This window comes from Cuculus canorus, chromosome 2, assembly GCF_017976375.1.
Source record: "Cuculus canorus isolate bCucCan1 chromosome 2, bCucCan1.pri, whole genome shotgun sequence".
NCBI classification, from domain to species: domain Eukaryota; kingdom Metazoa; phylum Chordata; class Aves; order Cuculiformes; family Cuculidae; genus Cuculus; species Cuculus canorus.
In genome coordinates this window covers 39400430-39688787 of record NC_071402.1, presented here as the reverse complement: position 1 = coordinate 39688787, position 288358 = coordinate 39400430, and the positions used below count along the sequence as shown (strand labels likewise).

General features: G+C 40.9%; 2 protein-coding genes and 3 long non-coding RNA genes across 10 annotated transcripts; 3 read left to right on the top strand and 2 right to left on the bottom strand.

The window, feature by feature from the left end:
* Window positions 1–50721: 50721 nt before the first annotated feature.
* Window positions 50722–92674, top strand: RAB2A (RAB2A, member RAS oncogene family). Of its 3 annotated transcripts, XM_009563280.2 has the most exons (9): window positions 50722–50910; window positions 50998–51112; window positions 60734–60805; window positions 64368–64435; window positions 74553–74635; window positions 75983–76075; window positions 79614–79725; window positions 89131–89199; window positions 91458–92668. In XM_009563280.2, exons 2-9 carry the CDS (start codon window positions 51067–51069, stop codon window positions 91551–91553), a joined length of 639 nt encoding a protein of 212 aa, XP_009561575.2. In that variant the 5' UTR covers window positions 50722–50910; window positions 50998–51066; the 3' UTR covers window positions 91554–92668. The 3 variants fall into 3 exon arrangements, with proteins under 3 accessions (XP_009561575.2, XP_053914020.1, XP_053914019.1); XM_054058045.1 differs by lacking the exons at window positions 50722–50910; window positions 50998–51112 and adding an exon at window positions 51448–51487 and having other exon boundaries at window positions 91458–92672; XM_054058044.1 differs by lacking the exons at window positions 50722–50910; window positions 50998–51112 and adding an exon at window positions 54848–54991 and having other exon boundaries at window positions 91458–92674.
* Window positions 92675–113201: 20527 nt separating this feature from the next.
* On the top strand, window positions 113202–252155 carry CHD7 (chromodomain helicase DNA binding protein 7). 4 transcript variants are annotated; one of them, XM_054058718.1, is made up of 38 exons: window positions 113202–113386; window positions 156405–158265; window positions 189001–189422; window positions 197970–198108; window positions 201443–201580; window positions 202654–202719; window positions 207620–207675; window positions 209097–209211; window positions 210540–210623; window positions 211551–211688; window positions 211785–211906; window positions 212395–212638; window positions 220730–220906; window positions 222259–222402; window positions 224745–225000; window positions 229493–229703; window positions 230215–230410; window positions 230539–230706; window positions 231370–231549; window positions 231839–231949; window positions 232034–232239; window positions 233239–233438; window positions 234026–234185; window positions 237164–237253; window positions 237806–237909; window positions 239291–239420; window positions 239699–239771; window positions 239988–240042; window positions 240775–241003; window positions 241172–241380; window positions 241512–242189; window positions 242600–242760; window positions 244387–244614; window positions 244840–245283; window positions 245893–246114; window positions 246532–246672; window positions 247406–247510; window positions 248292–252155. In XM_054058718.1, exons 2-38 carry the CDS (start codon window positions 156580–156582, stop codon window positions 249243–249245), a joined length of 9042 nt encoding a protein of 3013 aa, XP_053914693.1. In that variant the 5' UTR covers window positions 113202–113386; window positions 156405–156579; the 3' UTR covers window positions 249246–252155. The 4 variants fall into 4 exon arrangements, with proteins under 4 accessions (XP_053914693.1, XP_053914695.1, XP_053914694.1 ...); XM_054058720.1 differs by lacking the exon at window positions 113202–113386 and adding an exon at window positions 113888–114081 and having other exon boundaries at window positions 246535–246672; XM_054058719.1 differs by lacking the exon at window positions 113202–113386 and adding an exon at window positions 113889–114081 and having other exon boundaries at window positions 242603–242760.
* On the bottom strand, window positions 189428–194777 carry LOC128851238 (uncharacterized). The gene is made up of 3 exons (XR_008448513.1): window positions 194684–194777; window positions 194171–194259; window positions 189428–193347 (listed from the first exon to the last, which is right to left on the bottom strand). It is a non-coding gene; the product is annotated as an uncharacterized LOC128851238 (long non-coding RNA).
* Window positions 212647–223443, bottom strand: LOC128851237 (uncharacterized). Its single transcript, XR_008448512.1, has 4 exons — window positions 223407–223443; window positions 220706–220855; window positions 215863–215989; window positions 212647–213602 (listed from the first exon to the last, which is right to left on the bottom strand). It is a non-coding gene; the product is annotated as an uncharacterized LOC128851237 (long non-coding RNA).
* A 2288-nt stretch (window positions 252156–254443) lies between the features above and the next one.
* LOC128851321 (uncharacterized) lies at window positions 254444–261075 on the top strand. Its single transcript, XR_008448661.1, has 3 exons — window positions 254444–254529; window positions 254651–254752; window positions 257935–261075. It is a non-coding gene; the product is annotated as an uncharacterized LOC128851321 (long non-coding RNA).
* The last annotated feature ends 27283 nt before the right edge of the window (window positions 261076–288358 follow it).

The following is a 288358-nucleotide window of genomic DNA, read 5'->3' as shown; positions in this document are numbered from 1 at the left end:
TTTTCTTACTAATGTAGTTAGAAAATGATTGCTTATTTTTATGAACTAGCTACGGATTTTTCTCTGAAATGTTCATCAGTATTCTTATAGTCCATATATTCTATTTCATGTCAATATTTGTTTACTTCTTTTTCCACTTATTTCACTTTTTATTTCTAATCATTTTTTTCAATTTGCCACTGAATCAGCCAGCTCATCAGCTCTTTTTTTTTTCAGTTGTGACACTGTCACATTTTATAGCCATTAAAAAGCTCCCTATTTTCATTCAATTTTGTCTACCCTTTTTCTGTCAAGTCATATCACTTGTAATCTTAGCGACAGAAAACAAACCGCATGATTTCAAAGTATATAAAGCAGGAAGCAAAAGATATGGAAAGCAGTTTGCAGTTTCAAAGTCCAGTGGTCCAATGCAGATAATTATGAAGGAGCAAGTATTTAAAGGGAGCCCAGGCACTAAATAATAGAGGACAGTATGAGATAATACTGTAATGCTGCTGGAAAGACTCTTAGCTCACATCCTCAATTTTGCAATTCAAAACACTTCAAATGGAACTTAGGAACAGGAGATGTTTTCACTCAGATTTAGATTTTACCGTTCATTAATCAGGTTTCAATGTAGATAACTAGGAAGAAACAACTGATTTTCTTCTAATTTAAATGTCTGGGGTAGGAACATTGAACACTGATTTCTTAAATTAGCATTCTTACAGGGTGTAAAATAATGTAGTAATACCTGTCTTATTAGATGTATTGTAAAATGGATCAATAGGGGGATTTATCTTCGTATCACCAGTCTCAGAAAACTGAGAACTTACACGTATATGGAAATTTTTATATTCAGAACTGTAAAGGGACTACTAACTATCCAATCCACTGAACAACTTCAAACAGCTGCCATTAAAGAAAAAAAAATCCCTTCACACACTGAATAGGAAAACTTTGCCCAAAGCACCCCAGATTTCCATCCAGTGAGTTAATCAGTGGCTCTAATATTTTATCCATGTCCTGCAATTCATCCATGTAGAGCAGTTTTATATTAAAAAAAAAAAGTGAAGTCTTACTCGCCAAAAAAGAGTTTGATATAAGCTTTTATTTTTTCCTGTAAGATTTTGTATTTCACAGTCTCCACCCTCCTGTTTAAGAATCTGAAAATAGGCATTTTCTGGTTTACACTGAAACATGGAAGTCTTAAATATCTCTTCGGCTGCTTCCTAATGTTTGTTCTACAGGAAGGGAGTTAGTTCATAGCATAGTCTGCTTTGTTGTAGTAGTAAAGCAGCTAAGCTCAGCCTCTCCTCATCTGTAAGGGGGCAGAGGAAGAGAATCCGGAGACAGTGCAGTACTTAAGGATTATTGTGAAGGTTTCAGGGAACAAGGCGGCTGTCAGGTAAGCAGAAAAGCCCCCCTGCTGTTTATGTTACTGTGCTGCTTCCCAAACTGCTCAATGGTATGTAAGCTCTTCCTCTGAAATAGTTTATTTTCGGCTCCCAACTGTAAGTCGATATTTCTCATAGCCAACTGAAATTCTGCTAAATTCTATTATTATTCCTGCTTAAGAACTTGAAATCTCATTTTGGCACTGAAAAGCTCTGTCTGGGGTCTGTTAACATACGCTCAGGTGTTGGGTATTCCCTGTAGCAGAGGATGGCCCATCTCCAGCAGCTTTTGACACGCTTCAGCTGGCATCACATTGAAGGAGACAGCAGGGCTTTTTGATGAAAATCTAACACTCCAAGAGGCTTGGCCACCTGAATACTTTGATTAAACAACAGTTTGTTTGAGAGACACCTTATCATATGAAAGGGCAGGCTCCTTGTAAGTCCCTGCTCATTTTTGGCTTTAGCAGATCCCTCCACAAAAGAAGGGAAGCAGAAGATACTTTTCAGGCTGAAAGGGATCATTTATAGTTTCTTGAGACATTTCCTGGACTGTCCTACATTAGCAGTAAGTAGAAGGCCTGCAGCAATAAAACTGATGGCACTAAATCAAAGCATCTACAAAGGTTCTAGAAGTGTAATTCTTCTGTGAGTTTCCCATAAGTGCTTTGTCCTCTACCCTCACGCTTCTTTTAGTAGCTCTGCTGAGCTTTTGGCACGGTCATTGACACACAGTTTTGTCAAGTTGCAAATTATGAACTAAAAGTGTGGAAATACAAAATTGAAAGCTCATTTATCACAGAGCTTCTTTACTAGTGCAGAGCATTGAAGCAAGTTGTTCTGTGATGGGAGAGCTAGTGCTTTTTCAGCATCACGAGGAAAGTGAAATCCATGCCAGGCAATGCGGTGCAATAAGCCCAGGAACCTGCAGGAGTTTACAAGAAAAACTTCTCCTTTCATAGCTAAAATCCCAGAGACTCTGCAGCATGGTGTTGAGAATGAGGTACTGCAAAAGTGGCAAATGAAAGCGGGCATGCTCTGCTAATGAGGGCAAAATGTGCCAGGTCTTTACAAAGAATAGTGTATTTCCACCCACATCAAACCAGCTCTGCTGATAGATGTGGAAAGAGAAGGTAGGGAAGCTATGGCACTCTTTATTTCTTCGGCTCACTTCTGATATCTCGTAGACACTATGGATCGTATTTGGTTTAATCTTGTCCTTATTGAAAAACGGCAATGTTTTGTGTGAGAGTTGGACTGCCTAGGGAGAAAATGGCAGTATGCAGATTCTTACCACACACCAAAACATGGCATGATCTCAGGTTACATTGCTGTTCACTTTAACAGCAATAATATGATAGGCAACAATATGATTGTGTTCATCATTAGGTTTAGTAGTTAAGAAACTGATTGCTGTGAATTATAATATTTTTGAACTACTACTTCAGAGTATTTATGTGCAGACTTGGACAATGCTGCAATGTATGAACAGCATCCATTTGGGGAGTTCCATTTTTTAAGAAATATTTTGGCTCTAATAACATTCGACTAAGGCAGATATTTTTACTAGTATTAGGTTTTCTTTCATAAGTACTTTCTCTGGTAATTTAATATATCGTTCCTTATATCCTCTTGTTTAAATTACATTTCCATACATCAATCAGATTTGATGAGAGTGCAACAGTGCATGCTGTAACTTCCAAAGAGCTCACGTCTCACATCTTCATTAGCAGAAACTTATCTAAAAGTTATGAGTGCCTTTCAAAAGACACCTACAACGCATCTCCCTGTGGCTTATTCACTTTCTGTTTTCCTTCAGAAGCAGACGAAAGAGGCACTCTGCACCTGCTTTCTCCTTGTGCTGACATCTGTTTCTAAATGAGAAAGGAGGCAATGAATGTTAAGCTGAAAGGACTTATTTATGATTGCAAAGATTCTTGGCTTGAAAAATCAGTTCAATTCCAGTACCTTTCACCTCCCATGCTAAGCAGGGAGACAAAGAGGACATTCATAGACAACACATGTCACATGGGGCAGTCTAATGGCATTAGAACAGTTCAGTGAAGCATTAATGAATTTACAGTAAGGACAGCACAACAGTGCTAGGATCTAACCTGCTCTGTGGTAAGTGGTTTCCATAAGTAACTTCAAACACAGATAACCAGTCAGAACTCTAACTAAAATGTTTTGTTTTCTGACAAAATATAGTCGACTGTTTTTCTTTTGAAACCAGTAGCCATTCCCTTGCTTGCTGTGCTGCTGGAGTTTCTCCAGTCCCTGTCATATGTCAGGCTGTTCTCACCAATCTTAAATGAGACCTCAGCTTTTCCAAACATCTGATATTTCAAATGCATTTTTGCCAATCATCTTGTGTGCTTTGTGCCTCTATCCTCAGCAGCTGCTTGGAAATGAGATCCAGAAAAACAACCTTACACAGGAAAAGACATGGTATGATCTTTTCTGTAATGCCGTACCTTTAATCCAACTTTATATTCACATCCTTTTCTTCACCTTCATACCTCCTTTCTGACAAATGCCTACTCATGAATTTAGGTGAGGTGGACATGTAAGGTGTTAAATCAGATATCAACAAGATTCTTGAGATAAGAAAGGATGTGAGGACTAGCTGTTCACACAAGTTCTTATTCTGCCTTCCTGACATCAAAAAGGTTATTATTGTTGACATAAATGAGCATGGTGACAGAGACAGCAACCTCTGCTAGACTATTAATTTCCAGATTCCTATAGAGGAAGGTGTTGGGCTTAAGAATATAAATGTATGTGGGAGCTTCTCTTCACCTTTTGCCAGGAATGATGGTCACACATTCTTATCCACAAAATTATTCATAAGATTAGTAGCTTCGTTGTAGACATTCCCTCACAAGAAGAACTGTGAGTTCTGTACTTGAAATGAAGCAAATCAAAGTAAAATTACTTCCAGTATTTCTTAAATGGATGTGTTCTTAAATATATCCCATGACATTTCTCTAAATAGGTGTTCCTCCAAATGCTATACAGATACATATTCTAAATCACATTCTTCCTTCCCTGGGAAATGGATAATGAAACTGCACTGGAAAGAGGCAAGGAGAACAAAGAGGAGAAAAAGTGCCCATCTCTGTAAGTTTTCAGGAATCTGCCAAATCTCACTAAAGCTGGATTTCAATTACTTAAATGAAAGGGGAAAGATAACAGTGAGAAGTAGAGATACACTGCAGTCTGAGGTGTTCCTACAGCATGGGTGAAAACAACGAAGCTTGCTTTACTTTAGTTTACTCCATTACTAACTCCAGTGAAACCAAGTAGTGTGGTGTGCAACACAGAGCAGCGATTGTAGAAATACACAGAGGTCTGGGAAGACTGGTATAGCACCGGAAAAGCCTTTCTGATCAGTACCCAAGTCAGCAAGATCAAAGGTAACTTTCATAGCAGCTAGAATTTATTAGTACGCTGGTAAGATCTATAAGTGCGCCCTAGATGGGCTGTAGCAGTTTTCTTCCTCAAAGAAAATGTGGCTCTAAGGACATTGTCATGAGAGAGGAACTACAGAAGCAAGGCAGAAAAGAAGTACATCCACAGAGTTTTATTTACTCCCTAGACTGCTTGTCAACTGATTTCAGCGGGACTTATGCCATCAGGGTTTGCTAGGAGGAGAAGACAAATCTGCCCTTTTTCTATCAGAAATACTTCGAGAAGAAAATTTACAAAATAAGTTCATGTAGGATTGATTGCCTTCATTAGCTTCATTTTAGTAATACTATTAGCTATAAATCACAGGGCAGTTTCATATGGAATTACATTCTTATTAATACCACAACATCCTCATCCCTCTACTAGTTATCACGTTCATTCACGTATGCTGGAAATTCCAATAAAATTACCTAACTGGAGACTAATAGCATGGCTGAGTCTTTCCCTCTTCCATACATTCTGTTAGCTTGTATTTATCTTTCTTTGTTTCTTTAACTTTTTAATTAAAAAAATTAAATTTTTAAATTTAATTAAAAAATTAAATTCCCTCTTCCATACATTCTGTTAGCTTGTATTCATCTTTCTTTGTTTTTTTAATTTTTTGTTATCAAATTGGATTGCAGAGCACAGAATGCTTTTCGGGTCCTTACCATGTCTCATACATTAAAAATGCATTAGGGAAAATAACAACTTGATTTGCTTTCAAATGTGGTCTTTCCCTGATAGCCACTGAAAATAAGACTCATGAATGCATTACTCTCTTAACAGAGTAAGTGGTGGTTCCTCATTTATTAAATGCAGACCAAAGCTTACTATTAAAACGATGATGTAAAACAAAAACCCAGCAAAAAAATGTATAGTTTGCAGCATATGCTTGATGCTCAAAATAATTCATTGATGATAATAATCATAAAAATACTAGGAAGCTGAAGAAAAAATAAAATTACCTTGTCTAATTCAAACCTGAGAAGAAAATGAGTTTTCATGAACAATGAAAAAAACTGCTTTCTGAAACAGTTTTATCTCTGTGGAATTGGTGCAAAAGTCATGCTGCTACATATTCCTTCTGTTCAGTACCTAAAAGGCTGGGGAGATATTTTTTTTTCACATATATTCCCAGTTCTGCTCTGTTCCCTTTGTGCTTTGTGTGATCAGCACAAAAGGTCTAGAAAGTAGGCTGGAAAAATCAGCTGCAGTTCTCCTTGAGAGAAGGACTCTGCAGCTGCTGCAGTGCCAGCATGACCAGCTGTCCCCAACCAGCAGTTCACTCCTCCGCTCCAGCATACTGGATGGACCAAGGTCATGATGCTTACTGTGCTCCTTACCTAGGAATGGGAGAGCCCAGCTCCTAAGGACTGCAGCTGGTGAGGAGCAGCAAAGCATCTACCACCTACTTCAGAATTAGGTTCCAAAAGGTCCTTAGTGTCTCTGTTTGGATGTCAGGATCCTGCATACATCTGCACCCTACAGGTGTAGGCAATTCTTTCTCGTAGAACTAACAGCAGAAAAGCATGATTGTACTTATGCCTACAACATGGAGCTTCCTACAGAAATTGCGTATTTTTTATTATATAAGCAACAGCATGGCTGAGGTTGGAAACCACCTCTAGAAATCACCTAGTCCAACCCCCCAGCTCAAAGCTGGGTCAGCTAAAGGAGATTGCCCAAGGCTGTGTCCTAGTGGGATGGAGACTCCACCACTTCTCTGGGCAACCTGTGCCAGAGTTTAACCACCTTCAGAGTGAAAAAAAGTCTTTTTCTTATGTTTAAGGGGAATTTCTGGTATTTCAATTGCCCCATTGCCCCTTGTGCTGTCACAGGGCACCCACTGAAAAGAGCCTGGCTCCATCCTTTTTACACAGCTCCATCTGGTATTCATTTGCATTGATGAGATCCTCCTGAGCCTTTTCCTCTGGCTGAACAGTTCCAGCTCTCTCAGTATTTCCTAATAGAAGTCATCTAGTCCCTTAATCATCTTCATGTCCTTATGCTGGACTCTCTCCAATACGTCTATGTCCCTCTTGTATTGGTGAGCCAAGCAAGACTTGGCGTTTCCCTGTGTTGAACTTCATGAGCTTCCTGTCAGCATATTTCTGCAGCCTGTCAAGGTCCCTCTGGATGGCAGCACAAACTTCTGCTGAAGTAGACACTCCTATATTTGCATCATCTGCAAACCCGCTGAGGAGCCACAGTCTAGGTGACTTATGAAGATGTTAAACAGTGTTGGACCTAGTGTCAACCCATAGCGTACACCTCAGGTGGCTGGCCTCCAGATGGACTTTGTGTGCCTGGTTGCAATGCTTTCAGCCCAGCAGTTCAGCCAATTTCCAGTCCAGTTCACTGTCCTCTTGCCTTGTCTGTACTTTGTAGGTTTGCCAGTTAAGTTATTACTGCACAGTGTCAAAAACCTTGCTAAACAAGATAAACAACATCGACTGCTCTCTTCTCATGCACCAGACTAGTTATTTTGTCACAGAAGGCTACCAAGTTGGTCAGGAATGATTTTACCTTCCTAGACCCAAGATGAGTACTCCTAATCTTGTACTTCAAGTGTTTGCAAATAGCATCCACGGTGGTTTGCTCCATCACCTACTGTGGTGGAGGTGAGACTGACTGGCCTGTAGTCCCTCCTTGAAGAAAGGAGTGACATTTGCTTTCTTCCAGTCCTCAGGAAACTTCCTCAACTGCCCTGACCTTTCAAAGACTATCAAGAGTGTCCTTGCAGTGACATCAGCCAGTTCCTTCAGCACGCGTGGTTGCAACATGTCAAGTCCCATGGACTTGTGCATGTACAGGTTTTTTAAGTGCTCCCTACCTGGTCCTCCTCCAAAATGGTAATTCTTCCTTGTTTCATATGTTCTGAGGGTCACAGGGGCCTGGGATTCTTGAAATTGAGTCTTGCCAGTAAAGACCAATGAGAAAAAGGCATTGGTCTTTTCTGTGTCCTCTTATCACCATGCCCCCCACCCCATTCAGCACTGGGCCCACATTTTCCCTAGTTTCCCTTTTGCTGCTTTTGTATCTGTGGACACCTCTCATTGCCCTTTACATCCACCTCCAGATTCCACTTCAGGCAGGCTTTGACTTTCCTAACAGGATCCTTGAATGCTTGGGCAATGTCTCTATATTTCTCCTATATCACCTAACCCTACTTCCACCTCTTGAATATTTCTTTTTCTATCTTTAAGTTTTGTCAAGAGCTTCATGTTCATCCATGAAGGCTTCCTGCCACCTTTGCATGACTTATGACATGCATGACTTACAACACTAAGCTGGGTGGAAACATGGATCTGCTGGAGGGTAGGGAGGCCCTTCAAAGGACCTGAACAGGCTGGACCACGGGGCTGAGATCAATGGCATGAGGTTTAACAAGGCCAAATGCCGGGTCCTGCACTTGGGGCACAACAACCCTATGCAGTGCTACAGACTAGGAGAAGTCTGGCTAGAAAGCTGCCCGGAGGAGAAGGACCTGGGGGTGTTGGTTGACAGCCGACTGAACATAAGCCAGCAGTGTGCCCAGGTGGCCAAGGAGGCCAATGGCATCTTGGCTTGTATCAGAAACGGCATGACCAGCAGGTCCAGGGAGGTGATTCTCCCTCTGTACTCGGCACTGGTGAGGCCGCACCTTGAGTACTGTGTTCAGTTCTGGGCCCCTCACCACAAGAAGGATGTTGAGGCTCCGGAGCGTGTCCAGAGAAGAGCAATGAAGCTGGTGAGGGGGCTGGAGAACAAGTGTTACAAAAAGCGACTGAGAGAGCTGGGGTTGTTTAGCCTAGAGAAGAGGAGGCTGAGGGGAGACCTTATTACTCTCTACAACTACCTGAAAGGTGGTTGTGGAGAGGAGGGAGCTGGCCTCTTCTCCCAAGTGACAGCGGACAGGACAAGGGGGAATGGCCTGAAGCTCCGCCAGGGGAGGTTCAGGCTGGACATCAGGAAAAAATTTTTCACGGAAAGGGTCATTGACCACTGGAACAGGCTGCCTGGGGAAGGGGGGATGAGGTGCTGAGGGGCATTGTTTAGGGATTGTTAGGAATGGATGGACTCAATGACCCAGTGGGTCCCTTCCAACCTGGTGATTCTATGATTCAGGAAAAATTGGCAGCAGTGCACTTCAAAAATGTCCTGGATTGCTTTTGCCCTGCTGTGTTGCCCCTTCGAAAGACACCAGGGTTATTAAAGGCTTGTGTAAGGACCTGGGACAGTGAATATGAAATTTCCTTCAGCTGTCTGGAGGACCAATCTACTAATTCTACCTGACCAGGCAGTCTGCAGCAGACACCCACACCAATGACATCCACAGTGGTCTGCCAGTCAGACCAGACCTATAAGTTCTCAGCTGGCTCATGGCAGAGCTCCATGCAACCCTGCTTCTCTCTCAAATAAAAGGCAACTGTCCCTCACCATCCTGTCCCATCCTTCCCAAAGAGCCTGTATCTAGCTCCAGTTGTGTGACCGTGATTTGCCTATTACTGAGAGATTTCTAAAAATGTAGACTCCATCTACTGAAGAATTCATATGTGAGCATTTTACTTATTTCATATCTCTTCCAAACAATGGGCAACAAACAGAAAGCCCATTTCTCAGTAAGATTGCAAAATGCATGTGTTATGGTCAAATACATCCTATATTACTGTTAGTTTTATGACAAAGAAATGCTACTATCAAATAGTTCTTATCAACAAACTTAAATAGAAATGATAAATGGCTTGCTAGTATTTTTTTGTGAGCCAGTTTTTAAACAGGTCACATTGTTCTCCTCTTTACTAGCAACCTAAAATAGAAGTTATTATATCAACAGTGTTTTGCACATAATAGAATGTTACCTGAAATTGAGTATGTTTTTCCTTTAAAATTAGGGCTATAGTGGTATAGTTATTGAAAATTATCATAGTTTACTTTTTATTTCTCTATTTAAAAGCAATATTCCTGATAGTAAAAATTGCATTTGGAGTTCTGACTAGAGAAAATGATCTCAGGCAATAAGGAAAATGAATGTTCATGTTGAGAGCATAGCATTATCGAGGCTTCTTTTCCCTTCATGAGCCAAATTCTTTGCCAGCATATTTGATGCAATTCCACAGACTTCAATGCGACTGCACCAATTTATGTTACAGAGAATACAGGACATTTTGTTGTTGTTGTTGTTACAATTGAACTAAGTTATAAAAATTCAGATAGAATTTAAAAGCATTGACAGCATTTTCTTTCACAAATCTTGAATCCGAGAGGTTATTTACAAAATTTATACTGTGATCCATTTCTCCCTAGAGTATCTAGCAGATGTGCACCTGCAGCTCTTCAACATCAAGGAAAACATGAGCTACCCACAGACACCATCAAAAAGCCAAGTACAGGCAGCCCACCCAAGACATGTGGGGCCATCCAAGAGTCACTAGCCCCTCCAAGGGAGAGGATTTTTGGTCACTTTGTAACACTCTGGGAAAGAAATCCAGATATGTACAGGGTGCAAGTTGTTCAGCTCAGCTCAGATTTGTGCATTACTTCAGCGCTGATGAAGACTGTGTTCAGGCAAATGCCACGTGCAACTGTAGAGTCTTCCTTTTCAGAGAATGGATTTCCCAAACCATCATGTAAGCAGCTTCTGCTCCCACTCAGCTCTCAGTTCAGGCTTAAAGGCCATCTGAGGACTCCACTTCAGTGGCTGAATTTAAAGTAGGGCTACAATAGACAAAATCATTTCAACCCTTAAAAACATAATAAGGTAAAATAAAGAGGTCTTTCCATCACCTGCTGAAGAGAATAGAACTACACCAGGCACCATGTGTTAGATTCTTTGGGGATCTCTTCAGAGGGGTGACCTTACTTGCACTGAGATCAATGAAAACCTGTGCATTCAATCTGTTTCTCATAAAAAAAAGTACCTCTGAATCTCTCTAGTGTGCAAGTTAGAACTGTCTGAAAGTCATAGGGAAATGAAGGGTTGAAAGGCTAAGAATTTCGTGCTTCTTTTTCTTTTTATATACTCCCTATTCCTGCAGATCCTATGGGAAGCATAGAACTTCAGCACAGGGACAGCCAGAAAGATTCAGGGCTGTTAAATTAGCAGCTTGTTTAAATCCCAAGGTAAACTAGTTGTGCTAAATTAATCTACGAACCTTCACATCAGATCTAGAGCCTGTGAGCAGTACAGATATTTTGAGATGATCTAATTGTGGTTGGAGGGAAGGGACAAGTAAAGCTAAACTGTGTGCTGCCATGGGGTTAACACACAGCGCAGTGCAAAAAGCTGACACAGGCAACACAACCAGAACACCAAGGATCGAAGGTGTCTAGGCATTTCTAAAATTTAGTTGCTGGAATAATCACAGGATGCCAGATTTTAAAAGCTTGCTAGGAAACTGAGGAAGATGTGTAAAGTAAAGAAAAAGGGAGATTCTGGAAGTGGTGAAGGGACTGGAAAGAGCTGGGAAGGCTACTGCTGTAAAATAATAGATTAATAGACAGGGGCTGTCTCTCATGGGAGTTTTTCCAGCTCTTAAGCAGGAATTGGAGGCACCCCAGCTGGCTTTGTTTTATAAACTCAGGCAGGACCAGTTAAGAGTAATGGCTCTCACCGGAGTGAATTAGAGGATATAGGTACTGCCATCTTTAACATCATATTGGGAAACAGGGGACAGGTTTTGACAAATTTCAGGCAAAGGCTGTGACATGGAGCCAAGCGAGAGCAGCCCAGAGATCAACAACACAGGATTCCTTCTGGACAACACTCTTTTGTAAGTCCAGCACTGGCAGATACTTTGGGGTGGAAGCACTACACCTAGCTTAATATCAGCTCTATGAAAGCACACACAAATCATCTGATATTGTCAATTTAATCACTACAACCAAACAAGAAGGGAATAGAGAAGACTTCAAACGTGCTTCTGGTAAATGTGATATTATATTGGTTGGGTGGATGACATTTATGCACTGAAATCTAACTTTTTTATAAAATTCTTGAGATTATACTTTTGATTTTACCCTTCTGAATGAATGGTGGAAAACATTTTTTTAAAAACAGTGCTACAGATAGAAAATAAAATGAACAAGCATTTTATGGTTTGTGACTCCTTCAAGATGTGATTGATCATTGTCTCATTGCCGCAGGTCAACCTCTCTCATAGAAAACTCCAGATAATCTTCAGCTGCATTTCCTAAACCATTAATAGGATGGATGAGGCTAAGATAACAACGCACAATTTGTTTTCCAAAGGCAGCTGACAGGAGGAAATGGATAGCAAATGAATTAACTCATTAGAACAGTACTGTACATTTGGAAATTCAAAACAGACTGCCTGGAGTGATTTAAATCTAGCATGCAGTTAATGCCAGTTCTTTGCTTAGGCATATCAGGGTTGTAATCTAGTGCTCCAGATTTAGAAAAGTTGAAATGTGTACACTCTGATGCTTACATGTTAAGGTGAGCCTGGAATTAATTGATTACCTGCCTGGAATGCCACCTTATCACAGCCACACACAGGCTGTGCATTATGTGCAGGGGCTACATTTACATGCATGGACACACACACAACACATAGAAGTACCAACATTCTTAGTACAAACAAAAACTTCTATTATTTGTCTATTAGGAGGCATTATTAAAAATAGCAGGTATCTTATGGGCTGTAAATACACTCAGTCTTTAAGAAGCTGCATCTGTATCCGAGGCAAAAAGTTGGCAGTCATCTCAAGGGAACGAGGTTTCTCTCATGTCTGATTTATAAGCAACAGAGAATTTCTCAGAAATTGGGGTTTACCATTTGTCAGCCACAAGTTGTCAACCAAGCCTACTTTCTCCTGGTAAATTTCAACCTATATCTCTTTCAGACTTACAGGAATGTGTTTTTAGAAAATTGTGGACCTTTATTCAGCATCCTAGAAACCATTCCACCACTGCTAAAGTAAGATGTACATTTACAGCTGTAATTAATAGGGTATATTTTTTTATCCTTCATGGGGTAATAAGCCATAATTAAAAGAGTCATGGCTGTATTACAGAAACATTTGCCAGCACATGTGTAGAACAAAGATCACTTCACAGAGACAACTGGCAGCCAGAGCAGTTCAGGATATTTCTTCATAGATACACAGCAAAGGCATGATAGTATTTTTCATTAAAAAAAAAACTCTAACACAAGACCTGGGTAAATCACTGTATCTGAAAATGGCTCAGACTCGATTAGTGTGTACAGCTAATGGGGACTAGGCACACCATGGTTCTATTGCTGGCTCTCTGAGGAGTCAACACAGTTCTACAATCAGCAAAAGCTCTTTGCATTCTTTTTGATCCAGGAATCACTTAGAACAAGGGTCATCCTGAAGCAAAAGCAATCCAATCACCTTATCTCGGAGGAAGATGAGGAAGACTTGTTTCATCTTCTGCAATCCAAATCATTTTTACATCATCCCAGATCATGCAATGTATTGTAGCAGGGACTGTGAAGCATGAGTACGTCAGGAAAGAGCAGTCTTCATTAGCACTGTCTGCTGCACAACGTGCACTCTCGGATGCCTGAGGTGGAAAGGTCACAGCCACAAATTCCACAGCATCTCTGTCTGGCTTCAGTCTACACCCACCCTTGATTATCCAGGGTTATGAGGAAGAGAGGTTAAATGCTTTCATGTGAAATCTGTGTTTATCCTGGTGGCATATAAAGAAGAATCCAGTCAAAATCAATTTAAGTAGCTCCCTTCTTAAGAATGACACTGTCACTCTACAGTACAGATTAAAAGAAAATTCTATTAATTAGTGATCTGATTTCATTATGCAATCATATTTTACAAGGTGTACTGTCCAACAAGATAGAGTTACAATCCTAAAGGCAGCACATGAGGATTTACAATGTATAATGATGGATAATGTCTTTGGTGCTCATTCCCTTGTTTGCATGTAAAGCATCTTATAGAAGTCAGCCTGGCATAAGGCACAAGACTTTCTCATCTGAAAAATAAAAAATCAGCTGAACAGAAAGGAGGTAAGATTACAAAGGTAAGGTTAGAATTACTTTTGTTCAAGGAACTGTGTCATACCATCACAACCCTTCTTTTCCTTGAGTATCTGGATTAATCATGATATTCCAATAATCTTCAAAGAATTATTGAAAATCCCTTTTTCGAACTGTATTGGTCTCTTTCCTATAATTGAACTCCTGACATACACATACACACATTGCAGACACACTCTTAACCCTTTTCATTATGCAACAAGCCATGGCACTACTGAAATCAAACATGTTGGTGTTTTGTGTTTTGTGGAAGCTATCTTGCAAATTCTTGCAGAACAGATGTGCCATCCCAGTTCAAGGCAGGCTCCATGGAACCCGCCAGCTCTGCCTACAAATTAACAGTCCAAATCAGATACAATCCCCTTCCTTTATTTTGTTCTGGCTTAAAAAGTCTCTCTGAGATCAACCTCATTCATGCAAATGTCCCAAAGAGAGATGCTAGATTTAGCTGACAGATGCATAAAATCTCATGTTGTCACAGAATTCCCCGGTGCCTACTCAGCACCAGATGTCAAAGAATGCAAATCTGCAGCTGGGTCTGGTGTTCATTTGTGCTCCAAATTCCCTCCTTCACAGCTGTTGTTTTCCATTTCCATGTACACAGAGCCAAATTTTCAGAAGCAGTAGATAGACTATAGCTCCCTATCTTGATGTGAATATGCATATTTCTTTATTTGCCTGGAAAATGCCTGTTTGGATTGAATAACAGTGTATTTGCAAAGGCACGTTTGAGTATGCTAACCCATCAGTATTGAAAACAACTTGCTCATCTTTCAAACACAATCTCTTTTCAACAATTTCTACAGAACTGGAGTTGTCTTTCCAAATATCTGTTTGGAGGTGCAGAATAAGATTTTTCAGCCTTCCTTAGGCCTCCTGGGCATAACCACAGTAATACAAAATAAAAGACATAATCATAAGGAACCACAGAGCGGTGCTTCTTCAGTTATCATTGGGGGGGTGCTTTTCTGGCCATCCTATGTGCCCCTCAGGAAAGGAAGCTCTAGCCTGGAACTACAATTACTGTTTTAAACTTTTGTTCTCCCTTGTGTAGATATTACCAGCCTGCACAGCTTTCAAAATATAGTCAGTAGGTGTCATTAAAATAATACGTCTGCAAGAGCTGAGTGATGTGAATTTTTCCTTGTTTTCTATCTAAATAGGGGGAAATCCTGAAACAGAGAAAGGTGATTACAACAGCGCATTTTTGCTTTCCCGGTCTTCCTTTAGACGATTTCAGACTTCCAAGGTTCACCTCCACTGGTCTGAAGTGTAGTTCAGATTTATTTACTGAAATTAAGATAAGATGCATATAAAGACCTTTCTTTTCCCCTTACTTGTATAATGATCTTCAATTCACAGAGTTCTCAGTTTTATAGCCATCATAATCTTATGAAATATTGGTTTGCTTACGCCTCTGATTTTCAGACAAATCACTAATTTATACTCTAAATGAAAGTTTGTTTCTCTTAGGGCTGAGATGATACCTTACTGTGTTTAAAAGGGATAAGTTTTGCATGATGGAAGGGGAAAATACTCCAGACATTGCTTCAAATTTTAATAGAAAGTCCAAATTGGACAATCACATAGAAAAATAATATTTTTAAGGAAGGCATAGCATGCACTTTACCCTTGCAACATGACTTTTATCAGATTCCATTAGTTTCCCAGAATGCTTACTCCCAATCTGGCTTTATTGCCTTCAGCTAGATGGGGATATTTTTGTCTTGGTTTTATGCCCCTGAATATTTTGATACAACAAATGCAATTCATCTCACAGTACTGTCTCCCAAAGTCATGGAGACCCAAGATGGTTAGTCCGTGCTATGAATAGCCATGTGGTACAGATTTCTCATCTAGTGCCTGTAAACAGCCTCACTAGAATTACTACACTCTCTTCAGGTCTTGCAAACAGCTATCACAGCTCTTTCTGTGGCAGTGCTACCCAGTACCTCCAGCCCTGGCCTTACGGCAAGCAGAGCCAGGTCAGGTTCCTGCATCTGCCCTGTGAATACTCTTGTGGAGTATTCTTTACACTGTCAGTGGGATTGAATCAGATAAACAAATCTGACTGTGAAACACTGATAAGTTGACTCCTGAAGCTGTGTAAGATGATGCCAGAGTCCTGTTATTGTCACAAAATATTTTAACATAATTTGAATGATAACTATGAAATACAGAAGGGGAACAGAGATGTAGTGAAAATCCCCAGCTATTTCTGTATTTACTAACTGTGGCCATAAGATAGAGAAATGGTAATGAAACCATTACTCTTGGGCAGTCTAGTAGTGTTTATTACTCCTATTATTATGTAAATATCCAGAATGTGTATATTTTTCAATGTAGACAATAGCACCGATTTAGGAAAGCAGGGATTTAAGACAAAAGCAAAGGAGTTGCTTGTTGATTTTACAGAAAGCAATAGCAGAGCTATCCATGTATTAGATAAGAAGAAAAGAGAGAGAAGAATTTAAAATACTTTGTTTGAAGTTTTATGACCCGGCACAAATAGCTTCAGTGACATTTTAAGATCAAATATTCCAAGCCTCAAGTACAGGTACTTCAAATTATAGGGAGAAGTTGTGACAAGTTCAGCCTGATCTGCCCAACCAAAGGAGCTGGTGCCTCAGAGACTTTTATTTAATTCTGAGTTTCTGAAGTTTATCCTGCATATTTTTACAAGTATCACCAGGTTGTATTTACCTATTTATTTGACTTTGAATACTTTCTAGTGATAGTAACCCAATGAATTGTTTCATCCAGTAATTAAAAATGCATCTACCGAGTTACATTTTTGGGTTAGTGACTCATTTCCTGAAAGAATGGAAAGGAATTATTATCAAGGCAAAACTAAATATTTCTGAAATTGATAAGAAATACATGTTCAGATGTGTTTTTTTTAAAAAACATATCCAAATATGACATTTAAATATGACAATTCACAAAAGTATCCTGTTTAATGTAAAAATGTTAAATACTAAAGAAAGACAAAGTGCTGAGAAAGATAGGGAAGTCAGGGAGATTATTAAGCAGTCTGCAGCATCAAAAATACATTAAATCTGAGACTACAAGATGTTGAGACCCCAGTTGTAAGAACTCAGCAGGAAAACAAAGTGCTAATTGTGCCCAGAGTGAAGCACAAGAGGTGCATGAGGAGGTGGGTTTAAAAACAAACTGCAGCTGTGCCTGGAAGGCTTGGGGGAAGCAGCATTCTGAGGCAAACAGGCAGGTGGGCAGCTACTGCATTAAAAGTAACCGTGGGGAAAAGCAATGTGACCTATGAAAACTGTCGGAAAAGAGGGTCAGATGTATCTTCTGTTGCAAATGTTTTCATATACAGGACACAAATAAAGGACATTGGTGCAGTAAAAAGCAGTCTGTCAAAGCCTACCCCCAACCCCGCAGCAGACATCACTTCTGTTAGAAAGGAAATGCATATTTTTAGCTATCGTCACTCTCTGGAAGTTCATGTGCCACTGGAGGCAACTACCTCTGGGAGCACACTGAGCGCCAGCCAGCCTGGCATGAGAAAAGGGGCTTGAGCCCAACAGCCAGGATGTGGAGAATCAGGCCACAATGACAACCATCGCTGTTCACTCAATGCTCACTGTACAAAATCAGATACCTTTGGATTAATTATATTGTATTCCTGCTTTATGTTCATTATGACAGAAATTTATCTCAGAAACAATGCCTCTGCCTGGGAAATAAATGCTTCCACTTTGCTTCATTGCCTAATAGCTAGAGGAGTCCATTATCCTGAGAAAATATTTTTTCCATTTACATTGAATCTTAAATATTTTATGATCATTTTCCTTTCTAGTTTTCACAGTAAATAAAGCAAATACATGACAAAGAAGACATTAAATAGTCACCAATGTATATAGTTTAGCATATACATTGAATCCTCACCTGTTTTCATCCTGACTTTCTATAAATTGTACTGTACACTATACTGTTTCCTGCAATTATTTCCATTTAATTGAGACAGTCAGTGCTTAGTCCGACTACTATTCAGTCTCTGTGTTCTAAAAGTATTTCATGGTGGGCTTCATCAGGTACAGTTTTTAAATTACGTAACTCTGAGACTTGGATCCGGTGTTTGAAAAGCATTTAATTATTACTTCTCTTCTGTAAGGATTGCTACAGTGTAATACCTCTCCCACTAATTAACTTTCAGTTAGTTTAGAATCAAATGTTAATTTTATCAGTCTGAAAAAGATAGTAGAAGACTTTTATTATAGTCAAATATAGTATGTTCTCCACATGCAGCCAAAATAGTTCATGTAATCCACCTACAGTGGTTGAAAGCAGAGAGGGGGGAGAACACTCAAAGGCATCTTAGGGATGCACTGATTGAATAAATTCCTGAAAAGTTATTTCTGAAGCACTGTTTTGTTTTGCTTCCTCCCTGTTTTTGGGAACGCAAATCAAAGAATGGCAGTGAGATCACATGCTTTCACTAACATGTATCAACTGCGTTGAAATGTTCAGGTATGTACAGGGAAACTGAACCAAACCTCCTTGACTTGGGAGCAGACACTGCCTTCTATAGATTAACACTCCGGACTGGGGTTTAGATAAGAGGCAGGATCCCTGTTGCCTATGTAAAGCACAGTGTATGTCTGATGCCATACAGGTATAGGGAAGATCAGTATAATAATCACAAATGTTGCACATTCAATTAAATCAAATCAAAATTCTGTAACATTGTGGGGAAAATCCACCTAGGCTTATTACGGTCTGTGAGATCTTGTTGCAAAATCTGGCTTTTTTTTTTGAGTCTTGAGTAGAGGACACTTGAAGAGACATGCTTCTCACTTTCTGAAATGGAAAAAAAGTAGGCCCCTTTCACACATTATATTTTGACTACCAAAGCCAAAAAATAATTAGTCTCTCTGGAAAATCTCATCCTTTCCCATAAAATCTCTCTCTTCATTTTGCTGGTGCAAAACACACATTGATAATGAATGAAATGTTTTGGGAACTCCTCTAACCTTTGTGAAACCATTGAATTTACTATGTGCAGGATATACATGGCATAAATCTTCAAAGGTCAGGATATGAAATATTACTTTATTACAATATATTAACTGTACCCACCATGACCATCTGTATAACACCAACCAGGCATCACAGCATATGTTTTTCTCTGAAAAAAGAAAAATACAGGCCTTGAGAATACAGTCTTTTATCAAACTACCTTCTCTATACCTTGCAAGCTTTGTCTGTTTCTAAGAAGTAGTTACAAAAGAGGTGAGATTTAAGGATGGTATCAAAGCTTAGCAAATAAGCTTTTATGTAAAGTAACTCTGGGGGGACTGGAACTAGGGAACTTTGTATAAAATCAGCTAATAAATTCAGCCAGAAACAGGGACTGACTTCAGAGAATAAAAAGGTCACAAGATTTTAGTTTCGTATTTTCCTTTTTAATGAAATTCCTGATTTTGAAAGCATTAAATATATTGTTATGGTAATTTTTAAACAAAATATTTGACATGTCTTTAAACACCACTTTTAATTACTAATCTTTTACTCTAATAAGGTAATGAAAAAGTCTCATCCCCAAATCTTTAAACACCATTTTGATCTTAAAAAAAGAGGGGGGGGATTCAAAATGGGCTACACAAAGCCCTTAGTATATTTTATTGCTATTTGTTTAGTTTCTCCTATGAACAAAAATATTTGCTCTGCAGAGGATTTTCTTATAGTGAAGTATAGAGTGTGTAACCCGCTGAGCTGCAGCTCGTGCTACAATTGGATTTACTTTTTAGAACATTTTCTGAAATGTACTTTATAGATACATTCATTTGACCTGAATTTTACCTGAACCCCTGTTGTCTCCTGTTGGCCAGCCCTAGGCCTTCAGAGTCACCTTGTCAATAGAGCACTACTATTCAGAAATTTAACTGGAGGTTACGGTCTTTGAAGGTGGTCCTAGATTTATTGCAATTCCTTACATTGAACTTTCAAAAGGAGATATAATTTCTAATACAATATTTTACATTTTTTTTTCCTCATCTGTTCATCTGGTTCATTTCTGTCTTCACTAATTGAACAGGAATATTCACAGGAGTATTTTCTGAGACTGTTTACCAGACCATCATACTGAGGAATTGTACATCATGAGAATACCTGTTTCTTTAGTCATACTGAGAGGCATGACAGTGATGCTATTATAAAGAGGAATGAAATGAATCCAAAATATACATTCAGCAAATATCACAGAATGCTTGCTTTTGCGAAGCTGGACAGACAAATAACTCTATTTACAATATTAGAACTTAATTCTCTTTCTATCACAGGGGGGCAGCCTGCTTTATGACCTACCACCTTTGCATGCCAACTAAGACATAGTAAATAGTACAAAGCCAATCGCACTGCTTCTCTTTAACATCACTAAGAGATAACGTGGCTTTTTTACCACAAGCTACCATGACACATGCTTTAGTTGCTGTACTTTAGCTAATATATATATCAAAGGTTCACACAATATAATGGACAAGCTCTATTTTGCTAGGGGACTGGATAAGATCCACCCTCGAGTACTGAAGGAACTGGCAGAAGTGCTCATTGAGCCACTTTCAAGCACCTATCAGCGATCCTGGCTAACCACGGAGGTCCCACGTGGCTGGAGATTAGCAAATGTGATACCCATCTATAAGAAGGGCTGGATGGAAGACACAAGGAACTACAGGCCTGTCAGCCTGGCCTTGTGCTGGGGAAGATTATGGAGCAGATCATCTTGAGTGCTTTCATGCAGCACTTCTTAAGAGGATAACCAAGTGATCAGGCCCAGTCACCGTGGTTTAGGAAAAGCAGGTCCTGCCTGACTAACCTGATCTCTTTCTATGACAAGATGACCCACTTTGTAAATGAGGGAAAGTCTGTGGATGTTGTCTACCTAGACTCTAGTAAAGCCTTTGATACCATTTCCTACAGCATTCTCCTAAAAAAAAGAAACCAGCTCCTTATGACTTGTACAGGCAAATTCTTCCTGTCTTCTCTGGCTGAGCCCAGAGAGGTGTGCTGAATGAAGCTGGTGGCTGGTCACAGGTGGTGTTCCCCAGGGCTTAGTCTTAGGGCCAGTTATGTTTAATATCTTTATCAATGATCTGGATGAGGGGATCGAATACACTTTCAGTAAGTTTGCAGACAGCATCATGTCATGGGGGAGCGCTGATCTGCTTGAGGAAAGGAAGACTAACAGAGCCACCTGGACAGGCTGGATCGATGGGCCAATGCCAGCTGTATGGGGTTCAACAAGGTTAAGTGATGGGTCCTGTACTTGGGCTACAACAACCCCATGATACACTACAGGCTTGGGGACAAATGACTGGAAAGCTTCTTGACAGAAAAGGACCTGGGGATATTGATCAATGGGTAGCAGAATATGAGCCAGCAGTGTGCCTTGGTGGCCAAGAAGGCCAATAGGATGCTGGCTTGTGTGTGGCCAGCAGGACTAGGGAAGTAATTGTCTCCCTGTACACAGTATTGGTGAAGATGCAACCCAAATACTGTATTCAGTTTTTGGCACCTCACTACAAGAAAGATATTGAGGTGCTAGAGCTTGTGCAAAGAAGGACAATGAAGCTGGTGAAGGGTCTGAAGAACAAGTCTTATGAGGAACATCTAAGGGAACCACGGTTGTTTAGTCTGCAGAAAAGAAGGCTGAGGGAAGACCTTACTGCTCTCTTACAACTACGTGAAAGACAGTTGTAGCTAGGTGGGTGTTGGTCTCTTCTCCCAAGTAACAAGTGAAAGAACAAGAGGAAATGACCTCAGGGGAGGTTTAAATGAGATATTTGGAAATAATACTTCATTGAAAGAGTTGCCAAACATTGCAACAGGCAGTCCAAGTAAGTGGTTGAGTCCCCATTCCTGGAGGTATTTAAAAGACGTGTAGATGTGACACTTAAGGATATGGTTTAGTGGTAGACTTGGCAGTGTCAAGTCAAGTGTACAATTGGACTAAATGATCTTAAAGTTCTTTTCTAACCTTAATGATTCTGTGATTCTGTGCTAAAACAAAGAAAAGTGTATGGTTTCTTTGTGATGTCAGAAAGATCTGGGAAAAGACATTCCTTTTGCTCTTGGGTTTCTACACTGAAAATATTTCCACACTGCAATTCAGAGTGAGGCAGTAGCATTGGCCATAGCATCACTGAAACGCTAGTCAAGGAAATACCCTCAAAGCAGAGTATTTTCCTTTCAAATATTTATTTCAGTGTATATTTTTTGTTCTTATTTATAGAAATGAATATGAACTCAATCACTTCAGTTATCCAAAACAACATCTTCCTTAACATTCTCTTGATCCCATGCCCAGTAATCACCACACAAAGATAACTCACACTTCACTTTTGCTTTCTGCCCCTTCCTTCAACTCCTGGAAAGGAGTAAAGAAGAGGAGGGGCTTTCCATCATGCCCCGAGGGAGCAAATAATCCAGGATTAAGGTCATTAGCAATTTCTAAAGTTGAGAAGGGCACATGAAAAAACAGTTTTCCTTCAGTCCCAGAACTCACCTAGCTATAGTCGCAATTTCACTTCTTCCACAGATGGGCACTGAGGTACAGAGCTGAATAAGCAACAAATGCTTATTTCTTTAGGGATGGTATTTGCTTAGATTGTCCGGGTCATCTGAATAATTGGTTTTCTCTGGTATCTCTATTCCTCAGCAGGCTAAAAAATACACAAACTGTAAAGGAAGAGATATTATAACTTTATTATTACTTACTTGCATTATTTATTTGCACCCTGTTGCTGTTTGTTGTTTCATAACTTCAGCTTAATGCAAAAAGCACTTCTCAGATAGTATCCATGCAAGCGAAATCCCGCTGGTTCACCCAGTTTTTCTTTGAATAACAGTAAAGGAACAAGCCTTTTCTTCTTAACTTGAACTGCTCCATCTTTGCTACACAGTCTGAGAACCTATATGACAAACAGTGCTATTATAAACAGGAAAAAACTACCTACTGATAGTAAAAAAGGATGTATGATTAGAATATTGGATTTCTCACTCTGGAACTTAGCCCCGCTGTATTCATCTACTCTCTGGCAGAGGCCTCATCAAGGTGTCTTTGTAGAAAGCAATATCAACACTTTCAGTGCCTACAAAAATTCTCCAAAGTGCATCTCATCAGTCTTTATGCTCATGGAGTGCTCGGGATGGAGACACATGAATGAGACTAAGCAGAAGTGTGTGAACAACAAAAATACCATCAGCCAGCTTTTCTTTCTCATTTCTTTGTTTTCCCAAATCTCATGGCTGTAATCTGCTCAGTTGGATAGATACAGTTGTTATGGATTTACAGAGCATGTCTAAACACTGTGTGGCATCACTTAGTCTATGTCAATTCTCTTGATGTTTTTCAAAAAGCTTTACTTCAGCCCTAAAAATGGCCCTCAGCTTTTGCAAGCCCTATTTAAGTGTGTGTGTCATATATGAGTCCCCAGAGAGCACTTTCTCTTCTTTCATCCTCTGATTTCTAGCTGGTATTCACTGCAGTTTGGTTTCTAGGAATCCCATCTGTAAGAGTAAAATTACTACACTGAGACTTTTAACTTGTTTCTCTACCTGCATAACCCACCTGACAAACCCCTGTGTTTCATGAAAACACAAATGCATGGAGCAAAGCATGTGTGTTCAACATTTACTTTGTTTACTTTCTATGATTGTGTTTCACTGTAAATTTCAGATCTAAACACTCAGTTTGAATCCAAGTAGACAGCTGCGTGTACTTACACATTTTTATTCCTACAAAAATAATTTTCCTACACCTTGATCCACTTACTAAACTTACAGAGACATTCTATGCAAAAGATACTTAATGCAATAGACGTTTATGATGAATCTTACATAGCTTAAGATACCTGGCAAACAGAACCATACTAGCCTCTCTCTCAAAAACATAAAAATAAAACAGCAGTGTATGTTGGCCTGCAATAATATATGAGCACTTCTATCATTCGTCACTGCCTAGTGCCTCTTCCCCGACAGGATCTTTTCCCTATCTCTGCTGCCTTCCAGTGGCTTTATTGCCTTTCAACTGTAACTTCATTCATTCTAAGATCTTTGGTAATCCGTTAGCTATATTAATAAGTCTTGCTTTACCCTTATTTGCCTTATTTACTTAATGATGAACATTGAGAGCGGAGGTTACACAAGCTTCTCCCAGCTTCTCCTTTCATTTCTTAATTTGAACTGTTTCTTTAAGGAGGAAATTGAAAAGAACTCAGTTTTTGGACTACTTCCAAATGGTCAAACATCCTAAAAGTCCAGACATCTCAAATTCTTGATCTGTCTGGTAGCCCTCACTGTTATTTCTTTGCCATCCTTCTCAACAACAACAAAAAAAAAGGAATCATTCTACTTATGGCTATAAAAATCCTCCTCTCTGTGTGACTCTCCAAGCATGGCATCATTCCTCACCTGAACCAATGGAAACATAACAGTGTGATTTATCATAATGAGTAGCACGGCTGGAAACTTCTTTCAGTACCAATAGTGATCCCACAGCTTTGTTCCACACTTCTATTTCCTGCATCCATTCACTAACAACTACCTTATCAAGAAACCCCATCTCTATAGGTTTGTCTCTTCCCAATACTTGTGTGAATCAGTCTTATTTCACACTGCAGATAAGACAAACTTCTTAGAGGAAAAAAAAAAACAGGATTTTTTTATATAATAGAAGTGTATGAACAGTGTAACTCTCTTGATGAAACTCAGACAGGGTTCATTATGCAGACAATAGAAGCTATTAAAGCAGAAAAACAAAATTAGCTCTTATATCATTCAACTGTGCCTGTGCCAAAAAAAGAAGTAAATCACTGAAGCTGTGCATTATGCATGAGGTATATAACAGTGTTGAAAATTGATTTTTTGTAAATGATAAAAGGGAATTTGCACAGGAGTGAGATGTAATTTTTAATTCTTAGCCTAATATCATTGCTAATTTTAATTGCTATTAGAAGAACCTTGTTTTCCTCTAAGGCATTGTGTAAAGAATCATTCTCGCCCAAATATGCATGGGAAATGTTTAAGGGCCATTACAGAACAAACAATGAATATGAAAGCAACAGCAGTAAACTAGCGAATATCGCTAGCTATGGTGCCAGGACTTGGCTGTTTAGCTATCAAGCAGACGTTAACAGATGACAGATAAGTAATTATTCAACAAAGCTGGATGAAAAACACTTAAATGCATCCAAATAATGCAAAATAAAATCTAAAATTTGATGAATGGAAAAATTACACATAACATAATAACATAATTTCTGTGTAATATTCTTAATTATGAAATATTAACATTTCAGCATGCAAGTTTTTAGCAGCAGTTTGGCATTCCATTTATGAAACCGAGTTCCACACATTTACACATAATTGGATCTGTGCAAAAGATTCCAGTTTGTGCTGAGAACAGACTTTGGCATGCAGTGCCTCAAGGGGAATCCAGCACAAAAGCCATTATATCCTATATCTTGCCTATACGCATTTCTACTCAGAAGCAGAGCTGTCCTGTGTAACAATAGCAGCAGCCAGAAGCTCTTATCACCTTACAGGAGGTGACCTTGGCAGGAAAGCAGAAAGTGTCTTTAAAGGCACACCTCTTTCCTCTCCTGACCTCAGGAAAGCCCTGCTCATTGCAGAAGGGAGAGAAATTACACTGGTCAAGTCCAACGCATGGAATCTCAACAGCAGTAGCTGCAGGAGACAGTGACATATAGATAAAATGGAGTGCTTTGCAATGGGTAGGGATTTTAACACTTCTAACTAAAATATATTAAATTACAGAGGAAAAGGAAGTGTTATATTTTAAGTAGCGTGCAAGTGTGAATCAACGAAAAAAAGCAAACCAAAGCAAAACTAGATCTGGCTGAACATTCAATTGAAAATAGTGGAGGGATGGAACCAGAAAGATAGTTATTAATGTTGTCAAAGATGTAAATAGATGCTGTGTTCACTGAAAAACAAAAAAGCAAATAACAAAGAGCAAAAATATTTTTAATCAGTTTTTCTAAGCAATTTAGCTTCTCATAAGGATGGGAATTGGAATAAACCAGTGCATATAACAAAATCTAACATCAAAATGTTGATCGTTGTGCTGGCACAGACTCAAATGTTTTCTTAATAAGTATCTTCCATAAAGTGAATGACTAAAAGAGGCAATACGGCAGTAAGAGAAAACTAATACAACACAGAGTCCAATTCAATAGCCAAGATATTCTCTAGTAAAGGACCACATTTGTGCTATTGTGCAATATAAAGTCAAAAAACTATACAAAGTAGACAAATTTGGGGGTAATTTGTAAATAAATTACCTACTTGTTAACACTATTGTGAAGAACACTTTGGACATTACATAAATATTTGCCCAAAACAACAACCAATTTGAATATAACAGCAGAGAAGTGCCTGTAGCCAAACACGCAAGCCATATGTAGAACAATTTCACAAAACTAATAACTGTATTTAGTCAACTTATAATCAGTTAATTTGAAGTAAAGCAATAGTTTAAAATATCCCTTGAGAAAGGTAAGTAAGTGCCAGAATTTTTGCTGTATGCTCTGTGTTCTAACTGGCAGGAGCAATTTGGTCATAACAATTATATTTTAATTAGTAACAAAAAAAGAAGTTAACATAAAAGGCATGACAAGTAAGAACAACAAATCCTGGCACTAGAGTTTGAAAAAGAACAAATAGAAAACAAACTATTAGTCATAGTAGTCACAACAATTTTTAAATATGTGAGGGAGTGAGAAAAACTGAATATTGGCATAAATATTATTTCTGATGGAGCAACATAAATCTTTTGGCAGATAAAAGAGTGGAAAAATATTTAGACTGAGTTGGCTTAAACACAATAATCTGAGGTCATAAAAACATCTGAGTTATGGGTTTCACCATAATATGTCATTTGTGTATAATACAGACAGATTGGTAATGGCTGGAAAGGAAGTCTGTATGCTAACTCATTAATTGCTCATCAACTATTAACTTGGAATTATAGTAAACTATTTCAGCATTTTTCTAATTAAAGGTTACTTATATTGTTTGACACGGATATGCATATTTTCTGCCATCCTTCATTGCTCAGTTCTTTGCCATCTTTAGTCACTAAATACATTCCCTGCTGACAAATACAACTATGTGAGCAGTTTGGTATTATTCAGTTATTATTAGACACATTAGACAGCTTCCTCTTTCTTTTTATATTAATATTGTCCAGGGAAGCTCTGCAAGTCTTATTATGCACAAAGGGGTAAGATGTACAATAAAAACAAACCCAGCTATTTTTAACCACATGTAATTTCTTGGCATGACTGAAGTCAAAGGGTGCCTCGACATTCGTTCGGGACTTCACCCTACAATTACAGAAAGGGGGTGTTCTCACTCTTTAGGGGTTTTCCTCATTTAGCAATGAGAAGCGTGAGAACAAGGATGGGAATATTAAGCTAGACTCACAAAAACATTAGGGTCCAGGATTAATGTAGTGAATCTAAACATCACCTACCCAAAGCCCTCACTCAGCAGCTCCTTGCTCCAGGATGGCCTAAAGTTTCCAGATACCTAAATTTTGCCAATAAAATGTCTGAGGCACACCCAGAATTGCTTATGTCCTCAAAGGGAATTCCCAAACACTAAAAATATCATTGCTTTTCTCCCATGTGAGCCCATATGCGACAAAAAAAGCTGGTTTTAGACAAAAAAAACTGTTTCTTCTACAAAATTAAGAAAAGATTACTGCACCTTATTATTACTGCATCACTTATTAAAAATTCAGAGGTTAAATCACTTATCCAGGATATATGGCACTCCAGGTTACATCTTAGGATGACTTGAACTATATTACCCACTTCCCAAGGGAATACATTACCATCATGTCTGAAATAAACTCGAGCGAAAGTCTCTCAATTAGTCCTCTCAAACTGTCTCCACTTTGCATAGAGCAACTCGAGAGGAGTTCAAAGACTGAAAAGATCTGAACAGCCCAAGTCCATTCAACTACTTCATACAGTATGCAAAAGTCTCATCAAAAGAAACTACAAAAACCACACTCGACTCTCCCTGCACTGCCACCCCTACAGATGGAAACCCAAGTTTGAATATGGCAGTGAATGTTTCACAGCACTGAATACATTGCATTGGATCTGCCTCTTGCCTGCTTTAGGAATTTCTGAGAAAGGGCGTCTAATTTCAGGACAGAGGCACGGAAGATGGGGAGCCTTAGATTTTTATGGAATTAGGCTTATGCTCATTGGGATTTCTTGTTATCGTTGCATGCTGACAAGTGGCTTCCACAGACCCCACTCTTGCACACCTAAGTCTCCATATATATAGTATGATTGTTTTATTGTTGATTTCCCCATGTGGAAAAGAATTTTCCCCTGAAAAAGAAAAGAAAAGAATTTTCCCCTGAAAATTCTTTAACTGATGGACGATACAGGCACAGAGAATAAAAGAAAACAGAATTTCTTGCTGTCACTCTTTAGCTCTAAATCACTAACCTTACTGATCAAATGGGATATAATAATGCCAGTGTGAAACTGAACAGTTAAAATATTTCCCTGGGGAAGTAAACTTCTGAGACTTGCATAAATGTTCTTGTATTCATGAAAACATAGAGCTGTTTAAGTACTTCTGGAATGAAAATCAGTATTTGCCTTACACAGAAGAGGTCACATAGAATCTCAACCAGCTGCAAAATAAGCAAAAGATATCAGCTTGGAAGTGTTTGAGCTGACAGGTTAAGGTGTTTGCATCTGCTGTCTTCTGAACACAAAATAAGACTTGCTTTCCAGCAGACAGTGATTTTTCTTATACATTTCATTATGCAATTAAATGGTATTGTCGAGGTCACTTTTACATCGCTGATTTGTGGCAAGAGGAAGAAGTTCACAACTTTCCTCCTGGTGAAATTTCACTCGTTCTACAGGTGTCACACTTTAAAACAAAAATCTGTCATTACACCTGAACTTTCTGTCCCATGATTTTATCTCTGTCTGTGGACATCTTGGCTCTTGATCTCTTGTTGCTACCTTAATTAAATGGAAAACAATTACTCAGACTATCTACCTATCTAGAACGAGAGATCTGAAAACAGGAGGTTTTTTTCTCAGTCTGACTCTCACTTCTGTTGCTTTGAAGCGCAACCAAGATAAATTACTTTCTATTCTCTGCCCATCACACAGTATTCGAGAGTATGTCAGCCTCCTGTAGCATTACCTGCACTGGTGCACACAGTCTGTTACAATGGTGATAAAAGCCAGCAGAGCAAAACTTATGGTGAAGAATAGTGAGAATACTCTTACACCTGGAATACAGAGCTAGAGAATGGACCAAACTATTCCCAACATAGCAAAGACATTAGTAAACCCTCCTTACCTGTGTTTAATTTAGAGGATTTTTTTGCTTTCCTGATGAATTGATCTTTTCAAAGGTGTACCATCAAAAAAAAAAGCTGCAGTTTTATTAAATGATAATTTTATTAAATTATATTCTCTTTTCTTACCTACAGATGCTTCCTGTCCCCCTTAGCAGTCTCTGGCCTCAGCAGCAGCACCAAGCTCATGTTGCAAACCCCTTTCTGCTCTTCCCCTACAGGCTCCAGTCACTGAAACCTTTGCTCTCCAGCAGCGCCCAGATGTTCCCATGGGAAGAAACCATCTACCTCCTCCTTCAGGAGGTCTCTCTTACTCAGTCATCCTTTTACCTTTTTTCCCAATGCACAAGATACAAACAAACTAGACGGATTCTGTCCGTAAGAGTTCATTGCTCTTTGTCAATATTTTTCAGCTTGCACAAGAAAAAGAGAGAAAAGAATAACTGGAAATAAGACAAATCACTAAAGGTTGTTACAAGCTAAAGAGAGTATTAAATGGCTGAAGATACCCATTCATTTGTTTGCCAAAGGACAGAGATGTCCACCCTCCCCAATTTTTGCGGTATCTTTTATACTATGAACGTAGCAGTCCAAGGAGGAGGGCTACAAGGATGATCAGAGAGCTGGAGCACCTCCCATCTGAGGACAGTCTGAGAGAGTCGGGTTTGTTCAGCCTGGAGAAGAGAAGCCTCCGAGGAGACCTTATAGCGACCTTCCAATACCTGAAGAGGGCTACAAGAGAGCTGGGAAGGGACTGTTTACAAAGGTTGGTAGTGATAGGACTAGGGACAATGGGTATAAACTGGAGAGGGGCAGATTTAGACTAGACATAAGGAAGAATTTCTTCACTGTGTGAGTGGTGAGGCACTGGCACAGGTTGCCCAGGCAACTGTGGATGCCCCAACCCTGGAGGTGTTCAAGGCCAGGCTGGGTGGGGCTTTGAGCAGCCTGATCTAGTGCAAGGTGTCCCTGAGCATGGCAGGGGGATTTGAATTGGATGATATTTAAGGTCCCTTGCAACACAAACTATTCTATGATTCTATGATAGAATGGTTTGCTTTGGAAGACCACTCAGTTCCAACCACTCTGCCATGGGCAGGGAGACCTTCCACTAGACCAGGAAGGTTTACATGATTTTGATGATCTCTTGAAACAACAGCAAGGCCTTTGGTCAGCAGCCTTTGCTGTTCATGCACCACCACTGTTGGGCTGCCAGCAGGAAAGCTTTGACCTCTAGAGCAATCAGAGCAGAATGACTTTTTTTCCACCTTTCCTAATATTTATTACCTATTAGCACTGTTTGGCCTGCATCTCCTTCTGAATACATGTGCTGTCACTCAACCTATGAACATAATTCATGTATTTGGGGTTTTTTTTTCAGTTCAAAGTGTACATCTCACCAGCCTCTAATGTTATGCTGTGTGTCCTAGAGAACAATGCAATGGGTTCTTCGGACGTGAGAGGGTGTTGGACACGTGTCCTGGCAGGCAAAATCAAGTTCAGTGCAACCTGCTCCTGAACTGCCTGGGAGTTACCCTACAGCAAATTATCAGCTGAGCCTGAATTTACATTCGGGTGAAATAATTGCCGTCTTCTGAAAGGAGGAGGAGAAAATGGCTCATCAAGGAAAATAAGGTCCAGAAACAGAAACAAGGAATTACCAATACAGACAGTGCGAGAATACCTTTATGTTCCTCAATACTAATGCAACCCTTCATTGTCCCTACCAGGCAAATTCATAATCTACAAGAAAATCTAAGTCTTGACTACTGCTGTCGCACATCTTCTGTCTCATATTAGCACTTGCAGCAATCCTACAGGCAGCCTCAAAGCAGTAGGCAGCCCATCCTCTTCCACAGCCTCAGCCAGAAGCTCTATCTAACCCTCAACTTTACTCTGACTCTAATTCTTGCCAGGGATTCCCTTTCATTAGTGGGAAGATAATAATGTGTTGTCCCCTAATGATCAATTCCTCCTTTCCGCACCAGAGGACCCTACAAAATGCCACAACAAACTCAATTCTTCAAATATTGGTTTTCCAAATGATAACTCCAGCCCTAAATTCAGTCTTAATTATGTTTAACTAAGTATGGCCTTTGATTCCAGTAATATACTTAAGATATTGCCCTTTCCAAGCATAGACCTTACATAAGAGTATATTGTAATTTTGATGCATTAGATTTCTAAGCTCTAAATTTACTTTACCTGAACTTACTGTTAGCAGGAGTCCCTTCTAGTGTCCTCTATATTACTTAATAATTTTGAAAGCTACCGTTTTATAGCAATTATTACTATAAATAAATATTAATTATTTCTGTAAGCCATACAAAGTACAAATCCCAATACAAAATTCAATTATCTGAATATCTTGAAAGAAGCTCAGGAGTAAATGAGAACATAAAGCATTGGTCAATCCAACTGTTTTCTCTATTTGTAGTCACCTAGACTCTCTAGAATGCAAAAAAAAAATAAAAAGGTTCCTTCAAGCATTAAACTCAAAACATTAATTTTGGCTCCAATCCTAATACTAACACAACACCACCAGTGAACACAGCAATGAAAGCGCAAAAAAAACCATTCTGATAGGGAAACATATCATCTTTCTATTTCTTTAGTCTCTGGAGAATCCACCAATAAACTGGGAACAGTAAAGTTTAGATCCATGTTCTTAACACTACCCCTAGTCTATACAGCTGTATAAATCTAGCTTCTACCAGACAACGCACAACAGTGATCCCTTCCAAAACTTGCCCACTTCCAACTCTTTAGTAATAATAAGATGCAACGATGATCTAGGCCCTTACGAAGGAAGGCTGCTAAGACAGAATACTTCTTAACCTGAAACTTAACCACAGTCCTAACATTAAAGAAAGTTAGAGCCATACATAACCTAACACATAGCTCACTACTAGCCCTAATCTAGTTATATCCTGGTATGCATCCAAACAATAAGATACAAAGCATTTGCCTTTACAAACATCTATTATCTTTCCTTTTGAACTTTGCAAGCCACAGAGAATAGATCATAAACTGGAGTCCTGAAAATCCAATTCCAAACCCTATTTCTGACCTTAGGAGCATAATAACAGGAAGGTACCTCCAACCTCCTACCCTGCTGTCACCTACTCTCATCCTCACTGTCAGACCACCAGAATAAAGACATGAACAAATATTTTGAAGATCTGAATTCCCAAATCCCAGTTCTTACACCTGCATTAAATACATGTAAATAGTAAAGAAGGATATAGAGCACCTACCGCTTTCTGCCATCTTCATGATTCTTGACTCACCTGAGAAAACACAAAACCTTCCCAAACCCCAGCTCAAGAAAGACCTTGAAATGTAATGTTAACTAGCAAACTGAAACAAGCAATGACCCTTTCTGAATTGTCTCCTTCTGGACACGTGAGTCCTAGAAGCTTTAAAGCCTGACTCTTACACAAATCATATACCACTTTTTAATTCTTTCCAGTACACAAATGTGTACATTGTAAATTCCTAGCAGATTTGTTTCCACAGATTAGTCGCAGCAAATTAAAAACTAGTTCCATTAGTCTTCATCCTCTTCCCACCTATACGGGAACCATAGAATACTGCAACGCACCTAACTCCTGAATTGGCAGAAACTCCAGAATTAACCCCAGTCCTGATTATACTTAAAGGTTGAGGTCTGCATCCAACATAAAAAAACATTCCCTTTTGTTCAGCATTTGCCCTCTTCCTAGTTCTGAGGAACCTGATTATTTAATACTGGTCATGTTTACAGAACCAGCAAAAATTATAAATATTCTTTAGTTTATGATTAACTGGGATCTAGTTAAATAGTATTTTTTAAAAATAAATATCTCTTCTTGGCAAACATTTTTCACTGTTTCTTCTCCTGGAGAGCCTGCGTTTTCTGAACCTCATTACAATGAGCTGGATGATGGAGAAAAATGTTTTAAATGAGTACATTTCACAGAAAAGTTGATACATACTGAAATCAACTTCTTCACTAACATATCTAGAAATATATGTTAAGCCTTGTATTAATTTTTAAACGTAAATTAATATAGTGTTCTACAACCTCACAGAATGTCTGTGTTACAAATTTAAAAGTGCTCTTCACCAGAAATGATAAAAAGAAAGTATGATACAAAACCAATTCAGTCATTAGGGGTTTCATTTTTGCAGCAGCAATGATTTCAGTTAGCGCAAACATTTTTAGTTGCATATTTGATGCAAGTTCTCCACCTAGTGGAGCAATTTTTAATGCACCAAAGGATCACAATTCCTTGGATGTCATCATTTTTATTTCTGATTCATTTAAGGAGTAACAGCAACAATTCCCTTACATAATATTTTATAAATTTGTAAGTTATACAATAAGGTTTTCCAAAATTAAAATTAATTTCACATAGTCATTGAAATATTTATACATGCTTTGAAAAACATGAGACCAAGAGAACTATAAAAAAAAATCCAGTCACAACAATCAAACTGTATCCACAAAATCATTTGAAAAAAACAGCCTCAGATATTTTGTTCATTTAGATTTTGGCAGTTGGGTAATGCTTTCTTTTTAGCAAATCCTGTTTCAGATATATTTTAGATAACATTTTGGAGTAGATAAACAGATCTAATACCTGTTCATATTGCATCAACAAAACAAATCTGTTCAGATGCCAGAGTAAAGGTACCAATTTGAACAACTTATTGTGGGACACAGTAAGTTCCAAATCACTTCAAGTTCTTCTTTTCAGGATGGGAGGGACTGTAAAGCATGTATTCTGGTCATATGTGTGTATGAACGTACATCATGCAAGAATTCTGGGGACAGTAGAAGGAACACTGCCATGCATAAAGTCAAATCAGACAAACATAACCATCCATGCTGCTTAAACATATGAATCATGATCATATTCCTCCCTGGGCTTATGAAGAACAGCCTCTTGGAAAAAAATGCAGAGGTAAAAAGTGCTCATACAAAATACACAGTTCACATTTCTGACATTAAAACTTAAGCTGGCCCCCAGCTCCAATACCTGTAATCACAACTGTAGCACACAGCACGGAGAAATAGATGTCCCTTCAGGTAGGCTGGTCCTGACTCTCTCTCTGAGACACAAAGGTCAAAACAGAGGATATGAATTTCACCACTGTTCTTGCTGGCGATGAGTGCACTCCCAAAGCAATTGATGTAATGCACTGTGCTTCTTGCATGACACATTACTTAATAATTGCACAGCTGCATTTCAAGTCAACTTCAGTTCACGGTAGTTTTTAGCTGTGACTTGACAGCAAGAGTGGGTTACAGTTATCCTGCACTTGAGATAATGAAGGTATAGGTTATAGTAAAGAGCCCATATTAGACAAAAGAGGTCACACGTCCTGACTCAATACAGATCAACATTATAAACTTGATCCCATATAACATGAGCATCAGAAAGGTGCCTTGACTCTTTCAGCGCACTTACCAGGACTCAATTTACCAGTACTGGAGATCATATTTCCTTGAGGTGATGAAGTTCCTGTTTAATTTTTCTGGCCGTACCGGCTGACTCCACCACAGCACCAAGTCTTGCAGATGCAGGTAGACTTACTTGGATAACTTAGCTCTCAGCCAGCGCACCACCTCACGTGCACACTATGCTGCTTGCACAGCAGCAGCAGGCAGATGTCCCTGCTGCACAGAAGGGGAAACTGAGACAGCAGGAGGCTCAGGCATAGCTGAAGGGATCACAAACAAGCAGCACTGAAGGAAAGAGACTCAAATGAAATCTTTTCTGATATGATAGTAAACGCTTTCAAAAGCAGTGCATTATACTTCCAAGCAGGAAGATAGTACTTAATCTAGCACAAAAGATTTCTTAATGCTAGATTAGGCAACATAAACACAGCACCCTGCAGGGTGTGATGCGAGGCAAGAAAAGGCAGGACAGTTCCCTTGTGATCATGGGACATACACATGTAATACTGTGCTTTACAGTGCCTACATTTCAACTGTGGCACAAACCTTAACACATTAATTCTGTTTATTTACTCTTTCTTAGAGAAAAACTAAAATATGGAGCTATGCAGCTTGTGGAGTTGTGGCGGTTTTTTAAGTTACAGAGCTCCCACAAAATTTTGGCCACTAGGAGCAACTTCAGTACACTTTTTACTGTGATTATAGTCCATGATCCATCACCAAGGGCAACTTCCTTTTTCTTGTTTCTGGCAACCAGAGCGTAGACTTTATAAGTCCAGCAGCTCTCGAGTGGAAACAAAAGGGTTAAATTGCAGTACCCACCACAACCACTTTCTCAACTGGAGCCTGTAAGGGATACAAGTGTATAGCAAAGGCCAGGAGTAGAGCTAACAGGGCCCAAATGACTGTGCCTACAAAGATCCTCACGTCCTCAGCAACCCCAGCTGTAAACATTTCACTTCATTTTCAGTGCGCACACGGTAAATTTTGTGACCCCTCTTATTGCAAAGGGCTGCTCAGGGAGCTGGGGCTGCCCGATTGCACATTCATTTGGCAGCATGTGTGCCTTAAGCCTACCTTCTGGCCCTTGACATGTTCCAGTAGTCATTCGCATAGCTGAAATCAAAGAAAATTGCTTAACAAGGGTTGCCAAATACTAGGGTGCAAATACAGCAAGTACAATGACAAGGAAAGATCAGACTTAGTAAGTCAGACCATACAAGCAAGCTGGCTGAAGTGTTAGGGCAAGATACACAACCTCGCTTCACTCTTCTCCTGCCTGGAAACATCTTCTGCTCTTCAGTTGCAGCTAAACTGGGCTTAAGCCAACGTACTGCTTTTCAGTTTTTCTTCTTCAGTGTCAGTAGTCTACTGATTCCATTTGCCACTCCTGCTTATAAGTTCCCTTATTTCTTCCTAAGAATCAATAAATATTACTGTCCTTCACAGGCAAGAAGGTACACTGGGTAAGGATGCTCTCTGCTTGCCAGATTCCTTCCACTGAGATTGCAACAACAAGGTTTCTGGGAGAGAGCTAGAAAACATCTGCAGTATTATTTCACCCTGCTGTCCACAAAGGAGGGAGTTCACATGCTGTACATTTGTATTCAATTAAGTTCTAAATTCTTGTAGTCTGACAGAAATTACTTTGTTATCTGAATGAAAACTGACCTTATGTTCCTTGCTAAAATACAAATAACCAGAAAGAGAAAAAGATATCCTTAGACATTTAAAAACATGTCCTTAATTGAGGAGTATGCCTTGATTTTTCATACTTTTCCACACAGGGGTTGCTGAGAAATCTCTTGATACTGAGAAGCTAGTCATTTATGAGGATGTAGCTACAAGGCATTTCTTCAAGACAGAACTAGTGTTAAGGGCACAGCTCTGGGGGTCTTTTCAAATTCCATTATAGAATTGCACGATGTTTTCAGGACACAAGCAATGCAGACTGAAGGAATCAAAATGAAGTTCAGGAGCTCAATTAAGAGCTCCTAGCCTGCCAAATGTCATCTCCTGCTTTGGTGTTAGGATTGTAATTGATTTTAAAATAAATTATTATGGGAAGAAATGTTTTTTACTTGTCATGATGAAAAAAAGTCTAAATTCTTCTGTGAAATTTGTACAAAACAAACGCCCTGGGAATCCAAAAATGTAACTGACACAAAAGGAAGTTTCTAAAAGTGATGAATACATAGAAATATTCACTGATATTGTTAGGCAGACTTGTAGCTACTGCACCAGAATATGCAAGCTTGCTATGTACTCTACTTTGGAATAAAGTCACAACCACTTATAATTTACGCTATTACCATGCCGTTGCTCTTTTGCATTGTTTTTGGAGGGAGGAGGGGTGTCGGTTACATTACATTAAGCTGACAACTGGGTTTGACTTTGGGTATTTTTTTAAAAGCATGGCAGATTCTCCTTTCTTAATCACAGTTCATGAAACGATCCCTTTTAAAAAGTGTCTATTGCAGAAATAGACCTCATTGTTAGAAAATACATATTTATATATATACACTTATATATCTACATATATATATTTATATACGTCTATATTGATAGATCTATATTTCTGCAGATTGCCACTGTGCAACTACAGGAAGAGAGAGAACATTTCTTCATTATATTATCACTATAATTAGGGTCATACTGGACGCAGAATAAGTATCCCTTGAGATTGGACAGTTACTCTAAATTCACTTTTTATTCCTAAAGATGATAAATGCAAAACATTTTAAGTAGCTGTTGTTCCTTTTTTTCTACAGTACATGGACCAAATCTGTCACATTGTTCTCTTGTGAATTGGCCCTTTACTAAGCACTTCAGAAATTCTAAAACGCCTTTCACAGGCAGACTGTTTTGTTGGCAAGGACTATATTCAAAGTTTTGATTGTGGATATCACGAGAGATATGCAGTCTATTTATGTATATGACTTGGTTTTTACCTCTCATCTGTATCACAATCCCTAACAGAAGATTTACATGAGAAGTTTTCGTAAACTGAAACTTTCAGCTTTTATTGAGTAGTGCCACAGATTCATCACTTGCTTACTACTTGCTAAAATAAAGCTCAGAACACAAATAAGTTGATTTCATACTGCCCAAAGTAAAAATTGTGGCTCTGTATATAGTCCATGGAGGAAGACAGGTCTAACCGCTATCCAAACGAGCTCTCTGAATTGCTTTTTAAAGATGTCTGTCTTTCTCTCTTGACTAGAGAGGGAACGTAGGAGGGCTAAACCAGAACAGGAAAAAATGTAAGATGTATGAGAGAAGATTTTGATGTAAATTAGGATAGCATCGAGGCTAAGGTTAAACTCTGAGTTTGTTATTGGGGCAACAATAGCTAAAGATTTCTTTTGGGAAGGATGAGATCATCTTTCTTAAGAAAATAGCAATGGAAGGCTTGGTTGAGCAAGAAAGTGGTTGTTATTGTTGTGACATTAAGATTATGATATGCAGATTTTTTTGAATGTTCTTTCTATTCATACTTGCAGTCTTACAGTTAAGCAAAATGGATTGCCACCCTGCCCTCTGAATTGGCCCTCCAAATCCTTGTGTTTTCCTGCCTCCCTAAGATAGGAAGAGATTAAGGATGACTGACAGCAGAAAAAAAATATGCAGCCACATATATGTTAATCTTGCCATCTTTTCTGCGGGATTTGGAAGGGGAGGAATATTTATAACTGTTCCTTTGTCTTGCTTTTGGACTAGCCACTGATTTCCCAGCATTCTAGGAAACATTGCTAAAGATTTGGGACAGAAACATAATTATTTCGAGACAACTAATCCCTCCACTCATGTCATTCACGTGAAAGTAATTCTACACTCTTAACATTGGCCGCAATATTTGGTCTTGAGTCTCAGGCCAGGAAAAGACTGGGAGACTCTGATAAACATTTCCTTTATCACAGTCTTAACTAACCCAATTTAATGTAACATTTGAAATTAAATCAGTATACTTTTGCATGTTAGCAAACTTCGGACAGCAGTCTGTTTCTGGCCACGGGCCGCAAAGGGTTTTTTTTGACCTCAGACATAACTAACACCTTTTTGAATGCCATCTCCATTGAGAAGGGCTAAAAATCTTGACTTATATAATCCGGCTACACAGCTGTTATTAATGCACATATGTTAGCCTGATTTATCAGAGTTGAGATACAAGCTTTTTTAACAATAAATTAAGGCCTATCCATTTCTCAAAAAAAAAAAAAACTCCAAATACCCTCTAACATCTGTATTATTTCACATATTTTCAGCATTGCTAGGTCCCACTTTTCCAGAGTTTAGCTTCAGAATATTGTTATCTCTGCATCTGAAACAAACCCTTGTCTTTGCCTATTCAACCCCGCATTAAGTACCAATCTGGAAATATAATCTGCTACATATCCCTAATGACCATCACTTGTTATTACGGCTTTTTTGAGATGGCCATATTGGATACTGACCACATACTCTAGACAAGAATGACAGGCCTTACAGAGAACATAAATGAATACACTTTGTTCACTTATCACTAAGCATGATCACTTCAATTTTTCACTTTATTAATATTTTGCATACATAAAGATCCTTTTGTCCTAATGGATTCCAAAGCAAACCATTAAAAAAGGAATAGGAGTGATATAGATATTACTCTCCATAATTTGATTATATGTTCCTTGCTTCTGTGTTAAATTACTGTAGCAGTTCAGTCTACAGATGAACAAAGTCTCTGATTTCTCAGCTGAGAAACAATCTTTTCTTTGAGCAACAGACTTGTAATTGTAGCACAGAATTTGTCAAAAGACCCATTCTATCCTCTGCTGAATTAAACTCATAAAAGATGCAAGAACACATTTGTGCTGCTGATAGTGACAGTCCTAGCTCTGCAGATGTCACTGTTGCTGTCACTGTACCCCACATAACTCAGGCAATCTTGGGCAATCTTTCCAGATATTAGCACAAAGCCTGACTCACTCCTTCCCTCTTAAGTGCGGTCTTTTATAGTACATGGAATTACAGCCAAGCAGGAAAAGGAGGATGCCATTTGGAGAGCAATTTCTAATTAATTTATATTTTCAATGTCTGAACTACGGTTTCAGCAAACTATTGGTCTGTAATTTGACCCTTTGGGGTTGAGACCTTCTAGATCTCTGGCTTCGGAACACATTTCTAAGCCAGTAAGTTCAGTGTGAAGTGCTGACTGGTGCAGAGTAAGGTTTTTTTGAGAGACCAATATTCAATTATATTTCAGAAGTTCTGTGTTGTAAGAGGTTAGTGGCATAGCCACAGGACTTCTAAGGAGAAGACAAATTATAAACATTTTATTTTGTTCAGGATTACAACTCAAAGAAAGAGATAAAAAGGAGTAATCACCAGACTGTAGCAATCACGTTTTGTTTGTTTTTAAGGAACTTGACAGGAAAGGCAGGTATCCATGCAAGCTATGGTATGAGGGGTTTTATCTGACTCGAGTTAATAGATCTCTAGTTTTAAAATTGCCTTTTGTAACATTTAATTGGCTTGGCAGAAGAAGCCGAACTGCTAAGAGTCTCATTCACCTTACGCAGATTGCTCTAGGAGAAGTTACTGTGGAAATTTGATTATTCACAAGTGTAATTTAATGAATAATAGAAAGATTTTTGCATTGAGATAGAAGGATTCTGACATCAGCTAAAGAAAAATATTTGAGTATTATTGGGGGGAAATGACATGGAAATACAGCAAGAAATCCATTCTGGCAGAATCAAATATTAAATTACTTACAGAAGAAGAGCTAGAAAAATGAAAATGAACTCAATAAGGAGGGGGCGGAAGAAACACTATGATGAAAAACTAAAATTGACATACTATTCCAAGAAAGCATAAAGGAAACTAAGGCCCAGTGGAAAATCTGTTAATTGTCAGTGACCAAAACCAGAACTATTAAAACAAAACAGTTCAAAATCATAGCTCACTTTAAACGGACAGATAAGTCAGCTTTAACCAGTTTGGTTTATCATAATGAATGTGGGGTCTGATCAGGGTATCCAGGATAACTGAAAAAGAAAACGTTAATTCTGTGAAAGGTAGTATTGAGTTCTGGTGGCTGAGATACGGGATTATACAGTAGTATCATCCAAAATGCCACACAAAAGAACAGCAAGAAAGCAGACACAAAGCAGAAAACACTGGCACCTAAAATACTGTGAATAAATTAGAATTGCTAATTTAGTCAGAAAGAGAAGAGTAAAAGAGGAGGTTTCAAGTGACATTGGAGCCCACAGGCAGAAGATTTCCTATGGATATGCCTTAGAAAGCCTGGAGAGCAAGGAAACTGTGTGCCTGACTGTCAGTGGACATAAATATATTACAAAGTATGGAGGCAAATCTTATTTTAACTAATCACAAAGGTTACTGAGTTAGTCATTAATTGTCCCCAACTGGACTGGACACTTGATCAATAGCTACCACATTCCTTAAATTATAAACATAGTGCAGTACAGTATAGTAAGCAATATGGCTGTATGCTATATGTTCTTCACCAGGCTACATTCCTATAATTCAGGCAGACTGAAAAGAAAAGAGGATTAATTGCCTCCTCAGACAAAGTCCCTAATGCATCATATTGGACTGGTGGACCTGGTTATTGAAAATTTAACAGCAGTATTTTGGAGGAAAGCGACTCCTCAAGGACTCAAGAGAAAATAAAACATACTAACCTAAATATTTTAAAGGATTATATTTGTGTTATTTTAAAAAGACAAGACTGTTGGTAAGTTTATAGATATGAAATTGCAGATGACACTCAGCATGTTTAGGTGGAATCTGCTCAGAAAAAGAAAGAACTTGTGTCTTGGATTAGCCAACACATGGAAGAGCTGCTTTGAATCAGCAGTAAGGCACTTATTGGAGATGTACAGGAAAATAGCTTACAAAATACTCCAAGAAGAGTAGTCAAATATCTTTGAAGGGTTAGACTGGCTCTCTAGTCTGCATGTGTATATTAAGAAATATGACCAGTAAACCATAAAGGAGACTTACTAATTTTTTCCCCTAATATACTACATGATCAAGGAAAACAAAAAAGAATGATAAAGTATACCAAAATCAGGCTCTGAGAAAGAGAAAAACATACTAGTATACAACAGAACTCTCAAGCCCAGGCCTTTCAGCAGGTAAGTCTTGTTACTCACTCTTAGAGTAAGAAAAAGCCTACCATTAAGGGTTAACACTAGGCACAAAAATCCTGTTTGGTCGAACAATGAAGCTTGTAACAGTGGGTAAAAATAACATGTATAACTTCAAGGTGAGATATGTATTCCAAATGTGGAATAGCCTTACTGCTGCCACATCGCTACATTGTGAGTGTAAGAAAAATGTTGCAGCTACCATAAGAACATAGAATACATCTGGAAGTTGGTGAGCCTTTAAAAAAACCTGTTTGATTAGAACTGGCCTCAAATCTGTGGTACAGCAGTAACTTCAAGTCACAAGATGATGTCCCAGTTCTTAAGCCAACTTTCCATGATATGGCCTAAGTATAATAAATTTAAACTCTCCATACTAAAAAATACCCTACTTCAACTTCTAAGTGAAGTTTTGGAGAGAGAGAAGCTGCTAATAATAAGCTTCTTTGCTGTTTCTAAGTTATTTAATCAGGAAGATGTGACTGGGAGGATGGTAAAACTGACATTGAAACTTCTTTATATATAATAACAGTCAATTTTATAACATAGCCCTCTCAATTAGCATAGAAGATTGCAAAAGAAACACTGACTTCAATAACCTATGCTAGCCTAAATTGTTTATTTTGACAGTCACTCAAGAAACTGATGTTTCAGCCATGACTACTGACCTTCCTCAAGGTTTATTCCAAATGAGTCAAAGCAAACTCTCCAAATATCTAGAAGAAATGCAATGTCAAAACATTGTACTTGAGAATAACTGTCAACATGTATGACTAAATTAAATTAGACTGAACTGAAGATTAAATGCTGTTGTTCTGAAATGCATACCAATCTTTGTTTTCATTGAGGGAACTGCACCAAGGTAACCTTGGTAATTGCTGTGGATTTGAGGAGGAGGACACAAACACACAGCCCCTTGAAATCAATGGTCAGCAGTCAATGTTGGAAGCAATGAAAAGACAAAATTGTGTTAAATGAATCACCAATAGTTTCGGTTTTAAGATTTTATATCTGAGGTATAGTTTGGGGTATACTCTATGTTCTGAAGCATCAGAACATTTATTTAACTGTATATATGTTATACACTTATTTAACTGTGGCAATGTCGAAGAGGGTTTTAATGGTTACCACAAAACTCTTTTTCTGCAGTTCTTAAGAGCATCCAAAGACTGAGCTGGTAGCCTGTAGGAAACAACTGCAGTGTATTTATATTTTAAAAGGCAATCATGTTATTCAGATCACTTTCATTGGTAATAATTACAGTAAAACACAAATAAGCTCCACTGAAGACCAAACTACACAGGCTACTATAGCTGCTATTTACAGAAGTAAGGCCTGGAAAGATTTTATGTAGCTATACTTCATGTGTGTGATCATCTCAAACATTTAGGCTTCCCCAAGAGAGTTGGAGTTGCACTGCTTAGCCCTGAGTTAGCTATATAAATCTAAACTGTCTATTTCTCACTTCTTTAAATTCAAATTCCTGGCAGCATAACTGTGAGAGTATTTGTGTGCTTCTATACATACAACTTTTTAAATTATTTAACTGAAAATAGAATACATTGCAAATCAAAAAACCAATACCTAGAACAGGCTGTTAGTTGTAAGATCAACATCACTGTTCAGTATACACAAAGCCAAGGCTTGGAGGTTTTTCCTTCGATGTTCACAGACAGGTTTCTTGCTATCTAAACTCTCAGTAATTTCTCTTTTAAAGATTCGGTATCACTTAACATGCCAGGAAAAGTACATGAGCCAAAATGCATCCTTAGGGAGGTGTTATGCTGCTCTGCATGGTTGACTGTTCCAATATTTAGAATCTATGGTTCTGCCATTAGATTACAGATGACGTCTGACACTTTGGGATCTGTGAGGTTTTGAGGGTAAATTCAGTCCAGATAAAAAATAAGCTATTAGTACATCTAAGTGGTTTCTTTCCTTTGTTTATCAATGGAGGCTGCTAATGTGTAAACTACTCCACAGCCTATCCTTAATCCTCCTGGAGTAACCTCAGCTCTAAGAAATGTTTGCATGCCACCATAATCCATGCAGTTAGAGGACCTAAATTATTCAGTGAAGCATCCTTTCCATACTTCAAATCCTTGTGAAGCCTGCTACTTAGAGGAATACTCTATTAGAATGGATCATCGCACTCCAATTCTGCTAGCTCCTCTGTCTTGTTGACTACTAGCAACTCTCTAGACAAAGAGGCTTGAGGTTTGTGATTTCTCGTGAACTTTAACGATTCTTAAGGCTTCCTTCCTTTCTTATTCTGCACTTTTCAACCATAATAAAGATACTGTGCCAAGCTTCCATTGCCCTTCCACAAGTCTGTCTTGAAGAAAAAGGACCTCATTCTGTCATTGGAAAAGGGCTCTGGAGTGCTAATTTCTCCTTCTCTCCAATGCTTTTCTGCTGCCTTCCTTCCATTAATAGCTCCCTAGTCATTGTTAGATGCAAAGACCATTACCGTTCAACAAAGAATTTAAACTATTCAACTCAAGTCTAAAATCTGATCGTGTTTCAGAATCTGGGGAAATTTGCTAGAGGCTTACCAGATTTACTTTAACACATTCAGATTCTTAGTCAGTAGTCTAAGTTCAAGATGTGCAAAACACACTTTGAGCCAAATTCATCAGCTGTAACTGAAATCTGAAGTCCTCAGGCTGATGATCCTTGGTTACTTTGCAATGTTTTTCATTTACAGTGTGCTTTTTGTTTTCCGCAATGTGCTCTCTGTGATGTCAAATTTATCTTTATTGCATCACCTACTGTTTCCTCCATGAAGAAGCAACAGTTTGTAAGAAGAATCAGTGTAATAATAAAAGTGCTTGTCCTTAAATAGTATTGAAAATCAGAGACAGGAAACAGAAACGTCAGATAAAATTAACTGGGTATTTTGAAAAAAGCAGGATAAGGAATGTATTTTTTTCTGACAGCAGAAAATATTTCCTCATAAATAAAGAAGACAATACACATAACAAGATTGTGTTAGTGATCCTTTACTGCAGACAGCTGTATTTCTTTCTTGGAAAGCATGGTTGTAGTTTTAATAATAACATCTAGTACTTCATGCATATAATTTGAAGTAGGTTCAGGCAAAAATTATTGTATCTCTCTTTGTGTCAATTTTAAAGATACTAAGCTTCTGAAATAATAGTATTATTCCCATCTATTCCTGATACACAACATGTACATTTCCCAAGTATTATAATGCCACAGAGGCACATCTTCTATGTCTTCCAGTCTGTGGCAGTACCTTTGCCAAAAGTGCTTTGAATTCTCCCTAGTACATCATCTCGTTTCACACTCACCCTAAATATAAACCAGCATATACATACTGTCACAGCTTTCTTTGGACTTCTATGATATCTGTTTATCAAATATGACACTAATCGTATTAATTTGTTATAAATACACATGTAGTAGGTAATGTATTTTTCCCCTTGCAGCACTTCAGTCATGAAAGTTAAATTTGTAATTTCTTTCTTTCTTTCTTTCTTTCCCATTCAATAGACTGGACTAACATAACTTCAGTTCTGATCAAGACAATTACTTCAAAATAAGGCTCAGAAAACTACTATTTCTTACAGGTTGGCTTCTCAGTTCCAGTCTACTTCTCTCTAAACCTCAGCTAGATCATACGCATTACTAACTATCAGTTAGACCTCTGTAATTCTCTTTGGCAGAAAAGGCAGAGCCCAACTTATACATACAAAAATGCATGGAATTCACTCACCTCAGAACATAAGGTCAAACATCTGCTTACTACAACTTACTTCAATCTATTTGATCTTTATCTGAGGTGTAGGATAAAATGTCTGCATGTTTTAAGAGTCACTTGTAAACTCAGTGCTTGTAAAGCTGAACTACTGAACTATCCCAAACAGTGGGACAATTCCATATTCCAAATGGACTTATGTAAAACAAGATAAATATGCCTGTGCCATTACAGCAAAATACTCATGTAAGAAAATACAATGAAATATTCAGTATTTTTTTCACATTTTAGATGTGAATTACTGGCAGAAAATTCAACTTATTAAGATGAAATCTGAAAGAATGACCCACACGGTGGATGCAATGTTCAGCAAACCCATACAGTTCATCTCCAAAAAGTCTCAATTACAATTTTTTCTTTCCAGTATAAGTAGAATGAGAAGCAGGCTTAATTTAGACAAACTAGGGATGAATATACTGGGAAATGTTAACAAGCCTATGAATCTCTGCATGGCTTTCTCACTTTGTTTGGCAAACCAGTCCACTTTTATAATTGATCCATACTTGTCTGTTCATCTTCTCCCTTTCCCTCTTCCCTCTCCTCTGCTCTCTTCTTCTCCTCTTCCCTTCTCTTCTTCCTTTCAATGTCTACTGTATATTTTTCTCTAAAACAATTGTTTTCATTTTATACATGACATTGTACTACTTAAACTGGATATTGCACTATTTCCTCCATTTTTATTGGTTGTAAGTATTATAATTGTCATAAGCGTTTCTCTGTGTTTCCTCTTTGCTTCAATTGACACTATACTAGAGGAACTCTTTGATTTCATTGCTTTCATTTGAGGAAACTGTTCTAATCCTTGCTTTGAGTCACCAGGATATGAATATTTTGATCTCTACTTGGTCTAACTCATGCAAATTAGCTTAGTGCTGCCATACCTTTCTGGGAAGGTTGAATGTTAGATGCCTTTCTGTGCCAAGACAAGCTGAATTCCCAATACAGGGCATAATTTAATTGCATACCTTCAGCATAGTAAGTCTAATGCACCATGGTAGCGTCCCATATACTGAGTAGGTAGATTGGTTAACTCTATGCTACACAGAGTATACACAACAGAGAGGATGAGAGGATGGCTACGGCCTGACTGTGAATGCAAAGCTAATTTATCTAGTATGCTCCTTTTATTCTCGGGGACAGCTGTGCTTTTTGTCACCATGCAGCTGGGTTCATGTGTATGGCAAGAACTACGGAAAATTTCCACATTACTGTTGCTCATGGAAAAAAATCATTCAGTAGGCTGTTAGATGGCTAAGCAGTAGTGTTAAAGGTACCTTCTATTTCACTGGGAATTCTGCAGTGTCTGTAATTTCTCCCCATTAGCAATGTGCACATTTACAAATTCCCTTTTCTGATCAGAATTAGTTTAATCACATCAGACCAGTTTTGTGTCAAACCTTAAGTCTAGAAGATCACATAATTTGGAAACTAAGAGACCAAATCCCATCAGTGAAGTAAATACACTTGAGACTTATTACCTTGGGATGTCGAGGAGAGATTGCCAAGCCTTGACCAGCCCTCAGAGCGCTGGAAATGCCCTTTGTGACTCAACCATGTAGGAATCTCTGATACTACCAATGGAGACATGACTGCAGGGCTCTGGCGGAGAAGGTGAAGAACACAGAAGCTCACAAAGTTCTCCCTCATATACACCCAAGGGAGAGGCTCCTGTGGGGGAGGAGACTGAACCAATATCTGTTTGAGTGACTGCTGTAACAGAATGGGCCTTAGCTTTCACAGCCATGGGACGCACTTTGACAAGTGAAGACTGCTGGGAGAGATGGGATCCATCTGGCAAAGCTGCCAAAAGCATACAAACACATTGCAAAGCACACAAAAGCATAGTTTGTACAGCTGAATGGCAAGAATGGATTTGCCAGAAAACTAACAAGGAAAAATTAAAGCTTAGCCACTCCTGTTCCCCAATTCAGCATGTGACTTGGACATCATCAGAGCACAGGAGGGTGCAAGAACAGGTTAGTGGGGGTAGAGATGCCCCATCTCTATTAGCAGCAGCCTTCACTTATACCGGATGAAATCTTACCTTCTTATAGCCTGCTTTCCAGCAGCTTGGTTTCCTGTGGCTGTGGTCACACAAACCCATGCGAACAGTGTGAACACCAGCTAAAGGCCTTACCTGTAGAGGGAGCACTTGGGAAGACTTAGCGTGGATTCTTGATTAGGGTTTAACAGCTGACCCCAGCTGCAGCTTTTCCTTCACCCAGGGTACCCTAGTCCATCCAGATGCCAGTTTCTGTGATCATTATTTGGAAAAGGAACACAAAGGCAGATCCCTATACACATGCCCGTGTGGAAACAGAAGCATAACTTTCATTGGAAACTAGGCAAAAACTTCGTTTTCAGATCAAACTAACACTAGGTAGGAATCTCTAATTAACAAAAAAATTAATTTTAACAATTTAATTAATGAAACTTCACTTCTTGTGCATAAAATAATGGGGAAGTGGCTTTCTCCCATGTGTAGAGGGTTTTTAAACTAGGAGAGAATTTCGCATGCTGCTACCCAATGTTCTGTCCTGTCCAGGCATGACTTTTTCAGTATTCTCATGAACAAAGTGGGTAACAAAATGGCTGAGATGGAATAAAAAGACCAAATACATTTAACAAACTGAGTGGCCCTCACCAAAATTACTGAAAAGTAGCAAAGTGAAAACCAGTGCTTAATAAGGAGATACCTAATGTGCAGATATATTTGGGTTGCAGCAATCTATTATAGAATAGGGTTCTAGAATGAAAATAAAATTCAGGTGCTGTTGGGGAAAGAAAATTTCAGAGAGGATCGAGACTGGAGATACTCCTACTATGACTTTGTGTTGAGGTGATGTGGTTGGTGTTATGGACACACGAGAACTGCTGTCAAGAACTCTTGACAATTAATGATGAGAAACTGGGAGAAGTGCATAGGAGGGGGGGGAATAAAAAAAAAAAGGAGAAAAATGACTGACAAGGGAATATGAAAAGCAGGATTTTTTCACACAGAAAAGTTAGATATAATGTTTATAATACATAAAGGAGCTCCTTTCTCTTTATAACAATCATTTTTTTTGCATGCCTGCAGGGGACAACAACAAAAAAAAGCTTAATTTTGGCACAATCAGCTTTATCAAAAGCTTTCACAAGTAAGATATATGCACAACTGTGAGAAGTGATATGTCAATGTTGTCCAAGTTGTTGACCTGATGCACCACAAATAAAAATCTTTACAAAGTTAAAAGCTACCAGATCAGTACAGCCAGAAAGGTAGACCTGTGAGTTCATACCAAGAAAATGCCAACGGCACTTCAATAGTACCACCAATTCAGAGTCAACAAACAGATGAACTAAAAGGGACCCCAAGGCATCATTAGCCTTAGCACCTAACTGGAGAGTCCTACCACTTTACCAGTGCCAGGCACCTGACGCAGCCTCAACGTGGAACTGACCTGTGAGCCAAACTACCTTTGACTGCTCCGAGGCCAAAGGTCTGCATACATGCAACACTTTGGGAAGCAGCTTAGACTAAGGAAGACCTTGAAGTTTCTTCCAACTCACCAGTCCCCTGTGAACTCTAAGTAGAAAGTCCTAAACAGTAGCTGTGAACTTAGGCTACCTTCCTAACTCACTGCTTCCAGTTCAGCAAGGAAAGACAGACAGAAAGGCAAAAAAAGACCCTTTCCAAGCCTTAATTCAGGTTTGGCAAGTGATGAAAATAAGCTTGTACAGAACTGTTTGCTTGTGTTTATGCTGAAAGGCTTCTCTAGTTCAGAGCTTCAGAATGGCTTAGCAGCCTTAGACCAAACTTTTTTTCCCTGGAATCTCTCAGCCAGAAACACCACACACAGAATCGTGGAATGGTTTGAGTTGCAAGGGACCTTAGATAGAGATCATCCAGTTCCAATCGCCTGCCATGGGCAGGGACACCTCCCATTGGATCAGGTTGCTCAGTCTCACCCAACCTGGCCTTGAACATTTCCAGGGATGAGGCATCCAGGACATCTCTGGGCAACCTGTTCCAGTGCCTTACCACCCCCACAAGAAAAAAAATCTTCACAGTATCTAATCCAAATCTCCCCTCTTTCAACTTAAAACTGTTACCCCTCCTCCTGTCCCTGCACCCCCTGATAAAGAGCCCCTCCCCAGCTTTCCTGGAGCCCACTTTACGTACAGCAAGGCTGCTATAAAGTTTCCCTGGAGCCTTCTCTTCTCTAGGCTGAACAACCCCAGTTCTCTCAGCCTCTTTTCCTTTATCTAATCTAAATCTAAACATGCTGAAACAGCAGCATCGTCTTTCTGCCGAACCCCCGCCCTTCAGCACCCCTGACCCTGGAGCCACGCAGCAGCTCAGCAGGGCCCAGCACAGGCCAGGCTGCCGCTCGGGGTCACCGCGGGGGAGACCTCCAGTCTCCCGGCACGCAGCGCTCTGTCCCTTAGCCCTCGCACCAAGGCGAAGCCAAACCAGCGGCCGAAAAGGCAGCCAAGAAAGGGGGAAACAGCCCCAACAACTCCGTCAGCGAACACCTCTACAGTCCTCGTCCACCGCCTCCCCGAAGCTCCTGATCGAGGCGTAGCCACGCCCCCTGCCGCTGAAGCCACGCCCCTGGTGGGGCAGGCGCCGTAGCCACGCACTCTGGCGTCTAAGCCACGCCCCTTTACGTCTTGAGCACGCCTCCGTTGTATAAGCCACGCCCCCTTTCCATAGCGCGAGTGCCTTAGTCACGCCCCCGTTGCTGAAAGCCACGCCCTCCGCGAAGCAGGCCGTGTGGCAACGCCCCTGTCGCTGAGGCCACGCCCCTCGTGTCATCTATGTGCTATAGCCACGCCTTATGGGCGGAGCATTCGCTGTAGTCACGCCCCCTCGGGAGCGGGGTGTAGCCACGCCCCCTGAGCGGAGTGGAGCGTTGAGTGGCCACGCCCCTGAGACCAGGCTGATGACGTGGCCTCGCCCACTAGGCGGGTCGTGTGTGTGACCACGCCCCCTCTTTGGGTGGAGTGTGCCGTGTAGCCACGCCCCCGCATCGGCGCGAGGCTGTGGCGCGCGCCGGGGCAGCGGCTACCTCAGCACTTCCGGGTCGGGGGCGGGGCGGCGCGGAGGAGGGGGTGGGTGGGTGAGTGAGTGACGTGACGCTGCCGGAGGGGTCCGGGGCCGCTCGGTGCCTGTTATTGTTCTCGCCGCCGCCGTCGCCGCGTACTCCTTTCCCCGGCGCTTCGGGGAGCGGTGGGAGGGCAGCAGCCGCAGCAGCAGCCACCACCACCGAGCAAACCTCGGCGGCACTAAGGGCGGAGGTAGGAGGAGGAGGAGGGGAGAGAGCGGAGCTAGCTGTGCCCGCGGCGGCCGTTAACCGTTTGCCCCCCCACCCCCTCTCCCCGCAGCGCGAGCCCTGACAGCGGGGGCGGAGCGCGCGCCAGGCGAGGAGCGAGAGCCGGAGCAGCCGCGCGGCCATGGCCTACGCGTATCTCTTCAAGTACATCATCATCGGGGACACAGGTAAGGTGGGCGGGGGCGGGGAGGCGAGGCCGGGCGGAGCGGGGCCCGGCTCCCCCGCTCCCATTTCCGCAGTGCTGGCGGCATTGACGTGGTGGCTGCCCCCCCGCCTCAAACACACCCCGCCTCTGCGCTTGGGCCCCGCCCGGGGCCTCGGCCTGACGCCTCGGCCTGCGAGCCTGGCGGCCGCCGCCAGCCCTGACGGGCTGTGTCACGCCCCGGGCTGCGGCATCCGAGCTGGACGGGCGGGCGGGAGAAGGCGCTGTCCCTGGAAAACTTGTGCCGGTTGTCCCTTGTTTGTATCCCCGCAGCAGTGAGGCCTGAGTGAAGTACCTTCGGGCCAGGCCACAAGGATGCCCTTTCCAGCCCCGGCTGGAGGTGCTGTGGCAAATGCTTAAAGTGCCGAGACATGCTGTAATTAAAAGCCCTGCCTCTTCCCATCTAATTTACAGGGACTGATTATTCGTTTTTTGGACTACTGTTTTTCTAGATGCTTCAACTTATTCCTATGGTCTCTTTCCCTTCTTCACCCATTTGCTTGCCATTTCTTAAAAACTTGTGCCATTCTGTTTGTCACTGACTGCTGGCTAACAGTTAATAATACTTATAGATGCTGCAGAAATAACCATATGCTGATAGGAATTGCTGTTTGAAGCCTATTTTCCAATATAATCTGTGTTTTCTCAACGTAGTGTGGATAAAAGTAGCGTACTTTCATCAAACTGTTGTCAGGACAGGGTATCTAACATGGTTAACTGTTGTGCCTGTGTATTGTGCATCTTTCTTGTTGTTTTCCTCATACCTTAATAATGCCTTCTTTAATGAGTTTGATGACACAGCTGTCATTTTATGTGCTATTCTAGGGATACCTGCATAATTGCACTCATACCTATGAATCAAATCGTCTGTTGCTATTTTATAATTTAATTTCTGTCTCTGTGTAATTATGCATTGCAGTTGCATTACACACGAAGTTGTTACATACATTGGATGCAACTGCTATGTAATTTTATCTTTTTTTAAACCTACATTTAAACTTCAGAAGCTTTTTTAGACCACTGCAGTAGCAGCTGTAGTACAGATGAATCTTAAGAAATATATCGCAGCTACAGTGACCATGTTGGAAGTATTAGGCTTTAGATGATAAGTAAAAATTCCTGTCTTTCTTGAGCATTTAGGGGAGTTGACAACTTGTTAAACCAGAGGACCAGAAACTACCTGAGCAGATGCAGGTGAAGAAGAGGTTTGTCTCGCTCAGGGTGATGCAAAATGGTAGTGCAAATTTTGCAATGATAGCACTTCAGAACAGGTGGCCAGTTTTGGTGCATCTCTGAAAAGTGTAATCATTAAAGTGGTAGAGATGACAGCAAACATTGATCGTATTAATTTTTTACAATGGATTATCCTCAGTGTAGTGGTCTGTGTCACACTTTTGCATTTCATTATATGTGAAATACAGAATAGATGTGTGTCACTTCTGATGTTGTTTCAACTGCTTGAGAGCTAAATATGGCAAGACCAAGACAGAGAAGGGAGACAGAGAGGAAAACGGCTCACAAAAAAACAGGGTTTTTTTTGGTTTTGGCTGTTGGGTTTTTTTTTTAATTCCCATGGGTTTTATTCAGAGCTGCTACATGAAGCTAATTAAAACTACTGTAACGATCGTTCTTGAAGTGAATTAAATATGCCAATAGTGTTAAGTTGGTTTTGCTTTTATTTAGCCCTCCTATGAGCCTTTTAAAAATTCTAATATAGCTAGTATAGAGCCAATTTACATTGTACACAGTTGTTTGTTGCCAAAATTACTGCAATGATTTAGGTGTTACTACTATTCCGCCGATGGAGGCAGCTGAACTCAGAGCTCTGCTGATAGAAATGAAGAGTGGTTATGGACTGTTCAGTTCCAGTGGTTGTCTGCGTTCCAGCCACTGAAGATATGCCAGTGGCCTTGCAGGCCATGTAATTTTCATAGCGATCGAGAAATTTACCTCTGGGCTTGATTTAGAGTCTTTGGAAATGGATTGGCTGCCTGGTGACTCAGCAATTAGTTGTAAACAAACTGTAGGAGAAAAGTAAGACATCATCAGCTGAGGACAGATGTTAACATTTAGCTCCTCTTCCTTTTCAGCTCTACAAAACAAAGCCATATGCAAGCCATAAACAAACCAATGAAAAACCCCTGCAGTTATATGAGACACCTGCATGTGTCTTCTCTGAAACGTGGTTCCACATGCTTTTGTCTACAGAAACACAGGAATTCAGTATGATCTCAGTCTCTTAGAATGACAGCCACAGAAACTGGCTGTGCAAGAGCTCAACAGCTCTTGTCCCATTTCATTGTTTGATTCATTGGTCATTGGCGTTCAGTGACTTTTGCTCATACTTCAGGTATGGTAGCTTTATGAACGTAGGTTGATTCTATTTTGCTTGTTACATTTTATGTACAATTTAAAAGTTTTTTGTGTGTAGTCAGAACTGTTTTAAGATCTAGTTAGTTTTCTGTTGTGAGAGAGCTGAAATGTCATGGCTGTCTTGCAGGTATTCAAACAACATTGGTGTAATTCTGCATGTTTTTTACATTGTATCAGTGGCATAGTAGGTGTGAAATTTCATGGAGTTGGTATCTTTAAGGGAAAAATACAAGTATTATGAAATGCTGACTGCTGTGAGAGTCAGCCAGGAAAAATCTTCTTTACCTAGATATTTCCAAAACATTATAGGAGTTTGCAAATGCATTTAGAAACATAGATGCTGCATTCAGCTTAGGCTCTAAGACCTTTGCCTTGGAGGCTGATAATGCCCAATTCATTTTAGTTACTGGTAGGAGTAGATGTGTTCATCCACTCTTCCCTGCATATCTGCTTTTGGCCACTAGTTGAGCTGGACTTTGATCTGAGCCAGGGTGGACACTGTTGGCATCCAAGTATTGCCTGTTTCTGCAGTTGGTAACTGAAAGTCTGGCATCTTTTTTTCTTAAAATTTTTTTCTGAATGATAAAGTCTTTTCTGCTTAAACGTTTTAATTACCAGCAGCATACCACAGGGGAACAAACTGAGAATGATACATGAGATTTCTGTGAAGACTAGAGCTGGAATTCTTTTTCCCCCAGAATATTTACTATGCATTAAACGGGCTTTTCTTGTGATAGAGTATGTTTACTAGATTCCACCAAATAATGCTACTATATTTTAGTATACCTGAAATACCAGTTTTGCAGTGGGAAGATTTCTTGCCACCAGCGTAACTTGTCAGTTGTATCCCATCTAAATGTCTCTCTGATCAGTGTGATCTGTGACTGCATCTTGTGTGAGCAGGTATGTCTTACACTTTTTTGAATGTGTTAGTTCAGCAGTGCTCAGAGCTTTTGCATAATGAACTTTCACTGGCCTTTCATTTTCAGCAGTTTCTGGTTACAAACCAATGATATATCAAAGTTATTCTTATTAGGGGAAGATGATGAGAGAAAGTTTAATTGCTTGGTGATCTAGTTCTCCTTACTCTCTAGAGTAAAGTAAGCTGTCTAGTCAACTGTCTTGCATGCCAAGGAGATTTTCAAATGTTGAAATTAAGCAATTGAGTTGGCTTTATTTTTTTGTCCTCCTTGTGAAATGTTTCTAGCATCAGTGCACTTTGTTCTGGAACAGCAGCTGCTACTAGCTTGCAATGTGCATGACCAGAGAGCCTCTTGCCCTTGTTTTCTACCAGTATGTAACAGTAATGCCTAGCTAAACAGGTTTTCATCCCACTAGAGCTGGTGTCAATACCGTGTGGTGGTTGTCTTTGAGATCGTTTTGATGACACTTTGATCCTTAAAAGAGCATATGTTGGGCATTGTACATCTTCTTAGCCTCTTAGAAGGGATTTCACTAGGAATAGCAAACTGTAAGTAAAAGTCCATAAAAATGGTTAAATGGTTTCATGAGACTGTTACTGTGTGCCATTGTACTAATTCTAACCTTTAACTAAAAAAAAAAAAAAAAAAAAAAGACCTGCCCACCCTCGACCTTGACTACAACCATTTTGTTGTGACTGACTGGCAATTTTCTAAGTCTTCAGGACACAAAAAGGTTTTCTAGAGGCTCATGTTGTTTAATTTTGTTTGGAAATAATCTTTACTTATTATTTTAAATTTACAGAGTTAGCAGTTGGGTTGTGCCATGCCACATAAATTAAATGTGATAGAGATGAACAACTATCACTTTGTAGATCTGCACTAATTTTTATGTATAAAGGCAAACATATCATTGGCTTTGGATATGCTGTTGTAAACAATTTACAGCAGTGTTTATTTATTTAAGTATTGAAGCTGAATCATCTTTAAAAAAGAGCTAAAAAGCCTTTTTTTTATTACATTTCCCAAACTTATGTAGCCATCATAAGGGATTTCGGACATTATTTTTCTTCCCTTCTTGTCCATGCTGTAGTTGGTATGTGAAGTTCCTTTGCTCTGTAACAGGCAGTTTGGAATTTTGTAATTTAAATAAGATTTTCCCTTTTGATATCTGGCTGACAAGAAGTTAAGAAAAATCTTTACTTTAGGTTAATATCTCAGTATACTTAGTCCTGTGAAAGGGTAATATTACATTTTGCTGAATTGCACGAAGATGCTATGGTTGGAAAAGGAGAGAGGTGATGAGCTGCAGCCTGTGATAAGGAAGGTGCTTATGAAACATCTGGAAGCTGTACAGAGTACTGGGAAGAACTAGAACTAGTTTATTAAGCTGGGTTAAAGGTATATGTCTTGTGACAATTGTACTATTCAATTACCTGTTTTAAATCTGAGTTGGTTTTCAAATCTGTGTTATTCGAAACTTGTCTGTTGTTTGAGAAAGATTTAAGTTTTGTTTCTTAAAGGAAGGTAAGAGAAGTAGGAAGCTTGTTTCAGCTCGGTTGGTAGTGGGCTTTGGTTTCATGAGCATTCGAGGTAACATAGGTGTTTGCATATGAAAGGCGCAGGTCTTGCTTCCCTTACTATGTGGTGACTTCAGTAGTCTGCCCTGACATGAATCAGCCTGCTTTGGGTTGACTTTTCACATGTTTGCTGCATCGGCTGCATTGGCCTGGGGAAGCGCATTCCAAGGTCTGGAGTACTTACAAGGAAAGGAACTGGACCTAAGAGAATTGGTGAGCAAGATGACAGAGGGGGGAGTAGGTCTTCATCTCTGTGTATGTTGAGCGTATCGATCATCCTGTCTTGTGAAGCAACAGCAAGAAAAGTACAGTTCTGTGACATGGCTGAGTTAATCCAATGTTTATCTTCTGCCAAAATACGTGGACCTAGTTCACTCCTTGTCTCAGCTATGAACTTCTGCTTCTTAGCTATCAGCATTTTCTCCTTCAGAGAGCCAGTTCAGCTCACAAAGATGATTTAAAAGATAAAAGGAAACAAATAGCAAGTTCGATCAGACAAGTATAAGAGCCATTCTGAGGAAGGTGATGGAACTGTGTGGGAAGGAGTGTGGGTACCCATCGGAGGCAGCTAACAGATTAACTGAAGGCATTTGTCATCAGGATTTGGTTTTGATACCCAAGTTGGGATGACTACTGCTGCAGTTCTTTTTCTCTGTCACCATTGGCTACATTGGTGCTTGTGAGAACAAGAAAATTATCTTGGCCCCCCCTCTCCCTGCTTTTTTGAGGCAGTTTTAGTTTTGAGCCAGATGAGCTTTATAAAACAAACATCAGTGGAAGGCGCAGGACTACAGCAGTTGGTTAGATTGGTTTAAATTGTTGTGGATCCTTTTCTTCTGGCTCTAATCTGACAGTAGGTGTTTTTCATCTAGTCGTAAGAAAAGTCTGGGAAGTTCTCCTCATGTTGACAGTAGTGCACCTCTGGTTTCGTAACTGACAACTGAACTTTCCTTGCCCTGTTCACAGGGAGTCACAGAAGCTGGAAGGGGAGAAGGAGGCAAGTCAGCTTTCTTGGCAAAGCCATTTAACTGGCTCAGCTATATCATCACCTGTGCTGTGGGTCCAGAGCTGCTTTTTAATAGACATGATTGCAGTCTGCTACTGAAAAGAGCAACCCTTCCCTTTGCTGTGTATTTTGTAGCCTTAGTCTCATGTATATACTAGTGTTCTATAGTTTTATGCTGGATCCGTTTCTTGCTTTAGCTTACTGCATAACCTTGTGAGTCAGGAGGGAGAGGTCAGCTTTACCACTTAGCTGTTTCCACTGGTTGAGCACTGAAATGAACATTAGTGTTGATATAAGGAAGGGAGGTGTTGGAGTGTGGCTAGACAAAGGTGGATGACAGCAAAGCTCTGGCAACCCTTGGCCTAAGGGAACTGGCTGCAGAGCAGCACTCAGATAAAGAGCAAGTTGTTCAGAGGAATTTGGAAAACCAACTCGGGCTGATAGTTTGGAATTCAGAGACGAAAGGTAAAGCTATTGTAGCACAAGTTGTGCTTCCCATCACAGTTTGGTTAGTAAGATGAAGGCATCATAGAACAGGCACTTGCAATGAAGCATGCCACTCTTCTCTGTGGATATAATCTGTTGTTTTAATTTGTCCCTAAGCAAGAGCTTTTGTTTACCGTGCTGGTGGAGGATATCCAAGATCTGCTTATTTTTTATTTCAAGATATTAAACTCTTGTTGGGTTTTTTTTCCTCTGGGGGTGTTTTATCTGAAGCCATATTAAAGTAATTGTGACAGTCAAATGGAGAATGAGTTAATAATTGAATCTGTCTCTTTTACCTCTTACAATTGACTATCGTAAGACGTCTGCCTCATTTCAGGTATAAGATTGACAGTGCAAAGTGAACAAGATATATGGTTAACAGCCAATTTGCTCTTGGAGTTATCCAGTGTAGTTACTTTAAACCTTTTGTATGCCATGAAACGAGCTGCCATGCAACCATGAATTGATCTTCGCAGAATCTGTTTATGTCACAAGGTTGTAAACTACATGAGAGTTCATCTGCAGTTCCTGTTCCTGGTACAGGTTCCTGGCACTGTCTGTGGTAGCTCAGGCTCTAGAAGGAATGGGCCAGAAGCTATTCTGGGAAGAGTATTCCTATTACAAATTTGCAGTATCTTAAAACAAAGTATTACTATCCAATGTAGATAATAAAATATTTATGCATACTATCTAAAATGGATTGTAACCTAAACTTTAACACTGTAGCTAAGCACTACATCTTCATTTGCAACTTTTCGAGCCTCTTTTTCAGTCATCAACAGTACAAAACCTAAGGACTTTCATGTGTTTTTTGCTGGAAAGTTCTAAAGTTACGTGCATGACATTAAACAGAAACTAATTCTGTTTAGTGTGACTAAACTTTACAACTTGTGTGTGTGAACCTACCAGTCTGCTGCTAGAAGGCCTGCTACATAGAAGTAAATGGTGGTGCAGTCATCTTCTGCCATCAAAGGGACTATGTTTGTCTGTCATCTTTGCTGCGCTGATGCTAGTGTGTATGTGTTTTCTTGAACCAACAAGCTGGTCACCAGCTTTACAAGAAGTACCACCAGATAGCCACTTAAGAGCTAGTGCTGGGACACCTAATCAAGTGCCATTTAGATTAGACTTCGAAATATATTTCTCATGTTCATATGATTTGTGGAGGAGTATTGCATAGTTTTGAGGTTCTGGCTTATCCAATGATACTGAAGTCTCTTTGTAAGGCTAATGGCGAAAGTAATTCTGTGTTCTGTTTCTGGTGTGATTTGTAGGTAAAATTTTTGTAAATGAGGTGGCAATTATGTTGTGTGACAGGGCAGCTGTATTTCATTGGTGGTATAATAGTTATCTGTATATGTAGACAGTGTTCTGTGAGTAGAATTGTTACTATTTTAATGTTCCTTAGAGATTTGTGTTCTGTCCAGTACTCTGCCTGTGCTTCTGCCTGTTGCTTTCTTTCCAATATCCAGCACTGTCCCCATTCCTTATCCACTTCTCTCATGTCCACTAGTTTTGTTGGACAAAATCTATACCTACTTCCAATCTGCTTGTGTTTTGACAGCTTATTATAACAAACCAGAGAGCTACGGAAGAGAGATCTGTTAAGGCCAATGCTACAAACTTTGCCTTGGGCTGTAGTTCTGTGCCACTCTTAAGCTGTTGATCTGCTGGCTGCTGCATTCTCTCATTTGAACTGTCATGCTTGTCTGACCGTGTATTAAGCCACTTCTGTTTGCTTTGTCACTTTTCTTGTCAGGTTAGCATACTAACCCAGCGGACAACTGAAATGGCTTAGTCGGATGAGTTCTGAAGCAGCATGGAATGGAAAAAAGGGCACAAACATCCTGTAGGGCAGAGAGTAGGGACAGCAGCACCAACAACTGGCTTAGGCTTTTGGAACTGCTGCATCACTTGAGTTATTAATCTCAGTGTGATCATTTGTCTCAACTCGTTTTGTGACAAAATAATAATAAATGCAAGGCTGCTATTTCTGTGAGATTTCATTAAAACTGGTTACTAGTCATAGCTTTTAAGAGCCAAAATGAGAAGCAGGCGGCAATTACGATTGTATAGGCTTTGTTTCTTCATGAAATCATGCTAAAAACTTTGAGAATGCTGAATTTAGTAGCCGAAAGATCAGTGTCACTATATGCAAACTTCTGGTATGCATCTCTCTTGTCCTGCAGTGGGATTTTTTTTTTTTCCCCCCCTTATCCTCTTATTTGCTGTTGCTCATTACCAGATATGTCAGGTCTGGTCAGCTGTTGCTGACCTCTAGTATGTGGCTGAAACAGCCTTATCTTGCTGAAGTACAGCAGAAACCTGGATGCTACAGTATGGTATGTTATATGATACAGTTCAGAATTTAAATGTATGTAAGCCAAATGTTTAAAATTTTTAGTACCAAATTTTAAAAGGCTGAAAATAGGAAACTTTAGTGAGCAGAATGGGAAGAATGACTCCTCCAAGTAAAGGAAGAAAAAATTAACCGTGAAGTATTACCATTTAATTGGAGTATTCCTATTGACTGCATTAACGTTTGCTTTTCTGTGTTTTTACAAACAGAAGAAATTGCCCTTTTGCTGACCAGTGTAATATGAAGTAGTTCATCCATTTGGATCTCAAATCAGGATATCTGAGGGGGACGATGTGTTGTCTGGCTGGCTGTAGTGTGAATTCAGCTGTTCCTAGTTCTGCTTGGACTATTTTTTTGCCTGTTGGAAACCTGTGAGCAGTAGCACACTGTTTATAAGAAGCCATACTTGAACTGCCAGTACCTCAACTGATAAATTAAGAGATGGGAGTGAGGTGCTACTTGGGTAGCTTGGCAGAAAGCTGAAAGCACTGCAGGGGAAGCTGGTGTAGGGTTGTGAGGAGCAGCAAGACCTGTACTAACTGTGGAGAGAGGATGTGAAATTATACTCTGAAGGCTTGTTAGGAAACATTTTTCTGCTTAATTTTAAAGGTAGAGCTGCTTCTTCAGAAGAAGGATTAGGTTTTGTTCAATTTTTGAAAATAACTGCTTTGACTTTAATGTTTCAGGAACTTTGAAAGCTGGTATGTTATAAAAAAAGTTGCACATGCTTCAGAGTAGGGGAAATCTGGTATCTGAAGTTCTTGTAGTGAATTTTAAACAATATACACCAGTCACTTGAATTTCTGTTGATTTTTAACAGATTTTTAAAATTGGCTTAAAGCTTCTTTCTTTTTTCTTCTAGGTGTTGGGAAATCATGTTTATTATTACAGTTCACAGACAAGCGGTTTCAACCAGTCCACGATCTCACTATTGGTAGGTCTCTTGTCCCTCACAGCACTAATGCATAAGCAGCTAGAGTAGCTCCTCAGGCATTTATGAGTTTGTTGTCCTGCAGTAATGTAGGATTTGTTCTGTATTAAGGTAACTTGAATCCTTAACTGATTAATATTTATTAGTTAATGAAGCCAAATAGAGGTCTTTTTTTTCTTATTGGGAAGGTACAATCTGAAACAATTTTTAAAAATTCATAGCTATCATATCACAACCATCTCTTCAGAAAAGCTAAAAACTGGATGTGGAAGCAGAATTGGCCAAGCTTGAAATGCATTGATCGTGATGCAAATAGCAGAATTTTCACAAGGGAACAGAATATTAGCCATGGAACCTTGAAGACAAGTTACAAATAAACTGAAGTGAACAATTTAAAAGTGAGTGAACAAATGTACTGTTTGGGGAGTCTAACTTCTGAATAGAGGAGGCTTAAAGTGTGAAAGTATTCACTGTTTGGAAGGGACAGGGGTTTTTCTTCCTGACTCAATTGGATTTAAACCATTTGTGTTAGGTACAATTTGATATTGATACAAGGGAGAATGAATGCATGTTGACAGAATACATTGCCTCTGATCTAGCTACAATAAATTATACAAACTTCTATTTATCTTTCCACACAAAATGTGACCAATAGGGTGGAAATAAATTCTTCTTTAGGCAACTTCATCTTCAAATCAGTTTCAGTGTTATGCATAACAGATGCTAGCCTCTGATAAGGTTGCAGAACCTTTGAACTTCTTGATGTTATTTCGAGGAACCTATCAGCTCTCATTATGATGAGCCTTGCATAAAATGTATCCCTACTATCTATTTTTAGTTTGTGTCCTGGAAATAGTTAGGCTTCCTGTGTTTGGGAGTACTGAAATAGACGCTTAAAATATAAACAAATATTCTTCATGTAACAGAATATATCATTTCGTTACGGCTTCCCTTTTTCTCTGGACAGTCTTTCCACACCTTGTGTGTGCCTGTCTCATGTAATTCAAATCCTTAGGCTAACATCAGTTTTCAGATATTTCAGAGGTCTTGGCAGCTGGCTGAATAAAGAGCCTGAGTTCTTTAGGGAGGCATGTGTTATTGTCATCTTTTCTTCTTTAGGCCTGCCAAATACATGACACCTTATATATCACTTAGGCCTTTGGCAGCCCTGTCACATCAGCAAACTGATCAGCTGTGGGAAACAGCTTCATCTCAGCAGGGTGATTGTACTGCCAGTTCTTTGCCTGGCATATATCTAGCTGAAATCTAGGAGCAGAAACTGAAGCTAGTGGGACAAGGAGGTGAACCTAGACAGCAACATAATGAGGGGTTTAGGAACAGAGCATGGGAAGCTGCTTGGAAAGGGGAAGAAGGAGCATAGGCTGGAAGCAGCCTTCTTTCACTTAAGTGATAGGGCATATGTGTGAATTTTGGCCAGGAGAATGCTTTTCCCAGGTACCCAAAAAGATTTAGAACGATGAAGCTAAATAAAGAATATGGGTTCAAAGTCAAAGGAATGCCCATGCAGGGCAAGATGAGATGGGGTGGTTTTACCTAATGCACTTTAAACTGCTGATGTTGAAACTCCTGAGAACCTGTAGATTGAATAAAAAGGCTTGTGTTACGTAGCCTAAGGTTTTTTTGATATAATACAGTGATTTTAGCCTGTGGGAGTGTAGATTCTGGGAGATTTCCATGGGGAGCTCAGGAGAGGAGAAAGGAAACTGAAATTGGACATCTGGTAAAAAGTAATTCATCTAGATTTGTGCAATATCCAGCCCCGAATTTTAGTATAGCTAGCCTAAAATGTTATCTCTAAAATTTAAGAAAATCAGAGGAAAACTTTACCTCTAATGAAAACAAGATAGGGGAAAAAAAGATAAAGAAGATAATACGTAGAAGCAGGTATTTTTTCGCTTTGAGCTATGTTCAGCATTGTGCATAATTGTAATACTGTGCTCTAAAAGAACTTACAGGGCAACAGCTATTTCTATTTTTCATTTGGGAATTAAAGTATCTGTTACTAAAGAAATTAAAGAGCGACGGAGAAGCTGTATCATGCAGAGGAAAAAAAACTGAAAAAAAAAACTCATAAAAACCAAACCCCACACCTTCCTGAAAAAAATCAAACCAAACAGCAACTAAAATGAAACACATACACAACACCCCAACCAGAACTCTTGCACCCAACATATGTAGGTAGTTGTGGGTGACTAAAGCCACTGAAGCATTCTCTTTGGTTTACCTATTGCCATGAGAGTATGCCCTTACTGCAAACCTGAACAGCTTTTATTCCTTCTTTAAGAGAAGGAATTTAAGTCAGCAGCTGTACATCTGCAATTGAATACAAGTAATACCTGCAGTGTTTAGCTTATAGTAGTCCAAGGACCTTCTCCTGAGTTTGCAATCAACTTCAGGGCATTGTCATTCACCTGCTTCCTTCTTTCTGCCCTTCCTCCTTCTATTCTTTCAACTTGTTTGCATACAGTTTCTGCAAGTTATTTGGATGCTAAAGAGAGCACAATGTTCTTTGGACCACAGCTTTCATTTGGCTCTGATATCATGTGTGGGGGAGAGTGTTTTTTCTCTGTCCCTTTCCCAAACAGTCATTCTACAGAAAGAGACACTACCCTCCAAACAAAAGCTTGTTCTAAACAAGCTTTTGAAGAGATATTTAGAATGCTTCAAATCAGGGCTGCTTCACTGGAAGTCAGAATCTAGACAGTGACTAATTAGACAAAACTTAAGTTGCCAGATCTTTATTTTTTCTGAAGTAATGGATCAAATAAGTATAGATTAATGGAAACCTGATAGCCTTTAAATATGTCCATTATCTCTAGGAATTTGTCAAATTTTAATTACTGCAGTAATAACCTCAATTTATGCTTATTTACTGTTAATGATCTTAAAATTGCTTTAAAAGATAGTATAAAAAGCTGACTTCTTCCATTGAATAAATTCTTTTTGTTTACTTGAAACACACTATTTTTTTCCCTTGGTTATTAAATTTGATCTTTAACCAGCTAGAATTTTGGAAATGTTTATTTTTGTAAAGGAAGATGAGTTTTAATTAACACAGTAGTAAAATTTATCATGTTGATGGTGGCATTTGTATGCCCACTTAACAGAATGTTTTATTGGTAAAGAAGTATAAGTTTAATTTCTTCAAAACTGGCTTCAGCAATCTGTCATTGGTCAAGTGTTAAATAACTATGACTATTCATTTCCTGTTTGCATTCAAATGGATGTGGTTTTTTCCCTTTTGATCTAGAGCTACTAAATCGATTGGAAAAATGTGCAGGAAATACCTCTGACACGTGTTTTAATTAATGCATTTTTAAAGCACTTAGAAAGTAACCGTTTTCTTATTTCTGGAAAACTTTCCAGCTCTTTCAAGCACCTGGAAAATTAAACAGATTGTGAAAAGAGTATTTCCTACAAGAATAATGTAGGAATTTTATTCTTGTAGGAATATATATTGTAGGAATTACATTCTTGCTATCATAGTACTTGAAATTCCTCTTTCTGCTGTATGCTAATAATACCTTTTGTAAAATCTCTTCAGGTGTAGAATTTGGGGCTCGAATGATAACTATTGATGGTAAACAGATAAAACTTCAGATATGGGATACGGTAAGTAATAAATTATAGAAATTATTTAAATATGTGGCTCCACTAGCTTTCCCTTTGTTCTGTTTAAGCACTCTATCATCAGCAGCCATGTGGGATTATGTATTTTTCTTGCAGCTTTCTTTGGTTCCTATGAAGACTTAAAATTTGCTTGGATTTCCTCTTTTGGTGTGATGTATTCTTGAGATAGTGTCACTTGAGGAAGCAAAGTTACAGTGCAAACAGCAGAAATTGACACTATGTCAGATTCGTAAGACTAGAATTCATGCTGCTCACTTTTTTTGTGAAAGTTTTCCAAATTATTAAGAAAATACATTTCTCAAAATAGTCTTTCTTTGTGTTCGTGCAAGATCTGGTTAATATAAAATCCCGTTGGGAAATTGTGTTGTGTCTGCTAGCTTTAACCAACACTTCTCCAGAGGAAATGTTTGCACTTCCAATGCAGAAGAAAAGCTATGGCTCTCGGTTTTCATGGAAGTCTGTGCTTTTTTTGGTATAGCAAATCAATGAAGAGAGAAGTTCATATATGCGTGCCTACCTATGCGCATGTTTATATGGAAATGTAAACAAATGCTGTATTTTAGCTAACTTCATAAGAAAGATCAAAAATACCTTGCTTATTTTACAAGTTCATCCCTTGAAATGGCCTCTAACGCATGCCTCCTTGGATGTTCTCTATGAAAAAGTGTAGAAGGATATAGTCAGACTGTGCTTGCTTTAGGCTTTTTCTGCCCTAGGCGTTTTTACTATTGTAACTGTGGATTGCTGACTACCAAGGTAGCTAGTCATTAAATTCAACAGGAAAGCAAATCTCTGCATAAACAGTAGCTTAAGAAACGGATGCTTAGTGTGTAGTGTAACTACATGAGAACGTATCTGCATCGGTCCTTTTGTCCTAAAATCCGAACAGTTTCTCTATTACTGATCTTACTAGCAATTTCAAAATTACTGATCTTACTAGCAATGCAACCATTGCCTTTCATTGTCTTCCAAACTGATTCTGTTAACATGTTGTTATCTGCTCTTTGGATTCAAGTGAACTTCAATGATTTTTTTAGTAGCTTGTGTTTTTCTTAGTACTCCTGACTCAGTAGCTCCTTGCAATCTGATTGGCTTCTTGAATGCTTGCCGAGTGTATGATAATCAAAACCAATTCCATTGGAATTTTGGTTATAACTTACAATCTGGTTTGAGGCAGGGATTTTTAACTGGTCAGCGTTTTAACTATATCATACAAGAATGAAAAATATTCACTGAAAGCTTTCGTACACTGAGTAGATCGAATGCTTGTGTTGTAGTTAGTAATTTATAAATTGTAAGCAGTGAATGACTTAAAATTTAACTATGGCTAATATATTTGCCTGTATACAATCTGATTTCGAAAATGGAGGAAATTTCTATTCTAATCCTGTCTTGGCTTGTAAGCGTACCTAAATTCCACTGTCTCAATTTTGATCTTGGGTGCAAAGGTGTTGAAGGGATAGCAAGATAAGAAATACGATGAGGTAATTGTCAAGAGAGATTTTACTTAATAGTATTAAGGTACACAAAGATATCCCTAATGACCAAGATTACCATGTCTGTATTGTGTATCCTCGTTGATCATTTAGACATTAGGAGGATATTCTCTAGATATTAGGAGGAAATTCTTTCTGATGAGGGTGGTGAGGCACTGGAAGTGATTGTCCAGGGAAGTTGGATGCCCCATCCCTGGAAGTGTTCAAAGCTAAGTTGGATGGGGCCTTGAGCAGCCCGATCTAGTGAGAGGTGTCCCTGCCTACGGCAGGGGGGTTGGAATTAGGTCTTTAAGGTCCCTTCCAACTCAAACCACTGATTCTATGATTTAATGAATTTCTGTTAGCAAAAACTGAGAGCTGTTAGTGATCCTGTGTCCCTATTTGTAAAGCTGTAACAATTTGTTTGATGAAAGAAACTTTGTTTTACATCTGTGGTTAAGGAAACAGGTGAAGCATTTATATTTTCAGGACATGCTTATTGTATCACAGTGCCAGCACTTCTCTGATTTAGTGCTAGCCTTAAATACATGCCTTTAATCCATCACTCAACAGGAAGCATCTTGAGCAGAGACATAAGAAGTGGAAAACAGAAAAATTCGTTTGACTGTTTAACACGAAGGACTTGCTTTCTTAAGAGCATCAACCACTAATTCAGATTTTTCTGGCCATATTATTTATGTGTTCTGTGTTGTCTTTAGCACATCACTGCAGCTCCAAGGAAAGGTATAGCATAAGGGACTATATGGAACCTGCAGCATACCTCACTGGAGGAGTATATCATAACTTAAAGGGTCAGCTGAAGCTACCCCTATTGCATATCAGCAAGATCCATTTGCAGATATTCTTCTTGTATCAAAACTGAAGAACACCTGACTTTTTTTGTTAGTATCTTAGTTTGGATCAGGAGTGTGTTGCAGAAGTTAAATCTGCCAACTACAGCCTGGTTTTCATGTAGGAGTATGCAAACTGAATTCCTTTCAGATGAGGCAGAACTGGAAGATATGCTCAAGGAATGCACAGATGCCCATTAAAAATTGTAGTCCAACATTTGGTCCTGTGAGCTGGTAGTCTGGTAAAACTAATCTGATGCCAAAAAAAAAAAAAAAAACAAACCAAAAAGCCACCTCAAAAAAACCAACATTCTCTGACAGATGTTCACTGTGGCCCTTGCAACACATGTGTTGTTAGGTGTTGTGGCCTCTGCTCTACTGCTGAGCTATGTCTACACCAGCAAATAGTGTGCCCTGTTGTTCTCTACCAGGAGCAGGCTGCTCGTGATCCTCCCCACTGCTGGGCTCTGCAAGCTTGCTGCTCAATATGCTGTGGCACACCCGGATTTTTAGGTGTGGCAGTCCCTGGGTTTCACTTTTCCCTCCTGATCCTTTTAATCAGTCAAGGGAAGTGTAGGTATTGGACCAAATCTATCTGCCTTTAGTCTCTGGGTTATTTGCTTTCCTGTGTCTTTAATCTTAGCAATAGTTTTCAGTAGTTGGATAGACTGAGAAATGTGTTTGTCGAAAACTGTTTAGTTGGTAATTGCCTACTATGGAAAGATAAGCTGCTCTTCTGTGGAAGTGTGATATTTTAGGTAGTGTCAGTTAAAAAAATAACTTTCAGGGAACTATGTGAGGTCAACAGAAGCTGGTAAGGATCAAAATGACCATTCTGGGAGCTGTTAAGCTTTGAGATAAACAAGCTGTGTAGACAAGGTTGTTTGTCTTGTGGCAGTGTAATACTGCGAAATATTAAAATTGCTTCTCATCAGAAGACTTCGTTGTTGTAGGGAGGTACTGGGCTTGTAATCAGGCTGAGTCAGTAGACCTCATTTTGTTGTTGAGGGGGATGTTCTATATTGCATTGACTGTTACTGACAAGTCATCATTGATGAGCAAAATAAGTAGTTGAAAGGGAATTCAGGTTCTGTGACACTGCAGGGGGTGGCATCAGTGATGATACCAAAAAATACTACTTATGTTCTCTAAATTAAATTGATTTGTATAAGATTTTTTTTTCTTGTGTATTAAAAAATCAGTTGATATAAATATCTCTTTCATTTCATGAAAATCTATGACTAAAAATGTTTCATTTTATTCATTATGTTTTTATAACAACTTAGTCTTGCTTAGACTAAGGCTAAATAGCTGAAATAATATTTTCTTTTTTATAAGCTAATTTCAACTAATTTCTTGGCTTCCATACAAGTGAGCTTTCTAACTAAATTGATGGTGTTTTCTAGTAGGTAAGAGCTTGCACAAAAAAGCATGTTTGTGCAAGATGAAAGGTATAACTGTTGAAGGCATGTCTCACTTCCCTAAAACCACAGCATGACTTGTCCATCCACTATCAGATATCCTGAATATACTAATCCTGCTTGGAAATCCAGTTATTTTTCATGTATTTGCAAATGTTTTTGATCTAGTAGAACCAAATAAAGTTCCCTTAATTCATTAAATGAATATTAATTTTATATTTGCAATATTGACAGTCACTAGGGTATAGTGCTCACCCTAAAGAGTTCTTTACTGATTGTCTACTTCATAATATTTTCTACTTGCTTTGTTACTCAGAGCATATTTTTATCTTCATGGGCAGTTGGTGAATTCTTCAAACAACTAATTTGATTTTTAACCATTGTACGTGCAAGAATGTGGCAACATCTTACAGCTAAAGTTATGATGACTCAGTGCTCACGGCCCTCTAACTCCTGTGAAGTAACATCAATAACTTGCACAATATCTATTTTGGTTCCTGAAACTAGTTTCATCATCAGTTCACAGACTGTGTTTGTTGCTATGTGGGAACAATAACGTATTTCTGGATTCATGGGTTGGGTAGGAATTTGTCCATTTATTAGTTATTCCTATTGCAGATTGTGTAGTAAGGATGATCATCTGAACTTCGCTGCCAGTAGCTAAGTTACCACTCACATCCGTCATGGCACTTGAGAAGGCCAAGGTAGCTTGACCCACCTCCTAGCCTTAATGTTCACAAACCTTTGTCTGTCATGCGCTTCCATGTATTTGGTTATTGAAATACTATATTATTGGTATTTTTTTTTCCAACTGCTTATACATTTCTTTCCAGTTTATCGGTGTTTTTTACAGTAACAGAGTAAGCTCTCACTTAGGATAAGGCTGTACATGGAAGGAGGGCAAATCACTTCCTTTTGTCCATAGTGGAACTCCGATTTTAGTGTGGGTAGCTACTTGAAACCTAAAGGCTTCAGATATGTTTGTAACCCGGAATAAATCATAAGGGTACTTTCATAATGGAGGTCTTTCTATTTCTCTGTGTTAGGAATTGCTTTGGATGTCGAAATCGTATGCATTCAACAGCAGCAGAAGAAGAGGCACATGTACAAATTATCTGTATTTAGACACATGTACAGTTTCACCTTTGGGGATCTTCAGTCCTCTTGAAATATCAGTTCTTATTAGGATGCTGACAGGGTTATTCTGAAGCAATATGTAACTTGGCTGAATCTTCCACATAAATTCTGATACTTTCTTAAATAGTTACAGGTTCATCATCATAAACATGTTTAAGTTCTGTTCTTGTTCAGGAATATCTGCGGGAAAACAGCAGGGGTGGGTGTTTTTTAATACTACTTTTGTGTCTATTCTTTATACTACATGGCAATAAATCACCTTAAAATTCTTGTTATTCTGGAGTAGAGACACGATTACAAGAAAGATTAATGTGTTTGTGTAAACAAGTTACCATGTGACTAAAGGGTTGTTAATTTATTTATAACTTTCAAAACTACATTCAAAGGTATGTATTGCTCCTGTCGCTCTCTCTGGAACAAAATGTTCCAGAGATGAACTTTGTGGAATAGTTCCCAGCTGGCAGTTGTCTTAGGTAGTGTGACACTTCTGTGAGGCGGTTGTTTCTTACATGTCTTTTTAGTTTTTTATACAACTTAACGGAAGTGTAAACAAGTCCAAATGAGTAACATTTCCCATTGTGAATGATGTGTTCTGTCAGCAGGTTTGAACATACCACATGTGTGCCCCTTTCAGAAGTGAAGGAATCTAGAGCTACCAGCTATGGTGCATTGTAGTTTCTTATTTTTCATGTTGATGCACGCTATAAAGTTTCTTCCCCATAAAAACTATTGGTCGGCTTGTGTGTTGAAGGTCTGCTGGGATGCATTCAGATAACTTTGTACTCAAAGAAACTTCCCAAATTCTTCAGCATTGAAAATGGACAATTCAGTAAAATTAATGGACTCTTTCCTAGAGAGATGCATTGTTGTGGATCTTGTTTCATTATCTAACTACTTTCTTGTACTGCATCATGTCTCTTCCTTGTATTTTTTTTTCCCTTGGTTCATAGATTCAAAATACGTAATTAAGGAACTTGCAAGGAATCATTTTTGATTGTAAAGACTTGCCTGCACATTTTGCAACTGGCACCTATGTGACTACACCACACACTTGTAAATGACACTGGGATTTCCTTTAGAAATAGTAACACTTGAAGTCTTTTCTCAAATGTGCCACAAATACTGTGTCAGTGGTAATGTAGTTATATACCTTAAATATTCCTCAAAACTGTAGTGCAGGCCCTACATCTCTGTGTATCTTAGTGACCTAAAGTGATTGATAATACTCTTTGTTCTGCTTGCATCATTATTTTGAAATCATGTTTTCGTCTGTAAGCTGAGGTATATTTAGAGAATAACATGGGGTGTATGTCCATGCAGTTCTACAGGTCTATTGGTACTATTCTGAAGACTTGTAACTCCTAGAACTAAGATTATGTGTATCTCATATCAGAAAAATTGGTTTTGTCACCCAATATGACATGAATAGCAAAAGTTTACAGTCCAGAAAACAGCAACAACAAAAAAAAATGTTACTTAGCACTTAGAAACATCACTTGTTTATCAGAAGCCCACATTTTTTCATGATGAGTGAACTACTCACGTCAGACCTAACACCTTCTTTGCTGAAGAGAGAGGATTTGTGTTCAGGCCTGTTCAGTGTGCATTTATTGGTTCTGCAGGCAGCCTTGTCTGAGCTACAGTTTCTAGGTGTGAACTGTCATGGTCTGTCTTTTACCAAACAGATCTTTCATTCTGCCACTTCTGCTTCAGTGTAACTCTGAAAGTGGGTATAACCAGGGATTGTTTTGGAGCAAAACTTTGTGTTGCCGGTATCTAGGTGTAATATGGCCTTGGGAAATAAGCTGTTTAACTTCATTTAGTGTCTACTACCACTACTATTCCACATGCCCCTGGCTTCACTGAACGCTGGCACAGTTTACCCAGAGAGATTGTGGAGTCTTCATCCTTGGAGATCTTCAAAAGCCATCTGGACATAGCCCTGAGCAGCTGGCTCTGAGTGGCCCTGCTTGAGCCAGAGGGCTTGGAACTAGTGACCTCCAGAAGTCCTTTCCCACCTCAGCAATTCTCAAGTGCAGGGTTTGGGGGAATATGCTCTCATCAGACCGCACCTGGAGTACTATGTTCAATGCTGGAGACCTCAACACAGGAACAACATGCATATGTTAGAGCGAGTCTAGAGGAGGACCATGAATACAGGGCTGGAGTGCCTCCCATATGAGGACAGGCTGACAGAGCTAGGATTCTTCAGCCTGGAGAAGAAAAGGCTATGGGGAGACCTTATAGCAGCCTTCTGGTTCTTCAAGGGGGCCTGTAGGAAAGCTGGGGAGAGGCTCTTTTATCAGGGAATGTAGTGAAGTGATAGGACGAGAAATAACAACTTTAAACTGAAAGAAGAGAGATTTAGATAAGAGATTAGGAAGAAATCTTTTACTGTGAGGGTAGTGAGGCACTGGAACAGGTTGCCCAGAGAAGCTGTGTATGCCCCATCCCTGGAGGTGTTGAAGGCCAGACTGGATGATGCTTTGAGCAACCTGCTGTAGTGGGACATGTGTCCCTGTCCATGGTAGAAGCGTTTGAACTGGATGAGCTTTAAGGTCCCTTCTAGCCCAAACTATTCTATGACTCTATGATAAGAGCAATGTTAATACGACTTGGGATAAAGGGCTTTTTTCTGGCATCAAAGCTGGTTTTAATATATACTGAGCTTCCATACTGCTTCCGTTGCTCCTTACAGCAAGTAGCTAAACTTGAGTTGGTCCTACTTTGTAAGACTGATTACGTATAATTATAACATACTTGTATTTATAAAAAAAAAAAAAAAAAGTAAGTTGGTTTTGGCTAATAGTCCACACTTTTTCTTCTGTCTTCTTTGAAATAGCTTGTCCTTCTTGGAGGGGAAAAAAAAAGTGGGGAGCAGAGAGCAAATTGTCGGATGAAAAATGCTTAAAGTAAAAAAGATACTAAAAGAAAAAGCTGTGGAGTATGTTCTACATGCATAACCCTGCTATATTGATCTTCTAGATGTCTCATTCAAAATGGTATTGTTAAAATAGTAGGTGTCTGTGATTATTTTATATATAAAATATGTATTATGTAAATGTAAGTATAGTGGAGCTTCTTTACAGAAACTATTTTCTTCCCTTCAGAATAAACGGGAATTCAGTTTGTGTTGTCTGTTGGTCTGTGTAAGCAGAGATTCACTGTTGCTTTATCTTCTTTGGTGAAAAAGGGGTAACATTTTCCACCCTTTTCCCAGGCTTTTCTTCAGTAAGCAGTGATGTTTAAATTTCACCATGAGCAAGTAAGATAGTTAAAAATGTTACAGTATATTCAGGATTTAGATACTGAACTTCTGTAAGTAAGTGATTCTTGTAAGAACTCAGAGTTGTTGCATTCTTTTAAGATCTGCTAGAACCAGATAATCTTGGTTGATCATGATTACTCAGGGAGACCAACAACTTCATATGTCAGGGTGGAATTTATGAAGGTGAGACAGGCAATCATAATGTGACAGGCTAAGCCACTGATTTTAGGCAATATATGCAATACATTGGTCACAATAACTTGTCTTTTGTCTAGTTAAGAGGAAAACATTTTATGTATCTACCATGCATTTAAAGTAGTCACCACACCAAGAAAATGTTGTAGAGCTTAGTGGAGCTTCTGGGTAGAGAAACAAGTATTGTGCTAAAAATTTGAGGGTTTATAGTATTTCTTGGTGCATTCTACTAGCAGATTGCCTGTATTCTGTTAACTTATTTACATAAAGATGCACCTGGACTCTGAGCCAAGTGCTTATGCTAGTGTATTCTAAACACAGTTAAACCATTTAATATGTTATCTGTAACAATAGATTTGTAACTTTCACTGGAATGGCTAAGATGAAGTGTTTTCTTAAACTGAAATAACTGATTATTCTGGAAGATAAGGATGTTTTCTGAAGGCTGAACGTGTTGAAATTTGTTGTGCCGCTGCTCTTGTTCAGTGACAGCATCTAGATCAAGCTCTCCTTGAATTCAACACAACCTTTTCTTAAGAAAAGTTCAGCAACTGTGAGAAGAGAAACTAGACAATTTTTTTTTTTTTTTTTGTGGATAGGGCTGGAGAGTAGCTTGTATTTGATAACTATTTCCTTCTTGCTTTTCATAGTTTTAAATAGGAGTAATTTCCTACAGTTCTGCAGATAGCAATTGTAATGCATATAGGTTTCTTTTCAGCATTAATATTATTATTTCTTAATTGTATTCTGTGTTTGAATTATGCTAAGGCTTCTGTTATTACTAAATATTGGGAGTAAATGTTTTCTTCTAACAACTGTCAGGTGCCTAGATAGCATTCCTGACAAACAGGAACATGGGGGAAACCATAGAGGCCTGCATCTCTGACTATTTATTTTTCAGGACTGTGTTTTCTTGAGCACGTTCTTTAAGTGCTGAGAATTTTACAGAATACTTTTCTATGAGGACTGTCTAATTTATGTAGGATCTCTGAAGTTTTTCACCAGTACATAGGAAGAGGACTCTTACATCCTGTAGCTGTTTGACAAGCATTATTTATCAAATACAGAGGAAATTGATTAACTGTGGAGCAAAATTGTGTAAAATTGAATTCAGAACCATCTTCTGTTTTTTTCATAATAAAATGATTACTGAAAGAATTCCATCTGAAGACTGTTGAAAGCTGGCTGCAGTTTATGATATAACGGATAAAATCTGCATCCTTGGCCTTCCAACAACCTTTACACCAGCAGATGGTGGGCGTAAAGATGTCATTCATCATTTATTTACAATGGGCTTTATTTATTCTAGTGTCAACAGCTGCCCCAGGGAGCGGGTTATTGAATTCAAATGTGAAGCTCTGGGTTATTTGCTTCCTTTCAAATTTGTCTTCAGAGCTTAGTTGCTAGGAGTCCATTCTGTGCTCTAATAATGATTCATGTATTGTGAAGCCATTCAGTAAATTGGGTTGTCAGGGATTGCCAAAAAAGGTTTAGAGGTCTTGTTCCGATTTTTTTCTTTTTTTTTTTAACAGCCCTGTGCTGTAGTTGGTGTCTTCTCCTTGTGTGCCTTCTCCTGCTAGTGTTAGAGACATTGTCCCCGTTAGTCTCCTCTGACTTCCCCTCTGTACCCCTTCTTGTCACCATCCTCTTAAAAGTAGAATTCTATGATTCTGTGATTGTAAGTTTGGTTTTCAGCACCAACCAACAAAATAAATTTGAGATATGAAATAATGAAATTTTTGTCTTCTACAGGCAGGACAGGAGTCCTTCCGTTCCATTACAAGGTCATACTACAGAGGGGCAGCAGGGGCTTTACTAGTGTATGACATTACAAGGTGAGACTACCAAGGAGGATTAAAATTATATGTCTTTGTAGAATTGTGCTGTGGTATATAGCAGTGTTAAAATGTCTAATTTAGTTTGGCTTTTTGAATAGATATGTGTAATCTAATGTTTGGCCAACTTTCATCAGGTTATATGTTGATTTTGAGCACTTATGTAACCAATATACTTCTAATTTTCTGTGTTTAGCCGTAGAGAAAAAGTACACAAAGTCTCAGGAGGAATGAAATAAAATGTTTTTGTAAGCTATTTGACCATGAACCTCTGGATTCTTTTTATTGAGAAAGATCTTAAAATATTTCGCAAATTCCTTTCTAGTGTTTTTATTATGATTTTTTTCAATTATAGCACGTTTGGGGGGGTTTTACTGAAGTGCCATTCTGCAAATGGGTGAAATAGTAAAACATAAAAGTTTAGTTACATAAAAAATACCGAGAAACTTCTACTGTTGCAGTGTTTATGACGTTGGGAAAATACAGTTCTTAGTGTGGGGTTTTTTTGTAGCAGAAATGACTTGGTTTTCAGAAGTTACTATGGTTTTCCTGATGTATTGAATAAAGTCTTTATAAAAACTTATCTGCAAATATGCACTGTGGCTGGTTATGAAAATGTTCAGGTTCCAAAAATCCTCTTAGGAGTCCCTTTGTGAGTCTTGGGTCTTGTTGCTGAATTAAGCAACAACTTTTAATAGCAATTTCCTAGACACTTTTGCATTTGTTCCTCATTTATTTTAAAATATCAGGAAGCAACATATTATTTCCATTGGATTTCCAACAAATGAAACTTTGATTCATAAACAGATGGTTTTACTTAGGTTAAATCATAAACACACTTTACAAGCATGTGATTTAATATTTAGTGTACACATTCTGTAATATCTGTAACATGCCATATTCGTGTACCTCACTTGAAAAGGCTTTGCTGCTAAATTCATTATTCAGTTTATAAACTCATAGAAAATTGTCAATCATTTTCTGTCTTCAGTAGAACAAATATTCCTATATGAGTATGTGATTATTCGTACTATTGCTTAAATTGGTTGAGGCTGTTAGGGCCTCTTTTATATGTATATAAAATTACAGATTCTTACAGCTATAAGAATCCTCTTTACTCTTTGCAGCAAACATGTTTTCAATTACTTTTTAGGCAAAGTTTATGAATGTTCCTCATTTACTAAATTTTTGTTTGCCAATTCTCACTCTCACAAAGGGATTACTAGCTTTTACCCTGGAGTATAAGTACTAATAAATTAGTTAATCAGCTCCTTTACTTGAGTAACCAACAGAAGGGAAAAATTTCTTGAAATACTGCTTTTAATTTTCATTCTCATCCTTACTTAGGAGAGACACTTTCAACCACTTGACAACTTGGTTAGAAGATGCTCGTCAGCATTCCAATTCCAACATGGTTATAATGCTTATTGGAAATAAAAGGTAAAATTTAACCAGTTATGATTTTGTAAGTGGTAAAGATTTATGACTTCTCTGGATTTCAGCTTTTGTGTTCTCTTACTTGTAGCCAGTATGTTAACTTTAAATTACTTTCAGTCACTGGATGTAGTTTTATGGTGAATCCAAAACCTTTCCTTTTCTGATTAGACTAATACAACATGCAGCACCTGTGGATCAACTACTTTTTCAGAAGTAATTTTGTTTTGAAAGGATTGACCGTGAGTGCAGGAAATAATGGATTATATGAATTATTTTTCTTATTATGTTTTTTTACATCTAGAAACACCACTTAGAAGAACCTAGATATCTCTCTCATAAAGAGATTATGACCCCTAATTTTAGATGTTCTAAAGTGCTTTACTTTTTGATTAAGAATCACAACAGAGAAAATGTGATTAAAAAAGAAGCCCATGCTACAGAATTCACTTACTTCAAAAATTCTCAAATGTAAGAAGTGTATACCTCAGCGACTGCATGAGACGTTTTGAACTCAGACTTTTTAATACTCTGTACATTTTAGCTGGGATTGGGGGCAGAGGGTGCTTTTTCACCATGTTCTGGTGAAGTCAGGCTGCTCTTAGATAATGGGTGATGAAAATACAACTAAAAGTTTTGGAAGTGTTACCCAATTTGTAAACAATTATTTGCTTGATCTTCTCATCAGCTGGACTGTCCAAAGGTATAAAATGGTTCCCTATTGATGCAGAGACTTTCATCTGTATTGAAGGTGTTTGTATCCACTGTGTTTTTATATTAACTTTATCTGTATTTTTTTCTAGTTCTTGATCCAGTGAACTGTAGCATCCTGTCTAGATTTTTTTTTTCTATATGTAGGTTTTTTCCCAAATACCAAAACCATCATCTCGGAATTTAATACCTGTTAGTTATGGGCCTTTACCAAATTGACCTTAACTTGACTCCATGGCTCAGCAATTCTTCATGGTAAAGATGCCAGTTGACATAACGGTGTGTGTGCTTGTCCCTTACATCTAATGAGCAACGAGATTGTTTATTAGATACTACTGAGAACCAGTCTTGTGGCAAGAGTATGGTTTTGCTACTCTGGCCTGTTCACCTCTTTTTTTCTTCTTCTTTACCCTTCTCCTTTCTGTTTGCCTCCCTCTGCCTCCTCTCCTCCCCCAAAAAAACATGTTTAGCATTAAGTAATTGTGAAGCTTGTCCACATTTTTATACATAATCTGGAAAATTACTAATGACATTCTTTGTAACTGAGGAATGTTTAAAGTGTAGTCTTCACAAATATGTAAAATATTGTAAAAATATGGCACCAAGAGAAACAGCAAAGTGTACTGTTTACTTCAGTGTTACAGAAGGTTGCATACTTGGTTGACATCCGTAACTATTCCTGACTATTCTTAGCTATTAAACTAAATTTTTGTCTTGCATTCTGCTGATACAGACTCTATCACATGATTGTATGTTACAATTTGCTCCTTGCAGCTAGCACAGCAATTCCTAGTTATAGATTTTATTCAGATGGTAAATATACTTAGATTTATGTATTTTAAGTTACAGATTAAGGTGCCACATGAAGTAAAAGTTCTTTAGGAAATGGGATAATTTTCAGGCCTCAAAAGGGGAGGACAAGAAGAAAACTCCTTCAATCATATTGCATTATCCTGAAAGTGTGTTACAGGACTTCTTATGGTAGGGCATACTACTAGAGATAGATTGAAGGAAGAACGTGTATACTGGCATAATTATTTTAAGGGATAAATTTTATTCTTATGAGTCCCAAAAGTGCACTTGGTACGCATTTATAGTACTGACTTATTGCTGGATGTGAAGAATGTTGAGAATTTAATATAAAATAAAAAATCTTCTTTTTGAAAACATTACAGATACTAGTGTTAAAACGTGACAAATATTGTACTTAATCTTCTTTCCAGAACAAAACATAGCTATATTGATCTAGTAAGACCAAATTCTTCGAATTATTGGAATGGAGAGAGGAAGACAACTGTGGTTAGTAGAAGCAGTTAAAGCTCTTTAAGAATACGTTTAGATATCAGTAGTGAGTTTTTGACTGGGTTATCACTGCAGTTTTCGATGCAGCTGCACGATTTCACATTAGAATTGAGTTGTTTATATCTGTTCTGTCATGGAGATAATACTATAGTGAATCAAGGTTTTAAATAAAATGTTTTTGAGGGTAGTATGGTAGTAGCAGATAAATACATTACTAGAGTTCAAACATGCGATGTCAGATAGCTGCTTCAGGTACATGGAATGAACACCTTGTTAAGATATCTTAAGCACAAGGCTAAGGTACTGGGAATGCTTGCATATAATGAACATCAACTTTAAAATTGTTTTGAGGAGACAGTTCTCATAGCCTTATCTTCAAATGCTTCATTTTTAAATTATGTGCTGAATTGTCTCAACTTTGTAGCTTATCTGAGCTAGCACGTAATTTTAAATATAACAAAAACCTGCTTTGCTGTAAAATAGATGCCACAGTGAGTAATATTTTTTTTAATATACATATAATTACAAGAATGGCAGCACTGAGGCTGAGTATACTTTTTACTGGTATTCTGGCTGCAAAACAAACCCCTGTATTTGCATGCTATTTAGTTTAAAAATGTGTGATATTTTTACATACACAACTTAAATGAAACTTCATTTGAATATATACGTTACATGATTTACATATAAGCATAGTATTTTTATTTCTCAAGATGTAATGTACTTACAAAGAAGGAGAAACTGTACTCCTTGTTCCTAAAGAAGCTTTTAAAAGTAAGAGTGAAATACTTATGTGTCTCTATGGCTTAGGAAGTGGATTTATCTTTAGTTGCCCGGTCCAAGAGGTTGGGGGGTTTTTCTGTTCTTTTGTGTAATAGTTACCTTCATGTAAACAGCTTGGAAAACAGGAAACAAACTGTATAACAATCACATCACATTCTTCTACTGTTAGAGGGCCGGAGCTGGAGTTTCAAGTCCTAACTGCTAGCTTGATGGGAGAGAACAGTTAATGCGGTTCAAAATCACTTATTTTTGCTTTTAAGCCTTTTTATCAGAACATAAATTGACTGTATGAAGTTTTGTTACTTACTAGAAAGAAATTAACTCCATTTTAAAAATTATTTTTAATATCTTTAAGAAATAGTTTCTAAAACTCCCTTACCAGTTCAGATCTACAGTGTGGATTGGTAGGTGACTTTACACTAGAAAAGAGTGATATTTACCTACAATGACAATGTCTAAAGATAGCACTCAAGGAATAGCCAGATAAATATGCACACATCCTGTTGAAAGCCTTTTCATGAAGTCTTTAAGATCTGTGTAAGTTCAAGCAAGAGTGAATCTGTGGCTATTCCATATACTGTAAGTGCAAGACTTAGAATAAATCTGCCTTATGAAAGGGCTTGAATAGATATCTCTATGTACATAGGTTCTAATGGGGGCTCTTGGCTTATAAGTATGTCTCTTAATAATGATATTTACATGGATAGGGTAGACCATGCAAGTAACTTGGGGTTTTTTTCTATCTTAGTGATTTAGAATCTAGACGAGAAGTCAAGAAAGAGGAAGGCGAAGCATTTGCACGAGAGCATGGACTTATCTTTATGGAGACATCTGCCAAAACTGCTTCTAATGTAGAAGAGGTAACTTTGCTGAACACTGATATTTTATTAAGACAGTTGTTTTGAATTGTACTTTATTTGTACAGGTACTGTTCCTCTAGATTTTGGATTCCTTAACTTGAATTACCTACTCTTTAATTTATATTATGAGAAAGACTATGTCTATATTGTAACTGATTGCATAGTTGAGGCTCTAGTAGTTAATATACTTGGGGTTTTTAAATATTTGATTGGAGAAACTGGTACATCTGTCTGCCTTGAAGTCTAAAAAGTAAGACTAGAATGTATGTGCTAGTCCAAAAGTAAGCCAAGCTATTGGTATCCTTGGCAGATGTCAGTCTTACTTGTTCTAAAGACCTCTAACATTTCACAAGCTTTGAAGAGAAATCTATTGTGGTGTTTTAGTATGTGTATTGTTTTTACCTTTCCCCTCCGCTACCTAGCAGGAGTCTTCTGTGCTGCAATTCATGCACACAACAGTGTTTTTCCATCCTCTGTAAGAGGTCATTATCTTGGTTGCTGTAGTCTATGTATTTTAATAAATTTTTCATTCTTTAAAAAAAAAACTTTAAAATTTTTAATGCTTTTAAGAACTTAAGTGTTTTGAAGTTTTGCTTACAGTTCATACTTCTGGACATACATGAGTTCTTATGTATGCACACCTTTCTTGAAGGGTGATTGTGGTGGGTTGACCTCAGCCAGGAACTAAGTGCCCATCCATTTTGTTCCCTTACTCTCCTCCTGTCCAGCGGGATGGAGGACAGAACCAGAAGAGCCAAAGTGAGAAAAAATCAAAGGCTGAGATAGAGCTTAATAAATGAAGGAAAGAAGTGGGGAGGGAGTCACTCACAACTTCCCAGAAATGGATTGATTCCCAGCCAGTATGAACAGCTACTTTGGAAAGACCACCCTTTGGTTGTTATGTCATAGGCTATGAAATAGCCCTTAGGCTAATTCTGGTCAGCTGTCCTGGCTGCGTCCACCGCACACACCCAGTCAGATTTTGTCTACTTTAAGCCTAATCACTGGAAGGGGCAACACAAGAAACAGAACCTTGACACTGTGTAGCAGTCCTCAGCAGTAGCTAAAACATGGGTGTGTTATCAGCAGTGGTTTAGTTACAAATCCAAAACACAGCGCCATAAAGGCTGCTGTAAAGAAAACTAACTCTGTCCTTGCTAGACACAGTACAGTGGTGGACAAAGAGCTCTAGCTGAGATGTTCAGAGTTCAAAGATCCACGCTTACTTTTTTATAGCAGCGTGACATTGTTCAACTTCTCATACTATGTAATCTGTCCTTACTGTTTTCAAAAATTGCCTGAAATGCAAAATGGTAGACAATGGTGAGGTATTCTTTCAGTAGTAAAGCCTTCTAGCTTTGAAATATTTAGTATTTTTTGAAAAGTTACAGTAAGAGTAACAAAGAGCATTCACTGATTTCATTATGGTTTGTTAGTACCCGATTCTAACAGTAGCACCTCTCTCCATGTGAAAAAATATATGCTAGTGAATGAGTTGTCCAGTACCTAACTCATCTCTGATTATCATGAAGAAAATGAGTATAAAGTTGTTTATCTAAAAGATTTGACTAGAATCCTCTCCTTCTGATGATATGAGTGAGTGATTGTGTGTATGTACTAACTTCCTAATTTTGATGGAAAAGCTTTAGGATATAATGCTTTTCAGTGACAATCAAATGCATTTGTGATCAGTGTGATCAGTCAGCACTGGAAGAGGTGGCATGATATGAGACAGTTACACCTGAAGAAGTGAAATCTTAATCTTTGAGTAAAAGTAAGTGAGGAGAAATAGTAGGCATGGTCAGTGGAAGATAGCACTTTGTGGACAAAAGAGACTTTTTTTCCTTTTAATGCCGATTCTGGACTGTTCAGTATCAAAAAAGAATAGAAGGCAACGAGGAGAGAAATCATGTGCAATGGACAACATTTGAGGAGAGAACAAGAAGTATGCAAAACAGGCAAATCAAGCAAGCCCTCAGTACTTGACTTCAGGACTGGAAAGAAATCATAGTTTTGTGACTGCCTGAGGATGTAGAAACTAAATGGGAAGAACAACATTTGAGTTAATTCAGCTAAAATCAGATTAAGTTTTGAGCAGGAGAAATCTGTGGCCCTGTATCTACAAGTGTTATCTTTTGTGGTGGCAATGGAGAACACTTTTACTGGCCTTTTTGGCGAACTAAGGCCTAAGAAAGTAATACTGCTGAATTTTTGCATTGATGGATATACACTGGATCTAAAAAGCTGGACATTGCAAATCTGTAGATTTGTGTCTGGATTATTATATCAGATTTTTTCAAATGCATTTATTATAAAATTATTGAAGCAGATACTTTCTTCTACTTGCTTTGTTTCCAGGTAAATTGTCAGAACAGTTTTTATGCATTTAATAAGCCATCATGCTTGAGGGGGAAGGAATAACTCGGCAGCATTTTTAATGTATACTGTTAAATTACCCATGACTATAGTGTATGGGTTAGGTAGTTAACCATTACAGTGCCAGGACACCTGCAGAAATCTTTAAAGTCAAACAGGCCTCTGTGGAGGCTTCTAAGAATTTAGTGTGGTCACAGAGTTAGATAGTTGTTTGATATGGAGTGGGATTGGGTGAGAAGAGCTTCTTTGTCATTGGAAGGACAGAACGATTTTTGGGGGAGGATGTTAAGCACAGGGTTATAATTTGACTGCAGTGCAAGGCCAGTTATACTCATCTCTTCAGCAATATCATTTATTTAAACAGGGTTGTTTGTTGTTCATTTCCTTTCAGCCTGTGCCTGAAGTATCAGGGTAGCCAGCTATCAAAACATAATGGAATTTTTGTGCTTTTTTTTTTTTCCTCAGTGATTTCTAAGCTGTATCACTAGTGCTTTTCTTTCTTTAAAATTCTTTTTAAAGCAAAAAAAAAAAGATCTTAGCTATGTTCAGTGTACGCTCTGAGCATGCCCTGAAACGTTGAACTTGTGTTTAATTCATGGTGAAAGGAATCTAGGGCTAACTTCTAGAATCTTGGTTGCCATATCCATTCTGTGTTCTTGAATTGTGAATTGGGGATGTGCATTCTGAAGTACAGTTTGCAGAATTCAATGTCGCTTGTCGTTTTTTTTCTAAGAAACAGATGCCTATCAGTAGACTTTTCATTTGTATACGCATCAGTCTGAGGTCCAAACTCCAGACAGTGCAAATGCAAACATTTGCACTTGTTTAATGATAGCATCAGTTACTTTCTGACTTTGCATTAAAACTACACATAATACATAAGAATTTGATCTCATTTGCAAGAAACATTAAAATTTTTATCACATTTGGCTTTTCATTGGCAGTTCAACAACAGTATGTGACTATTAACCATAGTCTTATCTGAAACGTGCAGTTCAGAGCTTTTACTGAGTGCTTTCTGCTTGGGCAATGTCAAACACTCATAGAGGCAGAACAGAATCACCGATGTCAACTAAGGGTGACCGTGCAGTCTCCTACAGCACACAGTATTTATCCCTGAAAGATCACTTGGAATCACTCTACAAGCACTGGTTCTCAAGAAGTAAAGACACCTAGCTGTATTTGGGGTGCTGGAATAACTGCCGGTTTTAATGATAATTAATGCGTTCAATCTTAAGTGAAAGAGTTTCTGGATACTGTTCAAACCAGTATTAGACACCATGACTCTTCAGACGCTGATCTCACTTGAGTTGTAGTAATGTATCGCTGTCTCCTGGTGTGGGAGTTTGTTTTTAGCAAGTTGTTTCCCATATGGAGGGGATTATATAGCCCTATGCCAAGCTTTCGTCTTAAGAGTATTGTCCATGTTATTCCTAGTTGTCTGAACGTAAATAGAACGCAATAATGCATTCATTATTTAGGATTAAATCTGAATAGAGTAACAGTTTTGACTGAGCAATGCAGCACTTCTATATGTAGCTGGATCAATGGTTTTGTTTCAGCTGTAACTTAATTTTCTCTTCAGGTGGCTTCTTTCATACTTTTGCTTACATGGATCATGAATATTCAAAACCCCTGTAGCTTCAGCAGCAGTACTATGCAGTCATAGAGAAGGGAAGGAAGGTCGCCTGTGTAATATTCTAAAGGGTAGAAATTGCAACTCAGGGAAAGATTAGATTCTTAGCAGCTTCTAAATTTGAACTGATTTTTAGAAGTGTTGCCTTCCCTGAACACAACTAATTGCTGGTAAACAGTTGTTTGACCTGCTAAGATAGTTTGCAGGGATTTAGTTAATAAAATTTGAAAATCCTAGGATGTTAATAGTTTCCATAGGTAAGGTGACACATGATGTAAAAGAGGAGGATTTGTAGTTCCTGAGTCTTTAAAAAACTCAACACTTAGGCTTATCTTACCATGTATCAAAACCAGTATTCCTTTAGGTTCTTCAAATCCAAGTTCTGTGATCTTTCAGCTGTGTGAAGCTGGCACTTTAGCCAGTTTCTCCCATGGCAAAATAGAGAGGTGAAGCTCATGTCGGTTCAGTTGTGGAAGAGAGAAGGGGCAGGACACCTGGCTCCAGTGAAGATTCACAGCTTTTACCTCCTTGTCCAAGCTTTTACCCTTGGCCACTGCCCCAGCTGTGCAGTAGGGAACACTGGCTCTGCCATGGTTCTTGGGGCTTCTGGGCATCCCAAGATTTATTGGGAATAAAAAGTCTCAGTTAATCAAGGGTTTCAGGCTGTGTAGAAAAGCATGAAAAGTATGATATTGGCTTCCTGCCTGAGCTGTAGATTTTGCTGGAGAGGTGGACTCTTGGTTCTAGGGTTTTATCATCTTTTTTCCTCATGTGCTCCGTCCATTGTAACTGTTAGGCAGCAGCTGCAGGACTTTTCAAGTCACTCTAAGCTCTAGTAATGTGCATCTTTCCAATAAGATTGTCAGAAGGATTGCAGCCCAGTTTACTGTCAAGTTCTGGTTTGTGACTGTGCACCTTTACTTCAAAAATAAGGCTGCAAATGCATTGGGGTGCTTTTTGTGGTGTAGGTTCATTATATAGCACCTTCCTACTGCTTGATAACCCCTCTGTAGACTCTTTAGTATCCTAAGCTTCTTTTTGAAGGATCATTTAGTTGTAAAAAGTATTGTCTTACTGTGCATGAAACAGCTGCTCAGAGTTTTGGGATCTCACTCTGTTAAGTGACCATCCAGCACCACTTATTCACTGGGATAGTAATAGATTTACTCTAGGGGTAAATCTATTTGTGATCCGTGGTGTTTTTCCAAATGCATTCTTTATTACTAGAGTAATCCAACTATATTGCATCTTACTGCTAAAAGATGAGACAGGAAAGCGGGAAGGAGGAGAAAATTCTAGGTGTTGTCTGACCACAGAGGTGAGGGTCACGCTTTAGAATTTGTAAGATATTTCACTTTTAAGCATTCCTCATTGAATTGTAAGAAAGCATCCAGCAATAATGACTGCCTCGTTTATATGTTAAAGCAAGGGATTTTAACTTAAATATTACCACCAGGGGGCAGCAGGTTACATGAGCTGGCAGTACAGAATCTGATCTATTTTGATTTTAAGCTAACATGAACCTGTAAAATGTGAATTTTGAGTAGTATTAGTGATTACTTTACAAGTTTTTTCTTTTCTGTTCAGCTTTTAGCTGGGTCCTCAAATATTTGTCATGGCATTGGCTTTCTGAGAAAGAAAAGTGATCTTATTGACATCTGCCAAGTGAAAACTAAATGTAGCCATTCTTTAACTCTCATTCTGGCACCCTTAGCTTTTTATACCTCCTGCACACTATTTCCATAAGACAAATGTATGAGGAACTTATTCTGTTACTTCTTGTGTTGTTTTTACCTAACCTAGATTACTTGTTTACTTTATGTGTTTGATTTAATTCTATGATCAGGGTTTTTTAGGATTCTTTTCTCTTAAATGCAGCTTCTGTACTGTTTGCTAGTTGGGGCTTTGTGTTTTGGGTTCTTTGGGGTTTTTTTGAGGTCCGCATTGTGAGATTTCTTGATTACAATGTAGCAGTATGATCCAGGGAACTCCTTATACCAACTATCTAAAGTGATATGATGCTGGTATATTGTGACTGAAAAACCTCCTTTGTTAGCTTTGCATTAGGAGCAAGTGTGACACAATGGACAGATGACATTTTGCAAGACTCACTTTCCTGGTTGTACAGTAATGTAATTCTCCCCAGCGAGGTGTTACTGTTATTTGAGAACCTAATTATAATGTGAATGCAGTTGAAAAATATGTTATATTAAAACAAATCAGTAAATAACTTGTATACAACCTTTTTTATTGCCGTGGTAGAGAGACGTTCAGTACTCTTATGCATAAAAGCATCAGTAATTTGTGATTTTGAAAGTCTAAACCCAAGAGTTAAACATTAAATGTAGATATTTTCGTGAAGTTACTTTTTCTTTATTTTTCCTGAAATGTAGTCTGGAATTTTTATATTTCGAAGTCTCGCAGAAGTCTCTTATCATTGTATTAATGGGAGTACTGTGTTACTTGCTACACCCTTGACATCTTTCAGGTGACTTGAGTATAAATCCAGATTGGATCTGGTACTGCCTCTCCTAAGGTGGTAAAAATAAACCTGAACCTGAGCTGATTTGGGAGGGAAGTGCTTAAGTGTCTTTGTTTAGTATTTTAGTAAGAGCAGCATTACAGGAATCTGCAGTGCAAGTACAGTAGGCTTTGTAGTCAGCCACTTGAGTCCATGTGGGCTTACTGGTTGAAATCTTGTGTTGTGTGGAAGTGGCTAATCTGCACCTGGATCCAAGTTGGCATGTGAAGTGCTACAGCTGTGTTCTTGCAGTCCCCTGCACATGGTCTAATAAATCCAAACTGGATTTGAGAGGAAACTGCTCTGTCTTTCTGAACACAAGGCTCAGTTAATCTGCAAATGGGATAAACTGCCCATAAATAATCAAGAGTTTATAGTACACTGTATGTTCCAGATAAAGAGTTGGAACGTGCAGTATTAAAACAGATTTTTAGAAGTCTTCATTTATACTGTGTTCACCTCATCCTTGCTAATTGGAGCACTAACATGCAATGCCAAAATCTGGTAATGATACTCTTAAAGTGAGTAGACTGCTGTTTTCAGTGAAGTTCTCAGGTGGCTATTTTGAGTCCACTTACGCTTCGAAGTATAAGCTAACTTAAAATACATGGATGCAAGAAACAAATGGAAGTCTCAAGGGATGCAAGTCTCTCTTCACGGCTGATTAGTAGTAATTTTTCAGAATCTATACCAGGTGAAGAAAATGAGGTAGATTTATTATGTGCTATGTTCCTGTGAAACCATTGTTTTCAAATAGGAATTATTTATATGTGACCAAGTGCAACCTGGCATTGTGTCATGCAGAATAACAGTTCTTGGAGTTTTAACACTAATATGTGGTGCACCAGAATCACTGATGGGAATGCGGTAGTGCAGTTGTCTCTTTAGGACAACTGAAATGACAGTACTGAGATGAGTAGAATATTTGTGTTTTTCAGATCAATAGTGTCTTAGGCAATATGTTTTAACATAAAAATACACTGTGCTGAACTCGGTATGCTTTTTTGCTTTGTACACTGTGTGTAGTAACTATTGAATGGGGGGCATTATTGAGTGTTGTTAAATTGCACTGTGCATTTTACTACGTTTTGTGAGGATAGATGCATTTCTGCAGTGATTTGTTCTGGAGTGTAGCATCCAGAAGATATCTTATACTCAGATGCGTTAGTTTGTTTTTTGTAGTCTGTTAAAACTCTTAGTTTTATTAGTCTACAGTAATTTTTATACATCTAATATAACTCTCATGTAATTAATTCTATGAGCCTAGACGTACTTAGCCAACATCTTCTAGAATTGTTAGAAGTGTGCCAATTGTGAAGTGCTTGTTTACATGAAGTTGTTATAACACATTTTTAAGACTTCAAGTTCTGTTTAATGTCCCACTGAAACAGAAGCAGGCAAGTATCCTCACAGATTCCAGCTGTGCAAATTTCCAAAATTTTTTATGTATGCCTTTCAGTCGGCCTATGTATGAGGCCAATACAATAATTAGTGTGTTAGCAGAAACCAGGATAAGTTTGAATTTTTTTCCTACATTGAAAACTTCAATTTCTGAGGAATTTGAATCAATTCGTAGTTGGCCAAAAGCCAATTTTTCTCCTCAACTCTTAACGCATGTTTGAAAAACGAACTCACTTCCTAAGTGCCTTGTGAATCTGCAATGATTAATTCTTCTCATTATTTTGCTGCAAATTCTCATGACCCTCTGTGATGATTCGATCACCCACTTAGAGTTTATGCATATTCATATCTTTTTGCTCCTGCTGCAGTCGTTCAAGTCTCCTTCGCTGGCTGTGGTGTGTGCTTGGTGCAGTAATTGAGCTGCAGTAGATTGATTACTCTGGGGAGCTGTAAGGCCTTTAAAGGTGAAAACATATCAGTCCTGTTAATTAGGAAACAAAGCTCTGGTGGCAAGTTCAGCAGTCAAATGCTTCCAGTGTAGAAATGAGGAAAGGTATGATTTGTTCCTCTCTGTGAACTCTGTTTACTTTTTTATATTTGAATTAGATCTGTATTTGCTGTATAGGCTTGTGCAGAAGATAGCGTATCTCGTATGATTGCATGGTGTTAGTATTTTAAAAGGAAAAAAACCTATATGTTTGATATTAATTGTGATTATTAGCTGCTGTTAATCACCTCTTAAATTATAGACTATTTTAGGAATTATTTGACTTATAAAGTTAAATGAGAGGTGAAGAATGGAATCATTGGTTGTGAGCTTTAACCAAAAACATTTATATCGTTCACTTTTTCAGACCTGAACGTCAGTCTTTTCTCTGAACTAGAACAATAGATTTTCAGAAATCATAATAAGACCTGGGGGTTCTCCTTTCTGCTATTGAGATGTCTATTGCCTATTGTGTGCAAGATTAATTAAAGAGAATACGTTCTTAAAATTAGGTGAATATTAAATGATAGCATAAGGTTTCATCCAGCAGACAGCATCCTTACATCATCATTGTAAGTACCCTGTGGTTTTATGTTGCTAAGCACTCTAATCTAGAGTGGCCTATTACAAAGATATTAAGGGTAAGGGAAACCATCTGCCACACAATCTATCCATAAGGGTCAGAAATAAATAATTTAAAAGTAATTTATATATTTTAAAAACCACTTTTTCCCTGTAATTACTGGACAACAGATTGTAGAATACAGATGTTATGAAAATGCCACTGTTTTTGTAAACAGCGTGTGCTCCATTGCTACTTCAAGGTAGGGTACAGGATGCTGTTGTCATACCTGTTCCTGCTGAGGTCAGGAAGAAAGTCTTACTGAAACATCTGCACATGAGATTGGATTCCAATTAGTGCATCTTACATTAAAAGATATCTCATTCATTGTGTTTGTGATTTTCTTTTCCCCTCTATTTCAGGCTTTTATTAACACTGCGAAGGAGATCTATGAGAAAATCCAGGAAGGGGTTTTTGACATTAATAACGAGGTAACTTTTAGTACTTTGAACACTTGTTTGTTTGTTTGTTTTTTAAAGGTACAAAATTTACCTTCCCTAGAAGGCTGGACAGTAATATATTTGTCTGTTCCATTTGGATATAGAATTGCCTGCCATTGTGATAAAAATGGATTAAAATAAGTGACCCTATCCATCCATGAAGCATCACAAAATAATATAAATCCCCAAAAGAGAAGAAAATCCACTTTCATCCACTTCTCCATATGGTGTCATCTGTTTTCAAAGATAATTTTCCACTATGTAAATGGAGGACCATGTTGATATGCCAGATGCACTCCATGAGCTGTCCAGTGTAGGGGAGGGATTGCTTTGAGAGTTACATAAAAGACTTTTGAAATGCTCCTGGTTTAGGTGGCTGGATTCTGTAGGGAACAAAAGATTAGCCATTTTGCCTATGCATGTTACTGAAATTACAGGTTATTGAGGCCTTTCTCCTTGCTTGTTTCGATGGGGGTGGGGAGTGGAGCAAGGAGCACTTTTCTAATGCAAGAGCCTAGAAAGACCTATTTTCTCTTGAATTTTGAAATTATTGTCCTGCTGAAAATATTGAGTAGTTAGGAGAGAGGATCATAGCTGTAGCAAAAAGCAGATTGAAATTCAGAGGTAGTAAGTAGAAATATTAGGATCGCATAAGCTCTCTGTTAATATTCACATAAAGAGTCACGCTATGTAAAGTTCAGATTTGACAATGGGAAGTGGTCAGTCCTTTCTGATGCCAGAGTTTTGGGGTTTTTTTATCCTGCATGTCCCTAAATAGCATTGCTGAGGGGCTTAGTGAAACCACATGTGAAAATCTGCCCTGCCACTCTCTGTTCAGTACCTGTTCTGTGAATAGGTGCTCTCTGTCTGGGACTGTCAGTCTGACACTCAAGCATGATAGTCCTTGCAGAATTGTTCAAAGAGTGATGAGGGAATTAGCAAAATTCAGTTAAATAGCGTCACCTCTTTCTGCTTAGTATTTTTCAATATGAGGAATTTTAGACTAGTAAAAATTTTGCTTTTATGATTTTTAGAGAGGAGATAATGAGAAACTTTAGTATGCAAAATATTTGCACTGGGAAACTTGTAGCTAAATAAGACTTGGAATAGGAATCCTTGAAAGATGCTAATTCTGACTGGAAAATGTGTGTCTATAGTGTGTTGGTGAAACACTTTTTTAATTCATTTTAGTTGTAATATATTTAGTATATTTCCTAAAGCAAATGCACTCAGAAGTATAGTACAAATTAGATGGTAATCAGAATGTCTGAGAAAGCATGCTCATTGTATCTGTCGAGTTTCATATAGTAGCTGACTGCTTTACTGTGCCTTATGGAGCTTTGATTGCAATATGCTGTCAAGAGCCAACAGTCCGTGCTATTTATTTGGCTTTGTGCCAAGTCTGGCTCCTTGATTCCTCAAGAAGTTGCTATCAGCCCAGAGGGGGCAAAACCAATGAGCCATAGGGCATGCTTTTTATTAAAGAGGAGTCAAAGAGCGAAAAGAAACCACATCAGCTGCTGTCAATACTGAGCTAGTGCCAGAAACCCCAAGGCTACTACTGTTGCAGAACAACTGCCAAGCACTATAAATCTGAGATTTACTGTGACGCAAAGTTTCCTTAAGAGCTTAATTTCTGAAGCTACTGTATTACTTTTCTCAAAGTGCTGTATTTTTAGGTAAAATCCACTTGAGGGAGTGAGGGTTAAGATATAAGTGTGATTTTGATGAATGAAAGAGCTACGCTGTGTGTGGGTTCTTGGCAAGTAGCCATGTCTTTCGGGATCATAGAAATTATTGATGACACAGAACACTCGTATGCCCTTAGCCTCTACAGCTGATACAACACAGAAAGAAATGCTGTCTAGAGAGGAAAAGTTTTATATTAAACTATTAAAGTAATGGAGGTTTTGGTGAGAGGGGAGAGGTTATACGTTCATGGCAAATGCTATATATTTTTAAAGCCTTATGCCAAGTAGTATTCAAATACAGTTCTTGCTCTCTGGTTTCGTGTTAGGAATTTAAGCTACAGAGTCTAACATAGAGATAAAATTTAAATGAGAAAGAAAGCATTTCTTTTAAATTATATTTAATCGCCAAGAGCATGTTGCTAAAAAATATATAAATTTTGCTATATTTATTGCATATATTAGGAGAACTTGCTTTGTGATCTTCTTAAGAAAAAAAAAAGCTTTTCAAGTATATTGGTGTTCTCAAATAATTACATTGTGTATTAAACTTCATTTCAGGCAAATGGCATAAAAATTGGCCCTCAACATGCTGCAACTAATGCAACGCTTGCAGGCAATCAGGGAGGACAACAAGCTGGAGGAGGCTGCTGTTGAGCCTGTTTTTACTTTCTGGCTGCCTGGATGGGGCCTACTAACTTGTTTGTTCACCCTTCCCTCCCCCTCCGCCCCGCTCGCCTCCACTTCAATTCAACTGAGACATGAAACTTGTAAGTTGGTTTCCTGTTGCAGAAGACGACTTTATCCTTCAAATTCTTGTATAACTTTGAATAAATGGTTAATGTTCACTTAAAGACAGATTTTGGAGATTGTATTCATATCTATTTACATTTGATTTCTAGGTCAATTGATGTGATTCTTTTTGTTAAATGTTGTCTTGTGCCCTTGACTACGAACTGAATTGTATTAAACACTACAAAGTCATCTGAGTATTTTAATCAGTTTGTGTAGTTAGGTTTCCCAGCTCCTGCGGTTACCTAATGTTTAATATTGTAGAGCTGTCCTCAAGTTTTTTGTCAATTTTCAAGGCTATAAAGAGAAACGGAAGGACTCTTTTAATTCTGTATTTATCACTTTCTGTATATATAGTTTAATAACCTGCTTGGGTGTACTTGCCAAGCTAGAATTCTTTAATGCATTTGCATAAATTCTATACTACTTAGAGCTTGAAAACTACAGAAGCATTAATAGAAATTGCTTGGACGCTAAATTTTAAGCCTTTTTGACATTGTTAGCATGTTCATACTCCCCAGTCATTATCCTGAAATCCAAGAGAAATGCTTAATGTATATTACTAGAGGCTTCATACGTGCTATCTATTTTAATGCCAAATGTTTGCTGTTTGTCCACAATTTCCACAGCACCTCTTCAGAAATGGATTAGCTGTTTGCCTTAACGAATACTATAGGTAAAAGAAGAGTATGAATGAGAAGTAGAGGAGGAGTTGATAAATTTAAAATGGCACATTATAAAAACATTAATCTTTTCTTAATTTTTTTTTTGTTGTTTACCACTTGATTTCTAGGTATATTTTTCATGCAAGGACAGTTTTTCAACCTAAATGTACAGTGGTTGTGTAAAGTTTTCTTTTAGTGACAACTTGTAATCCTAAATATATGGTAAGCATCTTGTCTATTGTGAAGAGGGTGTGAAAATAAAATCTGCCAGTTTGGAAATTCTGATGAAAATCAAAACTAGAAATGCTTTGGTACTTATTACGGTGGGGGGGAGAGGGGGGAGCTTTGCCTCAGATGGAAGGGCTGCAACAGTACAATACAAAATCTTGTGTTAATGTGTTTATTTGTTAAAGTGCAGAATATTCATGTCACTTTTCCTACAACTGAGGAAACAACTGAGTTTGCACCTCATCTATAAATTGCAGATGAAAGGGTGACACTAAGCTAGGCAATGCTTCATGTATCTAAAAAAAAAAAAAGGTGGGGGGAGGTCAGGAAATGACTGCAAAACTCTTTGTTTTACTGGACCAATACTGACTGAAACACAGCACTGGGGGACATGGTTCTTCATGTCATCCATTCTTATTGTCAGAACATTAACATCAGAAATGAATAAACTTCTGCCCAACAGGTGTAACATAGCAATGGTTCTGAGATTAAATAAAGTTTAAAAAACGCGTGGAACCTTTGTTTGTATCTGGGGGATGGAACAGCAGATAAGGATTTATAACTTCAGTCACCGACTTCATGTTTTTCTTACACATACTGGAGTGCTGGAAGGGTTGGGACAATACCCTTTTTCAGTACACGATGGGGGATAATGTGCTTGTGAGCAGCTCTGCAGAAAAGGACTTGGGGGTGCTGGGTGATGTGAAGTTTGACATGAGCCGGCAATGTGCGCTTGCAGCCCGGAAGGCCAACCGTATCCTAGGCTACATCAGAAGAAGTGTGGCCAGCAGGGCCAGGGAGGTGATTGTGCCTCTCTATTCCTCTCTTGTGAGACCTCATCTGGAGTATTGTGTCCAGTTCTGGAATCCTCAAAGTAAGAAGGATATGGAACTGTTGGAACGGGTCCATACAAGGGCTACAAAGATGATTGGAGGGCTGCAGCACCTTCCCTACGAGGACAGGCTGAAAGAATTGGGGTTGTTCAGCCTGGAGAAGAGAAGGCTCAGAGGAGACCATATAGCAACCTTCCAGTGCCTGAAGGGGGCCTACAGGAAAGATGGAGATGGGCTATTCGTAAAGCCTTGTGGGGATAGGACGAGGGGGAATGAGTATAAACTGGTGAGGGCAGATTTAGACTGGACATTAGGAAGAATTTCTTTACCATGAGAGTGGTGAGGCACTGGCACAGGTTGCCCAGGGAGGTTGCAGATGCCCCATCCCTGGAGGTGTTCAAGGCCAGGTTGGATGGGGCCTTGGGCAGCCTGATCTAGTGGGATGTCCCTGCCCATGGCAGGGGGGTTGGAACTGGATGATCTTTAAGGTCCTTTCCAACCTTAATTATACTATGATACTATGAATTGTTTCAACTGTTAAAATTCTTGAGAGTACACTGTTTAGATACATTCACCTGTTTGTGCCTTTATAAAGCACAAACACTGTTTCAGCTGAAGTCTGAAAATTTTGTTGCATGACACTAAAACCATAAGACTGATGCGAAGGGAAACTGGCTTGTAGTGATGGGAGGGGCCCGGAAGAGAGATGAATAAACAAGACTACATGCTTGAATTAACTGAGGATTTTTTTTGCAGTTTCACCGTATCCCAAGAAGAACAAAAATGTGGTTGTAAGTGGTGATGATTTACAAAGCTAAGGCTTCTGACAGCCACTTATTTTCTGAAAGCGTGGAAGATGCACAGAATTGCCCAGAAACCAATGGCTATTATAGCAGAGAGCCACCAGCACTTTTTTTTGGGAGGGGTGAGGGGCAGGAAAAATGTGCTGTGGTGTCTGCTAGTCACGCGTGCATATTGATAGGTTTTTTTAATCCTGTTGGTTGGTCCTGGCCCATGTGCCAGTTTATACTGTGCGTAATACAAAAATCCAGTACTCTTAAAGAAGAGCAAACTGAAGTTTCCTTGTATTCTACCTGGCTTTTTGTTACAACCTTTGGGCGTACGTAATCCTTTTGTTGCCAGTTAGAAATCTCTGTATTTTTCTTGAGTTTTGAGAAGCCACTGATCCTATTTTATCCTCCTAGAATTTGAAAACTACATAGCACAGAAACCAGCAGCAGGGTTTACTTCCAGAGCATGTGGTTTGCACATCTACAAGAAGGGTTGCAGAGAGGATCCAGGGAGCTACCGACCTGTCAGTCTGACCTCAGTGCGGGGGAAAGTCAAGGTGATCTTGAGTGCTATCATGAAGCACATGCAAGACAACCGGGTGATCAGGCCCAGTCAACATGGGTTTACAAAAGGTAGATCTTGCCAAACTAACCCGATTGCCTTCTATGACAAAGTGACCCGCCTACTGGATGGGGGAAAGGCTGTGGATGTAGTCTTCTTGGACTTCAGTAAAGCCTTTGACACAGTTTCTCACAGCATTCTGCTTCGGAAACTGTCTGCCTCTGGCCTGGATGGGCGCACACTCTCCTGGGTGAAAAACTGGTTGGATGGCCGGGCCCAGGGAGTGGTGGTCAATGGAGTTAACTCCAGCTGGAGGCCAGTCACAAGTGAGGTTCCTCAGGGCTCAGTGCTGGGTCCAGCTCTGTTCAATGTCTTTATCAATGACCTGGATGAAGGCATTGAGTGCACCCTCAGCAAGTTTGCAGACAACACTAAGCTGGGAGGAAGTGTGGATCTGCTGGAGGATAGGGAGGCTCTGCAAAGGGATCTGAACAGGCTGCACCGCTGGGCTGAGGCCAACGGCATGAGGTTTAACAAGGCCAAATGCCGGGTCCTGCACTTGGGGCACAACAACCCTATACAGACTGGGGGAAGAGTGGCTGGAAAGCTGCACGGAAGAGAAGAACCTGGGGGTGTTGATCGACAGCCAACTGAACATGAGCCAGCAGTGTGCCCAGGTGGCCAAGAAGGCCAACGGCATCTTGGCTTGTATCAGAAACGGTGTGGCCAGCAGGTCCAGGGAGGTGATTCTCCCTCTGTACTCGGCACTGGTGACACCGTACCTCGAACACTCTGTTCAGTTCTGGGCCCCTCACCACAAGAAGGATGTTGAGGCTCTGGACTGTGTCCAGAGAAGAGCAATGAAGCTGGTGAGGGGGCTGGAGAACAAGTCTTATGAGGAGCGGCTGAGAGAGCTGGGGTTGTTTAGCCTGGAGAAGAGGAGGCTGAGGGGAGACCTTATTACTCTCTACAACTACCTGAAAGGAGGTTGTGGAGAGGAGGGAGCTGGCCTCTTCTCCCAAGTGACAGAGGACAGGACAAGGGGGAATGGCATGAAGCTTCGCCAGAGGAGGTTAGGGCTGGATATCAGAAAAAAAATTTTCACGGAAAGAGTCATTGGGCACTGGAACAGGCTGACCAGGGAGGTGGTCGAGTCACCTTCCCTGGAGGTGTTTAAGGAACGGGTGGATGAAGTGCTGAGGGGCATGGTTTAGGGAGTGTTAGGAATGATTGGACTCGATGATCGAATGGTTGGACTCAATGATCTGGTGGGTCCTTTCCAACCTGATGATTCTATGATTCTTCTTTCACAGGTGTCAGTTTTACTTGTACATGAGTGACTGATAACTTGCCTAGCTTTCATGTTGAATTCCAGTGGTTGTATTTTCATAACTAAACAATTAAAACATTATTCCCTGGCAACTTGGACAGCTGTTGTGTGTAATGTAAGACGACTACTGATAGTGAAAAATTATACCTTGGTGCAGTTTCCTTGTACTCCCAATTTAGCATGTAGTATAAACCATAGTTAACTATCAAAAGAGTATATTTGGAGCGACAAATCCTCTAAGCATGATTTTAAGACTTGTCTCTCTTTATTTCTACTTACTATGAGAAGCTCCAGGAATTTTGGCAGCCATGTAAGAGATTAACACTCCCCCCTCAATCTTATACCTGTGTGTTTCTGTTCACTTCAATCATTCTGATTTATTCTTGTGTGAGATCAGACTCAGCGGTAATTTAAAGTAAATGACTGCCAAAACACTCACTGATAAGCTAAAATAATGAGAGGCTCTCTGAAGCCTCTGGGAGGTGGTAAACGGTCCGTTCCCTGCTCCAGAGATGTCTCCTTTCTGCTATGTTATGCTTTTTTGTGACACCTAGTTCATAGTGTTGTTGACTATTTGAAGAGCCTTCAGCCGCAATATTTATATATTGGTGAAGTTAGAAGGTCACAGATTAGTTTTAGGCTAAATGCTATATATTTAATCAGGAAAGTGATTTCTGCCTGAAGGAATATTTTGTGCCTGTGAGCACAAAATCTGTTCTTGGGAACAAAGGAAAACCTCTTATCAGGCTCTAAGTCGGTTACATAGTATCATAGTATAGTTAGGGTTGGAAAGGACCTTAAAGATCATGTAGTTCCAACCCCCCTGCCACAGGCAAGGACATCCCACTAAATCAGGCTGCCCAAGGGTCCATCCAACCTGGCCTTGAACACCTCCAGGGATGGGGCATCCGCAAACCTCCCTGGGCAACCTGTGCCAGTGTCTCACCATTCTCATGGTGAAGAAATTCTTCCTCATAGATTTTTTTAATTTTTTAAGCATTTTTTTTTAATTCAGATTTAAATATCAAAACAACTTATGAAATATCAGAAGGCTATTTTGGCTATAAAATGTTGGGGTTTTTTTTAAGTAATCATTCTGAATGAGGGCACCTCAATGTGCCAGCATTTTTCTCAAAGCTGTTACCAGTAGGGTATTGCTTTTGTAAACACTGATGCCTGAGAGAGTGATTCCTCAATGGGCTGTTGTTTTGGCACTGCTGATTGCCCTACGGCTGTCTTCTTAGGTATTTTTGTTTGGGTGGTCTCCCTCTTCCCCCAAATCAAGTTTCTCCTGTGTATTATCTCCTTTTTGTCTTCCTTGTTCTGGTATTCTTTCATTCAAACTGAATCCAGTGAGCAAAGTGCTGCTCTCCATCTTTACCTCTCCACATCCATTACACCTACACCTAAGGGAATTTGCCCAGCGTGGGGCATCTGCTTTGGAGATGGAAGGGTGGGGCAGAGAGACAGGGATAGACTATCTTGATGCATGATAGGAAATTATGAGGGAAGTATTGCATGGATTCTGTTGTTATCCATACCGCGCAAACTGTTTTGCATAGAGGGAGAATATAATTTGCTTATTCCTCTTCCAGTATTGCATGGGAGGAGATCAGGGAGAAGAAGGAAGACTTAAGAGGTTTTATTTGGATATCTTAATGAATTTCTTTGCTGATAACATGCTTACGATTTGTATGTACTTAATGTTCCTCTCCCTAGAATCTACGGATTTTTTTCTGCTGCATTACTGAAGTGTAACTTTAACAGTATGCAGTGGTGATTTATTTTAATACGGTACTGAAATCTCCATTTGTAAATAATCCAGGCTGCTGCTGTGTAAGTAGCTGATGAAATGTCTTTACTGGGTCTGCTGCCTATGAAAGAAACCACAACATTAGGCAATAAAAACTACTAACAGAATGTTACGAAACCAAGGCCACGACAAAAAAAAAGCAGCATGTTGTGGATCCATCATTTTTATTCTTGGGACAGATTTTATTATTTTTGGAACTATTACAAGACTTATGTTAAATATTGTGGATGATAAGAGGAAACAGACTCTTGGCAAACATGGAAAACCAATTACAGCGTATTACCCTATTCCCCTTCCAATAAAGGAGGGGCCAAGCTAGAAGTTTATTCTTTGCTTAGCAGCTGGATGAGGAAGGAGTGGGGGAAGTGTTCCTGCTTTAGGATTGGCTTGAGGAAAGAGCCTGTTGCTGTAGCAATCTTACCACGGGCAATCCAAGCTGGAGAAGGCAAAATCGGTATGCTTTGCAGTCAGTTTTACCCCAGTCTAAAGAAGTACATTGTTTTCACGGGAGCACTGGTTAAAGAAATCACTATTCTGTTCTATCAGGTTAAATTTTAAAAAAGGTGCTTGGTTGCAGCCTTCAATAGCGCGAATCTCCCTTTCATGGTGATAAGTATTTCTTACAAATTTGTTTTAACAAACAAATTGGGACACGTATCTGCTACTCAGACATGCAAGTTAACGGCTACATCCCATGGCTCTGTGTGGCATGCAGGTGAAATAAGGCGTAGGGAAAATCTACTCAAATTTTGTTTAGAGGCCAATCTACTATAATGTTTGTACATCTATTTGAAGTACTGTCCCGAATTACAGTTCTTGTAAAACTGTCCATGGCAGCATGAATGTAAATGAATCAGTGCATCAGCATGTTTTGGGTCCCCGTCCCTCCCACACACACACAGCATAACTGTGATTTTTAAAATTCCTTCTTTAAAGAGTCAGATATAAATGTTTATGTTGGGCAAAATCTTGTTGATGGTTGGGACTACAGTAGATTTGGTGTAAATTATAGCAGGGTCTAATTAGCCTTTCTTACTTAAGTGAAGCCCAGTACCATCTATCAGACTAATTGGAAACCACTTGTTCCCTTTTCCTAAACTTAGACATAAAATACTGGCAGGCAGGAAAATCCGTAAGCAAGAGGACGAGCTCAAGAGAGACCATGGCACAATTTTAACAACTGTTAATTTAATGTTGTTCAAGTTGAAATAACCAAGTAAAGAGTACTTTTTCTGGTTATGACTTGGGAAAGCACTTTCAGGTGCAGGAAGTGTTTGAAATAACATGACTTATAAGGCAGTTAAATAACAAGGGTACTCGGGAAGACAAAAACCCACCGGGTTGCTTGAAAGTGATTGGGGCAGAGGCTGTCCCTTTACCAGGCATTGCCCAGCAGCTGGGGCAGTGTTTCTGCTCAAGAACTGTAGCACTGGGCTGACTGTGATGAAGGAGCTCTTACATTTGGACACCCTATTGCCAAGTGTACATTGGTAACACTAAAACCGGAGCTGAGGCATCTTTCAGACTTTGAGGACACGTCTGTGTGGTTTAAGGAGAGATGGGAGCAGAAACAATGGCAGAGGGCAAGGGGCAAATTACCTTGTCAAGTGCTGGCTCAAAAGATACCTGAATACACATACAACACCCGTTTGGGACTGATGTATACAAATGCAGCAAAGTTTTGTCTGGAATGTAGTTGGAAGCAGATCTTTTTATATTGTTTATTTTTTCTATCACATTATAATTTCTGAGCATGACTGGACTTTACTGATGGGTTGCTGGTTAGGTTCATGTCAGAATTACTTAAGGCGGAGAGTATCAACAAAAATAAATTTGTTCCTGGTGTCTTTGAGAGCCACTTCTAAGCAAAGCATCACTGAGCTAAACTGACAAAGGTCTGTCAGCCGTCAGTGGTACAAAGAATCCAGTGAACAGGTTGTGCTGAATCTCCTTGCCTTGTGTTGTTTGACTCTGATCTCACAAATAAAACATTCCTACACTGAAAGCAAAACTCTGGCAGCGTCTCCCATAGCTGTTGCTATGAAGCAGAAATGAAGTTTGTGAAGTAAAGTACGTGCAGTATTGTAATCCTGTCTGGGATATCTTTCTGTAAAGCCAGGAGACTTCAGGGAAGGGGGCGTTGTTACTGTTAAAGAAAACCTAGCTTGTACAGGGATGTCACAGCACTGGCCTGCAGGGCTGAGCACTGCACATCATAAATTAATACTTCAGCATTTTCTCCAGTTCCTGTACGTGTCTGAGTGTATTTTCTTTTCAGTTTTTGGAGCTCCACGTCTGCTTTCTTGTATCATTCTTCACGTCTTACGCACCTCACTTCTCTTCCTTTTTGTTATTTCTCCAACGTTTTCCTTTCCTACTTGGAGTCGGGTGAGAGGTGGGGGTGTCTGTTTAGGGGGGACGACTCAAGAAAAGAAGCGGCATATTTAGTTACCTCTTCTTCTGGAAGACCTTTATTGATTATCACTGGTAAAATAAGTTTCCCTACTTTACATGAAGTAATTTTTGCTTTTAACAATGCTGCAATATGGACTTGAAACATGGTCAGACCCACCTTTTTAACTCTGTGGACCTGGCAGAAGTACAGGATAGGCGAGGGAGCTTGCTGAACCATGCCTAGTGTAGACAGGCAGCAAAAGGTAGGATAACTGTAGCTGGCAGTGTGAGCCCCGGGCACGGAACAGTAGGTGTTTTGCAAGGCTGAAGGTTTGCCGTACTGATATAGCTGCAGGGACACCACCAAATCCTCTCTCCTAGGTCACCCACTACCAGAACCAGCAGAAGGCTTCAGTACAAACGCAGAAGAAAAACGCAGTTGCCCGAGAGAAATTTTTCTGGCCAAGCACCATCCAAGTGGTGGTTTTTTTTTTGTTTGTTTTGGTCTTTATTTTGAAGCTGTATGGAACTTCATTCCGTCCTACGGGCTTCGCGGTTTAATTCAGTCGCTGTGCACGGTGAAAGGCAGTTTGTCTTCCATGTCAAATGAACTCTTTCAAAGCTCTAAAGTTGAGTTGTTGCTTACCAAGAGTAAAGAGGATCCCGTCAAGGTTACAGGAGAGGAAAAGCCATGACGGAAACTACTGCTTTGTGAGCCAAGGAAATAGATTGCTTGCTGCGGGGAGGAAGGAGGAGCCCAGGCTCGTTCCCCGGGTGCTGGGATCCAGCCCGCTGGAGCCGGCGCCTCTTCCTGCTCCACCAGCACCGAGGGACGCAGAGCAGCAACGCGATACTCCCCGGGCTCATCAGCCCTTATCAGCTGGATCTGCTGTTTGCTCCAGACTCCACCTCTGCTTGGAGAGCGCTCGGCAATTCCATGAGGCAATTCTTCCTCCCAGCTCTGTGGCTTGTTGCGACGACCAGGAGCTGCTACCGTGAGCCGGGACAGCACATGGAAAAAAAACCATCCATGTGCCCCGACGTTTTCTTTCTCCATCCTACCGGGAAGGCTGCTGTGCTTCCCCTGCTTCCTCTCTCCGCCGTGGCAGCGGGAGGAGCGGAGCCGGTCGAGCCGCAGGTGCGAGGGGAGGGCTCGGTGGGCACGGCCGGTACGAACCCGGCGCGGCTCGGGCTGATTAGGAACAGGTCCGGACTAACATATCATAAACACCTATTAAACCCAAATAAATACGTCTACAGGGGGGCTTAACTTAAACCGGTGCAGCTTTGGGAGCCGGGCGGGCGCCGCACACGGCGCTCCCGCGGCAGCGGTGCCTCCCCCTCCCCGCATCCCCTCGGGTTGGACCCTCCGCGGCGGCTCCGGGGGAGGCGGAGGCAGGGCCGTGCTCGCCATTGGCCGGCGGCCGCGGCCAATCGGTGACCGGCAGGGACAGGAAAGCCCGGCCGCGGTGTCGGGGGTTCCCTCGGAGCCCCGCGGGGCGGATGGGGGCGACGGGGATGCTGCCCGCACGCGGCCGTCGCCATGGCAACCTGCATCCCGCGGGAGGGGGGACCGGTCCTGCTCCCCTCGCATCGCCGAGGGGGAGGGGAGAGGACGGGGGAACTCGCCGAGGATGGGGGGCACCGAGGGGAGCGGAGCGCTTGGGGTCCCCATCCTCATCTCGGACCGAATCCCTCGGCCCAAACGAGGCTCCCGCGGGAGTTCCTGTGGGATCGGTAGCGGGGAGGCGGTTCCCTGCGGGGATGGGGGACGCGGGGAGCCCAAACCCCGTCCCGGCCGGGAAGTCCAGGCTGGAAAGGTGAGATTCCCTGCTAGGGCAGCGGGAGGAGCCGGAAGGAGAAGAAGGAGCGAGCGCTCAGGTCAGCGCTTCGTGTGCAGGATCCCAGCCCGGAATTTTATCGTGACCTCGCAGCTGCTGGCGCGGTGAACCCGGGCCGCCTGAGGAACCTTCCCTAACGCTGTGTTCGCCTCCCAGCAAACACTTTTTGCTCCCACACTCGCAGGGTGGGCGCTCTCCCCAGAGTTGCGTGAATGCGAGGAGATGCGGCAGCTGTGGCCGAGCGGGAACAGCAGGGAAACGATTCCCTGCGACCCGGGGCTGGCTTCCTCCTGGTCACGGCAAGGGCAGCCCAGCCTCTGTGTCCCTCTGCCCCTGCACGGGCAGCCCAGAGTGTGTCCCCCCCTTTCCTCTGCCCCTGCACGGGCAGCCCAGCTGCCCATCCCTGCTTTCCCTTGCTCCTGTAAAAGGGCAGCCAGCCTGTTCCCCCCTGCTCCTGCAGAACCTGCCTGTAGCCAGTCCCAGACCCCTCGTCTGACCCAGGCTCGAGCTGAAGCATCACTGACCCGTGTGTCACAGCACCCGTCCAGCTCTGCGATGTACAGTACAGACATTACATAGCTATTCTGCTTAGAAAAAAAATTATAGGAAATTTGAGGGGTTTAACTTCTTTCGCTGCATTTTAATACTTACAATCCTATCTCCAAAATAATTTCAACTTCTTACATTAAAAAGTTATTGCAGTGGAGGAAAACCACTTTAACTTTATTTTTTACCTGGCAAAATGAAGGTGAGAAAAGAAGTGGAGAAAGGTATTTTGATCTTTAAATGGTTAGACAATTGAACTCTTATGTCTGTAATTTTTTTTCACAACATTAGCAACCAGTAAACATTTTTACCGTCACATATTTTACTTGTGAATGCAGCAAGAATCTATCTGGATTGTATATCCCTGCACATGCCTTCTGTACTGATAACTGACTGTAATGTTAGTACAAACTAGACTAGACAAAGATAAAATAACGTTTTCTTTTTGCTCTAATTTTGAAACTCAAGGCAGTGCTTAAAAGTTGACGGTGGGTAGAGCCGGTATTTGCCTGGACAACTCCTTCAGTTCTAATTAGCGTTTTAGGCAGGTAGAGTTTCCCACAGGCATGCCCGGACATTTGGCCTTTCTGAGCAGTTTGTCGTTGAGCAGGCAGATAACTAAACTGTAAACTCAAAGCGAAACCATTTCAGTGCTCACAGATGAACACTTCTCCTTTTTTGACCTCCTGACGGCCCTCGTTTAGGTGGGTTTAAATAAATGGAGAAACCTATCGTATGCAATGCATACTTTGAGGTTCACGCTAATAGTATGTGTACATTGAAGTACCATTTCATAGAAAGACAAGCAGCATCTGAAAAGCGCATAAGCCTAATTGGTTCCAGACACAACAGGCCTGGATTTTGTTTCCTCTTATTCCAACTTTCTGACCTTGTAAAAATTATCTTGATTGTGTTATACTAAAACAAGGCCACGATCTTGCAAAAGCTACCATGTGTGCGAGTGCTAAGAAGCACCATGTAAAGCACCGCGTAAGGAACAACTGAGGGCAATGTTAGGCCCCCAGTTCGTTTGTTTGTTCTCCTTTGCTTATATCTAATCGTGGTGAAGCAATAGTCTCACTTCTGCTGAAAGCTGAATCTGGGGTTTGTGTTTTTTTTTTTTTAAAGGAGGTGAAAAATGTGTGGCAAAACTTGAGAATGATAGGTTTTAAATTCTTACAGCAGTTTAAGCTACTGTTTTTTTTCTGGCACTTGTACTATGGGAAAGAACAATGATAGTTTAAAAATATTTATCGCCTGCAATTTTCTCATACTTGTGTGCGGTATCTTTGTTTTTGAGAAGATTGTTTTTAGGGATTGGTAGGAAAGTTTAAGGACTTACTGGCTTTGATGATAACCCTTACAATAATATTGTGCTTTTGTATAAACATGTTTTAAAAACCCCAACTAGGACAGCATAAAGTGTTAGATATGCTGCTGTCTTTGGCACTGGGGAACTTCTGAGTATAATTCTATTTTCTGCTTGACAAAAATCCACGGCCCAGGTACACCCATCATTTCATTGCAGTAACTGCTGCTGCTGCTGTACTTGGGAATCTGTGACTTGCCAGCCTTCAGTCTCTGTGAAGAGTGGGCAGAAAAAATGTCTTTCCAGCATGTTGAACAGATGATCCCTCTCTTGATGTCTCTGAAGCTCTCCTTTTGTTTTTTTCAGGACCAAGAGTAAACTATGTATTTGTGCCTTTGTCAGCAAGGCTCCCACGGGGCAATCCTTGTGAGCACTGGGGCTGCCTGTTTGGTAGCCAGGAGGCTTATAAAAAGCAGCTCCAGGTGGAAGTGGGCCTTTTCCTGCTCCTCCCTCCATCCTGCTGCAATTCCCTTTCATCCAGGCCCTGAGAACTGCCTGCCTTTCAGACTGAGCTGCAAATGCAACAGAGGTGTGGTCACTTGACCGAGGTATTAGAATATCTGCCTTTAATTGTGTTGATTCACTGATGTTCCGGGGAGTTTCCTTGTGTATAATGTAGCACATCGACTTACGGTGGTCACACAGCAGTAATGTTAACCTAAAAAATTAAGCCTTTCTCTAAAGAAAACAGACATCTTTTATGTGTCATTGAACTTGGTTTCCAAGAAGTTAGCATGAATAAGGCTGCCATCATGCTTGGGCTTTTTAGCTCCCTTGCCAACATTTCTTATTTCCCCATGGAATGCGAGATGGACATAGTGTGTGGTAGATTATTTATTAAATGCAAAAAAACCCTACAGCATGTGCAATGTCCTGACCCCAAAGTCATGTTGGTAACCTATGACACTAAAGATTAAATGATAAATACATTAGTGCTACTGAACCTGTTGTCTTTATCTTCTAGCAACTGTTTTACATCATCTTTTCTGTTGAGTTGCAGAAGAGCTTCAAGTAAAATCCTGCCACTTCAGAAGCAATGATAAAATCTGTGCTCTCAGTGGGAAAGAAACCAGCGTGTTCTGGCTTGTTTTTGGTTTGTTTTTTTTTTAAGAGAGAAAACAATTGGTCCATTGCTTAAAAGTAGTGCCATTCAGTGCAGTGATACCTGTCTGGACTACAACGTGTGACCTGTGATGTTACAGGTGCAGCACACTTCCCTTCCCTCCTCAGGAACCACAGGATGGAGACACGGGGTCTTTCTGCCTTAACTGAAATGAGCAAGTCCTGTTCATCTGCCCAGAATGTACAGGTAAATATAATGATTATATAAGTTGCTTGTAATGCCCAAAGTATAAACAAAGTTGTGCATAGGAAAAGTGAGCTTCTGGCAGGTTTCCAGGGGAGTTCCCTCAGAGCTGAGGCGTTCCTCCTTAAGGATAAGACAAAGTTGATGCAGAACAGAAAAGGTGCAGAACAGAGGGATACAAAATGAGGTGTCTGCTGCTGGTGATGCTTTTAACACTGTAATATTTGTAAGGTTCGATTTGTGGTGCATTGTTTTAAACGCTTTGACGATCAGACTCCACTTCGCCGGCACTTCTTTCTTTTCTTGCAGTGAAGTGCTGCGTGAGGAATGTGCGTTTGGCTGGATGGTGAGAAACTGTAAGTAAGTTTAAGTCCTCGCATGTTTGCTGAATGTATCTTGCAATTTTCAAATGTCCCACTACCCACAATAATCAATTCAGGCTACAGTATGAGTGAGTTATCCTTTTCCTCTGTATTCTGCTGTTTCCATAGAGTATTGATTCATATTCAAGAGTTTTGGCCCTTCTCTTAAAATGTTCTGTGCCAGTGAAATGAAGACCACAGGGGACAGCTTCGCTGCTCTGTCACAGCAGAACTCTTCCATAAGCTTTAACCTTAACTATGTATGAGACTGTTTTCTCAGGGGTGGGTCTGAAGTAATGGAAGGAACAATTTATTTTTCTTTTTCTCTTCTACATAAATGTCATTTTTATGTATGTCCCTCTATCCTTCTGAAACCAAATTTTTCATGCACGCCGTTCTGGAAAGAGAAAGGACAAGACGGAGAAGGACAGAGACAGAAGAGATGTCGCCAATTACTCTGCCATAAGTCACTGAGATACTGCTGTGATAAATCCAGTGTAAGAAAACAGAAAGAATAATATGGATTGATGTAATGCAGAGCACGTTTATGAAATGTCTTAATTACACCAAGCTGGGAGGATGGTGACCATCAGTTCAGAAATCAAAATGAACTTAATAAATGCAGAAGTGAAATTCAATTAAAACAACCGTCGATTTCTTGGAGAAATCAAGGTAGATGGTTATAGGGGTTTTGCAGAGAATTGCTAACAATATAGCAATGGACAGTGCAATGCTTTTGCAAAATGCAATGCTCTCTTAGGATTTATCAATAGGTGGCATATGTAAGTCATAGAGAAAGATGTAAAGATGACTCCGCTAAGTGCCAGTGAGGCCTCAACTGCAGTATTGCCTTCAGTTTCACGTCCGGTGCTGTAAAACAAAGTATAGGACAGGGTAAGAAAAGACAGGAGATGTAAAGTATAAAAGGAAATGATGAAGGAAGGAGGATGTTGAGCCTGAAAAAATAATTTTTAAAGAGAATTGGATACATTTTCCAATGTGCAAAAAGTTAGATGAGGTTTGATCAACAGTTTTTGTATGCTGGGGAAAAGGTGATTTAAATTGGATCTGTACAGAGGGAAAATGTCTCAGACTGGATATTAGGAGGGTGGGAGGATGATTTAAATTGGGTATTGGGGGGGTGGGGGAATGCAACAACTTTTAAGTTGTTACAGTGAAATACCAGAACAGGCTACTGAGGAAGTGCGGGTATCTGCTTTACGGAGGGTTTCTAAGAACAGGTTAGACAAACATCTGTTGGGGATTGTTTGGGGCTACTTTATCCTCTCTTTGTGCAGCCGGAGGCGACCATATGGTCTCTTCAGATCCCTCTCAGTCTTCTTCTTAGAAGTTTACTGAGCAGGGAAGGGAGTGGACCTGAGTTTAATGAGAAAACAGTATCATCCTATTAGTTGATCCTCTTTCAGAACAGGAAAAGAATTGGGGAGAAGCCACATCTAACTTAACTATATAAGTAAATGGATTTATTTTTTTTTAATTATTGTTGGCTTGCAATTTTATAATGCGTTCATCAAAAAAAACCAAACCCAAAACATGGAAAAGTTATAAAACTGAACACGTTTAAGGTGTTCCTTACTGTACTGGTAGTGTGATTGTTTGTTTCAAGAAAGAATTTTAAACACATGTTCTTCTTGATGAACAAAAGTAGTAAAAATAACAAGTTTCTAAGTAATTTTCAAGGATTTTATAAATATGTGTGTGTTCATGTGTTTAAATTGCCACCCATTTTAGAACAAGTAACAACTGCATGCATAGGTATTTCCGACCGTACCAAAGAATGTCGCACCTGGGTACTCCTTGCATGTCCAAACCCAGGAAATAATCATGACAGATCACTCTTGCTCCCCGGTCTGAAGAAGGAACAAGTTATTCGGTACCTGTCTCTGAAAAATCTGTCTCGAAGGAAAGCTGAATGGAAACTTGGCAGTCAGTGCCTTCCTTGGCAGGTGAACTCCGTGACTGCAGTGGTGTTTCCCTCCCTCCCTCCCTGCATGCCTCCCCCGGGCTGCGCGCTGGGAAGTTCCAGTGAAATACAGCTGCCGTGGAAAGTCCTGCTTACGGCGAGGAGATGTGACCTCAGATCCAATTTTACAGGCAGCTCTGAGTCAGGGTGGAGCCCGTGAACTGAACTTTGTAAGAAGGAAGTGATGTTGGTGGCAGCTTCTGTTGCTAAGCAGATGAGTTGCCGTATTTTTATGTCAGCTGATAGTTTCGCTGGGTGTGTGACTTCATTCTTAGATATGATGCCTTCCATTTATTGAGGACAAAGGTCAGAAATTGTCAGCGCTGTGATAGCCGTGTCTCTCCATATAAGAGGAGGCATGTTCTACTGAGCTGTCAACGATGGAAAAGGGAGTCCTTAATGCTGCTTTTGCACAGTGAAAACAAAACCGACCAGGAAACTGTCAGTTCACTTCATGGTCCAAGAGCAACCATCTTCACGGGCAGGGATGTTGTGGAGTAGGTCATTTCCTGGTGTTGCTCCATTTTTATAAGAACTCGGTACTGTTCCAGATTAAAGAAATGGCCTGTCTCACCCGAGTGTCTTATCTCCAGCGTAATGGGAACAGGGGTGCTGAGATGGGCAGTCAAGCACTGGCCTCTTAAATCAGAATTTAGATGGAGAGCTAAGCAATCCTGCCTCTTACTTCGGTAAACTGAGCGGTGAGTTTATTTGGGAAGGAGAGCAAGTTGTTTATCACCTTTCTGCCACTGGCACCCAGTGGGTGCTGCCCTTGCAGCTGTCCAGATTGTCACCGTAAGCGGCAGTACCTGGTCAGGGAAACCTGAGGGGCAAAGCACAGGCAGGTTCAGGGCAGCTGCCCACAACTGGAAGTATTTAAAAGATGGGTAGATGAGGTGCTCAGAGACATGGTTTACTGGCAGATAGGAACGGTTGGACTCGGTGATCCAAGAGGTCTTTTCCAACCTGGTGATTCTATGATTCTAACTGCGTATGTACCCACGCAACCCACCTTGACGAATCACGCTGTGCTGTCTCATACGGCATTTCCACCTATTTCCCTCTTTAAAGCCTTTGGTTACGTCCTTAAGTCAGCCTTCAGACAGCTGTGGTTTGTTATCCTTGTTCTGAGGGATTCTACTGTACCAGAAAATTTCCACAAAAAAAAAGAGTGGACTTTGAGAGTAGTATTAATTCTTGTTGGATTCTCGAGAGTGAGGCAGTGGGGAACACTGATGTCACTCAGCGACCTGTGGCCCGATAAGGCCCAGGAGGCGAGTGGCATGGGACACGAGCTGCCAGAACTTGCTGCCCCTCTGCTTTTCTGGTTCAATTCCTCAGCTAAGGAGCTCCTGCCACAGAAGTAGCTGTTTGGGCTGGTTCCAGCTTTTGTCACTTCAGCTGGCTTGATGTTCAAAAAAAAATCAGCCCACACAACTGTGTCTCCTGTCTTGCCCTCTGTTCCCTTAGCTTGCTGGTGCCACAGGGTGGCTCCTTGTAGCACGTGTATTTCTAGTGCTTTTAGCTTTTCAGATGAAATCGTTGAGGTTGTTCTTTCGCATAGAGTCTGCCGCTTCCTGGTACTGACCAAAATCCACACGCTCTCAGTGTGCTGCACATTGGTGAACAGTTGCTTCTAAAACAGGAATATAATTTTCCTTTAGCACACAGCAGAACATTAGTGCCTGCACCCTTTTGGGCACTTTCCCCTCTCAGTCTGCTGTGCTTCCATTGCTGCCTAATTTTTGAGAAACTTTGAGTAAAACTTTCGCTTGCGAAAGAAAAAGAAACCATTTGTCTTTTTCGCTTCATTTGGCTGAAACAATGTTCAGAGATGAATAAAATGTGACCGTGGGTCAGGGTCGTATGATTTCGGAACCACTTCCCACCAATCATGGGACAAAATGTGATGCCTTAACTTGTTTGAGGCCACAGACTGGCGTCCCAGATACCGTGCCTGAAGGGCAGCTACTCCAATCATGAGCTTGGGCTCCTGGTGTGGTTTCACATCCCTCCTTGCACAAACAGAAGGAAGGCTGCGAGATGAGATGTTGTTAAGGCTTGGGCACATCTGTACAGAATTTCCTTGGGAGCTGCAAGTTCTTTCATCAAAGCAGGAAAGCCTTTTGGAAGCAGCCAGCTGGAAGGTACGGCAAACGCAGAAGTACTTTCTGTTGGAACTGGTGCACGGTTTGGAGCATCGCAGTGCTGAGCAGGTGAGGAAGCAGATGTACTCAACGACGCTTTTCCCAAACGGGGTAGGTTGCTCCGAGCTCGCCGTGCACTGTCCTCAGCAGCTCTCAAACAAGCCGAATACCCGGCCTGGGTTGTCAGCAGTGAGGCACGGGTTGCTGGGGCCATGTGGCCCGAAGGCCTGCCTGCGCAGAGCTTGTGTGGGAGCTCGGCATGGCGAGGTGTCATCTGCCGCCTTCGGCAGTGACAGCGTCTAGACACATTTTGTTATACCTGCTTGTTAAAACAGGTGCTGGTTCTTCAAAGTCTACTGAACAAATACATTTCCGTTGTATTTTCATGTGATACTAAATCATTTGCATTTTGTAATACTGATGTTTTAAAATACTGATGTAAATGCCACACGGTAATCTCTGTGCTGTACTTCTTACGGAGTACATTAACTTATCTCTGTGTAGCGATGTCTGTCCTACACAGTGACTTGCTCAGCTTTGTACAAACTATCCCCACCTTGAAAGTTTACCTAGCTGAGTAAAGTGTAGCTATTCTTTTGGGTTTTCTGGGTACACATACCCTTGCTCTGCAACTGCTGTTGAAATTCTCAGCCATTAATGCAAATTCTTTCTAATCTGCAAGCCAAATGGCTGCTGCCTGCATCAGATGGATTACCTTGTCCCAACAGTATACAAAGGGCTGGGTGGCTACTGCTGAATTTTCATCCCTGTCATCTCTTGAGTATTTTAATAAGCTGTTACCAATAAGGTTAGTCATGAAGACTGCCATGTGGCTGTTTCCTCAATCTCCTACGGACCTGCAAAGTGCTCGTGGATAAATTGGGGAGTTACGACTTTCTCTTTAGGGACTGGCTAAAGCACGAGTTAAGGCTTCAAAACTTTTTCCAGCTACGCAATGATGTGTTTCATCCACGTCTGGTTCCACCGTTGTGTATGCCCGTGTGTCTGAATGTGTGCCACGCTGGGACCACGTCCCGCCTTGGGGTGCTGAAACCCTTGCAGCATTTTTCCTTACTCTCCGTTCCCAGTGGTTGCTGAGGAGTTGGAGAGTGGCCATAATTCTCCCTGTTCTGTGAAAGTGCCGATTGCAGATTCTGTTTCTTCTAATGTTGGAAAATGCTGGGAGACTCCCTTCACGTTTTTATTACCCAAGTGGTAAGCCAGCCGATTTCATAGGCCACAAGGATGATTTATGGGATGCAAGGAGATGGTTCTGTGCCTTCAGCGAGAGGCGTGCACCAGGAGCTGGGGCTTTTTCTTGTCTCAGAACAAACATGTAACTGAGTACCCACATGTGACCCCCCTCATTGCTAGTGCCATGCTAACATACTTCTTTTTTTTTTTAAAGAAATGTTGCACTTATTTGATTGTCTTCCCCTGTCACCACCCTATTCTTTAAACACTCTTCATGCTTGGAAGCTTTGCAATCTGATTTCTGTTCAACAAGAAACTGAAACAAGTTTCTAGGGGGAGCAGTGGGGCTGCTGGCAGTTGGTCTCGGAATGAGTTTCTCTCGCCCCTAAGTCCTGGAGAACTTAAATCTTTGAAAGCAAGGGGTGTTCCAGGTGAGTTTACGCTACACTCGGTGCTTGGCTGCCAGCTTAAGGGTGCAGTTAAATAATACGTGCAGAAAAACAGACTTACGAGTGAGTATTTCTATGCTGCTTACTGCCCCGTCTGCATTCATACTGTAAGAGAAAACTGAAACTCATTACATTTAGTAAATTGAGAGGATACGTCTGTGTAAGGTGGTTAGGGTTTTCTTCTCACAAAGTAGAGAAATACACATTAAAAACGGAATGATTGTAAACCAAGCAAATTTGGTGAAGGTATACTCGGGGCATATGCTGCTTCAAAGGTATTTTTAAAACGCTATTTCCACTTGGTATTTTTAACTTTATGGAAGACCACAGTGAGGAACAGAGAACATATTCCACCACACCATCACATGCTATCAGCTTTTCAACACATTTTTTCAGCCAAAAGCACAGGGCAGCGTCACCTCCCCGGCCCCTCACAGGCCTGGCTGCGCAGGAGGTGGTGATGCCTCTCCATCCTCAAACCGTCCCTTCTCCTGAAAAGGTGCTTTCCCCCTAAACCCCAGAGAGATTGAGTAGGCCAAACGTTAATGTCATGACGTGGAAGCATTTCAGACTTCCTCAGGAGAAGCCTGAAGTATTTTTATGGCTGTAGTGGCCCTCACTGCCCGAGCACTGATGCGGATGCCTGGATTGATGAAGCCAATGACCCAAAAAGCAAGACGAGCTTTTGACATCCACATTGTCCAGGTCCAGCTTCTGGCTTACTAACTGTGTGTTAAGGAAGCACAGAGGAAAAGCTGCGAGATATCCTGTGAAGATGCCTTCTCTCTTTCCAAGAGAAGAGGCAGGAGGGTGGGTGCTGCAAACAGTCCCTGAAAAGGAGCAGGGGGACTGGGTGGGGGGAGTGCCCTGCTTGCCAGGACATGACTCTTTTTTTCTTTTCCAGCTTGCTACAACCAACCATGGAAAAAAGTTATCTCTTCAAACGGCTCGCTGAAAATTCCTGTAATGCAGAAATGTCTTTACACTGGGTTTACATTTTAATCTCTTTATACTTTTAAGACGCTTATTTAATTTCCAGAGCACTGCAGGGAAGACGGTTCAGCGTGCTACTGGTGATCACTTTTTGGTGGGATTTGTCTAATTTACTTACGGAATGAGTTTGTTTCGGTTTGTATCACCAAGTTTGAGTATATAGCTTATAAAAACGACAGCAGTGAAGCTCAGAAGCTTTCACGGTGCTTGTCTCTGTCCTGGTCCCTGCCTCCATCCCAGTCCCTGTTCCCTTCCCAGTCCTTGTTCCCATCCCAGTCTTGTTCCTGGTCCCTAGCCCCATCATGATCTTGGTCCCGGTCCCTGTCCCCGTCCCAATCTTGGTCCTGGTCCCTATCCAGGGACTGGGATGATCCCAGTCTTGATCCTGGTCCCTGTCTCCATCCTGGTCTTGGTCCTGGTCCCAGTCCCTATCCCTGCCCCCATCCCGGTCCTGGTCGCCCTCCCGGTCTTGGTCCCGGTCCCTGTCCCCATGCCGGTCTCGGTCCTGGTCTTTGTCCCGGTCTCGGTCCCAGTCCCGGTCCGCAGCGGCGGTCGGTCCGGACTAAATGGCCGCTTCCCTTTGCAAAGGGGACAAAGTCCACCCCGGCCCCGCGGCGGCCGCCCCGCCCCGCCTCGCCCGGCCGGGGGCGGGCAGGGAGCGGGCTCCGGGCGGGGGCGCGGAGCTGCCGGGGCGCCGCTCGCTTCGCTCCGCCGCGGTTGGGCAAGTTGGGATCGCGGCGGGGACGCGCTCGCACGCCCCGCTCCGCGCTTCGCCGCGACTTTCCCAGCGCAGGACGCGCCCCCCGGCGCTGACCCCGACCCGGAGCCCCGGTCGGCGGCGGGCGGGGCGCGGGGAGCCGCGGGGCCGCGGTGCGGGACGCGCGCACGCAGGTCGGTGACCCCCGCCCGCCGCCGGCAGGGGACGGGGTCCTCTTTTATTCCCCCCTCTTCTTTTCCTTTTTTTCCTCCTTCTCTCTCCTCGTTGCATAAATTATGCCGGGCGGGGCGGTGACGTCGCGGGGCGGCGCGCTGTGCTCGCCCCCGGGGAGGGGGCGGTGTCGGGGGCGCGCCTGGTGTCGGGGGGAGGAGGGAGAGGAGGAGGAGGAGGAGGAGGAGGGGGCGGCCGCCGCGGCAGCCGCCTGGCTGGTGTCGCGCTCGGCTCGGCTCCGGCGGGCGCGCTCGCTCCCTCGCTCGGGAACTATCGGATTAAACTTGAATCGAGTGAAATTACACAAAGGAGCGAAGCGGAGCCGAGACCCGGAGGAGACCCCGAAACTACCCGAGACCCGCGCTGACCCTTCCTCTCCCTCCCTCTCCCTCCCACCCACCCCTCCTCCTCCTCCTCCTCCGCCCGCCCCGGTCAGGGATCCCCCCTCCTCCCCTCTTAGCCCAGCCCCGGTGCGACCGAGCAACTCCGTGCGTGTGCGTGTGTGTGTGCGTGTGCGAGACCCGCACCCCGCCTCGGCCCCCCCTGCCCGGCGGCACCAACTCCGGAGCGTGTCCCCTCCTCCTCCCCGGCCCCTCGGCGGAGGGCAGCGAGGGAGCGAGTGGGGGACACCGGCCCCCGACGGCCCCGCACCGGCCCGGTGAGTGACCCCGCACTTCGCTGGGGGCGCAGGGAGGGAGGGAGGCGGCCATGGAGCCGCGGACAGGCTGCAGGTCCCTGGCCCCGGCGGAGCGGGGGGTGCTCGGGGAGGGGAATGCTCCGCTCGGGGGGTGCTGCGCTCGGAGGGATACTCAGTGCTGGAGGGGGGGGGGTACTGTGTTCAAGGGGTGCTCGGTACCGGGGAGGTGGGATGCTCCGCTCGGGGGATGCTGCGCTCGGGGGGCGCTCGGTGCCGCGGGGGGGATGCTCCGCTCGGGGGATGCTCCGCTCGGCGGGGTAGTGGGTGCCGCGGGGGGGGTTTGATGCTGTGCTCGGGGGGTGCTCGGTGCCGGGGGGAGGGGGGATGCTCCGCTCGAGGGGTGCTCGGTACTGGGGGGGTGTGCTGCGCTCGGGGAAGGTACAATGTGTCGGGAAGGGGGGGGGGATGCTCGCCCCGCCGCGGACCCGTGCGGGGTTGGGGGGGGGGAGATGCTCCATTCGGGGGATGCTGCGCTCCGGGGGGTGCTCGGTGTGAGTGTGTGGGGGATGGATGCTCCGCACGGGGGGTGCACGGTGTGAGCGTTGGGGGGATGCTCGGTGTCGGGTTGGGGGGTGACGCTGCGCCCCAGCGCGGCTCGCCGCTCGGCGGGGCGGGGTGTGGGGGTGTCTCAGCGGGGCACTTCCCCGGGTGTAAATGGCTTTTTGTTGTGCTGCGGCCGGCCGGCCGCCTGCCTCGCCTCGGGGGAGGGGAAGGGCACCGGGGAGACGGAGCGGCGGCGCCCCTTCCCTCCCCCCCCCCCCCCCCCCCATTCCTCCCTTTCCCCGTCTATCTCCGCAAGTTTAGAGGGTGACTTTAAAAAAAAAATCCGGGAAAAAGTTGGGCGAAGCTGCCCGTCCCGGGCTGGCCGCGCCGGCCACGCTGACGGCTGCCGGCGGCACAACAAGCGCTAACAAAGTGAGGGCGCTTCCCGGCGCCGCCCCGCGCCGCACATGGGTCCGGGCGGTGGGTGGCGGAGGGCGGCAGGAAGGCGGGCGGGGAGGCTGCGAGGAGGAGGAGGAGGAAGGAGCACGAGGTGCCGGTGCGTGAAAGGGGGGGGAGGGGGGAGCGTCCTGCCCCGGCGGTGGCGGCACCGGGAGGAAGAAAGGGGAAAGGAGGAGGGAGGGAGAGGAAAGGGACGGGAGGCGAGGACGCTGCCGGAGCGCATAATAGGGGCTCGGGGGCACCGCGCACATGGGGTCGGGGCGCTCGCCCCGTTCCGGGCCGTTTTGAGGGTGAGCCGGGGGGGGGAAAAAAAAAAAAAAAAAAAAAAGGATTAAGGTGTTTTGAGGCTCAGCGTGTGTTGGGGTGGGGGGAAAAGAAAGCGCTGCGTGCGGGGAGCGGGCGGTGCGTGTGTGCGGGGGGAGGAGGGGGCAGGGTTGTGGGTGAGTCGCGGGGAGAAGGCGCTGCAGGCGCTGAGCAGCCATCATTGCGGTGCGTTCATTTATCCCGGCGCTCGGGAGCGGGGGACGCGCCCGGGGGGTGCGGGACACCCGCGCCGCACAACTACTTGGCTTTTCCTTTTTTTTTTTTTTTTTTTTTTTTAAAGAAAATAACAGACAATGGACAAAAGGAAAGTGGCGATGCCCGGGAGTTCCTTGCCTTCCCCTGGCCGCGCAACTCTCCCGCACTTCGCCACTTTCCGCCTTTGTTTTCGTTTGGGAAGGGGCCGGGCGCGCGTTCCCACCGCGGGGAAGGGCGGTTTGTGCCTCTGCCGGAGGTCTTTTTGTGCGTCCCCCCCCGGCTCCCGCGGGGCTTGGAGCATCGGGAATAACCCCGGCGCGATAAGTTTTGTCTCGGTGCTGATGTGGGTTTTACTTTCATCGAAGCAGATCGCGAGCCGTGTTTATCCTAGAAGATGGCTTTCGGCTGAGCGCCTCTGCCTCTTAATTTCTTTTATTCCCCCCCTTTTCTCGCGGTGTATGGGACGAGCGGGGCTGCGAACGAGCCGGTTGAACAAAAAAAAATGTTTCTGTTCGTTTCCTCACAGATCATCCATTCTAACGACGGCAAAAAAAAAAATAAATCTTAATGACTATGACCTTAGCAGCGTGGGTAGCTGATTTACCCCAATTATAAATCCCGTTAGTTTGCGGTCATGTGTGAGTATCGATATATATAATTCGTATTAAAAAGCGTGCTCGGTAATTATTACTTATTTTTTTTTCCCTTTTTTTTTTTAAAATAAAAGTTGAAACCCGTCGCTTTCCAATGAGAGTGCTGCATCTGTCGCTTGGAGTGTTTTTGTCTCGCTGTTGCACAACAGAGGCTCTCTAGTCTTTAACCTAAAATGGCAGCTTTAATTTGACTGGGGCCCATTCATTGACAATGATAATAAAAAGGCTGAAAGCTAAATGTAGCTGGATGCTTGGGGCACGTTTGCAGAACTCTCTCTCTCCTTCCCATCGCTACGGGCTGCTGAGAGGGGAACTTCGAAGCTCTCTAGTTCCTATCCCGAAAGTTTCCAACGCACTTTTTTTTCTTTTTCATTTGAAAAAAAAAAAAAAAGAAGAAAAAAGAAAGGAGTTCTTCTGTATAAAATACGTTGCAGACAGCAGGGTTGCTGACAAACTTCATGGTGAGGAGATAGAGAGGGTATTTTTCCGAGAGGTCTCCCTTTTTAACATCAGCGGAAGAATTTTAGTAATGCCTTTTAAAATATGATGCAGTCCAGGGGAAAATTAACCGTTTGTTCCTGAGGTTTGTAACAGGTGATTAGAACAATTACGTTCTGCACATTTTCTGCTCTCTAGCTACTAAAAGTGAGAACGTTGCTTGTTTCCTCTTGTTTGGTGTTGTAAATGTGCTCAGGGTTTTGCAGAGATCCTTTTGATAGCGTGCTGTTTTCCTTGAGGATAAAACCACAACTGCTTGGAAAAAGTAATTGTTTTTTTTGTGTGAGACATCATTTGAAGTCTGAAACAGTTCTACAAAACAAAATTTCCCCTACTCTAGCACTGGAAAATGCCACAGATTCACACGTCCCCTGTCCTGCCTTTCTGTTAACCTAGACTGCTTATTTTCAGTCTCTTTTGAGCTTTTGAAAAATAAGAAATACATACAGATCGTTGTGAACGCTGTAGAAAATGCTCTTAGGAGAGCATTAAATGCCTGTGATTGCAAGTTTAACTGAATTAGTGATTCACTGATACTAATTGGATAATCATATTTGACCAAATATCTGACTAAATATTTAACAATTTAATGATATTTCTGTTATTACTTGTTAGGTTATTTAAACAGTGGGAAAATACTTGCTCAGGTTTGAAACCCACGCCGATTTTATTGCCCCTTCAGTAATTAAGGAAAGTTTTGATCATAGGTAGAGATTATGCAGTGCTTTTAGGAAAATAACAGTTTCTTTGGATGTAGTGTTTAAAAGATAGCAGTCACGTTGAGGTGTAGTGGAGTACTGTGTATTGCAGTCAAAGTTCTGTACAGTGGTGAGAGATTTGAGTCGTAACCATTTTATTTTTGAGTTCAGTTAATGCAGAAAGCTGAAGAATTAGGTTAGAGGAGCCCGGTCAAGATTTCCCAGTCCATGTAGAGGGGTCGGTTAACCAGAGTGTAGCTTTTCTCGCACAAGTTATTTACTGGTTTGCTGTGTTTCCCATTAATGCTTAAATAATATTAGTACTTTATAAGACACAAAACGAGTTATTCCCAAGTAGAGGTGAGACAAGTGGGTAGCAAAGCTGAAAAAGCTATATGGATGGAGGAGAGGCGCTGCTTGGCCCGGGCTTGGCACGGGTGTCCTCTCGGTGTCGGGGGGCCCATCCGGCACCCTACGGCAGATGGACGTGGCCTAGGCCCTTCCTTGGAGGAGAATCTGCAGTGTAAGAATACCTCACCACTTTAAATCTTCAACGAACAACCCAACCCAACCTAGACATGATTTTCTGTAAAGATGGGAGGTCTGAGTAATAGGAACTTTGCAGTCTTGCAGTGGGACTCTGTGGTTTGCCATATCCATGACATCCTATAGCACTTTGTTGGGTTTTTTTTTGTTTTTAGTGTATTGCGTGATACTTAAGGTGGGAGGAGGAGGAAGAAAGTAACCAGAAGGAAGGAGCGTGGAAATAAACACATGCATTGCCTCGAATCCTGTGCCTTAACTCTATCCCTTATTTCCTATTCATCTGATTTTTGCGTCAGTTTTCAGAGAGAAAGCTTTGAGAATCTGCTGGTTGGCATTTGCTCTGTGAATCGAGCGTTATTCATATAAATTTCGGTAGCTTGCAAGGATACAGGCAACTGTGTGACAAGTCGTGTGTGTCTGAACAGCCCCCTTCCCCCAGTTCCCTTAAATCCCGACTTCGAAATGCTTTTGTATTTGTCTGCTATGAGCAGATCACTAACTACTCAGTTTTATGAGCTGGTTAACTCATGCCCATAAGTAACACGGGTGATACTTTTGTGTTACTTTTATGTTCCCTGTATACAGGAGCAAACTGCAAATTTTAGTAAATAATTAAACTGTCTTTTTTACAAATGAGTCTTTTGTGTATGGGTGAGGCTTTAGAGTTCACTTTTCGAACAGAGAAGTTATTGTATTAATTTACTGCATCTATTTAGCTTCATCATTAAGACAGACATTAACTCCATCGCGTCTCACCATTTATATTTCTGTGAATAGCTTGTTTGCATAAATACAAGCTGCTGGATTTTTATGGAAGAAGGTCTCAAATATCATCTATATTTTGGCAGCAATAAAAAGGAAAAGCGAAACTCTGAGTATAGTTTATTTTTTAGAACCCTTGCAGAGGAAGGGGTGAGATACAATATGCAGAAACATCCCGTGTTGTTATTAGGGTTCTGACAAGATGCTGAAACCTGATGGAAGCATTTCTTTCTGTCTGCAGAATCCAACTGTAACTTGTAGTAGTTTGTATCTTCGCCAAGATCAGTGGTCATGGAAATACACCATATCATAGCTGCACACTAAAATTCTTACTTGGAAAATGAGATTGGAAAGCATAATACAAAAAAATAAAAAGGAGGCTGTGACCTAAAGGACACATTCCAAGCGCCTGAATATGACAACAAAGCTCTTAAGGATATTCTTAAGTATACAAAAGCTGATTAGCTCTTAGCTTCCAACATTGTGACTTTTCAGAGATGTAAACATGTGCCTAGAAGAAGCCAAGTCAAACCCAAGGATCTTCGTGCTGTTGGGTTCTCTCTCGTTTTGTGAACGTTGCTCAGTCACAGTTTCAAAACATCCTGATTGTTTTGCTGTTGTTACGCTACGAGCATTCTCGTTTTAAAACAAAACAAAAACCCAAAACAACAACAATAAAAGAGATGCTACTTAATTTAAGCTTTTTCATTTAGAAGTTGAAATTCAGTAAAAGAGCGCTAATTATCAAATAAGTTACTGTATTGGTGGAGCATCCTAACGCATGACTTTAAAAGCTTATTGGCGTATAGGAACTAATCAGAAGCCCTTGCTGGCGTGGTGTAGGGCTCGCTTTGCTTTCTAGTGACCTATATAGCTATTTCGGGTGTGGTTTTTGCCTGGCTTTCATGGGAGCTGAGTCCAACCTTCCTCTGACATAGACAGTTGCTGTGATGAGAGGGCCTTGAGGGGAATAGTGGGGAATAAATAACTTTGAGAATCAATTGTCTGGAAAAAGTCATTGCAGCCAAAATGTCTGCCTTCTTCCTAATGGTTCTGGGAGGAAAATTAAATTTCACATATACACTCCTGATCCTAGAGGTTATTCTGTTCAGGCTTCATTTAAATGTGGGCTGGTGATCCCAGCAGGCAGCGCAGCAACTTACTTGCCTTGGGAGTACCAGGCATGTGGAGAATCCAATGCTGAATAGTTTTGGAAGTGCTTTTAATTTTCATGTCCTTGAGCTGCTTTTTAAGCTGTTCAGTTGAGCTTTCTGTTTACTGCTAGAACTTCAACAGGTAGCTGGCTTTAAAATTTCTTCTTGATGTTTGGTTTTTTTTTTTTGAAAGAAATTGGCCTGCCCGCAGTTTATTTTGATTTCTAGCTACAGAGTGATTGTCACTTATTAAAGCATTTTATAGAGGTGTACATCATATTTACAAAGTATGATTAGTTTTTACGCAGCAAAACCAGTTGTGCTCTGAAATCTAAACCTTTTTTTCCTATTTCTCTTTCCTGCCTCCTCCGCCCCCCCAGCTTACCCGTTATTTTTTTCTTCTTCTTCAGACTGTGCCTTTCCTATTATTTTTTTCTAATCTTCTTTCCAATTTGTATTTCTCTTTGTTTGCTTAGCGGAGTTGCATTTTCTTGCCAGTCTTAGATAATTAGGATATGTTGCAAAACAAACATGCATTTTAACTCCTAATAATACTGCTTTCTACCCAACGCACGGAGGATGCTCCTATCAGTGTGGGAAAAGTTTGCTTGCTGCACCAAAGCCTGATGAAGTCTCAGGTTAGACCCTGGGCGCTGTCTGGCAAAGGGGGTGGTCAGCACTGGTGAGCCACAGTGGAGTAGAGTGCCCTTGGGTGCTGCAGCTGGCAGCTTCCTGGAGGTTCTTCATGACCCTTTGAATCAGAATGTCATCTTGTCATTCCAAGTTTTGTTTTCATGAAAATTTAGTCATTAATACAGCTGTAATAATTTCTCTTGCTCTGGGAATGGAGCAGTTGCAGGTGGGAAGAGTCTAATCCCACCACAGTTTGTGTGAAATGGAGATAGCTGTTAGGGGATATCCCTCGCCAGACAGAAATTCGGGGTGCGGGAAGGAGCTCCTGTGGGACATTTTGATGTTTTTGAAAGGAGTAGGGAAGATTGGGAGACCAGGAACTATGTGACCAGTAATAAAGCAGATCAGAACCTAGAGCAGTCCAAGAAAGACTTTAATAAAGGCACTTTTGTCCTGGGTGTTAAAATGGGAAGCCTGTGGATTTATTTACAGTGTAAACAGGATTTGTTAAAGGGGTAGTTTTTAGGTGCAAAGGAATACTGGTCATTCTTTGAGAAGAATTCAGGGGAAAACTAACTAAAACTGAACTGAAAGCTGGAATTCTAGAAGTTCAGTGATGAGACAAAACAAGGAGGAAAAACTCTTCCATTGTAGAAAGTGTTGGGGTAGTATTGTTCTGGGAGGAACGTGAAACAAGCCCTGAACTGGGAGAAATGGAAAAGTTCTTTTAAAGTCTTAGGTGTTAACAACTTATGTGAGCTAATAAGTGTGAAGTCTGAGTTGATGATAAGTTATTATAAGAAAATATGCCTTGATTCAGAGAGGGTTCATCGATGTGGCTGTTGAGATTGAAATCCAAATGCTGAAATGCCTTATAGGAAAGTTCGTGTTGGTCTGGACTGTGCAGAATGGCAGTTCAGCATTTCTTCGAGTTGAAAATAAGACAACCAGAAAGGAGATGAGACTGACTGTGTTTTAAATGCTTGATAGGAGAAGGACTAAAGAAAGAAGGGAATGGTGAGGCTAACAGATGTTCAAAAATCACTCTGATAAGGCTGAGATAAAATTGCACGTAGGTGAGAGACTGGTAAGTTTCAAAGATGCATCTTAATTAGTCATTTAGGGTATAACAAATGTTTTTAAAATCTTACCTGTTCCTGGGTAGGAGAGCGTATCTGAAGTCTAGAAATCTGGCATCCCAGGTAACTTGCTGCTTTTAGTTCTAGATTTGAATGTGCACTGCTTGTTCATGTGGGATCAGAAATACCTAAACAGCTGTAACTGGGGTTATTAGCTTGAAATAAGATCTAAATATATGATGTTTTTTGTCTCGACTGTCTGGCATATATTTAGTCCAGCTCTGTGGCTTTTTGAGAATGTGCTCTAGTTTGTGTTGCTATTGGATTGGAGTGGCTGTACCGTGGATTTGGTGGTTTATTGCAAGGCAAACATGCAGGTGGTCATCTCCAGTTGTTGCTTTCAGAGGTACCTGTATGGTGTTGCTGGTTCCTGAGCAGGTCTTGCAGAGTTCAGAGTGGTGCGATCATATCAGGATGGCTTAAACGAAGGTCCTGTGTCGTTGTAGCCATTGCTTATGTGAGTTCAGAGACTCCTTTAAACTCTGATGACTCTTGCTAAGAGTATAATTCTTGCCTCAAGTTGTTTTAACCGTGAAGAATTAAACTGAGAGTTTATCGTTAGCAATTTAATATCTCTCTTGATTTAGGAAGGAATCATTCAGAAAGTGAGTTAAATAGGGGTCTCTTGACTGCCTCAGGAGGTAAGTCTGGGAGAAACCTGCTAAGTAATTCACTTTATTTATCTGTACTGTTATGAGGTGTCTGCTATGCTTTGCATTTGCTTGGCTCTGTGAATGGGGTACAGCCTTATTCATCCTTAGTTGAATCAGCATTCTTTCATCAACGGGGAAGTGAATAAGCAGGCTTCAGCTTCACTTCCCCCCGATTTCTTTCTTCGTCTCTGCAAAGTTATATTGCCATTCCGTGTGGGTTTTTTTTTTGTACAGAAGTAAGTGAAGGCAGTCACCTGCTTCTTCAATTTCACTGTAACCTTAAGGGAGGTTGCTGAAAAAAATTGCGTCAGTTCCACCTGCATTTCTCCTTCACTACATACAGTTCTGCAGTAATCCTCAGCCCGTGCTGCCTTCCCTTACAGAAGTGGCTCTTAGTGAGCATACTTTTGTATTTTAAACAGGATTTGAACTTTGTGGCAGACATGCAGAAGGAAGGGGTTGTTTCCTGGAAATGGCATGGCTGTTGGAAAAATCAGCCTGTTAAAGGCAGCCCTAGAACAGAAGCATACTTTCCAACTTGGGTCGATAACTGTTGTAGTAGGTAGTCTTGGAAGTCAAGAGTGTTAGATGTTGCACTGAAAAAAAGAAAAAAATTGAATAAATGGAAGGGGAGAAGGTGTAGTTTTGTGTGGCTTTTCACTTACCACAGTTAGGTTTAGAGAAGTGCCATGGTTAAGGGGACTGAGTTCTTGAATGGCTAGTTCTCAAGGAAGTACGCTAATGCATCGCACCCCTGCTTTCCTTCTCCCCCGCCCCCCCCCGCCATGGATGATTACTTAATTTTGGGGTGTTATAAAAAAGAAAACCTTGACTGCAGAAAGGCTGGTGGGTGAAAGAAATCGCTTCTGTTGCTGTTCTTGTAAGAATTTTCCCTAAGACAGTTGTTTAAAAGCTGAGTCTCCCTGATCTATTTCTCTCCTTCCACCACCAGCCCCTTTTCCCTGCCCCCTCCCGCAAAAGAAAGGAAACCAGAATGCCTGCCTTTCTGCCTGCTCCTAGATGAAGGATGGCCAACCTTTGGCTTGTCAGCGGTTCACGTGCGATCCCCCTGCTGAGTTTGTCGCATGATGAGTGGCACAACTGGGCTGTGCAGTGTGGGGACGGTTGGGCAACACGAATTTTTGCTGTGGGAGGAGCTGGACTAGTAGAGGCTCTTGGAGGTGGGTATTACAGAGCCATCTGGGATGCAGGCTGCATGCTGGATCTTATTCCCCAGTGGGGCTCCTGGGATCTGCTGCTGTCTTCCTTTGTGGCTCTGTCTGTACAGCACTTGGAGATTCGTGCTGTGCTCTGTGGCTGCTCAACGTTTAAGAATTTTGATAGATTCAGGAAGGCTGAAAAACCTTTGTCTAATTTGATTAAGTGAAACAATGGTGGTGTTTTGGGGCAGAGTGCTTTTTCTCTTCCATGCATGCTAAAATGGGTTGTTTCTGTTTTGAGGTACCTCCAGGTGGGCAATGAACTTTGAATAGTGAGATGAGGACTCCAGCAGCTGAGCTGTCCCGTTTGCTGCTGTCATCGATTCCGTTTGGCTGTGGGAGTGATATATTTGATACGTGTTCACTTCTTGCTTCTCAAGTGAAATGGCACATCCACAGTAGGCAGTCCATCACAGAACGAGGCAGATCGATCTGTGGAGAGAAATCGCTGGGCAGAAAACCTGGGGACTAGACTTCCAGAGCACATTGTCACTTGCCAGTGGTACAGCACCTTGCAACAGGCTGGCTTGACTGCCTCCCTCCGGATTTTTTCTCTTGGAGCTTATGAAAACGGGCACGTCAGCCTTCCTGTAATTGGTTTACTTGGGTACCGGTGACAACGTCAGGAGAAAAGGCACAGTTCTTGCAGTTTTCTCCTTATCGAAAATACTTGTAGCTTTTCTCCATCATAACACTTAGTGAGATTGATGGTCACTTTCCCAGGGCTTTTTTCCCAAAGTAAGATGCAAAGCTTTCTTTACCTTCCTCTTCTAATTAAGTTATCCTTATCCTGCTGTTATATTTGTATGAACTTTTTTGTTTTCCACTGCTGGAGTATTGTACTTTAATCATTATAGTTTTTGTACAATATTTAATCTTGTAACTCTGAAGATAGCTGAAAGCTGTTGGATGTCTTCTTGTGTTCCATCTAATCGTTTGCAAGTCAGGTTATGGTTTGAGAAATGCAGTGAGCTGATTTAACCGGACATTGTTCTGAAAGGAGAAGTTTCCTCTCTGCCTTTGTCCCCCTGCACCCTTCCTCCCAACCACATGGCTCTGCTACTTTGTTATAGCAGCGGTGCTTGTCAGGTTCCTTCTGTGAACCACTTTAGTTCACTAAAATGGCAGAAAAATAACTCAGTAAAATGGAGAGCATTTTGCTGTTGTAATGAATCAAACTGGCTCATAAAAGGATCTGATGAAGACCAGAGCTGGTACTAGGGACGAGGGGGGCCGGTGGCTTGGAGACCAGCAAGCCCTTTTCATCTTTTCGTTTTGGTGGCAGTGAGCAAGTGGATTGGATCAGTTGCCTGTGAACATTCATGGAAGAAACAGAAATAGAGTAATCATCTGTGAAGCAAAGGACACCAAAAGAAAAATGTGCTGGCCTGAGTTCAAATTGATATTAAAATTTGTTTATTCTGTTGATGATATGGATTGCGTGCTATAAACAATTTGCTAGAATTAATAATCCACTACCCAGAAATCAGTTTTCTTGAGACAGGAGAATACAAGCCTTAAAGATTTACTAGTGTATAAATGGCTTGTCTGAGATTTCAAATGTAAAGTATTTCATCTTTAAAACTGTTTTTCCACAGGAAAGTTCATTGCTTTGGGGGGAGCTGATTCTTTTTTTCTTGGCAAGCTTGAAGTTGTCCATCAGGTTCATCAACCTCTGCGTTAATTTGTATGCCTCAAATTTTATCAAATCAGTGTTTCAGATATTCAGAGTTTTATCCTAAGTATCTACATTATTCCTGTTAGTTTCAGATGGTGTAAGAACTCTCAGTCATAATAGATTGCTGAGCCTGTTACTTCTACCATAGTCTAAAGCTTTCTCATAGCAAAACGAGCGCACTCTTATCTATTAAAATTGTTGAAAAGTTATATTGTGAGTAAAATATCGTTCTGCTTAGTTACTCTCGTGATAGACACTATTGCTGCTCTCCACACAGAGGGATGAGCAGTTTACGTTGTGTAGCTCAGCGGAGGAATGAACACCTTACAAAAATTCAGGGATTCTGGCTGTAGCTCCTGCTCCAGCCACCCGGCAGCTTGAGGTGACTCTTTAAGCCTGGCAGGAACGCAGTAGAGTCCTGGATATTTTGTAAAGTTATTTGTGTAAACTGCCAGCAGTGGGACAGAAAGGGGCTGCTTAGCAGGTGGAAGAGTGGGATCTCGTGCTTCCCTTCCTGTTTTTCTCAAGGTTTGGGCGATTGTAGGTGCCTTAACAGAAGGTAAAGACTTGCCATAGTTATAAACCCTCTCCCCGCGGCACACCAATGTGGTGCACCATTTACATTCCTTTCTGTAGGTTTTACATCTAAAAATTTCCCTTCCAGGAGCTATAGGGGATGGCAGGAGGAGCAGGAGAAGGTCTCAATTCTATCTGAAGGCACTGAGGATATTTCAGACTGCTTTTGGTGAACACTGTGAGGAGAGGTGGCCCTGACTAGCATTGTGTGTGTTCAGAGTGAATATTGTAGTTACTAAAAGCAGCTTGTTTACATTAGGAATTGTATGTGCTAGCTCTAATGGGCTTTAGGAAGCCCAAAGCACAGCTGTAAAACATCTGTTTCTGGTAGACAAGATAGATCTTGCCTATCTGATGAATTTTTTGTCCTGCATTTCATGTTCATTTTTGAAATAGAAATAAAACTTTTTTTTTTTTTCTTAAATAGAAAAGTTCTTAGCCATCACGCTTGAAGACTGGTTTACACTTGAAAGGCTATCATGCTGTTGTCTTGAACGCAGAACTTAAAATAGTGACTCAGTATTAACTTAACTCTACTTCCTCTTTAATCTGATCATCTTGCTTGCTACGTGACCTTATAACACCTTAATTTAAAGGCTGCTTATTCCAGTGGATTAAATTTGGAGGTGTCTGGAGTGGTGGGTACCCTACAGGAAGGGCTTTAGAGGTACTGAAAAACAGCGTTGCCTCAAAAAAAGTAGCATGAGGTGGAGGGGAATAGGAGCAGCAGGGGTATTTTCCCACTTGCTGATGCTGACTATTGCTGATGTCTGGTTTGTGCAAAAGGCTTGATGAAAGGTCAGGAGGAGTTTTAGGCACATAGTTCTGCTGTACTCTAAGAAAAATTGCATTCACTTCCAGTGAGTGAATTTGATGCTCTTTGTCTCAGTGACGCGTGGAAGTGATAGAAGGCTAAATATGTTTAGTGCGTGCATCTCCAAGTGTTTGGATGATTTTTTTTCTTCTTTTCCAGGCTAGTGGGCTGAGCAGATGGTTGGAATCCAGGAATCTGAGTGCTACTCCAAACTGGTATACCAGGTTCCTAATGATGTATTTTGAGGTCTGCCATATTGAGATTTGTAATAGTTGCTGTTTACCTAGCAGCCCTCATTAGATGATCTTGGTTCTTTACCAAGTGTTAATTTGGCCTTGCTATCGCTCCTGTGAAGCAAATAAATACTGCCCCTAAAACCAGAGTTGGTCTAATATTTAGTGCTTAAAAATATCTGTTTTAAATGTTAGGAGTCTGTGTCTGAATCACCTGCCTTTTTTTTTTTTTTTCTCCCCCTCATAATTTGTCTTCTTTAAGTATTTCTCTCAGGAGTAAATTCTGAACAACTGTGTTACGTTTTGTGTATTGAGTTTAGAGACTATAGGCTTCTCCCTCATCCTACGCAGTTTCCTGAATAAGCTCTGTGATAGTCTGTGATTATTACAGGTTGAGCTTAGGTTTAGGAGTGGAAGGAGTTCAGACAGCACGCTTCCTATGCTGTATTATTAACCATTTTGACCCACTTTTTCTGTGAGGTTTTTCTTCCATCTGAAGTCAAGAATTTAACTTGCCTACACTAAAGGACAACTAAAGGGGGTTTCTACAAGGGGGCTGGAGTAGAAGACCTGTGAAGGTCCCTTCCAACCCAAAGCTTTCTCTGATTCTTAACAATCTCTTTGAAGAGCTGTGTGGTTCCAAGCAAGGGTATGTTATTTGTTGGGTGTGATCTGGGGGTTATGGTGAGTTTTACTGTACCTGTGAAAACTTCGAACATCACAAGGCCTTGAAAATAAACCTTTGGCTTCTTCTGTCCTGTGTCTGATGGAGGTTTAGCAGAAGGACTGTTCTGCAGTGGGCACAGGCTGCTGTCTTCAAACTTGGGCTGTGCTCAGCATAGAGTGGCAGCAGTGCCTTTCTCGTATAGGAGGGAGCAGGAGTAGGCTGGGAGATGTAAAGAGGCAGAGTTCTTCCGCTGCTTTTCAGCAGCAGTTGCTGTCTCTTCTGTATTTGTCCAGAGAAAAATTCATACCCTTAATTTAGGAGACAAGCATGGTCCTCACTTTTTAGGTAATAGAGAGTAAGACGTTGCACAATGACTTGTGGATTGGCTCTCAGGGTTGAATTCAGTCTTCCAGTAATTCCTTTAAGTGCTTAACCTAAATATGTTGTAGTTATTACTTTAAGTACCTTTTTATAGCAGTAGTAAAACTTCAGGCTGGTGCTTTGAGTTGATATTATCTCTCACAACTGCCATTTTAATCAGAAAAATAGGAATATTTTAATTTTTTTCACCACTTAGTGTTTTTTATTCTTTCTCATTCAAAAGTGAAAAAATGTTTTTAATACAAGTTCGGTATTCCTAAAATTTCAATGTACGAATAATACAATTCATGTTATACAACTTTGTTTTGAGTTATTCCCAGACTGAACTTAAGAACCACTGTAGGTACTGAGTAGCATAGAGAGAAGTAGTGCTTGTACTGCAGTATTTCATGTCATCAGTGTTTCTGTTATTGCCTTTACACAACCTTTTTTGTTTTCTCCCTGAAGAGGTTAAAACCAGATCGTAAAGTCTCTTTGAATTTTTGTAGTTGGAACAGGAATGATTAGAGCTTCAGCAGAGTCTGATACTCATTATTTTGGGTGTCCTTGTCTAATTCATGCTGTGGTCTTCTCAAGTGTTGCAATCTCACTTGCATTCTTGACATGCTGATATGCTGGAAATTGTACATTATCAAGATAGCGTATTTGTCAAGAGCAACTAAAACCATGTTACAAATATGATCTTGCTTTTTTAGTACCAGAGAACAGCTCTGCCAGTTGAGACCAGAGGTCTGTTTCATCCAAAATCCTACTTCACAGTGACCATGCTGGAGGCCATCCAGAAGTAGAGCAAGCCCCTATAGTCTCCACAAGTTTGCCACTCACAATTGCCTTGGAAAAGGTGATAGGTAACACTTAATGGATTTTTCTTGCATGAATTAATCTAGTCTTTTCTTGATCTGTGTAAACTCTTGGCTTCCATTGGGACCGTGGCAATGAGTTCTGAAGCTTAAGTACACATTGTATGAAGAACTGCTTCCTTTTATTTGTTTTATTTTGAACCTACCACCTGCTAGTTTTGTTTGATGTTCTCTAGTTTCCTTGTTATATGAAAAAGGGAACAATGGTTCAGTACTTACCTGGTCTGTGCTGCTCCTGATTCCGTACGGTCTCTTATTCTGTCCCTGGTTGTTCTTTCTTGAGGCTGGAGATTCTGCAGGGCATTCAAATGCCTGTCCAACCCCCTCTGGTCTGTCAGTAATTTGACTCTTGAAGTGGAAGTGGGCAGAGCAAACACTGGCACTGCAGCAAGGTGTGGGTATCTCATGCACTTGTGCATCTCATTTCTCTCACAATTTTGTGTTTCTGTTTTTTTCTTTTATTTTTCTTCCTTAATACGCTTAGCATTCTGTTTACTCTGCTGATAAATCTTGTCTTCCTACATCTATTTATTCTAACTCCCAAATCTCTTTCTTGAGAATGAGGTAATGGGGTCAGAGCTCAGAAAAACGCATGTAAAACAGTCGGGTTGTATATTCTCAGGTGCATTGCATTCTATTTACCTATGCTGAATCTCATCTGTATTTTATTACACCTTTCCTGGGTACAATGAAGGTCTGCTGCTTCCTGGTTTTCATTTTTAGCAAAATGAACTTGTTAATATTATCAGCAAACTCACTTCGAGGCTCACCACCTGCTTCTAGATTTATTTTTTTTAATATGATTGCTGAACAGCACAGATCAGGTGACATTTCATAAGGGCTTTTTTTTTTCCTGTTTTGAACTGGTTGTTTACCCCTGTGAAGTCCTTCCCTCTTTTGTTGTTGTAGCTTTGTTTCTTGTAGAACCTTTGTTCAGTAGATGGCATGTGTTTTGGTCACCCAGGTTAGCTCAGACTTCGACCACTTATTAGTTGTGTCAAAGGATTCTCATGTATGAGTAAGACAGGACTTTTTTATGGGAATGCATCAATATCACTGCTGTGGTCTGCATTTATGTGCCCATGACTGTTGTGTCTCGCATCTTCTACTTCTTTGCTGTGTTGAGACATTGGCCTTGGTGGTCTGTAGTTATTGACAGTCTAAAGATGTGACCGCCTTTCAAAACTGGTGCACCGTTTACATGAAAGTGGCATATGACACCAAGATATTATGCGGTGTAGTAGATATGTATGTACTAGATATCCCTATGTAGTAGATATCCCTCTGTACTCAGCACTGGTGAGACCGCACCTTGAGTACTGTGTTCAGTTCTGGGCCCCTCACCACAAGAAGGATGTTGAGGCTCTGGAGTGTGTCCAGAGAAGAGCAACAAAGCTGGTGAGGGGGCTGGAGAACAAGTCTTACGAGGAGCGGCTGAGAGAGCTGGGGTTGTTTAGCCTGGAGAAGAGGAGGCTGAGGGGAGACCTTATTACTCTCTACAACTACCTGAAAGGAGGTTGTGGAGAGGAGGGAGCTGGCCTCTTCTCCCAAGTGACAGGGGACAGGACTAGAGGGAATGGCCTGAAGCTCCGTCAGGGGAGGTTCAGGTTGGATATCAGAAAAAAATTCTTCACAGTAAGAGTCATTGGGCACTGGAACAGGCTGCCCAGGGAGGTGGTCGAGTCGCCTTCCCTGGAGGTGTTTAAGGAACGGGTGGATGAAGTGCTTAGGGACATGGTTTAGGGAGTGTTAGGAATGGTTGGACTCGATGATCCAATGGGTCCTTTCCAACCTTGTGATTCTGTGATTCTGTGATATATAGGCTCTTTTATCCTTCAGCTTTTTTAGAACTCTTGGGTGAATGCAAGCTTGCTTTGGTAACTTGCTGCTGTTTGCTTTGGTTTGACCAAAGCTACCTCTGAGGCTTTATGCAGCCAGAAAGATTAAAGCCTCCGTTAGCTTCTCCAATGACAGTAGATGCAGAAAAATGTAAATTTTTATTTATTTTCATAGGGCACATCTTTCATATCTTGGTTTTATGTTAGCCCAGTGGATTCTTTAGCAGGCTTCGTGTACCTGGTGTTTGTGAAAGGACCCTTTGCTCCTTTATGAACATACATTTTGTTTGCACTTTTACCCACTAGTTCTTTTTTTCTGATTTTGGTGAAAAACGTTCTTAACTCATGGCCTCCTCAGCTTGTGGTTTAACTGTGATGAATTGCTTTTTCCTTGGGTCTCTGCATTTTCAATATAGCATTTTTTGTTCATTGTTGGCAAGTGTTTTGTCCAATTGTCTCTTTTTGTTCTATTACCAAGCTTCTTAATTTCCATGAATTTTCTCTTTGAAAGTAAGCACTCCAATAATCTGTTTTTGTTGGTGTGTTTTTTCAAGAATACTAAGCCTAAATTTATTTAATGGATTTCATTAACAGTAGCCATGAGCCATGATGCAGTCAAGTCAAATATGACATGGACAAATCTGAATGCAGTATAACTTGTTGGATGTTGAAATAGTCCATAATCTACTTAAAATGCAGTAGTGTTGCCCTGCGTGCTTCTCTGCAACTTTGGAGAAGTTGTTTGATAATACGGCTTATATGCTTTTATAGCCTGCTTCCTTCTTGCTGGCAAATCAGTCACCTTACCAAGCTGTACAAGTGGCATGGAAATTTATTTTGAATGCCACTGATTTATTCAAGAGTGAGACAAAGTATGTGACTGTGTCCTTCAGTTATAATTCCCCATCAATTGTAAATTGGCGCATTTGTTCAAATATGCAGTATAAAACAGTATTACAATCAAGCTGTGGTTATCATGGGAACCATAACTTTGACTTTTCTTTTTCTTGGCTTCTTATGTGAAAAACTGTACTGTAGTATATTATTTAATTGTTTAGTACTGAGGTCTCTCTGTTTTATCATAGTATGAGACACGCTACAGTACCACTCTGTGTAAAAACCTTTGGTGCTTGAAGCAGTGGTGGAACAGTAAGAGTTTATTCATGTCTTTGTGTATAGTGTAGCGAGTACCATATTTAGAAAAACATTTGCACAAATAATAACCACTTCGTACTGGGCCTTTTTTTTTTTTGAGAATTACGTTGCTTCACTTAGTCAAGAAGTGCTTGTAAAGTAGTAAGTCTGTAAATTTAAAGTCGTAGGCATCAACTACTCAGTCTGTGTTTCATTTCATGATAATTTTTAGAGGAGAGGCTATCGTGAAAGTTACTTAGGCTTTCAACGTCATCTGTAATATGCACTCATGTGGTATTTCAGCACAAGTAACTGAATTTTGGAGAGTTTGCATAATAGAAAAAAATGTTCGCAGTATCAAGGTAGTGAAATATTTGAGACCCCATAGTCATGACAGTAGGCAAACTGATGTTATAAAGGTGGAGCGATTGCATTTTCAAGATCGATGCTCTAAAAGGTGGCAAGTGTGAGTTCATTGCGCTTAGAAATAAATGGAATTTTAAGAGAGATCTCACAAAATTATTTTATTTTTTCCTACCAAGAATGCAGGCGTCATGAAAGGCTTGTGTCTGTTCCAGTGGTTGAGGAGTCACGATTGTGCTTTGATAAGTTAATTTTTAAACTTCCTGGTGCAACCTACTTCAGCTTCTAGATAGCACACCCTGTGTACAAGATAAGTCGCTACTTTGTTTTCTTCTTAAAATAGGTTAAATTGCCATCAATGTGCTTACAGGTGAATTTGTTTACAGGTAAAAAATGTGTAACAGGTGAAGAAAATACACATAAGTATAGGGGTTTTTGGCTTAAGAAAGGACTTAAAGGAATTTTAGGTTGGAGTCATTTCTTAGTTCAAATAGTACTAGCAAAGCACCTGGCAGAAAGTGGAGGAGTAGGTTTCTGTCTGGAAGGTACAGATTGGTAACAAAATTTGAAGTAACAAGGGTTGAAACTAGTCCAGCCTACACACAAACAAAAGCAGTACATTGTGAGATGGTAGATTCTCTTAGGTGGCCTTTATCAAGGGGTACTCCTGCCATTTTTTGTATTTCTGCCTGAACTAATGCATTCTGAACTTCTAAGTAGCTTCCATGAAGAACAGAGGGGAAATCTAGTGTTTGCTTAAAAGCTGTGTAGTTGTGGTGCATTAGTATGACGTAGCTCTGCTACGGGAAGATCAGAAAGTATCAGTCATTCATTGCCCAGGTTTAAATGGAATAGGGGCTTTTATAGGCTGATTTATTAGAATACATTGTTTATAGGCTTGTTTAAAAGTGTCACCGGCGAATTGGATATGAAAAAATGGCACGAAGACAGTTGGAGAGGATTTCGTCATGGTCTATGAATAGCTGATAAACAAAATGAGATGCTGTAATGCTGTCGCTTCCTCCCTTAACCTCATTGTCCCCCACCCTCCCACGCACATGGGATTCTGAAAGTGGCATTGGGAGGAGGAAGTGAGTATTAATCTAGTATCATGACCCAAGCTATGGATTATAGGTGTCTGCTCCTGTTTCTGTGACCCTTGTCAAAAAGGTGTATCACTTTTGTTCCCCCTATCCCCCAGCAGTAAGGCAATACCTTTTGGAGCTGGCATCAGGCTTTTAAAAGGTTGTGCTCCATCAAGTACCTTCTTAAAGACCTCTTAAATAGCTGGGTACTGCACCTCAAACAATTAATTAAATTGTAACTTTGAAATGCTGAAAACAGAGCCAACTGTATATTAGAGTTCCTTATTTTAAACTATGTTAGAAGCTTAGCGTGTTAAGTCTGAGGTGCGCAAACAGTATCAAACCAAAGGGCAGGACAGCCTTGCTGCAAACCAAGTAAATCTCTTCAGTAAGTTCGGTGTTGATGATTTAATGATCTTGTTAGTATTATCTTATTTTTAATCGAACAGGCGTATGTATTGATGAGTGGTGTGAAATGAAATCATGTGCTTTGGGTTCCACATCCCTCTTTTAGAGTATTTGTGGGGGAGTTATACATCAGCAGTGTGGGGGTTGTAGGATAAAATCATAACTGACTCTTTGACAGTAAGTTGACAGTTTTCCTTGGTTTTCCAAAGCTTGGATATATATTTGTTCCTTCTGGTCTACCCTGAAGCTTAACGGCGGTAGGGCTCCTCCTGAGTTAACTACAACAGGAAGATCTTGGAAATTTTATGTGGAAAGTATCTGAAAATGTTGATAATGCCAGACTGTCCTACTGTCCTGATGCCTCCTTTCCCCCATATGATTATTGATATGAATCAGGCAGACATATGTGATTGGAGCATGAGCTGATCTACGTTTGCCCATCACTCAACTTCATTTTCTTAGTAATGACATAGATAAGTGGGGGGAAATCTTTTTCTGTTTAAGCACAGTTTTTGCATGGTTAAGAATGATGCTTTTTTTCCTTTCTTCTTCCTCTTTTACCTTTCTGTGTCCACAAAAGAAATAGTCAAACTACCCACTGTTTGTTTTTAACTGGAGGAGTGGAGGTATAGTCCAGCCGTTTAATGTGTCGTGTATAAAAAGAAGATGAAAAAAATAAGTGATACGAAGATGATGTAAATTTGGTGTAACTTCTGAAAAGCATGCTATTGCAAAGGGGAAAAAAGCCCCAACAAACCAGTATGGGCAGTTGTTGAGTTTTTGAAAGCGAGTTGGGGCCTTAAGGTCACCTTAAGGAGTCTGGATAGTCTCAGAATATGGGGATGCAGTTTAAGATACCAGTCTCAGTCACCTATCTTGGAAGGAGAAATACAACTTCTGTGTTTTAAATGGATGTATATTTAGAATTGGTAACACTGGTGATGCTAATGTTACAAACGCTTTGCATTTTTATAGATTGAAGTCCCATCCATCATCTCTGGCCTTTCCCAAAAATCAAGAGATCTGAATTCTGTTAGCACATTGTGTCTTGTGGTAATTCAGATTGTATCTAGATATTCCGGTCATGAACCGTCATTTACCCCGTGTGATTGCAAAGCTGTTGTGCATTAACTGATGGAATCCGTAATATGTTTAAATACATGCACAACCAGCATTTTCTGTGTGAACAACTCCGAAGTTTATATTTGGTTTCCTTGCGTCTTTATAATTTCTTTTTAAAATCTTTGTGAAATCAGCAACTTGGATATTCTGTGTAATTGACAGCATCCATGAAAGTGATCTGTGAAGGAGAGATCACTGGGCTTTTTTTCGGAGATGAACCTGATCTGAAGTCATATCTGTTGTGCAAGTCAAGGTTTCTGTAACACAGAATGTCACTCACAGGAATTAAACTGATTTCATACTGAAGCTTCTGTTTTAAGGTACAGGTCTTTTCAACAGTGGAAGGTTAAAAATGATATCTTGAAATATGTTCCTGTTATCTTGAAATATGTCTTGAGTCAGCAGCTAAGTCAAGCTCTAGTTTTGAAACTTGATAGATTCCAGCCCCTGGTATTCGTACAAATAAAACTGTCTTGTGCTCAGAGATTGAACATTTGGAGTTAGTCACAGATGTAAGCTTTGTGAAGCTGCGAAAATGAGGCTTGGGTTGTACAGCCAGAAATCACTCTTTGAGAAGTTTTTATTTATTCGTTGGAGAGAATGGGCATAGTCAAGGGTAGAAACCTGTTATCCGGAATGGTAGTCACTTTCCATATGTCCATGTATATATTTCATTTCTCGTTGGCTAGCTTACTGACCACAGCAAAGTGATTATATGAGGTAAAGCAGAAAAATTACGAAAGAAAAATTGTCCTCTTGCACTAATTTTTGTATATGGATTACAGGTTATTCTTCACTTATGACCCTGAAACCCCACATTTCCTACTAGAGAACTAATAACTCTGTAGTGGTTAAAATCTTTCTCTCTGGTCTGTAATATAGCCCATGATGTAGATATTTGCTGTAAGCTTTAGAATCGGGTTTTTGTCAGTCTATGAATTTTTGTTTTCTTCTTACACTATTTGTTGAGTATAACTAAGATTCAGTTGATGATCACTTTATGATCACACTTGATAGACTGAGTGGATCCACTGTATGCAACTTCAGGTGAAAGATTATCTGTATAATGGTGCTGAAAGATAAAGCCACTGTAATTATTTTCATTCAGCAACTGTATTGCAATTCCATGATATCACAGTTGATATCCCTTAAAAAACACTCCTAAATTGTTGGAGAATCATCCTGTGTGATAGCGCTTTTTATTCAATGAGTTCTTAGATGTTTCTGAAAGATTTATAGTGAAGTCCAAAGTATTTCAAGGCCAAGTATACCAGTCTTGTCAGATACAGCTTTACAGCCTAGTGAATTGTGATGAAAGTAGAATGTAATTAGAAATTGTCCATGTCTTTTCTGAGTACTGATGAAAACTATGGCTCAAAGGTTAATTCAAATAATAATTAATATTGGTTTATGTCAGAACAGGCTGGTAATGAAATCCTTGTCATGTGATGACTCTGATTTTAAGAAGTAAGTGCATAAGAAATAGATGCAACAGTTTGTTTTGTGTTCATATTCAGTTATCTTACAATCAGCATGGTAGCTTGACAAAGCATAATTCAAGGGCAATTTAAACATCCTCGGAAATACTACAACCTATGGTGAAAATCATTAACACGTTGCATCTGTTTGTGGAGACAGTTTCTGAATAGCTAGATTGCTGAAGGAGGAGATGGATTTGCTACAAATGATCCTTAAGGACTGCGTAAGAATTTTTTTTTTTGTTAATAACTGAGCAATACCATGTGTTTGTGGAAAGTATTCTTAATAAGATTTGCTAGCATGAGAAATGTGGGATGTTATATTGATGTTTGTTTAAATTGGACTAGTTTCAAGGAAAGCGATAGACCAGGTTTTGCTGGCAACCAAAACAAATTCTGTTCAGTTTCTTTTCCTGAGTTGAAATTTTCTACGGGAAAAAAAATGAATGCTGTTAGCATTTGCTTCAGCTAAACCAGTGATTTTTCAGTTACAAGGGGTGAATGAGCTACTGGTCCTGTTATTTTGAGAGGCATTTCATGAATACTTTGCTATCTTCAGGTTCTTTTTCTGTGTATACTCTGATGGTATTCTTAAAATCAGCCTACAGAAAAGCTTCTCCAGAAAGTTATAGCTATAGCTTGGTTTTATGGGTCCAAATAGTTCTACATAACGTACCCTTCTCAAACTTTCTTCTTTAGTCTGCTTGTCTTAAATGTTCGTGGACTACCTCCCACAATTTTAAACTTGCTGTAATTTTAAGGCTGTTTCCTCTATTGCCAAAAAGGAAAGTTAAATATCTCTAAATTAGATCTGACAAAGATCAGGTATTTTCATTCTTATGCTTATGAAAGTGATCACAAGGCTGATTCTTTTTTTTTTTTCCTCTCATCTGGATAACGCTTTCCATTAAACTCCTTGAATTCTTGGAAACCTAAGAGAGTCTGCAGTCAAGATTGGACCTCTCAGGAGCAGGGGCACCTACTGGGAAACAAGTTACATGGGCAAGGAGACTTGAGAAAGGGCATGTGTGTGTGTTTGAGGGGTGTTTTAAAACCGTTGAGATGAGAGATAGGAAGCATTATGTTGATTTTTCAGAGCTATTCCTGCTGTTCTTGCTTCTTTCTTCATGCATTTTCTCAATAGCCTGGATTAGAGAGTCCTGTACTGGGATTCCACTAGGTGAGGTGGAAAAAAAGCAAAAAATATAACAGCAGCAGTGGGAAAAAGCTCACTGTCCAAGTTAGATGCTTAAATTTTCTCTCTCTTCTGTTACTGTAAGCAAAGAAATACTGGCTTGGGAAAAGAACTGCACTTATAGAGTCTTACAGAAGTGTCTGAAACCTACAGAGTTTGAAAACTCTAGTGAACAAACTTGATCAGGAAGTAGAGAGTTTTTATCTAAAACGAAATCTGCACACAAATTTTCAAAAGCTAAGAAAAGGAAAATGTAAAGGATGGCTGAAACATTTTTCTTAGTGAATTGAAGTTAATGTTTATGTCTAATGATTTAGTTCTTTAAGAGAATCCATTACCTGTGGAGTTGGTGTAGCTTTTGCAGATCTGCTGTAGACACAGTGAAAAAAAATCTTCTGAATGTGAGATATTTATTTACTGAAGTGTAAACTTATAGTGCAAAAGTGCTCCACTTGTAGCAAGACCTAAATGTGCAAAAATTTTTGCTAGTTCTCAAAAGTGTCAAGAGTACAAATATGAATAGATAGGAATTTAAAAGGAAGTGCTTTGTTGAACATCCTAAAAACATTTTTGTTTCTGTTTATTTCTCCAAAGGGGAAGCTAAACTACATATTAAGTTGCATTCTGCTGGTCTCTTTCCATGACAAGTCTAAGCATGGATATGGAGATACCAATTCAGATTTTGCTATTTAAGTAGAGACACATGCGCTGGTGTAAATGCGCCATCTCCAAAGAGCAATGAGACTACATGGTGGGGAGGAGGGGAAGGGAAAGGGAGGATGGTCATTTCACTTCATCTTTTTTCATAGTGTAAGTGGCAAAGTTGTTGGGGCTAGATCTGCTTGAAATGTGCGCTAGGCTGTCCTGTAGTTTGCTTTCTTCATCCACTTGGAATTCTTTCGGAAGGGAATCTTCTAGAGGATTGTATCTGTGCTGTGGAATAAACAGTTGTCGTGTGAAACTGATGTGAGCCTTCATTTTACTCTGCCTCTACTAAAATACACTTTTACGGTAGTTTGTGCAGGATCAGCACAGAGGAGTACAAAGAGGGAGCTTTTCAGTACAAAGGCTGCCTGTTTGGCCTGCCCAAACCACCGTGAATGTGTTTAAAGGGGACTTTTATTACCATGGAAACTCTCAGACAGGAAGGAATTTGTCCTGCCATATCTAGAAAATAGTCTGTAATGGTCAGCTCTTGGAACAAAAGTGTTTCAAATAGTGGGATATATTTAAAAATTCTTGTGGTGAATATGCTTTTAAAAAAAGAATATGTAAACCTCAGTCTTATGCAAATAGACTTTTAGTGTGGGGATTTAGAGAAGACTGCAGACAAGGACAATGTGAGCAGGGGAAGCGATACAAGAAGTCTGAAAAGTTTTACGTCTCTGCGTCCAGAAGGCTTTCTAGGTGTTGAATGGATGTAGATGAAATATTCTCCCTTTAAGTAGTGTGTTTATCCATCACAGCTGTTTATGGAGAGACTGTGCGTGTGCTTGGCTTGAACTGCTGGAGGCAGTCCTCTGAGCATCGTGGATTAATTGCTTTTGGAATGTCTTAACTGAAACGTGTTCTTTGACTCTCCTGACAAATATCCTTAGTCTTCACAAATGGCCTTTCTTTTCCTAAATCACACTGAGATATAGCATTTCTTGTCTAAAATAAATGCTAATGCTAGATCCCAGAATATTTGCACATCCTTCACTGGAGCTGTACATTGATATGAAATAACTCCAAGTCAGCAATCATACCTTCCAGCCAGCAGGAGTAGCGTGCGGTACCGGCAAGAGTTTTCAATGTTTTGCATAACGTTCAGTGTTTATTTCATTGTGCATTACATGCAAAACATTTTTTTCACGTATGATCAAATTAGAATTACTTTCCCCCTTCTCTGTAAATCTTACCAAGAGACACTGCTTCCTCATGTTCTTTCTGTACAACAAAAGCTGGTTTTAATGCTGTGCTTTTCAGGTTAAGTTGTGGAACCACCTGGCTGAGGCCTGAAGGCAGTTTGAATGAGGGGTATAGTAATAAGCTGGTTCAATGGGTTGTGCAGCCTGAAATCAGCTGTACCACTCCCGCTTCTTTCCTTGTGCTGTCATTGCTGTTCAGCTGCCCCTGTGGTGACGATCTTCTGATGGCAACTAATGGTTAGATCAGTTCATCTCTAGTGTCAGACTGCACCCGAACATTTTTTTTTTGAGATGTTTGTGGTAGGCAGTGGAACGAAAGCATCTTGTTTGTGGTTAGGAACAGGAATAATTAAGGAGGAAAAATTGTCATGAAAACTTTCCACTGCCCTGTCAATTTTGCATTTGCTCACAGCTGCTGCAAATCAACGTTCAAAGTCTAATTCTACATGGCAGGCCAGGTAAAGAACTGTTGCATATATATATATAATAAAGTATTTCTGTGTGCCTTTTACAAACACCGAATGACCTTGTTTGTGTTATCTGGGTTAACACGGTAATCTGCTGCTCTCATATGAGGACTTCCGTCTTACCCATTGATCAGTTTAGTTTCTTGTCTCCTGACTCGAGGAGCCAAAAGGATTGCAGAAGGTAGTTGCAACCCAGATTAAAAGAAACAAGCAAATAAAAAAACCTCACTCTGTTCTTCTTGATTATAGAACTGGCTCTGCTGAGTGGCTGTTTCCCTCATCTGGGAACTGGGGGTAGGCTGCCATCCAAACTGCCAGGGGTGGTGGGCATCTTAGTCGTGGACAGTCATTTGTCCTTTCAAAAGTGTAGAAAACCCTGTTGTATTTCCCTAATAGTGAACTAAGTTGAAAAAGGAAATACTGGTGACATCATGTATAACTTAATATGGTTATTAACTGCGCAGGTGTTGTAAAGCTGTGACTCTAAACTGTAGTGGAATAATTGCACCATATGGCAGAGTTTTTTTTCCTTCAGTTTTTATTCTTCCTCATTTACCATGCTTGTTTTTTCTTCTTGAAAAATGTACGCCTGTGCCACTCTGGTTCTGTAATACCCCTTATTAAAAAAGAAGGTGTGGAGGGAAGAGAAAGATCCCTCAAACCTTGATCGGCTTTGATCTTAATTCATCCACTGTTTCCTTTTCATTTCTCCAGTATACCTCTGTAGTTTTTGTCTCCTTCTTCACTGTTCTAGGCTTTCTTGAGCTGGCACTTCTTCAGCTGCTGTGCTTTTCATGAAGGCAAACACCCAGCTTGCTCTTCTGCACTACCTCCTCCTCTCCTGAGGAGCTCACACCCAGTGCCTGCAGTCCCGTGTTGCGTGGCTTACTGTTGCTCTCCTGATGGGAAGTCTGGGAAGCACTAAATCATCCAGCCATGTACTGATTCCTTCAACTTTCTCACCAGCAGATCCATGGGCTGAGGTTGCAGTATGGCGTGGTGGCCTTGTGCAGCTTTAAAGCTTAGGAGGAGGGATGGGCTCTCTGCCCCCACTCCACCCCCACGCCCGCACAGACATTTCCCTGCTATCCAGCTGCTCTGGTTTCCATCTGTTACAGGGCCTTCTGGTGTGACTGTTTCCTCATCTGCTGATCCGAGTGAAATGTTGAAGGACCAGACACCGTGCTGACCTGGGAATTAGGGAGTTGTGGTTCTGGAGAAAATGGCTCGCATGCTTATTTTCCTTTCCTCTTAGAAACTTGGCATGCAGCATATGCACATCTAATATCTTGAAAAACTTGGGGTACATTTTCATTTCTTCGTAGTGAACGTGTTGTGTATGCGATGCTGTTGGCCTGTCCTAGCATGGCAGCTGCCTCCCTGCCCTGTGGTGGGTTCTGAAACATACAGTGATGCTACTTGTGTGAGAGAAACAGCTGTAGCCTTATTTGTGAAGACATAAACATGCAACTGGTAAGAAGCAGCCGAGAGCAGAGGGAGGCGTTAGGAAACCCTGGAGTGGCTGCTAGTCTCTTGGGCAGCAGAGCTGGGGGACTTTACTCTGTGAGGTGTCTTCCCTTTTGGCAGGCAGACGCCTGCTGCCCGTCTTCAGACTGCTATTTTAGGCTACTCTTGTCTTAAGCACTTCTTCCATCCTGCAGTCGCTTAGATTATCCCTTTCATAGATTGCTAGGCTGTTGCTTTCTGTCTCGAGTGACACTGGTAAGTTACCAACACCAGCAGAGACGGTGGCAATGGAGGCGTGCAACCGAGGATTTTTCCTGTAAAGCAAAATAAGTGAACAACAGAACGCCCATTTTGTACCTGAAGTACTGTAACCACTATTGACTTGCCAGTATTCAAAAGGCCCTGCGAAACTTCATTAATAATTCCAGCCAAAGTATATAAATTTGTCAGAGTGCAGTCCCTTGCTACTCAAGTTGTCCTAGCGAGTGAGCAGCTTCCCGTTCTCTGACTATTGTGTCTTTTTCCTTATGGAAGTATTTGTTCCTGGCTTTTAAAATCTGTTTAGACACTGTCATACTGGTTTGGATTTCAAAATTATATGCGTAGATGAGAAACATACCTCGCACCCACTTTTGTAATTGAACAAAGCTTTTATTTCCAGAACCTGACTGCTACTCAGCGTGTGGGAGAAGTGTGCTCTGACAACTCGGGCTGTTTTTTGAGGACTTCTGTGATCTCACTGAAGGGTTTTAATATTAATTCATCACTAGTGTTATGGTTGTGTTTTGATGATAGTCACTTAGGAGATGGGTGTTAGGCAACCGGTTGAAAATTACTCTAAAGTGATTTCTTTTTTTAAGTGGTTCATACATTCAACTTGAAATCCCAGAGCACATTAAAAGTGCTAATGTTCATTCTCCTGAAAGCAAGATTGCTATATATTTCTCAAGTTAGTCCCCTTCTAATCCCAGATCCCAGCTAATATTTTATATGTAACTTAATCAGTGATTTCTGACTGTGGATCGTGCTTTTATTAGCTTGATGTTGGCAGAAATTGATAATAGGGAAATAAAATATTATAGAGTTGCTGACAGGAGCAACTGTTTGCCTTTTGGGAGGATAGATGTATTGCATTATCAGAGATGTAATACACTTCTGGAGGGTTTTCTGTGCAAGTGCATGACTGTGAGTGCAGCTGCCACACGCTGTTCTGTGCAGAGTGAAAAGAGAAGCTCCATGCCCATGAGATGTGTTGCCTGCTTGAAAAACATGGAGTGAATGGAACCGTGACCAAGAAGGAGGGGACTCAGTGTAACAAGACCGTTTCTATTGACAGGTACCAGTTCTATGACTTAGCATCTCAGCTGTGAGCTACTACCACATTGTCAGTAGTGTCACATTTTAGCTGAGCATTAAGGATGGGTGGGTATAGAGATCATAGAATCATGGAATGGTTTGGGTTGGAGGGGACCTTAGAGGTCATCTAGTTCCAACCCCCCTGCCATGGGCAGGGACACCTCCCACTGGATCAGGCTGCCCAAGGCCCCATCCAACCTGGCCTTGAACACCTCCAGGGATGGGGCATCCACAACTTCCCTGGGCAACCTGTGCCAGTGCCTCAACACCCTCATCATGAAGAATTTCCACCTTGCATCTAGCCTAAATCTTCCCCTCTCCAATCTATAGCCATTCCCCCTTGTCCTATCACTACATGCCCTTGTAAAAAGTCTCTCCCCAGCTCTCCTGTAGGTCCCCTTCAGGTACTGGAAGGCTGTTATAAGGTCTCCCCAGAGTCTTCTCTTCTTCAGACTGAAGAGCTCCAATTCTCTCAGCCTATCCTCGTAGCAGAGGTGCTCCAGCCCTCCAATCATACTTGTAGCCTTCCTCTGGACCTGTTCCAACAGCTCCATGTCCTTCTTATGTTGAGGATTCCAGAACTGGACACAATACTCCAGGTAGGATCTCACAAAAGTGGAGTAGAGGGGCAGAATCACCTGCCTCGACCTGCTGGCCATGCTTCCTTTGATGCAGCCCAGGATAAGGTTGGCTCTCTGGGCTGCGCGTGTGCATTGCCGGCTCATGTCCAGCTTCTCACTAATGATAACCCCCAAGGACTTCTCTGCAGGGCTACTCACATCATCTACCATCCTGTATTGAAACAGGGGGTTGCCCCAACTGAGGTGTAGGACCTTGTACTTGGCCTTGTTGAACCTCATGAGGCTCTCAGAGGCCCACTTTGTTGGGTAAGATGTCAGGTAACAGGCTCTGCAGTGTTTTGGAAAGAAGCATCCCCCTCTGCATCTTCTGCATTTGGAGCATTACTAGGGAGAATAAAAGATCAGGATCAATGGGAATCCAGCCTGTGATTTCTACAGTTTGTGAACAACAAACAGCGGAGTGAGTGTCTACTGACAGTTTAAGGAGTTAGGTTATTTGGTATGCTAGCAATAAGGCGCTCAGATTAAGTAGCTACTGTGTGGTGCAGCTGAAATGGGAAATAATTTTAATGGATGAATTAGTAGTTATCAGACTTCTGTCAAAGCTGTGGATGCCTGGGTCAAAAAAGCAGGGGAAAGTGACTTGACAGTTTCCTGGCTCCAGTGAAATGTGAAGTTTTTGGTAAACACTGAAATCTTGTATCTAGTTCTCAAGACTGTAGAAAGATTTCAGAGTGGGTTCTGTAGCCCCATTTCATTTGTTTCAGTTATCGTGAAAGGTGCTATGTCTTTCGTGAAATAACATATGGACGCTGCTTTTCTAGCAAAGTATAAGTGATTGGACTGTATTGCCATCTTAGACTTGAAATAGAGGCACTACATAGATTTCTGTCTTGTAGATGTTCCTTGCATCACTGCTTTGTTGATGTATACTTCCTCCTTGCCTCTCAAATGAAAATCTGTGTTTAAACTCGTTCTAGGTGGCTTCAGCTCTGGAAAAAAAAGGCTTTTCTAGTACTGCTCTAGACCTTACATGTAAATTCACTCCAGTTTTAGTGCTCTTACTTAATTCAGTGTTTCAGAAGGTGTGAGAGGAAGTTCAGTTGTGTCATTGTTGTGTAGAGGACATAGGGAACAGGTGTGAGACATGAAAAATTATCTGGTCATCCTCAGGTGAAGTACTATGTCATGGCCATGTCAATAATCTCAAATTCTGAGATTATCCACAAGGGCTGTTTGTGGACTGGGCTCATAGTGGGGAGGGTTGACTCTCCTGGTTTAAATGTACTTAATTGAATTATGTTTATTGTAGACTGAAAAGGGTTATCTAGCCCGCTTCTCAGTAGAGTGTCTTGATGTCGTGAGAAAAATGAATAATCCCTCCTGTGTATGATGCTGCTTACAACCTTGAGATCCCTAAAGCATAAAGAATTTTTTCCTTTTAAGCAGACAGATGTTAAAGTGTTTTTGTTGGGTTTTCTTGGCATTTGTTTTTTCGCCTAATGCTTCAATTACTGCTTATCAGAAAGATCATAGATAAGGTAGAAATTCTTGGTTTTACAGCATCTTCCATCCCTTCTAAAGAAAACCCATTTTCTGTGTGGTTGTCGGGAAGAGTTACTAGAGTATGTATACCATTTAGCATTTAGTGTTACTGACACCTCACTGCTGCTTCTATCAGTGCACGTGCCTAAAAAAAAAGTTATTAAATAATCAGAAAAATAAGTCAGATGCCATTTATGGTATTGGATAAGTATAGATACTCTCTCTTTTTCATAGGAGGCTGTCAATATTGTCAAGTCTGAAGCTTAGAATTTGTTCAATAAAAGCTTCACTCAGCCTGCCCCTAGAAAGTTACTTTATAAGTAGCCACAAACCAAACACAAATGCAGTCTTCCCTATAGGGAAAAAAAGCACCAAAAAAATTCTAATTTTAAATAAATACTTTTAGGTTTTGGTAGCAACAGCTTTTGAATATGTTTGGAGTGCAGCCTGTGCTGTAACCCAAGCTTGCTTCAAGAGGCATGGCTGACTAGTGAGGAGTGCATCTGAAAGGGAAGGTGGCAGCTGGCTTACCTAGATTCTCAGAAGCAGGCTGGGACTTCTGACAGTCCTGACGAACAAATCCGGTTGACAGCTGTTGCTATTGCTACTGCCTTGCAGACTTCTCTTGATTAAGCTGGTCCCAACATCTTTCACTTAATTCTTCTCTTTTGGTTTTTGAGTAGTTTGCAGATTTGTTGTGTTGGATGCTATGGAGATACGATTGATGTGGTTGATGGTAGGTCCATTAGCATCCATTACACTGAGAAGTAAGGCCTGGGTTTGAGGAGAAGCCGGACAAAACAGCCTTCTTAAGAATTTTTATAGAGACCAGTTGGTAGAAGATCAGCGTATCAAGTTAAGTCTTCATGTATTTCAGAGTGGTAAAACACTGAAATTTCTCCAATAGAAATGTTTCACTCAACAACTCCTTCTGGTCCAAGCTTGGCATGCAGTGTCCTGGGGGACCGGATTCTGATGACTGTCTGTTACTGAGGCGAGGTGTCTCGTTGCTTGCTTTGCTTCGAAGCAAAACTCGGTTGACGACACAACACGTACTTTTCTGAGGTGATCTTCTCTATTGCTTTTATTTCAAGACTACATTCAAGGATCACTCTTACCAAAAATCTCAGAGGTATGTGGCTTTCAAGTGCTGAACAGAGTAGGAAAGGAAGAATCACACTGAAGCGTTTCAGATTTTTGGATGATGCTTTGCAATTAGACAAAGTAACTTAGATGGTGGTGTAAAAAGTTGGTTATGAAAGCTTGTTGTGGAGGTTTGTTAGTGGCAGAAGGCAGTTCATCATTCCTTTCAAGTGCTTTTACTTTCATAACTAGTTTTATATAGTACATATAATTGGGGGGACAAGGAGCTAGATTTTATTGCTTTGCAAACATCATTAATTAAAGTTACCAGAGTCTCAGCTGTAGATCCAAATCATATTTGCTTATACAGCATAAGCATTTCATCTGCCACTAATTCCCGTGGCTCCTAAATCAGTTGATCTCTAGAAGAGCCTCGTTCCTGATTTTTCCTTAGCTGTGCACTGTGTTATTGGGTTCAGGTAATGCGCGTCTTTACGAATTTAGGCCACCAAGGCAGTTTTTTATGTACTAAAGGTGCTATAATAATGCCTCGCTTAAGTAAAACATAGTATAGGAGTTCATGCTTTTAGTCTTCTGATGGCTGTTTTATTCTGAATGAGGGTTTTTTTGCAGAAAGAAAATAAATTTGAAAATTTTATTTAGCACTAGAACTTGTAAGATCTTTGTACCTGTTCTAATTTATCAGTCCTACGTAGTTTGTAAGCAATAGAATATGGTTTTAGCTGTTTTATTTACCTTTTACTAATAGGTTTGACAAAATGAAGATTTTCATAGTAGTGTTTCTGGTTTGCACTGTAACATAGGTAATACAGGAGCTGTTGTAGATCTCGTTCTGATGACTGGACTCTGACTAGTGAGTGAAATAGCTCAGAACTTGGCTGGTTACATAAATCTGTATGGTAGCAGTTGTTTTCATGTAGTTCTTAGGAGTCCTAAATTCTGGTTTTGTGATCTTTGCTGCTGAAGTTCTTTTTCTTTTTTTTTTTTTTTTGCTTGATAGGGTTTTTTTGAGCCATTTTATTGGTCAGCCTTTCGCTATTCCAGGTATTCACAACCACAAAATAAAAAATAGCTGGGCCAACAAAGTTTGCCATATAAACTCATCCAAAGTTTTCAAAGTAACCTTCCTATTTCGCAAATTTATAAAATAGTACTCTAATCTTTAAGTCAGCCTGCCCACTCCTTTAATTGGCTTACTTTTCCTACTTGTAAAACAACTCCACAGCCCACCCGCCCCCTACCCCTGAAAAAAACCCACAAAAAAACTCTACACTAAATTTTAATCTCACAGGTTTCTAGTGAGCATAAATAAATTTTTGGTTTCATCGAGAGAAGGGCAGTGTTGAGTATGTGTTTTTGGTTTGGTTTTGTTTGTTTATTTAAAAGGACTTGGAAACTTCTAGTCCTCTGTAAATGCTGCAGCAACACTGATAAGGTTGAAAGGTAAATTTAAATGGAATGTGAATCATTAAGAATAGTGAAGGTAGTACTTTCTACTATAAAATCAAGTTTAGCCCTGCTTTCTGAGAGAAGGCGGACCTACCTACCAGGAAATGGAACCAGTTTCTGAATTTGCTTCCAGATGAATGAAAATTTCCTTTCCTTATCCACAAATGCAGCGCTGCTCTTACATGTTCATCATGGATCTCTGAAAAGCTTGTGGAGAACTGAAGGTAGCTCAAGAACTTCCTAGTTGGGTATAAGAGATTTTGTGGTAGATGAATGTCAACTGCTTCTACTGTTTGCAATAGCTCAAATGACTATGTCTCTGGGTCCTGGATCAGGAATTACATTAACTTGCAAACCGTTTCCAGTTTCTTCAATTGCATAGTTCTAAAACTTTAGATGATTTTTTTTTTCCTTGGAAGGCTCTTTTCATTTGTTTGTTTTTACATAAAGTCATTGGAGTAATTTTAGAAGTACACATCAGTTAAGCAACACACTTGAAAACACCCCAGTTAGTTTCCTTCTTCACAAAGAAGTTGGAGACCCATTAAAGTTCTGCACAAGAAAATTTGGTCCTCTGCTATTTGAGAGGAGAAGCATTCTAGTTCGGTCCTGATTGGAAGGAAAAACCACACTGTACACCATGCCTGATGACGGTTGCACTCATCTCACAGTCTCCGTTTCAACTTACAACTTCTGGCACTGTTGCTTATACTGGTAGGCACCCTTTTTATGTGTCTAAGTGAACTGGAATTCAGCACAGCAGTTTGTTTACTCTTAAATATCTTAGTCTCACACACTGAGAGCTGTTGAGAGCTCCAAACTCTGTTCCTTTTGGCATTCTCCATTGCAGAGAACAGCTTGGTAGAGTCATTCATGTTGTGGTCTGAATAAGCACTGATGATCACTGTGAGCCAGGCATTATGTTAAAACCAAAAATAATAGAATTTCATTTGTAAATGCAAGAGCGTGCTTCCATTCCGCAGGCCAAAAATAAACCGCCTTTTTGGCATATCCTTCTTCAAAAAAGCAATAGGATGTTTAAGATGCCTATCTTTATTTTGTTAAAACAAACAGAAAACTGAAATAAGTAGTCCAATAAGCAGGAATGTAGAATGTCTTTTTTAGTATCTGGCCTGTATCTCAGCTGTCCCCTGTACTCTCTGGGACTTTATGGTCCAGGCAGTAAATGAAGGTGTCTGAAATCTCTTCACTCAATCTACTGCATTGTGTCCTGCAGTGTACTGTCTTTCTTCACACCCTCCCTCCTCAACCCTTCTTCTTTATGGTGGACTTTTAGTGAAATAATTCAACACTTCTTTTAAATAGTGTATTGCATATGATAAAATACGTTATTAGTCTGGTACTATGAGTCTTTTTTTTTTCCCCGTAATTATGCTATTATTTGTAAAAACCAATGGACAGATCACTTTTGATTTCATTTAAAATGCTTTATAAAACACTGGTGTTATTTTTCTTTCTAAAAAAGATAATTGTAACCCTTTCCCATGTGATAGAGTTTTTTCCTTTGCTACAAGGTTCAAGACACTATGCCTAAGTGTATTGGGCAAAAATTATCAATATTGGAAGTAAAGAGAGGGCTTAAGTTTGTATGTAGGATGATACATGGGGCAAGATGAAAAGAGCGTAAGGGAGAACTACCATTTTGTTCCAACAGTCCTGAAATATATTCTCTTTAGTTCTGTGAAAGCTCTGGCTTTTCACGTTGGATGTATAAGGTGTATTTATCTTCGCAGAAATGAGTGTGGATATGTGGTTCCTGTACAAGCACAGACTGCGATCTGCCAGTATTTATGAAGAACACATGTACAGGAAAATGACTCTTAAGTACAAGTCATAAATTGAAATGATTATGGAATATACGTGGATAAATATACCATGTGTGGTATCGGTAGACTGTAATTTCATCAAGTGGTTTTTCAGACTTCATAAACTATGAATGAAACATGATTGTATTGGCCTTACAACAGGTAAAGTAAAATATAGGGTCTGGCTACTTTAAAGCACTCATAATTCTATGGTTGGAAATAGCCTTTTGGGATACGATTAAGTTTTAAAACCTGCCAGTGATTAAAAAAAAAAAAACAAAAGAACCCAACAAAAAAAAAAACATTTCGGTGAAAATCACATGGGAAACATTTTGAATATCCACCTCGTGAATTTTTTACAGTTCCCGGCTTTCGGGGTGTAAACCCTGCGAGCTGTTTTAGGTCGATCCTCGTCCTCTCTCGGGTTATTCTGCCGTTTACAGCGGGTTTTTTGTCTGTGTGGCTGGGGCTTTTGTTTCCCCGGGGGAGGCGCTGCCCCAGCCCCCCCCCCCCCCCAGCTCTCCGCGGCCACCTCTGCCCTTTTGTATCCTCTGACACTCAGCCTGTCTTTGTGCTCAAGTTTATTCCTGATGGATACGTTTCCCCTCCCCATCGCGGAGCCCGGCGGGGCGGGCAGAGAAATGATTTTCAGCTGCAAAGCGCTGGGGGGGAAGAGAGCAGCACAGCCTCTCCCCCCCCCCCCCCCATGCGAAAAGGGGGGTGAAGGGGTGGCTCTCGGCCTCTCAGATCCTTTTTAAATGCAAAAGAATGTAGGAAATTGCCAGATCAGTTGGTTAATCAGTGACAACTGCAGTGGGTGCACAAAAAAGCACGAGCAATCGGTTGCGCCGGGGGGGGGGGGGGGGCGTTTGTTGCAGCCACCTCTCGCATCCCCGAGGTTTAGTGGCTGCTTTATGGGAGAGTGTAATTCCTGGGAGATCTCTTGGTGACTGATGGCAACAATATAAGGCTCTTCCCTGCCACCACCACCTCCCCCCCAAGCCCTGCTGGGGCGTGGAAGCCACAATGGGCATCACCCTTCGTCCCCCATCGTCGCTGCCCTTTCCACACTGAAACGGGATAAGTTTGGATCTCTGGGCTGCACCTGTGGTGTTCAAACCTCATTTGGAGTTACCTTAAACGCGTTGCTGTGCCTCTTTGTAGAGGTGTTTGCAAGATAACGCTGTTATCAAATATTTTAAACAGTATTCCTGAAGTATTTTTGTGGCTGCAATTGTTGCTCTTGCTTATCTAGGACTATTTTTAGATAAACCTCCTCCTCCTCCTCACATCCGTATTTTAAACTTCTGTTGGGAGAGAGGGTGGTCGGGTGACCGAAAAAGGCCTCTTAAAATTCCAGGCTACATAACACTAAAACTGACGTGTTTCTGGCGCAGACTTCTCCCACCTCAGGTTTGTAATGTACTTAAACGTAAAAACCGATCTTTTTTAATCCCACTAGTTACCTTGTTAAAAACCTCAAAGTGTCCACTTCTAATAAATGGCCATAAACTTTCCCCTTTTTCTTCTGGACTGGAAAGGAAAGAGAAGCTGAGGCTTCCTAGTTAATATTACAGGCGCTAACTTAAAATTAGCAATGCCCCACAGGAGGAAGAGAGTTTGCAGCCCAACTGGCAGCAGAAATGGTTCACAACGAGAGCAGTGATGTAATGATGAGGCTCGGCGGGTTTGCGTCAGAGTACTCCTACGTGATGCTGTTGTGGTCTTCTATCAGAGCTCCTGTGAACTTGAATGACGTAGGATATTGTTTCCAAATGTGTGGCACAGGGTGAACTCTAGCTGGTCATTCCTGAATCAGCTGCTTGACAGCAACAAGCTGCCAAATATTCTAAGGGTGTTGTGCCCTCAGTTGCCTCTGTACGAGCCTGCTCCTCGCCAAAATACACGATGTTTTAAGGAATAAAATGTGATCTGTTTTTTACCCAAATATTGTGTGGGAAACTTAGAATTTTGTGGATTTCTTTCCCAAAAGGTGTTACTGAATAGCATTCATGGTGTTTAGTTGACTGCACATGTTCAAAAACTGTGACTTTTGAGGAAAGGCATGTGAGGTTTTCACCCACAACCCTCCTCCCCAGTTCTTAGTTTAACAAGAGATACTGCCTTCAGTTTGCCACGGCAAATTTCTATAAGGACATGTTTCTGTGAAGAACTAACTGACTTTTACTAAAACAGATGTGAAATCAAACTTTTCAGAAATGCTTATACCGTATTTGCGGATTCTTGCCACTGAAGGCAGAATATTCCTCAAGTGTGTGAGGTCATTCTTTTCATCCTTGCAAGTCTCATCTCCCTTTTGTGGCGCAGAGGGGAATGAGATTCCTGCCATCTTTTGATCTAATATGAAGTATACAGACTTAATTTTTAACACAGCTGTACCATGTGAAGTGTATACTAGGAAAGCATTCTATATAAAGAAAAGTATCTTTAGGTGTTCAAATAATCGTGTTTCTTTGGAAGTTACAGTCAGAAATCATGTTGCAATTGGATCTGCTCTTCTCTTTTGGCCAGTCTATACCCTGAAGGAATCTATCACACATGAGGAGCTGTCTGTGGGAGCAATGAGAACTAGGCATTAAAAGTGCAGGGGACTAGGTGTGCTTCCCATGGATGCGGGAAGGCACTTGCATAGCTGTCCTAGCATCGACAGTGCTATTTGCTCAGTAGGTAAATAAGTTAAAAGGTAGAAGTCTCATTAGCCGTCTTCCACCATTGAATGTCTCAGCATGATATTTGCTATGTCAGGGTGTTATGTGTATATATGAAGTTTTTGGTGAATATTTTCCTCCAACGTTGTTCATAAAACAAGAATATGACTCTGATTGTTGTCATTTGTCATCTACTTGGATGCAGGAAATGCTTAAATTACTACTAACAGCCAGCAGCAGCTTAGCAGTTTTGAAAAGCAGTTTAAACGTGCAATTTTTAAATGCAGATTTAGTAGCCTCATGTTTAATCCTGCGTTTTGAGGCTCCAGTGTCAAAATGACCTTTGGCGTGGCTTTGGTTTTTTTAGCATGAGAGGTCTTCTTAGCCTCATTCTTCAAAATAAGATGGCATTTGCAGTGTTTATGGTATTGCATTGTAGGCACATAGTCCCATTAGAAGAGTAACTGTTTTGTTTGTCCACTACTTAGAGTTTTGTCCAAGATATCAACTGATAGCTGTAAAAAATATCTACTTTGCATGACACATCTTGCTTCAAAGTTTGAAATGGTCATTATTAGCTGACTTTTTATGTTCTGTTTATCTAGTTTACTTGCTTGCGTGACCATCCAGAAATAGTGCTACATTTCTTGTATGGAAGGATCGATTGTTGAATCAAAGGACCTGTTGATTTACAGGAGGTTCTTCTGAATGGCAGAATGTGAGGATGGCCTTGAACAGAGCATGTGCATCTGTGTGCTGCTCTTGCTGCTTCCTGCTCTTGAGTGCTGGGATCTGCTGGGAGCAAGACTGAGGAAGTTCAGGTTTCAGTGTTTATAGCCCTAGATTGGGTTATATATATGCAGCAGCCAATTTTGTTCCACTCTTAAAAGTGGGAAGCTGCCCAAGCCTACTCAGTCTGTGTAGCTCTGAAATATTAAGTTGAGCAATGCTTAACTGCTACTTAAATTTGAGGTCTAGCTGTTTAGGACTGGAATGTTGCAGACTGGAGTAAATGTAAGCTCTGTCTGTTGAGACAACAGGGTTGTTAAGCAATTGACTGTGTCCTGGTAGCTTTGAACAGAAATAAGTTGTCTAGGCAGTCTTAAGGAAATATATTAATTGACTTTTTAGTTCAGTCTTATTGATGCAGTCTTTCATGTTAAGAAACAGAAAAGCTATAGAATTTTGTAGCAGAATCTATATAGTTTGGTTAAGATTATTTAAAAAAAAGTTTCTCTTCATACATTCACACTTCTGTTCAACAATCTGCCTTTCTAAAGCCTGGAATACAGTAATTGCTTCATATGTGTTGGTTTTAACTTACAAGATAGTAGAGAAGAAGGTGGACAAATATATGTATTTTTAAACTATGCGTGTGAACCAAAAATACTTTAGGTAGAGTTTAACATGATCAGTCTTTCTGTTAGTTTTCTGCTTTCATGAGGAAGTGGACAGTGATGCTTAGGGAATTAATCTTAGTTAGAATTATTGCTTGATGCAGGTTTTACCTGTGTTGGAAGGAGGGTTTTTTCTTTTTTTTTCTGACCAGCCTTGAAGATTTAAGCAGAGGGTTTGCGTTACTTGTAGTGAAAGAAGCAGAGAGAAGACTGCAACTTATAGTAAGGCTGTGACTTTCATGACTTCCTAAATTATTTACAAGGCATCTATCCTGTTAGTGTAGGAGGTTGAACGCTTACTAGGCTTACATTACAATTCCAATATTGACTGTTTTCTTATCAAAAAGATTGGGCTTTAGCTGCTGCTGTCTTTCATTCTTCAACACATACTGTTAGCTGTGTATTGCATCAGAGGCGTGACTTTTATTTGGGGAAGTAGAATAAGGTTTATGAGAGCACAACTTCTGACTGTAAAGGGCTGTGGTCATTAAATTTAGGGCTAAACTTAAATCTGAAGAAATACTACTGCAGTTCTGAGACATCTTCTCAAAGACATTATCATGCTGTGTTTCAAAGAACAGTTTTAGCATCCATGTCTCAAACCTGAAATCAATTCACACTTCAGATAAAAATCATAAATTAATGGCCAACAATTGTTTTGTTCTTAATTTTTAGATGATGGATTCGTTTGCATACAAATGCATCATAAACTTGGAGGTTACTTTTTAAAGAGCATGTGCTCTGGAAGCTAAGCAACTGCTAGGTTCCACAGCATGTCTCCTCTGTTGTAAGGGTCAGCCCCCAGCCCAGACCTGCAAATTGGGGTGGAGTCAGCTGGGCAGAATTAAGCTGTATTTAGTTAAACAGCCCCCCTTACCTGTCTCTAGCTTTGTTTTCTGGGTAGGGTAACTACTGTTATCCAGTGTTGACTGTTACCAGCGGCTGACTCTCTGCTTGATGCTTGTAACCTTATTTCTGGAGATGATCTGGTAGCTTGTCTATAACAGATAGCAAAGACAATTTTTCTATGTAGATTCTGGTTATTTTTATTGCAAAGTTTCATTAATGCTTCAGAAGAGCAGAACATGCTTGTCTACAAAAATGATTCATAACCTATTATGACCTATTCATAATTTGGCTGTAAATAGGTTAGCTGATGGGCGAGATCCTCTGCTTGGCTCCAATTTGATATCACCCGGATTACATCAGTGGCTGGGAGGTAACTATCTGTGCTGTATGGTTTTTAGTATTTCCAGGCAAACAGACTTCTGTTAAATGGAGGCTCTCAGTGCACACTGATGTCCATCTTTGTCAGCTTCTGATGGCAGTGGACATCAGCAGAGCAAGGTCAGAAGTCCTCAAGCAATCTTAACTCACTGGAGGGATCTTCATCACAACAGAGTGGTCTGTTCTGGAGCGGTCTCATACCGAAAGCTTGTTTGGATGAAGGAGGCTCCTTCTCGCCTTGTTGTTGGAAATTCCTTATGCTATGCTTTAATAACCCAATCAAGGTGATAAATATTACGAATGGCTTCTGCTTAATAAATAAACTGAAATAAAAAGAAATAGATAATTGTGATATGAAAATGGCTAGGAGGGGTTTACCCCCAAGTGATTTAGAAATATGTGTTAATATCCCAGCCAAGCACTAAAGCGATTTAAAAGTGTGGTTTTAAAGGTGACATTCAAATGCTATTTTAAGAGGAGTGATAAATGCTTGTGCTTTTCCTCTTGCCCTCTGCTTCATGCTGTAGAAAGGTCCTCTTGACAATGGTACAAGAAGTGTAATAAATGTGCTGATTTTTTCTCTCTAAAACTTGTCTGGGACAAATTGCCTTCAGTTAAAGTAGTCTGGCCTGGCATTTTGCATCCGAAGTGACTGAAAACATCCCTCCTCCGTAACAAAACACAAAATATGGAAGTACAAACTGGTAAAACTTCCTTTCTTTGATCATTTCCTAAGGGCAAGTTGGTATCTGCAAGTAGAGTAGCTACTAAGTTATGACAAAGATACAGAAATAATTTTTTTTAATTTGCTCTGTTGGTGGATTTCCTTGACTATCATCTTAAAGTTTATATTGAGATATAAGACGTAGCATTTAAAATTCTGATTTTAAGAAGTATATATAGTATTAGACTAGTTTTTCCGTAATAAACAGATGTAAAAAAAGTGTATCAGGTTTTTGCAGGGAGAGGATTGGGGGTGCATTTTAGAACCTGTCAGTCTTTCATGTGAAAAAACTAAAGGGAACTTTTTTCCTCAATCTGCTCTCTTACTGTATGTTTCTCTTTTCTTTTTTTTTCCCAGGGCCACATGAGTGCCTTGTTATGTTGGCATTTCATTATTTAAAATTTTGCTATTAATAGTTAATTTTTCTGAATGAGTTTAAGATTGCAGTTCTGGGGAGAACAAAACTTCAGTGTGGTCTTCTAAAGTGCTGTAGTTGCAGTTAGTAGCATGTTTGCCTGAAGATGAATAATGAACTCCAATGACATTGTTCCCTGTTGTCATCATGAGAGAAATTAGGATATGTATTGAAAAATCTACCCTATCATAGAATGACGCTTTTGAATTTAATTTTCTTACCCAAATAGAGTCTACAGTTTTGCTTAAATGGGAAGAAGTATCATACCTTTCGGTTTACAAGTCATTAAATGAAGATAAATTGTGTGTTTAAAATAAACTATATATTCTTTTGGCTTCCTGAACGTTAGGTCTTGGGCATTTGGTATGTTATAGAGGGTCACCTCTGTGTGTGTTTGGAAAATCTGTTGTCTGTATAACTAACTTTAGTCTGTCGGACGACTCGGTGCTTCTGCTTGCTCATCTGATTACGCAGCTCAAGGGAATAAGGTTAAGGACATGCTGTTGGTAACTAGAGCGTTTTCAGGGCTTTAGTTCGGCAGATGGGCTGCTTGGCTATATTCATACATCTGCCTACCTGCTGTGGCAGCTGCTGCTGCTGCACGTTGTGTTCTTTTGTTCTGTTCCGCCCAAGAAAGGAGCACTAGGAAGTGTAGTGAATGGATTAATTTAAGGTTAAGGCAAGTGTTTTGCTTCCTCGTGCTCTATCATAATAAAGCTTCTGATAAAGCTAATGAATGCTTCGTAAAGTGAAATAGATTTTTAAGATGTGTTTCAGAGGCTGAAATTAGCTACCTAGCATTGTCTGAAAAACAGTCTAGTATGTTTTCTTTATATTGCCTGACGGTATTTATTTCAATATCTTCCTCTCTTTCTTCCCCTTCCCCCTCTTTTTCTAGGAGCAGCAACCAGACTTTGCCTGACACTGCGTGGTCCAAAAGAATTAAGGAAATATGGAATGACATGAAGGAGATTAGTTGAGGATTAAAGGCTTTGAGGACAAAACACCTCGCCGAGGTGAAGCACAGACTAGCATTCTAGTTGTAGCTCCCAGGAGCTGTGTGCTGAAAAAAGATGGCAGATCCAGGAATGATGAGTCTCTTTGGAGAAGATGGGAATATTTTCAGTGAAGGGTTGGAAGGTCTTGGAGAATGTGGATATCCTGAAAATACAGTAAATCCCATGGGGCAGCAAATGCCCATGGATCAAGGATTTCCCTCTTTACAGTCACCTCTTCATCATCCCCCTGCAAATCAAAATCAAGCCAAGTTGACCCATTTTGATCACTATAATCAGTACGAACAGCAGAAAATGCATCTGATGGATCAGCCAAACAGGATGATAAGCAATGCCCCCGGGAATGGTATAGCATCTCCTCATTCACAGTATCACAACCCTCCAGTTCCTCAGGTTCCTCACGGCAGTGGTGCTGGTAGTCAGATGGGAGTCTACCCTGGCATGCAGAACGAAAGGCACGGGCAACCCTTCGTCGACAGTGGCTCCATGTGGGGGCCACGGGCAGTTCAAGTGCCAGACCAGATAAGACCACCATACCAGCAGCAACAGCAGCAGCAACCGCAACCGACACAGCCGCCGCAGGCGCCCTCCGGACCCCCGGGGCAGGGCCATCCTCAGCACATGCAGCAGATGGGAAACTACATGGCTCGTGGTGATTTTTCAATGCAGCAGCACGGTCAGCCGCAGCAGCAGAGGATGAACCAGTTTTCTCAAGGCCAAGAAGGCCTTAATCAGGGAAACCCTTTCATTGCCACCTCAGGACCTGGCCACTTGTCTCATGTGCCCCAGCAGAATCCCAGTATGGCACCTTCTTTGCGACACTCAGTCCAGCAATTTCACCACCATCCCCCCACTGCTCTCCATGGAGAATCAGTAGCCCACAGTCCCAGATTCTCCCCTAATCCTCCCCAGCAGGGTGCTGTTCGGCCGCAAACACTTAATTTTAGTTCTCGGAGCCAGACGGTACCCTCACCTACTATAAACAACTCAGGGCAGTATTCTCGATATCCTTACAGTAACCTTAATCAGGGATTAGTTAATAATACAGGGATGAATCAGAATTTAGGCCTTACAAATAACACTCCAATGAATCAGTCTGTACCAAGATACCCAAATGCTGTCGGATTTCCATCAAACAGTGGTCAAGGACTAATGCACCAGCAACCCATCCACCCTAGTGGCTCACTTAACCAAATGAACACGCAAACTATGCACCCTTCACAGCCTCAGGGAACTTATGCCTCTCCACCTCCCATGTCACCTATGAAAGCAATGAGTAATCCAGCAGGTACACCTCCTCCACAGGTTAGACCTGGTAGTGCTGGAATACCAATGGAAGTTGGCAGTTATCCAAATATACCCCATCCTCAGCCGTCACACCAGCCCCCTGGTGCCATGGGAATTGGACAAAGGAATATGGGCCCCCGAAACATGCAACAGAATCGTCCATTTATGGGTATGTCTTCAACACCACGGGAGATGGGTGGTGGGCACATGAGACCAAATGGTTGTCCAGGTGTTGGCCTTGCAGATCCACAAGCAATACAAGAGCGACTAATATCTGGCCAGCAGCTTCCTAGTCAACAGCAGTCTTTTCAACAGCAAATGCCAACCTGCCCTCCCATGCAGCCTCATCCAGGGATACATCATCAGTCTTCACCACCCCCACATCCTCATCACCAGCCTTGGGCACAGCTTCACCAGTCACCACAAAATACACCACAAAAAGTGCCTGTCCTTCAGGTAAGCTACTTCTAATTAGTAGAAAGTGTTTTAAATTACTGTAAATGCGTTTCAGGATGCACAGAATCTGTGATTTCAAAGTAATTGTTCCTAGTTGACACCCCTCTTTGTTACTTTATGGGGCTTTCTTGGTGCGCAGGAGATGAAGGTGAAATGAGGCACAGGTAGCATGCTGATGTCCTTACAGTAGGATGTCCTTTTTACAGGCTAACGTTATGGATAGATTGAAGTATGATAAAGCAAGCAGACAAGCTGAATACGTACTTTTATTTTTCATGTTGGTTCCTTTGAAGTGAAAATGGAAAGCATGTGTGAGAATTGTCATTTAAAATATTAATTTGTATATTTGCAAATTGGAGAAAGACATGTGTGGGTTTGTTTTGGCCAAACCAAGGGTTTTCTTTAAATCCTTGGGGAATGTTTTGTGGTTTTCAGTTAAAGCTGAATTTTTCACATGTGAAAAAATTTCTGGGATGAACTTCTTGAGCACTAACTAATGCATCTGAGAAGTGATGGGGCAACAGTTCATGCAAGGAGAAGACAGCAGATGTGAATCATTGTCTGAAATCAAATCTTCTGAGGCTTAAATGAAATCTTAAATAGAATAGAAGTTCTATTTTATCAAGTCTCTGATCTGCCAGGTTTTGATGAAAATGTATTAATTTCAATTAAAAGCAAAATCAGTAGAACATCTCTATCCTCTGTAGCTTAGCAGTTTTGACTACATGCTATCATGTTAAGCTTCAGCTGAACAAGAGCCTTTTGGGATCTTCACGTTTGCCATTGCACGCCTCTGGCTCTGTCAGTCATCAGATAGAGGTTTTGGTGTTGAATGAATAATAGGTGGTCAAAATACTGGAGGTTTAATTTTATATTTTTTTCAAATCAGACAGTAATTAATGCCAGGCTCTGCCCATAAATATTTGGAGACAGTTGTTGGAATGCAGTCACAATGATATGACACTACAATAAGCTTAATAAATCATAAAAACAGCTGTCCTAGCCAGTGTCCCAGGCCTGTTGTGGAAAGCAGCTGCTCAGCAGTCCCCACTGCTGCCTGCTGGCTGCTTCTGTTAGCCGCTCCGCACAGCGTGAGGTGGGTCTGGGAATCAGATGTATGTGCTGCAGAGAGGCAGCTGACAAGGAGTGGTAGATGGAGTGGCTCAGCAGCTGGGAGAGGCTTCCACATTCCCTGTGGAAGCGAGGAGAGGGGAGTGCTGGAGGTGCTGGAGGGTAAGGACCAGGCTGGGCAAGAGAAAGGACACAGTCTTTCTGAAGGGAGGTGGAAACCCCCCCTCTTGAAGGGGCAAAAAATACCAAGACTCTTTCTCTCACCTGCCCCCCTCAAATTGGTATGAACTTTTATATCTGTATTGGTCCTTCCTCTCACCTTCCACCTCCATGCACAAGCTTTGTTTGGAGAACCTAAATTACAGTTCTTGCACGCATGTGGGGTTGCATGTTCCTCATTAAAAGAGCAGCTCTTAACAATAATTCTTGTGTTAGCGACTGTGCAGGTAAGCAGGCTGAAAAAGCAGAGAGCTCAAGACTGGAAGAAAAAAAGACCTAAGAGAATGAGCAGATATTTGCAAAGGGATAGTGACGACGCAGGGAAATCAGTATAGAAAGATTGGAGATCAGAAAATGAAGTAAGAGATGTGGGTTTTACCCTGAAGCGTGAGGGCTGGCACATCTAGCAGAAAAAACTTGAAAGAAAACTGTAGCAATGGTGACGTGAGACTTCTAAGCTAGTAAAGGAACAAAGACCAGCATCACAGGGATCTTTCAGAAATAGTGATGGTGGGGGTGTGGGAAGGGAAGACTTGAGATCAGTTGTGTCCTAAAGCTGTGGTGATGTTCTTCACCAGCATTAATTCCCTGTTTTCATCTGACCATCCAGTAAACCTTTTCTTAGCAGGAAGAGGTGGTTTAGTAGGAGAAGGTTTGCTTGTATTAAACCGTGGACAGCTTGTTAAATGTTCTCGGGACATTTAATTTCTGAGGTAAAATGTAGACAATTCAGACCTTAAAATGAGCTATGCAACCTTTTACAAAGTTCTGAACTGCAGATGAGTGGCTTGAACCAAAGGTAAGTACTGAAATTAAACAATTAGACCAAAACCACGTAACTGAAGTTATTTGATTAAAATCAGTAATTAAAAAAGTTGTAGCTAGCCAAGTAACTTATCTATTAGCCCATTTCTGTTAAGTTTTTATTTGGTAAAAGTTATCGTTAACATGCTTTCCCATTAAGTAATTAGTTTGAGGCCTGACTGTAGTAATGAAACTCTTGACAGGCAGGCATTTCCTCCACAAAAACTGTTTGCATCAAATAAATATTGTTCAAGTCAACAAAAACTTGGCTCCTCCCCACCCCTTGGGGAAGAATGCAGAAGTGCAAACCCCTGCTATTAAGACTCAAATACCAAATTTGTTGCTCTCCTGCCTGTGTCGTGGTTTTCTCTTCACATCAGTTGGCAGAAAACTTCACTGAAGAACAGTTATTGAAATGACTGGTTTGGTTTTCTTTGTATAAAACGAATCAACGAAATTAATATTATAGTCTGTGAAATGGAAATCACTATATACTTTTAAATCAACAGAAGCCATCTTAGTAATTGTTTCTCAGTGATTTGAAGTTGGCCTTATCATGGGAAGGTTGTAATACTTGTGGTTAACCAAATTACTGTTTTGTTTTTTAGATATGTTGGAAGGAAAGTGAAGTTCTTTTGCTTTTAACTCAAAAGAAATTGCCGTGTCAATTCTAGGCCTTGTTATTTCTTTTTTTTGTGTGTGCAAACCTGCAAATTATTTTGTCTGAGACATAGAGCTGGTGATTGACAATTCAGCTGGTTCAGATTAACAGCTGAAAACTAGATATGGTTATTAGGACTTTGTTAGCAGTGAGTTGCTGGCTTTGGTGGAGTTGGATAGATTCATAGGAGCCACCGTAGCGTTGGCACTTTAGGTCAGTGTGTTTGGTTTTTCAAGCCCTCTTTTGAAATATTCTTCACCAGAGGCTCTCAGAAGAGCTGGGTGACCCTGAGGTGAGGAGGTGGGCTCTGCTGTGGTCAGATAATCGGTCAAGGAGCTAAGCAGAAAGTAGGAGTAACTTTGTTTTCACCGTGGAGACATCTGCGTTTGGCTTGTGAGCTTATGCTCTTCAAAATACTTCTTAAGTGATCTGTGAAAGAGTGAAAAGTCAGGTGGAAAAGTTTGCTGCTGCAGTTAACATACTCAGAGCCGAGTGCCGGGGGCAGACGTGATGAGGAGCCTAACGATAATGAAACTAAGTAGTTAGAAATACAATGGGAATATCAATCGCTTATCTATAAGCTCTGTGAGTCAAGGCATGGTGCCAGGGCAGTGAAATGGCAGGCAAAACTCTCTCCTTAGGAGCAGGGTCTTGGATTTAGATGGCGGTCTGAAAATATGCTATGAGAGGCAAAGAAATTAAATGGTAGGAATTGTTATGGAAGTAGTAGAGAGGTAAACAAAGATTGTTATCACATTGCTGCATGTATTCATGGAATTGCTGGTGTGGCAAGTGCTGTGCAGCTCTGGGTCACTTTTTCAGGCCTCAGGAAATAGTATAATAACACTTTAAATCACCCCCCTCCATGCTTCTGGGGAGAAGAGATGGTGAAAGCCTCAGAAGTTGAGTGATAGGGGTGCACGAAGAAGGTGAATGTGAAACGAGGGTTGTTTTGTCATGTCACCTGGTTTTGTCTCCTGGAGTACTTTTAGGGTATTCAGCAAATTATCAGGTGGTGAGCTCAGAACCGCTCATGAAGATGCTGATCTCTGAAGTCTTGTGCAGAAAAATGCATCATCATTTGATCAATGTGAAGGCATCAAGTTTGGTTCAGCAGATATGTGCTGTAAATAAGAAGTGGCTGAACGTTATTGGGGTGCATCTACTCTGTGGGTGTGTCCAGTTCTTTTATTCTTCCACAGACCTTATTGGAGACAGGATGTCAGGTTTAGACAGGCCTCTGGGGGTCTGATGGTGTGTAGTTACTCTCACATATTGTTATTTTCAGAGCATTTTATTAGTGACAGAGCGAGTGTAGGAGTTTTCTGCCAAGAATAGCCTATCCTGGGTGTGTTGTTATACAGAACTTCTTATTTACCCACAGCTTCTGTGTGGGCTGAAGTTTCGAGTCATCTTAATTAATCATGTTCCACAAATGTGATCTACGTTATTTATAGTCAAACATAGGAATGCTTAAAGGACAAACAGTTATGGTATAGCCTCCATGGTAGAACTCAGTGGTGGGTGTCAACGGTGTTGAAGGATGCTGGGTTGCAGTGGAGAAGGAATTAGTTTTGTGTGTGTTACCAGTTCACTGCCAGGTTTGCTCTGCTGGCCTTTCTGTCCGTGGGCATGTGACTTCGCTTTAAACCATAACTCATAGCTGTGTTTGGTATGAACACATTCTTTTGAAATTTCCTGCCCTCCCTTGCAGGGGAAGAGGCAGGGAAAGTCCTGCTGAGTCACCAGCTGGGTCACCCCTGTCACAAGCCCTTCCTGCATTTTCCAACCCTGTGTTGCTGCCTTGGTTTAATTTATACTTGGATATACCTGGACAGAGAGGGATACTAATGAACGCCACTGTCAGCTGGAGTGGTTTGATGCAATATCCTAACTCAGCAGAGAGTGCACGTTAACTCAGTTACTGCTGGCACACTAGAACAAAGTTGACTTTTTCATGAGTGTTTTATTGGTTTAATGCCTAAGAGCAGTAGGAAGAAACTTCTCTCCTTACTGGCCTTGCTTAACCAGTTATCTTACAATGGGTGCCCTATAATTTTATTTAGTAAAAATGGCACACTTTCAGATGGTTAGGATTCTTTCCATAAATTAAGCAATGTCCCACAGCTCCAGGGAGAACCGTTAGATTTTTCATCCCTAGAGTGTTTAGCTTTTTGACTTTTTTCCTGACAGTAAGTAGGACATCTCCAGATTTTTTTTAAAGCTTGCAAGTGCTATTGGGTACTTTTTGTTTTGCTACAGAGGCTATTTCACATGACTGGTAGCTGATCTTTTGAGGTACCGTATGTGCTGCATATTCAGCAGAATCTCATGGCTGCCCCTGGAATTTCTAGTTTTCCTTTCCAGGTGTTCCCAGATCAGCAAACAAGTGTATGTTGGCAAGATGGTTGAAGGTGCTAGACTAAATGAAATTAAAAAAACCACTAATACTGAACCTTGATTGATGACAATTGTGTATTATTTTTGTATCTAGATAAGCATCTGTGTGCATATGTGTACTTATGTAAAATATACATACAAATATTCCTGGAGTATGTCCAGAGGAGGTCAACAAAGCTGATGAAGGGGCTGAAGCACAAGTCTGAATGAGGAGCGGCTGAGGGACCTGAGGTTGTTTAGCCTAGAGAAAAGGATGCTGAGGGGAGACCTTATCACTGTCTGCAACTACCTGAAAGGAGATTGTAGCGAGATGGATGATGGTCTCTTCCCCCAAGTGACAGGCGATAGGGCAAGAGGAAATGACCTCAAGTTGTGCCAGGGGAAGTTCAGATTAGACATTAGGAAAAATTTCTTCACCAAAAGGGCTATCGGGCACTGGAACAGGCTGCCCAGGGAGGTAATGTCACCATTCCTGGAGGTGTTTAAAAGATGAGTAGATGAAGTGCTCGGGGATATGGTTTGGTAGTGGTGTAGTTGAACTTGATGATCTCAAAGGTCTTTTCCAGCCAGGCAATTCTATGATTCTGTTCTATATGTGGAAAATCTAGGCCGTATCAGAAGTTGTGGAGAATGATGGAAGAAAAGACGAGAAGAAAATCCAGTGTTAATATAAAAGAAAAGGTAGATAATTGTAAATTTTTCTTAAAAGTTTACAGGCTCGTGCTGTGTTTTGTTGAGGCTCTGAAGAACTCCTGTATTTAAGCAATGTACACGATGTTATGAACTATAGTTTTCCAAATGAAATAAAATTAGGCTGTTAAAGCTACCTTTGGTTAAAAGTATTGATGTTATTTCAGCTCTGTGGAATAGAATAGTCTGTTATGCTGTTAACCTGATCTGTCTGTGAGCTGGTTTGCATGCAGGTCTCTCAAAGGATGTAGTAATTAATAAGAACTGCTTAGTCCAACAGAAGTTTATCTTCCTGGGATATATTCCAGTCATACAGTTAACCTTAAAATAACCAAAGGCTTATTTCCTCCTCACTCTTGAGAAGCCTATATGTACTTTTGTAAATAAGGTAGTGCAGTGAATAGGCCTTTGGGCCAAAGATTTGTAGTTTTGTGGTGGTTTTGCTATGGATTTTTTTTGTCTTTTTTACTGTACAAGGAACCTGAAGAATACTTCTTCCCTCAGATGCCATGATTTGAGTGTGATGAAAATAATTTGAGCCATTAAATTACCTCCTTTGGAATTTTGGGTAAAGCCAGTTTGCTGCAATAGCATAAAAGCACAAGTCTGCATCAGCATACTGATTCTGTAGGCTTATGAGTTACCAGACTCATTCTTCAGCGTGGATATGTTGGAAATTTCTATGATGACCTGAAATGTGTGTTCGCTTGAAATAATTTTCTGAGAAATCACCTACCTGGAAATATTTCTAAGTTCACGCTGCTGTTCAGTACTTAAGTTACAGTATCCTTATCTGCTAATGGTCCCTTCCAGTGGGATTTGAAAATAATCTAAATTTTCTATGGCTGAACACATTCTCCTATTTTATGTTTATTTGAACAAATTTAAATCTGTTGTTTCAGAGAATCTTCTTTCAATGGCTGAAATCTTGACAATCAAATACAAACCCTTTTGTCTGTATCATCATCATCATCATCATCAGTCTATATAACTTCAAAGGATTGAACATTGGGGCAAATAAAAGAAGTGCTTGATACTTTCTTTTAAATACAGTGACAATCTTAATAAGGAACAAATTCCAGGCAAAGTAATAGTTTCCTGCCTTTTTATTATGGATCCTTCTCTCCATCTTCCATTCACATGGAATTTGAGGCATACATTTGTTTTAAACTAATCTTTGCTTGTATCTTGAATGCAAGTGTCAAAGACTTGTGTAAATGTCCTCTTATGCTCTCCCCAAAGGGAAAAAAAATGTATCCATTCCCACTACTGTGGGACATCATCACTCTAAAGTCTGATTTTTAACTTCAATCGTAGAGGTTGTTTTCTCCCTCAGTTCAGTGAAATTTTGAAATTTCTTTTGAAATTTTTGTTGAATTTTCTTAATTGAATTATAAAAGAACTGTTAGCAATTATGAAGCTTAAATACTGGAGTGGCATTTTTAAAAAGAGATGGTCTCACCTGAACAGCATATCAGAATTACACCTTGCTTGTAATGTACCCCTCGTGTTCCTTTCTTTATGCTCTTTGGGAGCTTTCCTTTCTCGATATGTGTGGGTTTGGGGTACATATACTGCTGGTAGTGTGATCTGTCTTATGAGAACAAATTGCATGATTTTTCTTCAGAGGTGCTACCTATAAATATTTGGTATTTTCTTCTGTCAAGAGAGTTGTATAGTTTTGTAGCTAAGGAGCAGATTAACACCTGTGAATGTTACACTGTGATTAAAGCATCTGTTTGTACAGATCTTTCTGTTGAAACATTCCCAAGTTTGCTGGTGTGGTTTAAAGATAGTGAAGCGGCTCCTTGAGAGCTGGTAGGAGCTGAGTAGGAAGCGTGGGTGAGATGCAGTGATCAGAGAGGGGGCAGTGAAAGGCTGGCTGAGCTGATGGAACATCACTGAGCAGTAGGAACAGCAAGGAAATGGCCAATGCCTGGGTTAAAACAGGGACAGAGAAGTTCAGAGCGTCACTCTGCCTTTCCGTCACCAGCCTCTTGAGTCCTTGCCGGAGATGGCTGCATGGCCAGAGGTGTCGATTACTGCTCTGCACACGGCTTCAGGGTGCTCTTTCCTGTCGTGGTGCTGTCTTTTGCCCTTCTCTGGTCAGGCAGTTGGCTGACAGCTTCCCAGCATGGTTGTGTGAACTCAATAACTCTCAGTACCTAATCTGTTTTTAAAAAGAAATAATGTGTGCAAATAATGGGGGCTGAGGTCTGGTATACAGAACCATGGCTCCTTTCTTGCATCACCATGCCTGATCGTTTGGTGAACTGGCCTATCTGGCCAGGTCACGTTCCCGGCATCTCTTCAGTGTTGTGACCACAAGATCACGTGGGCTGGTGTGGGAGTGGGAATGCTTGGTGAGGGCAGATGGACGATGCCTCTTCTCTGGCAGTGAACTTTCTGGCCCTTTAATACCCTCACACAGTTCAAGTTTCTGTAGCATTTACCCTTTGTAATGAGCCATTGAGTCCTCCCTCAAATTTTGATAAATCGAAACTTCCATTAGGATTCAAAGCTTTGTCTTGTTTTATTGAATTAGCAACAAACAGGTCACTTTCTAACTTATCCCACATGTTTTGTAACTTCTACCTTTTGTTTCTTTTTTTCACACAAATTTGAGTAATTTGATTTCAGGGATGTCTTGTCTTTTTTTTTAGAAAAGAAGGACACTTTTCCTCTCCTGACTGAAGTATTTGCAGTTATTTTGTTATTGATGAGATGAAAGAACATCTCCTTTCTAGCAAAGAGAGTTTGGCACTGTTTCATTAGACACGAGTCATGTGCATGGAAATGAGGGAAGATACCTCCAATGTCTGTCAATGGATTGTTTTCCTTGAGCACTGAATGGGATTTTTTTTCTTCAACGTAGAGAATTGTTAAAAAGCATGAAAGTTGGAAATAAAACTCGTTAATTTCTTAGTCTTCTTTATGAGAAAATAGAACTGAGAGAGAGGTTGGCTTAGTGATCACAGTGTGGATTTGATGAACTCTGGAATCAGCATTCTTTTTGATTTTGCTGACCTTGATGTACCTATCACCTATTTAGTTAGGATGTTCTCAGTTACTGGTCGAGGTTGGTTGCCCTTTATCAAGAGGGACGCATAGATGATGGGCATAAAGATCACTATTTGTTCAAAACCCACATTCATAGAGCTCCCCATTCCAATTCTTACTTGGATATCTGTTACTCTAAGACATGCCATCTCCCTGCTCTCCTTGTCACTCACTTCAGTATTGCTCTTGCTTAAGAATGCAGCCCAAGAAGATGGAGACAACCAGTCTAATAATTCAAAGCAGGAAATCCCACCTCTTCTGTAGGAATTTGGTAATTGTAGAGGTTAACCTGAGAAAAGTGCATTATACGCGATGTAGAAGAAAATAAGTGTGTCTCGCTCTGATCTTCCACTGTTGGGTTGGGAGGAATCTTTGTCCCTTTGCGTCTGTTGTTCCATTACCCGTTCATCCCTGAATCAGTACCGAGGGCCTGGATGCAACTCTTTCCCGTACTCCTTAGCAGTTTTACTGTGTTAGCCAGCCTTAGGAGCCAGCAGCTCATGTATTATAGTGAACAAGCGTGAAACTTAAGAACTTCTGGGAGTGGGTTCATATTACGTGAATTGTGCTGTAGAAATAAAATGTCAAGAAATCTTAACTTCTGGAGCTTAGCAGGTTTCTACGTAATATTGTTAATCTTTTAATTTTGGAAAAATTGCAAATATTAGTCGTCAAGAGTACAACACTTGTTCTTCAGTGTACGAGACCAAATGCACCTGTGCTATATTCATATAACATGTTGTAGGGAGTGCCAAACACTCAAGTTTCATCTTTCACTTTTTAATATTCTGTTAAAGTCTTGTTATTTCAAGCAGAGACGTAATTCTTGTATGTAATACTAGAGTTCCTGCAAAGATTTTATACCCACCTACAGTAGACTTCTTTTAAAAACTGACTGAATAATTTTATCAGCTGATTCAGGAAAACATGAGTCAATTTTAATTGTGCTAATTAAATTGTGGTTTATTATGTCTCTTAACTCCCACAACCAAAAGAACATAATGACCACAGTTACTAAGAAGTTAATACTTCTATAGATTTCTGGATTTAGTGTTCCTGAAAGAAAAGAGAGAGAAGGCTCGCAACAGACTTCATAACAAACTCCCTAATATCTAGTAGTCGATATGAAATCTGTTCTTTCCACTCTCCTTTTACATCTGCTTTGTCTCCAGATGGCCCCTCCATCCACTTGCATTCTGGTACTTCCTATCTTTTTTGGCCCTGCAAGACTGTGATAACTGTGATAATACTGTAATTTTCCTTACACGTGAGCGCTTTATGATATGAAGTGCTTTATTTTATTTTTGGAAGAAATCCTTCTGTACCAGCCATTTGTCGCTAAATATAGTTGGTGGATTATAAAATACAGTGCATGTTTGAGTTTAAAGTGACACCTTACCGTAAGAAGTTGACATCACTGTTTACTCATGCAACTGTATATGAAATATATGGTCATTAAAACTAGTCTAAAACTTTAGGCTTTATAAATGTTATTCATAGAGATGTTGCACATGTTTACTGGGGCAAGTATCGTCAGTTGTGGACATAGGGATAAATGCCTACGGTACTGGAGGACTGCTAAGTTCTTAGTCTTTTCTGTGTGCTTGCCTCCTTTGAAATACTTCAGGACAACTTGTTGAAAACCAGGTAATTCTGTAACTAATGAATTAGACTGGGATTCAGGAAATTTTGGTGTATTTTAGTGACACAGGTTGCTTGTTTCATGTTTGTATTGCCAACATTGTTGCTGGGTGTGCTTGAGAGGCACTCTGCAGCAGTGGTGAGCAGGGGACAGCGGAGCAGTTCCTGCGGTGCCTGCTGTGCGTGATAACACCTGTAACTCTAACTCAGAGACTGTTACTGACAATGAAGAGGGGATCACTTTAGACACAGCTCTCTAGTTATATTATACTATTACAATATAAAATCTGGACCTGATACTGTAGTAGCCACGTCTGATTTAAGACCTGTGTGTAGGGATTTCTACGTTTCACTATAGGTGTGTAAAGAATGTCTAGAGCTAAAGATCTGTACTAAAGATGAGTTATTTAGTGCTTCATAGAACAATGTTAATCAAACTGGTTGGAAAACTAAAGTATGATTTAAACATTATAATTAAGAGTTATCTCAGTTGGTACTGTTGAATGAGATGTTGGTCCACAGAAAAGGAAGTATGAAGTTTTTGGTTGTTTTTTTCTTCTTTCTCCACTCTCCTCCAATTCTAATGACGCTTTCTGATTTAGTTGTTAGTTTAGTTCAGTTACTAGAGGAGCTTGGAACAGGCCTACCTGTGACATGGAGTAGATGACATATTCAAAGGCATTTTTCATCTGTTACTGTGAGTAAGGAACTAGAGCTTCAGTAGTATCTTGGGCTTTTTGACAGGAATGGATTGCGTGCAACATATACAACATCAAAAGATTTTTTACAAGTTTGTGATTTCAAGCCCATTTTGTCATGCTGAAGTTAATAAAATACTGTAATGGAAAGTTCATTTGGAGACCTGCTGTCTTCCCACCCCAAGAAAAAAAATAGAGTTGATTACTGATTATCTCTTTTGGGTTTGTATCTCATGTGTATCCATTAAGATTTTTTTCAGTCATTGGTTTCATCCTGTGGTCTGTATTCCTCTGAAGTCCCCTGCAGACTGCTGTTAGGTGGTGTGGGATAGGTGGTTAAGGAGAACAGGTTTATATGCTAAGCAATGATACACGTATGGGAAGCTTTCAAAGAGAATTACATCTCCGCTGCTATGTAAGGTAAATCGCTCTTCAGATGGGGTCTGCTCCAGCTGGTGTCTGAAATGACAGGGATTGCACTTCTCTGTAAAGCAAAATGTAGGGGCCTCCTGTCCCAGCAAAGTGGGTTTGGACTGGTGCTGTTTAATATCTTCGTCAATGACGCGGACAGCAGGATTGAGTGTCCCCTCAGCAGGTTTGCAGATGTCACGAAGCTGAGTGGTGTGGTTGACATGCCTGAAGGGTGGGATGCTATCCAGAGGGACCTTGACAGGCTCAAGAGGTGGGCCTGTGTGAACCTCAAAGTTCAACAAGGCCAAGTGCAAGGTCCCGCACCTGGATTGGGGCAATCCCAAGCACAAATACAGGCAGGGTGAAGAATGGATTGAGAGTAACCCTGCGGAAAAGGGCTTGGTTGGAGGTACTGGGGGATGAAAAGCTAGATGTGAGCCAGCAAGTGTGTGTGTGTGCTCACAGCCCAGTAAGCCAACCATATCCTGGGCTAAGTGTAACCAACAGGTCAAGAGAGGTGATTCTCCCTCTCTACTCCACCCTGGTGAAACTCCACCTTAATACCACACCCAGCTCTGGAGTCCTCCGCACAGGAAAGACATAGACCTGTTGGAGTGAGTCCAGAGGAAGCCAGAGAACGACTGAAGGAGTTGGGGTTGTTCAGCCCGGAGAAGAGAAGGCTCTGGGGGCACCTTATAGCAACATTCCAGTACTTAAAAGAGGGCCTATAAGAAAGATGAGGACAAGCGTTTTAGCAGAGCCCACTGCACTAGAACAGAGAGTAATGGTTCTAAATTAAAACAGGGTAGTTCTAGACTGGATACATGGAAGACGGTTTTTTTAGCGTGAGGGTGGTGAAACACTGGAACAGATTGCCCAGAGAGGTTGTAGATGCGTGATCCCTGGGATCATTCAAGATCAGATTGGATGAGACTCTGAGCAACTTAATCCAGGTGAAGATGTTCCAGCTCACTGTAGGGAGGGCTGGACAGGGTGACCTTTAAAGGTTCCTTCTGATCCAACCTATTCCATGATCTCTTCGAGGGGAGTCCCAATGGTGAGTTCTGTGTTGGCTGAACAGGATGGTGTATCCAGACCTCACTCGGAAGTAGTGGATTTGGAAAGGATTTGGAAAGAATGAAGAGAGCATATACAAAAAATCTTATATTTGCCTTTGGATTTGAAGGGAGCTGGTCATAACAGAGCCTTTCTGTCAAGCTGCAGGTCTTGTAGTGGAAAGCGTCAGCATGAAGCCACAGATACCTGAGTTGTTTGACAAGTTAGCATTATAAGTCACCTAGAAAAAGATGGCTTTAGCCTGTGATAAGTACCCTCCGTGTCTGTTAACTTCTTCCATCAGAGAACCTTGAGTTGAGTAATTTGAGTCAGTGGGAATACACTGGTGGGGCAGGCGAACCCAATCACTGTTTCCATTTCACAGAGTGGAAATGTACAGCTGGGGAAGGCGCTTGGGGTTACGCGGGCGGCCACAAACCTCCTCCCTCTTCCGCCCTGGGCAGGCTCCTGCTCTGCTCAGCTCAGCTGCTTGGTGCTCTGAGGGGCATCTGCCTCAGGAGCTGTCTCTTTTGTATTTTCTTTTTAATCTAAGAACATGTTCTCCAAGTTGTAGATGCTGAAGAAGTATATGCTTGTATTCATCAGTAAAGCAAAGAACATTGTCGAAGGGAACACACACACACACACACACACACACACACACACACACACATTACACAAGGAAACCTGAACTGCAGGTACTTGAAGCATGATCTACATGTTGTGTTGCTCTTTCAGTGACTAACTGCTTAAGTCTGATATACTTAATATTAGGTATAAAAGGTAAAAACTCTTCCTCTTCTCCATCTATATACCCAGGAGTTAGAGGAGCAGAACAAAGCTCCTGTGTTCCAAGAGGAGGTGGTTAGAGACTTACTTGCCCAATTAGATACTCACAAGTCAATGGGGCTGGATGAGATCCATCCAAGAGTATTGCGGGAGCTGTCGGACATACTTGCCAAACCCCTTTCCATCATCTGCCAGCGGTCCAGGCTGACTGGGGAAGTTCCACTTGACTGGAGGCTGGCAGCTGTTGTGCCCATCTACAGGAAGGGTCAGAGGGAGGACCCAGGGAACTACAGGCATGTCAGTCTGACCTCAGTTCCAGGGAAAGTCATGGAACAGGTGATCTTGAGGGCTATCACGAACTACTTGCAAGAGAACTGGGTGATCAGGCCCAGTCAACAGGGGTTCACGAAAGGCAGATCTTGCCAAACAAACCTGATCGCCTTCTATGACAAAGTGACCTGCCTAATGAATGAGGGAAATGAATGAATGAAAGGCCGTGGATGTAGTCTTCTTGGACTTCAGTAAAGCCTTTGACACAGTTTCTGACAGCATTCTGCTTAGGAAACTGTCTGCCTCTGGCCTGGACAGGCGCACACTCTCCTGGGTTGAAAACTGGTTGGATGGCCGGGCCCAGAGAGTGGTGGTAAATGGAGTTAACTCCAGATGGAGGCTGGGCACAAGTGGGGTTCCCCAGGGCTCAGTGCTGGGTCCAGCTCTGTTCAATGTCTTTATCAATGACCTGGATGAGGGGATCGAATGCACCCTAAGTAAATTTGCAGATGACACTAAGCTGGGTGGAAGTGTCGATCTGCTGGTGGGAAGGGAGGCTCTTCAAAGGGATCTGAACAGGCTGCACCGCTGGGCTGAGACCAGTGGGATGAGGTTTGACAAGGCCAAATGCCGGGTCCTGCATTTGAGGCAGTGCTGGACCCCATGCAGTGCTACAGACTAGGGGAAGAGTGGCTAGAAAGCTGCTTAGAGAAGGACCTGGGGGTGTTGATTGACAGCCAGCTGAATATGAGCCAGCAGTGTGCCCAGGTGGCCAAGAAGGCCAATGGCATCTTGGCTTGTATCAGAAGTGGCTTGGCCAGCAGGTCCAGGGAGGTTATTCTGCCCCTGTACTCGGCACTGGTGAAACCGCACCTCAAATCCTGTGTTCAGTTCTGGGCCCTTCGCTACAAGAGGGATGTTGAGGCTCTGGAGCGTGTCCAGAGAAGAGCAACGAAGCTGGTGAAGGGACTGGAGAACAAGTGTTATGAGGAGCGACTGAGGGAACCTGGGTTGTTTAGCCTTGAGAAGAGGAGGCTGAGGAGAAACCTTATTGCTCTCTACAACTACCTGAAAGGAGGTTGTAGAGAGGAGGGTGCTGGCCTCTTCTTTCAAGTGACAGGGGACAGCACAAGGGGGAATGGCCTGAAGCTCTGCCAGGGGGCAGAGGTCATTGGGCGCTGGAACAGGCTGCCCAGAGAGGTGGTTGAGTCACCATCCCTGAAGGTATTTAAAAGACGGGTGGATGAGATACTCAGGGGTGTGGTTTAGTGATAGATAGGAGTGGTTGGACTCGATGATCCTGGAGGTCTTTTCCAATCTGGTGGTGATTCTGTGATCTCTTCCATGTGTCTCTACACCAACTTGGACAAACTTACCTCAAAATAAAACACTCCTATAAAACACCTAATTGCCTCAATGGGTGGAGATGGAAGAAGAGTTTTACAATGAGAGCGGTCAAAGCAGGCCAGTGGCTTCTGGGCTGGGACTTCTAGGGTAGTTTCTACAGAAAATAATTCTTGTTTGAGGAAAGAATTTGTTCTGCCCTCATTTACCTTCATTGATTCAGAGCTTTAGTATTAGGGGTGTTCTATGTAGAAAGGTCTTGAGGAAGAACAAGTTTTCCAGCACAACATTAAAAGGAAGTTAAATTGTATTGGGAGCCTTTTGACGTGCAGCAGGAATACTGGAACTGAAGACACGTGCCCAGCAATTGGATACCAGCATCTCCTGCACTAACCCACTCCTTACAAGTATATTGCTAATATTTAAATAATGTAACTAGGTAAATGAACAACTGAGGATCAGTAATTTCATAAATTATTTGCTTCTGCTTTTCTGAAATCTGTCATCTAAAGTACCTTGAATAAAATGACTTCTGCGTTGGTTTGGGAAAACTGTCCAAACTGGTGAATAGAAAAACTGTTGCAGAAGGACACTGGGACTATGGCATCTTTTATTGAAAAAGTAACTCTTTCCTGTTATAAGCAGCAGTGTTGCATTTTTGTATGACAATCATGATATGATCAAAGACAATTTTTAGTCAAAGAAAGATGTTATAAATACAAACATTTGAAATCATAGAGGTTTTTGTTAGGGCATCTGAGTAGTCATGTTCATCACTGTGATGATTTGAAGAAATGAGCTAAAGTAAGGCTTGTAAAACAGGTAATACTTAAGGTTTCTTTCCTGATTGCATTGGCCAGTGTAATTATAAAAGCTCTTAGGGTAACCAGCCTCTTTTTTTTCAGGTTTGAAGGTAAAATTTGTGTGACTGGAAGCTTGCCTTACCAGCCCTATTGGTCTGTTCCATAGAGATTTCCTTTCCTTAGAAAACGAGACATGAATGGTTGTTCTAATCATACCTAACTCATTTCTGAACCAATATGTTTGGTGTTTGTCATATGCCAAATTACATTTGTTAAAATACATTCAATCAATTCAAACAAGCCTTTGCTGTTGGTTTTTACTGTCACCAGTCATTAGGAGCAAAGTACTTGTAAAGACTGTCGAGGCCACTGAGTTGAGCTTCCAGCTGTAACACATATTGTCTTATGAACTACTTTTCATAACCTTATCAAACTTCAATTTAAAGAGCACTTGGCTTCTGCTCCCCGTACTTCTTTTTCAAGTTCTCGCCCAAATCAGATTACAGTGAATGTTGGAACATTCTGACTTTCTATCCTAAACTTACTGGTCACTGTTTTTATACTGAATTTGCTCTGGTGCCAGTTTTACCCATTTTAATTCTTTTTATTTCCTGTATTAGGATCTGCCCATGTTTTCATAAGTAGCAATCTGATCTAAAGTAAGTTAAATACCCTCTAGATTTCTCTTTCAAAATAATAAATACCTGAGTCTGAGGTCTTTTTCTTATGTGGATGATCAGATTTTTGCACAATATTATATTATAGCACAAATACTTCCCTGGAAGCCGTCTTGAGGGGCGCTTCAACATTTTAATTTTCTTTTCTTCATTGTACATCACATCAGTTGTTTATAGACATCCTGTAGTTAAGCACAAACTACTTTAGTCTTTGGTTCTGCAAAGGTTCTTACTTCGTTTTATGTAAACATAAATGAATACCAAAAATCAAGGCTAATAACATAGCACAAAAATTACAAATACTGAACTATTTCAAGTTTGGAGATGCCTATGAAATGCCAATTAAATTTGTAAGGACTTTACGCTAATGGGCTTAATTCCTCTGATAGTGTTTTGAAGTTGTGAGGTGTCCACAAATTTCTAAGCATCTCATTTAAAACTAGGATTCTACTGAGTAACTGCAAGCTGCTGCACTGCTGCTACAGTTGCAGCTGTGTAATGCTTAAAGGACATTTCTCTTTGCAACAACATTTAAAAATACTTATTCCTCCTGTTCGTCTGCAGTCCTCTTCCCACAGCTTGAGCTCAGGACTGTAATGGAACCTATTATAGGCAAAAAGGTCTATGACTCGGCCATTGAGCCGTGCAAACTCTTGGCTTCTTTAATTGGCACCATTAAATCTTCAGTAGTTTTTCTCTCATAAAATAGATATCATTGGTGTAAAATGTATCACTGCTGAAGATACATTGTGCCCTTTTCCCCTCTGATTTCCATGAGTTGATCAACTATAGGTGTTTAAAGGCTGATTAATCACAGCGACTTTTCTAGAATTACTGCATTTCCGTAACTGTTTAGGAGTGTATCTAGACCAAAGTGTAAGAAAGCCATTGCACAAGTTATTAATTTTCAGTTTATTTTCCTTTTCTATTTAGAGGGAAATGAAAACTTGCCTTTCCGTCATGTTTTCTCTTCATAGAATTTATTTAACCTGAGTACCAGGTATCTTTTATGCTACAGAATGGAAAATGTTAATCCTTGAATATGTAACCAGAGAAGAACCTGCTTGATTTAGCTGATCTGTTTTGGTTTTTTCCTTTTGGAGTGTTTTTTTTTTTTTTTTTATTTTCTATGTATTGGAAATTGAACATGGAAACAACTATAGTTTGGGAAGGGGTCAGACATCAGGAGAGGAAATTTAAAGAATGCTGGAAGTTTGAATACATCTGTATATATTTGTAAATATATATGTATACATATTTACAAAATTGTAGCTTTTAACTCTTATTTTGTTGTCTTCCCCCATACTTAAGGTGTGACACCTTAGAGCTCTTAAGTAGTTATATTTCTGTAAGCATCAATGACCCAAAGAGGGGTGTGATGAGGACATACAGAAAACTAATTGTTTTTTACCGTCTGCAGTCTGCCTTGTTTGTATCTACAATTGGCATGAAGTATTTGGTTGTTATGTGTGTATATACTTTGTCTGTTGAAAGTAAGTACCAAGAAACAACAAAGTTAGTTACAGAGAATGTTAAACGATGTAATTTAATACATATGTTTTTAGTGAGTGTGTTTACAGAATGATAGCAAGGGGCAGAGCTGCAAGGTACAAAAGAGCTGAGGTAGGACTGTCTCTATGCCTTCCTTGTGCCTATGACATAGGATGTAAGATGTGTATGCAACACTGTTTTCTCTGTTCCTTTTCTTCTATCCACAGAAGAACTCCTGTGGTATTAGTAGCTGTTTATTTGGTTTGTTTTTGTTATTTGAAGTAAGGCCTGATAATTTATTTACTGTGTATTATCCAGTAATCCCAATATTGAATATCACTAGGTCTCATGAAGCAGACTGACTCTTCCCACAAACACTGTCTCTCTTCATATCTTGGTCAGGAATTAATAGCTAAATTGAGTTTTTGCTATAGTAATTCTAATCATAACACAGAAAAACCTCAACAACCACTAATTCCTTCATCTTCTAAACTCTCCCACAATGTGTATCCTCCCTTTTATTTAACAGGAAAGCTGGACAGAAGGACAAGAAAGCTAGAGGAACGGGCATGGGATCTGGGGCTTCTAGTTGTGCATTTTGCTGTATTGCCCTAGTGGTGAAGCCAGTAGTTACCAGAGTAGGTATTCTCTTGCAGTCATGGTTGGGCCTTTCTCAAGAAGAGGGTCCATGACAAGTCCTTTGCTGGAGATCTGTGTTAGAAAGAAACGAGTATGTAATGTAAAAGAAAAAAAAAAAACCCCAAAACAAAACCTTCTAGAAAATGATAGCAAAAATGACAGTGAGTTGAGACTGGTGGAAGAAAGGACAGTAAATTATCTTTCCTGGTTCACTGCCTTTGTAGGAGGCCATCTCCTTGCAGTCTTTCTCTTTTCTGTACTTAAGGTTTCAGGGTAACATGAGACTTCTCTTCAGGATAATGTCTTAGTCATTCAGATCTGATTTAATCTAGGAGTCTCATCCGTCCTGTATGCTGAATGAGGCAGCAATTCTGGAAGTAAGTAGGGAGGAGTCGCCTTGTATGGCAAAGTTATTATTGTAAAAAGTTAAGTACCAGGAAGTAGAGTTTGTTTCATAAGTGACGCTAACAACATTTACCCTTTGTTTTTAAGTATTTGAAATACTTAATAATTTAGACCACTATTTTAGAAAAGAAAAACACGTTTATAATTTATAATAATTTTTCTTAGGGTTACATTGGACTGTAAATATTCCTTTTCCACATTGTGTATTTACTATTTCACCTGCAGAGTGACTCATTTGGTCGGTGTCTGAAGACAGCTTTTGAATTTCTGCTGGACAAGAACAGTTCAGTGTTAGATAAAAATAGGATGCAAAAGTCCACTTCTTACTAGTGACCGCTAATAAACATAGAAGTGCTAATGGTGTTTTGGAGTTTCTTTTGTGATGTGGAAACTCTCCATGATGAAGGAAAACGGCATTTAGAATGGCGAAAGAAAATACTAACTTTTAAATAATTTTAAATTGTGACTCTCCTAGTACTGAGTGTGCTTACCTGGACTGTGAGATTGAAATAGCGGAAAGTAGACATAACAGTAGATTTAGGATGGTTAAACTAATATGGATATAATCTTACGATATCAGAAAATGTTTACCAAATATAGCTTTCAGGGATATTATGAAATGAGGCCCTTTTAATCAGAATAAGTCAGCAAACTTAAAAGATTAAAATAATAGAAGTAATAATAATTAAAATTTTTTTTTAGACTGGTTTATCTTTCATTGCCTTGGTGGTGCCTTATGTATTTTGTGGCATTATAAGTCCCTGGGATTGGAGACTTTTTGGTATTTTTCAAGGCTGTAGCAGAAAAGCCTTGAGTACCTGTTGTAGTTTATAAAAAAGTCAGTAGCTCAAGTAATAAAGCAAAATGATTTAGTCTTTTGATTGTGGATGCCTTGCAACTTCACATTGCAGAGAAGGGAGACAGCAAGGGAAGAAAAAGAGTACTGTAGTATTTGTCTAGTGGCGTCTGTTGCAAGTCATCCAGATAAAATATTAATGAACTACAAGTTTGTCAGCTCCGAACTGAAACCAAAGTGTAGCATCTGTTCTGATGGTGTTTCTTCTAGTACTTTAAGCTCATTTTTAAGCTCATTCACTATCTGCAAGAAAACCTGATGAAATTGAAAAAAAAGGCTTGGTGCTAACTGTGAAAGAATTTAGAGTGGTTTATTATTTAATAAAAGTAGTTATGGATGGTATCATGGGAGTATTGCGAGATTTCATTGGGACTTCCTTTCTGGGGACACGAGTGAAAACTCAGGTTTTGAAGTCCTTTGTTACATCTGTTGAAATCTTAAACATGTAAGGCCACTGCCCTTTTCTTGAGCTATTAGAACATGATATATATTTATACCTTTGGGGAAAACTTGCTCTCTTTTCATGAGGGCTTGCAGACAGAAGTGATAAAGTTCTTCATAAAGGCTGTCTATGAATTGTCTGTGAAAAGGCTGTCTTTTCACCAGCCTCATAATCTGTGTGTTTGTCATTAGACTGTTGATTGATAAATACGTGCAGGCTTCTTAAACATGCGTGTTTAGCAAGTCTAGAATCTGGTGGGGGGAACTTCTAATACAAAAATGTTGGGCTTTTGTTTTCTAGGAGTGTAAGGAAGGGGTTAGGAAAGTGATTTTATTTGAAAAACCTCTATTACATCTTACTTACTAAAATTACATCTTACTTAAAGTATTATTATTTGACTGGAACAAACACTGTACGTTAGTAGATTGTGATTGCCTAAAAATACGTTTGTAACCCTTTTGCTGGCGGTTGCTGTGTCTTATTGCTTTATGAATACATGAAGTAAAGCCCTTCAGTTCCTGCCCTCATTCATTGCTACAGGAGAAGGCTTGGTGGGCAGCTGAGATCTCCAGGCTGCCTCTCAGGAGCTGTCTTTCTCCAAAGTGAGGTAGACCTGTTGAAGACCCTAACATTAGAGTGCCCTCAGGTGGAGGGGCGAAAGGCTGCCCCAGGGCAGGTGCACCTGGCAAAACACAGGGTGGCTTACTGCAAGAAGGCCAAAAAGGACTGGCTATGATGTGTCTTCTTTCTAAGGCTTCCTGGGGCTGACAGGGATACACTGGAAGATAACCAAGCCTGGAAGAAAGGGCATGATGGTGTGTGTACATGAGTGTGGCACATAGTAATGGACATGAAGTGTATAAAGCTGAGTCTGAGCGCTTTCTGGCACAGGCATGATGTAAAAAATGTTCATACACATGCAGAAGTGTCAAGTAAATAGACTGGGGCAATATGCATTTCCATTCATGCTGCTCCTGTCTGTGTTCATCTCTGCTCGTGTACTTCCTTCCAGTCTTTATTGCAGTTTAGTCCTTTTGATTCATTGTTGAAAAGCATTTCATATCCTTCTGAGAAGCAACGGACTAGGGCTCACAGAATGCCTGTCAAACAGGTGGTATTTGTGAAGCTTGGATTTACTTCATCCTTAGGCACTGAAGAGGAGGCAGGAGAAATAAAAAACTCCTGGCCTGCTAGTCTTTGGCTTCATCTAGTGTGGGGGGCAAAAAAAACCAACCCAAACACACTGCTTTCCTCTCTATTATTGTTCTGCCTTCCTCTAAAGTGCACTTTATTTCCTGTAAAATGTGAGAAGGTAAAAGTGTGCTTTACCTGAATTCAGTTAAAGCATACCTTATTAGAGGTTTTGCAAATAAACTCACTTGTGAATTTATATATGCACCTTACATACTATTAGAAAACATAAATATATCTCTTATGTAAACATATAGGAGATATGTATATGTCTTTCTACCTTTCACTTTGTATTTATATATATATAGCGCACACCTGTTAAGTAAGCTTTTCTTTTAACTCTTTTGGGGTTAGAAAGGGTGCAGAGTGGGAGGGAAAATAGCAGAACAGCTTTTACTGTTGTGGTGTGTAATGCTTTTGCTGTTACTGCTGCTTGCGGCAGTGAAAGCACAGATGGAACTTTTTTGGTTGTCTGCGGCCAGGAGAAGCAATGTTTACACCAAGATGCTGGTCTTTGATTTTTTTCCTGAGTCTTAAACTAGGATTTAGTTTGCTCTGTGTCACTGTGATTTAGGTTTGATAACAGTGGAGAAACATATTGATAGAAGTAAATGTAAGCTGCTTAAAACACCTCTTAGAATGATTCTCTGAGTGACTTTAAGTCTTTTGTAGAAAACCAAAATTTTAGGGGACATTGATAACTTTTAATTACTATAGGCAGGCTGTAAGCACTTAATACACCATGTCAGTCAGGACTCTTTTGTTGGGTTTTCTTTTTATGGGTAGGGTACAGGGTGTTAAGTAAAAATAATAGCTGGTACCACAGTGTCATAACCTGTGGTGATGTAGGAATGGGTTATCCTTCAGAGATGATCGATCTGTACGTATTTGATGTTCAGTAACTGAATGGAGGAGATTCTGCTGGCAGAGGGAGGAGGCTGCACGTGCAGGGCAGTACGCTTCCCATCTTCCATGAGGACTTCGAATTTCAAAGCGTGACTGTGAAATGTGCCCAAGCGTAGGAGGATGTTCACATTTTACTATTTTGGAGCAACTGCTTGACTTTAGTACAAGGGCTGTGGGGAACATGGAGGAAAGCCCAAGAGCAGCAATCCAGCCTGTATGTATGCTAAAATGTCAGTTTAGTCTTCCTGATGCTTATGTATTTAATAATATTGGTTTCAGTGTTACTGTTTCGATTGTGTTTGTGAAGGTGTTTTCTCCTCTATTCCCCCTTTTCTGGAGAAGCTGAAGTATTGTACTAGGTTCTCTGGAAACTGTTTCATCCTGACCTGTTCTTACTTTACTATGTGACTTCCCTGTCTTGCCCGCAGATGTGCAGCCACCACCTTCTTTTAAGAGGGGCTGGAGAAGACTGGTGGTAAATTTCCCGGTTATTCTCCAGTCCAAGCAATTCTCTAGTAAGCACTGAGTAGCTTGATAGCTGTGCCTGGGTGTAACTTTGCAGATGCAACTTCATGAAGAAAATAGCCACATTTTTAAACAAAGATCCTACTTGGCAGAAGTAAGGTATTAAGAAAAAGGTGCTTATGGAACATTTTACAGTAGGACTCTTGTTGGTCTGCATGTCATTTTCCCACTAGAGCAAAAACTCTACAGAACTCCTAGGGTAAAACTCACATTGGCATGTTTCTGGCATGCCTACTGCTTGACAGTGAAGTGTGCTTAGAAGTGAGGTTTCCTTTGACTGTGGCTGTGCAGGGAGAGCAGGCTTGAGCTAGGTGAGATGTCAACATCATCAATACGGATTTTGCTAGTAGATCTTGGTACCTAATTGTCCCACCCATTCTACGTATCTCTATAGCTAGAGCTATTAAATTCTTGCCAAAATGATGAGTACTTGGCTATTCTATGTGGTGATGACAGTGTGGAGGGTCTGGCTACTGTTGTGTAAAATTTAGCACATGCTCTGCTTGCACGAGGAACAATCTTGCACTGCTGTCCAAGCCAGTGTATAGTAGGTACGAAGTAATCTGTAGCAAAAAAAGTATTAATAAAATGTTTTATCTTGTGGACCATCACATCAGCAGTTATATACACAGTCCATGTGGTAACTATTGCAGTTTCTTAGGTGAAACCTAATCTGGAGCCTGCACACCTCGTTATCTATAGGGGTGGCAGCTGTCTGAGATTGATCAACACCAATGTTGTTTCTGATCAATGGACACCAACCTAAGAGCACTCTTACTGGCCAAGTTAGTTGGTTTTGTGCTGTGAACAAACCATCACTACTTATTGCACTGGCTGAGTAGTATCTATCCCTTTATGTGAGCACGAAACAATGTTGCTATATGTGAGTACTGTAAAATACATAGAACATTTGCTTTCAGGATGGCCACATTAGTATCATTCATATTTTGTAATCGTTGTTACTCCACAGAGTACATGACCAGGAAATAAATAATTCTAATGCTGTAGCTGTGCTGAGACTCAGTTAGCGTACTCTGTGTTTTGGATAGCATGTTTTTATTCTTCCACATACAGTAATTGTGTGATATTTGAGGCTCCACCAAATCAGCAGTGGGTGTACTTTTGCAGTGGTGGCTGAGGGCATTAAGACTGGTTTTGATCACTTCTCCACTGTTAGGATACTGCTGGCATCAAAATTCTAGTTGTTTCGATATAGAGCTTTTCTGAAAACTCTACATCAACAAGTTGTAACTTTTTAATAGTTACACCTGTTTTTTAAAGATGGTCTCCATTAGTAATAAGAGGGCAGGAAGACCTGGAATAGTCTTGGAACATTCTATTCTATTCTAAGACTTTCTTAAGAAATAGAATGGTATTGCAGCAGCACTTCACTAAAACATAAAGTGCTGTTCACTTTCTTCATGCAAAGTGATTTTTAATTGTCAAGTTATGTCTTGCTAAGAAATTATTAATAGAACTTTTGTTTTGCATACATTTGCATCTGTGTTTTGTAGATGTATGGCAAGGGATTTAGTAAACTACAAGATTCCTGTCAAGTCTGTTTGCAAAATAGACTCCTTTCATCCTCATCTGGTGTGATGCCTTTCCCTTTATTGCAGAGATCACTGACAACACTTGCTTGTTTATAAATGCAAGTTGTCACTTTAGAACGACAATTTTTTCTTAGAGGTGTTTCTGAAGTACTGAGATACCAGTTGTTTCTAAACATCATCATATCACCCAAAATATTTTCAGGTACTACTAAGTATTTTCATAGAGTAAAGTGAAAAAAAAAAAAAAAGACACCTACATCTTCAATGCAAAACCATAGTTGAACAGAAAAGGGAAGGAGTCATCATTCACTGTAAAAGAGAAGAATTGGAAAGAATTACAGGTGTGAGCACGGTCTCGAAGATGTTTCTGGACTTCAGCTACTGTAGTACAGCTGCACTGTTGTTGAATGTAGGTACTGGTATTCGGTTGTGATTTTGGAGGTGGTGTTGATTTGTATTTACTCTGGAGTTTTTACCAATGTGTGAGCTTTGCAGAGAGACAATGTCTGAAAAGTATTTACATTGTTCTAGGAAAGCTGAAGCGTGCTTCAGATGAGGGAGCACCAAGACAGGCAAAGTGGTGAAAGCGTTGATGAGACAAGTTGAGAATTACAGGGACAAAGCAATGTACAGAGACATGACATGGAAACTTTCCGAATTATTTGTTTAGGGGACAGTCAAGATGAGTAGTTTGTTCTAAGTAATCCAGAGGGATGATGCGTCCTTTCATTAACCTTTGGAAGAGAAGAATCTTGGAGCAATTTCTACACTTGATGGCTTTTAACACCGTGGGAACTGTGCTATCAAGAAAGATTAAAAATTCAAAATGAGTGATCTCTGTGGCAGTGGGTAGAGGAGCTACTTCCGATTCTGTAGTCCATCTTATACTTTTGTTGCAGGTTGCTATTTTAACTTCTCCAGAGTGAAGGTGATAATTTAACAGGACTGCAGTTGCTGCGAATGAGAATATTCAGGAATTATTTACTGAGGGTGGGATTATCCATTGTATAGCTATCATATTGGAGTGGTTTGTATTTTGGAGCCAGTGGAAACTGTCTGAGCACTTGCTCTACTGTTACACAACTTAGTTAATAAACGAAAGTTCAAGTAAATGTGAATGGTTACGATAGATCTTCTTGGAAATATAGAGGGGACCAGGGAGTCTGGAAATAACTGTGAGGGAAATGAAAGTACTTCTGGTAAAAAGGAGCGCTTTTTTTGTTCGGTGCTGATATTTAAATTTCACAAAGTTAGACGAGTCATGTTGCATACTTTGCTGCTCTTGCTTCAGACTTGGAGCTCAATATTGGCTCAAGTTGCTGCTCTGCTAGGGAAGCAACACTCAGCTACTTTCAGTGCTTAAGTACAGTTGATTGTGGTTCAATCCTTGTTCAAGCAACAGAAAGATTTTCCTGACTGCCACTAACCCTCACTGGATTAATCCTACATCCTGTCCATCTTGCTACTTCACATAACAGGCCTGGTTCAAGACATTTATCTGTGCTGTGCTTTGGGCGGCAGAGAAGGAGCTTAGCTCTAAACGTGTAAGCAGCTGTGAAACGCAGGCAGCTTCATTTTTCAAATCTTGGCAATACATGATTCGAAGTTCAAAAATAAGTTTCAGTTCCAGAAAAGTGAGATTTTTGCTCTCCGGAATCAATTTGTCCAATAACATTTTAATTTATAACATTCTTGGATGTTGTTGTCAAGAGCGTGTTATTGTCGTGGGTAACCTGTTGAGCTATAAATTATTTTAACTCCTCTGAGTTCCTGAGGAATCTCTGTTTTGCTGTAGTAAGCTGCGATCTTTAGGAGTGTCCTGCATTGTTATGTTGCATGTTAATAACATTGATTAACTGTCAGGCAGTGCGAATTGATGAGGAAATGTCCATTATAAAATTAAATGGTATTACTGAAGACAGTACTGTGCTGCTGGTTGGGGAGGTGACCAGCCCCAGTAGTCAGTGGTAGGAGTATTAATGTGAGCTCCAGGTTTTTTCACATGATTAAAACAGGCCATCTGTTCTTCGTTAAATGTTTACAAAACCAGCTTTTCTCTAAAAGATTTAAAGAGATGTGGGTCTAGTAAACACACCAATATTTTTGAGAACCTCTTTTACCTTATTTGAAATAATACCAAAAATAATTCTGCTCTAATATCAAATGGGAAGAATACCTATTTGTGTTTAATCTTCACTAGTTTCTTTCCTGTGAATGATTAAATTCTGTACCGGCGTGCTAAATTATAGCTTTGTTATTATGGAAAGCAGCAGGAGAAGTGATTTCTGTGAAGTATGTTGATAAATTTTTCAATCTCTTTGCAAAAAACTTGTAATATACACTCTTTTAAAAAAAAATTGTAAATGGCAAATGGGATTCTTTCATTAGAAATTGTGTAACTAGAGTTATCCTTTGTAGATTTAACGTAGTAGAACTATTTGAAATAATTCCATGTGGCACGCTTAATCTAATATTTACTAGTGAAAGCCTGTTCTTCTTTCTCTCCCCACTTAACAAAGAGCAGACAAGGGGTTTGGGGTAAGAAAATGCACCTTTTAAGCTGCTTCTGATCTCCTCGGTAGGTTTGTGCTGCTCCTACACGGCTTCACACTAGGGAGCAATGTGGGGTTGTCGATTAGGGATAAACTGCTTTAGCGTATTGCAAAAGTGTAGGCACAGACTTCCTAGAAAAATAAAGTCAATCACATCCATTTCTTTGAAGAAGTGCCATGAATTACGTGTAAGTGAATTACAAAACCTGCCCAGCTGCAAAAGGAGTGGCATGTGGCAGAAGTTATGTATTTTCAAGTAATAGGAAATATTAACCAAAGTCTAATTAGGGCAGAGTTGGCTTTTTGTAGCTCAGTGTTTTGGGGACTGTGAATGATATAAAATGAAAACATAGTATTTAATTTGTATGCTTGGTAACACACATAACTTGGTACTATAAATAAAAGGCAGTAAGTATTTTTTTTTAATATTTGTTTTGTGCATAATGTTGAAGTCTAGTGTAAGATATAGTCTAAGTCGTGTTAGAGCCTGAGAATTAGTCTTGTGGATAAGCTCTCTGGGGTAGTAAGAAGCTGAATTTTCATAGGGTGGCATCCTCCAGAGTGAGTTACTGAGTACTACGGTGTGACAACAATCACTGCTGTTCTTGGTGCTTTACGTTCTGGCCAGACCTTACATTAAAGTTACAAATGTCAAATCGTGAAGGGCTGACATTGGTGTTGTGGGCACTTGGAAAGCTGTCTGCCTTTTATTCAGATTTGCTTATGGCTGTGCTGAAAGTTTGTTGTTCAGACTTCTAAAAGAAACAAACAAATAAATCAACCAACCCACAAATCTTTGAGAAGAGACAAGCAATAAGTTTTTCAATTAGATTTAAAAGGTAATGAGAATACTCAAGTATGTATAAAGCTTTGTATTGATTTCTGTCATATCACTAATGAATGTGCAACCATGAATATAGAGTTAAATTTACATGGCATTACTGGCTTTCTTCTGGTTTTTAGTATTTGTTGGCTTGGCTGTTTTACGTGCTTAAGAGGAAAAAAAAGAAATGAAACTACCAATCCTGATTTGTTCTATAAAGTTGTACCTTATACATAAGCTTTTAGATAGTTTAACAGTCTCTCTTAATATGGCAAACAAATATATAATGTTAAACACTTGCTCAATACAAATTTTACAAATACTTTGTAAAAGAAAAACTTACATTTCTTATATGTTAGACACAGCAAGTGAATGTATTTAAAGAGGACTGAGTATTGTGGTAGGCAACTTGGTAAAGACATTGAGAAAGCTTGCTCTCGAGGTCTGAAGAAACGTGGGATGCAAGAGATAGGAAATGGTGTAAATATAGAAATATACTGACTACCTTGGGAAGACATAGGTTAAAAGTACTGCTCTGGAAGCATAAGGATAACTAGTACTACAAGTGATTTATGTAATATCCCTGTCTTTTCCTACCTAAAAATAAGTGTTAGACAGTAGAAGTACGTAACGGCCTGAGGTACAGAGAAGACAGTTTTGTTCAGTATCACTGAATAAATCTCAGGAGACATTTGATTCAATTCAGTCAACCAAATTCAAAACCAATTAGAAGATTTTAGAATATCTCAATTTTATGTAATGCATAATTGAAGTGCAGAATTCATTTGCACCACTGACTTCCTGGTATCAGGTTTTTCTCTACAGATATCCAGTTTTTGTGATCTTACAAGCATGAAAATATCTAAGTGTTACGGTGACTACAGATTTCTAGAAGAGGTGTTGGTTGATAATTCAGGATGCCTAACCTGAGAGATTGCCTTGAGGTGGGGCTGATTGATGTGGTGCTGGTGCAATGGGTGCATTACAGCTGAGTTTCCACTGCAGCTAAGGCCCTGTTGCACTAAAAAGTGTCTTAATAAACAGATGGAGGACAGAAACATGCATAAGTCGCACTGGGAAGCTCTTGGTTGAGCAAAGTAGTGTCTAGCTTGTACCGTTCAAAGAGCAATAAAGAATTGTCTTCATTTCTTGACAGGCTTGCTCCTTCTGATGCTTGGGTAGCTTCCAAGTATGAAAGTATTCAAGGCAAAGCGTTTTTTTGCTGCTGTGAAGAAATGCTGCAAATAGTTAAGGACTGCACTGGTTCAGTTTGTTTACATTCAGAAAACTACATTAATATATTTGGGAAAATGCACCTACATTCACTTTCTCATTTAATGATATTAATAATTTTATTTCCTAAATCCTTAGTGCGTTGTTTCAGGCTGTTTTTTTTTAGATAAGGTGGCTAGAATATACATCTGCCTATGCCCATCAGTTCTCAATATGCTCAGGGGCTGGTTTGGTAGTCATTTGTTTGCATGCTTGTCTAAGTAAGTGCAGTTTGAATAAAAAGTGGAGAAAAGGAGACAGAGAGAACATTACAAACAGTTAACACAGGCACTGCTATTCCTAGAAGTAAAATTCTGTTTTGCTATAAACCTTTCTTCTCTCCAGTTCAGTGGCTCAAACACCTGAAATAGCTAGACTTTGAGTATGGTGAATGGGGAGGTGTTCCACCTGAAATCATCCCAACTTAATTTTTAGGGGAAAGGAGGAGAAACAGAGAGAAAAAGAGTGGGAAAATGGTCTGACCCTCTATGCAGTTGCAAGAAAGGCATTAGTATGGTGTCATGCTATTACTTGTCTTCTTGAAAAGTGCTGTCATCCTGCATTTCTAACCATGTGCAGGCAGTGAGGAGAAGCAGGTTACAGCTTTGATATGCTGCACTGTTATGGCAAAGCTTTTAATTTTTCAAGTTTTTTTTCATTGCAGACTCATGGATCTTTGTGTAGAACAGAACCATTAAGAGGAAAAGAGTTGCAAATATATCTGATATGTTTAGTCCAGGCACTTGACACTTGTGTAATTGTACATAGGTTTTCATGTACTTTTAAGTCTGGTGTAAACCTGATATGCTATACAGACGTTGAAATAGGATAATTTTGCAGGTTCACAATGCTTAAGGTAATTCTCTGTCCAGTCAGTAGCAGGAACAAGTCTGTTTCAGTTACAGGCAGGGAGCTGTGGATCTTTGACTTAAAATGTAATATTATATTACATTTTCAAGTGGCTTACTCCTTCACATGCTGATCAAAACACCTGCTGTCACAGCTGAATCAATGTAAATTGCCTTGATTAGTTTTTTTATAAACACAGCCTGTGAATATACTTTATTTTCCTTTGCATATCTAGAAGCAAACTTAACATTTTTTTCCCTGGAGGACAAAATACCAGTACAACCGTATAATTTGTAGCAAGTTATTTATTATACTAACAACTGTTTTGAGATATCTGAAGTAACAATGGCTTTCCTTTTGCATCTAAAAGTTGAAGACTATTTTGTATACTGCCACTTTATATACAAGCTTTAGAATAATTTTTACCTTTGCTATGTCAAGAATTTCTGGTCATTTAGCTACTGTCTTAACTGCAGAAAGCTTTTTGTAGTGTTTTACTGTACAATGCTTCAGATATGCTACTAGGATAATCTTCTGCTTAGAATTTTCTCCCTCTGTAACCTCTTGTTTGAAAACAGCAAAGTTCTAGTAATCAAAATTGCAAATTTACAATTTTATTTCTATTTGTCTCTCTCAGCATTCTCCGTCGGAACCCTTTTTAGAGAAACCAGTGCCGGATATGACTCAGGTTAGTGGACCGAATACCCAGCTAGTGAAAAGTGATGATTATCTGCCATCGATTGAGCCGCAGCCACAGCAAAAGAAAAAGAAAAAGAAAAACAATCATATTGCTGCAGAAGGTCCCAGTAAAGGTTTTGGTAAGGAGGACTTTCCTGGGGGACTTGACAGCCAGAATCTAAGCAGAAACTCAGTGGATTGCTCCCAAGAAGAGAAGAAGAAAAAGAAAAAGCCCAAGGCAAAAAAAGAGCCGAAGGATCCTAAAGAGCCCAAGGAAAAGAAGGAACCCAAGACCCCCAAAGTCCCTAAGACCCCTAAAGAGCCAAAGGAAAAGAAAGCAAAAAATACCACGCCAAAACCCAAGACCAGCAAAAAGGCTAGGTAAGTCAGGAAACTTTTTTGCAATTAGAGAAAAACAGTGTGTTTGTGGGATTTCTAGAGCATCTGTGCTAAATGGTGTGGGTGGAGAGGAAATCTTGTTTTGTCATTTGCCTTCTACAACATCAGCTTTTTGAGAAGCTTGGGCACATTTCTCTTGTTTGGCTTTCCTGTTTGTGGCTTCATGGTTATTTTAAACAAGCTGGAAAGGCAGAAGTTAATTTTTCTTTCCAAGGCATAAAAAATTTCTCTGTGTGTTGGATTTCACTCTTTCTTTTCTAATGCTTCTCTATCCTCATGTTTGTATGTTAAGAAATTAAATTGCCTCAACATTAATGTAGGTTTGACCAACTCCAAAGCTGAAGGCTTAGAAGAGTAAAAAGGTTTGATGATGTGATTCTCTAAATAAAGAAGTTAGGTAGATACTTAGCATTTTTACAAGTTGCACAAACCTTGCAGGTACTCTTCTGTACTGACAATAGCCTAATGCATGGGCTATAGGCTCTGTTGTTAAAAAGGCATTTTTATATGGATATTGATGTATCCTTGCTGTAGGGATTATATCAAGTTTGCTATTTCATGTAAAGACAGTTTTCATAGCAGAAAATCTTTGTGGATAGGCCAGATGCTTCAACCCTGTTTCTTAACTGTTTTCACTCAGCATTGTGTACCTTTATCAGGATAGGCTTAAAATGCTACAGAGCGGTATGAGAAAGAACAAACTGCCATTACACATGAGTAAATACGTCACAGGTAATAACACAGATTCTTTCCTAACCCCTCAACTCCCTAAACACCATGATTATAAATGCCTACTTGAATGAAAACTGAGAGGAAAAAGACATTAAAACTCAATTTTTTTTTTCATTTGTATCTAGAATTTCTTACAACTGTTCTGAATTTGTTCCAAACATCTGAATCTGTTTTTCAAGATGTGGCTAGTGTTATAAAATATAACTTCCAGATGGAAGCACAGCCAGACTTGGTTAATACAAATCAGTTTGCAGAATCCGTTTATATTAGGGTTTAAAAATTGTGGTTAATGAATCAGCTTTGCTAGTATACTACAAGCCTAACTGTTGGTTAGGTTTGACACACCTGTGTGGTTAAATGAGGCATGGACAGTAAGATGCTACTGTTCCTTTTGGGAAGAAAGAGAAATTTCTGTGTTAGCAGAGAGGATGTTTCCTGAAGAATTTATAAACACTAGCTTGTATAATCAAGTGTTGTCCTGAACAGGTCATATTAACTGTTTGGTAAATTACAGCCTATCCTGTTGCATAAGTGACTTCAGCTGTGTTCTAGGGTGCCCCAAAGATGTGGTTTACACATGTAGCAATTCACAGCTTAGAAAAACTCTGTAGTTCTATATCTCCCAGGATGTGATTTTGAAACCAAAATACTGTATCAGCTAAAGTAAACTTTTTGTTCCATTTCCCAGTACTTACAGGTTTAAAGGCTGACTGGGCCTTATTGCACGGTATTGAGCATCCACCAACAGTTTTTGCACCAAGAAGTAAAAAAGCTTTTACTACTAGACTTCTCAATTAGTGTGGTTTCACAAGGTCTTGACTACAATGAAGCTTTGTTTAATAAGCATTGATTAGACGGAGTCTACCTCAAAAACACACATGGGTTCCTCTGGCTGTGCTGGACATCAGACCTTGGAGCTGGTCTGACCTGTCTACTCAGTCCTAATATCTCTTTGCATGTCTCCTCTAAATCTTGGGACACGTCATGCAGATTAAAGGAGCAGTGTTTCCTTTGGAGGAACAAATCCCTGCTTTCTTAGTCGTGCTTCTGGAAGAGTCTGTTTCTTCTTTCCCATGCAGTGACTGGGTGGCTACATGATCTACAGTATTCTAGTGAGTACTAATCACTGTGGTTTCACCTGTGAGAGAAGCATGTTTCGGACAGCATTAAGAGCATTTGCTGTTCCTTATGCTTATTCAGGGGTGTGGAACAAGTCCTGCTTCCCATAATGGGCCTTCTGTGTCTATTACCAAATGATGTCTTGAAGACAAGGTTGCTGTCATTTTGTGGTCTTGTCAACTTGAGTCTCAAACTGCTTCGAATAACTCTGAGACTGCATTGGGATGCTGTGCAGCAAAAGAATTTTAAATTGGTGAAATTCACTTGCTTTGGCAATATCACAGACTGAGGAACCTGTCCAGATCATTGAATCAAGTTTTTAAATAAATCAACAGTCCCAACACTTAAATCATTTGAGCTACAGTATTTCAGCAGCACTAACTCTAGAAAGGAAGTGTTACTGTGGCTGAGATAAGTGAAATTAATGCAAGTTCAAACGTATCACAGATTATATAGAAGTAAAAGATTTTACAAAGTTAATGTCTGGCATGTGTTTACTACTTCTGCTTATATTGCTCAGTATTCAGCTTCACACTGAAAGGAGCAGTGTGATTTTTAGATTTCTAAATGCTGTGCAAACCTAATGATTTTCATTCCTGAATAAGTAGATCAGTTTTAACAGAAGAGTTTTGCACTCATGTAAAATTCAGATAAATAAAGTCAGATATAGGAAAGGTATTTACTGAAGAGCAACAGCTAAGGCATAGTAAGTCCTTGATAGTTAATTTTGACATAGCCTGTGTGAGAGTGTACACATAGGTAAAAGACGTGGTATTTAAGTAATCTTAACCATTTTGTAATTTAATATACCTCATAATTTAACCCTGTTATTTCAGTTCCAATTTTGACTAACATTATAATCCGTTTATTAAACAAACAACAACAAAACCCCCTGAAACTTTATCCTTCGCATCTTCTCTGCCTTTGGAAGAACTTGTGGCAAAATGAGCAGTCTGCCTCACTGAAATGCGCCTTCTTGTGAGGGACAGCAGTCAGACTGGAGAATGGAAAAAAGCTGATAATTTTATGCCTGTTTGAATTGCATGTCCCATGGCATCTCAACAAGAAAGAAAATGCCCAACTGAGCCACTAGTATGTTACACTGCATACTTTGTAATTTTCAAAGAAAGATCACATATTAATATTGTGCTGTTATATTTGTAATGGGTATTAGCCCAATCTTGCCAATACAGAAAGACAATTTCATTGGCAACTGGAAAAAAATATTTGCAAAACAACTAGTCGGGTTTGAAAGCAAAATGTGGGTACACCTAGGATCACAAATGAAGGATTTTCATTAAATTGTGCAGGTGCTGAGTATTATGTGAGCTCTTAATGTTACGGAGCCAGCTTCAGGCACAAGCAAAGCAGGCAGCATTTTTTCAAAAGTAGATGGACAGAGAGAGGCAAGTAGTCCTACTGAATTGCAAAGTCATGGCTCATATGTCTGTTCCTCCTGTGCCTGTCCCTGGAGGAGATGAGGACCACCTGTTTGAGAAGATCATGCTGCAGCACAGCTGATATCTGTCCCGCTGCTTCCTATGAAACCTTAGAGAGTGGCCACTGATAATGGTGGGAGAAGCTGTAACTCTTTGCAAGGGCCAAATGGCAGCTCTTTGTAGGAGCCTGTCCCTCCTCCCATCGTGTGGAAGCAGTGTGCTGTGCTTTGCAGAGCTGCTCTTATCTGCTTCCTCCCCTCCCTGTGGCTGGGGAAACTCTTAGTCCTTCCCACACGTACAGCAGCAGCAGCCTGGGATGCAGGGCAAGGCAAGTGGGTTGCTGCTCGCAAGAGGAGTGCTAACCATGAATGTCATTACCTATTTTAGAGGGATGTGGACATAGGCTTTTTTGGCTTACATATTTGCTGTTGTTTGTATCGGAAAGGAGATGGCTCCTGGCCACGGAAGCGGGAAGAGGCTGCCGTGCTGGGGAGTGGTGTGGGCAGCAGGTCAAAGCACCCTGGGGAGCTGGAGGACAGGAAGAGAGGTCCCGAGGCAGTGATGGTGGTTTCCACTCCCAAGCTCTGATCATCCTGAGCAAGGCAGGAAGGGGGTGCCTGTGGGAGAGAACAGGAAATTGTGCGAGGTTTCCATGTGCGTGTCCGCTGAGGCTGTTCCTGTTCACACCTGTCCTCATCTCCTCTTTGACCAGCCCAGCTGCCAGATATTTACCTTTGCCTTTGCTGCAGGCGACCTTTGTGGGCTTTGCTGTTGCCAAAGTGTACTTTTCAGTAATTGGCCTGATTTTCAGGCTGGAAAAAAACCTTGTTGTCCTATTGTTTTTTCTACTTTGTTTTCATACAAAAACTGATTTAAAAAAAAAAAATTGATTGCACTAAGAGCTTTAGAAAGCAATTGCTTTCTTTGGGTAAGGCAGTACAGAAAGTCTGACAGTGCTAACATTTTGAGAGGATAGGATTATATTTTTATCGTTTTGATGTTCCACAATGGGTGTGTAATGTTTTTTTTTTTTCAAGCCAAGTTCCAATCATGAATTTGTCCCAGGGCAGTGTTCCCAAAACGTAAAATAGGGATCAACAGTCTCTGACTTAGTTTAAATGTTTAAATAATAGAAAAAAGCATCATCCAAATCGTAATAGTTATCATAAATTACACTAACAGATCTGTCAGTTACCCAGTCAGATGAAATAGCTATACAACATAAACATACGGGCTGATTACTTCCCCTCTTAATTCTGTGAAGCACCCTGTTCTTTTTGGAGTATTTTTGAGTCTGATGTTTCGGCCCTGGTAAATTTCTGGAGTTTGACCTAGCTCTGTAGGTGGCTGCTTGACTGACTGACACAAAACACCTTGTCAGAGTTGGAATACTTGTTCTCAAACTGTAATTCAAACTTTCTTTTCAGTTATCCTACTTACAATTTTCTTCTTGAGCCCGTTTTCCTTCTTTTTTCGGCTTCTCTGACCTTCTGCAGTTGTCTTCTTCCTGATCCCCTTTGGTCAGTATGCTATGCAGTCCGCAAGGATAAGAGGATGAAACCAGAAAGTGGTATTGGACAGCAAGCTTGTAAGACATGTAATGTGAAATGTCTGTGTTTGTATCACTTGAATGGAAGGACTAGTTTGAACTGACAGTTTAAAAAATATTCTAGTGTTTTGTGTTTGTGACAAGTACTGTCTCAGGTTTTCCCAAATTTTTAGTTCTTGTTTTGGGACTGGATGCTATCTTGGCTCCAGTGGGACTTGGCTAAATTTTGTATTCATGCAGGTGTGAAAACAAATATGAGGGGTAGCTGTCTAAATGTGTATATTACAGTTAGCTTTCTGTGTTGCCAGATTTGGAAAGGACAATCAGATGTGCATCCAGACTTAATCGCTGACACAGAGACCCTAATGGTAATGCCAAAATGTCTAAGAACAGGTTTTGCTTACCTGTACTTGTTGAAAGGCAATTCTGGTCCTGGGTAACACCATTCCTGAAAGGCATGAGTATGATCTGCTGGCAAGTGGAAAGGTTGAGTCAAAAGTGGGTGCATTTAACTGTCAGGAAGAAATCATACTGGCTGTGTAGGAAGATGGAGAGGAACAGCAATCGCTGACAGCTTGAGGAAGCCGATGGTCCCACTGGCCAGGTGAAGCTTCTGAGTGGGTGGGGTGATGCACTGGGAAGCAGTGCCTTGCCATCCTCAGGGGGATGGTGCTGTTATTCTACACTTTTATTTGTACTTCACCTTCCTTTCGTTCCTCAAAAGAAACTGTAGCAATGCATTTAAGAAAGACCAGTTCTTCTGCTGAATTTAGAACTTAAAAATTACTGCCAGAGCTGCAGAGGGGCTTTGTTCTCCCCAAGTTGGTGGCTCTTTGATGTGTCTTTAACTGGCCTGGCAATGGGGGGAGATGCGAAGCTGTGTCCGAATTGCTTCGTCTGTGTCTCCCTTATGTATGTAGGTCACAGAACACTCCTAGCTCAGAGTCCCTGCCGCTGTGAGCGGAGAAGGGTCTCTCCGAGGCTGGGATAAATACTGTGTCTGGCAGGGGGGGAACTTTTGGGGCCAGCACTGAGTGCAGTGACAGCACAGAATCATGGAATGGTTTGGGTTGGAAGGGACCTTAAAGATCATCCAGTTCCAAAGCCCTGTGATGGGCAGGGGCATCCCACTGGATCAGGCTGCCCATCCAACCTGGCCTTGAACACCTCCAGGGATGGGGCATCCACAACTTCCCGGGGCAACCTGTGCCAGTGTTTCACTACCCTCATCGTGAAGAACCTCCTTATGTCTAGTCTAAGTCTTCCTCTCTCCAGTTTATACCCATTGCCCGTAGCCAATGGCCCTGTCCGTCTGTCTGCCCGCCTGGGGCAGGCCTGCCAGCACAGGGGTATCCACTCCACGTTATTCTCCCGACTTTAAGCCCGTTACTCACAGGCGGGGCAGGAAAAGGTCTCCCGCACTTAATGACGCGTCGTGCTCGGATGCACGGGGGGGGGGGGGGCACCAGTTCGTCCCCTCACCTCACCTGGCGCTCATCCTGCCCCCGGGACGCCTTTAAACAGATCCGAGTTGGGTTTTGATTGAGTTCTGTGTTGGGTTTTTTTTTGGGGGGAGTGGGGTAGGGGGGAGCGGTTTGGCTTGATAAAGGCTGAGGGGGGGGTTGGAGGCGGCCGCGCAGGTGCCGGGAGCGCCGGGCGCTGATTGAGGGAAGCAGATGGCTGCAGTCGGTGGCCGCCAGCCAGCGGAGCAGGTGCTGGTCACGTGGCCGCGGGTTGCCCAGGCGACGCGAGCGCTCTAAGGCGCGCGGATGAAAGAGCGAAGGGGGCCCCCCGGCTTCGGGCTTGGGGAAAAGGAGGGGGGGGGCGGGGGGCGCGCGCTTTTGTGCCATTGGTGGCAGCTAGAGCGGAAACAAGGCGGCCGCGAGGGGAGCCGCGAGCCGCCCGCGCGCGCGCGCCCGCGGGGGGGTGGGAGGGAGGGCTGCGCGCGCCCCCAGCGCGGCCTATGGCCGCCCCGGCTAACTTCTACCACGCCCCCCCACACCTCTTTTTTTTTTCTCCCGATTATCACGGGTTTGAGGTGTTTTCCCGTGGGGGAAAGCTGCGTTGCGCCCTGTAGTTTCACAATAACACAGAACTCTTCCAAACTCTGAGCCTTTTCGCGATTAAATTGTATTAATTTTTGTTTTAAAGTCGACACTAGTTCAAACAACCTGCAATACGTGTAACTGCGTTTGGAGAATTATAAATTAAAGTTACAAAATAGACCTTCAGCGCCGAACGGAATGAAGGAGTTTAAAGCTGCTGTTTGTTCAAGAAGTGACGAGGCTGGGGATTATGAAATAAAAACCATAGAATCGTTTGGGTTGGAAGGGACTTGAAATATCATCTAATTTCCTCCCACTAAATCAGGCTGCCCAAGGACACATCCTTAAAAACCTCCAGGGATGGGGCAGCCACAGCTTCCCCGGACAACCTGTGCCAGTGCCTCACCACTTTCATAGTGAAGAAATTCTTCCTTATGTCTAGTCTAAATCTGCCCCTCTCCTGTTTATACCCGTTGCCTCTAATCTTATCACCACAAGCCTTTGTGAACAGTCCCTCCCCAGCTTTCTTGTAGCCCCTTCAGGTACTGGAAGGTTGCTGCCAAACCCCAGGCAGTGTCCCCCGCATGGAATTAAAACATTGAGGGTGTAGGAGCCGTATAAAAGTTCTTGATGTGCACTTTGGCAGCCTGGACTTGTTGTTTGTCATGCATCATAACTCTGTTCTACTCTTAAACATCTTGGGAACTTCCAAAACCAATCTGTCAAATTAATAGCGGGCCGGGGGGGTTGACCACAGAAGGGAAAAAAAGACTAGAGAAGGCCCACCTGAGACCCAAAGGGTGAATGTGCTTAAAAGTACTAACTTTTACCATCATTTCTTCTTTGTTGCTATCTGAAAATTTCACCCCCACGGTATCAAAGTTCATCTCGGTGTGTGATTTGGTGATGATGTATTTAAAGCTGGATTTTACTATATGCGCCCTCATCCATTTCCAGGTCTCTGAGTACAGTTAGAGAGTTGTGGTTCCAACTCCTCAGATGGCGAACATTTTCATGGGGGAGGAGGGAGAGAAAAAAAAATCCCTCAAACCTTTCTCTGCCATCAGTGGATATAGCTTTCTAGTATCAGGTAGATGTTGAGATACCAGCTGGGTGCTTTTCCCTCCATACAAGCTGTGGCTGCTTGCATTGAATCTGTATGGGTGCCCTCAGAGCTGACACGAAATCTCCTTTCCTGCTTGGAAAGAGCAGGGGTGGTTTTCTCATTCAGTCTTTTGTTTTGGTAACGCTTCCGCTGGTTCTGCTTACCTGGTCCGCACAGTTATTTTAAAGAAAAGTGTGTGTCAGGTTGCCCAAACACAGCTTTCAGAAGATGCAGGTTTTCTGGAGAGCAGCTCTTACTTTCCAGTCTCATTTTTAGTTTCTTGTAGAATACATATTCAGTGTCGCTGGCTAAGATCTTCAAGGAAAGAATCAAGGTGTGTGTTGTTAAGGAATGGGAAATGTATAATGATGGCCCATGCATCACTGATTTTACAGTTAACGTTTAAATACTTAAATAAGGAAGGTAGTTGAAAATAACGAAGTCACTGAAAATAAGTGTCTCACATATTTAACTATTTTTGTTAAGTACTTTTCGCATACATTTCTGTACAAATACTGATTAAAAATACCTCCATTTCAGTAACAAGAAACAAGATTCAGAAACTAGTGCTACAAAGAAAAAGGTTAACAAAGGAAAGGAAGGTTCAGAAAACTCAGATTTGGAAAAAACTCCACCACCATCACCTCATCCTGAAGATGAAGATGACCCAGGGGTTCAGGTAATGCTGTCTTTCAAGTTAAATGTAGCCTGTGACGATCTAGATGCATTAAACAGTAATTCTCACAGTCATTGTTAAAGAAATACAGGTATTGGGGTATTTTCTGTGTTGGTTAGAATGACGTATCTAGAAGCTGAGAACTGAAAGTCACCATGGTGAATATTTTACTAAAGCAAATATTTCTCATCATGATTTTGCTTTACAGTCTTGTTACCTGCAGATATGTGTATGGCACTGCTGAGTTTTCACATGTTCTCCTCCACCACTGTTGCAATTATGGTGCTGAATTTTCTGCTCTGCAGACTCAATGTAGCGTTATGAGACCCTGCTTATAAACCTCGTGTTTCATCTTGCATTGGCTTTGCAAACCTCCTGAAATCAAGAATAAGACATGACAAAGCAGGATGTCGGAAACGTGCATGTCCATGTCAGGGACTTATAACTACGCTGCTTTAACGGATGAAGGGCCTTTTTTGCAGAACTGCCAGTCATTAGCTAACGTTGATAATTTCTCTTGAATTTATCTCTGCTGACTTATCGCTTTGGTCCAAACTCTATTTATGTAAAGAAAATCTGGATATAGAAATAACACGTATGACAGTTTTTGTGTGCTCTGTCGTTAGCCGTGTTAGGAGGCAGTTGACCCCCAGCTTGCTTCTGCTGGCAGTGGTCGGACTGAGCATTAAAAATAAGAATGCCCATATGAAGGAGTAGGGGCAAATTGTGGTGGAGAAAGTATAAGACTCTTAAATAGTTGTGCTGCTGAAATCCATTGCATATCAGGTTGAGGATGTTGTTACTTCTAGTTACCAGAGCTGTTGAGACTGATGAGCACTTGAGAATGGTCAAAAGGTTGGCAAACAGTGGTATCCTCACATAAACATGGATTACGCCTTCTTCCCTCTTAGTGTTTTCCAGAAGGATGTAGATGTGAGCAATCTAGTATATTCTCGTTAAAAGCAAAAGCAGTTGTTACTTCCAGTTCCTTCAAGCCAGGTATTCTGAATTAGGAAAGTTGAGATATACCATACAAATGTTGAAATGTTCAAAGAATAAGTTTTCTGTCCTGTGCCACAATAAACTCTCAGCCTGATTAGTGGTGCTGACAAAAGATGTAGAAGAAACTTTTGGAGCTGATGATTTTTTGAGTTAATTTGCAGATTATTGTATACTGTCTACAGTTCAGTATACGTGCAAATTTTTGCTTGTTTTCAGTTTACTGGAGCAAAACTTCCTCTTTATTTAATTCATTTGAGTGATAAACTACATTTGAAGTATTTTGTGTGTGTGTGTGTAATTACACGTGTTACGATATTTGCATGGCTTTTCAATTAAGTGTAAATGAAGTGTTTCGTGTAACTTTTGTTTTCTTAATATTTTCTGGCACTGTGCATATTATGCTGCACCCGTATTTCTTTGCATAACCTTGGGGAATGATTACAACCATGTATACTAGAATAGCTAGAATTAATAAACTTGTTATGTGTTTCCCAACTGAGATTGGTATTATGCACCTGTCTAAAACACAGTTGCATTCTTGGTGTTAAATACTGAGTCTTTTGTAATGATATTATGTAGTAATGCATGAGGCATTGTTATATTGCATGAGGAAAAATACTCGCTTTTATGTGTTACCATACATTTTTTTCAATATGCCATTATCGAGCCTATTTCTCACCTTTCTACCTATAGATTAGTTAATGAGCGAAAGATGATCTGATGCAGGTAAATGCATGCACAGTTTCTGACAACAGTGCGTAACAATTTCAAAGTTTCATGTGGACATTAGAGGAAACGGGAAGCTAACCAAGGCAATAAAAATCAAATAGGGGATTACCATTATGTCTTAGGCATTCTTTCTGTTACGGAAATGGGACAAGAGGTTTTTGGCACTAAAGGTAATGGTGAGATTTAGCTATTGAGCCAAAAGAAATTTATATTCTCCCATCAGTGATTATGGAAATGAGAGTGTAAATTTGCCAAGTGGTATTTATTTTCAAGTATAAATACTGTTACAGTTTTGTGGGGACCCCCATAAGTTACTGTGTTAAAGGTAGAAGCTATATCACTATTATTTAAAAGGCTGATGTAAACTTAACCTTTGCTCAAAGATTTCATTTTCAGTTAAAGAAAGAATTTCCAACTTTGTGAAGTGCATCAGATATTTGTGCTCCAAAAATTGTGATTAACTATCTAAAAGTAAATATTTGACTTTGCGTACGTACATTGAGAAACCTGGGTGCATAGATATGTTAAACAAGCTACATAAGTATTTGCACGTACTGATGAAGATGTACCTTAAGATGAGAAAGATGTAAAAATAGGTAATTTGTCAATTCATAGAGATGGGTTTTTAACAGTTGATATTCAACATCTTTTTTTCTTTTTAAACATATATACATCAGTCCATTGAAATATTTTTTGCTCAGTTGACAGTTTTTCTTCAACTGCTTGTACTTTCAGCTTTTCAAAATGTATAACCTGATGCAGACTACCTGGGAATTTGAATTTTATTGTTGCAGAAAATGGTGTCTGGCACTGAGTGTCAAGTTGCAAATTCTGCCAGATGCATGCTTCTGTATTTTATAGATTATTTTCTGCTGTTTTTCTAAAGCTTTCACTCATCCTGGAGATGAGGGAATGAGGACACAAAATCCATGGTTTCAATTTGGGGTGGTTCAAGTTTTTCATTCTCCTTTATTTATTTGGGGTCTATTCCCATGCTGTGCTCCAGGATGTCTTTCTGAACGGTGCTGGGTCAGTGGAGTGAGGAAATTATATTTCATTGTATTTCCCCTAGAAGGTAATCCGGGTACAACTGGGTGGATGGGGAGAGCAAGAAAGTGTGTTGTCACTGCTTAGCAACACTGTGGGCTGTGCTGCAGAAAGGTCGTGTTTGGTTCCTGCATTGGCCATCTGTCAAAGTTTGTTGTAGATGCAAATTAAGAGGTGTACTTTCTTGGTTTCTAATTGCTTTCTGAGATACACTTTCTAGTTTTCTGCTGTGGTTTTACTAGTGCTAAAAAAGGGAAAAAATAAAATACCAATTTACAACTCAGAGAAAGCTGGAATGGGTTTTTTTGTTTGTTTTTATTTTTTTGGGGGGGGCTTGGGTTTTTTGTTTGTTTGGGGTTTTTACAATATTTAAGGGCAGCAAACAGGCAGGAATTTAGAAATAGTAGTGTCTTGATTTCACTATTTCTACTAGGGTGCTGTAACAGTAATAGCATTTGCTACACATTAGTGTCTTTAAGAAACACAAAAAAGTTTTCTTAGTTATTCTGCTGCTTATTTGTTTTGTTTCTCATGAAAAATACCAATGCTTTCTATTTAGAAGCGACGCTCCAGCAGGCAGGTGAAGAGGAAGCGTTATACGGAAGATCTGGAGTTCAAGATTTCAGATGAGGAGGCTGATGATGCCGATGCTGCTGGAAGAGACTCTCCTTCAAATACTTCTCAGTCAGAGCAGCAGGTCAGATATGAACAGACTGGAAAGGTGGCTGTTACTCCAGCATTCAGAGCTCAAATATGGGCCCTTTTCCTGAATGATATTCGCCCATGGTGGGCACAGTGTCCGAGAACGCATTAGCTTTTTATGTTCATAAAAAATATATTCATTCATGACTTTGTAAGCTGATGATATGCAGTTTGACACAATTCTTTGAAATTAATGGTCTCTACCCGAAGGAAACCTAAACTGGATTGCTAGGAGTCTTGAATTTACTTCTGTGAATTCAGTGGTCTGGCTTCTGTGACTTTAATAAACCACTCAAGCTTATCCCCTGCTGCTAGGCACCATAAGAACCCCTTTATGAAATTACTGCCTTGTAGTACGCAGCAGGGTACACTTTATTCTCTGTGCAATGTAAATGATGGATAAAATAGTTTGAATAAGATGAGGGGTAATAATGTAGGAATGACTGTTGTAACAATCTCATTGTTTTGTAGTGCTTTTTCAAAGAAATATTTAACTAACTGATGACCTATTGGAGAATATATACGTGTTCTTTGGTATTTCATTTGGCAATTTGTAAAGCCCTGTGAAATATTGTATGTGATCTCCATTGTTAATTGTGTCTTATCAGGAGAATTTGGTAGATTTCACTGCAGTTGTAGTAGTGAATTGATGAAATAGTGTAATAGAGAATCACAGACGATTTTGATAGTCATCATGTGGACACTTATACAGCGAACTAGAGTTCTTGAACGTCTGATATTTAGATTGTACAGTGCTGAAAGTGTGTCTTATTGTAGGAGAGGTGATCTGCCCGTGTGATTATATTCATGTATCTGTGCATGTCAGACTTAGTGAGAGAGCTAGAGTTGCGTTAGCTCTTAAATGGGTTTAAACAAGTATCATTCAATCCTTTTATTATGATATTAAATCTGTTTGAATCCTCTCAGTTCTCATGTTAGGGGGCAAAAAAGTTCTCCTATGTATTATAATCCCATGGCAAAAATAATATTTTAAGTTTTTCTAATTAAGGAAGTCTTTAAGTAGCGAAGATGCACTCCCATAACTCTTGTATGGTATTTACAATGCAGGAATCTGCTGATGCTGAAGGTCCTGTTGTGGAGAAAATAATGAGTAGCCGTTCAGTCAAGAAAAAGGTAAAACAAACACCATTCCCCCCTGTATTTGTAAACAGGCTAAGCATATTTTTCCTGAAGCCTCTATTAGGTTCTTAAAATATCTTGGGTATTCCAAACTAAAAAACTGTTTCATTGAATTGATGAGGTTCCCCAAAAGTGTCTTTATATTTAACATGCTTTTGGATGGATGTACACAAAACAGATTGCTTGTCTAGTGTTCCTTCCACTGTATTACTTCAGATAAGAATTAGGATTTTTGGAGATATACGTGCTTGGATGAAGTCTGTGGTGCTCTTCACTTCAGAGTGATGTTCATGGGAGTTTGAGGAGTGAGAGAGCTCTCCCATGTCCAAAGTTTTTGCCTTTTCAATTAAAGAAAAAAGTCCTTAACCATAATTTTTGCATCTTCAGGTAGAGGTTGTGCTTAGCACCTGAAACAAGTTTACATGTGATCAAGAATGTTACATATACAGGTGGTTAATGTGTTTCTTGTCACTATGCTAAGATTTTGAAAGACACACTTTAGTTATGTGTGGTTCTCTTTTAATTCTTCCCAGGTTGTTAGTTATGTTCTTACTTTGCTTATAGATTCTTCTCATGTGCCTCAGAACTTGATTGGCCTTTACACTGACAAACTGTTAAACTCTGATTAGGCAATAGAAAACAACTCATTCAGAAAAGGCATTATTGGGTTTTATAAACTCTTCTGTGTAGGTAGTTCTCTGATTTGTACTGCGGCTGGGCAGAAAACTGGCTGATTAATATAGCTAAGGTACTCATGTTGATCTTAGTTAACCAGAAATATTTCTTTTCCTTAAAGTGTTAATTTTCAGGTTGGAGGAGGGAAAGTTGCCTTTATTCATGGATATTTTTTCTTTTTAACGTTGGGACATTTTGTTTTGGGGAATGTGTTTGTTTTAATTTGTTTAATTTTATTGCTACTGTCATAATATCATTAACAGCTTGGTAAACCTAAATTCATGCAATGTCATGATGGGCTGTGATTGAATTTGACCTGTTTCTGCAGCTTTCACAGCACAAAACCTCTAGGGCTTTTTTTTCTTAAGTCTGGAGCTATATTTTGTGTTTCAAACCATAAGCTTATTTTTCAGATAAACTTCATGTAATATAAACTCAGTAATTAGTTGTCTTTGCGCTTTACTAGGCAGGAGAGGAGAATGTGGTCTTTTTCATAAATGTCTTTACATTGGAAGCTGTTTTTCACCACTTATTCTTCTCTTCTTCCTCTCCCCTGCAAACAAAGGTGTGATTACTCATGGGGAGTGTGTATTTTGCTGCAGTTTGTGGGAAGTGGTTGGTCTACTGCCTACATGTCTTTGATTGCAAGCTCTGCTGGAGGCAAGCTCTGTTTTGAGCTTTCTTTAATGTTTTTTATGGTTTGTATTTGCAGGTTTGAGGGGTGTTTCTTCTTTCCCTACTCTTCTCCCCAATCCCCCTCTCCAAATTAAAAAAAATAATAAAAAAACCAAGATTTCAGGATGTTAATATTTAACATCTGAAGTATCCAACTGTGCTTTTATTAAAGGTCTTTTACACTCTTACTAACGTCATCAAAACCTTGGTTGTTAGATTACTAATCAAAGTAAAATTGCTGCAATCAGGACCAGTGCATAAAATAAACATGAGGAAAGGCTTCACTAGGAAACCTTTCAGTGGATTAGGGTGTAACAAAGATGTTGCATTCAAGTAAAGGACATTAGATAAAGAATATGCTTTTGAAGCAGTATTCTTATCGTAAAACTATGTTGGTTTTCTCAGAAATAGCCTCAGTCTGGTTTTGGAGTTAACCAGATACGATGCAACACCGTACTTGCAATCCTTTTTTTGAAATGTACAGAATAAAAGCTAGAAATTACTTTATTTCATGTTTAAGGTATAAAAGACAATGTTTTTCCCTGCTATTAGCATGGAATGTTGGATTCTCTTGAATACTCTTCCCTTTTGCAGAAAGTGTTAGGTACCTGTGTCACTCTTGTTCTAAACCATCATGGTCCTGACATCTGTAGTTTGTATGTGGAAATTTTTCATTTTTCTAATTATTTTCTTGACCAGGTTCAGTCTCCTTTGAATTTCTGCTCCTTAACTTTGGAAAGGAATGGCTAAAACTTAATATGCTATTCAGCACAAATAGCACATATTATGTGGAGTTCATTGAACATTTCACCTGCATTTTACACATCTGAATTTCTCTTTTTGCCTACCAGTACGTGGTGAGAATTAGATCTAATTGAAATGTGTACCAATGCCTATATCTCCTCCACAAACTGATCAGCATACAGTCTAGTGCTGTGTATCAGCTGAGGTGATTGGTTTTGTGTTGCACTCCATTTGTTACTAATGTGTTCTGTCTTCAGTTTTTCTAGCAATTGATATTTCTGGTTTGTTTTTATCATTTTGTTTCATTTGGTTTTTTTAAGCGCTTGCTTGTCTTCTTGTGTCTATACCTGAGTAGCTTGCTCAAGTAATTTTTGCATTAGCAGGTATTACTATATCACTTCTGTGGCAGTGCTCTTAACTATTTATTTGGAGGGATAATTTATTTCTTTAGTTATCTGCAGAGACTGTGGATCAGATTGTCATTTATGGTTGCATCTGGTCAATGATAATTCAAAGTGTCCTGCGTTGCCCAAGTCTGCTGTGTGTTAATTTAGAATGTCTTTGTAATCAGTATTGCAATAATTTTACCTAAAATGTTTTCTATTTCGTTAATGTAAATGTATGTATGGTGGGAGTTAGACAAGGACATCAAAGGCATAAACTTCTGCCTCATATATCCTAAACTGATGTACTGTTAAACCCTATTTGAGTGCTGGTGATTGTAGCTTGATTGGAGAGCATTTTTTTGGCCATAGGCATGAATGCCAGAATAAGATTTTAAATACACTTCTTTTCCAAAATACTTTTTATTTAGGTGAATCTTTGATGCGTGCTCATGGAATGCATAATAAAATAAGATAGACCAGTTTTTACCTATCAGACAATACGAAAGTATGTTTTTATGTTTTATTCATGAGAGTTTCAGGATTTATCAAGATATACATTGTAAACTAAGTTGGTAGTTGACAGAAAATATACTTGACTGAAATGCTGTCAAGGGGAGTTAAATTGGCTAATATGAAATCTTTATATAAAGGTGTTTAGCCATGTTGTCACTGTAAGGTTGATGTATCTCAACGGATTCTGATGTAAAACTAATCAAAGGGTCTTAGCCATAATGCATTATAGAAAATAAAAGAAGTTAATGCCTTAACATTAGGGATGACTTCTTAAAGACCAATTTTACCTCAGGGTAGTGAATAAATTCAGATAATGGGATCTCCATCTTTTAATACTTTTTTTAATACGGACCTCTAAATATGACACCTTCCTGAGAAATACACCCTTTTAAATTTTTTGTTAAAAAATTTTTTGATCTTCATTTGACAAGTTCATTGTTCATTGAAAATTCTTCCCTTTGTTTGGGGCTAGAGCACAGTTTATCTTCTTTAACAGAGAAGGCAAAAAGATCAGGAAGTAGCACCAGGAATACCTTATCTGCTTCCATTTCTTCAGGGAGAGCTAGGTGGAAGCTGTTGTTGCTCCTTTCTCTAGAAAGGAACGTAAGCAGACTGTGCTGGAGTGGTGTAAATGCTACAATGATAAAATCTCTTGCTGGTCTGGAAGAGAAGGAATACTATGTAAATCAGGGATTAGGAATGCATTAACTTTTTCCTTACTAGCACAGAGTTTAGTGCAGCTGCGACTGTTCTTTAATTGCAGTGCAATGGAAGTAATGGCTATCTATCAACCTTTCATTTATAAGTTGATAATTCATCCTCTGGCTTCAGAGTATGCTGTCTCTTTTATATAAATTTCCCCCCGCCCCCTTCTTTTTTACATATATATATAAAAGATTGAGGATGCTGATGATACAGGGGTCAGCAGTTTTGTCTGTTTAGCTCTACATCCAATATTTATTACAGATGATGTTGTCCCTGATGAAGTATATAAAACAGAAAATCCTGTTCTATTTAAAATTGTTCCAAAGTTCATTAGTAAACACAAACTGTTAATGTTGTGACATAAACTGAATTCCAAATGTGTGCCTGGTGCACTGTCCTTAGTTTGTCCTGTGGCTGGGTTCAGGAGTAATTCAACAAAGTATTACATGCCATATGTTATGCAATACTTTAGCACTAGGGATGAGTTAAGGGCAGTCTCAACCCTTAGCACTGAATGCCCTTGGTTTTGTTGGTTTATATCAGAATTTTAACCTTGCTTTAAATGTAGTTTTTGGGTGTTAATTTAATTTGGCTGCTCTGTATGTGAGACATCTTGCCTGAGTGAATTTAATTGCACCATTGAGTAAAACTAAAGCCATGAACACTGATGCACTAAAATTCTAGCCAAGGTATAAGGTTTAGTTTTATATGGCTTCTTGTTTGGAGTTATTAACTATATGGAGGAATAAACCCCCTTTAAAACTCTCTTTTTAAAACATTACAAAACCCACAATGTAAAGTTGCCATGAGCCAGCCAAAAATAATACATATGGCATTCAGGAGTGCAGTTGCTAATTGGCTGCTGCCTGAGAAAATGGTACACTTGGCTTCTGCTTAACACTGTGGGTTTGGCAGAAAGCCAGGTTTGGGGTGAGGTTGTGAATGAAGCTGCATGTGGTTAGGGAGGAGTTCAAATGATTCATGTCTTGGAAGTTGTAGTAAGCAGTGCAGTATGCACTTGGGTAAGCTGCTGAAGGAAACTCCTCACCCATGTCCTCCCCACGCAAGCGCATTCCTACACCTTCACTTGTCTCTCCATGCAGGGACCGTATTCTGTATTTCAGTTAGTTTTAATAATTAACTAAATTGGGCTGTTGAGTGGTTTAATTCACATTTCAGTAATTCTTTTCTTGTAGATGGAGACTGGAGAGGAGGTAGAAATAGAGGAATTCTATGTAAAGTACAAAAACTTGTAAGTATATTTATAGGTTTGATTATTTTCTTTAAGTTCATGTAACTTTCAAATAGTTTTTAAAATGCAAGTTTGTAAGTGAGATGGCTGTTGCTATACAACTTTAAACATTTCAAATGTTTAATGCAAAACAATGGCAAGTAAAGGGGGAAATACCTTGCATTGGTGGTGCCAAGTTTGATAGCATCATCTTAATTTCTGTTCTCTCCCAGGTGAAATCCATAAGTAAAAATTACTCTGCTATTAAAAACTTTAAACTAAGGCTCATTATGCATGTAGGTTCACGAGCACATACCTACTTAGATATAACTGCAACCGTAGAGTAACATGCCTACCAACTACTAAAAATAACACTTAATGTTGTTTCAAAAATTTGTGTTCAACAAAATGTCTAAGATAACAAACAAGATGGCTTCCAATATTACAGCAGATAGCTGCCCCTCTAAGAGGGATGTAATTGTGGTGAGAGCAGCATGTTGTCTTGCTTCTGGGCTCTGAAACTGCAGTGTAATCAGTATTTAAAGTAAGATACTTCACAGCTGGATAAGCTAAGTTTTCTTTTAGGAAAACGGCCTATCTTGTTTAATTTTAGCAAGTTTTCTATCCAAGAGACAGAAATTTGCTTAAAGTGAGTTTCTTGCAGCTAACTGCAGGTAGTTGGCTTAAATTTAAATATGCTGCCACCTTTGTACCTTTTGTACTCTCTTGATTATTGCATGATGTTTAATAGCTTAATTGTGCTTTCTTTAGTTTTACCACATTGGCATTTCATTTTTATATTAATTATTCGTGTCTTAGACTTCTTAGTAATATAACTTTTGACAGACTCTAAACTTACAAAGTGAAACTAGTAATTGTGACAGAGATGCTGTTTCTTACTTTGTGTTTTCTTAAAGATTAATTATTACCATGGAACTGTGTTTACAAGGGGTTTTCTTTTCTTTCTACCAGCGTTAAAACTTCAGTTGATTCGGGTGACTTTTAATTACAATACTGTTCTCACAAAGAATAACATGTAGCATGTTAGTATTTAAAAAGTTTATGTATTTTTATCAACTTCTAAAAACCCTGCTCTTCGCTAAAATATGATGGTAATAGTGAAATTTATCATAAATATCTTGTATAGTAATTATGTTTGAAGTGTGCCCAACAAAAATCATCTTAGCTTTGTGCCAAATGGTAAATATATGGGCTATGTACTTAAACTTTGAGTGGGAGTTGGTTTTACTTACTGACAAGTTTCTCCATTAGTAAATATAATTACTTCCAGTAAAGATGATTTGGTAATAACCTGTATGATGAAGAAGATAGTGTCCAGTTTACCAAACACGGCACTACAGTGTGCTGGAAAGATCTAGCTATTCTAGTGGGATACATAGAAAAGCATATTTTTGAGTAAGATTTTCTGTTTCATCTTCTAGTTCTTACCTGCATTGTCAGTGGGCATCTGTGGAAGAGCTGGAGAAAGACAAGAGGATTCAGCAGAAGATTAAGCGTTTTAAGGCAAAACAGGGCCAGAACAAATTCCTTTCAGAAGTACGAATTCTTTCTTTCTTACTTTCTTTTAGGTATTTAAGGAATATTCTTATGAATTCTTGTTCTGTGTATACAAGCAGAAGATTTTGAACAACTCTGTGTTAAACCCATAACACTTATTCTGGTATAAAGTATAACCATTCCTGATCCAAGTCTTGCAAGTTTATGAAACTCAAATTATCTATCCTGACTGTGTACTACTTATTATATATTTTTCTTCAAGTGAGTGGTTAGCTGTTTGCATCATAAGCATGGATCAGTGCTGGGTATGTTTTCTCAGGAGCTGATTATGCCAGAAAAATGCATCACTTTTTTTCCTGCGTTATGGACTGCTGCTCACTAGGGATTCTAAGCTTTTTATCATCAACTTAATTTCACTCAGAGCCATAAGCAGCAGTGTGGCAGGGTTCCTGTCAATAAAAGACCAGATCTGCTGATTTCTGTCTCTGAAAGCTTACTTTTCAGTAAAATGCTGTCTTTTGCGGAAAAAAAAGAGGTTCATATGCTTCTGTATTTGTTTATTTATACTTATTTTTACTATGTAGTTCAAGCTGAACAAAACCTGTTGCTAATTTAAAACTTCCATCTGTTCTAAGTGAAGGTGCCTGGAATGGCTCCTTTTTTGCCTTTTTTTTAATTGTAAATACTTGAAATTTGTTCTTGTTTTAGAAAAAGCTACCAAAATGTGTAATCTTTAGTCCTTTTTTCTGCTTTTTCTATTGAAGGAGGTCTTAAAAGTATGAAATGAAACACAATGCTTTAATATGCAAGAGGATCTCTTAGACTGTTGAAGGGAAAAGAAAGAGCATAACAAATTGTGATTTTTTTTTTTGAGAAGCTGTGTATGCATGTAGTGTCTTCTCTGTTTTTTATTAATAATCTTTGAATCTTGCTTATAAAGCAGGTAGACAATTCCTCTAGTTAAAGTAATCCGAAGGCACTTAGTGTACAAGGCTCCAATTTCTTTTTTGCAAGCTGTAGTTTTCAAGAATGCTAAATGCATTGCATGCCATAAGCCTTTTCGATTGCTCATTAGTGAATTGTAATTTCACACTTCATTTAAAATATTCTTAAACATTCTCTCACAGTAAAAGGTTTCACACAGTAATTAAGAGGCCCAGTTAACAAAGTCTGAGAAGTCTGATTCCCTCACGGGGAATGATCTTGCTGAATTGTAGCATTTCAATTAACATGTTGAAGTTTGCCAAATATAAATTCTGTGTCACTGTGACCCAAAATATTATTGCCTGGTGAAATATGTAGTAATTTTTCCTCTTAGGAAGGGCTAATAGAGATATCTTCATATTTTTGCTTCTTTCCTTGAATAGATTGATGATGAGCTTTTTAATCCAGATTACGTGGAAGTTGATCGAATCTTGGATTTTTCACGTAGCACAGATGATAATGGAGAGGTAAACAAAACTTTCACTGCACCTATAGTCATATAGGCATTGTGTTTTGAATGTATTGTTTAAAAATATAAATATATTAAGCAGTTCAGAAGCTACCAGAATGTGTGTGGAAAATGGGAACATGTTTGAGAAAACATTGGCTAATACAGCAGTTCCCCTAAAATGAAGGAGTTTAACTGAGAATTCCAAACATCTTATTGGTTACCTGTATTTTTTAAAAATACAGAGTTAAAAAAAACCCTCAACAACAGCAAAACCCACTGATATGTAGCTCTAAGAGTGGTATTTTTTCTGTATTCACTGTAGAAATACAATGTCCATGTGGGTAATACAGAATTTAAATTCAACTTATAAGAATCTTAGCCAAATGTCATCATGATTTAGACATTTAGACTGTCTGTTACAGAAGAGATTCTGAATTCACTGTTTGATACTTTGCAATAACTTATTGTGCAGAACAAGATCACTTCCATCTTCCAGGAGATTCCTTTTTGCTCCTGGGAGAACAGAAAGCTTCACTGACAGTGCCAGTGTTTCCATATTGCTCTGTCAGTGAATGGTGGTGGTTGAGTTGCCTGCTGGGAGCTTTCTGATGACACTGATAAGAAAAAACAGTTGACTTTAAGTATGTGATAAAGCGTAGAAATTGTAACAGGTGGAAAACAAATATGGTTTTACTTATAAGTTTTAGTCTAACCTAAGAGATTTCAAATGTAGTAGAGAGCTCATTTTGGAGGTAAGCCTGCGTTGCCTGCATTCTAATCTTACTTTGTTAGGTTGTCAAGGTGTCAGCCCGCTGTTTGTTTATCCTTTGGCTGGTCTGGTAAAGCTTTTTGAGTCATATCTATCCTGCAGATCTCCTGTAAAAATGGTTACAGTTTTATTCTTCCTGAATTTTGGTGTAATCTTATTTTTATCTTAACAAAGCCTGTAACGCATTATCTGGTGAAATGGTGTTCGCTTCCTTATGAAGACAGCACTTGGGAGCTCAAGCAAGACATCGACCAAGCTAAGATCGAAGAATTTGAGAAACTGATGTCTAGGGAGCCAGAAATGGAGCGTGTGGTAAGAATTGGCTCCATATAGAGGATTTTATTTGAAAATAGTAAAGTAATGTGGTCTTTTAGAAACCACTAATGGGATTTGCTGTATTTGAAACAGGAGCGACCTCCTGCCGATGACTGGAAGAAATCGGAGAGTTCCAGGGAGTACAAAAACAATAACAAACTCAGGGAATACCAGTTGGAGGGAGTAAACTGGCTTCTTTTCAATTGGTACAACACGTACGTAAAATCTTGCTTACCGATGAATCCTACTTTGGAAAAGCTTTTATAGCTTATTTGAAACAAAAACGTTTTAAAGTAATTTTCTAAAACCTAAGAAGGTTTTAGATTTCTTTACATATCTCTCTTTGCTGCAGGGGTTATATATAACCTAATTTTGGATGGATGATATAATGTTCATAAAACATGAATATTTCAGACTCATGTGGCAAATGCTTTTGCATGTGTATGTGTTCATGCACACCCTTGCTGCCCTTTGCTTTCCCATGTGAACTTGAGAGATACATAAAAAGAATAGCAAGTTAATGCGTCAGAAATTATAACATCGATTTGAAATGCAAAAAGATTATAGTGTCTTTGCAGTGTAAACTTGCCATTCTTTAAACTTAAACTGTCTTAATCAGTTTAGCTCCTTACTGATTTTCTGTGTTTTAAGTTAGGAATAAATAGGAATAAATCATTCAGACTGTTTTTATTATTATTTTTAGACGAAACTGCATTTTAGCAGATGAAATGGGGTTGGGAAAAACTATCCAGTCCATTACGTTTCTCTATGAGATATATTTGAAGGGAATCCATGGTCCTTTCTTGGTTATTGCACCGTTGTCCACAATTCCCAACTGGGAAAGGGAGTTCCGCACCTGGACTGAATTGAATGTGGTTGTGTATCATGGAAGTCAAGCAAGCCGGCGGACCATTCAGTTGTATGAAATGTATTTCAAAGATCCACAGGTAAAAGTTCTTAATTTTTCTTTTTGGCTTTACTGTTGTTTACTAACCTAAGTAGCAGTAAGGTTTTCAGAACATATGTAGTAAGTTTTAGCTAATAAAGAAATCATATATTAATAAAGAGAGTGCTTATATTAATAGAGAGAGTGCTTTTTAATAGTAGCCAAGAGATTAGCTGAAAATAGAGGGGGGACCAAGAGTTACCAAGATAGTGCAACTCTTGATTGAGGTTTCATTGTTTCATGCAAGGTTTTTATTATTTCACATTGCTGAGGAAAGCTGGCATAGAAGATTCTTAATGGAGAAACTACTTTAATTGTAACTAAGCTTAAAAATCAATCTTTTGCTACCGTTCCAGGAAAAGACCAGCTTGCAGAAATTAAACTTGTCGATGCTTCTGTATCAGATTTTACAAGTCAGATATATTTTGCATCTGTGTTACGGTGCTCAGGTTGAATAGTTCTAATGAGAAAAGGAAAGCAGGTACAGAAAAGATTGGGGTTAAAACCAGATAATTATATGAAAGCTGAAGCTATTCAGAGCAACAGATCTTTACACTTAAATGCATGGCTTTGCCCAGAGCATCAGTAATCAGGGAAAAATAATGTGCATGCATTGAGTGTTTATTGTAAAGCAACATAATCATCCTCACTTAAAAGAAAAAAAGAATGGAAGTTCAACTTGATTTGATGTATATGGAGTATTATTTCCAGCTGAGCCAAAAGAAGTGATAGTGGTGAATTCATACATTTAGATTTTCTGTAAAGCATTTGATTTTATGCCACTGGATATTTTGATTAATAAACTGGGATGATATAAAATCAATATGGCACACATTAAGTGGATTTAAAACTGGCTAACTGATACTTCTTGATGTAATTGTAAATGAGAAATTATTTGCATTTCCAGCGTAATTCTTCAGGGATTGGTTTGTGTCCATGAGCTATATAACACTTTTATCAATGGCCTGAAAGAAAACATAAAATCATTACTGAGGAAGTTTTCAAATGACATAAAGATGGGGAGAGTGGTAAATAATTAAGGCAGTTCATGGATACAGAGTAAGCTGTATTGCTTAATAAATTTAATCCAAGGTAGCAATACTTGGAATAGGTAAATATAGGGCTCTCTGTGGATAAGGAATGGAGGTGATTCTTAAAGTAGGGAGAGTTCAGTTTTGGGAAGGCTGTAAGACAAATGTAGATCCTTATGTGTTATGACATACAACCAGTTAAACATGAGTTCATACTATGAGGTTGTGGTTCAAAGGGCTAGTGTAGTGCAAGTGTGTAGGAGGAAAGACATGTTTAATAAAGAGCAGAAAAGCTGCAGCATTCTTTGTCAGTAATGTGCTGGGTAGTCTGGTTCTGCCTAGTTCTCACTTCCTGTCCTTAAGAAGTGTGTTGAAAAAACAGAGTCCTTAGAGCAAAGCTATGAGGGTGGTTGCAAGATAGAAAATACACTTTTGCAGAGAAAGAACTAAGTAAAAACTGTTTTGAAGGTGATTACTCTGGCACAACCTTGCATGCCTTTAGGGCAAAGAGAAAGAGGATCACAAATATAGTAGAAAAACACGTAGTAACTTATAATAGTTAGAAGTTACATCTGTTTTGCCTAGAAAATAATTTCTCAGCTATTTATGAAAGAAACTTGCAAACCAAAGTCTTACCCATTGTTGTTAAATAAGATTGATTTGAATAACAGTTGCTGCACTAAGATTTAATGGTTTGTGTTCCTTAGGATAATAATCACATTTAGCTTCTTACCCAGATATATAATACACAAAAGAACTGGAATTTGTACTTTTTGTGGGTTTAAAGTTATTTCTTAACAGATATATTTTATATTAAATTCAGAAATTTGGATTTATACAAATACAGTCTCTACTAACGTGTTTCTTGTGTTAAAAATCAAGTCTGTTATTTAAACGGTGCTTGTTCTCAGCATATTATTCCCCTTAGGATGCAGCAGTTACATAGCATGAAAAATGATGGATCATCATCAGAAAAATACCACTTACTGTGCAGATTCTTAGTGTTATTTTGGCAATATTGTTTCATTGATCTAAAGGCAACTAAAAGGATCTAAAGCAAGATGCTGCAGAAAGTTTTGTTCCGTTACCACAGTCTTAGCACACCTCTTGCAATGACCATGGCAGTCACTTGACCCCATAGCGAGAAATGACAAAGCACTTGTGGCACAGAAAAATGAATAATTATCTGCTAGCTTTGCTCCCTGAACTGGCTTAAGAGGAGATTCAGACAATTGCCATGGATGGGGATAAAGGACAAATGGAGTGAATTTATCCTTTTGGTGCCAGCTAGTTTAGATGTGTCATGAAATCACCTTCTGTGTTTCATTCTTTGTAAGACTGTGTCAGCTGTGAAACACAAGGTAGGAATTGAATTACAGGAAGAGTAGTGTTCAGTCTGACATCCTCTGAAGTACCAGCAGTGGTTTTACAATTGGAGATAAGATGAGAGAAAATGAAGGCAGGCTTTAGCGGTACCATTAGGGAGAAGAAGAAGGCAGGCTTTAGCAGTACCGTTTCTAGTCCCCTTGCCAAACACACCAACCCAGACATTGGCATCTTTGGCTTTTTAGGTTTTAAGATGAAAAGAGTCCTCTGAAGCTGAGCTGTTTCTCAGAAAGACAGTTGAACATTTAGAAGATCGGAATGGCTTTGAAGGACAATAGTAAGAGGTAGTATGTGAAGCACCCACCCCATCTGCAGTAGTGTGATTTTTCAGAGTCAACACCAGTAACCAGAGTCAGGTTATTGTGAAAAGCTAGAGACTAGTCGATAGCAATATACATTTTTGTGGTGCTGTGATGTCAATACTAAGGACACCATGCTATGGAGGCATTCCCCTAAAATCCCTTCCTGCCTTACTTCTTGTGAGGGTCACATAGGGAAACCTGTTCTGGTGTTCTGGAGCAGAATAACTGAAAGGTCCTTCTGGGGGCCTTCCCTGGCTGAAATATCAAATAAACCAATTACTTTCTGTGAAAAGAGTTCTGTTGTAAGATCAGGAAAATTATATATGCCAAATAATGACGTAGCCCTGTGAAAGAGTTGAATAGTTTGAGAGGGAAATTTACTTCACAGGGTAGTGAGGACTAAAAAGAGAGACCACTTGGGTCATGTGTAGAAATGGAATACCTTATCCTTGGTTGATTTTAATTCAGAATAATGCTATTGATGTTGAGGACATTTTCTGGCTTACCTGGTTCATTCCTTTGGGGCTCAGTGGGTGTTGGCTTAAGACTATTTTCTTGCCTGCATGATTTTCTTCCTTGCTGAGAAGCTATTTAGCTATGAACGTGTCATCAGCATAGGATTACCTCAGATTTCTGCAAAGAATGGTCAGTGTACAGCAGTTCAAGGCGGTATTTCAACAGCATAGTCTCCTGTCTTTCACCAAAGATGACATCAAATTGCATTTTACAAAGTGGCCAGATGCCTTCTGGCTGTAGTTGGTTAACATGCACATTTTCTCCATCTATTCTCTTGCTCCTCAAAGTGGAGTCTGAGGTTGGTGGGAAAAGACTGTAATGATCTTTCACAGTTCCCTCTATTTGTATCTGCTAAGAGGTAATACCCCAAAACATAACCCAACTTTAATATTCATATCTAATTCTTTTGCCTTGTGGCTACCTCTGTTGCTTGAGTTATTTCCAGAAGAATTTCCCAAACAGAATAAAAATCTGCTACCTATGAGGAAGATTGATTTCATCAAACAGAAGAATTTCTGATATCAAACTGATGTGAAATTCCTGTGGTTCCAACATCAGAGAACTTGCATTTGGTTGCCACACTGAAGCAGGATAAATTGGTTCCTAAGCTGCCCAAGAATTCACCTGTGACAATGCTATTGGTTGCTTTCCTAGTAGTTACTAAATTCGAAGTTCTCCAGTGTGACATTTAATAGGTTTATTTAGGATTCTTTCCCACGCTTCTCCAAGTGTTGGTGGCCTGAAACTGTTGAAGAACATCATCATTCACTTTCTAAAGCTCTTGGAACTTTCTGCTTGATTTAATTCTGTGTTCTTCAGTACAGCATGTGAATGTCTTTCAAATAATGAGAGCTCTTGTGGATTTTAATGTGAAATTTAGACAGCTCTAAATGTATAATCAAGGTTCCCTCCTACGATTTTTGATTCACCTGGATGTGCCGCTTTATGTAGTAATCATTTTTAAAGAGCACTGCTTGCTGTGTAGTTCTGAGCTTGCTTGTGGAAGTCTTTTCCGCTACTTTGGAAGAATCTCCTGGGCTACTTTCTCCTGTTTTCACAGTTATAGCTGACTCATGAAAAGGTTACAATATTTCAATTTGCTGGTTTTCTAATTTGCCTACTTGGTGTACCTTCATCCCTTGTTTGTCAGGTAACAACTCTTTTTGTCCCTAAGAAGATAAATGTTTCTGGACTGCCACAAGAAAGCTTCGTTGAGCAGGTCATTACTTCCTCAGAAACACTCTTCATGTGCATAGACAGAATTAATGCTGAGTTCAGGCTATCTGGTTTCCAATCATTTTATTGAGTTAGTAGCCAGTTCTGATCCTCACAGTTTGGAGAGGATTGTATATAGGTCACTTATAAAAGGATTGAAGCTTGCACATGTTTGAAGGAAGAAATCATAGAATAGTTTGGGTAGGAAGGGACCTTAAAGATCATCTAGTTCCAACCCCGCTGCCATGGGCAGGGACATCCCACTAAATCAGGCTGCCCAAGGCCCCATCCAACCTGGCCTTGAACACCTCCAAGGATGGGGCATCCACAGCTTCCCTGGGCAACCTGTTCCAGTGTCTCACCACCCTCATAGTGAAGAAGTTCTTCCTAATGTCCCGTCTAAATCTGCCTCTTTCCAGTTTATACCCATCCCCTCTTGTTCTATCACCACAAGCCTTTATGACTAGTCCCTCTCCAGCTTTCCTGTAGGCTCCCTTCAGGTGCTGGAAGGTCGCTATAAGATCTTCTCTGAGCCTTCTCTTCTCCAGGCTGAACAAGCCCAACTCTCTCAGCCTGTCCTCATGTGGAAGGTGCTCCAGTGCTCTGGTCATCTTTGTAATCCTCCTCTGGACCAGTTCTAACAGCTCCATATCCTTCTTACTTTGAGGATTCCAGAACTGCACACAGTATTCCAGATGAGGTCCCACAAGAGAGGAATAGAGGGGCAGAATCACTTCCCTCGACCTGCTGGCCATGCTTCTTTTGATGTAACCCAGGATATGGTTGGCCTTCTGGGCTGCAAGCACACATTGCTGGCTCATGTCGAGCTTCTCATCAACCAGCACCTCCAAGTCCTTCTCTGCAGGGCTGTTCTCAATCACATCACCTCCCATTGTGTACTGAAAATGGGAATTGCCCCAACCCAGGTGTAGGACCTTGCACTTGGCCTTGTTGAACCTCATGAGGTCCTCAGAGGCCCACTTCTCCAGCCTATCCAGTGTGGCAACTACACCGCTCAGCTTAGTGTCATCTGCAAACTTGCTAAGGATGCACTCAATCTCGCTGTCAATATCATTGATAAAGATATTAAACAGCGCTGGTGCCAGTACGGACCCCTGAGGGACACTACTTGTCACGGATCTCCATCTGGGCTTTGAGCCATTGCCTCTCCGAATACAACCATCTAGCCAGTTTCTTATCCACCTTACCATCCACCCATCAAATCCATCTCTCTCCAGTTTAGAGAGAAGGATGTTGTGGGGGACCATGTCAAAGGCTTTACAGAAGTCTAGATGGATCACATCCGTCGAATTACCCGTGTCCACTGCTGCAATTACCCTATCATAGAAAGCCACTAAGTTGGTCATACAGGTTTTGCCCCTGGTAAAGCCATGCTGGTTGCCATAAATCTCCTCCCTGTCCCCCACGTGCTTTAGGATGTCTTCTAGGAGGATCTGTTCCGTGATCTTCCCAGGCACAGAGGTGAGGCTGACAGGTCAGTAGTTCTCAGGGTCGTCTTTTCTACTCTTTTTAAAAATGGGCACAACGTTACCCTTCTTCCAGTCACCAGGGACTTCTCCTGACTGCCATGACTTTTCAAATATCATGGAGAGTGGCTTGGCAACCACATCTGCCAGTTCCCTCAGGGCTCTGGGATGTATCTCATCAGGTCCCATGGACTTTTATATGTTCAGGTTCCTCAGGTGTTCACAAACCTGATCCTCCTCTACTGTGGGAGGGAGTTTACACCCCTGGTCACCATCTTGCTGTCCCATGACCAAGGAGGGGTGTGGAGAGTGGTTATTGGTGAAGACTGAGGCAAAAAAAGTTGTTAAGTACCTCAGCCTTCTCCTCATCTGTTGATACGTGATCCCCATTTCTAGTCATCAGTGGGGGTACGTTCTCTTTGACCTTCCTCTTTTGATTGATATACCTGTAAAAACCCTTCATGTTAGTCTTTACTTCCCTTGCCAAGTTCAGCTCCAACTGTGCCTTGGCCTTCCTGAATTCATCCCTACACAACTGGGCAGCATCTTTATACACTTCCCAGGTTCCCTGTCCCTGCTTGCGCTGCCTGCGCAGTTCCCTCTTCTTTTTTTAGTTTAACCAGCAGGTCTCGACTCAGCCACACTGGTCTCTTCCCTTTCCTGCCTGATTTTCTGTATACGGGGACCGAGCGCTCTTGCGCCCTGTGGAAGGCTTCCTTAAATATTTTCCAGCTCTGTTCCGCTCCCTCGTTTCAGAGCACCATGTTCCAGGGGGTTCTATTGAGTAATTCCTTGAAGAGCTGGAAGTCTGCTTTCCTGAAATTTAATGTCCTGACTATACTTCTCACTTGTCCCATATCCCTCTGGACCTTGAACTCCACCAGTGCATGATCACTGCAGCCCAGACTGCCACTGATCCTAATGTCACTGATGAGGTTGCTTGTATTGGTGACCATAAGGCCCAGTATTGCTTCTCGGGTGGAGGTCTCTATCAGCTGGACTAAGAAATGTTCCTCAATGCACTCCAGGAGTCTCCTGGATTGCCTGCAGCTTGCCGTGCTACTTTTCCAGCATATGTCGGGGTGGTTGAAGTCCCCAAGTAGGATGAGAGCTTGCAAGCGTGAAGCCTCCTGTAGCTGGAGGAAGAAGATTTCATCGGTTATCTCTTCTTGATTGGGTGGCCTGTAGTATACACCAGCCACAGGGTCACCTTACTTTAAAATATCTGTTTCTTTTGAAATGTATTCAATATACAGCCCACAATGTAGTCCTCATGCTTGGAAAACGTAGAATGGCTTTGACCTTCTGTGAGGCTCATTTTCAGAGAGACAATGTTTCTGTGCAGACTCAGTGACACTGGAGGTGGCAAGTTAGGTTTTCCTTTGAACAACATAGGGAGGAAATACAGCATGATGTCAGAACGATGTTCAGTTTATCATCTTGATTAAAGTTTATTCAGACGTTGTTTTGAAACAGCATCTTAGTATCTGCCCTCATAATAAGACCCTCAGCTACCAGAAAAATAGTGAATGTGATGCCAGATGTCAAGTAAATTGGTCTGTTGAACTTTGCTTAGCACAAATTTACAAAAAAAAAAAGAGTTCAGAGATTTCCTTTTCTGCAAAACTATTCACTGGAGTTGTAGGTGTTCTGGATACTTGATGTCCACCAGGAAAAAATTACTGTTCATTGGGAGCAAAGTATTCATAGTCATAGAGATGAAGCCTTAGTGTAATTCTGGCTTATTTGGATGGTTTGGGAGGACTATCACATACCTTTGATTTAAAAGAAAGAAGAAAATTCTCTCGACCAAGTCTGAAAACATATTTGCACATTGCAGCAATATGTTAATGCTTCAAGGTATTAGTACAATCCAAATGAATTATTACTGAAATACTGTATAATTACTTTGTAATGAATATGCAGTGATTCTGTAGGACTTTTTACAGTGTTAAAACTGTAGCTAGCATGAAGCCAGTAGTAACCTTAACGCATTTATATACACTCATGGAAAGAGCAGTAATGACTCAGTTTACTTAAAATATCTTGCCCATTGTACTATTTTTTATTTTTAAAGAATGAATTTTGAAAATAAAATAAATGTACTTCCTTTCTTTGCCAGGCAGTTTACCTTAACTCTTGCTGTTCTTCTTAGGGTCGTGTGATAAAGGGGTCCTACAAGTTCCATGCCATTATCACAACATTTGAGATGATCTTGACTGACTGCCCGGAGCTGCGTAACATTCCATGGCGTTGCGTGGTCATTGATGAGGCCCACAGACTGAAAAACAGGAACTGTAAGCTTTTGGAAGGACTCAAGATGATGGACCTGGTCAGTGTGTACATCTCTTGTACTTGCATTTTCTGTATTTTTATTACTCCTGATTTATGGTTTCATCAAAAAGTAAAATAAAAGATTTTCTTCTCAATTAAAGTCATGAAGTTCTAAGGTGAAGGAGGGAATGCAGCTGAGAAAGTCTTTAAAATATCTGCAAGCGTACGAATACCTTCAATTTTGGAGACCTGATGTTTCATAAGTCTCCACATTGATTTAGACCTAGAATTATGTGGATTCTATTAAAAGAATTGAGATAATTTTGTCATTTGATTTCTTTCTTTTCATGTGACTTAATTCCTAGTCACTTCTTCACGCAGGCATTCGTTTAAAGGTACAGTGTAGTCAGGTGGCCAAAACCACCTGTGAGTTAAACTGCTCTGCATTAGTGTCAGCTCTAATGTTAATTTTTGTGTGACCATAAAGATGTTCTTTCAGACTGACTAAGAGAGGGGAAAGTGAGGTGGTTTCTGATGCTTACATAAATATGTATTATGTTTTGTGTACAAAATGCATATTTAAATGCATTAAACCTTCTTATATCTGTTAAGAATAGAGAGGCATAGCCATTAGTTTACACAAGTGCTGATGACTTATACGTCACTTTTAGGTTCTTTTTCCGTGTGTGTTAAACAATACTTTTCTTTAAGAAGTCTTGAGGCTTAACGAATGAAAGTTATAATAAGGCTGTATACGATTTATTTTCCTTAATTTGTTTGCTGTTAGAAAGCTGAGCTTATAGACATGGCTATAGATGGAGATATGGGGCTTTTCACTTCAGTTCTTGTTCTACAGTTCGTGTTTCACCTTGGGCTAGCTGCTTAACCTTTCTGGGCTCCTTCTTTAAAGCAATGTGCAACTTTTCCTCTTGTCTCTGCCAGTCTCGTACTCTGTTGTGTGTAGATGGAAAGTAGGACTCTGCTTTAGGTTTCCTATGTTAGAAATGCACACCTACCCTGAAGAGGTTTGTGCCTTGAGGTCTGTTGGAGGTGTGGTAAATTGGTGGATTTATACTGGAAGTGATGGAATAAGTTATTTTGGCATTTAGAAATTTATTGTGTTTGTGAAAGGGCAGGAATGTTGTGGATCAGTAAAATCTCTTCTTGTATCTGAGGACTTCAGAAGGTGCTTAAGTAAGTGAACTACTTTTCTGGGCTATCACTGAAGGAAGGTTAGAATACTCATTCAAAATGTCTTGGAAAGAGCTATATTGAAGTAGTTGCAGGAAGGGAAGCAAACATGAGAGGTACATCTAGAGAAGAGAAAAGAAAAGAGAGGAAGTTGTGTGGATTTCTCCATTGAAAATTAATTTAGATTAATTTCTAGGCAACTGTTTCTTAACCTTTCAGGAACATAAAGTGCTGCTTACTGGAACCCCTTTGCAAAATACAGTAGAAGAGCTGTTTAGCTTGCTTCACTTCTTGGAACCAGGTCGCTTCCCATCAGAAACCACATTCATGCAAGAATTTGGTGATCTCAAAACTGAAGAACAGGTAAATTTCTCCTGTGCGCTTAGTTTTTGTGTTTAGATATTGTGAACATATCCATTTTATTATATCTGAATTTCATTTCTTGCTTTTACAAATAATACCTACTTACCTTCTGGAAGACCACAGTAGCTTTATCCCTGTTTTTGCGGGTTTTGGTTTTTTTTTTATTCTGTTTTGTTAAGTTTGTTGCTTTCAAGCAAGAGTAATTTTGCCTTATCGCTGTTTTTTTTTTTTTCTTTTTATTCTTTTTCCATTGGTCATGTAGAAACAGGGAACATTTCCCTTTGTTTAAAATGTGGTATTTAAAAATGGAGGTGGAGTGTCTTGTAACAGTTGCGGGATGAAAATATTTCTAGAATTGCGTGTTTGTTCTAAAAGAATTAACTTGTCAGTTGACATTCTTCCTTAAGCATCAGTTTCACAGTGTGGGGACTGTCCTCTAACTTAACGTGGAGGGAACGTCCAAGAGTTTTATCAATAGCTTCTGTGCAAACAGGAACGTATTTGAAACCTAGTTTAGCAAGAGATAACCAAACGGAGAGAGATTTTTTTTTTAACTGGCTTAAAACCAGACTTCTCAACTGTCCTAAAAAGACATACACAAATCAATGTAAAATTGAAGACCCTCAATGCAGCATGCTTTAGATCTAAAATACAAAATCTTTTGATATCACATATAAAACTTAAATTTCTTCTTTTATGTATGAAAATGTTGTTAAAAGTCAATAGGTAACAGGCAAATCACTTTAACATTAGGAGTTTAGTGAAGCATGGCATCTTAATTTAGGCCCCTTAATTTGGCCCATTGCACCCTCTGATAACCTGACTTCACAATTTCATGCATTTTTATGTGGCTTCATATTGGTTTTGTCTGAAAATGCAATTTCTGGTATTTCTAACTTTGAACTGCTTGAATTTCTTAACTTCCTTGGGAGCAACTCTTTCATTAGCTAATAGTCTAAACTACAAAACAGCTCTTTCCTCCCCTCCCCCCGCGAGCCCCTTACCTCCTGGAAAAATCATCGTGTGTCCTGAGGGAATCGTAGGATATAGATTGCGCAGACAGTTGCATGCCAGTTAGGCTGGACTCTGACCTGATTGGAAATGAGCCAGCTCTGATCCAGAAGCCATGTAGTCCTGTTAATATAGTGTTTGAGCTGGAGTTAATATATCCTCATTCTCGACTTAGCTTCTGTGTGCCCAGCTGAAAGTGTCAGCAGAGCAGAACTGGAAATTTTTGAAGCTGTACATGGAAATTTTACTAAAATAATGCCATCAGCAGAATTGGAGTCTGGATGGCTTGGGATGACAAGTTTTGGAAAGAGTGCCTCCTCTGCTGACACACCATTAGATGGTTTGGAGTTTGATGTAGCTTTCAAGTGATGGGAGAGATTGTGTTGATGATTTGGGTTTTCTTCTCCATTCTTTGCAGTCCTATTCCATGTATTTTTTTATTCTTCATCCCTCCATTTTATCTCTTTTCTCCTGAAGTTGCTTATTACTAAGGGAATTATTTGAATTCAGGAGAGAGTATCTTCTGTTCGTGTTTCTGCTTTGCAGCTCCACATTAGATAGAGGATGACCAGTGTCAGGGTGAATTATCAGCTCTTCAGCACTGAGGTGGTTTGTACTTTAAAAGGCAACCTAAAGCAATCTAAATGCCAGATTCTTCCCATGCGGAACATGTTTGAGCTTTTTATGTAAGAGATTTTACAAGAACTTGACAAAACTTAGCTAATTTTTTAAGAAACTGGACATTCCTTCCCCTGCCCTCATTTTGGATGTGTCTTTAAAGTATATGCTGCAAAAACTGGAGACACTAAAAATTATGAGAGTGTTAAAATTATTTACAGAAATAAAATGTTTTTGAGACAAGGCCTAAACTAAAACGTTTTTTACTTCAATGAATGTCAAAACTAGGGAAGTAAGAGAAGAATAAGAAGCAGGTATATAAAGGGAGAAAATAGCGTTAAATGCTGTGTTTGGTTGTTAGAAGTTAACTCCAAAACTTGATCTTGCAGTCATATAGCTGTGCTTACTTAGTGATAGCTCTGTATGTCTGATGTGAAGTACTGTCCTTGTTTAGAAGGATAATTCTAAGTGAGGTCTGTTTAATAATGTTCACTACACAGCAGGGTTGCACACTAGAAGTTGACATTAGAAGTGTCATTGAGTTCACAAGGAGAACTCAGTCTGCGGGACACTGAGAAAAAATTTTTTTTAAAATGCACTGTACTTGGGATCTGAGGTAGGAAACAAGGATTTAAGAATTAAGGAAATTGAAAAATAAATACATGATGCCTTGCAGTTTTATTTCAGTTATTTATTAAACATATATTTCCTAGGTGCAAAAACTCCAAGCTATTTTGAAACCAATGATGCTGAGACGTCTCAAGGAGGATGTAGAAAAGAACCTGGCCCCCAAAGAGGAAACCATCATTGAAGTTGAGCTGACAAATATTCAGAAGAAATACTACCGTGCTATTCTTGAAAAGAATTTCACATTTCTTTCCAAGGGTGGAGGTCAGGCAAATGTACCTAATCTTCTAAACACTATGATGGAACTAAGAAAATGCTGCAATCATCCGTACCTTATTAATGGTAAGCCTCCTGTTTTAATCCTCATTCAAAAAATGGTTGTAAGGAAGTTCAATAAGTTAGACATTCTGTTCTAATGTGTCTTTTCATTTATTAATTTATTTTAAGTGGAAAAGTGAAATAATCTGTAGGTTCTTTTAGATATGGATGTCTGCTAGCCAGGACAGCATTGGTTTTGAAGACATACGTGCTGCTTTTTTCCAAGGCTTCCTAGCCCTGACAGAGTTAATGTTGTTGTTATCAGATTTTCCTTTCTGTTACTCATGACAAACAAGACTTCAGTTATGCAGGTTGTTTGACGATGGCATAAATATGGCAAATTGGTTGGGTTTTTTTTTCAGAGTGATAGTTAGCTGCTACTTTTTTTCTTGCCTTAGAATATAAATTGATAGTAACTTAACATTTCTGAGTAAAAGTTTAGGAGTAAGAAATGGTGATCAGGACTGCTTTTATGGCCACTTGTTGTCAGTTCATTTTCTTAATTAGTCGGAAAAAGGTTTGTGTGAATGTAATCTTAGAATTTAATCGCAAGTACTCTTTTTCAATGTGATGCTGTTGGTTTTAGATCAGGATTATCTATGGCAAGCACTGTAGAATCATAGAATATCTCAAGTTGGAAGGAACCCGTAAGAATCATCAAGTCCAACTTCCTTCTCCTCGCAAGACTACCTAAAACTAAATCATATGACAAAGAGCACGATCCAGATGCTCCTGGAGCTCTTGACTGTCATGGTGCTTTGACTATGGGGAAGCTGTTCGGTAACGAACCATATGATGAACCAGCTAGCTATAGTTGTCTGAAGTATGCTAAGCTTGTATGTGGTGGTCAAATCAAGTCTTCCCTTTGACCATGTAACGCTAGCCTTCGTACAGGGCTGCATTCTACTACTTTCTTGTTTAACAGCTCCTTGGTTTAACTGATGTTCCATATTGCAGTGCATACGGGTTTTTTTTTCTTGACAGTTTTTGTTTAAATGGGGGGAAATGCTTAAACTGATTCACTAAATGACATGTAATTATATTTCATGTGCAAGTAACTATTCCAAAGGCATGATACAAGGTTACTCCAAAGTACTTGAACTCAGCCATGCTGGTGGGCTGCTCTCTTTTTAAACTCAGATGAATGTACAGCAAAGCAGCTTTGTGGTTCTGGTGAGGTTTTCTTGTCAGTTGGTTCTTTGTTTTAAGATAACCCATTATATAAATGAGTTTACCAGAAAACAGTTTAGGATGCTCAGGTTATGAGCTTCTAAACTTGATGCTTTTTACATTTTTTGGTTTTTATCAAGTTTTAACCTTGCCATTTTTCCTCATTTCATGTTTGCTGAAAGAAATTACCTGACTATATTGTAACTACTTGTTTTTTTCAGGGTTTATGAGTAGTGCTTACAGTGATGCCTACAGCAGTGTTTTTTTTTCTTCACGAGTTTTGTGTCGTTTAGTCGTTAGAGGCTGCTGAAGTCCAGGTGGCAACAGAGAAAATTTCGGCTGTTTTTTCATTACTGTATCTTAACCCTAATAAAGGCAGATGGGTTTGTTTCTTGAACACTTCTGCCTTTATAATATTTTTGTGACTTTTAAACATTTGGACTTGCTTGCTGTCATGCAGCAACATGGCAGGTGGGTCAGGCCTTCAGATTTGAGGGAAATATAAATAAATCCTGACTATTATTAGTGTCAAGATGGAACTAAACGAATAATTCCTTGTACTTCTAGGACAGAAAATAAGCTTACATCCTGTAGTTGTCAGAACTTGAGGTTTTATTTTGTTGATTGATGATTAACATCTTTCTACTTAGAGTGATGGCATAATTTTATTAAAGTTCTGCAAAGAGGTCTTGTAGTGCTAGTACCTAATGTTGCGTAGGGTTCTCCTGATGAATGATCTGTTGCAGCAGCAAGTTCTTAAGACTTCACTACTTTTATAAAGGTGTCTTGAGTCCTTCTCACTTTATTCCAAGCTTGCAGGGTTTGTGAGCAAGCAGTACTGCATGTGTGTCTGAATATCCAAGTAGAATACCATACGTTTTGTTTTGCGTAAAAGTTCCAGGCAAGTCTTCTAGCTAATCTTCAGTTGAGAGCCACAGAAAGTTATGTGATGGAAGTAGCATGGTAGGAGTTGAATGTGGAGTGGTTTTCTGGTTTGTTTCTTGTTTGGTAGATCTGCTCACTGGAAAGGGGAAGACTCACCCCAAACAATGATGAGACTATCTTTGAGTAGACTTCTAGAGAGAGATCCTGCGTTTTGTGTGTTCCCCAGCCAGCTTGGGCAAAGCGTTGTCTGTCATTTTTCTTAGACCTGGACTCCCTGTTTTCTCCATAGCAACTACTCTCAAGTATTTATACATCATTCCTCTTTCTCTGTCTCCAAGAGCCAGCAGTGGGGGGTGCCTCTGCACTTACATCCTGAAGTGTTGAATGCTGGAAAGATTTCTTACTCTGTTCCTTATGTTCTCTTGAGCCCTGTGAGCCTCTTCTAATTACAAGTGGAAGTGGGGTATTCCTGATGGACCAAGCACACGTTCAAATACCTTCCTTTCATCTCCTACTGAAAATCAGCTAGGATAGGAACTAGTGTTACAGACCTACTGGTACTACATCAAGTAACTTCTGTATAAAAGTCTATTTGATGTACATCACTGATTGCAGTTGAAGTAGAAATGAAAAAGACATTAGGGCTTAACTAGGATTGGGTTATCGAAAGAGCAGATTTTTGGAGGTCATGATCTGTTATGGAAGCAGACCTTGTTGAGACCAAATTCTGATACTGAAAATTCATCATTCATTGGAACTGTTTGTGAGTTTGCTGTGGTGTGCTTGGCTTAGGTGGTTTGCTTTTACATGTGCTGTGCTTGCCTGTTGGCTTACTTCGTATTAGTGAAACTTGAATTCGAGTGTCCCAATTCAGTAAGAAATAAATGATGTAATCAAGAAAATGAACTGTGTATAAACTACTTGACAGCTTACTATATCCTGAAATTGATGAAGCTCAATACAGGATCTGAAATTTACTACCCAAAATTCTACCCATTTTACAAGATGGGAAATGATATAATTGAAGGGAACTTAAAAGAGTGTCTGATTGTACCATTTTAACAGGGCTTTATTTTTCTTATGGGCAAACCATTAGGATCAGTAACATTTGGAGTAGGGAATCTAGATAAGGAAAATGCAGGGACGTAAAACTATCTACAAGTGCAGTCATATCTTGAGTCTGTTAAGTTCTGTAAAAGCTAGTAGTACATGGCAGTTGAGTAATAGGAATCTGTCAGATGGCCTGCTTGGGGTGGTATCTAGTTAAGACACCACATTACAGTAGGCACTGAGCGAGCGATCACACAGAGAGGGTGCGTTAGCATCTTTGTTTACAGGCGTCTACTTAGAACTGGGAACAGAAAGAGATGCTCAGCAGAAGCCTGGCAGTAAGCTGTTCTTCCCCTTTCCCCCTCCCCCCTTTCCTTGTGTTACTCAAAAGCAGTATTGAAACTGAATATAATAGAAAGTATCATTGTTATATAAACTACATTTTGGGTTTTTTTTAAAAAAAAAAAAAAAAAAGAGAGGCTGAAAAAGACAGATCCAAAAAAGGGGGTTTATTTGGGTGTGAAATAAGCTTAGAATGGAAATTCATAGCCTTTCACATAACTAAGAATAGTAATCTGATAATTCTTGGAGTAGTCCAGTGTTTGTAGAAGTGACAAAGAAATGAAATAAAAGCATAGGAGAGGTTAAAAAGAAAGCTTGAACTTGATCTGTATTTTTTAGGTTAGAAGCAATGGAAGGAATATTTGCTGCTGTGCGTATCATTCATAGGCAAACAGAGTGTCAAAAAAAGTTTTGACTAATTCTGGAAAGGATATATATTGAACAGCTTCATCCCGCTGAACAAAAAACATATAGAGAAAAGAAAGCTAAATAGAAGACAAAATAATCATTCCACAGCTGCTTTTTCCACCCTCACCCTCAAAAAATTAGTTGTTTGGTTTTTGGATTTTGATCCTATAATTATTAATGGAAGGAGCAGGTCCAGGACGTGTACATGTTTAAGCCTGGTTTTGGTCTTAGAAGCACAGACATCCAATGTGATTTGTATTCCTTGTATTTTCCTGTGGAAATGAGATCTTTTTTTCTTTCATTTTGCATTTTAAGAAGGACATAAAATCCGTTTGATCAGTTGGAATATGGTTTATTTCTTAATCTTTCATCTTTATTTTTCATTAAATTGTGTGCATCGGATAGCTGTATAAATTTATTTAGGAAAAGGTTTACTCCTGTTAAAAGAGGAAAAGAAAGAACAAATGCTTGAAGTTATTTTTTATTTGTGCTGTATTTGTGTATATGTTTGCTTTAAATTTAAGCTTTGTATTTTTTATAAATGTTTATTCACATAATGCTTAAAACATTCCTGCAGTTTCTATAGGGTATTGAAGGCGAGCTCATTGTTTATTAATAAAACCCTTTACAGCGTTCGTGTTTTGCTGTCCAATCTTTGCAGGTGCTGAAGAGAAAATTTTGGAAGAGTTTAAAGAAACACACAATGCCGACTCTCCAGATTTTCAGCTCCAGGCAATGATCCAGGCTGCTGGCAAGCTAGTACTGATTGACAAGCTGCTGCCAAAATTGAAGGCTGGTGGCCACAGGGTGCTTATCTTTTCCCAGATGGTGCGCTGCTTGGACATACTGGAAGACTACCTCATTCAAAGACGGTGAGAGCAACAATATAATACAATTCTAAATAAACTGTGCTTTCCTCAGTGGCTATAGGGTTTAACCTGTGAGTAATCCCTATTGAAAAGGGATGAAATTCAAACACTTTACGGTATTTTCTGTAGCAATCCGACTAGAGCATATTTGTAAGTTGCAAGTTCTGAGATATTTCTTTCTGGTGAATATAAAATGACCTCATCTTAAGAGCTTTAAACCTCTTAGTTTACTTCTCAGTTAAATGTTTTGGTGGTTCTAGAGTGCTTTAGCTTAAGCCTGAATGTTTACTTCAGTCCTTGGAGTGAAAGTATGTTCTTCGCAAAAAGGCACAAAGCAAGAAACAAAGTAATGTGTCTTCTACTGATGAAGTTAGTGGGTACAGGAAAAGTCACTCAGTTGATTGTAGTTTTTTTGACCCTGTAGTAGCATATTTTCCTTTTTTTGAATTGCATATTCTTACAAGAAGCAATGCCATTGCAGTAAAGTTCTCCTTATAATGCATTTTTATTTCAGGTACCCGTATGAACGAATTGATGGCCGAGTAAGAGGCAACTTGCGTCAGGCAGCTATTGACAGGTTTTCAAGACCTGATTCTGATAGGTTTGTTTTCCTGCTGTGTACAAGGGCAGGAGGTTTGGGCATTAATCTTACCGCTGCTGATACCTGCATCATTTTTGATTCAGACTGGAACCCCCAAAATGACCTCCAGGTAACATTACAAGAGATTATTTTATTGAAAATTTTTCAAAAATATAAGTAAGTGCTCTGTAATGATTATTTTAAATATTTTTCTTCCTTTTGTCACCTGTAACTGAGTATTGTTTTTTGTTTCTTCAGGCTCAAGCACGATGTCACAGAATAGGACAGAGCAAATCAGTGAAAATTTATAGGTTGATAACAAGGAATTCTTACGAAAGGGAAATGTTTGACAAAGCTAGCTTGAAGCTTGGCCTTGATAAGGCTGTGCTACAGTCTATGAGTGGAAGAGAAAACGCTACAAATGGGGTAAGGACTAATATATTAAGATGCATGATCAACAGATGCTATGAATGTGTAACACTTTCCTTGCTTGTTTGCGTTTTAGCTGGAGAACAGTGGTTTTCAGAGGGAGTACGGTGTGTATTTAAAGTAGGGTTGATTAAGGGCAAGGCTACATGAACTGGCTCAGCTGATCTAGTGGCTCATTTATTGCCAAAAGGGGGCAGGTGGAGTCATGTTCCCTCAATCCTCATCCATTCTCGTCATTCCACCCTTTACGTTATGTTGATCTTGGCACTTTCTGGAGTTGTTCTAATCGGCTTTTTTTTGCATAGCCTTTTGGCTTTTGGCTTTTGGGTTTGGACTTCTTTTTGATTTAGCTTTTTGTTGGGTTAGTAAGGTAAATCCAGGAGGAATTTAGCAGTCATCAGAGCTAAAGTAAAGGGATTCAGTGACAATGAATTATTAAATTGTTTAAACCGCTCGTATAGCTTCACCCTAAGAATTTTGTTGTTTGTATTCTTGTAAAGGTGACTTCAGCATGAATGTTTAATTGACTGACACCACATTATCTTAGAGTTTCAGTTCTTAAAATGCTAAGTAAGAGGACAGTCAGTCTGATTATGCTGTCAGACATACACGTTGACTGGCATCAAAAAAACCCCCAAAACAGTCTCCTACATTTTACAGGTGCAACAGCTTTCTAAGAAAGAAATAGAAGATCTTCTTCGAAAGGGGGCATATGGAGCTCTGATGGATGAAGAAGATGAAGGGTCTAAGTTTTGTGAAGAGGATATCGATCAGATTCTCTTAAGGCGAACACACACAATTACTATTGAATCTGAAGGAAAAGGCTCAACATTTGCAAAGGTGTGCATTGACATTCAGAGGAAAATTAATAAAATGTGACCAGGATAGATGGAAGTACTAACAAATTACCTTCTGTGTCAATTTAGTTTTTCAATGTACTTGTCTCAGATATTTCGCTCGCTAATGTTGGGATATCTGTATTTCCAGTCATGATAATTTACAGGCTTGTCTTTTCTCTTTATTGAAACTACCACTTTATAAGCCCTAAGTATTGTATTTACCAGTGAAAACAGATATTTTTTGTTGCATGCAGTTAAGAAAACAGTGTGTGTGTTTTCACATTTACTAGGCTAGTTTTGTTGCATCTGGGAACAGGACAGACATTTCCTTGGATGACCCTAATTTTTGGCAGAAATGGGCAAAGAAAGCTGAACTGGATATTGATGCTTTAAATGGAAGGGTAAGAGCTTTATGATAAGTTGCTAGTACAATTAAATTGAAGATTTCCCACTCCTAATTTTCTGCATTTTCACTTTAATTTTAGAATAACTTAGTTATTGATACACCAAGAGTTAGAAAGCAAACCAGACTCTACAGTGCAGTCAAAGAAGACGAACTGATGGAGTTTTCAGACCTGGAAAGTGATTCTGAAGAAAAGCCTAGCACAAAGCCTCGTAGGCCTCAGGACAAATCACAGGGTTATGCAAGAAGTGAATGTTTCAGGGTGGAAAAGAACTTGTTGGTTTATGGGTAAGTGTGTGCAGGTTAAGTACACTGGTTGTGGCTAAAGAACTGAAAATACAGAAATACTATATAGTGAATAACTCATCCTTCTCTTGGACATGTTTGCATAATTTCTCACTGTGTGACCTTTACCTCATTACACTGTATATGTGCCAATGAGATTTTAAGTTGCTTTTATATATATATATATATATATATATATATATACACACACACAAACACACACACACACACACATATATGTTATAAAGTTGCTTATATATGTTATTTAGCTTGAAGTGTCTGAGTCTCTCACGGATGGCTGTGACCTCACTAGTAAGTTATGTAGTTTTGCAATGACAGAATATTTGTTTCTAGTTTTTCAGTATTCCTGAGTTACTGAGGTTTAATCTCTCTTTTCCAAATGTTGTGGAGAATAATAGCGTGTATTTGTAAGGAACAATATGGTTGTGAAATCATCAATCAATCTAGAGGTTTCCAACATAGATTCTGGTATTTTGGCACCACTTAAATTTTGATACTTTGTTTTTCCCCATTGGATTTACCAATTTGAATTTTATCTCTTTGCAAGCAAGTAGCTGTATTTGACTGCTAACATGGTGGGGTTCAGAATTACTGTATCTTAGGAAGTTGCGTACCACAATTGTTAATAATGGATTTCAGGATCGAAATAAGAATGATTCCCCAAATCCCATGATTGTAGGAATTGGCTATTTCCTATTCGTAGCTTACTGGGACCATTAGAGTTAAGCATATGTACTTTATTATTTCGACTGTAGTTCAAGTGCAGCTTTACGAGCAGTGAACTTACTGCCTGTTCTGTAAAATAAACATTCTTAACTCTTCGGTGCTAGAGGTTGGATTCCCTGCTGTAACCTGCAAATGTGAAATGCATTAGTGGTAACACAGGAGGTCCCAACTTGCTTGGTACCAGAAGTTAAATTGAAAGTCACGAATTAAAATACCAGTGCCCTGGCAGTTGTGTTGAACATATTTTTCTTATAGCTGGGGTCGGTGGACTGACATCCTCTCACATGGGCGCTATAAACGTCAGCTAACAGAACAAGATGTGGAAACCATCTGCCGGACTATCCTGGTATATTGTCTTAATCATTACAAAGGGGATGAAAATATCAAAAGTTTCATCTGGGATCTGATCGCTCCAACTGCAGATGGGCAAACTCGAGCTTTGGTTAATCATTCCGGTATGTCTACCACAATCAAATAATCACAGTAGTAAAGAATTGCTTCAGTCATGCTGTGTATTTAGTTTAAACTATAGCCATTCTGACATGTTGTAGGATCTTGTCAGATTTTATGAGTAAGGTGGGCTTTGACTTGGTCTGTATTTAAAGGGAAAGCCTCCCTCAGACACCTCGTAGGATACTCTTTCCCCTCAATCCATTTTGAACAAATATTCTAGCATAATTTTTGAGTGGCACCTACTGCTGGAGTTTAATCTCTTCAAAATTGCCAGAAATTAGAAAGCTTGTTTCCTTATGGCCATTCAGATTCATGAGAATTTTTAAGAGAAATATTTATATAACACCAGTTTCTGGCTGGCACTCTGAATTTCTGAAATCTTCACACCTAAATTTACATGAAAGTTTTGGTTGATTTTGTTATTTGCAATTTTCTGTACTGAATTCTGTTGCTGTTCAGTTTTTGGTGGTTGTGTAGCCCATGAATTAATGTAACAGTGGTACTTAGCTTTAAATGTGAATTTGTAATGCAGTTTGAGGTGAGAGCTTTTTTATTCAGATGGTGTAAGAAATATTGGGGTTTTATGTAGGTCTGTCAGCACCAGTGCCCAGAGGGAGGAAAGGCAAGAAAGTAAAAGCCCAGAGTTCACAGCCAATGCTGCAAGATGCCGATTGGCTCACAACCTGTAATCCAGATGTATTATTTCAAGAAGACAGCTATAGAAAACATCTCAAACATCACTGTAATAAGTAAGTATTAATAAATATTTAATTTTAAAGGTTTTTTACTACATGCTTTTGAAAAGCTCACAACTACTTTTGGATATTTTTAATGCAACGCAGGGCCATTTAACAGGATGTAAAGGCCATTATTACTTTTTAATTTGAGGGTAATCATTTTAACAGATATCTGGCTACTTCTGGAAGCTCTTTTATGTCTGATCAGTGCTTAAAACACAGTTCTGAAGAATTTATTTCTACTTACTAAATAAGAATGGAATCAGATGAGGTTATTCTTTTTACCATATAAAGGAAAGACCATATCTTTACACTATGTCTTTTTGTCTTAACAATTGGCTATCTCCAAACAAAAGCTGTTTGTTTCTTACCCTTTTTGTGGGGCCTCTCAGGCTGATGTCCTTAAAGTTCTGTTCCTTGATGTTAAACTCAGATATCCAGTTCTTAGTTTCTAGAGTTTCATGTAGTAGTTTGCCTATGTGGGGGAGTATCTCTTCTCTTCGTTTCTTTTCTCCTTTCCTCTCTTGCTGTCTACATTATACAGAATAGTTCTCTTTTCCATTGTTTGAGATAAATTTTTTCACTGAGCTCTTACCTGAATCAGTGCCCTGATTTGATTTTTTAATTTCTAAACTTGTTACTAAACTGAAAGCCTCTGGGGATAAAGTTCATTGTATTTGATTTGGATCTTTTAACTTCTGTTTTGTAATAGTGTAGCTCTTTTTGTGTCAGCTTCCTTTGACAGTGTCCTGGTCCTCCATCTCAGTTTTGCTTACTGTATTCTCCATTATAGACACTGAACCTAACCCTTGTGCCAAAAAAGTCACAGATTCAGGGGGAGGTTGTTTTCTTGTTAAATGTATCCTCTTCATTGTATATGTACCATACAGATGTAAGGCAGTGTTAGTGAAAGGTCATTATTACATTTGTGGTTTTAATATGCATTGAGTCTTACTAATACTGTTTATTGGAAATAAATTATTGATTTGAAAAGTACCTGTGGCCTGTCAATAGGGGGTGTGATGTGAAGGAAGAAAGGCATTTAAGGGGCTTATTAACTCCTTTCCAGATGCTAACCAAGCTTAATTCTCAGCTGATGAAAACAGATACTTACAGAATTACGTTAGCAAGTACACATCCAAATAAACTGCTTTCTGGTTCTTTTTGAAATTGTTACTCAGATTTGTTATTACATTTCACTTGCTCTTAAGGTAATTAAAATAATGTTACAGGAAATAATTTAATCTCCCAGGTAACATGTCCTCATTACTTGTTATATCAGTTTGCAGATCAGACTTAAATTCATTTTTAAAATATTGCTTTTGTAATAATACACTAGAACAATTACAAGGATCAGGAAGACGGATAAATGCACAAGAATGTTTTCAGTTGCTATTTTTTCCTTCACTACCCAGAACCACCAGGACTAAGTGAATTGTAGAGGCAACATGTTTAGCCAAGGTAAAATCAAACAGAGGTAGAAGCCAATTAGTAATCTAAGTAATTTCCTTCAAAAGGTAGCAGTAGCAATTGCCTTTATAAGAACTGGTGTCCTGTCCTTATGTAACATGTCTGCTGTTCTAATGCATAGGACTCCTGAAAGGTGCAAACAGTCTCTGGTTTTCAGTTGATGTTGGGTTTTTTTCCCCTGCTTCTCTTCTTTGGCTTGATGTAACAGCTGTTATTGCTTAATGCTAAGATGACAGAGACCCTCAACAGCTTATTTAAATAGCCACACAGGGAGCAGGGACACCTTACTGGTCCCAGTTATCATGCATACAAAAAGAAGCATGTCTGACATGTTTTGAATTGTAGACATGACCTTCATTCAAATCCCTGTTCTTCCTAGGTTTGCTTGAATAACACATGTAAAAATGACTATTGCTCTGGTTGCATCAGATCTCTAATGAGGAGCTCTCAAAACTGGTGGTGGTCTAAATTTTTCATGCAAGTGGGTGATCAGATTACTGCCTCCCTGGGTCACCCTTGCTGTTCCAGGAGAAGCAACAATTCAACAGTTGCTGTGATGGATTTGGGTACAGTGAGAGGGCAGGCTGAGTAATCTCCATTTTAGCTGGTAGTGATTTTACTTCATGAACTAGGCAGCAGGGGGTGCCCTGAATTGGGTAAACATAGGACAGCAGGATTATTTTCAGGTAGATACTTCTTCTACAGAGATGACCTCTTTTCTAGTCTCCTTGAAAAGCCCAGAGTCTGCCATTCTTTTTCCTGCCAGCTTCAAGTGTGACCACAACACCTGACACCACTTCCAAAATCAACTGTAGTATTGCCGAGATGGGGAAAAATAAGCATGGGCAAGGAAGATTTTTCATTTCCATGTAGCAGTTAGGTTGTGCACAGGTAAAATTAAATAGCAGTTTGAACTATAAGAATAAAAATAGTTAATAACTCCCAAGGGAAACGGAGGATTATTCTTTTTCCCCCACTCTCGGAAGCAAGAAGTTGTATAATCTGAAAAACCTGACATTCCATATTGAGGGTTTATTGTAAGGTAGTAAAACCAGATTTTATATCTCGTTTATTCCTACAACTTCTGATGTGCTTCCAAAAATGGTATTAAGGCAGCAGCTGAGGAAATTTTACGAGATAATGAAGCAGAACAGTTACTGAAAGCCATCTGCTCAGTTGTTTACAAACTTGCTTCAATACTTCAGAGGCAGTGGTAGAGTACGTGTCTAAACTTCACAAGCTGCACTAGGTAGAACTAAATGAAATGCGCCGGGGCTGGGCTGAGCTGGGTCCCTCTCTGTGCAGTGTAAGCGGTTGCCAGGCAGGCCTGTTGGAAGCCAGCAGAAAGCACCACACAGAGGTGATTATGTGCCACCATCTGTCACGCTTCAAGCCTACCATACAGCATGGCTAATCAGCCTTGGCAGGATGATGGATGAACAGCAGCAGCTGCCAAAAGCCACTGTTGGCAAACAGTCCTGAAGTTAAGAACTTTTTCCCCCCTCTGCCTTCCTCTCCAGGGTCCTGCTGCGTGTCCGCATGCTCTACTATCTACGACAAGAAGTTATAGGGGACCAAGCAGACAAGATCTTAGAGGGTGCTGACTCAAGGTTAGTGCAAGTGCAGGTTTACTTTTGCTTTATGATGCTTTTTTTTAATAAAGTGCACGTACTATAATAATATAGCAGTTAAAGGTTGTCACACTTTATCTCTTAAATGTCTGTTCTCAAGCAGCCTTATTATTTCATCAAGTGCCGTGGGTAATTTTCTTGGAGAAGGGAATGATGTGGGAAATGACAGAAGCGGATTTTCAGTTGTGCTAATATTAACGGATTATTCTATCTCAAGTTAAATTTTTTTTTAAAATATACTGAGACCTTAAATGAATCATGTTTGGATAACCATTGTTATTCCACTCCCAAAATAGCTTATTATTGGGGTTTTGTTGTTGTTCTGGGATGGATTTTTTTTTTTGTGGGGTTTGTTTGTTTGGGGTTTAAACCATTGTAATTATTTTTCCATGTATTTCTATATCTGTGTTGGTTTTGGGGGGTTCTTCCCTCCAGTTCATATTTAGAAAATAGCGGTGAACCACTTTCTTTTCTTAAAAAAATGTCTGTCTAGTAACACCTTTGAGAATGTAAATGATGTTACCTTTACAGTGAAGTAGATATATGGATACCTGAGCCATTCCATGCCGAAGTTCCTGCAGACTGGTGGGATAAGGAGGCAGATAAATCCCTTTTAATTGGAGTATTCAAACATGGTAAGTGATGTCTCACTCTGAACAAAACTCAGTTGTAAAGCTTTCTGTGTGTAGGACTGTTCAAGTCATAATATTAACAAGTATTGTTCCAAAGAACTGTTGGCTTGTATCTCCCTTTTTTTCTTGCCTGCATTAAAAATCTAATATGAGCTGTAAATATCAGATGCTGTTTTTAAATGTTTGCAGAACATTTGAGAAGAAAACATTACTTTCTTGGCTGTAAATAAAACAAAGCCATATTTGTTTAAATAATAGCCAAATAGTAAGATAGATCTCCATAAACTTTGCTTCCAGCACTGCTTCACTTGCTAACTCTGCCAACCAGTGTCAAAGTGGACGGTGGGCTTAACCTCTGCTATTAATCTGTACAAGTGCCTCCTGGGCTTTGTTCCAAGCAATATTTCACAAATGTCAGTGTTGAGAACTCCCGGCTCCCTTGAGTGGGATGCAGCCTTGTTAACTTTGAAAGGCTGGGGATGCAGAGCTGGCATGATATATACAGTGAGCGATTCCTGATTATAATCCCAATTCTCTGGAGGTCGCAGAGGTATTCTCAGCAGCCCAGCCTGACTAAAGGGGAGAATGATGGCTTATAAAACCTTTCATGATTACAGTTTGGCTTGAGGCTCTACAGCAGTTAGGAGCAGTGTGTTGTAGTACAAATCCTAATTGAATTGTGCTGTTCTGCCTATGTAGAGCAGCTCTGTTTTGTGGGCTCAGCTGAGGCAAGTCTAGTCTAAAAATCATTTTCCTGCAGTGCACTGTTGGGATCTGCCATTTTCCATCTAGTCAACTTGGGCAGTAAAAAAGCAAACAGCAGTTTGAAAACCATAGAGGGAACAGTGTCATCTTACTGACATGCATCATCCTAAACCTAATAAGACAGGTTCGTTGGCCTTACGTATAACCCATGTATACAGCATTTTTGCAGCCTACATTGATGGTTCCAGCAGGGATGGAGCTATAGAAAATGCATGTGTGTGTGTGTCTGTGTGTTTTCTCATTTGCATCTGCATGTTTCCAGTAGTGAGCGCGGAATGTGCAGAACCACTGTGAAAGTCATATAGGAAACTTAAAGAAATTTTTCACTGATAAAAGATTTTTACTTCACCTTATAAAGACATTAAATAGAATGCTTTCTTCAGTATCTACTATTTGTTAATGTTATTGATGTGAAAATGTTTCTGTGCTGATGGAATTTACCAATATGAAAAATTTCATTACATGAATGAAATGATTGTTTCCAGCGCGGTGACAGCTCGTTTGTTTTGTTTAAAAATAAATGAATGAATCCAGAAAATTGTACTTCTACTACCTAAACCTATTCTATTTGCAGCTGGTCATAGCTTTAAAAAAAATTTGTCTCCCACTCTGCATACAGGTTATGAGAAGTACAATTCTATGAGAGCCGATTCAGCACTGTGCTTTCTGGAACGGGTTGGCATGCCTGATGCGAAGGCCATTGCTGCTGAACAGAGAGGGACAGACATGTTAGCAGATGGTGGTGATGGGTAAGGAGGACATGAAAAAATAATAAACTTTATCAGCATTGTATATGTTGGCATGAGTTCATATGTCATATTTTGCTTATGTTTTGCCTGAGGATCTGAAGTGATGTATGATGTTAAAAGTACATAGAATTGTTTACACAGTTGAACATGAAATATACATGTATAACTTGCTACACCATACTGATGGCTTTTGTAGCTTTTCTGCTTTTGTCCAGAAAATCAGCCTCCTCTCAAAAACAATACATTTTTTGAAAATATTTTTTTAAACTATTTTATAGTGGCGACTTTGACAGAGAGGATGAGGATCCAGAATATAAGCCGACTAGAACTCCTTTCAAGGATGAAATTGATGTAAGAACTTCAGCTTTATGTAATTTCAAATATATATAATTATAATTATTTCTCTGTGTTTGTCTTAATGTGCAGTTTTTACGTTTGAGAGCTAGCGAACAAATACACTTTACAAGATTATTTGCTGCTGTATTTGAGAGAAGACATATTTTTCTCATGAAATGATAACATACAGTCAAAACTGAGAACTAAAATAACTTCTGTCTTCTCCCCAAGGAATTTGCAAACTCACCTCCAGAAGACAAAGAAGAGTCCATAGAAATACATCCAAGTAAGACTATAGCAAAGAAATTAAAAAGGCAGAAGTGGACATTCAGTGAAAGCTGGATGGTTTATATCACCACATGGGGGGATAGGTTGTGTTTTGGGAAAACAGCACAGTAAACTTTTTACTGCCAAGTCTCTTCATGCTTCACATCTTTCAAAACAACTATTTACTGTCTTTGAATAATCCACTGTATGGCTTTCTGGTTTTCTAATTACGTAGTAGAAAATGTGATGATAAAGGCCGGATGTTTCATAATGCAGCCGTTGATGTTTTTGCCGAGATAATCTTGGAAGTTATAGATAAGTTGTTTCCTCAGTATGGAGGAAAGTTGCCAAGTTTAAGTGGGGATAATACAGTGGGAAATCATAAGCATAGGTGTTTCCTTAGAGACAGAATTATCTTCTTAGCAATATGTTTAAAGATGCATTGCATTGATTTAAATACTTACAGTATTCATAATATGTTTGCATTCATAACATTGAATGATAATACTTGATGGATATCTCTAGATATCTCTAAATGCTTCACAAGCATTTCTGAGTTCTTGGAGTTGGATGGTTTGATTCTATTTTTTATTTCCTCCTAATGTAGTTATCCTGTTTCTAGTCGGTTATGCACCGATATTAATTAAGCATATGTTCTTATCAGATAAAACAGGAATCTAGTTCTACACATAGAAACTTTGAAATGTTCAGTGGTGGTTTAGCAGTGCACAAATACTTCTCTATTCTTTAGATAAGCACAGTGAAAGCAATTCTGAGTTAGGCCAACTCTACTGGCCCAACACTTCAACCCTGACTACCCGTCTGCGTCGCCTCATTACTGCCTATCAGCGCAGCTATAAAAGGCAACAAATGAGGCAAGAGGCATTAATGAAGACTGACCGCAGGAGACGTCGGCCTCGGGAAGAAGTGAGGGCACTAGAAGCAGAAAGGGAAGCTATAATAACTGAAAAACGACAAAAGTGAGTTTCTCACTGATAGTTTCCTTTACATCTCAATTGAGCCTCTGTGTTGCCAGTGCTGCCCTTCTGTTTTGAAAGAATAAACTAATGGGCTTTAGGGGCGTCCAAACTACATTTGGACTCTTGCTTGTTCAGTGGTCTCACTTCTCTTGCTTCTTCTTTCACTAGATGGACAAGAAGAGAAGAAGCTGATTTTTATCGTGTGGTGTCTACTTTTGGAATTATTTTTGATCCTGTAAAACATCAATTTGACTGGAATCAATTCAGAGCATTTGCCAGGCTTGATAAAAAGTCTGACGAAAGCTTGGAGAAGTATTTCAATGGCTTTGTGAATATGTGTAGACGAGTGTGCCGAATGCCAGTCAAACCGGATGATGGTAAGTTTTAACTGACTACAGGAGTCAATGTGACTGTTATGACACAGTGGGACGCCATGTCCAAGTGTCATGGTTTTGAAATGGATGTACGTTTAATTGATGTTAAACAGTACAAATCATTGTCATTGCAGAACCGCCTGATCTTTCAACTATGATTGAACCGATCACAGAAGAGCGTGCATCTAGAACTTTATATCGCATAGAACTGTTGCGGAAAATCCGTGAACAGGTTCTCCATCACCCGCAGTTGGGGGAGAGGCTAAAACTTTGCCAACCAAGCTTGGACCTTCCAGAGTGGTGGGAGTGTGGTAAACATGACAAAGACTTACTGATTGGTGCTGCTAAACATGGAGTCAGTAGGACAGATTATCACATTCTGAATGATCCTGAACTCTCTTTTCTTGAGGCTCACAAAAACTTTGCTCAAAACAGAGGGACAGGTAATGCAAATACTATCTCTTCTGTAAACCCTCTGGGTGCTGGCTGCAGTCAAACACCACCTATTGTACCATCCACACCAGTACAAGAAGAAAAGATTATAGAACAAACAGAGTCTAAAGTTGAAGGGTCTGAAAATCCAGCAGCCAAAGAGAAGTCTGATATCAAAGAAGAGACAGATACTGCAGATAAAGACACTAAACTGGACTGTGATGCTGAGGCTGAGCCTGGGTCTGTTAAATGCGAACTGAAAGACATAGAAATGAGTACAGATGTAGACCCAAAATCTATTTCTGAGAAAGGTTCGGAGGAAGATGAAGAGGAGAAACTGGATGATGATGATAAATCAGAGGAATCTTCCCAACCTGAAGGTAATGTGTTGGTCAGATGAATTTCATGTGCTTAGCATGAGCCACACAGCTGTTTTAAGTTGTGCCAGCTGGTAAGTGGCACATGTGGAACAATTATGGAGCCCAGGGTGGGCTACATCTAGCAGTTCTTCTGCCCTTCTGCTTATCAGGTGGCTAGATAAGCTCACATAAAAACCATCCAGCATCAGCGGGGTATTCCCCAACAAGGGGTGGTTTCCAGGATAGCTTACTGAGCCAATAAGCATAGTCTCTGTGCCAAACACAGAAGGCTAAGGCTTTGCTGTAGTAATTACTGAACAAAAGCCTGTGTTAGAAATGTTGTGTCAAGCCTTGTCGTAACCTATCTAGTTGGGATGACATTGGATGGTTGGGGACTTCTGCAGTTAATGCCTGGTCATGGTTGTATTCAGCAGGAGCAGTTTCTCAGGGTAAGAATTTTGATGAAGAAAGCAATGCCTCTATGAGTACCGCAAGGGATGAAACGCGCGATGGATTCTACATGGAAGATGGGGATCCCGCTGTGGTTCAGCTGCTTCATGAGAGAACATTTGCCTTCTCTTTCTGGCCTAAGGTTGGTCAGGAGTAAAATTACATGTGTCTTTTTCAGTACAGATAAAATATGGGGAATGTGTTAGCAAAATAACAGGGAGCTTTGTACAAATATGCACTTCTAGTGGGCAAGGGACTTTTCTATGAATGATTTGTGGAATAGCATTTTATTCTTCAGTTTCACACAAATTAAATGCAGAGGAAATGAAAGAAGCTACTTTACTGTAAATAGCATCATTTAGGAAAACAACAAACTACTGACAAACATGAGTTCTTACAGGCTCCATAACTTTGTCAGCAGAATCGCACCTCTCACATCTATAGATGATAGCAAACTTACAATTTTGAATTATGGATTTTGCCTGTAGAGAATCTGCAATGTTAAGAGCAGAGATTTGGTAAGATCCCCTTTTATTTTGGGGTGAGGAGATTGTAGGGAAGAGTATTGGTGACCTACATGATCTAAGCCATTATGTAATGTTGACAGATGTAATTGTATTAAGGTATCCTGCAAACATAAGCAGCAGTGTTAGGTAGGATAAAGCTATATCTTATTTTGGCAACAAAGCAGAAAATTATCTAATATAAAATGTTTTTAAGAACATGAAACCGTAACCTCATAATAAATCTGCACGTAATTTAGTACTCTCCTTTGCAGTAAGGGTAGAGAGAGAAATAAAGTAGTAAGTCTTAAGCTTACTAATCACCATAACAGGGCCATCTGGTTTGGGATGGGGGGCAGGGCGGGGGGACCTTGCTCTTAATAGGCTTATTCCTGGGGAAAGCAAGCAGTCTGTTGCAGCTGCTGAGATTTGCTAGTGGCTTTTGCACTCTTTTTCTGTTCAGGAAGCTAACTGATGCTCGTATTCCCTAACCAGCAGTATTTTTTATAGTTCTGAAGTTTCTACTACTTCAGGCAGGCCAGTGTAGAATGTGCTTGAATACTGAAATGATAAAAAAAATCAGATGATACTCATCTTTGCTTTCAGCAAGTGTTTTGGAAACACAGACTTAAATCTTACTCTAGTCATTGTGTAAAAGTAAAACTAAAAATCCTTCATCTGTATAGGTTTAGCATAAGTAGACTAATAAACATAATTAGAGATCTTTAGTGTACACGCTTCAGTGAAATTTGAAGTGATAATGGGCGTGGAATGAAAATTGACATTCATTAGATGTCCCTAGGTTGGTGCCCATTTCATAATGTTGAACTTTATTAATAGTGACGCTAATGAGGATCCACTTCCTAGGACAGAATTGCAGATCCAGCCTCTTGGATCTCAAGAACTGCAGCTTTAATATACTCATTGCAGATGTTTTGATTTTCCCTTCCTAACTGTTGATTTTGCTAACTGCTGAAGTTTTGTAGTGTAAAAAAAATAGTGAATTTCTGTTAAATTTGTCAGTTGGTAGATTGTCGTACAGAAATCTTTGTCTCACTTCCTCCTTCCCCCCAGCATAAATGCATCTTTTAAATTCTATGATGTTTTATTCTACAACATGGTCCATATTAGTTTCTTGTAAGGCGCTTGGTTTATCCTGATTTGCAAGCTTCAGCTTTGGGAGCTAAACTATGTTGTTACACTCATTTGAGTTTAAAAGGCGACTTTCACACTGAAGGTTCATTACGTACTTTTCCTTTACACAGGACCGAGTAATGATCAACCGATTAGACAACATCTGTGAAGCAGTGCTGAAAGGGAAGTGGCCAGTAAATAGGCGCCAGATGTTTGATTTCCAGGGGCTCATACCTGGGTATACTCCAACAGCTGTGGACAGCCCTCTGCAAAAAAGGAGCTTTGCAGAGCTCTCCATGGTTGGTCAAGCCAGCGTCAGCGGCAGTGAAGATATCACTGCTTCTCCTCAGTTATCAAAGGCAAGGCTTCATCTTTCTTATAAAGAATACTTTATCTTGCATGTCCTTCTTTTGCACAGTAGGAAAAAGAAAATTTAAAAAAAATAGCATTTCTTTAAATAAATTAGTGTTTCTTTTAATAAAATGAAGGCTTTGTTTTCAGAGATGTATTTTTGGACTGTTATTTTAAATTCAGCGTAGTAAGCAGAGCTTTGCTAATGTTTGGAAATGCTCATTTTTCATTAGGAAGATGCACTCAATTTATCGGTTCCACGTCAGAGGAGGAGGAGACGAAGAAAGATTGAAATTGAGGCTGAGAGAGCTGCCAAGAGGAGAAATCTTATGGAAATGGTTGCCCAGTTACGTGAGTCTCAGGTGGTCTCAGAAAATGGACAAGAAAAGGTTGTAGATTTATCAAAGGCCTCACGAGAGGCAACAAGTTCTACCTCAAATTTTTCATCTGTTACTTCAAAGTTTATCTTGCCTAATGTCTCCACACCCGTGTCTGATGCCTTTAAAACTCAAATGGAGCTGCTGCAAGCAGGTCTTTCACGCACACCCACAAGGCATCTACTAAATGGCTCTTTAATAGATGGAGAACCACCCATGAAGAGGAGAAGAGGAAGAAGGAAAAATGTTGAAGGGCTTGATCTGTTATTTATGAGCAACAAACGGACATCATTGACTGTAGTAAGACAGCAAACTTTTTGTCTCCTATTTGTTATTCTGTGTCTAGTACTTGCTTTCCAATTGTGAGTTTAAAATGGTGTTATACTCTTCCTGATAGTAATGTACAGTTTTCACCCAACCAGCTTTTTCTTTGTGTTTAGAGCTATTATTTCTTTGTGAACTAAACAAAATGGTGTTCACGTTGTTCATATCAAGTTTTTACTCTAGCAAATTGTAGCTGAGTTTTAAGTAGCTTGTACCTTCTAAAAGACAAAAAGACTATTTCTTTTGGGTTTTTTACAAAACGTAATATACTTATAAAAACATACATCTTGAGACTTAACTATGTTTTTCTTACTGCGTAGAAAAGGGAAGGTCTTGGGGACCATTAACTAGAAATGCCCAAAAACTGCTCTGTCTTTAGCTGTATGTTCTTTAATGTTCAAGGATGCTTAATTTACAACATTTTCTAATGTAACATTGTTGCTTTACATAGTATCAATATTTAAACTCCAATAATTCTTGCATATGCAAAATGTCGTTGAGCATTTAGCTTCAGTCTCTGACATTATTTCTCCCAGGTAACTCTTCCCTTCAAGTGAGAATTAATACAGATGTTAATGTTTTCAGGAGGATGCAGAAGTGACCAAAGCTTTTGAAGAAGATATGGAAGCCCTACCAGCAAGGAACATTCCATCTCCAGGTCAACTGGACCCAGACACTCGCATCCCTGTAATCAATCTAGAGGATGGGACCAGGCTGGTGGGAGAGGATGCTCCTAAAAACAAGGATTTAGTTGAATGGCTTAAATTGCATCCCACTTACACAGTAGATATGCCAAGTTATGTACCAGTAAGTATGTGATTCTAAAAGTGTCGTTGTATTACATTAATACATAAGTTAGTTATACAGATGTCAAAATTTATTTCCTCGCATTGGGCATAGCCTTGGATTTTGTAACTTGGGTTTCAGTAGAGATTTTCTCTTTAGCCATATTTACTATAGTATCAAAGCACCCAAGTGGCACTGGGGTGTATGTGTTGGTTTTTTCCTTTCTTAATATTTGTATATAACGATGTGTTGAAACAGTGTTGGTGTCAAGTTGTGCATAATTTCTTCATCTTATAAGAAAAAAAGATTTTTCTGAGATAATCTGAAGGTAAAATAGTTGGACCCTTCTTAAAATTGTTGTGAGAAGGGGTTGTGTGATTGGTGATTTTTGTCAAGAAAATGAAAAACTAAAAAGCAATACATTTCTCTTCTTTCCAGAAGAGTGCAGATGTGCTGTTTTCCCCATTTCAGAAGCCGAAACAAAAACGACACAGATGTCGAAACCCTAATAAACTGGATATAAACACCTTGACAGGAGAAGAAAGGGTACCTGTTGTAAATAAGCGAAATGGAAAGAAGGTAAAAATTAAGTTAGTTCAGTAGACGTCTTGAGTAATATCTTTGAATGTGGAAAGCAGGCTTTCTGGTCCAAGCTTTCTTTATAAAAATTAAATAATCTGGCACCAGCAGTTACTCTTGCTGGAATGTACCACACAGTTCTTTAATTACTTCTCTGCTCTTCTGATATGTTCATATTAACCACTTGAGTAAATAATTTTTTCTGAAACTGTATAGGACTTTTTTTTCTTATATCGGATAGGAATTTCATTTTTAGCCCTGCCTAAGCTGTAGCATTTTACTATATTTTGTAAAAACACAGTTGTCTCAATTCTAGTATCATTAGCTGGTCTCCATGTAGGACAGGAGAAGGGGGAATGGCCTGAAGCTCTGCCAGGGGAGGTTCAGGCTGGATATCAAAAAAAAATTCTTCACAGAAAGAGTCATCAGGCACTGGAACAGGCTGCCCAGGGAGGTGGTCGAATCGCCTTCCCTGGAGGTGGTTAAGGAACGGGTGGATGAAGTGCTTAGGGATATGGTTTAAGGGTGTGTTAGGAATGGTTTGACTTGATGATCCAGTGGGTCTTTTCCAACCTGGTGGTTCTATGATTCTATGTAGCTTCGCACAATTTGAGCTGGAAGTCTTTACTGCCATCCTTCAGAGATGAAGGTGCACAGATAGAAAGTGTTCGTATAAATAGTTGTTTGGGTTTGATTTTGGTTTTTAAAGTATTAACCTTATCTTTTGCACTAGATGGGTGGAGCTATGGCCCCTCCAATGAAGGACTTGCCAAGATGGCTGGAAGAAAATCCTGAATTTGCTGTTGCTCCAGATTGGACTGATATTGTTAAACAGTCTGTAAGTGAAACTCTCATTCCATGCTTGCTGTAGATGGTAGCACAGAAAGTTGGAGGCTGTGTAAAGTGATATTTAAACCTTTATCTCATAGCTGCTTTTGACCTGAGAAAATTGTAGTGTCTGGGTGGGACTTAGCAAGCTCAGGGGGAATGGTGGTGATAGGAGGCTGCTGTAGAATGAGACTGAAGTACATTCAGAAAACATCTACAGCCTTCAGCATTTGTTTTGCGTTATTTTTTTCTTATAAGAAATAATCCTTAAAAAACACAGGTGCTCATACATTAGGAATTACTAAGAAAATATTTGTCATATTTGTAACAAAAAACAGAATTCATCTTCTTGGTAACAGGCAGCATCAAAGGATTAGATTTTCTGCCTTTTACAACAATTGTTTGAAGATAAAGGGTACGATTCTGCAAGTACTCATTTCAATAAAACAGTGTATTGAAGTTCAGTATGAAATACAAAGGTGCAAACTTGTATCTGCAGTATATAAGACTGTTTATGTAAATGAAGCTGCAGAGTTTCAGCATGTGGTGTTTTACTGCTCTGTTCAAATGCACAAAATCTGTGACTTTGCTTTCTTCAGTTTTCCTTACATGTTCTACTGCCATTCACTTTAGCAGCTAGATAGTCACGATTTGCCAGGGTTGAAAAAAACAAACCACTTTTGGAGTATGCTGAAATCCCTTCTGTTTCTTCCATCATCATGAATTAATTGCTGAAAGCTATAAAAGCCAAGCAAAAATAAAGCTTGTTTTCTTTCACATCCCCTTTACAGGGTTTTGTTCCAGAGTCCATGTTTGACCGTCTTCTCACTGGACCTGTTGTGAGGGAGGAAGGAGCAAGCAGAAGAGGAAGAAGGCCAAAAAGTGAAATTGCCAAAGCAGCTGCAGCAGCTGCTGCTGTAGCATCAACTTCGGGAATCAACCCACTACTAATGAACAGTCTGTTTGCTGGAATGGACCTCACAAGCCTCCAGAACCTACAGAACCTGCAGTCTCTCCAGCTCGCAGGCCTCATGGGCTTCCCACCAGGGCTAGCAACAGCTGCTGCAGCTGGGGGGGATGCTAAAAATCCGGCTGCCATGTTGCCTCTGATGTTGCCAGGGATGGCAGGATTGCCCAATATGTTTGGACTAAGCGGATTGTTGAATAACCCGATAACGGCTACTACTGGAAATGCCACTACTGCTTCCGGTCAAGGAGAGACTGAGGATGGCGCTTCAAAAGCTGAAGAGAAGAAAAATGAGAATGAAGAGGAGAACAAAGACTCTGAGAAAAGCACAGACACTGTTTCTGCTACTGACTCTGCGAATGGATCTGTCAGTGCTGCTACTGCGGCGACTACCGCCACTGCCACCACTACCACCACCACCAACACTGGATTGCCCACAAACCCTCTGGCCTTCAATCCTTTCCTGCTGTCTACCATGGCTCCTGGCCTCTTCTATCCATCTATGTTTCTACCTCCAGGACTGGGAGGATTGACTCTGCCCGGTTTCCCAGCACTAGCAGGACTTCAGAATGCAGTGGGCTCCAATGAAGAGAAGGCTACTGACAAAACTGAAGGAACTGCCTTTAAAGACGAAGAAAATCTTGAAGGCAGTGATGCAGAGGAGAGCCTTGATAAAACTGCAGATTCCTCCGTTTTAGAAGATGAAATAGCACAGGGTGAAGAATTAGACTCACTTGATGGGGGGGAAGAAATAGAAAACAATGAAAATGATGAATAACCAGTACCAGTTACAGTTAAAGTGTTTTAAACTTTTGACAAGTGGTAGTCCTACTGTTTACACTCACAGTTAATGTCCATACTTAGTTTTTATAAGCTGTTCTGTAACATAGTGTAGCAAAAAAAAGTTCAAGTCATGTTATACAGATGTGTCAAAAGGTATCTTGGTCATTAAGTATTGTGCAGTGCATTATTTATTATCCCTAGGAGAGATGGAATTTGAGAGGTGATCATGTCTTTTTAAGGAAATTGACATAATGCTCTGCTTTTTTTTTCTTTTGGTACCATTGGTATTATGAATTAAGCAGCGATTTCTAATCAAGTGGCACTAATAGAAGGAAGTGCTGCTTGAAGGAAGGATGAAGTTATATATTTAATTTTTTTTGATTTTTTTTTTTTGGTTTTTTTTTTTTTTTTTTGCTGTGAAGGTCAAGATGAAATTTACCATACATATCGTACTCGCGCCTCATTTTGACTGTATGGGAGTTCACCCGCTCACATGCGCGCGCACACCCACACACACACTCTCTCTCTGACAATCTTCATGATAGTGTGAATGTCTCTGTCTTGAGACGCAGCAATAATAAGGCAGCTGTTGAATGTGAAGAGTACCTTTTGGAAATTAACCCGTGGAGAAGGTTCTTACAGGATAAAGCTACAGTTTAATCGTCTCGTGATCTTGTAATGCACTGGTATAAACAAAAAGAAAAAATCAGGTACCTTTTTTAAATTAAAGGACTTTGTTACTTTAGCCACAAAGCTAAACAGCATTACCTCAACTCTAAACTAGCCTTGAAGTTTACAGACATGACTTTGTAAATGTATTGTTTTTCTTTGTTGTGATGTCTTTTTATTTTTTTTTCTTTGGAAACTGCTATCATGTAAGATAAGATGTAAATTGCTGCCAACTGTAGTAATGATGCTTTTAATAAAAGTGACCCATGATATGCAGAGATGTAATTATAGAATGTAGTGTTTAGGGACATCACAACTGGTGTTCGCTTTCTGTATTTGCATTGTGGCTTCTTTATAGCATTTTTCTGCTATATTCTTTATAGATTAGTGGCTGTAAATGCTGAACTGATTGTCTTCAAGGGACTAGGCAGGAAGAGAAACCTTGAATTACCTTCATATTTTCCACTCTAAGTAACTCTACAGAAACGCACACTAAAAACCTGACTTTACTCCTTCAAAGGGGCATGAGAGACTGAGAATACTTTAAAATCTGTTCAGCATGTGATAATGTGGTACACTGAAGAACAAAAGGGCAAAAGAAAAATGAGGCTTTAATAGGCACAATATCTAGGTCATTTATCCTTGGTTAATGGGTAGAAAAACACAATGCTGTAGTGACAGCAAGGGATACAAAGGCTCTGTGGTATCCTGTAGACCAGAGCTTGTGATGCCAGAAACCACTGTGTCAAACAACCTACATGAAACTAAAACTGACCCACTTTTCATAAAAACCAGTGCCTCTTTTGGAGAGCTACCGATTTGTACCCTTTTGTGACCTTTTGATATTCGAGATAATGTACTATTTGAGAACTTCTGTTTTCATGGTGTTGTCACCTTGACACACGCATACACAACCATCTCGAGAGTCAGGATAAAAGGTTAGATTTTCAGTGGAGTACATGAAAAATTAGCTGTGGGTGGACCCCGTCTTACAATTAACATTATCCCTGCTTTTGGAATGCTAGAGAGCTGCAAACCTTGCTCTCATGTCCACTGTGGATTTGTGCAAGAGCTCAAATGGACAAGTATTGCAAGGCCAAAAATTGGTCCTGAGGGGGACGTATGCCAAAGGGTGAACTTGGCCCGAAAAGAGTGTTTCATGAAAGATGAAAGCAGGTGAGAAGTGAAGACTTGGGAAGTGAATTTTGTGTGAATGAATCACAGGTACACACTGTTGAACTGAATTGATGTCAGGATGTCTTGTACTGCAACTTAAATAGATTATACGGAGTTAATGAAGGTCAGGAAGGATTCCCCCCCGCCATGTACATCACTGAAGGGCTGGTGACGTGTGTTATTCCTGCTTCTTTATAAAACATCTCACACAGACCACAACAAAAAGTGAGAGGCTGAAGGCCAAGGTACATGAATTTAATCAGGTGTGTTACTCCATTGTATTCGTTTGAGCTGTTATTTGTTTAAATGCCTTGTGTCTTTTTTTTTTTCTCTCTACCTTTAGAATTCCCACTGTAAAAGTTCATAGGTGCTTCCGAGTGTGTATATTCCACATACTGGTACGAAATAGCCTTTCTTTTGTTTTGTTTTTATTTTTTTCTTTCCTAAATTCAGTTTTGTAATTCCCAGCAAAGGTTTACACAGACTAATGATATCCCTTGGGAGGGCCCTTCTTAATTGGCAAGACTAGAAATTTTATTGTTAAACGCCACACTAACCCCGTTTCTTCTTCTAACCCCCTTCCTCTGTCGTAATGAGGGGAATTTTGGTAACCATCTCGTTCTGCCTATAGGTTTTTGGCTCAAAAATGTCCAAGTCATGGCATAGGGTGTCCAAGTGACAAACAGGAGTAAGCTTCACTTATTACAAGCGTTCCTTTGTAATAGTACTCATCCGCATTTCCTAATCAAAGAAAAAACAAAACTGGAGAACTGTTGTGGTGGAATGAACGTCATGGTAGTGGGGGGAGCCCACGTACTCTGACTCTGGTTCCCAAACAGCCTTGCTTCCTGCGAGCCAAACAGACCACTCACATGTTGAAAAGAAGGTGACATTTGATTTTTTGGAAGGGATATGAGCCCCTGGTATGAAAAATGAAGTGGGGGGATTGCCATCTAATGTCCAAGAAATGTATTACATGAAAATATGAAGGTTTTTCTTTGATTTGACACAGTTTTTACATGTTAATTATTGCAAAGATTCTTACGGAGTTTTAAAGTGTGTCTAAATTAATAAAAGCTTACGTGAGTAAGATGCTCAGATCAGATACTATTCTGCACTTGATTCACGTCTGCAGCACCCTTTTTGTGCATCTTGATAAGAAGCCACCTTTTTGCTTCCAACGATGTTTTGCTGGACCTCCTAATAGTCACGGAAACATTAATGGTGTTATCAAGGAATACAACTACATTTTTTTTTCTGTTGCTTTCAGGAGGAAAGTATCTGTGTCAAAGTACAACAATGGTCTGCATGCTAACACGGATGTTTCTGTGTGCATGGTCCTGCCAAGGGAAATGACAAAACAACAACAAATCTGCTCAGGCTATTAAAAACTCAATTTTTAAGAGTGGGACTGTAAAGGAGAATGGGCTCTAGCATGAGTGGTGAAAACTCTCACTGATGAGGTGGCGGATGAACCCCTCAACTAGTCCCAAGTATCTTGTCAGCTTCAGTCTCATTTCCTATCTACATCAAATGTGAAAGAGTATGGCTCAATGGAACAACACACACTTCTGTTGAGGACTTTTGGCATTTAGAGCAGCAAAAGAAGCGCTTTTTCATTTGAGGCTTAAGATTTTTTTGGGGGGGTGGGAACTGATTGTATTTCTGGTATTAAGCTTCCCATTGAATCCTGTATTGCATACAAAACTGCTACTGCTTGGGACGTTTAGGACTCCTGTTGCTCTACCTGTACACTCTACATTTCAGCTCCAGTTGCATCCTTAATGTCAGGGGTTGGGGTGCAGTGATGCCAGGGCATCTGAAGTTTCTCGGTTGTGCTGTCTCCAAACTCTTCTCTGGGGGCTTGAAAGGTGCCAGCACGTGAATGTTTTCTGACTCCACTTGATCAGAGAGCACTGGCTGCAGGATTTGCTGCCCGCGCTGTGTAAAACCTGTTGTACCTCTGTGGCTTCAAGTGGTGATGCCTTGGAGACACCTGAAGTTGGCTTCTTACACAGAGAAATGATGTTTCAGGCATCCATTCTAATCACCAGTTTGAGTCAGCTGTTCTGAGGAGAACACATGAAGGAAATGAAAACTTAAGGATTGACAGTTGCTGTAATCAAAGTTTGATGGGAATTCTGGAAGCAATCGAAAACCTTCTGGATGTAAGGTTAATGTCCTAACTTGTCTGCATGCAGCTTTAGGTAATAGATTTGATGCAAAATACCAGATATTTAGGATGATGTGAACATAGCACAAAAATATACTTTTTAAAGGGCTATAAATCTCTGCCACCGAATGGTTTTGTTTTTCCAGTTTTTATAGATTGCTGTCAGCATTGGTAAAACCATCAAATCTTAGTAGTTTGAGCTATTTGTGTTGCAGTAGCTCAGTCCTGGTAGTTTCCAATCTTGTACTCCCTCAGTCTTCGCTTAAAAAATTCAGATATCAGTGATATCTCAGAGACTTCCGTCAATCCTGGTAACTGCAGTTATGTTAAAAACCCAACCCTCCCATTTAGAAAGTTTGCTCAGAGTTCCTAGACACGAGCATTGTTAATTGGGGTCTCGCTGCAGAAGCTCCTTTTTTCTTTTAGTTCCAACTCCTTCTGCATGAGCCTTATTAACCTAAGGAGCAATACAGAGACATTGAACCATGGATTCATCAATCTTTCGGACAGTCACATCCATAAACCAAATGGCAGGCAAGTTGGAAGCTTTCAAATATCTCGTGTTGGTTTTACCGGTGTGCTCTGCGGGCAAAGAGCGGTCAGCTCTGATGCCAGAGCTTTTGCACCTATTCTCTTCTTGGAAGTTGCTTTGACCTTCCAGTTTTCTGGAAGTGCCTGGGACCTGTGGGATTGCAGGCAGAGATGCTGGGAGCAGCAGCCTCCTGGTCTGTGCTATCGGTCTCCTCCCACAGGGCTTCTGCTATTGTTGGGTCCGGGGGAGGATTTGCATATCTGTGAGCGCAGAGCTAATGTTCTCCCTCTGCTCAGAGGCCCTGCAAGGAAACTCCATGATCTTTCCCTTTTTTTTTCCCCCCCTCTCTCTCTTTTTTTTTTTTTTTTCTAAGGGCTAGTAGAAAATAAGAGACTGACATTGTATTTCACTGCAGCAGCATTGTTCTGCACCAGACAAAGATGGTATATTTCTCCGATCCATAGTTTCTGCCCCTTCAGCCATGGCTGGCTACTGATGAGCAGCTGTGGAGCCTCTGAATAGCTTAAGGCATTTCCTAAAACCATTAAAAATGTGAATTTTCCCCAAACATGTGCCAAACTCCTCCCAAAAATATGTGGCAGGAGGAGGGAAGCAAAGACTTTGCTCTTTATCCAGAATATGTTTTCCTAAAAGTCAGACTTTCAAGACATACCCACTCTCAGAGAAAGCGATCTCTCAGATGTAGCAGTTGATTCCTGAATGGCTTCTGTGAGTCTTGTTTAGAGGAATATTTCAAAAGAATAAATGTGGGTTTTATCGGAATTTTCTTTAAAGGCTTTTGTGAGGTGAAAGTGAAAGGTTTAAACTGAGCTGTATAATTTTGTTTTAGGAATCGGACAGGTGCTCATAATGAAGAAAATGTTAAAAAACAGACCTGTTCCTCATCTGCCGTGCATTTGATGTTTCTGAAATATTACATTGGGCTGTCACGGTAAGGACATGCTTTTTCTTCCCAGTCGTCTTCGAGTTCTCAACCAGACTGGCCATCTTCTGCTGTCTCAGTCTGCAGCAGGCTTGCCATCTGCTATATGGCTAATCAATTCACAAAGGTGCTGCTGGGCAGTGCAGACTCCCTGTCCTCTGCCAATATTTTCTGGAAGTTGTCAAACATAGCTGAATTTGTTCTCAGCTGTCACAATCATCGCATTGATTCCAGCTTGTAGCATTCTAGTGACCAGTGGGGTATGCGCTTTGTTTTGCAAGCAGCGTTTGCTCTTTTGTGCCTGTTTGATTCGGCTGAAGCTATCGCTGGAGACTGGGTCAGGCTGAGACTCTGTCAGGCTGCAGGTAAAAGGTGCCCTTTGACTGTTTTATGTTGCCTGCTCCCAAGTTTGAAGGGTGAGCCTGTGGGTAAATCGGCAAACCAGGATTCCAGATTCCATTTCTAATTCTGTCCCCTTCCCTGAGGCGGTTGCTTTAATTGCAGTTTCCAGTCTTCAGAATGGAGAATGACATTTGCCTTCTTCACAGAGATGTTGTGAGGCTAATGTTAGCAACAATCATGCAGTACTCAAACCACCCTGATTAGGACTGCCTGGGTAAAGAGACTTCTGCTCATGCTGGAACATGACAATCTTCATTACATCTCGGGCTGTCAGAATACAGCCCCCCTCGATCAGTTGCTGCCACTCTACGATGGCAATTCTGCTACCCCACTGTGAGATACCAGATTCGTCAGCTTTCGTCTGCTGTCTCCTGCTTCCATGGAAAACTGTGTGCCAAGCTTTGGGGCTTGCTCCTTGTTGTCCTGTTGAGTCCTGCTTTGAGGGCAGGACTACAGCTACTGCTTCCGCTGTGCAGCTTGCTACCACTCGGCCTTGGGGCTGCTGTTTTGACTATGTAATACATTATTAGAAATGTGAACATAAATCAGTACACTGACTTCCTCAGGAGAAAGGCTGGTTGTCATTCACGTGTCTTTTAATACTCTTTTGGCCATACGTGGATGTGATTGGTAGACCCACTTCACCTAACATGGTTACCAGAGTCGAATGTTCAGACGTGGGGTTTAAGTGTCAGGATTCACATCATCACAGCTTCATGTTCTCCTAAAAAAGCTCCTGCTCTACACATTGCTCTGCTGGTGGGGCAAACCTGGAATGGAGATGGTAGACTGCTGAAGTTTTAGTAAACTCCAAGACAGCAGCTTCTCTTTCTCCGTGGTTATACAAGAATGAAAATTCCTCTTCTATTTCTTCCTTACTTTTATTTACATCTGCCTTGATAGGGGAACTTGTGAATATGGTGGAGATGGGCAGAGAGAAGATAATACTCCTTGCTTTTTCCAGCCTTGTTTGTTTTCTGTCAGCAAGAAAAGGTTAGCTGATGTTTCCAGTGTCCACTTGTCTTTTAGCAGAAACTGGAGGTTTTAAAAAGGCCTTAAGTCCAGCTTTCCAAGTACCAAGTTCGTACCAAGGAACACTTTCTGTTATTGGCACTGTACAACTGCACTAAAAAGGAGCATTCAGGAAAAGAAAAAGGCATCTGCTGGCTTTAAATGCTTAGTGTTTCACTTGAGCAAGGGTTTTCATTGCCCTGTTAGTTTCCCTTGTCACATGAAGAGCTGCCATCATTTCTTACCTACTGTATACTTCTGTTTAATCCAAAGGAAAAAAGCGATTTTTCTAGGAACCACAAGCTCTGAAAGATCTTTCAGTCTTGTTTTCGGTATGTGCTGCTAAATACCTCATGTTTGTCAGCTCTTCTTGGCACCCTTTCTATGTAACAGCCTCTGATGAATTTGGATCAGCTTCTCTGCTGACGGCTAGTAGGGATCATGTTATGCAGAAACAACACTTGAATATGTGTAGCATTTGACTGCAATATTATCAGAGGTGGATGTTTTCAACCTGAATTTGGAATAAGATTTACGAAACTGTTTTCATGAGTAGATTTCATTGCGTACGAGCTAAAGAACGAGTGGGCTTTCTTCCACAGTATTTAGTGAAGTCTTCCTAAAGCAGTTGCAAGTTGGTTTGCCAAGAGGATCTTAACTAAGTAGGGACAAATTACGCTTCTGTGCAATGTGCTTCATTCATTCCTCATGGAGTGGTAGATTTTCAGACCTCTTCTTAGGCCTTGTGTGTGGTCATCCAAGCAATGTTTGCATGCAGTGATAGCAGGATTGTTGCTCAGCTTTTATCGTTTGCATTACAGAAATAATCAGCAAGTGATTGTGGAACTGTTTTTTTAAGTTTGTCTTCACTCTTTCTGAGAGGTAAGGGAGAATATGCTGTAAGCAGGAAAAAGCAAATTAAACCTAGGCTGATCTCTTTGATGACCAATGCATGACAGGGTTGCACGCAAATGTCTCTGTGTTTGCTGCTTGCAGCAAACAAAACTGTCATGCAGAAGATCAGAACCGGGAGCTCTGGGAGGAATACAGAGATTTCTGTGGGAATTCTGAAGGGTTGTGTGGATGATAGAGTGAAGGAGCCCTTGATGGAATCCTCCTGTACTGGTGTGTTTTGCCAGCGGAAACCACAGCAAGGGCAGGGAGATCTTCCCTCGTTGACTCCGTTGTCCTGGGGAAAATGCGTGGACAGGGCTGGCACAAAGAAAGCTCTCCGTCGTTCCATCCTAGGCAAGGTTTTTGATAGAGGAGCCTCGGGAGGGACAAGAGCCAGAGGTGACAAAAGCTTCTTGTAACCTATCAGAAAATAATGATTTTGTCTGCAAAATGATAAATTACTAGTATGAATCAGTGGCAAAACGCAGAGCTTTTCCCTCATGATTTTCATCACCTGCCAACAACCACTCAACCTTGGACACGAGCAGTCAGAGCCTGCCTGCGAAATGTGTGTAGGATGGGAACATGTGGCTTCTCTGTGCTCACCAGATCAGTGCTGGTTAGCTTTAAACCACGGAGCGTGTTTCTAGCTGGCACAGGCTGTATATATGAGAACTTGGCTGTTGGGAATATGGAAGAGATGAGGACGCCATCCTGAAGACCAAAATACCACCAGGCAACTCACTCCCTCTGGACTAATTGTCCATATTCCTAGAGGTCCTGGCCAGCAGATTTTTACTCTAGTGTTTTTTACAAGCTCATTTTCAAGTTCTGTTTTTATGTCCTGTTTTATGATATGTTTATTCCCTTTGCTCTTATTACAGGTTTACAGTTGCACAATCCTTGCATTTGCTGGCACCAGATCTCCTGTGAATCTACAACTATCATCCCCACAGCCAAAACGCTAAAAGCAACTACTCAAATCCCAGTAGCAATGGATATAACACCAAGTGTTGCAGAGGAATCTCCAACTGGGAAAAAAATGTAATCCTTTTGATATTTTTGCAAGTTTGAGTCCTGGCCCCCTTAAAAATAAAAGGTATAAAGCTAAAAATTAAAATCTCACCCTGAAATACTGGCAAACTGACCGCTCTGATTTTGATTAGGAATCACATTTGACTCTAAGAAATCATCCAAGCTACGCACAAGTAATTCAGGAAGATATAAATGGCTACATTATAATGGGTAGACACCTATTTTAAGCATGATCTATGCTTTTAAGAAAATTCATTACAATAAGTCTTACAATACCAAGCTCTTCAATGAATTTTTCATGTCTGCATACCAAGATATATATAAAATGATAGTAATCATACACCTTTGGGGCAATGCTGAGCACCAGCTGTTTCACTGATGATTTATAGGTTGCCATGTTCAAGGTTAATAATCAGGAGAAACAGGTTACAGTATGCAATGTATTTATGTCAGGTTAGAAGTTCAGTAGTGAGGATATGATGTTACGATGATATGTGAGGTTTTAATTAGCTATATCTCAGCTTTCTGGAAAATCAAATGCAACCACTTTCCAAAGGTGAAAAATAATTGGTGCTAACTTTTATTTTGAACTCAGTTGAAATTAAAACAGCAAAATTTCATCTTCATCTCGTCTGAAATCTGCATGCAAACTGCCTAAGTTGTCAATTCATAATAAAAGTTCAGTGTTAAGGTGGATGGAGATTTTCCCAGGACAGAGAGCAGAACGCTTTAAACTGCAAATGTAGTTGTACTCCACACTTTGTGAGCTGCCATACTTTGCAGCCCAAACCACTAAGATAAGCCCTTACCGTTTGTCAGCACACCAGCCTTGAAGCAACAGTGGAGATGATGACCATGATGCATTGGCCCATGCAGCTTCCCCAGCTGCTGGTAGGAACGTTGCTGATGGCCATTTTTGTTTCCTCCCTGGTTCTAACTACATCCACATGTCCTCCTGCAAGAGGACGATTATAACTGTGTGATTGCCAGGATCTGCTCTTCTGTGCAAGATGTTTACTTTCAACAACAAAAGAGAACGGCTTGGAGTCAACAATTTATGCCACGGCCCTTAAGTTTCTGAATAGTTAGCCCTTGGTTTAACTGGGGAACTGCGCACAAACTAACAAACCTAGAGTCCAGCAACATAGAAAACCTTTGCCTCAACCTCAACAGGTAAATTTCTGGAGTTTTCTGACACAACCAAAAGGTGCAAACTTTTCAACTACAGCCTGGGGAGCTCTAGTTGATTGCACACACCAGTCCCCGAGGAGGGCCTTGGAGCTTTGTCATCACATTGCACTGTGTTTCAAAAACCTTTGCTTCTTCAGATCAGCTTTGCTGAGCTTCCTCAAAGCTGAACGTTCATTCCCTGAAGTCAGCAGCTTTCTCCACATACTTCTGTGATTATATTCACAATAGGGAACTCCAAATAAGATGAGGAAAGAGGCTAATTCATCTCAGAAGGGTGGCTTTAAATCTCAGCAGATTCAGCAATAGCATGCTCTTATTGCAATGAAAATCGACGATCCATCCCACCTTTGCATTTTCAGCTGTGCTGCCCACCATACTAGGAGACGTGCGACATGTGCTGGTGCCGGGGTACAAGCGCCGGGTCAGGTCGGGATTCGTGCACACAAGGAGTTACTTGCAGCTTCTCCCCAACAACTGATCTATGGCTTAGTGTGATTTGAGTCTTGGATAGCCATGATCCTTAGTTAAGAATTTTCGTGATGTTGAGATGCTACATGAAGCAAAATCCCTCGCCCACAGACCCTGACTGCTGGATGTCATGCATTCAAGGCCTGTCTCCACTTGCTGCTGTGCATTGATGTATGATAAACTACCTGTTGAATTCCTAATAATGAATGCAGCCTGCCCTCTAAACAAATGGGAAGAGGCAACCTGGCACAATAAAATCACCAGAGAGTGGGCAAGGAATAGGACACAGATGAGATTTCATTCTCATAAATTGCCTCTCTATTACACTTGGAGTATATTCACAATAGGGAACTCCAAATAGAATGAGAAAAGGGGCTAATTCATTTTATGAGGATGGCTTTAAATCTCAGCCTATAACTATGCTAGAAAATTAATTATGGCTATGGTGAATGAAAGGAGAAGTTATACCAATAATGAACATCACCCTATCCTGCTTTCTTAGCCCAATAAAATTTTCCTTAACTGAGCAGTGGCATTCATAAATGTCAGCAAAGCAAAACATGAACATAACAGGACACGTTGACCTGGGTGCAGGCAGTGGTGCCTACAGATAGGGAGAATCTATTGGAGCCCTTACGCATTAGTATGTAATTTTAAAAGGCCAGTCTGTCTTAGGCATTTCACAGAGTGACTTATTGGGCAGTGGAGAAATAGCCAATAAAAAATGGGTGATATAAACATTATTACTGAGAGTTATGGTTGATGGTGGAGGGAGCTAGAACCCCAGGGTGAAAACTTGGCTGTATTGAAAGTAGTAGTAAGATTCATCCTGACTCTGCATTCTGGCCTTACGATATCCAGGTCATAAACATAATAGCCTAAATTGTCCTATCAAGTTATTAGATTGTACACCCTGCGTTGTTACTGAAGAGCTAGTGCTCAAGAATTTTATTTCACTCTATGTCAATGTATATTTGCTGCTTATTGGCCTGGCAGAGGTCTTTGTAGGTCTCACAAATCCATTGCCCTAAAAGACAGCTAAACACCCTTCAGGCTTCTCTGTTTGTATTTGTTTAACCTCTTCTTAAAGACCTTGAGAGATGGGGATCCCGCAAACCATGCTGTTCTTCGCTTGCATTTTAGCTTCCTTTCCTTGCTGTATTTTTTGCTTATTACTGTTACTGCTGTTCTCCATGAACAAGGAGAACCAAAGAATCCCTTTTCCTTGGCAGCAGTGTTTTCTACCTTGGAAATCAGTTATCATGTTCCCCCATCAGTTCTTTTATCTTCAGATTGTCCCACAGTTGGCCTAGTCTTTCCCTGCAGGTTGTCCCCTCAAATCACACCCTTCAGCTGGTCTTAAAGCAGGTCCTGGTGCTGACCACCCTGTTTGAGCTGGGACAGTCCGTGTGGTCAGCTTGCTTCATCTGGGGCTTTGACTCTTCTTGTTCATACCTCCTGTTACCTAGCGTTCCTCTTTTGCCATGGTGCACCATTTTGTTTTGTGCTAAGCTTGTGATCCTCTGTTCCCCTAGAGGTCCCCTGGCTGGTTCCCTGGTCATCCCTCCATGCATTATTTCTGCATAACTGTAGTACTGTGCTGCTTCTCATGGGACAATAAAAGTCTTTCTCCACTTCATGTTTTGAATCTAGACCTTATTTAAGCATAAATATTGCGGTTCAAAATATTTCAAGATTCTCCATGAAGGCATGATTTCTCTACCCTATCACACCCTGTTTGCACTAGGTCGTTGGAGGTCTTGCAGAATCTGATTTTAACGATAAACTAAATCCTTTCGTACAGTTTCAAAATTGACTTTCAGTTGTGTTGCAGGAGTTTGTGTTAAACGGTGCATCCCCAGTGTTTTAGGAGGATGTTTGGAAGACTGTGTCAAAAGCCTTTCTAACCGCAAGTATATTCACGAAGCCTATTACTTTACCACACAAGGAAATAAATCTGATTTGATGTAATATGTTCCTGACAAACTCATCTTGGCTGAATCTCATCTCCTTGTTCTCATTCATGTGCCTACAAATAGTTTTTTACTTTCCTGGGAAACAAAACTAAGTTGATAGTGGTTTATAATCCCCAGCCCTCCTTCCCTCTTACCCCCCACCCCCAACCTTGCATCCTCTTCCTTTCTCCAGTCACACTAAAGCCTCTGTATGTTGATGCTGAGGCAGTCTTGGGCCTTCTGCTGAAATTTCCGTCCATGCTTTCCTGTCCTGGTTTTCTTTTTTTTTCGGTTTGGTTTATTTTTTTGTTCCTCCGGTGCAGCAACCCTCCCTCCCCATCCAAACCCCTCAATGAAGGGCTCCCACAGGGGATAGAAAGCTGCTGTTTTCCCTCACAAGTCATGACATTTGACTACCTCACCCTCAGCCTAACAGTGAGCGGCTCGCTGCTTAATTTCAGGATCCAAAATACAATTGCTTTTTTAACTCCCTATGGACTCTTTCCAGGCTACTGCACAAATTAAGCCTGTTTTTACTCCTTTCCCCACCACTTCCTTTCCTTACAGAGTGGTGGCCTCTTCCTTCTTTTTAAACTTTTATATAGAGCTATAAATTTACATGGAGATTTACAGATGCTAGATAAGACCCCCTGGCTGCCCAGAAGGGTTTGCATGCTGCTGCTTGGCTTTGGCGAGAGAAACGTCCTCTGCAGGCACTACCTTCCCTCCTCCAGTGGCAGCATAGAAGCCAAACAGGAGCAAGGCATCTCCCGCTTGCCAAGGTACCATTGGCAAATGGTGCCACTACATCAAAAATTGCTACAGCTTTCTTCTCTGTGAGGGTCGAAGACGCACGGGGTTGTGTGTGTCTTCTGCATAGCTCTATGGTCTCTGGGTTTGCACCCAAAGACAACTGGGAGATGCAGTTTCATTTCCTTTACATGCTAATGAGCTCAGCTGTTCTGGCAGCAGCAAAGCCGGGTGGGGAGCTCAGCTGCTGGCTGTGTGCAGCCCTCAAAACATCGGGGATGGCATCTCCAAAAGGACAGGGAGAACCCCCATAATGGAAACTAGCCCTTCCTCACTCAGCTTCCAAGAGCCGTGCCCCACCTCTGTGGTGGCATGGGTGATGCTGCTCTCCGAGCGTGGTTCCCAGTGGGCTGAGAACATCTGATATCCTTTCCCCTCTGCTCACTGGAGAGGCTTCATGAACTCATAGCCCCGGGAACCACTGCCAGCACAGCAAAGGACCAAGGGCAGTCGTTTGAAACTTGGCCCTGACTCATGCAGGTGAATTTGGTTCCCATCTATGTTTTATTTTGAAGTCTACATGATCCATTTTATCTTTGAGTCTAAATACACCTGCTATCTAAGCTGAGTTTCATGTGCTTTTGCCCTTTATGCCCACAGCCACTGCTCTGCTGTCTTGTTCAGCATGTAGTTATGCCAGATTCTTCAACAGAAATAAACCTGTGAAGACCCTCTGGTTAACAAATATCAAAAGCCCTCTGTAAATATTGTTTGCTGTGAACATTATAGCAAATCCACCCCCACAATTAGTAGTGAGTGAAAATGAACTGCTGATATGCTCCTGCTTTGGGGCTTAATATTACCTGTCTAAATGCTTGTAGAAATATCAGCAGTGAGGAAGCAGGGTAATATAGATTTCACATTTTACAGTGGTCTGGTTATCTCATCAAAGCTAAAGTAGCTGGACTGTAAAACTTGCCTGGTGAGTTAACAAATTCTCAGCAAACAGAAGTCACGGGGGACATCCACTATTTTGATTTTTAATCATTTTTGACTGTGAAAAAAATACTCCACTTCTCCAGTGTACCATAAAACCATCTGTGTGTAGATGCTTTGTATGCTGTGCCGTGTGCACCACCAGCTCAGTTCCACAGCCCCATTAGTAGGTATTACATTCTTATTTAAAGAAAAAGCACTGACCAAGCAGCCTGGGGTGTCGGGGGGTGAGGTGAGCAGAGCAACGAAATCCCAGGGTAGGTGCAGCCATGTCACAGGTCCTATGGACACACGTGTCCCTGTACCTGCGCCGTGCGCAGGGCAGCTGCCTCGGCTGTGTTCTGTGAACCTGAACTTCTGTGTGAACCTGAACTTCTGCATTTCCTGCCTTTGTGTTGTTTTGTTTTGCTCCATTGTTGGCCTGCCCAGCCTCCCCCCTCGCCTCACCAGCGGATGCACTCTGACTTCAGCGTCTTCCTATTCTCAGAATCCCTCCCTTATTTTCTCCTTTTCAGGCTGCGAACAAACTTTTTTGTGCCTTTTCCATGTTTTGCTTCTATTTTTCCAGCAGCTGAGTCAGCATCTCCCGTTCTCTGTGAGACAGCAGCCCTTTAAAGCCTCTGTTATCTCACAAGCGTGCCATTTGCTACAACCACCACCTAGAGCGGCTGAGATAAGTAAAGCAGTTGAGGGAGTAACCATCTCCTCACAGCCCATGAATGCTTCCAGTCAGGCTGAGAAATAATAGAAATATTTATTCTCTGGAAAAGCTTCCCACAGCTGCTCTGCTCCCTCTTTGTTTCACCCAGTGCTGCCTATCTCGGTGGCAAACAGAGATGGAGCTGGGAAAAGCCTGAGTCCGGTGCAAAGTCCAGTGGCTTAGCTGGAAAAACTATGCAGCATGTATTATAAACACCCACTCGACCTGCCAGCTCATTTTGTGGCCCCTTCCGTGGTATCCCTAATGAACCCGTGCCCAGGTTAGATGGAAAACTACTTCGATCTGCTTTTCTCTCTGGAAATACATATTGTGCATCCAGTTTCTGTAACATCGAGGCAGTTGCTTTCTGGTGAAGGTTCCTGCTCTGGGAAGTAAATGGTTGGAGGGGAATCTGCCATTTTTATATCAGACACACAACTTCTACGTCAGCTGTTCCTGATTAACCTTTTTCTCCTCTCTTCGTAAACCAGCTGAAGATCAAAGGCTCCAAGTTGGAGCACTAGGTTTATCTGAAGACGTTGTGTCTGAGCGGTGGTTTTTGACAGGGTAGAAGTGGCTGTCCGAGATCTGGACAGCAGTTGTTCCCTGTGCTGGTTTTGTACCCATGTCTGTAAGGGGTAACTGGGAAACAGGAAATGGTGTGTTGAGAGGCTGGGTACTAATGCTGGTTAATGGTGTTTGTGGGGGTTAAATGTGACACTCCTATTGTCTCAGCCCTAGCAGACTACAAGTGCTGTTGGAGAGAGATCTCATGCCGGTATCTTTGTACAAGGACATATTTATTGTTGTACTGAAAAGTGCAGAAAGCTATTATAAGATAGACCTGTGCTTCCCCAGGGCTGTATCAACCTAAGGATGGCCAAAATCATCCCCAAGACTTTTTGCTGCTGCCTACAAGCCTGCCCATGTCCTGCTGTGCTCCACTCAGTGCTGTGTCCCGCTGTGTGCATTATTTGGGGATGCACTCCCACCCTGCCGGCTGCTGGAAGAGACAGGCTGCCCTAGGTCTAAGCTGTGCTCACAGGGCTCCGGCTCCCTGCACCAGCAGAGCGGGGTCTGTGAGCAGCTGGCTATGCCTCCGGACCCCTCTGTCCACTGGTGCTTCCACCCAACGTATCAGGTGGAAGCGGCTGGACCTTGACCAATTTTTAATTACCAGCGCACTGACTGAAACGGTGGCAGCAGCGGCTACCTGGAGTCAGTAGGAATTGACTTCTGTCATGCAGTGGGTATAATCTCCTCTCACTGTGATCCTGTCATGGGACCGATGCCAGGAAACCAAAAGCAGAAACCTGATTTTCAGGGGCAGTGAAAACCCGCAGCTTCTACCAGCAGAGAAAAGAGCACCGAATCGTTGGTACTGCTGCGAATATCGGGCCGTGGTCTCCAGCCAGACCTTGTGTGTGGGACTGCTATTAGATAGCGTCCGTGGTGTGGCATACTGCGTTCTCAAATAAAGAGAGGAAGGAAAATGATTTGAATAAACAAGAATGAAGCAGTTCACAGAGCTGGCCAATGCTGCCAGGCAGCCTCGTCTATAACTTGTATACTTGCCTCGGACTGCAGATTATTTCAATGTCAGCACAGATGCCATTTGTGGAAACTCCCTGCAGACCAAGGACATCAGAGGAGCCATTTTATTGTACTTGATGGGTGAGTACAGGAGGCAGAGGTTAATAAGACTGGTATCATGCACAGAGTATGCAAAATAAAAGGGGCAGCATTTAAAATTCCTGCAAAAAACCACTGTCTTCTCTACACATGCTAGAGGAAAGAACAGCGCTTCCTCCAATTCCTGTTTATAAATGCACATTCATGATTTTAGCAGCTGCTAAAGTGTGTAACACAGCACCCTAAGGCTCTCCTGAGCATAAGACTTCTCACCTAATGTGCACATACTTAACTGCCTCTGAAACTCATTTATCTACACCAGCTACTTCCAGATTCCCTGGCACAGAATAGTTTTGCACCAAAGCTGTGTTTGTATTCTCATATGTGACAACACAACATGAGGTGTTTTGGTGTTATTTTGTAAAGTTTCTCTTTTCCTACACAAGAGCCACATTTGTCTGCGGATGTAAGGAAGCCCTCCCACCTGCTTGGGCTTCTGAGAAAAGCGATAGCTGCAATTTGAATACTGTGCAAGTTTAGAAAAACAGAATATTTTTCTAGGTACTCTCAAAAGTACTGGAGAGCATAGAATGGTTTGGGATCATGTTTTCAGATATCCTTACCAGAAGTCACAGTGGGTTTTATGGTTGTGGAAACTTCCCAAAACCCACACATGCCCAGGACCAAGAGTGTGCTGTTTTCAGGGCACCTTGTGAGTGCCATTATGCCCAAATGTCCAAACCCACCATGAGCACAAATGTTGCTGAACCCCTGTTGCTAAATCCGAACTTTATGTCATGGGGAAACCTCCCTGAACAACAGGCTGTGAAGAAGGCATGTCTGTCATTCCTAAATAACTCCTTTCAGGCAACAGTGCAGACAGAAGGAGAGGAAAAGGGTTTGCTGTTGCTAACTTGGGCATCTTTGCGACACTTTGAAGGCAAAGCTTAGGGAGATGCTGGGAGTAGAAGGGTCTCAGGTTACTAATTATCATGTGGTTCTGTAGGGCTGAACAGGGACCCTAGCGCAGCAAAGGCAAAGGTGTGAGCCTCAGATGATGACCTAGGAGTGGGATGGGATGGGATGGAGTGGGATGGGATGGGACGGGATGGGGTGGGATTGGATGGGGTGGGATGGGATGGGATGGGACGGGATGGGGTGGGATGGGATGGGATGGGGTGGGATGGGATGCCTGACAAGCAAGTAAGAGGCTGGGCGAGGGCAGCTCTCTATGCCCTGAACATCAGTTTGTCTGCGCTGTGAGAGAAGGGAAGAGGGTACCGTGATGTCCTAGGCCTGACTCTTGACCACATTCACAGCAGCCATAAGGGCTTAATAAGATGAAATACTGCTGTGTTGGCTGGCTGAAAGCTCAGGCTCAGCAAATGATGAGAAAGCAAAGGGGCTTCAGCTATTTTGAAGACAACAAATCCAGACAAAAGATGCAGCAAAGCCGACTGTAACAGCATATGCCACAAAAAGTTAGCTCCTCATCCTTTGTAGCCAGGATGGGCTGCAGCTGCAAGGCGGGGGGAGCAAGGGGGGCAGAGCAGGAGTGCAGCTGCTCCCCATCACGTGGGGAGAGCCCACGCGGCACCTCCTGGGGATGGCTCGGAACAGAGAGGGAAGGAGGGGGGCTGGCCCCGGGATCCACTGCCACACTGCTACTGATGGGAAGCAGATACGTCGGATGAGCAACAGCAAACACCAGGCTATGCATCATGGTGCTCCCGTGCAAAGTGGCATCCAAGTGAAACAAACCCGGAAGGGCTGAAGGTGATAAAGCTGATGCTGGGTGCATGGAGCTGTAGAAACACACTCTTCCCGGCTGTCCTCCCAGAGTCCTGAAGCAGTTTTTGTTCATCTGGAAAATGCAACACTTTATTAAGGCTGTTGATTTACCACCAGTTGAGCTGGAACAATAAAGGATGGATAAACTGGGCTTTTTTATTCTATCCCCCAGATGCTTAATAAATGTGTTCCTGAACAGACAACTGTATATATTACAAATTCAGATGGGACAGTTGGGAACCAGTGAGTAAATCTGGGTTGAGAATCCTCTGTATTACATCCTTGAAGCTACTTTGCAGATTTCATAGATTATCCATCAGGGTTCAACACGCAGCAGTGCTATAGGCCAGGAATGATATTCGTGAAGAATTTAAGCACATAAAGTTAATGATGTGAGAACAGGTGTTCAGTGCTGTAGTTGATGGGGAGGAGTTTGGTATGGCATCTATATAAGGACAATATGAGCAGCGAGAGATTAAAATGCATATGGGTAGCAAGAGTGAGAGAGAATACCAAATAACAGAGACGTCATGTGTGAGCCACAGGGTGGTTCTGAAAAGGGTTAAAAAAAGATGATGATGCAAAGGTTAAAGCCTTAACTCAAATGCAGATAGAAGAAAAAGGGTTTAAAATGAAATGATGGATGTTGTCAGGTACCTAGATGCTCCTGTATCACCAGCATGAAAGAACAAATACGCATTCCTGACACAGCTACAGCGCAAAGTGGATGGGGTTGAGGCAATAACACGACAGACCTGGTACTGTCCAGCAGAAACACTCCACCACAACTGTCCCCTTACTGGGAACTACCCTCCCCCGACCCATCAGTGGGTATTGCTGAGAGCACTGTGGCACCAAATGGTGGCTTCTTAACATTGGGACTGTGATAATAGCGGATTTGAGCACTCAAGGTAATGCAATTTCCATTACTAGACCTTTTCCTCGTTCCCCATAACTTTCTCAAATTAATTCTAGGTTTCCTTGCCCGAGCTTTCCTCATGAGTGACTTCTCGTTGTTGTTTAAAAGGGTGGGGGGAGGGAAGAAGGCAGAAATACAAACAGAAATCCAGTCTCCCTTTTGATTCTTACAGAGATTGAACCAAATGCAGCCATTTGACCTGAATAATCCAAATAAAACAGATTTTATTCAACCAAAGCAGAGCCTCCCAGATCTCTCTGGCACAATCCAAATTCTGAGGAAACTGAAGTAGTTCTTTCTGTATAGACATGGTAAGACTGGATTAATATGCTGGAGAGCAACTAGCATACAGCTATGCACATATTTAGCTCATGAGCACCTTTCTAATGTTTTTTTTTCCCTCCATCTTCTTCTCTTGGGGGTGTCTCCAAGCATGATGAACTCCACTGAAATACGTAAGCGTAAACTCCATTGAAATGTCCAAGGGCAAGTGGACTGAAGGATGCAAAATCTCTCAATAGCATGGTAGAAGACACTTACTATGAATACAGCCAAAGAAACTAAACAAAGGGTAAGGAACACAGGCTGCTGGAATCTCAGGTCCTTTTCTGTCACGGTTGGGTCTTAATAACTGATGTTTATCAAATGTTGCTCTGTCACATTATTAGTTGAATTTTCTGATAGGGAAATTAATATTTATTAACTGCCTTACCAGCATGGGACTGGAATAAGAGTGTCCCTATGAGATTGCCTTAAAGAAATGGAAGTAAAAACAATGGGGAGAAACATGGTGGAAAGGGAACTGATGCTGTTGAAAAGTTGAGGACAGAGACACAGGGAGAAAAGGAGCTTGAACCTGCTGCCTAACAGGACTGCAGCATCCCAGAAAAGTGTGTTTCTCCTCAAGGAATGCTAAATGTTTTTAATGTATTATAGCCTACTTATAGGTCCTGCTTGCGCAGCCTGGAGAAGGTACACATTGCCTGAAGCACAACAGGATGCGATGGTAGGTTGAGAATTTGCAGAAACCACAAAAGACCAAGCCAAATTCTGCAACTCACTCTTCTTTTTAGCTGAAAGATTAAAATAATAGCAAAAAAGGAAAAGATAGAGCAGATGTAGCATCTCCATGGGGCTTCTTCTTGCAGACGCCTTCCTGCTCCTGCCTTGTGTTTTTTCTTCCTCTGGAGTGTCACCAGCAGTCATAGTTACTAAAAAGGCACATGGCAGCACCACAGCATGCCGGAGCAGGTGTCTGCAGGGGGTAGTGGGAGGATGGACGCAACCTGAGGCAATTCAGAGAGACACTTTTGTCTTTCTTGGAGAACAAGGAACTGCCCCACTTTGGGGCAAGAAGCCATCTGCTTTTGGATGCAGAAACACCTGGCTTTCTGGTGGAAAATGACCTTCAGGCTCCTCCTAGAGAGACAAGGGGGGAATGCGGTCTGGGCTGGGGCCCCCAGGCTGGGTACTGTGTGCAGGAGAAGGGAGAGGCTTGGTGGCCCTTGTCTTTCTCAGGCCAGCACCACACTCTTCCTACCTCCACAGCACCCAACCTGCAGTTTTGCAGGGATCCTCAGCCACACCCGGATGAACAGAGCGTTATTGTCACTGCATGGGCAATTACCTTCCCCAGCAATTACACCTCCTTCTGCACCAGGGGAGAGAGCCAGGCAGGCTGGGGATACCCAGCTTTCCATCTTACACAAATTCAACAACAAGAGGTTTCAGTGAATTGGAAAAATATGCTCAGCAACACAAGAAATAAGAGAAGATTAATTTCACTCCAAAGAAGACTATTTCATTTTGGCTTCCTTTTTAAAGCCCTTAAATAGAAATAATTTCCAAAGTGAACTATAATTTTAAAATTTTAGAATTGAGTATTGTAATGTTGAAAATTGTAGATATTTTCATTGAAAAACCCCAAATGAAACACTGGAGTATTTTTATTATCAAAACTATTCACCAAAACCATGGTGAACTTGGTGAAATAGTTTCAACTGACCTATACTAACATTTTTTTCCCAAATCAATTGCTCCCTTGAAAAAAGATATAATTATTGAGCTGTGTAAACCATGCATAGTGGGAAAGAAAAGAATGATGAAGTGTATCCACCAGGCACGGTCCGCATCAGTCATTGGCTTCCTAGGTAAATTCCTTACCCAGCTGAAATCAACAGCAAAAGTCTCAGCAGTATCCAGAGTTCCAGGTTGCTTTTTTTCTCGTCCCCAAATGTGCGTTAACCTGAAAATTTGGATCCACAGTGGGAAAAACCCCAACAACCTGCAAACACCCTCATGCTCCTTAGTTAGCAAACGTGTTTTGGAGGCTGCAGTGCTGCATCCTGATGCTGCCACAGTGCACAAGTCGGCGTTCAGTCCACAGGTACCAGCTGCTGAGGTGCTGAGCAGCTGATGGTGTCATGGGGCTGAAGCACATGCACATGCGTGTGCACGCTCATTCACACACACGCACATGCACACGCTCAGCCTCCTTGCCTTTCCCAGCACACAAAGAGACCCCCTGCCCTCTGCAGCCTCCACAGCATCACACTGGCCCCACTGCAGCTCCCATGCAAAACTCCAATACATCTTAAGATAATGTTGCCATGGCCTTTTTCATCCCAGATCAATTATTTTCTTTTCTGTCTCTACAATGGCCATTCTCTTACCAATGCTGCTTTTCTCCCTCACCCGTTTCCCTCCTTTTTCCTTCTTTTTTTTTTTTTTTTGGGGGGGGGGAGAGAAGAAGAGTTGAAAGCTGCTAATTAACCCTTTGCATCACAGGATCCCTGGTGTGCATCGCCACCCGGCAAAGGTGGGGCTGGGAGGAGGAGGGGGAGCAAAGAAGATGACACAACAAACACAAGGCTGAGCAGCAGCCGGTTCCAGACACAACATCTGCAGAATGAGGCCGTTTTTCTGTAACTCTAATCTCATAATTCATTGTTTGTGTGGTGTTGGTTACAGTAGCTGAAAGGGTGGATAACAGCAGGTCAATTTGGCACAGAAGCACGTTTGAATCTGCAATGAGGGACTAGCCCACCTTCTGACGAGCTGTTGAACCGTGGCCAGAAATTGAAATATTAAGCAGGAAAGTGGCTTAAAAGGAGAAAGGAGGCCCCTTAAAATCTTATAAACCTGCTAGAAAGACTTATTTCTTCAAATCCATGGGGGCGTCGTACATTTGGCGAGCACCGAGGCGATGCGACAGCTTTTTCTTCACCGCTGCTGCTGTTCATTCACTTTTTGGGCTCCTATGAAAGGAGCTGGCTTGGCTCTTGCGTCCGGGGGTTGCTGAGGAGCCTTTTGCCTCTTTTTTATATTTTTCTGCAAGGGGAAAACCAAACATTTTTTTATTTTGCACATCATGTTGAAGGACACGGGAGCCCAGCATGGGCCGTTATGTGAGAGATGTGTTGGTTAATGTTAGAGGCTGATTTCTAAACTTCTCCTTTCGAACTGCAAAACCCTAGCCATGTCAGCCTAAATTAGCTAACAGCAAGGGAGTGTCCTTCTCGGTTTGCAGGCCACAGCACATCTGCTCTTTGAAGAAAGAGAATGAGCAAAATAGGGTTGGGTGGTTGGTGGCGGTTTGTTTTCTTTTTTTTTTTTTTTTTCTGCCTCCCTCAGCCTCCCATTTGTGCGTGTGTTCATAAATATCCTGATGAGAGGCTGCCTCTGTGGTTGGCTTGTGGGAAGGGGGGAAGGAGGGTGGATAAAGAGCGATTCTCTGCCTGCATGGGGGACACCCTTCCTCCTCTCTCCGCCACCTCCTCTTCCTCCCCCTCCCCTCGCTGTTTGACCTTGAGTTCGTTCTCTGCTCCCGCTCCCCTCCTCCCCCTGCCCGCCTGCATCTGGCAGCAGAGGCAGGTTGGTGCAGCTGGGGGGCTGAAAATCTCCCTCCCCATATGCCCTAACCCATGCTGCTCCAAGTGGGGTGCACTGTGAGTGCTCCAGGTGGGGTGCACTGTGGATGCTCCCCCTCCACTCCCAGCAAAGCCCCTGGGGACCTTGGAGCTGAGGTCCAGGAACAGCCGTGTCCTCGCCACCCCAGCATGGGTGTCCCACGCTGCAGCGCTGCCTCTCAACCCTAATCCGGTTGTCTTTTCTAGCAGCGTATTGGGGAACAATAGGCGGCCTTGTGCTGGCTGAGGCTGCCTGTTCCCGTCCTTGCAGCTGGCGCGTCCACCGGTGCTAAGCTCCAGTGAGCAGGATCAGCTGAAACCCTCATTCCCCTTCACCCTCTTCAAGGGCTTGCCTATCCACTGGGGCCGCTATCGGTTACACGAAACATTTGGTTCGCAATGGGCTGTTTGTGCTGGAAGGCAGAGAGCTCTTCCAGCAGCGGGCAGTGATCCTCAGCAGAAAAAGCCTTGCCCTGTGTTAGTTTACAACAGTTTCAGCCACACAGAAAAGTACAATGGAGACAGATCATGCATAATGACAGGCTGCCGGCGGCTCCAGGGGATCTATAATTTATGATGTTTTCCTTACCGATCTGGTTTTGGATTTCACAAGCGGGCCCATTTCCTTCCCATTTGTTGCTTCCTTCCGTCCACCTTTCAAGAAATTGAATGCCAGTCTCAAAACGAGCGAGAGTGGCAGCAGACGCCCAGCTCTACTGGCTGGCTGTGTTTGCATGGGGCATGTGGGGGTTCCCGACCCTCACCTCACTGCTCGGAATTTATTACAGAGAAAGGAGAATGCTCTGACACACATCTCAGCTTCTTGATGAGTGGTGGTGCCAGCCCACGCACTGCTGCCCTGAACCGCATTCAGGTTCACCAGGTCACTTGGTAAAAGCAGGGCTACCAGGACGCCCAGCAATTGGCTGATATAAGGTAAGGAGGTTAATAATGGCTTTTAAGGATTGTTCTTACCCAAATAAATAAGAATCAAAACTTAATCTGCTCTATCCTCTATAATCTAGCCGTCGCCCCCTTGCTAGTGATAGATGCATCAGGGCAAGAGGCAAGCAGTCAGATGCGACCTCCACAGTGAGCATGGGTGTAATGAGTCACATCCAGACACGGAGCTGTGGAGCTATGTTGTGGCTTTGTCCAATGGGCCAAGCCTCCACCATGCATCTGGGTAACCCCCAATTCCAGATCTGGAGCAAGATTTTTGGCTGTAGCCCATCTGCACCATGAGCCACTGGCCCTGCCTGCTCTGTGGCCACAGTCCCAACCTCCCTGCACTCATGTGGGAGGCTGCCCGCATAGAGGCAAGGTAAGGACCCTGGGTCCCATCAGCTCCCCAGTCTGTGGGCTGGTCAGTGAAGGGTGCAGGACTGTGTGCCCCTAGCCCCACGCTGAGGCTGCCCTCCCTGCTGCAGATGGCTGGGTCATCTGGGTGGTTTGCAAATGACCAAGTAAGGTTAAAACCACAGTCACTGTGGTTACCAGGGGCTGTGATTAGTCACACAGTAAGTGATCCAATTATAGCACACACACACACACACACACACTCCCCGCAACACCTCCCACTTCATCTGTTTAAAAGGACAAGCCCAGGCCTTCCTTTAACTCGATTTCAGCATGGGTTTGTATCAGAAAGAAAAAGGAGCCTGGAGTTGGAAAGGGAGTAGTTGGGGACCAGCAAGGCACCACTGAGGTTTTCATTTTAACACCTGCCGTCACTCACTGTGCCAGGAAGCTCTGCTTCCCTCACGCTGCTGCCTTCGGGTGGGCATCAGCAGAAATGAGGCAGAGAGCTTTCGGGGAGGTGAGGAGTCCTGCAGCTGCAGCAGGGGTGGCAGGGCTGTGAACTGCTGCGGTGGTGTCCACCGCACAGCCTTAGCAGGTCTATTCATCACTCGCCGCCACAGTTTATTGACTTCACGGCAGCTCTCCTGCTGCTTCCCACCTAGACCACGGTGCAGCTCAGTTTCCTTTTATTAATTTTTTTTTTTTTTAAAGGATTTCAAGCAATTTCAAGGACTCCACCTGATCCACCTTGCAAATGGCTGTGGTTTCTAGAATCACATTTACCTTTTTGCGGGGCCCAGGCCCTCCCACAGACAGACAGGAGAAGGGGGTGAGCCGCTTGCTCCATCCTCCTCTCCCCAGCTGGCGCTGGGAGCAGGTGATGGGCACCTGCGTCCCTGCACCATTGACTGTGCCCCCAGGCCCCCTCCTCGGTGGCCACTGAGGTGGTGCGAGGGGCGGGTGGGAAGCAGGGAGGGAGGAGAGGCATTAATTTGTCGCTGTGGCAGGCAGTTGTGCTTTCCTGCAGAGCACGGAGATGGGTACCACTCGGGCACCCCAAACTGCTGTCTTGCCTGCAGGAGCCTGGATCCTATGAATCCCACTGGCATTCTTTGGCGGAGCTCTCTGCAGCAGAGCATGCTGCTACTGCCACCAGTCACTGTTATTTATTGTGTTTTTTCAGTGCAAAGCAATCCCTGGGGCACCCGAAGGCTTCGTAATGATGACCTTTACTGGATCTTTCTCCACCTCTCCTTGCATGCATGGGATTTTTGGCCATGAATTGCTCAAACATAACCATTCCTGCTGAGAACATGCATACCTCTTTAGCAGAGGGAGGATTAAGAAACAGCTAAGGCAAATCTGCAGATGAACAGTGCCACAACTTTGCTCCCACAATGCTGACTTTCGCCACAGCCCACACTTTTACGGCTGAGCTGTAAATCCTTGGGAAATCATCCAATGGAGATCCTGATCCTTTGGTGTGGTCTTTGCTGCAGTGTTTGTGGGTTGAGCTGTTACAGCTCCAGCCCTCCTCCTTATCATGGGTGCAGCTGCTTTGCTCTCAGTAATGCGCTTCAGAAATACATCTCATGGGTACCTTGGGGTTTATCTCAACAGGGCTAAAGAAACACCCACGAAAGCCAAGGGCTCTGTCCTGATGGAGAGCAAGTGAGGGATGGGGGTCTGTACACTGATCCAGGCTCAGTGATGTGCTGTGTGCTGACTTGGGGACCCCATCAAGATTCTGTTGGGAAAAATCTCCCCTCTTGATTTATGGGGGAGTCCATGGCTCCTGTTACAGCCATTCACTGTCCGCACACTGACAAATCACTCCTGGCTGAGGGCATTACTATTCTGGGGCTCATACAGCAATTTGCAGTAAGTTTCTTGGCCTTTCAGTGCAATCACTGTGAGACACTATCCAAAGTATTTCTGAGGGCAAGATAGATGCAGGCATCTCCCTCTCTACCCGCCAGATTTATGTCCTAATACACTTTGACTCAACACATTCCTGACTCCCTGAATAACTGAGAGGCTTCCTGGAGCTCTTCTAACAGGTGACCTCCCTTACGTTGCTTGCCTGCTGATGATGCCTCCATGCTTGACTCTCTCTGCTTTTCCTCTCTTCCCCCTCCCCTGACTAATTTCCTGCCTGTTGGGAGGGTTTCTTCCTACCTGCCTCCAGCCTTCCCCAGCCAAGACAGGGAAACTTCCTCTCCTCTCTCCATAGTGATGTGTTGCACTCATGTAGCCACTTGTCAAGTGTAAGCACAGTGCCCTTCTTGTTGGAGACTGGCACTTTGGCTGCAACACTTGCTGAGGTGGGAGCCCCCCTACACCACAGAGATGTGGAAGACCACATCCACCTACATTTTTCCTACCTGATCATACTCCTGGCCTCCAGGGCAGAGTTCAGCAAAACAGCACTGACATGATAAAATATTGTAGTTTCTTCTTGAATCAGTGCCAGCTTCAATACCTGCTTAGCAGGCCAGGTAAGAAGCAGCAGATGTCTAGGACCTTGGGCTGTCATTTTCCAGTGGAGGAGAAATGAATGACATACAGTCTAGGTGAAGGCAGTCAACCCCTGGCCACCACGGTGCCCAGAGATTGGGCTGAGCACCAACCTTCCTGTCTCTGTGAGCACACATGTCAAGGGATGACTGGGGGGAACAGACCTGACTCTCACAGGTCCCCTGAGCCCAGAGCACTTGCTCCAGAGGGCACCAGTTTTCCTGCAGAAAGAGTGATGTTCTCATGAGGGTTGAGAGCATCCGTGTCAGGACCCCAGAACTGACACTCAAACAGGCTAAAACACACTGAGTTAAATTCTGACCATTAGTTATTTTTCAGTTACCAATGTGTGCCAGTCCACCAGCAAGGCTAACCAGGCTGTATGAGTCTTTTTTCCCAGCGCAGCTGGCCCTTGCCTTGGGAGCTGCTTGTAACTGAGATGGGGAGAAATTTAAAGGCTCTTCTGGTTCTTTGCACAGCGTCCTCTTTAAGTGGTACCTCCCCTGCACAGAGCAGCACTCAGCAAAAAACTGGTGCATGCTCCCAAGACCCAGTGTTTGTAATTACACATGAAGCAATAGGACTGGGATGGCTATTTGTAACAGCATCTAGTGTAAGTCCTGCTTGTGAGGCTACAAGGAGCATCACTGTTGGTGTTGTTTATTGTTTACACACCAATGAGGTATAGAAGCAATTCCCAAGGATAAAGATTACATTTTCTCCACCTACTGACAGCTGGTTCCTGCCAGTATGTGGTGCAAATCTTGATCCAAAAGTCCTGCAAAACTTGTTAGGCTGTGGTTCAAGTTCTTTGTGAGTAAGAAGTGGAAAGAGAAACAAAATAATTTTCTTTAATGAATGGAAGAAAGGGAAGAAATTCCCAAATAATTATAAGTATGTTTACAGTGACTCCCACTGTTCTATGCCTGTGACCCTGGGTCAGATGTGGGGTTTTGTATAGATCCATGCATAAGTACATAATACACTTGTCATAGATGAGATCAGTTCTGATGTATTTTTTTTGGCAGCTTCAGAGCCGTCATATTTTCAATGTTTCGTCCAGTCAATCACATCTCAAATGGTGGGCTTTCCATCACATCCCTCTATTGGCTCGTAGGAGCTCTTTGTTACAACAGTTTCTTGGTGTTTGCAGTAACTCTCTGGGTGGAGAAAGAAGAGCCTTGTTTGCAATATGCCTAAAGATGACTTGTTTTTATTTGTATTAACTGGATGAAAAATGTAATCCCTTGCAGTTCTCCCTGGCTCTTATCAGCCTGACTTACACGGATCAAGGATCATGTACGTACACAGCCAAGGACATTGCTGTGCAGAGCTAGCCCAGGCAGGCCTGAGAAGCCGTCCTCGCTGACTGGAGGCAATAAACCCCTGCTTGCTCACCAAGCCTGCTGGAAACAGCCTGGGATGAGCAAGGCACCTATGCTAAATCCAGCATCAGATGTAGTTGCCTGGGAGCCAGCCAGCACATCTATGCTGTGCCGTCAGACACCCCCTTAATGGCACTGCAAAGGTGATGTCAAACTCAGCCACGGTCCCTTGAAGCTCTGAGGGGCAGGCAGCACAGCTGTGAGAAGCATGTAGCCCTGAGGTCTTGCTAATAGGAAGCTAGGAGCTTGCTAGTTGCTTTCCTTTTTGTAGGAAACCGCAGGGGTATGCCCGGGCTTGGTAACCAAGCTGCTTTTAACAAGTCTTTGCAGGTGTAGCCAGATGCACTCAGGGCCTGCCCTGTGATTTGCATGCTTCCTGGCCCCTGGCTTCCCATGAGGGGATATGTGAGCAGCCCATCTCCCCTTTCCTGCACCTTCTCCCTCATCACAAGACCCAAATACAAAGTATAGGATCTTCTCCCAGTCTAAATTCCCCTAGACTGGAGCAGACACTTTGCTGATGGGTTTATACTGTATGACACCAGACCTTAGATGTGGATCTTGATGCCTACATCCTGCCTGAGACTAAGGCTAGTGCTTTCATGCTATCCTACCAGTGGGATCAAATATCACCCATGTTTATGGCACTAGCCTATGCCGAAGTAGGATCATCACAGGAAAGGGCGTAGCTTCTGCAATATTATATACATTTTAAATAAAAATTTTTCATGCCAGTGCCTTTGCTGCTACCTTTGTGTGTCCATCTGTCCATCCATTTGCCTCTAGCAGCTGGACTTGTCCCACTCCTGTTCTCTGTTGGCTGTGACTGCAGTAGCTAGGGGTCAGTTATCTCCCCAGGCACTGACAACGGCGCAGGACTGCCGGGAGAGTGAGTGATCTTGTCCCCTGTCTGTGTCAAGGCCCAGCGTAATTGTGTCGCTGGGTTCAGGGAGGGAGTGTATGACATATGGCGAGTAGTGAGGATGTTTAGGAGAGAGCAGAGGGTGACCCGACAGAGCAGGCGGTGGTGATGCTGGACTTCCCATGCACGGTCCCCAGCAGCAGTCCCCCTCCTTCTGCCCAGCCCTGTGAACTTGAAACATTTTGTCATTTGAGCACATGGCTCCAAGGTGTGCATGCCACCTTTCCTCGAGACCCTGCATTTCATAAAGCAACTGCGTTGGAGCGGGGAGCCTGCACCTTCTTCCTTCCCTCACCATCGGATTTCCTGGCCTCCCCCAAGCAACCACACAAAGGAAGGCAGGGCAAGACAGGACAGGGCTGGGGGAGGCCATCCCTCACTCTCTTTCCCTGATGATTTTGACAAGGAGACATGGTAATGCTCCCCCTCGCACTAGCCCTGCCTCTGTGCTTGTATGTATTTCCTCTAACATATACACTCCTACCATGGCCCCAGCAGCTGCTCTCATTTATTCCCTCTATTTTCGTCTCCTCGGTGGTGCCCATCATGACTTGTGTCTGTGGGGGAGGTTTTCAGAGGTGCTTCCCCATGCATGGATGCAGGCAGGTGCTGAGAAGGGCTTTCAAAAGCATCCTATCCTTCACAGCTTAAACAGAAGCAAAGCGCTGGCACCTTTTCTATACTAATCTGCATCTTTTGTGCTGAACACTGTATTTAGCTGGGATTATTTTGGTGTCCTCACCCTGCTTGTCTTCTGAATCACCCATGTGCAAGCCAGCTCCTATCTGTGGTAAAGCCACGTAATGGTGTTAGCAGTCAACACCAAGCCTAGGTAAATACACCCTGTCCGAGTTGGGCTGGCTTGCTTGGTTTGACTCTGGGCTGACCATGGCTGCTTGGGTTGGAGCGTAAGCTGGGCAAGCTCATATCTACTGTTAGTGTCTTACTGGAACTCGAGCAATTTATATTAGCCTAAGATAGGTCCTCGTTGGTCTTGGTGGTGTGCACTGAACAGAGCAAATGTTTGTTCTGTGATTCATGATTTGGGAAAGTGCAAAGAGCATGCTCACTCCCCCCCCCCCCCGCCCCCATTAGTTTCCTTGTCGTATTTTTTTTTTTCATTTCTTTATTATTATTATTTCAGTGGTTTCAAGTTTATTAAGAACCTCATAGTATCTGGGGTTATTATTTAAAGCCTCACGTCCTGGAGTCTTGAGAATGCACAGGAACCACTGCTTTCAGTGCAAGAATAACGGAAGCAAGAACGAGTTTCTGCTTTCTATAGACACAAAGACATGTCAGAGCACTAAACACCCCTCAGCCACCCAAAATGTCAACAAAGAGGAAGCCTGTCTGTTACACTGAGGTGTATTTAAAAATAAGTCCTCCTTTTCTTTTCACCTTGGGGGTGATGAGCAGCAGACTCATGCTTTCAGCGTAGTGACTCTGCATTTGACCCATTTTTGGAGCGGGATGGGAAGCTGGCCATGAGCTGCGAGGTGGTGGCTATAGTGCGGAGAGGAGATGTCCCTGGAGCAGGGAGGAGGTGGCCATGGAGCAGCGAGATGTCCCCGGAGCAGCGCAAAGGAAAGAGCTGCTCCCTGGGCATGGAGGAAAGAAAGCTCCCCTCCCTCCTAATGGATTCCTTCAGATAAAAGAGCCCCAGCTACCTTTCTTTCTTGTAATGGCCCCTGAGGCTAATGTCTTAAAGAGGAAACAAAAGGATTGCTTTACATCACAGAAGTGGGGCAGGAGCTCAGTGGGGAAAGCAGCACTTGAGTGATGCAGCACTGCCAGGGCTCCAGCAGCAGGATGGAGGCCAGGGGGAGGAGTGCAGCTGGCCCTAACTTGGGCTTTTCTGTGTGGCCGCTTGGTATTAAACCATTTATTAACCCCTTCTTTGCCGCTCTAGTGTCCATGTGCTCCGGGAGGGCTTTTCTGTCTTGGGACATTTAAAAAAGTAGGGATATTAAGGCAGGAAACGCAAGAGTTTGCGTTTCGTGCGCATAGCCAGCAACGGACAGGTATGGTCTGCGGCAGCTAAACCAGCCAGGAGCAGAGATAATAATGCTAAGAAAACAAAGGAACTCTGCAGTAATGCCTTAAGAATGATGGCAAGTGATAAACACAAGGGAGGTTGAAGAGCCGAACTCTCAGGGGGGCAGGAAAGATGCTTCCTACGGAAGAGGGGTGTTGGGCGAGCGCAAAAGCAATCCCGGTGAGAGTGCAGTTTCCAGCAGCTCCAGCTGTGCTGCTCTGCCTTTGTCTGCTCTCTCTCCTCTGGCTGCTTTCCAAGGGACGGGCAGAGCAGGTGTGACAGCCACCGAGGGAGCCCGAGCAGCAGCAAAGCCAGGCGGCCAGTCGGCAGCTGGGGATGCAGGCGTTGAGGCTGGATACAGCAGGTCCACCGCTCCAAGGAAGATGCTGGTGCTTGTGCTGCCCACCGTGACTCGCTCCAGCGAGAGCCGTTGTGTTCCTCTGGCTTTACGTGGGTGTTGAGTTTATAAATTGTCCACTCTGGCAGCAGAAATTTCCCACGACTGCTCCCTGCGCAGCACCTTCCGCGTATCATATCTAGTTTTGGCAGGGGGTGTATAGGAGAGATTGCAGTAGGGAGAATAAACTGGCAAACAAAGTAAAAGAGACACTTTTATTAGCAGCTAATAGAAGAAAATCGACTCTTTTGGACCATCATCATCCTTGCCACATTGGATCAGAACGAAGCTCTGTCAGTGCCCTAGTTTTGACCCGGCCCTAAACCAGTTTCTCCACAAGAAGATATAGGGAAGTGGGCTAATCAGTAAATCCTCCAGGAGCATCCTTCTTAACCCTAGGATCCCTGCTTTGTCACATCCCTGAAGCATAACCTTCCTATTACTGTCCCAAACTAATTTTGCAAGGCACGTGCATCTTTTGTGCTCGGATTAAACACATTTAAAGAAGAGCAGGTGATATTTGAAACTTGTCCTGATATGGTTCCCATTGAAAAATAAGTGTTTTGCTTGGTTGAATATGAAGCAGCTGGCTTGTAGGGCTGGTCTGTGCCCTCTGTGACATTGAGGAACATGCAATCCTCCTTTACTAGCTGCTCTCAGAAAAGCTTACCAAAAGAAGATCTCATCCCGCTGCTGAAACCTATGTGAGCAACAGATAAAGTGAAAAATAATTAAAAATTAATAAAGAAAACAACATCAACAAAAAAAAATCCCCTATCCTATTTTAACAGTAGGGTCAAGGGAGAATATTGGGCTCTGAAAATGGCATATCCCCAAGGAACAAGCACCATCTTTTTGAAGGTGTGCTTCTCCCAGAAACAATAGGAGCAGCATCTGTGCATATAGCTTTTAAGTTTGTAATTTGTCTGTAATTTCTCAGCAATCACCAATATTCTGCAGGGATTCTAGGGTACTTTTTTTTAATGTGTGTTTTCCTTTCCACTGCAAAGGCCTAACGCTCTCTGAAAGCCCATATGCTCCTGTCCTGTTTGACTTTAGCATGCAGGAAATGGCCTCTGTCCAATTAGCAGCATGGGAATTAGCACTGCTTGAAATTCACTGCTCCCCACCATATTGCCCTCTGAGAGTGCTGAACTTCAGCGCTCAATTTTCTCTCCTTCTCTCTCTTTTCTAAACAGCACCATGAAGACTGAGTGCATAGGAAGCTATTAGAAAAGCACTGTTAATACTGAAGTCAGGAGAAGCAGCTGTTAAATTCCGAGTGATATTAACACAGAGGTATTTCAGGTGAGTTGTGTTTTCAAGTTGCATTTTTTTTTCTGGCTTAGTATCATTTATCTTGTAAAATGTTAATAGTGTTGGCAGTTCTCGCAGTTCATTGCAAACTCATAACATTTGATACCTTTTTGAAGCCTGAGCCTCTGGAGTCCTGTGAATAACAGAAAAGCATGTTAAGCATCATCAAAGTGCAAATGGAAAATGTAAAATAAAGAAACAATCACAATTCCATACATACATCTAGATACATAAACGTATATGTTTATACCTGAATCATTAATTTTAAAGCCAATTGCACAATGTTTTATTGGAGTGGGGAGAAAGCAACACATTCGCTTTGTATGCTTGGGATTGACATTTCTGCGTGAACACCACGAGTCATAAAAAGGAGGAATTCATCTGAGATAACATAATTACAATACCTCATTTTTAATGTCCTGTGCTCGAGCTTTTACCAGTATGACTTAACTGTGATATATTTCTGTGATGGTGCATATTTACTATATAAAAGAGATAGCTAATGCTCTTTTGTGATGAATGCAAAGCATGCAAAGGAAACTTTTTATTTAGGCTGCTGGACACAGACCAAAGCTGTGGTTTTTCCTAGCTGTCTAGCTCCCAGACTGACTCTCACAGTGGGTGCCTAGTGTCACTGTAATGGGTTTCTTGAAGTCCTGGCCTGGATTAGGTGGTTACAGATCAGAGTGAAATGCTGACTACAATACGCACAGCTTACTTTTTCACACAGCGATATTGAAAAATATTTCTTTAAAGCACACTTCTAAAAAGTTACAATGCAAATCATGCCTTATGCATGAGGCCCAAGTCCCTGCTACGTCTTTTGCTAGTTGCCCACAGTCACAGACAAAATTAAACATCATTATTTTCTTTATCTAATTGCCTTGTGCCAAGCAATGTCTGCTAAGACCAGGCTCCAGTTGCCTGGAGAAGTCAAGATTTCAGAATGTTGTTTCCTTCTGAGCTGGAACAAAGTGGAAACATTTTGCCAAAACAGGGGAGAGCACATTGGTGAGCAAGCTTGTTTTGAACTGCGTTGCAAGAGGCTTGCGTAGTGCTCCTGAGGTTAGCACAACTTCTCTGTGAAGTGCAAATGCTGTTGAACTGGGAAGAGTTTGGCCACTTCAGAACACAAAGCAGTGTGGCTAGGAGATAGTAGCTGGCAGGCAAAAGTAAACGGATGACATTTGCGGCTATCTGGAGGCCCATTTTCCATGATCAGGACCTCTTGCTCTATCATTCAGCAGAGGGTAGTGTTAAATAAGAGAGCCCTAGGAAAGGATCTGGACAGAAGTGCTGTAACACAGGACTGAGAGATCCCAGTAGCCTTTGGAATAACACTGTTTTCCTTGATTTTCAAAAAAGATTTATTTTTGTTATTATTGGAGGAAAAAACTGACTTCTATTAATCTCCGGCTTAGGCTATGGGCAGGTATTGTCCAAAATGTGTGTAAAAAGGGAGACAGTAGTATTTATAGGGGTTCCTGCCAGTGTAGGCTTCACCTCAGTGTCTGTCACCAAAAAATTCTTTGGTCAGTGTAGTTGCAGCCCATCTGTGTCAGGGTTTGAGCTGCTAATTTATACAAGTAACATGGACCCATTCTCAGTGTCCTTTCCGAAGAAGACCTCGGCACTTTTGCTAAGTCCTGCACAGTGCCAACATCATACCATCCCAGGAATAAATTTTTACAACACCATGATCATATTTAGACATTTTTGTAAAACTATTTTCTTCAAATCTAAAGGCCACTTATGGGTCATTGTCCCTCAAACGCACACCTGATTGCATTGTAAGGAGCCTGTTGTCATCTGTCCTTCTCCTTTGGAGGGTCCAAGATCTATGTGGACATGGGTTGTCCCCAGGCGTCCAGTATGCTATTGTGCCTCTCATGAATTGAGGAGGTGATGCTGTTACTGTGGAGTGACAGCAGCGAGGGTGGTGGGTGGCCCCACATGCTGGGAGCAGGTATGTCCTCCCCGCATGCAAGGGCACTGGGGGCAGGATTACTCCACTGGCTTCCCTTGGGGCAGATGGCTTGGCATCAGCCCCGATTACCAACCTGCACAGGGCGCTGGGTCCTCCCTTAATTAGCTGTGGCTTGTGGTCATTGACAGGCTCTTGGCCATTTTAATGAAAAGAAGTGTTCTAACAGTGACCTTGATCTAACCGGGAGGTGCCAATCACAGCAAGAATGACTGTCATAACAATCATTGCTGGCACATCGGGGACCTCACAACCAGTGGGAAGGCAGGCAGCACTCTTTACAGCCTTCATGGTTTCATCCTGCAGCAGGTTAGAGGAAGCCCCTAAGCCCAGAGCAAGGGAATTTCGATTTTCCTTCCCACTGTGTGTTTGGGTCCTGGTCTGAGGAATTAGCATCCTTGTTGGGGGTTTACTGAGCTTCACCCCTTAGTAACTGTGCAAATGTCTCTTCTGTGTCTCCTCTGCTCATGTTGAGCCTGTTCTCCAGTAGCCTTTGCTGGCGGTGCCTGAGCTCCCCTGCAGCCTTGCCCACCGCCACAGCACCCCAGGGCACCGTGTCTGGACACACCAGCTTTGGGGGTTCTGTGTAGGAGCTCCTGCTCCTTTTCCCAAAAACCCCTTCTTTGTTCTGTGCCTTCATTCCTTATTCATGTGATCACCTCCGTGCAATGCTGTCTCTCTCCTTCCCTAACTCTGCAGGAATCAGCGGTAGCTTCCCTCTCCATCTGCCGCTGCAGAAGGCTCCTGGGTTGCGCTCTGCCCTTCCCCCAGTATTTGTAGGTCTCTTCCCCTCCACAAGTCCTCAAGAGTCAGCTGTCACTTGTTTTTTTTTTTTCTCCTGGCTCCTTTAGCACGGTCACATCTGACTTGCCTGCGCTATTCCTCCGTGGCTAGGGGAAAGCGTGGCCAACTTTTGCCTGGTGTCATTTTAGCAGCCTGGGCCTCCTCCTCCCTTGAGGTTGTGGAAGCAGTTGCTGCACTGTCTCCCCTCCTTTCTCATCATGGCTGGGCTGCAGCTGGCGTGACTGGTTTGAGCAAATCTGCGCCCCCCTACGAAGCTGTTCAATTGAATTTGCCTCCCCCTTGCCCCTGCAAGGCTTGGGAGGGTCTGTGTCACTTTTCCCCTCTTCCTCCTCCTCCCGGCAGGGAGGAAGGCTAGCCGGAGCCAGAGATGGAGACAGAACACTGGTGGTGGACGGGAATGCTGGTGGTAGTGAATGGGGAACTCAATTGTGTGGAGTAGGCAGCACCTCACAGAATAAAGGGAGGGTTTTTTGAGGTCCCCTCACCACAGCCAGTGAGGTGCCTGCTGCCTTCTGGGGCTCGGCCAGAGCAAAGCATCAGTGGCTCCACCAGTGTGGCAAGGGAGAACAGGCATCCCTGCCTGCTGGGCTCCAGCACACTCCAGCCATCCCACAGTCCCAGCCCCGTACTGTGGGGACTGGGACCTGGGACCCTCGAGGTCCCCCAGTCCTTAATGAATTGACCCTTTCCTGCTTTCCTGCTTATCCTTTTACTATTGCCCTGGGGCATGGTTCATTTTACTCCCTCCCTTAATGAGTCAAAGGGGTCCAGTTGGAGGCTTTCCAAGACTAAGCTTCCTGCATCTCTTTACCCTTTATACAAGCTTAATGAATATGCCACCAAAAAAGCTCATTAGATGTAATGTCAGTTCTATTTCTGGTGCTCCCTCTTGGAGAAACCAATCCTGCGCTGGCAGGGAGATGAACCCAATGAGAGCCACAAATAAATACCAAACCCCTCCTGTCCCTTCTTTTCGGTCCTTCCCTTTTTCATGCTTAAAGAGGAATGAGAGAAGATTCACAAGCCCTTATAACCTCTCCTCTCCCTCTTAATTTCCCCAAGACTATCTTCCCTTTCAGCCCCTTGGACTAAACCAAATAGCCTGGGCTTTTTGCTCCTTGTTGCTGTCCTGGCTGCTGGTGTGGCAGGGGGGCAGTGGCTGTGGCGTGTGGTGAGGAGGTGAGGAGCACAGACCTGCAAGGTGGAAGTGGAGCCTTTAAAGAGCAACGAAAAACCACAGCGTTTCTGGGAAGCAATCAGCCCTGTTTACTGCAGGTGAATCAGAGCTCAATGACTGGTGAATCACTGGAGTATTTGACATGTCAGAGCAGTGGAAAATGATTCACCAAAGGTTTGATCTCCAGAGAACAGTTCTCTCCCTCCCCCCACCCCCCAAAGAAATTCGTGATTATTCCAGGGTTTGTTTGGGTCCCCCCCTCCTCGCTGTGAAACGGGAATTCATGGAGACAGGCAGACAGGCAGAATGGAGGGGAAAAAAAAAGAAATTTAAAGATGCAGTTAGTTGGTTGGGAACAGTTCCCTCCTGCTGCCTGTCCTTGGCGATTGCTTGTCACGAATGTGTGAGTTGCAACTAGTCGCCAGGAAGGAAGAAGCAGCCAAAGGGAGAGGATGTGGTTACTTTGCCCTATACTGTATCTCCCCTCGAAAGCTGCAAAACGCATGCCACTTACCTTGTGAGCCACTTGAACCCTCCTAAAAGGTGTGGGAGAAAAGTTGTTCTTTTGCCTCTGTAGTTCATTCTACAGATACATTTTTCAATGTAACATTTGTTTGTCATCTGCCATAAGATCATCTGCTGAGGAGGCCTTCTATTTTGGGAATGAGTATTCTCAGCTTTAGGAATTGTAAAATGTAACATGGCTTTTGATGCAGCAGGAGCACCAACGCCCTCATAAAATATTGTATTTATGTTGGAACTTGAACAAGGTTTTACAATGATTTAAAGGGTACGAGTCAGAAGAATTCCAAGATTAGTGGCCTCCTATTGGTCTTAATCTTGTTCCCTTACCATTTTCAAAGATGTATTAATAGCTTCAATTTTTAATTTGAATTTTCCTTCCCTATAAGGTATCATTAAGTTGAAAGGTGCAAATGAATGACCCTGGTAATTCGGTCTGCTTGAATGTCTGTGCCTAGTATTGGAGAGTCAGATGTTTCCAAGGTACTTCACCGTAGGGATATCAGTTATAGAGTGGATTGTGTCCTGTACCTCCAGGAGCATGGGGAAGGCAACAGCAGCCATAAGCCACTTTTAACCTTCTAGGCTTTCTCTTTCTAGGCTGTTTCAGGGCTGGAACAGCCTCCTGTTACTTACTTTTGTCTATTTTCTTTAGTGCATGTCTCAGGAGAAAATCCTCTTGCTGGGTACGGCCCCTTAATGTGAGTTCAGGTGACAGGATTGGTCCCCAGTTTGCAGAATGAGGCCACCTATCATGAGCATGTACACACAGAAGTGTTAGTACTCTTCTGCAAAGTACCTGCTCTAAAAATGGTGCTACCTAGATCCTAATAACTGTTTCTTTTTATATTTTGCATTATTATTATTTTATTCTAATTAATACTGTGATGCATAAAAGCTTCTTGCACAATTAAGATGATAAAATAATAATATAGAAGGCTGGAATTTCTAGAGCTAAGGGACAAAGGGAAGTAGCAATTAGTGGAGCTATCTTTATCTCTTTGGCCCTTTGCAAGGGCAACAGAGAGATATTTAATATGGTGTTTGGGAAAGCGCTGTTTAAAAAAAAATCTACTAAGAGAATATTCATGCACTAAGTTGCTTAGTTCTCCCTCATTCTCTCTAGCATCAATTCATTCTAAAATAGCCCCATGTTTCTTAGCTTTTTAAGATAAAACTGTCTTGTATCCCTTAATCTTGTCTCCTCTGAGGGAGACAGAAATTCTACCAGGAAGCCCCGCAAGAGATCAACACTACCGATATACTCACCACCATAGCTACCACCTCCTTATTTGTCTAGGAGCATGCTGTGTCTGGCAGCTGGTAAGAAAATAAATAAATAAACCCCAGGAATCAAATTCCTGAGGAATCTGGTCATTTCAAGGTTCTTCTATACATTCACAGGTTTTAAAGGCCAGAAGGGACAATTATATTCTGACCTCTGGTGCAACATAATCCATTGAATTTCTCCTAGTGTTGCCGGCACTCAGCCATATGAAATGAGTTTGTGCTTTTGAAAATACTCTCCTCAGCTCTAGTCTGTTCTCTCAGACAATCCCCTCTTACGCCTCATGCTCTCCTGTTCAATACTGCATGTG

Bases quoted from the DNA above. Each gene is read 5' to 3' on its own strand.
- RAB2A (XM_054058044.1), top strand. From the start codon at position 54,931: ATGTTGGGCATTGTACATCTTCTTAGCCTCTTAGAAGGGATTTCACTA. The intron at 74,636-75,982 runs GTGAGACTACCA...ATCCTTACTTAG, and splicing joins CTAGTGTATGACATTACAAG to GAGAGACACTTTCAACCACT. The intron at 76,076-79,613 runs GTAAAATTTAAC...TTTCTATCTTAG, and splicing joins ATGCTTATTGGAAATAAAAG to TGATTTAGAATCTAGACGAG.
- CHD7 (XM_054058718.1), top strand. From the start codon at position 156,580: ATGGCAGATCCAGGAATGATGAGTCTCTTTGGAGAAGATGGGAATATT. The intron at 231,550-231,838 runs GTGTGCATTGAC...CACATTTACTAG, and splicing joins AAGGCTCAACATTTGCAAAG to GCTAGTTTTGTTGCATCTGG. The intron at 241,381-241,511 runs GTAAGTTTTAAC...TTGTCATTGCAG, and splicing joins GCCAGTCAAACCGGATGATG to AACCGCCTGATCTTTCAACT.